Source organism: Mesocricetus auratus, unplaced genomic scaffold, assembly GCF_017639785.1.
Source record: "Mesocricetus auratus isolate SY011 unplaced genomic scaffold, BCM_Maur_2.0 Super-Scaffold_100001, whole genome shotgun sequence".
NCBI lineage: Eukaryota > Metazoa > Chordata > Mammalia > Rodentia > Cricetidae > Mesocricetus > Mesocricetus auratus.
In genome coordinates this window covers 2,787,373-3,075,730 of record NW_024429187.1, presented here as the reverse complement: position 1 = coordinate 3,075,730, position 288,358 = coordinate 2,787,373, and the positions used below count along the sequence as shown (strand labels likewise).

General features: G+C 46.3%; 1 protein-coding gene across 2 annotated transcripts; it reads right to left on the bottom strand.

The window, feature by feature from the left end:
- Nucleotides 1–45,487: 45,487 nt before the first annotated feature.
- Nucleotides 45,488–281,735, bottom strand: Etv6 (ETS variant transcription factor 6). Of its 2 annotated transcripts, none has more exons than XM_040743744.1 (8): nucleotides 281,450–281,735; nucleotides 181,038–181,164; nucleotides 94,047–94,211; nucleotides 83,046–83,180; nucleotides 65,925–66,470; nucleotides 51,670–51,812; nucleotides 50,379–50,479; nucleotides 45,488–46,198 (listed from the first exon to the last, which is right to left on the bottom strand). In XM_040743744.1, exons 1-8 carry the CDS (start codon nucleotides 281,480–281,482, stop codon nucleotides 46,093–46,095), a joined length of 1,356 nt encoding a protein of 451 aa, XP_040599678.1. In that variant the 5' UTR covers nucleotides 281,483–281,735; the 3' UTR covers nucleotides 45,488–46,092. The 2 variants fall into 2 exon arrangements, with proteins under 2 accessions (XP_040599678.1, XP_005072920.1); XM_005072863.4 differs by having other exon boundaries at nucleotides 181,038–181,167; nucleotides 281,450–281,734.
- Nucleotides 281,736–288,358: the final 6,623 nt, after the last annotated feature.

The following is a 288,358-nucleotide window of genomic DNA, read 5'->3' as shown; positions in this document are numbered from 1 at the left end:
AGATGCCTGTGGCTTCTAGGTATTGAACCCAGGTCCTCTGGAGGAGTAGTCAATGCTCTTAACCATCGAGCCACTTCTTCAGCCCCTAGAAAGTGTTTTTTAAAACCCTAGGTGTCCAATACAATATTTAAATTCCCTCTACCTAGTAAATCTTTGTTTTAATTTAGTTCATCAGAAAAACATTCTGTGTCTACTTATGGGCTAAAAGATTTCCCAGTATATCACCATGAGTCCCTGGGAGAATGTTACCACTCAATGAAAGATTAAAATACTAAGTCCAATGGGAGAAGGCATACCAGAAGTCCCTCCCCTGTCAGAAGGGTCTGTATATAAGCGCCAGTGGTCAGGAGTGGGGTGGGTCATCTTGAGTGGAAGAAAGTGCTACTGCTGTACATATTCCAGGAAGACATGGGTCACAGATCTGGAGATGGTAGCTGAGAATTCTGCTTTGGGGATTCTGTTGTCAGAGCAAAACCATGTCCATTGTTTTCTTTTTAAGATTTATTTATTATGTATACAGTGTTCTGCTTGCATGTATGCCTGCAGGTTGTGAGCCACCATGCGGTTGCTGGGAATTGAACTCAGGACCCTTGGAAGAGCAGTCAGTACTCTTAACCTCTGAGCCATCTCTCCAGCCCTCCATATCCGTTATTAAAAGAATGAACAAAACCCACACTCTCCATGCTTGAAGACGACTCAGTGATTTGCATAGAAACTTGTCCGAGTACTAAGGGACAGCCTGGTCCTCCTGTATGCCCACCCAGTTCTTATATACCCACATTATCTTCAATCCCAGTTTCCAGATAAAGAAGTAGGGACACAAGAAAATTCATTAAATGGACTACTATCGAAATGAGGTCAAGAGCAGACCTGGGCTTTGAATGGAGACCATTGGGTCAGAACTGTCATTTTGATGTTCTGCTTGTCCTCTGTGCCTCCCCGCCTCACAATGCCATCTTGGTTCCTTGTTCAAACCTGGAAGGACAGACAGCTGGAAGAGAACTGCCCTGGTGGTGAGGTTAGACCTTATGGCTGCTGCCCCACCACACTAGAAGTTTTGGAGGGCCACTCGCCTTCTTTCCTTTGAGTTTTTTTTTTTTAACTTGATGACTCATTGTTTCCGAGTCTGACATGGAGACTTGTTTTCTGCATGCCCTTAAATCAAACTCAAGGAAATGGTACCACATTGCAGAGCCCCACTCTGTTGCCAGTGGGACTGAGCTGCCAAGCAACAAAGCAGACCAGAATAAATAATCACAAATGTATTCCCAAGCAAGGAAGTTGCTAGAAGGTCTCCCCCATTTTTAATTTCATGGATCCATATGGGGTCATGACCCACAATCTAGGACGCTTTGTGTCTGGACCGTACAGGGAGTTTGCCTTCTACTAGATTGGGAAATGGCTACTTAGGGATGTTCTTCGTGTCTCTCAGCACAAATGTTAGTAGAATCTGACTCAGTATCTTACTGACCACTTACAGCTTCCATGGGGACAGACTGTGTCTGGTGGACACCTACTTTGGAGTTGGAATGGTCACATGATGTGATGTGATGAGTTTAAACCATGACTCACTTCTGGACCCCTTTACTGTGATAATGAGTAAATTTCAGGGTATCCCAAAGAATTTCTGTCCTGGTGTCCCCCATACACCTCACAGAAAACCTAAAGGCAGTAGGCATGGGGTCTGGGTAGGCCATAATATAGAGTCACCATGGCCACGGAGAACTTCATCTTCTCACAGTCCAGGATGGGCGAGGTCAGTGCCAGTTCTTTCCAAGACGTTTCTATTTTATCTCTGAAGATGTCTTCCTCCACATGAGGGTCAAGTGCACACAGGCTTAGTGTTTTCAAGTGTCCCAGGACATTTGCTTGAGTGTCCTGAGGGTCTTATTCTGTTTGCATTTTGTTATCGGACAGAAAAGGCCTAACCAGATGGGAACAGCTCAGAAGCAAGTCTGTCCACATCCCCATCATGACCGTGCCTTGGGGACCTTCTGTGTGTGGAACGTGCAGCGAAATGAGGAACCTTCTCCCTTCACGGAGCTCACACTATGGCTAAGAAGCATATCCCATAAGCAAGCTTGGCAACACTGCGAGCCATGTGCGGAGCCAGGGGCAGCTTCATCAAGCCCTGGAGCAGGCAGGGACCAGACATTTTGAATAGGACAGGAAGTGATAGACATTGCAGGAAATGAGTTCAGAGGAAGGAAAGACATAGTGGCATTGGAGAGCTGTTCCTGCGGAGACTGGGGGTGGTTTCATGTGGCCAGCGTGCAGGTGAATTCATGGGGCGGGGCGGGGCGGGGCAGATACGTGAGACCGGAAGAACACAGCGGAGCAGTCTGTGATTGTTAACTGCCTCAGAGAGGTGGGAAAGGGGACTGCGAGGAGGCCAGAGGCTGACAGAGGCCAGCTGAGGGGGGTTAAATGGGTTAGAAATGTGAACTGAGAAATTCTTGTATAAATTAACAGCAACAATGCCCATGAAGACTTTCTATGTGCTCAGGCATATGCACTTAACATCCGGTACCTATATCTCCCAAAAAGATGGGTGCTCAATACAGCCCTTAACATACAGCACCCAGAATCATCCAAGGAGATGGGTGCATAACTATTTTTACTTTACAAACAGACCTGGACTAATTTGTGTAGATAAAATAAACATAAACGGTTGAAAGTCATACAGTTGGTACCAAGAGAACAAAAGCTCAAAGCCTGGCTGTCTCATACCAGGAAGAAATCAAGACAGGAGCATAAAGCTAGATGGAAGCCAGTGCGCCTGATTGTACAATGACGCGGCACCCATGTTAAACCATGCTCTTTCCAAAGTCATGGAAATGTTCCCTTTGCTGGTAACGTTCATTATTTACCTGTCCCTACAGCCCTTGCTACATTTGCATAGTTCTTGGTGGAGGTCTTTTCATGAGGCAGTTGTATGAAAAGCACAATGCAAAATAAAAATTAGCCTGTGAAATGCACAGACAGGGTAAGCAGCAGCAATTTGCAGTTTCCTCATGCAGTTAAAATATCCCTGGAGCTGAGACTGAGGAAGGATCTTTACAGAAGGTTGTGGAGTGCCCGTTTCCTCAACAGGACACTAGGAATTTTCAAACTCATGCTCGCTCACCGATGCCTTAGCATCTATTGCATACAAAGCCATTGAACAGAACAAAAGAACATTTACAGGGGAATGCCTTATGCCACATGTTTTTATAGAATTAATCATTATTATTACAGTCTACTTTTTTGGTGCATGAATAGGGTGGGGGAGAGAATGCTGTGGTTGGTAAACAGATGGCTGGACATTAAACGTATCCTTGGGGGGTGGGGAGATAGCTCCGTGGATAAAGTGTTTGCCGTGCAAGTGTGAGAATGGACGCTTGGATATTCAGCACCCACATAAGGGCTGGATGGCTGTGATGGTCCACCTGTAATCCCAGCATCCTTAGACGGCAGACAGGACCCTGGAGCATGCTCACTAGCTAGACTAGTCTTATCAATGAGCTCCAGGCACAGCTGAGAGAAAGAATAAGGTGGAGACCGTTTGAAGAAATGTGGGCTTCGGTCTTCCACATGCCCATGCGCACGCGTGTGTGAGCGTGCACGTATGCCCCCCACAAGTGTGTGAACACACATTCCCATATGCATGCATACCACAAATACAGAGAGACACATACAAACTAAGTGTTCTTCTATTCATTATTTTTGCATCACCGCGACCAGACAGATACCCAACAGAAAAGGCTCAGGCTTATTTTGATCCATGGGTTCAAATGGATTTCAGTTCCCTGTGGCAGAGAAAGACCAGTGTGGGGATGATTTCATTTTCACGACAGTGGAAACATGAAGGAAAGCAGCCAACCAGGGAGCAGAGAGAGCCAGACAGGAGCCAGTGGGGCCATAACTTCAAGGGCAGCTCCTAGTGGCTCACACACACTTGACAGGCCCCTCTACCTAAAGGCTCCACAGTCTTCAAAATATCGCCACCAGCAGGGCATCTAGTGTCAAAGCACGGGCCTAAGGGGCCACGTAAGGCCCATCAGAACTCATTCTCTCATGGTGAGGGTTCTGAGAGCCGTGCATCTGCTCCTTCACAGGCTGCGTGTCTCTCCCTAGTGGGGATCTGAACATTCACTCAGGGACCTACACATGCGAAGCACGGCTCTCTCCCCTCAAAGGGAACAGCGTAGTTTATTCTGAGCCACACAGGAGTGGCTGTGGGCCGGGAGCATGGATTCAGGCTGTCCCAAACGGCGTGCTCCAACGTAGAAGCAGTTACACAGACTTCTTCTGGTTACAAAATAAAGCAAGTCAGGGCATTTACCAAAATGCATTGGGTAAGGGATTGCTTGATGAATGAACATAGATTTCAGGTGCCATTTTGGTGCCATTCTTAGCTTTTGGATTGGTGGAAGTTAGAAGTCTATTAAGAATCCAATGTCAACAGTTTTACCTGTTAGTTATAAGGATGTTAGGTCAGACATAGCGTGGAAAAGGGGTGGCTGCTAAGGGGACTAAAGATAGCTCAAGATCATTTGTTTCTGAATCTGCAACATTCTAACCCTCATCTGGCTATCTCCTCTTCCTGAGTGCTAGGATAATAAGTATGTGCCATTACTCCTGGCATAGCAAATGTTTGAAAAGGTTTCATGAGTCTGAAACCATTAGCCTCTGGCTAGTGGTTACCTACTAGAGCAGAGGGAAGTAAATGGGACCAGGGAGCATCCATGCAGCCAAATGCTTTATTATTTTATTTTACCAAAATAAAAGGAAACTACCACCACCACTACCACCAAAACCTACCAAAAACCAATAAGAAAGCACAAAACCAAAAAACTGACTGAATAAAATATTAATGGTTTGACCTATTTGGATGGTGGACATGCAGATTTTCAGATTGCTTATGTTTCTGTATCCGCACTCAAACAGCTGCCATGTAAAACGAGCAAACACAAAAATGCCTGTGGACAAAAACTACCAGAAAGGAACCTTCTGCCACTTGGGAGATTTAATACGAGTTGGGATTTCTCAAGGCCTTCCCTTTGGTTTGTTCGTTTTACAGCGAGCGCCTCTCTTTGAAAATGAAATTCATTGGTTGCAAATACACAGAATAGAAATGGTGTGCTCCCAGCGGCCCCTTTCCACGACAGAGGAGTGAGTGCTCTGGTCCACAGCAGTGGTGGTTAGAGGATGTGAGGCCACTTTGTGACAGGGGCTCCTGCCGGTAGAGCATAGCTGTCGATTGCTTCGAGGGTACTACTGACACATTTGCCCAGGTACTCCCAGTCACGAGCTAAGGCTCAAGGCAAGGCCCAGGTGGACCACGTGACCGCGCCTCCCGAGAACGTGTGGGACTTCCTCTTTTCCTAATGAGAAGCACCGCTGTCCTGATGCTCCCAGCGGCTCTACACGCTGCAGTGATGGACCAGGGAGGCTAGATCAGGGGTACAGGGAACATGGAACGCTGTAGAAAGCTCTCAGAATTTATCAAGGTGGCTTGACGGGGTGTTTGCCTTGCCAGCGTTAAGATCCCAGTTCAAGCTCCAGGACCCGTCCTACCTCCCCCCAGAAATCATGCTTGAAATCCCAGTGTACAGCAGGGAGAGACAGGCTGACATCAGCCAGCCAGCCTAGCCTACTTCATGATCCACACAGTGAGAGCCCCTGACTCAAGGTCACTACAAGATGGATGTTGCTGGAGGAATGGCGCCTGAGGTTGACCTCTGACCTCCTCACATACGGGCATCTACTCACACTCATGCATGCCCCCACAGATAGACATGAAATATTTCTCAGGCATGGGTTCAAATACATCATGTTTTGATGTATCAAGGGAGGACTTTAGACAAGGCAGGGCAGACACAGTGGCTCCTCCTACTTTCAAATCTTCTGAAGGTGAGAACCCAATATGCCTATGTAACGGTCCAATGGAAGGGAGTTCTGGTGAATTTAGTGTTGTGCTAATGTAAGGCAGACTTTATTTTTTTTTCTTCAGAGGCTTCAATGTACTGCCAAGGGTCAGGACCCTCCCCTGTCCTTACAGCCCACACCCTTTCCCACCTCCCAACAGCCACAGTGGGGAGGCTTGACATGAATCTACTGGGGCTGCCCATTGTGACAATACGGTGCCACTGTGCTGACGTAATGGGTTGGCTGCGGATGTTCTTGAGCTCCTGGGAAGGCCACAGTGCCATGAGATGTTACTGGAAGCCTGTCCCCGGACATCTGCAGAAATTACTGCAAGCCTGCCCCCGGACATCTGCAGAAGAGTGCCTGCAGTTCCCTTTAAGCAATGGCAGGTGACCAAGAAGGAGAAAGCAGAAGTCACAGTGAAAACGGTGTCACCCTCCACTTGACCCTTTGCATTCTCCTGTGTCTTTCTACCAAGGATTTACAGCAGGGAAAATGAATCTGACCCATAATTTGTGATTGGCTGCTGAAAGAACTAAGATGGTAGACCAGCCCTTCGTGGCCCGTGTCATCTGCAGCTCAGCAGCTGGCTGCCAGCAGCCAGGCACACAGTCCTGGCCCAGGGCCACAGGGAAGTCAGAGTTCTCATATGGGGATTGCTTAGGATAGAGCCCTTTGGAAGGTCACCAGCCAGATGTCCAGGCACGCTCAGATGGTCACACAGCTGCTGCTTTACCACCCTGTGATAGGGAGCCTGTGACAGAGTGTGGGAGCTCAGAAGTCACGATGCAGCCTTTTGACCCAGGGTGTAGCTCATAGACCAACGGCTCTCAACCTCCCTGGTGCTGTGACCCTTTAATGTAGTTCCTCATGTTGTGGTGATCCCCGACCATAAAATGATTTCCATCGCTCATTTGTAACTGATTTTTTACTGTTAACATCAGAGCCTGCTCTCGGTGCAGCAGGCCCCAACACTGTTATGAATGCAATGTAAATATCCAATACGTGACCCCAGTGGGAGTCGCGGCACACAGGTTGAGAACCAGTGAGGTCGACAGAACCGCAGAGAGGAAGGCAGCTCTCGTGCCCGGATCCAGAGACACTGAATGTTCCAGACTCACCAACGAACGCTTTAGGGAGTTCTTCCTTCGTTTTCTTTAAAAGACTTTTACAACTTTACGTTGTGGGTAAGTTTTGTCTAGATGTATGCATGTGTGCAGTGCCCAAGGTGGCCAGAAGACAGTAGTAGATGCTCTAAAACGGCAGGTCCAGGCAGTTGTGAGCTATCATGTGAATGCTGGGAATTGGAACCAGGTCCTCTGGAAGAGCAGCCCATGCTCACAATCACCGAGCCCTCTCTCCAGTATCTTCCCTTATTTTCTTGACTCTGTCCATTGGAATTACACATGTGGCCAGCACATCTGCTTCTGTCTAGGCCCCAGAAAAGACAACGAGAAGGAGATGGCCTGGGAAAGATGCCTGGCACTCACTTCTGTCTGTGGCTCCCCACCTTAGAAAAAGGATGTATAAGCCAGATGGTGGTATAATCCCAGTACTTGGGAAGCAGAGGCAGGCAGTTCTCTGAGTTTAAGACACATCCCAAAAAAGGTGTGTAATAATCGACCCTTCCTATTAAGGAGAGGTTTGGGGTACTCACATTTAGTACTTTGTGGGCATAAAGGAGAGGCTTGGGGTACTCACATACAGCATTTCATGGGCCTTCACATATTGCCGGCAGTATAAGCCTGAGTTTGATCAGCAGGAATCCACAACAACCAAACAAAATAGAATATTGCCATTATTTCCAAAGCTTTTTTGGGAAATCCCTTAGCTGAGCCTCTCTCCTAAAGGTATTCACATGTTCACATTAACTCCGTTGCGGAAGGGCTGACAAAGAACCCCAGGCTTAGAGACGCTGGAGGTAGATCTAGACTAGGCCCCAGGTTTCAAAGCTCTTCTGTCATTTCCATGCCCATTGCCCTCGAGTTTCTGAATACCCAGCCCTGGTAGGGACTGCTTGAGTGGCAGTTACATGTGTGGCATGTTACATGAAACCATGTGACTTTCTAAAAGGTCTCAAGAATTTATTTAGGTAGAAAATGGGGGTAAATACTCACAGATACAGAAAAGACTAGACGGGGCTGCGATCCAGCTGCTGTGTCCTGCCCTTCTGCCCAGGGGAGCTGGGATCCAACCATCTGAGTGGGTGAGAAAGAGAGCGCGACCCCTTCCCGTCAACCTTTTAGCAGCCATATATGCAGACAAGACCATGACCTAGGGCTTGCTGCCCCAAAGGTCATTGGCTAAACAGACCGAAATCCCATAACACCCCCCTTTTCTAAATAAGCAGGTTCTAATCCTAACATAAAACTATAGACAATAAGAACAACTGTCAAGTATTGTGTAGAAGAAAGAAAAGCTAATAACATAAAATTGAAACTACAACCAACAAGAACAACATCAGGCAAGAAACACATACTAAATGTCCAGGCCATGGGTAATTGGCAAATTACAGAGATTATTCCAATAGCTGTTCTATCCTGGAGAGTCTAAGTCTTGTACCTAATATGCCCTAGCTAAGATATGAGAGGATTGGGTTGTAACACATAAAAGCTTCCAGCTACAGCGGCATGGCCTCGGGCAATGGCGATCACCACTGAGAGCTGGCGGGTAACCTGCAAGACCAACAGCACTGGGTACTTTGCATGGGGTACTCCAGTTACAGTTGCTCCCAAGAGCAGGCCTGCACCCCCCCATCACCTCCGTCTTGCCAAGGCCTTAAACACACCCAACGAATATTCCTGAATTTGTCAGTCTCATTTCTTTAAGTAGACTGTAAAAGATGGGGAGAGCTATGCTCAGCGTTGCTCTGATGGGGAATGTTCTTCTGTATATGTGTTTCTCTTATTGGTTGATGAATAAAACAGTTTGACCAATAGAGGCAGGCAGATAGACAGGACTAGGAGATGAGGAGAATTCTGGGAAAGATAGGCAGAGAGGCTCCACAGACACCATGTAGCTGAGGAAGGAGTAGCAGTAAGATACTTCTCCAGTAAGATAAGATCACATGAAATTACATAGATTAATAGGAATGGGTTAATAATTAAGACAAAGCTAGCCAATAGGAAGCCCTAGACATTGACCAACAGTTTTATAGTTAATATAGCATCTGTGTGCTTATTTTGGGCTGAGGGCAGTAGGCCTGGTGGGAAAGAAGCTCCAGCAACATTGCTCCTGTCAGATGAGCCACAAAGGGGAATATGACTGTGGATGTTTCAATGACTTCATGTAGAGATGAGTACGTTTGACACCTTGTCTCTCTACACAGCTGGCCTTGAGACTTTAGGCTAGTTGCTTCAATAGTTCCACTCTATTAGGACAGAAAACACAGCAGTGTAATGTGGGTTCAAAGATGTCTTGAATGCTCAGCATGGAGTTAACATTTTGTCTCCCTCCATGGGCTCGCATCACTTGGATGGTAGGCTTGCTCATTGGATCTGGCATGGTGCCTGTAATCCCAATACTTGGGCGATGAGGTAGAAGGATCAGAAGTTGAAGGTTGTCTGCACTGCCTTCATTACTCTTCTTTTGCTGTGATAAGATGCCATGACCAAGACAACTTACAAAAGAAAGTGCTTAATTTGGAGGTCCATGACCATAGTGGTGGAGAGCATGGTGTCAGGCAGAGAGTGTGGCAGCAGGTAGGGAGGCATGGCATCAGAGCTGGAGCTGAGAGCTCACTCCTCATCCACAAGTAGGAGGCAGAGAGAGCTACTGGGAATGGAATAGACACTTTGAAATCTCAGAGCCCACCCTGAAATGACATACCTCTTTGAACAAGGCCACACCTCCTAAACCTTCTCAAATTGTTTCACCCCTGGGGACCAAGTAATCAGATGTATGAGCCTATGGGTTCAGGTCAGATGTGTTATAAGAGTCGAAAAGTAAACAATTAAAAAAAGTGGGGTGGACGGCTGGTTTCTTCATAGTAAAAGAGCAAGCTACCCTCCCTGTCACCACAGGCTTATGTCCTCCTCTGTGTGTGTGTGTGTGTGTGTGTGTGTGTGTGTGTGTGTGTGTGTGTGTGTGTTTGCGGGGATGGTGGGGTGGTCAGGATTTTCTTTATAGCTGTCTCTTGGGTATGTCCATGTTCTAGAATAGGGCATTCAAACAGGAGACATCCATAATTGCTTTCTACCATGTGAATGTTTATTGTTGATGTGTGAATCCCAAAGGTGCTAGAATAAATGCCATCTAGTGTATCCTTTCAATTTTCTTTCCTGTTGACAAAGCAGAGAAATATAACTGGTATTTAACAACCTAAGAGATGTTTGTTAACCTTGAACAACAGGTCTAAGCTGAACTGCATAAAATTCTGTTGCTGATTTTATATGACTTGAGCCCAAATCCATACATTTTCCTTTCTATTATTTTTCTGTGCCGTAATTTACTCAAGGGTTTGGGTTAATGTATCTTTCATTCTAATGTCATTGTTATAACTACTTGCCATTGCCCGTGTCCTTAACAGTATCTACTTTAGCCCTCCACGCAACACGGTGAGTAAGTAGCACTGGCTGCATTTACAGGGGCAGCAAAGGGAATCCAAAGAGCTCTTTCCAGGTCACAGTCAGAGAGTAGCAAAGCCATTGGACTAGGCTGTTCCAACTTCCATGTTCAGTACTTTGCCTATTATTTCCCAGCTGTCTTTCTGCCATTGTCATCTATGACATCAGAACATCTTTTTCTTCTCTTTGTCTTGTTTTGAGACAGGATCTCACTGTGTGGCTCTGGCTGGTCTGAAACTAGCTACACAGAGCAGGCTGGCCCCAAACTCTGAGATCTACCTGCCTCTGCCTCTCAGATGTGGAGATTCAAGTTGTGTGATAACATACCCAGCACTTCATGTTTGAGACAGGGTTTCCTGTGTGCCAGGTCAGCCCCAAACTCCATATGCAGTTCCAGGATGACCTTGAACTCCCGATCCTCGTGCCTTCACCTCCCAAATGCCGGGTTTACAGGCATGCCACCACTTTGTCTATGAGGGCAGGCACTCAGCTGGTGGATGTCTCCACCCCCATTCCTTTCTTTTGTTGGGACTCAAACCCTGGACTTCACACAGGCCATGGGAGTGCCGTGTCTGTGGGCTACACTCCAGTGCAGATGTCTACAGAGTTGGGCTTTTACTCACTTGCTTCCTGGCTTTCCTTTCTTGTATAGGCAAGGCTGGTCCAAGCTGATTTACCTTATTTTCTCCCAAAGAAAGAAACGACTCAGGTGTCTGAGTCGATTTTACTTACCGGTTTCCCAGGTTTTGTCCAGACATTTTGACCACAGTAAGTTTTTTTTTTCAGCAACCTGGGCATTCATCAGCACAGCTGCTGTTAGAGAAATGCAGATTGCTACCCCATATTATTTTTATTTATGCTTTCTGCATCTCCTTTTCCTGCCATTCTTAAACAAAAGCTGACACACTCCTTAGATTCCTCTGTGTTTGCTCTGCCCATGTAATCACACAGCCTACAGATTATGTCACATCAAATGGGAGCGCTTTCATATTCTTTGCATGTCTGCCTAATATTCTGTTGTATGTATTCTTAACTCAGACAGACTCCTTAGAATAAGTTTGTGAAGTGTTTCTGGGCTAGAACAAAGAGGTTTGCAGTTGAGAACCCCATACATACATCTTGCTTTGTCATGTAAAAGCATCTGCGTGTATTCTTGTTAGTCAATGCATAAAAGTATGCATGGCTTGATTGGACTCAGGTTCTCCATATGGCTGTACCATTTCATACTCCAATCAGCAAAACAGGTCATTCAGCTATTGGATCTGAAGGGTCATTTATGGCTCCTTCTCAAGCAGGGCCCAAGCTCCTGCTCTATTGTGAGGTCACCCTTTAGTGAGAACCATTCTTTTCAAAGATGACTCCAACAGTGTTGAAGGTAAGGCATCATGACACTGACCCGGATCAGAAATAAGGGTGACAGGGGCTTGATCTTAAGGTGAGAAAGTAGACATCTCCACTTGCTTTGTCACCATTGTTCTAACTGAGGAAGACCAGGGAGGGCAGAAGCAGCTACCACCTTACCATGTGACTTCCTGCCCCTTTGCATCTTTATAGTTCCCCTGGTTACCAAAACTGTGATGCAACCACAGAACTAATAGATTCAGGGATGGAGAGATGGCTTGGGGGTTAAGAGCACTTACAGCTGCAGCAGAGAATTTAAATCCCCAGAAACAGTGCTGGGTGGCTCATCACCACCTATAACATAACCTTCAGCTCCAGGAGGTCTCATGCCCAATTCTTGTTGCTCATATCCCCATCACACACATATAAACATAACAAATAAAATAATTTGATTCAAATGGATGTTACTTGAATCTCACTTGGCAAAGCCCATCAAGGTAGGATTCTGCTTATTATCTGAGAAACACTTGGGGCCATAATTTTTAAACAGTACCATTTCCCCAAAATCAGTATGTGTGTGTGTGTGTGTGTGTGCATGCGTGTGTGTGTGTGTGTGTGTGTGTGCGCGCGCGTGCATATGTGTGTGTGTGTGTGTTCCTGTTCTGTCCTCCCTGCAATACGAGTGCTGAACTGTTGTACCTGCCCATCAGGGAGAGGTGTTAGCAGCCTGCAGTGTAGTTGATGTCGTACCCCACATTAGGAGCCACTGTTGTCATACATCTCTAATCCTCAACCAACTCTGTTGTGCTTACTCCAAAGAACAAGCTGGAAAACTGCCCAGAAAGATGCAGACATATTTGCATATTCCCTTTCAGATGGAATTCACTTATAACAGGTACGGAGCCAGATCCTAGAGACAGTGGTATGGGCTCCTCGTCTTTGTGGCAAAACAGAGACAATGATGAGATCAAGCAGTGTAAACAATGGCCACCCTCATGAAGACGCATGGTTTAGAGAACAAGAGGGACTTAGTTCTGCTGTGTTGGTTGGAGAAGGTGTTCATGAGGAGATGGCTTCTATGCTGAGACCCGTAGTCAAGAAAGAGGCAACCAGATAAAAAGCAGGACAAAGCCTCATCTGGGTTAGCATGGGTGGAGTCTGAAGCAGCAGAGAGCTTATTTTCTATTTTTATTTTGGAACAGGTAAGACAAATAATAATGAAGCTGGAGCTTCAAGAAGAAGGAAGAGAATGGAACAAGCAAGATTTGACCAAGAAGGTGGCACAGGCCAGGGCTGACGGAGGAGCCTGCTGGTTAGTTTTAGCCAAAGCAACACGAACTTATCTGAGCATATCTAGAATGAGGGAACCTCAAATGAGAAAATTCCTTCATCAGATTGGCCTGTGGGCTGCCATTTGATTCATGATGTAGGAGGGCTTGGCTTACTGAGGGCAGTGCTATCCCCTGGGCAGGTGGTCCTGGGTGGTGTAAAAATTCCAGTTGAGCAAAACGTGGGGAGCAGTTCGTTAAGCAGCATCCCTCCATGGAAAGGATGGGTGATCAGTAAATGTGCTAGGCATCTGGGGAGATAGCTCACTTAGTAAGATGCTTGCAGTACAAGCATGAGGATCTGAGTTCAATCCCCAGTACCTACGTAAGAAGTCAAGCATGTGGTGTGTGCTTGAATTCCAGTGCTAGGGAGGCAGAGATAGGGGAATCCATGAGGCTCACTGGACAGCCAGCCTAAAAAATAAAAACTTCTGAAGCTCCAGGTCCTGGTGAGAGAGTCTGTCTCGAAAATTAAAGTGGCCAACTCCTGAGAAATGGCACCCGAGGTTGAAAGATGACTTCCACGTGCATGTGTGCACACACCTGTGAACACTCATGCTTCTCAGTCAACAGATAAATAAACAAGAAATGTGCTAGATGTCAGGTTGATGGGTCTTCATGATAAACTGGACTTGAAGGATGAGAATGAGAGCAGAAGGAGGTAAGTCCACATTTCTCCAGTCTTAATGGATAAGGAGGCAGCAACACTCATGTGCTTGTCTTTCTTTCTTTTTCTTCTTTCTTTCTTTCTTTCTTTCTTTCTTTCTTTCTTTCTTTCTTTCTTTCTTTCCTTCCTTCCTTCCCTCCTTCCTTCCTTCCTTCTTTCTTTCCCTCCCTCCCTTCATCCCTCCTGCCTGCTTTCCTTCCTTCCATTCTTTGTTTCTTTTGTGACATGGTCTCACTTTGTCACTCTAGCTGTCTTGGAATTTGCTATGTAGACCAGGCTGCCCTTGAACTCCTAGAACCAGGCTTCCATCATTGACTGTGAAACAAAAGATCTCTATGAGCCCTCCAGGTCTTCAAGCCCAGATTGGGAGTTCTGAGGCCCCCAGTGCTGTGAACTGAGAAACTAAAGCATTCTTGATGTCTCTAGTATGAGATAGCCATTGTGGGACTATTCTGAGCCTGGGGGCACCCAGACCCAAGGATAGAGTGGCTCTCATGTGTGACTGAGAGCTCTCTCTGTGTGTGTGTGTGTGTGTGTGTGTGTGTGTGAGGTGTGGGGGTGTGTGGGTGTGAGCACTGACTCTATAGTCAGGATGAGGTCTAGTGGCAGGTTTAAGGATGGTGATAACAAGGATGGGTGATTAATAACCATGCCGGAGAACTAGGGAGACTCTCCTTTAGCAAAGTGCTCACTCAGTTCCTACTGCCTACGTAAAAAGTTGAGCATGGTGGTGCGTGCAGCCAGGAAAAGGGAGATGGTGGGCTCGTTTCCTATTTTATTTAATGTATACAGGTTTTTGATGCCCAATTTTCAGTTCTGAATCCTGTCCTCACTCCTGGTTATGCCTGCTTCTCAGATCTGAGGCTACAAGTTCCTATTTCGCTAAAGATGGACTCCCAAATCTCTTGTCTAATTCCAGGAAGGGTTATGGCCTCTTGTAGCTTGAGATGGATGAACAGGAAGAACCAAGAAATCAAGGTGAGAAGCAATGTTCTTAAATTGTGTGTGAAGTGTGCAGTTGGCATTAGGTCAGGCCAGTGAAGTCTTGTTAAAGACCTCAGCCTGAGATCTCCAGCACTGGAGGAACACAGAAACACAGGTCACCCTTCTGTGAGGGAGGAGGTAAGTCCCCTTAGTCCTGAGGAGTTCAAACAGAGATTGAAGGCTGGAAAGAAGAAATTAAAGCAAGAGAGCATCCTGTCTCTGATGTGAGGAAGATGAAAAGGTTACTCCACTTAGGAAAAAAGTAGTAGCTGAGACCCAAGTGTCTATGAATAGAAAGGTGCATCAAGAAAATGTGTTATGGACATAAAATAGGATATTTGACCTTCCAGTGGAAGGGAATCCTAGTACATGGCCTTGAAAAAACATTGCACTGTGAAAGCCCATTCACAGAAGGACAAACGCCAGATGATTCTATTATATGAATAACCTAACCACACCAAGTTTGAGGTCTGAAACTGGAGTCGTGGTATCCATGGGACAGGAGAACCAGGAGGTGGGCTGGTGTTTAATGGTCAGAGTTTTGATTTGAGAAAATGAGGAATGTTCTGGAGATGAATGATGAGAGAAGTTCTACAATAATAGGGATGACTTTGAAGTAGCTAAGTTGGGTGCATCGAAATGGCTGATATGGTGACTTTCACCTTATGTAGGTTTTTACCACAATAGACGGATGGAATTGGGAAGTATCAGGTGTTGCTGACATCAGTGACGTCATAAAACAGTGATACAGAAAAACCAAACCAAAGCCTTTGTCTAGGAAAAGCCAGAAGAACCATGGCATCCTGTGTTTTTCGTCTGGTCCTGCCCTCCCCTAGTCTGCCCAGCTGCTTTTGTGCCATTTTTACCAAGATGAGTGTGGTGTGGGAGAAAGGGGAGGGAGGAAGGATGGGAGTTGAAGGAGCAGGCACTGGGGAGATGGCTTGGTGTGCAAAGTGCCTGCTGTGCGAGCACGAGGACCTACATTTGGATCCCGGCATTTGCATAAAAATTGGGCGCGGTAGTGTGTGTCTGCAACTCCAGAAAGATAGGCAGATCCCAGGGAAGCCATGGCCAGATATTCTCACCAAAGTGGTGTGCTGTATTCAGTGAGAGACCTTGCCTTCAAAAAATAAAGTGCAGAGTAGCAGAGGGAAACAACTATTGCTAATTCCTTGACCTCTACACACACACACACACACAGAGACAGAGAGACAGAGAGACAGAGAGAGGGAGGGAGGGAGGGAGAATTAAAGCTTCTATAAAAGGTGTGGCAGCCAGACATTAGGACAAAGGCAGGGCAGCTGCTGTCTGTCTTGGGCTTGCTTTCAAACAGAAGACAATGATCCAGATGTTGGCCCCAAAGTGATATGCCACCCAGCTGGAAGACATCTAGACGGCAAGCTGATGCAGCATTTCTCTGTGTCTGCAGAATCTGACTCTGGTGGGAATAGCGGTGAATGCATGGGGTGAACCTTCATTTATGCAGGCGTGCAGACTCATCGTGCTTCTTGCATTTGTGTCGTTGCAGAGGGGAGCTCGTGAGAAACACACAGATGTATTTCTAAACTCAAACTGCTGCAAATTTACAAGGATTCATGGGAAACACAGTTTTATTTTACTATGCAGAAGAGAATCCTGAGAGACCCACAGTTTGTCTAAAATACTTCTTGTATCAGGGAGTGCTTGGCTTCTTTTGGTATATTAGGAAATAAAGATAAGTGAAAAGAGGAAGAAAGATTCTACTCCACGGAGTTGACCACTGGCGTTGGAATAGATGTGTAGCTTCTGTTTCCTGCTCTCTGGATCTGGACAGGCTGAGTACCGCTAGAACAGTAGAGCAGAGCGGAAGCAGAGGGTGATTACCGAGGCTACACACAGAAGGCCTCACCTTGTTGGAGCATCGCTTTTGCAGTCCTGAGTCGTCACACAAATGGTCTGACATTCTGAAGCCTCCATGCTCTGAGAAGCCCAAGGTCACTTGAAGGCACACTAAATGCCGGCTGAATCATCACATCTCAGGGGCAGACACTGGCATGAAGAAACCTTTACATTTTCCAGGCTCCAGACAGCTGAGTCACACACTGCCACTCACCTCCTCCCTGCTGGGGCTCCAGACACCAGCATCCAGGAAGAAGACATGACTGTTGCATTCTCTCCAAAACCCTGACCTACAGAACCTACAGAACCTGTGTGCATAAGGAAATGGATACGGCTTTTATGCCACCAAGCTTTGAGCTATTCTCTCTCTCTCTCTCTCTCTCTCTCTCTCTCTCTCTCTCTCTCTCTCTCTCTTCTTCTTCTTCTTCTTCTTCTTCTTCTTCTTCTTCTTCTTCTTCTTCTTCTTCTTCTTCTTCTTCTTCTTCTCCTCCTTCTTCTTCTTCTTCTTCTTCTTCTTCTTCTTCTTCTTCTTCTTCTTCTTCAATAATTTTCAACATTTGGTGTTGTTCAGTTGTTCACCTCTTTCTTCAAATTATCCAAAGTTCATGCCATTCTTTGAAAATTTTTTAAATTAATTAATTTTTTTTACATTCCCAGTTCCCCCTCTCTCCTCTCCTGCTCTCTCCACTTTCTCCCACCTCCCTTCTGCTCCTGAGGGAGGGTAAGGTTTCTATGACTTGTGGTTGATTTTGCTTTCTGAATCTTCAGGCAAGCTTCAATAAATCATATTGAATAATATATCTCTACAGTCTCTGGAGTCTCCAGCCAGACACAGTGGAAGCAGAACATGTAGAAAATGAGGTAACAAGCCATGGACCACGTGGTAGAACTTAGAAAGAAATATGGGTTAATTTGAGTTGTAAGAGCTACTTAATAACAAGCATAAGCTATTGGCCAAGTCTCTGTGTGGTTATTTTGGAGCAGGCTGGTGGAACATAGCTGGCTTATAGTCCTGATGAAAAACTCCACCTACAATCTAAGAAAATGTTTTAAGTTCCAAAAAGATATCTTTAGGTTGGTGGTACAAGTTATGACAGAAAGTGATTTAGGTATAAAATTTTGGACTCACCAAAATAGGATAGATAATAGAGTAATTTCTCTGAATTTGCCAAATACAAATGGACTGTAAATTATGACTGTAATCCTGACTTGATAATTGTTCCCACTGTATATAGTTTTACTGTGTTAGAACTAAAACATCTCCTTTTTATTTAGATAAAAAGGGGGAAATGTTGCAGTATATTTGAGCAAACTGTGTAGAGATATGTCATTCTTTTACCTTGCCTGCCTAGGGCACCTGATTGATTTGATAAAGGGCTGAATGGCCAATAGCTAGGCAGGAGAGGATAAATGGGACTTCTAAGCAGAGATGAGAAATCTGGGAAGAAAAGAGTGGGGTTTAGCTAGCAAGAGATGGAGGAATGAGACATATAGTATGGAGAAGTAATAAGCTGAACACAGATTAACATAATGGGTTATGTTAGATTAATATAAATGAGTTAATTTAAGTTATAAGAGCTAGTGGGACAAGCCTAATCTCAAGGCTAGCTTTTATAATCGACAACAAGTCTCCATGTCAATATTTGGAGGCTGGCAGTCCCAAAACAAAGTCTGACTACAAGAGGTGCTATCCCTGGTTCAGTTGCTCAATAATGTCAGAGCTGATGTCTCTTAATTCAACTCTTTGTCTTTTCCTTCTGATCCTGAGATGATTTCTTGCCTTTCACATACATGGTACCAATGTTTGTATGTGTTCATTTTTTATGGGGAAAAAGTAAGGGGGGAAACCCAGCAGACATTCACTAATGTCTTCTTGATCCCAGCCAAGTTACATAGACAGCCCATCTGCAAAGGAGGCTGCAAAAGTGACCCAGGCAGCCACTATCACCCATGTTTTGGGATTAGGCCTCTTGCTATCTTGAAGAGAATTTCTTTAAACAGAAAGAAGAGCATAATGGGTAACATGGAAGAGGCCAGATTCCACAGTCTGGCAAACCAGAATGGGTTCTTCTTTACAGATTATTAGTTTATTTCTGTGGGTTAAACCTTTCATATTTAAATCTTTGATCAAGTATTTTATTTTAACATTTTTACTGCAATTTATTTATTTTGTGTGTGTGCATGTGAGTATGTGTGTGCATGCGTGCATGTGTGTGTGTATGTGTGTGTGTGCGCGCGTGCGTGCGTGTGCGTGCATGCATACATAGGTCAGAAGATAACAGGAGTCTGCTCTCTCCTTCTACCATGTGAGTCCTGGGATCAAACTAAGGTTTTCAGGCTTGGTTGCGAGTGCTTTTATCCACCACCCTATTTCACTGGTTCTATTTTACTTTACTGTCAGAGTATTGAACCAAAGTTTTCCTGAGGTGGAAATGAAGTTTATCAGCATTTACTAAGCAACCCAGCTTTTTTTCATTGATTTTAAATTTTCCTTTCATCTGGTACAAAAGTCCTACTCAATTTTGAATATATTTCTTGCTTTGTTAGTCTGTCGATACAATTATGAAACAGTAAACTAATTAGCTAATCTCATGAGAATAGACCACTTTCACTAATTTTCCCCCCTCAGAATGCCCGTGTAGCTTAGACTGACTTCAAACCTGTGACCCTTCTTAGCCCACTCTGTCCTGGGAATACAGGAGGACACCCAGCCCAACTTCCTGGCATTTCTTCTATTTTCCCATTCAACCTGAAATTATCCGATTGAATTAAGAAACTTCTTTAGATATTTATGATAATGATAAGCATTCTAGATTGTTTGGGAACTTCATCTAGCGATGCGAAATCTTCCATTCTTGGAGCACGTGCCGTTTTGATCTGTTTAAGATTTATTTTGGGGGAGGGTGTTGTCTGTCCTTCAGCAGTGTTACAGAATTGATGCACATTTTCCTCCTATGTATTTTCTCTTTTGTTACTGTAATATGTGTGGTCTTTCCAGTCACTAGAAAGCCTAAGCTGGTACTGCGTATTTGCAACAGCTTTTTACTTCTGAATGTTCATTTCTTTAAGTTTTATTTTTTAATTATGTGTGTACAAATGTGACTGAGCATGTGTAAGTACAGGTGCCTCCAGAGTGCAGAAGAGGGTATCAGATTACCTAGGACTGGCATGACACAGATGTAAAGATAATTTGATAATGCAAATTAGAACAGAACGTGAGTTAGGTACAAGATTTTGGACTCACCAAGAGAGAATAAATAATGGAATATTTTCTTTGAATTTGTCAAATGCAAATGGATTAGACATTATTGATATGTGACTCGTGTGACACTGAAGCTGCTGTTTTCTGAAATGACCCTGTAGTTTCCCGGAAGCCTGCAGTGCCCACATCTTCCCGGAAGAGAATGCGCCTCTAAAAGCTGTGTTTCCATTCACGTGTTCTTGTCAGCTCCTTCAGGATCCAATTCGTAGATTCTCCTGAAGAATCTCCTTCTGCCTGGGAGTTGGGACGCACAACGAAACACAATGACAAAACCAAACAAAGCCAACCTAACCTCCTGGTTTGGAGTTTACGAAGGAGAAGGTTGTAGATGATGTAAATGGGGAAAGTAGTGTTTTTTTACTTCTGGGAAAGGTTAATGCAGGTGCTGAAGCCCAACATCAGCCAATGGCTATACATCTGCATAGTAAGCATGTGCTGTTGTTACCTTAGTAACAAAGGAGTAAATCTGCATTAACCTGTCCCTGCTCCAGGTTGTGTTCTGGCACTTGGGAGAATGACATATTTTTTCTTTTTGTTTCTTTCTTCCTTCCATTCTTTTTTTTTCTTAATTTTTTAAATGCCAGGTTCTACTTCCTAAAGGGAGCTTACAATGGACTGGAGACAAACTACAGTTAGCAACTGAAAAGTGAGTGAGGGGTTGTGCACACTGACAGAGCCATCAGGAAGGGACCAAGAGGGGCTTAGGATAGGATTACAGTAAAGATCGTCCACCCTCCAAAACAGCACCAGCTCTCCAGGGAGTCTGAAGGACGTTACTGTATGGTCTAATTACTTCTCCCAGCAACTCTGGCTCATCACTGTCAGTCCAGAGGAAACTCTGGGTTGGGGCTGTTAAATGGAGGAGTTGGAACAATGAGAGACCTGTCTGAATATTCCCCAGACACCACATAATGGAAATTCGGGTCTTCTCTGAATTCTCTCTTCAGGTGAGGAAGCATTGGCTAGGATTCCTCTTGCCTTCCCATTTCAATCAGCTTCGATTTCTCCCTTGTGTGAGAGCAAGTGAATCCCAAATTCTTTTATGGCACAATTGACAATGCCTGCTCTGTGGATTCAGCTGTCCCTCCAGTGCCTGTTCCTGGGGAAGGGTGAAAAGTGATAAGTTGGAAACCAGACCCACAGAGCTGGGCTTGGCTGCGAACCAATGACCCCAAAGCAAACAAGCCTTGTCGACTTTCATTACATCAATTCTAGTCCCTGAACTGCGTAATTTTCCCAAGCTACAGTCCTTCCCACGTCCCTAGACACCAACACAAGCTACAGTCCTTCCCAGGTCACTAGATGCTAACACAAGCTACAGTCCTTCCCATGTCACTAGATGCTAACACAAGCTACAGTCATTCCAAAGTCTCTAGATGCGGAGACATATTGAAAAAGTGAACTGCAGGTGACCGTGTTGGGGTTTGAGAATGTGTCAATGATAGAATCACATCTTCGAAGTTGCTGGTAGTGACAACTCTTAGACAGCCTGAACAGCTCCAAAAGTTCCAGTTGCTTCTGCTATGATGATGGCAAAGGGACAGAGGCAAACAGGAAGAGGGAAAGTCCGCAGAAACGGAAGGAGAGCGATGAGCCACAGACACACTTGGTTCCACAGGGTTGTTACTGTTGTTCACCTCAGGACAGTTCCTCACACCCAGAGGAAAGGATTGGAGCACCTGGGGGTGTACAGATCACGTGTCTGAATGCAGAGCTTCTGTGGGTGAGAAATTCAGGGAGTGAAGAGCCTGTCTAACCCTTTTTGAAGGCGGGAGTCATTATGCTGTACTATTAAAAGTAAGTTTCCATTTACTGTAAGGGCTCAGTTGCTGTGTTTATGTCTGTTTCCTGGAGCCTGACCTGTGCTAACCCATGACTTTGACTTGTCTTTGAGAAGACCCTTACCCTCCCTAATCCTCCCTTAATCGCCTTCACTAATCACATGGTGACCATGTGGTATTTTTTTGAGATTTTTTCTGTACTTCTTATTGCCCTACTGTCTCTCTTCTATAAACCTTCTTTGCAACTAGTCATGATTTTACTCCTTAAAAGGGGCCCAAGAAATGGACTTGAGGCTGTACACTTTAACCTAACTCAGGAAGCAATCGTTAGCTAGCAATAAAATCAAGCTTGCTTCAAATTTGGCTCAAATTGTGGTAGTGGTCTTATTTTCACCTAGTGGGATCAATAGGAGAGATACTAAGTCTGTCTCAGGAACCCTTACAGCACAAGCAAGGAAGGAACAGGTCTTAAAATTGAAGAGTGTAGAAGACTCCCTTGGAGACCTCTGCTGCTTGTCAGTTAGATGGTGTGTGAAGGAGAAAAGTATGAAGGACCTGAAGATGTGGGTGGAGAGGGGAGGCTGTAGGACTAGAAGAATCGCTGAAGGATGGGCAACCTGGGGTTATCTTGAGTGGGGGCAAAGTCTGAGTCATCAAAAAAAATCAAAATATGTAAATATTTTTGTAACTCAAGCAGTTACAAAAATGGTAAAGCTTATCAACAAAAAGTTTTCATCAAAAATTTGTTTAAAAGGCAAGTCTATACTCCCAGGAGGATTATGAATTTGAGACCAACCTGGGCTACATAGTGAGACACCTTCTGGAAAAGAGTAAAGGTCATTCATTCAGCATACTATTGAAGGACAAGGACAAAGCTGGACATTTACAGGCTTCAAGCCTTACAATAGGGCTGCAGTAGTTAAGACAATGTAGAATAGGTGAAAAAAATCACTGGAACACAATAGGGAGTCTAGTAAACATCAGTTGATCTTTGGGACAGGAAATAAAATTGAAAGAGGATTATTTCTTTTTTTCCAGCAAATGAGTCTGGGGCAGCTGGACGTTCACATGTAAAAACTAAAGAAATAAACGAAGGGTCTTCACAGGCTTTTCACCACTAACAAAAGTTAACCCAAGACGAATGACAAACATAAATGTAAAATGCAAAACATGCCTATGATGAGAGGAAGTCCAGATGACCCAGGAGTTTAACACCAAAGGCAGAAGTCCTGGAGGAAGGATGGATGACCCAGACTGCATTAAGTTAAATCCTCCCACTCTGAAAGGCATAACCTAGAATGGGAAAACTTGTTTGCAAAGGACATACCAGGCAATGGACTCTTATCCAAGACATACAAAGAACTTATGAAACTCGACAGCAGGGAAACAAAACATGATCATAACATGCAGTGACTTGGACATCTCACCAGAGAGGACAGATCATTAATAGACACAGACAACAATGCTCAATGCCATAAGCTGTCAAGGGAAATGAAAGTTAAAGTGGTGTTAACACCAAATGGAAATGGACAACACCCAAAGCTGGTGAAGATGAGGGCAAGAGGACCGTTCCTTCTTTGCTTGTGAAAATACTAAGCAGCACGGCCATTTTGAAAATGGATTACTGCTTCCACAAACTATCTAAACACACTCTAACCACGTGATCTAGCAGTTATGACTTCTTAGTATTTCACAAAAGAAGGAAATCAGCCACACAAAAGCTTACAGAAGTGCATAAAAGCTTTGTGCTGACTACAGAAACTTAGGGGCAACTAAGATAACCGGCAGTCGAGCGAACTGGGGCATGTCTGGATAGCAATGTGTTATTCTGTCTAAAGAGAAACAAGATGTCAAGCCGTGAAAATGCACAGAAGACACCTCACTAGCTACTGGTAAGTGAACCTCACTGAGAAAAGGCCACACGCTGTGATTCCAGCTCTGACACTCAGGAAAAGGCCAACTGTGGTGACAACAAAAAGACCAGTGGCTGCCAGGACTGGGGAAAGAGGAAGACAAGGAGGAAGAAGGCAAAAGATTTCTGGGACAGTGAAACTCTCCTGTGGGATTCAGTATTGGTGGATATGTGATACTGTGTCATAGCAATAGATGTGAACCTTAGAAGTAGTGTTGTGTTGCAGGTTTACTTTTTGTAGACAACCCATGAGCCGCTGTGGTGAACGGCATTGAGAACAGGGTTATATGTATTAGAGATAACCAGTGTGTGTGTGTGTGTGTGTGTGTGTGTGTGTGTGTGTGTGTGTGTGTGTGTGTGTGTGCGCACACATGTGTATCTAGGACAGAGGTTCTCTGTTGCTCTCCACCTTAGTTTTGAGATAGAGTCTCTCACTGAGCCTAGCACTTGCTATTTCAGCTAGTCTGACTGATTAGTAAGCCCCTGGGATCCACTTATCTCTGCTCCCCCAGCACTGGGATTACAAAGGTATTTCCATGCTGGCTTTTTCATGGGTACTAGGGATCTGAACAGGGTTTTCATCTTCCCAGCTCCATAAATAGGGTATTCACATCCCTCTTCATGGTATTTTGGAGCTCTCCAAGCAACAAAACAGAATGGCATCAAGTCATCCTTGGTCCAGCCTTCTTGGATGTAAGAAAATTAGGTGGGATGGGGAGCAACTGATCAGAACCCAAATAACAACTACCCCTGGAGACAATGTATTTCCCAAAATAAGTACTCATAGAGTCAATCTCTATCAGTAGCAATTTGGTGCTTACTATGGTTGGAAATTTAGTTTCTGCATGCGAGATAATAAAAAAAAGACCTCTGTTAATGCACTTTCAGGGAGTGCCATTCTAGGAAGAAGAGTAGGAAAGGCTCCATTCATTTTCTGTTGCTGTAACAGACTATCCAAGACTGGGTAATTCATAAGGCAAAGAGATTTGTTTGGTTCACGGTTTGGGAAGCTGAAAAATCCAAGACTCGGTGGCTATGCACTCCATACATATCATGGCATGACATGCTGTATCAGAGCAGCAGGGGAGGAGCGCAGGGCAGAGGGCGGCACAGCAGGAAAGGCATGGGGATGGATGGCTTTGATTTGGGATGGCCTGCTTTAGCTAACAAATCAAGACCCACAAGATGTTGGGAGTAAAATCACCATGCACGGGAGAGGGATGACATAGGTTAATTTTATTGGGGAGAAATCACTTACACGAGAAATCGATAACCCAGGGTCAGCGCTCTGAGCATCCAATCTCAGCTGCTCTATGAGATCTGACCAGAACCCCGAGAGAGCGAGCCTGTGCCCTCCTCAGGTCTAAATCCTACATGCCCCATATGCACCTGTGGCCACACCCAAACGGGCGTGGTCAGCACCACAGGTACCTAGTAAGATCTCTCCCTACAACAAGACAGGATGAATTGGCTCATGAGGGCTCTCTGTATCTGTGATCCAAACTTTCTAATACTACCTCATTAAGGAATCAAGTCTCATTATGGTTTTTGGTGTGGGCAAAACATATTCGAACTGTGGCAGAGGCCAGCTGTAGATTACATAGAAGGACTTAATGATATTCACCTAGATAGGCCAGGGAATGACCTTAAAGAGATGTCTCTCAAGAGAAATCTGTTTATATTGGCTCATTCAGTCTAATAAATATTTATTTCGTCATTAAGAGCAAGCCCAAGACTTAATGAGAATCTTTGGCTTTGTTGTATATGAGCTAAAATTTATAAAAGGAAGAGATTATTTATAAGGTAATAAAAAGAGCGACCAGGGGATAGTCCAACTTTACTTCAGAATAAATAGGATCAAGCCCTTGATTGATGCCTCTCAAAGGACATCCAAATCTAGTTGGTTTATGATATGATATATGACTCATTGAGATTTTACAATGAGAGCACAATCTCCTACCCCTGGCCCCGTACTCCTGAAAGATGATTAGTCTTGGAACATAAGCAAAGCTTGCTATCCTATATACAGAAAAAAGGGCCGAGATCTTGGTACCTTCCAGTGTCTTCCTTAATAGACATCTACCATTCCTTGTTTCATCCCAGGAGCTGAAGGAACTGAGAAGCACCACTCATTCGCATACAAGGCTCACAGCCAGGAGATAGCCAGAGTCTTCTCTCCAAGGGAACAATTGTAGGAGTCACTAGGGTGAGATGGTGGGCTGGGGGCATGGAAAGGAGCAGACAGAGTTCCAAAGCAAAATGACCTAATTATAAATTTGCATGTGGCCACTCTCTCCTGAAACTCCAAATTTGAAAACTGCTTTTCCATGGCTGTAACTGCTGTCCATCATAAGCTTGTTTTCACCTCCGTTGGATGCAAACAATGAGGAATTGTTTGCCTGGTACTCAAGGATGCCCTGGGGTATTCCCTGTCTCCCAGAGCCTACATAAATATTCTTATTATTTGCTGTTTTGGAGGGGGTCATTGTATATGTTTAATGAGTGAGATCACTTCCTACTCCCATTTGGAAGTCATCCTCATGTGGTTTTGGCATTGAGGTCATATTAGCCTTGTAAATGTGTTAGAAAAGTTATTTCGTTTTCTACTTTCTGAACAGTTTTATATAAGATTATATTTTATGTTATCTGAAGATTATTACATTCTTGTTTACCTCTCTCTGGGCTCCAGCCGGTTCTGTAGACAGCTCCAAGCTCTTCCTTCGGTGTCCTTGCCCTTAGAGTCCTTGACCTCCCTGATCTTTTATCCTACCCAGTTCTTCTTAGGGACCCTGCTTCTGAAGACTGCTCTAACCATTTTCTGATAGCCAAGATGTCTCTCTCACTTGTGTTCTGTCTTAACATTATAATTCCTATGGTTGGATGTGGCTCTCAAAAGGATAAAGGCTTGGTCCTTAGCCCATGGTGCTGTGGGAAGTGGTAGAACCTTCAAGAGGTGGGATCTAGTTGAGCTCACCTGGTTACTGGGAGTGTGTCTGCAAGAGGTATTGTTGGAGCCCATTGCTCCTATCACATATTCCTGTGTGAAGTACCACCACCATTGGCCCAAAAGCTACAAGCTAGTCAGCCACGGTCTGAAACCTCCCAAACTGTGAACCAAACACCACCCTCTTACCATGTATTATAGGGTATTGAAACCAGTGCCTTGCACATGCTAGGCAAATATCTCAACACTGCTCTGTATCCTCAGACCTTTACCGTGTGTGTGTGTGTGTGTGTGTGTGTGTGAGATAGAGAGAGAGAGAGAGAGAGAGAGAGAGAGAGAGAGAGAGAGAGAGAGAGAGAGAGAGAGAGAGAGAGAGAGAGAGGAGAGTTTTTCTATGTAACACATGATGGCCTCTGAACCTTCTCTCTTTACAAACTGATTATCTTAGGAAATTTTCATAGCAATGAAAAGCTGACTAATGCACTACCAGGCAAGTTCAACATGAGGCAAGGCCCAGGATCTGCATGCAACTAAGAATACCTATGAATATGGTCAATTAAAAAAAATCAGAAACTTACTTAAAACATTGAGATTTTTTTAACTCAATTGAGCCATTCTCAAGGGTAAACTTTGTAGGTGATATTGTCATGTCTCAAAGTCAAAATGTTGGACATGTATAAATGGAGGTTTCTTTGTCTCACCCCATCCCACAGCCATCACTCAGAGGTTTAATATTAATTGCAGAATGTTTGGCCTATAGTTCAGGCTTATTACTAACTAGCTCTGACATTAACTTTTTTTTATAAATTTTATTTAAATTAGAAACAATGGTATTTTATATATCAATCCCAGTTCCCTCTCCCTCTCATCCTCCCATGCCCTCCACTACCCCCCCCACCCCCTATCTACTCCCCAGGGAGGGTGAGGCCTTCCATGAGGGATCATCAAAACCTGTCAAATCATTTAGGACAGGGCCTAGGCCCTCCCCTGTGTATCTAGGCTAAGAGAGTATTCCTCCATGGGAAATGGGCTCCCAAAGTCCATTTGTGCACTAGGGATACATCCTGGTTCCACTGTCAAAGGCCCCATAGACTGCCCAGTCCTCCTAGCTGACACCCACATTCGGGGGGCCTGGTTTGGTCCTATGTTGGTTCCCCAGCTGTCAGACTGGGGTCCATGAATTCCCACTTGCTCAGGTCAGATGTGTTTGTGGGTTTCCTCAGGATGGTCTTGACCCCTTTGCTCATCACTTCTCCCTATCTGAAACTGGATTCCAGGAGTGTGGCTCAGTGCTTTGCTGTGGATCTCTGCTTCTGCTTCCATCAGCTACTGGATGAAGGCTCTAGGATGGCATATAAGGTAGTCATCATTCTCATAATAGGGGAAGGACATTTAAGGTAGCCTCTCCACTATTGCTTAGGTTCCTAGTTGGGGTCATCCTTGTGGATCTCTGTACAATTCCCTAGTGCCAGACTTCTCTTTAAACCTATAGTGACTCTCTCTATTGATGTGTCTCTTTTCTTTCTCTCCTCTATTCCTCTCTCCACTCAATTTTCCTGATCCCTCATGTTCTCCTCCCCCCTCCTCTTCTCCCCTCCTCTTTCTCCTATCTCTCTCTCTCCTCCCACATGCTCCCCATTTGTTCAGGGGCTCTTGTTCCTTTCCACTTCACTGGGAGAGCCTGTATGTCTCTTTTATGGTTCTCTTTGTTTCCTAGCTTTTCTAGAGGTATGGACTATAGGCTGGTAATCCTTTTTTCTATGTCTAATATCCATATATGAGTGAGTATATACCATGTTTGTCTTTCTGTAACTGGGTTACCTCACTTAGGATGGTTTCATCTAGTTCCATCTATTTGCCAGCAAATTTCAAGATTCCATTTTTTCCCACTGAATAGTACTCCATTGTATAAATGCACCACATTTTCTGTATCCATTCGTTGATTGAGGGGCATCTAGGTTGCTTCCAGGTTCTGGCTATTACAAATAATGCTGTTATAAACATAGTTTAACAGATGTCCTTATTGTATGAATGTGCATTCTTTGGTTATATGCCTAAGAGTGGAATTGCTGGATCTTGAGGTAGACTGGTTCCCATTTTCCAGAGAAACCACCATACTGATTTCCAAGGTTTGCACTCCCACCAGCAATGGAGAAACATTACCCTTTCTCCACATCCTTTCCAGCATAAACTATTGTTGGTGTTTTTTATTTCAGCCATTCTGACATGTGTAAGATGATATCTCAGAGTTGCTTTGATTTGCATTTCTCCAATTGCTAAGGATGTTGTAGCTCTTACATTTAAATTAATCCATTTATATTAATCTATGTATTGCCAAGTGGCTGTGGCTTCTACTCGTCTGCTGGCATCTTGTTTCTTGGGCAACTAACTGGCTTGTGTCTCTCTCTAAATTCCACTTTTCTCCTCTCTGTATCTCCATTTGGCTTTCCTGCCTAGCTGTATACTTCCTGGCTATAGGCCAATTCAGCTTTTATTACCAACCAATGAGAGCAATGTATATTCACAGCATACGGAATGGTTATCCCACAGTAGACATGCTTGCATCACTACTTATAACTAGTATAGTGACTTGACATACTTATCAATATGAGGGCAAAGGCTATATTTCCATCACTTACACAATGTTTAGCTCAGTGCTTGGTCCAAATAAAGGACTTAATAAATGTTTGTTAAGCCAATAGTTGGCTATCTTTTAATCATATCAGCTATGCTTGAAGCTAGAGGAGCCACATAACTGGATGCTGTTCCTAGGGTTCCTTCAGTTCAGTTTGAAATGTTCCTTTTATCTTTTGTCACAAGATTGTATCACGTTTACATGTCCTTGAATGAAGTTGTCTTACATTACTTTTAAAATAAGTTGGTAATTTGGGGGCATTGCCTTGCTCCCTCTCTGACTAAGTGCTGCAAACTGACCACAATTTCTAGAGGCTCCCATTTGTTTCTTGTACTAAAACTTTCTTGCTTGAAGTCCATTTTATCTTGTATTGATGTGCCTTAGAACTTTTTGATATTTACATGGAATATTTTTTCATATTTTTAGCCAATCTATGTCTTTATTTCTAAAGTGCGGTTCTTATAGACAACACAGAGTTGGGTCTTGTTTGTTCATTCATTCTGACAGTCTTTACCTTTTATTTGTAATGTTTAGACTTCTTGTATTTAATGTACTTATAGATTGGATTGCATTTAGCTCTACATTTTTATTCCTCTTTTTTATTCTTCTCTCATAAAATACACCCTGACCTCAGCCTCCCCTTCCTCCACTCATTTCAGCCCCCAGAACAGAGGTCTGGGTTACATCCCCCGAGGACTCCTCACTCCTAAACCTATGTGCATGTATAAAGCACCAGAAGTCTGTAGGAAGTCATTTATGAGCTCTCACCTAAGACTTCAGTTTTTTATTCTCTGTCTTATCTTACACTTCAGTGACCACCCAAACCTTCCTCCTCTCATAGACGTCAATCTCTATATGTCTTCAAATATCTGTGGCATGTACTTCATTATAACTCTCTGAAATTAAGCAGTCTTTTTGTTTTGTATATTTCTTCCTGGGACTACATCTTATCCCTTTTCTACTTTCAGCATCCATTTTTCTTACCGCTAATTTGTTTCTTTAAGTGTGATAATTTTTATGCTTGAATCTGTGCTGAGGATGTTTTCTTTTCTCTTCTCCTTCCCCACCCCCTTTGGGTAAGGTCACATGCGGCCTAGGCTGGCCTTGAACTTGATATATACCCGAAGAAGTCCTTGAACTTTTCATTGCCCTCTGCCTCCCCTGCCCACGGCTGGGATTATAGACATAAACCACCAGACTAGTTGGCCTTTCTTCTTTTTGTCCTCTTATTTATAGTGCTGGTGGTGGCTTTGGCTTTGGGGGATTCTTTTTTTTTTTTTTTTTTTTTTTTGGTTTTTACGAGACAGGGTTTCTCTGTATTGTTTTGGAGGCTATCGGTCCAGCCCGGCCTCGAACTCACAGAGATCCGCCTGCCTCTGCCTCCCGAGTGCTGGGATTAAAGGCGTGCGCCACCACCGCCCGGCTTTGGGGGATTCTTAAAAATTATTATTCTTTGCTTCTGATTCCTTGACATTTTCCTGTCTCTCTTAGCAAAGCCAATGAGCAGAAGGTAACTGCAATGCCACTGAATTGTATCTGACTTTGGATTAGTTACTCAAGGCCTGCGAGCTCGAGTTTACATGAAACGATCGAGGAGTCCTTCTGGTCATTCCATTCTGTGTTCTGCAACTATTATAGCTATAGGGGCCTCACATACCTCAGTTATGCCTGCTGCAGCACAGGATGTGCCCTCCCACACATCATCATCCCGTTTGTGATCCTCTGGCCCTTTGGTTTTGGTTGCCCTTGCTTGTTTGCTGTTTCTGCACATCTAAACGTACTCTCATCCCACATCTGGCCATGCCTTCCCTGATCTCCATGCACCCTCACCCACATCTGGACATGCCTTCCCTGATCTCCATGCACCCTCACCCACATCTGGACATGCCTTCTCTGTATCCATGCTCCCTCACCCACATCTGGCCATGCCTTCCCTGATCTCCATGCACCCTCACCCACATCTGGCCATGCCTTCCCTGATCTCCATGCACCCTCACCCACATCTGGACATGCCTTCCCTGATCTCCATGCACTCTCACCCACATCTGACCATGCCTTCCCTGATCTCCATGCACTCTCACCCACATCTGGACATGCCTTCTCTGATCTCCATGCTCTCTCACCCACATCTGGACATGCGTTCTCTGTATCCATGCTCCCTCACCCACATCTGGCCATGCCTTCTCTGATCTTTACATAAATACCTATGTTTTCTACTCTTGATGGTCTGACATCCATCTCAGTTGCTGTCAGAGAAACTGATCCTTCAGAGGCATGTTCCTGTTTGTATGTATGTTGGCGCACACGTGTGTGTACATGTGTGTGTGTGAGTGGAGACCCAAGTTGGACATCAGAAATTTTTCTTAATCACTCTTTATTCTTTGAGGCAGGGTCTCTCAGTCAAGCCAAGAACTGACTGGTACAACTAGTTTCAGTACCAGCTTGCTCTTGAACTTCTGAGACTGGAATTATAGGCAGGCAACCACACTCACCCAGCCTTTGTGTGGATTCTAGGGATCCGAACTGTGGTCCTTGCTAGTGGGCAATTCCTTTAACCACTGAGTCATCTCCCCAGCTCTTGGTTGCATTCTTGGGGGTGAGCAAAGAGAGAAGGTTATGGGAATGGTGGGGGAGGTTTACAAAGTCAATGCAGTGAAGAAGAGCTGTGAGGCCGGCTGGGTTCACCGGATGGACTGCTGTCTTTCCTGTCCTCATCCTATCCCCACCAGACACGCCTCTTTTCTTTGATGTTTATATTCCACAGCATCCTGCACCGTCATGCCTGCCCTTCCCTTTCTAGGAGGCACACTGCACTTTCATCCAGTCTCAGGGTTCTCCCGAGGCTCTCCCTCTATCCAGGCTTGCCCTATGTTCACTGCTGAAGAGCCCCAATCCGAAGAGCTTCACTCTTTCCTAGGTCACCAAGAAACGCCACACCAAAGGCTGTCAGAGGTCTGGAATCTTTTCTTTCCTGAGTATTATGGCAGAACACAAGAGAAGGGAGTTGGGAGATCTTGGTTTCTGAGCTTTGCCGCATTCTGTGTACAACAACACGACAGGGCCATTTACCTTCTTTTGATTTTCACATGTTTTTGTTTTCTTATTCCTAAAATGAGAAAGAACATATTTTCATAGGGTTATTAGGATTTACAAGTACAGGTGAGAAAGCACTCTGTAGGTATTGGATTTTATTTTGAAAACTGGGGATTCACCAATGTGTAGCTTCACCATGTAAGAGGCCAGTGGTCACCAGCTATTGGGATAAAAGTAGAACAGTAACCCTGCTGATGTTGTGTATTTGTTTATTTTTCTTGAGTAGTGGGGGCAGGAAAGACAAGAAGAGAAGCTGGGTAAGATTCAGTCAGTGGAAAAACAGAGTTTTAGATAGACAAACCTCTATCCAGCAACCTGCCCACATCCAGGAGAAATGGCCTACCCAGGTGAGCAATAATGAACCCTATTCATTGCATGACTGCTGTGTGCCAGGTGCTTCATACATAGCGCTTCTCTTTTGCAAAGCAACCTGAACTGTGAGCAGGCCTTGCCCCTCAGAGAGGACCAGCGATTCCACAAAGGTGCATTCCTGGAGGTGGAGGTGCCATCCCCCACCCTCAGCTTTGTCTGCTTCCAGAGCCAGGGTCTTCTCTAGATTATCAGTGTTGAGTCACTTTTCTGTTTCTTTGACGTGAAGCAATTTCAGGAAGGGAGGACTTAGTCTGGCTCAGAGTTCGAGTGTGTGGCCCGTCATGGTGAAGAGGGCCAGCGTCAGCATCCTGACGCAGCTGCTCCCACAGCACCACAGTCAGGAACGAAGAGAGATGAATGGCTGAGCTCAGTTCGCTTTCTCCCTTGTGTGCAGCTGTGGACAGCAGCCCATAGAATAGCACTGTCCAGACGGAGGGTGGGTCTTCCTACTGCAAGTGACCTAAAAGATCTAGAAAATCTCTTATGGGCATCCTCAGAGACTTGTCTCCAAGATTTTACAGATCCTGTCAAGTTGACAGTACAAGATATTACACCATCTCAATCCTGCTTTCTGGAGGAGTCTCACTGATCCATCCCAGGAGCCAGGTGCTACTGGGGACATCAGGATCTCCTTAAGTAAACAAAGAACGGCCATGTTACAAAATAATGTGGGTGGACTGACCTGAGGTTTTTTGAGGTAGGCCTATTCAAGCTGTGCTATGGGCTGAGAAGTCTCCCTAGAACCAAGACATCTGTGGGAAAGGACTTTGGCAAGTCTGAGCCTATCCAAAGGCTGACACCCCAAGTTAAAAAGTGTGACGGGGACTAAAGGAGAAGATGAAACATGACACTGTATAATTATTTTATATTGGTGAAATCCCTGCTAACCTGCTGGCTAAAGCCGCCTTACGTGTCTGAAGGGGGGGAAGACCATAAGCGAGTGTAGAACCAAATGAGGTCTTTTTCATGGCAAACGGTGATTGTCTCTGCCAGGTGGCCCTCCCCAAAAGTTCCTGAAGTAGTCACTTCTGCAGCCAGCCATATGGAGTTTGAGTCTGAACTCTCCCCCTTCATGGGAAAGAAGCTCTGTGACCATTGATGGTAGATTTCTCTTCTGTATAGCTAGGTGCCATGTCAACCCTGCAAACAGAGAGAGAAGTATCTACTTACAAGGGAGATTTACTCAGTTGTTTAAAACTTATTACATCCAAACCCAAATTTTCCGTTTAAATGGAAAATCTTGGGCTGGATAGAAGGCTCAGCGCATAAACTGCTGGCCATACAGATGTGAGGCACCTGTGTTCATATCCCTGGAACCCATGCAAAGCTAGGCATTATCCCATTTCTTCTATGGTGAGATCGGAAGCAGACAAAGAATCTGCAGAAGCCGGTGGCCAGCTAACTTGGAATAGACAGAGACAAACAGAAAAACCCATCTCAAGACAGTGGGGAAGGTGTTGCTTGACTCCTGAGGTTGGACTCTGACCTCAATGCATATGCCATGAACAGCCCTCCCCAATACAAATAAACTTTTAAAAAGAAGACCAAAAGGAATGAAAGAAGAAAAATCTTTGACCAGAAGGTACAGTCATCTCTGAAGTGTCCTGCATTCTCTTAGGTGCCCTTCAGACAGGGAAACAAGTTCAGGCTGCCTGGGAACTGAAGGGGAAGAGCTCCAAACTGAATCGCCCAAAGCAGATTTCAAATTCCTTGGTGGATTTGCATGCAGGACCTGCTTTGACTCCCCAGCCTTGCACTAATGCAAATGAAAGAGCCAGATTTTCACCAGGAGGAAGACACTCTGGGAGAACCCATGACCTTCCAGTCATGGGAGAGCCACCTTCAGGAAGGGTGTCCTGACTTCCCAGGGGGTGTTGAGCTATCACCTACATTATTTTGGACATGGTTCTGACCGTCAGATACATCTCGGGACATTAAAATAGCCATGTAGTTGCCTAGAAACCAAAGGTCCACGACATCTCAGTGATTTTCTTAGTCCTAAATTGATAGCATCAGAACGGCAGAGATTCGGAGCCAGAAGGATAGTGTGGATTATGGAGAGGGGTGAGCGGGCAGCAAAGAGGGAGTGTAACACATTGTCTTCATTGAATCATTTCAAAGTGCCTTGAGGAAGCTGATTCTACATGAAATGCTAGCTCAGTTCTGGGTGATAACTCAGTCAATAAAGTACTTGCCATGTAAGCATGAAGCCCGGAGTTCAAGTCCCAGAACCACATTGAAACCAGCGCTGGGGAAGACAGAGATCCCAGGAACTTACTGGCCAGCCAGCCTACCCTAGTCAGAAAGTCCCAGGAAAGAGAGAGAGAGAGAGAGAGAGAGAGAGAGAGAGAGAGAGAGAGAGAGAGAGAGAGAGAGAGAGAGAGAGAGAGAGAGGAGTGGTATGGTTTTACTGGAACCAGGACAGCTGCTGATCCTCCAGCGGGCAGCCCCTTCCTTAGGCAGCCTTGTCCCAGACTGGAAGGAATACTCCTGTACCTTTTCCCATCAGGAAGGGAAGTCAGGGGGTTCTCACAGCCTGACTTCTGCCTTCCCACGTGACTTAACATCCAGGGCTTTCTAAAATTGCTCTTCTATGCTCAGGGCTCCTTTCAAAAGTAACTCCTATTTCCTGGTCCTAACACACTGGACCCAAATAACATGATTTTGTATATAAGAATAGAGCCAGGGTAACTGTAAAGAAAAAGATAAAACAAAAATCAAAGACCCACAAAGCAATTTTAAATAACTCAAAACCCACACATTCCTACAGCTGTTGAACTGGAATGAAACAATTAAATACTCTCAGTGAACCTGAGTCGAGCCAATATTTTCCTTGGGCCGTGACCATTGCCACAAGCAAACAGCTCTGAGGCTTGAGGAGCTCCTTGGCTCCTTGAAGCTAAGAACATGGTCCCAGGGAGGGATTCCAGTGGGCATGGCTGGCAGGTGTCTGGGCTCAGACAACCTGGAGAGTGAGAGGCTCAAGGTGGCCTGTGCCTCTCACCTCTGACCCGAAGCGGGAGGCAGTTGCCATGCTGACAGGACAAGAAACCACTCACTGGAAACCTGTCTTTGCCGAAGCATCTCAGCCACGGGGTGTGATGTGCCAAGGATTTCTCTGTAATGACTCAACCAGTCACAGCCAGCCTTCTGAGACAGGCACTATCCTTACACACATCTTCAGTTTACATTTGGGGAAACTGAGGTGGGGGAGGTGGGGAGGTCAAATCGACTGCCCAAGGTCATAGAGGACATGTCTGTGTTTGGGTTTATGGTCTATTCATCAAAAGTTTTGTTTATTTTAATTTGCTTTAAGGGGTATGGGTGTGTTGCTTGTGTGTGTGTGTGTGTGTGTGTGTGTGTGTGTGTGTGTGTGTGTGTGTCCTATGTGTGTGATGTACCCTTGGAGGCCAGAAGAGCGAGTTGGATCTCTTGGGACTGGAGTTAGGGATGGTTGTGAGCGGCTGTGTGGGTTCTGGGAATTGAAGCCAGGTTCTTTTGAAAAGCAACCAGTGCTCTTAGCCACACCTCTTACTCTTCTGACCCTAATTTTTATCCTTTGCTGCTCTGAAACTATGTAGCCCGGACTGGCCTCAAGTTCAAGATGAGCCACACATCCTGGGATTATAGATGTGTGCCACTATTCCTGACTCTACCAACTTTAAAACCTCTTGGCTTCCCAAGAGGCTACCTTGCTTATACATTCCCAAAGGAGAGGGAAAAGAAAACACAAATTACAGAACAATGAAAAACGTTTCACCAACATGAAAGAAATAACTTTAAAAGACATTTTGATGCTGGTTTTCATTCCAGCAGGTATGGAATGTATCTCTGCTTTTTCTGGGCGAGTGGCTTACCGCTGACCAGTTCTGCATGGGAAGGTAACTAACTGTCTTTGGAGCTAGTGTTAGACAAAGATGTGAAGGTATATCTGATGAAGGTGATAAGCTGAGTTTGTACATAGAAGCATCCTTTTTATCGGCAGAAAATCGCTTGCTTTCCATTCCAGCTATGTCAGGGTGAATTAAAGAAACCGTGGCCCACAGACACACTAAATCGCCTCCCCTCAACAAGCTGTTCCGGCTGGGCTTTTTCTGCCTCCCACTTATTTCTTGGTCCATTTCCTCGCTGCCTCTCATTTGCTGTGAGAAGTCCTCAAGCCACACACAGCACAGCTGAGAATGTCTTGGCTCATGCCGTGATGTGTCAATGCTGCTGTTTTTGTCTAAGAATGCACAACCCTAACCCTGTAGCCACCATCCTTTGCTGGTGACAGCCACCAGTTCTCATTAGTGCTACTGTCTACACAATTCCCTAGATCGGTGGCTCTTAACCTGTGAGTCATGACCCCACTGGGGGCTGCATATCAGATATTCACATCGCGATTCCTAACAGTAGCAAAATTAGTTAAGGAGTAGCAACGGCATAATTTTATGGTTGAGGGCCACCACAACGTGAGGAACTATATTAAAGGGTCACAGCATTAAGAAGGTTGAGAGCCAGTGGCCGAGAGCCATGTAATGATGACTCGGTCTCCAACAAGGGCTGTGAGCTTCTTGGGATCCTCTTTAGGATGTCGGTAGCTGACAGCATTTTTGAAAGCGTTCATTCACTTGGATGTCCTGAACTGACAGAGATCATAGTCCTAGAGGTGTTTCTGACATGGAGAGGGATTTGTGCTGTGTCACATGCCATCTATCAGCATTTCACTTCACAATTCTGATGTGTTTTCCCCAGGGTTTCCGTCCTATGTCATGCTCTTGAGGGACAATCCATCTACCCCACAGCCAGCATGTGTTGGTTGATCTAAATCGCTTGTCACTTTTAAGAACTTTTTCTTTCTTTCTTTTTGATGTAGTGTTTTATTTATGTCTCGACTGGCCTTAGACTTTTGATCATTCTCTCCCAGCCTCCCAAGTGCTAGGATTATAGGCATGTGCCACTATGCCCAGCTAAAGCACAATACCTCCCACTTTTCTTCTGTGTGTATGTTTGGGGTCTATGTGTGTGTGCTTGTTCAAATGTATGTGTTTAGGTGCAAATGCCTGTGCATGTAGGCCTGAATAGCAGAGGTCTATGATGTGTATCTTTCTCAGTTATTATTTTATTATTTGTGTGTATGTGTGTGATGAATGTGTGTGTGTGTGTGTGTGTGTGTGCGCGTGTGTGAGCACGCATGTGCATGAGTGCAGGCTGGTGCATGATCACACACATATGAATGTGGAGGCCAGAGGTCAACATCAGGTATCTCCATTGCTCTCTACCTTGTTTGTTTGTTTGTTTTTGAGACAGGCTCCCCCAATGAACTCGGAGCTCACCAATTCAGTTAGACTTGCTGGCCAGGGAGCCCGCAGGCTCCACCTCTCTCTTCAGCACTTGGGTTACTAACAGGTACCGCCACACTACAGGGATGCTGGGGATTTGAACTCAGGTCCTCATCCTCATGTCTCAAGCACTCTACTTACTGAGCCAGTTTCCTTGCCCCAAAGCAAGCAATGAATTTTAGCAAATTTGTAGGTTTCTGTAGTCATCCCAAGGATCCGGTTTCAGAGTATTTCAGTGATGCCCCAAACATCCTTCTTATTTCTGCTCAAACGTCACCTCACTCACATCTCCATGTATGGCTATTCTGTGTTCCACTTGTGACCTTACCAACTGATGGACACATGGACTGGTTTGTTGGGGCAAAAAATGAGGGCTCTTTTGCTCCTGTAGAGAGCCATGGATCACATGTCCTCTGATACGGCATCTGGGATGCTTAGACCTAGTCGTCAATGTGATACAGCCTAGACTTGCCTGGTTAGTCTCGTACATTGGGCTGATGTACTTGTTCTCTCTCTGCTCCTGGATGAGATGTGACTAGCTGTCTTGAGTTCCAGGAACCTTGACTTTCTCTCAGTCATGGACTATAACCTTGAATTGTGGTCTACAATAAATCTGCTTTCCCAAAACTTGCTTTTTGTCAGGGTATTTTATTACAGCAATGAAAGTTGAACTAGAACACAGGCTCATGACCAAAGTTCTGGCTAAGTCCTCAGAAGAGTCTTGGAGGGCATTACTTAGGGAGTTTGGAGAGAGAATGGTCCCTTGTTTAGAGAACTCAGGCAGTTTCTTTAGTGGTTTTTAACTACTGGAGATTTTCTCTTCTCTGGTAATGGTGAGGGCCTTCTTATTAAACAAAACCTGTTTGCTTATTATACATATTATATGTAATATATATATGTGTATGTGTGTGTGTATGTGTGTGTGTGTATAGGCAGTGAGTGTAAGTATGCTCAAATGTGAATGGGTGCACATGCATTCATGCACACACACAGGGAGCTAGAGGTTGATATCCAGAGCCTTCCTTGATCATTGTCCACCTCATTCATTAAGGTAAGTTCTCAGTTGAACTCAGAACTTGTTGAGATAGCTAATATAGGTAGTCATCTCGTCCAGGGTTCCTCTATCCTCTACCTTCCAAGTTCAGGAATTACAGGCAGTCTGCCACCTGGCATTTATGTGCGTTCTTGGGATCTGTACTCTGGTGTCTCAGGCTTGCAATGCAAGTGTTGTACTCATTGGGCCATCTCCCCAGACCACTGTACTGATAGTGTGGACACCGACCCAAAGTTGAGAGCTTTGAAGGCCAACATTATAGACAATGTAGATTGAACATCTGTCCATCAATCCTCATGGCTTTCAGAGCATCAAGGATGGCACTGTTAGCTCTGTATCTGCTCAGTGGAGGCCTAGAGACAGGCAGTAGTGCTGGAATTCTCTTCTTCGATGACAGTTGGCATCTGGTTATGAATACCTGGATCCAGGTCCAGTACGTAAATGGCACTGTCCTCCAACATGGCTTTTCTATGACATTCATTCTCAATGCTACCTTTGAGAAGAAGCAAAGTTCTTGTAGGAAGGGATCTTAGGATGAGATGGACTTGTTGAGGCTAGCACTAGGGTCAGTCTTGAGCCTGTGTGGAAATCACTGGGCTCTTGCTACTTAGAGTGGGCTCTGAGGACTAGCAGTATGAACATCATCTAGAGCTTGTCTGAAACACAGTCATGCTGAGGATGGAGGTCAGTGCACAAGGCCTTGGGGTCAGCTTTCAGCATGAAAGCGGGGGACCACAGTAAGTATGCAGATCTGCCCATGGATACTGCTATACTAAAGCATATGTGGTTCCTAAACTGTCATTAAGAAAGCAAAGATCTGGACATGTAACTTCACTACTAGAGTGCATGCCTTGAATGCCTCAAGTCCTGGATTCAATGCCTAGCACTGCATAAACCAACCATAGTGGGCATGACTGTAATCCTAGCACTTGGGTAATAGGAACAGGAAAATCAAATGTTCAAGGTTATCTTCTGTGGTGATATATTGTTTATGATCTAATAAAGCCACTGAAGATCAGAATGCAAAGCCAGCCACACTAGTCAACCATAGAAAGCTGGACAGTGGTGGAACACACCTTTAATCCCAGGACTCATGATATTGTTTATGATCTAATAAAGCCATTGAAGACCAGAAAGCAAAGCAGTCAGCCAGTAGCTCCACCGTTACCTCAGACTGAAGGGAGATCCTGCTTTCATGAATTCTCAGACTGCAATCCTCTGGGTTCCTGTCTCCTCCCACCTTATAGCCTTCTCTTCTGCCCAGCCATATCACTCCTGTCTCCCCCTAGTGCTGAGATTAGAGGTGTGAGCTCTGTTTCATTTTTAGACTGATTCACTCTTGTGTAGCTCACAGTAGCCTTGAACGCACAGAGATCCATCTGCCTTTGTCTCCTGCCTGAGTCCTGGGATTAAAGGTGTATGCCACCACTGCCCATCTTTCTATGGCTAACTAGTGTGGCTGGCTTTGCATTCTGATCTTCAGTGGCTTTATTAGACCATAAATAATATATCACCGCAGTCTTTAGCTACATAGGGAACTGGAGGCCAGCCTGGGCTACATGAGACCATGTCAAAACAAAACAAACAAAATACAAATCTTTTTTTTTTTTGATTCCCCAGGTGACTAAGGAGCACTTTCAGACTGGCATAGCTGTGATCTATTGTAGTCTAATCTTGTGCTCTGAGGAGGCCTCAGCAAATGCCGAGGCACGTGTTCATTCAGGCTCTGCCTAGTAACCCTAGGACAGAGAGCCATGGTCTGTCGTCAGGACAGGTGACTGCACTCCTGTTGTCTTTCTCTTTGGATCAGGGTGGTTGAGCAGGCAAGTGGCCTTAAGTAGACAAACCGCCGTGCAATTTGCCAGGGCAGGTCACCTGTTCAGTTGCCCTTTAGACTGTTCATCTTTGTAACAGGTTGATTGCTTACCAGGTTTGGATGGAGTGTGCCGAAACTTTCTGTGCGATTGCGGGTCTGCCTGGCCTCATTCTGGAGTTCATGTCTGTTTAGACATGTGGCATGACTATCTCTGAATACGCACAGTGCAAGTAAACTGCCATCACTTCTGATGCCGGGGGCTCTTTTGTAGCATGGTGAACAAAGCCATGAGGCGTGCCAAACCTTAGCACACAGCAGCAGCACCTGGAGACCTGGACACATATTTGGAAGCCCCGCTTGCAAAGCTTTTTATTTAGTTTATGGGATTCCCAATTGATGATCTGTATGGCTAGGAAACCCCAGATGACTCAAGTTGAGAATGATCAGGAGTTGTAGTTTCAAAGGCACTGTAGCTCCCGCCCCCCTCAGAAACTGTCTCTTAAACTTTACTTGATCAAGTGTTCTCATGAAGTGGTTTAAAACATCCCGGCCCAGGGACACCCAGGGAGCAACGTGAAGAGAGAAACAATCAAGCATAACTATGAGATCAGTTTAAACTCCTGTGTTGTGTTTCAAACCTACCGTCTGAGCGGCTGCAAAGCAATGCGGTTCACCCCTTCACATGCTCGGAACCTCTCTCTGCCTGTTGTGACGGTGGATAGTAGTGACTATTATGTCCCATCTGCTGTTTGCTCTCTGAGACAAGATCTCATGCAACGTAGGCTGCCTTCACACTTGCTACTAGCGGAGGTTGACATTGAGATCCCCATCCTCCTGCCGCCATCTTCCTTGTGCTCGATTTACAGATGCGCTCCGTCACAGCCTGCTACGTTGAGTTTGAAATCTCAGTTGGTGACCCCAGCAGCATGGCAGAGACATTGGGTGCACAGGCTGTATGGTGATCACCCAGGCTTCTGAAGTCCTGGGCTTGGTCATGGAAGACACCCTCACACTTACGTCTCCACTACCTTACAGGTTCCAACCCAACCAGGGTTACTTAATCCCTGCTGTCACCCGAGTGCTTAGAGACCGGGTACGTCCTTGGCACATCCGACTGGAGTTCCTTTGGGCAGATTTTTCCACCTGCGGCAGCGGCTCAGAGTAGCCATCTGCTGTGACCTTCCTGGGGCCTCTTGTCTAAACCCTGCCTGCCGACTCCTGGGTTATGGCGGCTTTCTGCCAGGAGAAACTGGGACTGCACTTTATTCCATAATTGAGTAGGCAGGATTTACATCATCAGAGTACCTTGCCTGTCTGACTCCATTTCTTATTATTAAAAACAGAGACTTGGAACTTTTTTTTATAAAAAATTTATTGAGATGATGTAATTATAGGCTTTTCTTTAAAAATTATTTGCAACTTCACTGGCCCTGAGAAAAGGCATTTTTTTGTTTTTGTTTTTTTTCTTTTTTGTTACATTCATTTGATTCAGTCCCTTATAAACCCCACACCTCATAAACAAGAGATTAGAAACTAAACAACAACAAAAATTCATTCTAGATTCATCTGGCTTGCAGGTGGGTGCAGTTGCAAAAAGAAATCTTCAGGAGAGTGATCACTTGCGAGGGGGAGGGGCAGGGAGTTTGCAGTTGTTTAGTGTTGATGTGGATGGGGTCAAAAGAGTACTGGGTTAGTTCCCGGTGCCTTGCTGACGGGCAGCGTTCCTGGCTATTCCTGTGTTCCTGCCCCACTGGCCTCCTGCGTCACTCCATTTAGGTTTCTGTTCAGAAGAGGAGCAGGCTGAGCTCCAGCTAGCACCAATTGACTGGGCAGTGAAAGTCACCCTTTGCTTCTCTGGTTTCTTTGCTGGGGATGGATCCAATGGGGGTTTAAACCAGTACACTTTCTAACTGGATTCTAATCAGGCTGGAGCCCGATTCTAATTCTTTCCATGTTACGCGGTCTGCTCCCAGGGTAAGTGACACGACCTCTCAGGTTCCCTTCTGCCAACAACAGTGGATGTGCCAAAATGTGTTTATGGTTGGATCCTGGACAGTGTGAGGAGGCATAGTGGCCATTCAATCCTCTCCTAGCCATCTAGATGTCAGCTGAAGTGACATTCTTATCTGGACAAGGTATTAGTGTGAAAAGATGCTGGATCAGATGGTTTTGAATGCGCTAAGGAAAGGGAAAACTCCATCAGCCTGTAGACTGTTTTGTTCTTTTCTTATGAGGACCCTTCTCAAAAAAGGGGGGGGGGGAGGGTATGGAACATGAGTGACACTGCCTTCTGTTGTCACCAGGTTGCTCTGGCTCAAGAAGATCTGAGAAAAGTTTCTGTCAATATCTCACCAGCTAGCTTTCTTCTGATGGAGACCTGAAGACAGCCTGGCCAAGGACACAGGACAGAGAATTCCAGGACCTAAGCGACAATGCCCACCCGCCACACAGCAATGCTGTCTTGCAAATTCCTTCCCTGGCCAACCCATGAGAGCCACAGAGAAAGGCCACTTGCTCATCTGACACATGAGCTTTGAGTTTGGTTCCATCACCTCTTGAAATGACTGTTGAGCTAGAAGAGCGCGGTGGATGGAAAAAACAAACAAAAACCAAAAAACTCCAAGAGCCCCTGTAGTAGTGTTCTCTCCAAGGCGCGAGTGACTGAATCTGTATCCTGAGAGCACTGCATCCCTGGAGACGACACTGGCCAGACCTCTCTCCAAAAACAAATGAGGGCGTTTGCAGTTAAGAGAACCAAAGTGAAACCATCACTGTGAACATCAGGTGGGGAACCGCCATGGGCATTTCTAATACAAGTGGCTGAAGCTCACTGAGAATACTGGGTGGGGAATACAGATGGCACTGCCATGGGTATTTCTAATGTAGTGGCTGAAGCTGTCATCCCGAGCCTTACATACTCCTCAGGGAACAAAGGAATTTCCTTCCACAGTTCATCTGGAAGATTCTTTGGACGGATAGAAACTGGGTTCTACACATGGGCAAAGTGGCCAGAATGAGGTGTCTTAGTCTCTCATTTCAGTCATACACAGGACCTCCGTCAAAACCAAAACCAAAACCCTCCACCCTTTCTCTCTAGTTCAACCAAGCGACTCATACAACATAAGAATTTGCCTTCATCTCCCCACCTGAGATAGATCCCAGTCATTTTAGAGGTCAAGGAAAAAAAAGTATACCCTGCTTCAAGAGACATAGCATGTGACTCCCATCACCACCAGCGAACACCAAGTCCAAACCACTCACCCAGAAGGTCACTGACCTCTTTGAAGGCAGATGGGGGAGGCACTCGGGAGTCACAGCAAGACTAAAGCAGCCTGATCAGCTCAATTCCAGTGTCTGTGAACTATGGTCCATCCACACATCTGCGAGCTGATGTCTGGTGAGTAAGTAAGGCCCAGAGGGAAAGCCTGTCTACTCCTCGCCTCTATGTGCCCCACATAAGAACGGCTGGAGGACAGCTCTGCTCTGTCCCCTGCGTACTACTTCTGGCTGAGCACACACACACCCAGGAGGGTTGGGAGATGCTCATTTGACGGTGTGGAAGAGACAAAGGAAAGAAAAGAGGTGGTTTATCAGACAGGCCTCATCATCTGGGTTTAGAAACACTATAGTTCAAAGAGTCTCTTTAGATGGCTAAGGGGCGAGGCCAGAAAGCTGGGCGTGATGGTGCACACCTTTAATTCCAGAACTTGGGAGGCAGAGGCAGACAGATCTCAGTTTGAAGCCAGCCTGGTCTACAAAGCAAGTTTCAGGACAGCCAGGGCTACACAGCAGAAACCATGTCTTGAAAAACCAACAAAATGAAACAACAAAACCCAAATCCCCCCCTCTAAAACAGCTGTCTAAAAAAATTTCTGCTATCAAAAAACCTAAGGCTTACCATTACCCTCATCTTGGAAGATACTACGGACTTTATGCCGAGGTGAAAAAAAGCCACAAATATGTCTTCTTGAAATACAGCAATGACAGGAGGAGAAATGCATGAATCTGAGGAATTTCCTGTCTGGGCCGGTTGTGCAAAGACCGGCTGTGGCCCAGTCTGCACTCCAGGGTGCTCCCTTACATGTGCTCTGCGTTCAGTGAGGACCAGAAAGAAAAACAAAAGAAGGCCAGGGCTTGGAGTGGGGGTGTCTGCGACCCCACAAGGACAAGGCATCTCGGGAACGAAACCGAGAGCTTTGCCTTCTCCCCAGCCTTCACAACCCACTCCTCACGGCAGAGCAGCTCTGCCGAGCTCCCGGAGCACTGGGCCCGTGCGAGCTTCTCGTATTTTCCCACTCTGCAGCATTTCCAGGATAATCTCAAGCTGCCAAGGCCTTCCACATCATTTGCCCAGCCTCTGGCCTATCTTATGACTGGACCTCCCACTGATCTTTCTGGAATACAGCAGCATTTATGAGGTGCTTGGCCTCCCTCAGATGGGTGCCCAGGGTGTCTGGCTGTGTGCTGATGGCCGCAGAACAGCTGGGCCAATGTTTACTTTAGGTGCTAGTGAGGCCAGGTCTGCTAGAAGGCATGTGACACCAAACAGCAGGCAGAGAAGACGAAGGGGGGTGGGATGAGTGAGAGAAGGGGCGGGAGGGAGACGGAGAGAACTCTTTCATGTTTTGCAAGTATCTTTTCTTGTTCTTCTCGCCCAAGACCCGACTGCAACAGGACAAACCTGATCCGCGTGGCAGGAAAAAGAGGGGCCTGATCCCTTCTGCAAGTCTCTTTCCTGACCAGCAGAGCTGGCTGTACTTCGGGAGATTTGCAAAAAAATAAAAAATAAAAATAATATATATAATAGATATATTTCCATAGGAAAACAACATGTGATGTCTTCCCCTGTATGAATGATGAATAGTCAAATTGCATGTTCTTAAAAACAAAAAACAAAACAAAACAAAACCCAAAAGAAACAAAACCAGAAACACCATGAGACTAACAACAGGGGCAGGGTGAGGCGTTACAGACAAGAGGTCCAAAGGAGGAGCAAATGTGACGTGTGAGTCTCAGGCTTGTGCCCTCCGCCAGAATTCCAGCCCCGCCATTGCTGGGTGGTTTGTCTAAGGTGCTCTGGTCCCTCTCGGTCTGCGAGAGAAGTGTTCCTGCCATTCCTGGGCCTCTTCCTTCTTGGCCCTCCCCAGCTCGCCTGCCCACCACCCCTCCAGCAGTCCCCGTGGGCGGGTTCCTCTTGGCCAGCCGGTGAGGCTGTGGTGGGTCCCCTTAGCATTCGTCCTCTTGGTACGCTTGCTCATCCAGCTCCTGAGACTCGAGGTGCTCTAGACGGTCTGTCCGGCCGCTCATGATTTCATCTGGGGTTTTCATGAACCTTCGGAGCAGGAAATGAAAGTGTCAGAAGAGTCTATTCCCAAAGATGCCCTCCCTCTCTGCTCCAACCCTCAGAGCAACCCACACAGCAGTGCTACCTCAGCACAGATTAGGGAAAGGTTCCTTTCTTACCCATCTGAAAGGTGACAAAACGACCATGACAAGTTGAGGGGACTGTGAGAAGACAGGTCCTTTTGGTGCTAGGGGTGTGTTATTGCTGGTTTGGTGCCTTACTGCCGGATTGTATAATGGAACCTGGGTCCTGCTCATTGTGTGTTTCTCAGTTTTAAAGATTGTGTGTGTGTGTGTGTGTGTGTGTGTGTGTGTGTGTGTGGCGTATGTACACACGTGTGGATGAACTCCCACTGTGCAGGGGACCAAGAAGACATCAGGTGTGCCACCCTGTCACTTTCTGCCTTAGTCTTATGAGACGAGTTGGGGGTCAGCAAGCCCCGGTGACCCACCTGTCTCTGCTCTCCACAGAGCTGGGGTTACAGGTGTGTGCACAGTCTCATCTGGCTTTGTCTGAGTGCTGGGGATTTGAACTCAGGTGCCCGTGCTTGCACAGCAAGCACTCTTGCCCAGTGGAGCCTTCTCTTCAAGCCCGAGTTAGACTCTTTTACAGAGACTCCTGCATCTACTTCCATCCCAGTCTGAGGGCTCAGGGAATAGTATTCAAAACTTGACTTTAACTCAATGGATGCTATTAGATGTTAACTGGGTGCTTTTTACCAGTGGGTAGCTTAGGGAAGGGGGCTTCTGGAAATTAGAAAAGCAAGAAGAATCCTTTTGTTCCCACCATCTATCTGAACTGTCAGAAACAACTTCCCTTTAGCATGTCCCCTTCCGTTGTAGCTGGGGTGTACAGCAAGCCTCACATTCTTGGTCACTGTGTGGGATAGCACCCGTGTCATGTTCTCAGTATGGTTTGCACGGTGCAGGGAGGAAACTTGGTTGAAAACGTCTTTCTCTGGGGGTGGGGGTGGGGTGGGGGACTCCACGGTGTCTGCTCCGCATCCACGAACTACTTCAAACACGTTTCCCCTCACCATCCCACCAAGTAGAGACGCAGTTTTAGAGCCATCTGCCATCGCCCCTCCCCCACACGTACTTTTCCACTGTTCACTTCCGTTAAATCTCACCATTCCCGCCTGCTAGTCCTGACAGAAACCATGGCTTGCGCCCTCATGCAAACTTTCAACGCTGTTCTGAACTGGAACCTTCTGGATCCCTTACTGGCACAAGTCCACAGTGCAGTCTACCTGGACATCCTGAAGCATGCCCGCCATGGCCCGCTCCCGTGGGTTACACGGGGAGTCATGCACTAATAAGTCATCATTTTGTGCAGCTTGGCTTCCTCTCTAACAGCAGGCTTTCCTTCCCGTGCTCAGAGCCCCTCACTGGCTGTCAGAGGACCTTCTACGTCTACTGACATTGCTTTCTGCCGGAGACCGCTAAGTTCCCCGGGCAGCGCACGTCACAGTGGCTACCGTTTGTCCTCTGCTTTCCTCTTCTCGCTAAAACGTCTCCTTCAACATCTGAAGTTGCTAAAGACCCAGGCCAACTTTACCGCCACACTGAATCTGGCCTTCAGAACTGTCCCTTCCTGCAGGCCACTCTGATATTCCACACCAGGTCAGTCAATAAACATTTGTTGAAACTCCCCCTAATGTATACACAAGGCTAAATAAATCGGGAGGCTCACCTCCTAGGAGTTATGGTTTACTCGTGGTGAGGAAGGCTTCACACATATTATTTATTTTTAATTTTAGGTGCAAATGGTGTTTTGCCTTCATGTGTGTCTGGGTGAGGTTAGCTGATCCCCTAGAACTGGAGTCACAGACAGTTGTGAGCTGCCAGGTGGGTGCTGGGAATTGAACTCAGGTCCTCTGGAAGAACAGCCAGTGATCTTAACCACTGAGCCGTCTCTCTAGCACTCACACATATTATTCTAATATGATATTCACGAATATTAAAAGGGTTTTAAATATTTATTTTTATGTATGTTTATGTCCTGCCTGAGTTTATGTGTGCCATGTGCATGTAGAGCCTGAAGAGGCCAGAAGAGGGCATCAGCTACCCCGGTCCTGGAGTTACAAGTCATTGTGAGCCATTGTGTGGGTGCTGGGAACGGAACCTGGGGCCTTTACAAAAAGCATCGCTCTTAACTGCTGAGCCATCCTTCCAGCCCCATACATTAAAAATGAACATTATGGAGTGCTGGAGGACAAAGGGGACTGAGGAGATGGTGGAAGAGGGTGTCTATGACTGAGCAGCGTCAGAGGGCCCTGTAATGGACAGTCAACTAGAGGCAGCCTTGCAGGCGTGTGTATGTGAAAACTTAAGGGGATGGACACGCCTGGCAGAGGCACTGGAATGCTACTCCCTTCCCATCATATACCTCATGAACATGTTTGTCACAAGCTTCAACCTGAGACAGGCTGGCTGCAAACCCTGGGAACTGCCGCTGCCAGGCTTGGGGCCCTCACCACAGCAGTGGACGGGGCGGTGCTGTAGAGCCAGTAGACAGAACAGCCCAGTGACTGACTTGGCTACAGAAAGAAGCAGGGATGACTCCAGCTCCAAGATTAGTTAAAACAGTGGTGGCTTACTGACGAGAACAGAGCATATTCTGGGTGGGAGTCCTCAGCCGGGATGCCCGCCTTCCAGAAACCATGTCTGGAGCAGTAATATGCTGTCGGTAGACGCATCACACAAGAATCTCTGAGATTCCAGGACAGTATATTCAGAGCTACAGTCAAACAAAGTTGGGCACAGTGGGACCCAGTCATCTAGGATAAAAGAACCGGGAGCTGAAAATGTGGGGTGGAGGATGAAGGAGAGATGTGAACCTAGCTGGAGGCAGGCAGGGAGGGCTCTTCCGTGTTTACTCTCTTCTGCTGGGTTTCTTCAGCAGCCCTTTCCCATTCTTTTGAGGATGAACGCGACTGTTACTGTCCCTACGTCACCTCTCCACCCCAGTGCTAGCATCTGGCTTGCTTGCTCTCCTGCTGAGAGCACTGCTCACGCACAGTGACGTTTTCCTGCCTGTACACGGATGGTTCTAAACCCACATCTCCAGTCCCATCTGCTGCTCTTTTCATCCTATGTGCCCGAACCTGCAACCTGAGGCCCTACTTGGTGATCCTGCTTCCTCCCGCCACATCAGTGACCAATGGTGTCGGGGTCCACCTATGTCATCCTCAGCGGCCCTGTAGACCCTTCCTTCTATTCTGCTTCTGGGAATCACAATTTCCATGGTAACTGAAACAGTTGGAAACCATTAGCTAGGGGGATTCGGAAAAGGGGGAAGACTGCCTACTGCAGTGGATCTCACGCTTCTCTAGCCGGGATGCATTTGTAAGACCCACAATTCTAGGGGCTCTGTTGGTAAAGCACCTGCCGCGCAAGCCTGAGTTCAGTCCCCACCCACACAGAAGGGGACACAGTGGCATATGCTTAGTAATCCCAGCTGCTGGGAGGTGGGGACAGGTAGATCCCAGGAGGTCCTTAGCAAGCCCAAGCAAGTGAAGCCTCATCTCAAAAAGCAAGGTAGATAGGTCATGAGAAATGGCACCAGAAGTTGACCTCTGGCCTCCACATGCATGTGCACACATATGAATACATACATGCAAACAAAATCGTTATGAATGAACGGTCACTCTTCTTGATGAGCTATAATTTGGTATTTCCAATTCTACCACATTGGTTCTCTATTTCATTAAAAAAAAAAGAAGGCTGTTGCTGACCGATTACACCCACACAGTGACTCACTATGGGTTATGACCTGAAGCTTGACAAAGCAGCTTCCAGGTTTGGTGACCTGGAAGTCCCAGTTTAATCCTCCACTTTACAATCAACAACAGTAATTCTGATTGCTCCCTTAACTCCACCAGACTTCAGTGTCTGATAATGCTATTTGGTTACTATGTTATTTTAAAGGTGAGTCAGAATTCACTTAGATCTGGCTTTCATACAGGATAGACTTAAGCAAAAGGAATGATTTTTTTAAACCTTAAATCCTAGCAAACCGACACCCAGTTTCCAATCGACAGTATTTGCAATAATGGCCTTGGGTCTCAGCTATGTATGTCAGAGTTCTTAACCGTCTCCCTCCCCCCTCTTATGTAAAGAAAATCATATCCTCCCAAAAGAAGGAAAGGCAAAAGAGGAAGTGCTACCTGAACAAAAGCCTTTGTCCGGGCTCCTTCCTGATAATGTTTAGTTTGTAGTAGTGGCGCAGCGCTCTGGACATTTTCTCATAGGTCATGTTTGTTCTGTTCTGTTTGTTCAAAAGAGGAAGGGAGAGAGAGAGGGAAAAAAAAGCACAGACACAATGAAATGAACACAGAAAAGGCACCAGGCAGTTACTGAAATAAAGGCTGTCGAGTTGCTCCACGTGGCCTCAGCAGTCTGGAGACTCTCCTACCTTCTGCTGTCCACCCTCACAGCCACTGTGGCCAGAGGCCCCTCCCAAACCGAGCTGCCCTAGTTACGTGCCAACCGACCCAGCACACCTACTGCAACTGCCCTCATTTCCTTCTCCTGAGACGGCTCCTAGGTTCCTCGTCTCGGGTGGGAGACAGGTGGTCCATCCTTCGCGTCCTGAATCACCTACAGTTTCTTTCTTTTTTTTTGTTGCAATGACTTTCTCACACTTGTCTCTTGACTGTCACTGTTGATGGGCAGTGCACAGAAGGTTCCCTCGGCGACTCATGCTCTTAAATGTCTGTTTATGGGTCCTCAACATATTTGTGCATGGCCCTTAGCTGGTCTTTCTCAGCTGGGAAAGGGCTCAGGCTGCCTTCTTAGGAAGCTGGAGGCTCATCTGTGCCACCGCGCTGTTCCCCCACCCCGCCAGCTTGGTCCTAGGTCTCCTTATGTGTCAACTGGCCATGGTTATCTCCTTTTCATATCTGCACATTTAAACGTCTTCCTCACTGTGAAGGGCTATGTTTTGAATTCCACTTCCTCTTCCTACTCTGGAAAACTGTGGGGGCAGACTTTTTGCACCTCTTGCTCGTAAAGGGGGGTGCTTTACAATCAGAACATGTTTTCATGCAGAAATGGACTTTTATGAAAAGGGGAGTTTCCAACTGATGGGGACAGAAGTGACACTTCCCAAAGGTCCCCTGTGAGTCATACAGCTCTCACTGCTTCCCTATTCCCCGGTACCTAAGGACAACAGGGGTGGCAGGCAGGTCCAGGGGAGTGGCTGGGTGCGGGGAGACAATGACACACAGTCTACTGAACTGAGCTCGGCTGAGTTAATGGGCCCTGGACAAGGCAACACATGGAAAAAGGCATTTTTAATCATTTCCTTCCTTCACAACTACATAATTGTTTGTCCAGCGAGGAACACACCAAATAATCACAGGCAGACTTGGGAGGTAGAAAAAACAGCCATCCTCCAACTTGGGGATGAAGACTATTTTGGCACCAGCTTTCCCAACAAACATTTGGCCTTTTTACCTTATGGTTTCCCCACAGGCGAGCCAGTCCGTTGGGATCCACTATCCGGAATATTTTGGATTCCTTGTCTTCCCATCGGATGAAATTTTCGTACCGGCTGTCAGAGAGCAACTGATAGACGTAATCCCAAAGCAGTCTACAGTCTACAGAGGAAAAAGGAGAGTGCTGTTGACAATGATATTTCGAGGCAGTCACAAGATTCAGAAAAAGGGCTTGTAACCACAGCCTGGGCCTGGTTTTGACTGACTGTCTTATTTCCTCATTTCACAGATGAAATGGGTCCAGAGACAGCCTGTGAGCTCCTGTTGACCTCTGACCCAGGGAGGCTCAACGCTGACTGAGGCTACTGCCCCCATATGAGGACCAAGGAGAAGGAAAAGGCTTGTCTACATCATGACAAAGCTTGAAGCCAAACTAGCCCATCTGAAGGATGAGGCACCAGGCTGTACCTGCAGATGAATAAACGGGCTTTGACAGCGGCCTACAAAATGGTTAGAAGGACAAATGGTAAAAGGAGCCTTCAAGTGTGTGCGTCTGCCTGCCTGCCTGCCTGTCTGTGGAGGCCAGAGGACGACAGTGTCTTCCCCAACCACTCTCCATCTTACTATTTTTAAAACGTTTTCTGTTGGAGTGTGTGTGGTGTATGGGCATACGTGTACACGCTAGGAAGCAAGCGGACTCTGGTATCTTCCCTATCGTTATCTACCTTCCTGTCTTGAGCCAGAGCACAACTGAATCTGTAGTTTACCATTTGGGCTAGGATGACTGGCCAGCAAGCTCTTAAGATCTGTCAGCAACCACTGTCCTCCCCAAATTCTGGGGCTACAGCCATGCATGGCTGTGTCTGACTTTTACGTGATGCTAGGGATTCAAACTCAGACATAGCAGACACCCACTGAGTGCTCTCTCAGCCCCTTCATGTCATTCATTCATTCATTCACTTATTCATTTTTGACATAAGGTCTCTCACTGAATAGGAATCTAGACTGGTTGGTCCTCAAGCTCCAGAAATCCTCCTGCCTCTGTCTCCCTAGAGCTGGGTTTACAGAAATGCACTTTCAGATCAGCCTTCTTATGTGAGTCCCGGGGGCCAGTATCAGGTCTCCATGCTTACACGGCAAACACTTTACCGACTGACTCATTTCCTGAGACCAGAAAGAAAAATCTTGAAGTTCTAACGAGAACAGTATGATAAAAAGTTTAAAGATTAGAGTTTAAAGATTACTCTGTAGTTGGCAAGAGATGCTGAATGGCGAGAGAAGACAGGACCTGAAAAGAAAGCAATAAATGAAAAACGATGGGAAATTAAAAACTATGTGGCCTGGAGATGTTGGCTATGGGGACTGTGGCTAGCATCTTAAAAAGAAATACAAGTATTCTCATTAAATCATCATTTGGAGGTCTTTCAAGTTGCTTTATCATAATGGAATCACGGTGGAAAGGAATTTAGTGTAAGAAAATAATTTCTCATGTGCAGAACTGGTACCCGATTATGTGGTCAGGCAGCAAACGTCCATCAGATGATTTAGTGTGACCCTGTACTGTGCTCAGCCCAGGGTTTTGGGTGGGGACCCCTGGCTTTCTGAGTGTATGCTGTAAAGGGTGCCTGGTCTGTTCTCCAGCTCGGCCCAATAGGTTAAGCAGAGGCAGACATGCACCTTCCAGGTACTATTGATGTTGGATTGGCCCCTGGCTAAAAGTAGAAGGTACTTTTTCCAGATGCTTACTGCAAGTTCCAGGGAGTTAACCTGATGGCTATTAACAGAATGCGCATCTTTTTTATTTATGTGTACCTGTATATACTCGTGTGAGTAACTGCACTACATGCACTCAAGATCCCAGAGAGGCCAGGAGAGGGCATTGGATCTCCTAGAATCAGAGTTACAGATGGTTGTGAGATGCCATGTGGGTGCTGGGAACCGAAACTGGGGTCTTTGCAAGAAGAACAAGCTCTCCTCACCCGCTTTCCAACCTCTGTTAGCGCCTTTGGAAAAGACAGCTCTGAGAGATCCCTTCCACAGCTGTCTGTGAGGACACAGCAGGAAGGCACTATCTTCAGAGGGGAAAGCACACTCATCGTAGGCCTCAGATCTGCTGCTGCTCTGTCTGTGAGACATCTCCTCTCTTCGTCCTTTTCCTTACTCCTCTCTGATGCTTCCTGCTTTTGCCTCTGAGTGCTGGCAGGAAAGCAGCAACACATTTGGCTAATTCCTACCGTCTGTAAGTCATCTTGCGGCATTTTGTTTCAGTAGCCCGAACAGACTAAGACAAGAACAGAGCTATGGCTCCTTGTCCAGGTTTGGTGCCACAGATGGCAAATGGCAGGCACGTTTGGGTTTTCTATAGTCTCACGCAACTGGAAAACATCTCCCTGAACCGAGCACTTTCACATAAAATGCCATTCAATGAGGAGAAGCACAGGTGTGCACACAGTCCACTTTCTGCATACCTGAGTGTTAACAATCATGTGTGCCCGCAGGTCAGAAACCTCCTTTGCATTTTCAATTGCTACCCACTATATATTTTAAAACACAGTCTTTCATTGAACCTGAAGCCCCAGTGATCAAGCAGACTGATTGGCCAGTATGTCCCAGAATCCTCCTGCCTTCACTTACCCAGTATAGGAAAACAGGTGTACATTTCCAAGCCCGCATCTACTGTGTTCACGATATTAAGGTTAACAAAAGGTAACCACTGTTCTCTGGACTCCAGGCCTCCCGGCAGAGTCTCAACTTAGAGTGGCTGGCTCTCCTGACCTCCATCTCCATCTGCACAGACACTTCCTAGTGCACCCTGTCTCTTTTATTATCATGGCACATAGCTAGTATCATAAAACTATGCAGCGTTCCCATGGGGGAGGGCCTAGGCCCTGCCCTGATGATATGACAGACTTCGGAATCCCCCATGGAGGACTTCACCCTCCCTGGGGAGTGGAGGGGGGGATGGGGTTGGGGGATGGGGGAGTTGGTGGGGGGGCGAGGGAGGAGGGGAGGGAGCTCGGGGGTGGGATTAACATGTGAAGCAAGCTTGTTTCTAATTTAAAAATAAAACTAAACTATACAGTGTGCCTCGGATTATTTCTTTAGCTAAAGGCTTACCCAGCCCTGGAGTTCATACTAGTCTTTTCAGAGCATCAAACTGGGTTCAGAGCGCGACTGCATGATGTACCCGATAGATGGTAACTGCAGGGCAGGGCTCGCCAGACAACAGGCTTTACTCGTAAGCTTCAAGAGCATTTGTATATTGCAATGTTTCCCCCCCTTTCATAAATTCTAAAGTAACCCCAAACAAGCTTCCAATTGATCACTTTAAGTGACATTTAATCCAGCAAAGCCAACATTAGCTGCGTAATAAAAACGTTGACATTCAAGACACACTGAATTACTCAGCCGCTAACGGAAGCAGCAAGGGGAATTTCACAGCCGAAAGCAGCTGCTTCAAGCTCAGAGTGTAAGTGGCTTTTATAACACTATTGATTTCTGTTTCTTTAAAAGAAATCATGCCTAGATGATAAAAATAACTGTCTGGCCACACGGCCATGTTCTCTTTTATTTACTACTGAAGTATAAGCTGAGTTATTTCTTCTAAATATTTTAAGTAAAAGGCATACCCTCCTGTTCTCCAGAGCTTCTGGATACTATTAACAGACACTACCTGCTATTTTCTAGCTACTCCATGTTTGTATAGATGCACTTTGATCTATGGTAAAAATGCTGCAATACGATAAATAAAATGCACTAAATTCTAAAAACACAAGCCTATCGTTCTAAAGAACTGAGCATGCATGTATGTTATTTTTCAAACACAAGTTATTTAAAGAGCTGGTGGCGAGCGTTAACTGTCAGCTTGACAGACTAAGGAGTCACCTGGAAGAAGGACCTCTGGGCACATGTATGAGGATTGTCTCATTGAGTTCACTGAGATGGGAAGATCTGCCCACTGTGGGCGGCGCTATTCCCTAAGTGGGCTCCTGGACTACATGAGTGGAGAAAGAGAGCCAAGCACCAAAACGCATTCATTCCTTTCTGCTTTCTGATCGCAAATGTGATGCAACCAGGGGCTTCGAGCTCCTGCCGCCTTCACTTCTCACCCTGGGTCAGAATAAACCCTTTCTCTTTTCAAATTGCTTCTGTCAGAGTGCTTCTTCAGAGCAAAGGGGAAAGCAACTAAGACAAGGGTCTTTTTTTCCATATAAGGACATTCGGGTATTTTTAAGAAATGCCCATCAGTTGGGTCATCTCTTCTGTAAGAGGAAGTTTATGGAATGGATTATCTCAGATAAAGCTACTTTCCAACTGCAGGAACAGTTCCCTGTTTCCTGATGGGTGAGGTACCCGGCCATCCGCCTGAGAAGCATTGTACAAATCCCTTCCTGTGGTTAGGGAGAAACGTTTTTTACTCCCACGTCTGTCTCCTACTAGAGACATTGTATAAACTCACAGAACAGAGACTGTAGAAAGACGGGCAATTCACACATAGCTGATATGTCTTCTAAAAAAATAAAGTAAAAAATCACCGTTAGAAGAAACCAATGTTTAAAAATTATGAGTAGGCAGGCCAAATTATAGACAAAGGGAATGTGTAATGATGGAGAATAATTTCATTTACCAGAAAGTTTCTAAGAAAGTCATTTTATGTTGTTTTACTGGCTCAAATGTAATTTTAAGTGACAGTCTGTGAACCCTGTCAGTACCACGGGTTTAAGTATACGTTACCCAGAGTGTCTCTGGTTAAGTTTCAAAAACTGATGATCTCAAAATTGCCAAGTCTATTCAAAGTTCAGCACCAGAGCAGGTACAGTAAGACAGAATAAAAAGCGACAGCCACTGTTCTGAGCTGAGGGGTGAATTTTCCATCCTAGGGGGAGTCTGGCAATGTCTGGACACATTTCCAGCTGTTCCAGCCGGGATGGATGGAGGTGCTTTTGGCTAAGGCTGCACAGGACAAGTCCCCACGGCAAAGCACTCTTCGGCCTAAGCATCAAGAGGATGGGAGTTGGGGTGCTCTGCTTACAGGAACACAGGTTCGGGGCATGAAGGGGACCATCTGCCAAGCAGGCACGCTTCCCTCCTCTGTGATCTGCCAGCGACTGCCCAGTCTACAAGCCCAGCACTGCCAACCGTGTGTCGGTACGCAGACATGTGCTTACGGATGACAATTGCTTGTGTTTTGTTGTGGAGACAGAAGCCGTGAGTGCTCAGTGGCACGCTTGGGGAGGGTGCAGTGGGGACAGACAACGGGAACCACCTTGAGGCTCCCTGGCTTCGTGTGGCTGCAAACAAGCTGGCGCTTCCCACTTGGTCAGTTACGCAGCAGGATGACAGGGACACTGAACTCAAACTCACACCCCAGTGAGACACAGCCTGCAGCAGGAGCCTAGCAGTACCTCATCGCTGCTTTGCTACAGGGGGCTGCAGCCTCTGGATTTATATCCAGGGAGAGCGGGGGGGGGGGCATGGGGTAAAAGGCGCTCAGAGACTTAAATAAATGAAACTTTCCCATCTTCCCAAGTCCCATGCACCACCTGCTGTTGCGAAAGACCACCCCGAACACTCCTTCTCTTTAAACTCTTTGATTTCATACTGAAAACAGAGTGCAGTGCCTTAGCCAGAATGTGAGAAGTCAGAACCACTTAGAAGGCTCCAGATGGAGTGAATGGTCTCTCCCTCCCACCTCCTCTAAAAGGGACACCAGGCCAAATGTAGGGGATGGAGGACACAGACGCAAATCCCGAAGGAAGTTGGGGAGTGAATTTGGATGGGGGGTTGTCACTTTGTCACTTTGTGGGTTAGCATCACTTGGTACCTCGCCACCTGCCAGTGCTGGTGCCAGCACGGCATGGAGCCCTGGGGTGCTCCTCCAATCTCTTTGATCCACGCCGTCGACAGCTCTGCAAGGAGCAGAGAAGGGACGCTGACCTGTGGGCACTAACCCACTTGTGCAATACGCTCCCCTGTTGTTTTCCTAGCAATCAAAACTGCTCAGAAACAGGCAGTGTCCAGGTGCTACAGATAAGGAAGGCGACAAGCCTGGAGCATTCAGCCCTTCTCTGGTACCCAAGAACTGCATTCCATCCTGCTGACCGCAGAGGCCAGGCTTTCAAAAACACAGATCCACCCTGCTCTCCTGGGGACACCCTGGCTCATTAGACTAGGCCCTACCAAGAGAGGGCTCTGGGCTGAGGGCTCCAGAGGCTCTCTCTGAGATGGTGCAGGAAGGGGCTGCTCTTTCAGTGCGTGCAAACCAACCATGGGATCCTTCAGCTGTAGAAACATCCCACAACCCTGTCCTCTGAACTCATACCAGACAGTAAAGCTTAGGAACCATTTGTCCCCTCAGTTTTATGAGTTTTAACTTTTTATTTTTGGTCTTGAAGGCTACTCTCCTGAGGCTCATTTACAAAGGGGGAAAAATCCAAATTCCTCTCATTTGAAGTCCCTCACACTCCAAATTTCTGGGAAGGAAATAGAGAAGGCAAGTGGGAATCTGGAGTAAGGTGTGTCCTCTACTGCCCCAGGGTCTTTGAGACCATGCCTCTCACCACGGTCCCTGAGTTTTCTTTTCTTTCCTCCCCTTTTATTGAAAATAGATTTTTTTTCCTCACGTAAATCCTGATCACACTTTCCCCTCTCTTTTCCTCCTTCCCATCCAGATCCATTCCCTTTCTGTCTCTCTTTAGAAAACAATCCAGCTTCTAAGACACAATAATAAAATAAAATAAGATAAAACAAAAACTAACACATTGGAATTGGATAAAATGATCGAACAAACAAACAAGCAAGCAAGCAAGCAAACAAACAAACGTAAAAGAGACCAAGAGAAAGCACAAAAAAATCAGGGGCCCACTCATTCACATATTCAGGAATCCCATTAAAACAGTAAAGCGGACACCATATGTATCTGCAGAGGACTTGCTGCCGACCCATCCAGGCTGCCTCAGTCTGTGAGTTTATTTGTGTACTATTCTGTTGATTCGGAGGACCTTGCTTTCTTGGGTGTTCTCCATCCCCTCTGCTTCTTCCGCCCTTTCTGACTCCTCTCCCATGGGGTTCCCTGAGCTCTAAGGGGAGGGATTTGATGGAGACAGTCCGTTTAGGGCTGAGCGTTCTAAGATCTTTCACTCTGCATCGTGTCTGGCTGTGGTCTCTTTATTGTTCCCATCTGCTGCAAGAGGAAGCTTCTAAGATGATGACTGAGCAAGGCTCTGATCTATGAGTATAGCAAAATGCCATCAGCAGTCATTTTATTTATTGCTACGCATTTTTTTAAAGACCAGTAGCGTTTGGTTTTATCATAGGTCTGTGGGCTATCTAGTCTCTGACTCTTGGTCCACCCAAGGAGTGTCAGGTATTGGTTTTATATTGTGAGTGGTCCTTCACTCCAATCAGATATTGGTCGGTTACTTACTTCCACAAGTTTTGTATCACCATTGCCTTAGCATATCTTACAGGCAGGACACCACTGTCCTGGTGTGCTTACATTTCTCTTTTGGTAGCCTGGCGAGTACCTTCCTGTACCTAAAGATGCTAGCACATAGGGGTGAGGACTCTGAGACACCTGGCTGACTTCTTCCTACTTGGTGAGTTGTGTTGTCTTCAGCAATGCAGGCTGTGGAGAACATCCCATAATCTTGGCAACAGCCTGGTTTGTTTGGGGATTCCCATGGAACCCCTTTTGCCAAGAACTCATTTAGAGCTAACCCAATCCTGGTACTGGAAGCTTCATCTGGTTACAAAAGATGGCCAATTGGAACTTGGTCTCCCCCAGTATTTGGTAATTTCACTTAGATAGCCTTTATATATGAATATATTTTAGGAAACTTCTACTGATGAGGTTTCCAAAACAGCCCCCAAATGGCCCATAATTTTAAGGGTCTCTCCCGTATCCCTCCTTCTTCCCTCTGGAGGCTGAGTTGAGTTTCTATGAGCAAATATCTCTCCCAGTGAATAAGTCAAATATGAAAGAACGTTCTTTGGGCCTGTGACGAGCACAATAGGAGGCTCATGGCTCCCCATCAGACTCGTCTTGTTTATGTGGAAGATGACTTCTGCAGGGAAGCATCTCTCCAAGCCTCCTAAAGATCTAAGGATCTGAAAGACTGTCATGAAGTCTGTTAGTGGCGAGCAGGGGGTGAGCGGTAGCGGGAGGGAATTCTAAGTCTTAGTGGCTATGGGATTAATGACCCAGCTGACCAGTGGCACCGTGAAGAAGCCCAAGCTTGACGAGATTGGGAGATTGCAGCAAAAGGTGTGAGATGCACACAAGAAAGGAAAGACTCTACCATCGGGGACCAGTGACTTTGACGAAAGCCCCCACTCCTGTGTAGCACATGAGCTAAGGATGAACTAGGATGCTGGATGTGGTGGTTCAAGTCTATAAACTCAGCATGCAGGAGGCTGAGACAGGAACTGAGGACAGCATGGGCCGCCCTATCTCAAACCAACAGTGGATTATAAAACAGAAGTCAAATTACCAATGAATTTGCCCTTGGTAGATATTTATTTAGATTACGGGCAAGGGAGGGACAAAAAGAAATGTGCTTAAGAGAAAATCAAAATGACTTAAAATTTAAAATATCTTAAAAGGATTCATCCGAGCCCAATGAGATGGTGCCCATGAGTAATCCCAGCTCTCAGGAGGTTGAGACAGGAGGTCCAGGAGTTCAAGGCAGCCCTGGGTCTTTCACCTAGAGCAATGTCTCGCACATAGAAAATACAGGACCATTTCTGAATAAGTGAACAAACGTGTGACTCCAAATAGAAATGTGCAAAGAATCTGTTACCGAGCTGTATTTTACTTTATGTGAATGACGCCATTGCAGCTCTCCATTGTTCTCCGAGCACAGCCTGCAATCCCGAGCTTGTCTACTCTCTTACATCATTCATTATTGTTCTTTCCACGTGCCTCTGACATGCCTCTTCACCCGAAGGCAAGACTGTGCTTCCTCAGCCTACATCATGTCTGAGGTTCTCAGCATACCGACTGCTCATGGGAACAGTGATGGGGATCACGGGGCACCCCACTCTCTATGTACAGGTCAACTGGCAAACATTTAAGACTTTGTGGCCACAGGCTCTCGGGAGCAACTCAACTGTATTCATGCTTGGGTTGCGGCTTGAAAGCAGACACAGGCAATCATTTAATAAAAGTGTAGCTGTCCCCAGCAAACTCATTTACAACATCAGGTGGCGGCTGGAGCTGGCCAAGGCTTCCAACCTTATTTGGGCCTCTCTGGGTAGAAGGAACAGTTCTTGAGGTAGGCTGGGGACACAGGCTTGAGGCTGCATTACTGATTTTTACCTGGGGAAGGCACTTCTAGTGAACCCATCTAGTCCTAAGAAGGGACTCCAACCCAGAAAGCATGGTGTGCATCCACAGGGGACATTTTCCAAGGCCTGCAGTGGATCCCTGGAATCATGGTTCTGAGTCAATACACACTCAACATACAGGGTTATCTTTTCCTATATGTGCATGCCTAGGATGGTGTTTGCTTTATAGATTACATATAGGACACCAACAAAGTAATCAATAAACCAAAGATTACAGTTGCAATGACACTTTATAGTGAGTTATTTAAAATAGCTAATTTCCAGAGTTTTCCATGTAATATAACTGAAGCTGCAGCTAATGGTGGGGGCTACTGTACATATTGGGAACTTATCCCCCAGCACCACTCGATGTCAGTTTCATCTGCCTACAATACACTCGATGCTTCTGAAACTCACTGGCGGGAAGCAGACCACAAGCCTTCTTCTGCATGTGGGAAAAAGTTGGAGGAGACTGACAGATTCTTCCTATTAGCCTCCCCAAGCCCTCCCTGAAGACAGGCAGACAGTAGGAAATACAGAAGGAAAGAAACCCAATGTAATATAACCCATGGACTGGTCAATAAAAGCAGGACCCAGGAATCTGTCCTGTGAAATTTTCTACCGTGAATACTCTGACTTCTTAAACTAGCTTTGTACGAACTACATAGGCACGCCACCTCTGAGGTACACTCCCAGCACCCCAACATGTTAAAACTCTTAGTAACAACCTCTCTTGTGATTTTCAAAATAACAATTAAAAACACCTTATATTTAAGTAGATTTAACTTGCATTTAATCCATCAATTTCCTTTTTCAGAAGAGTTTGTGCAAAGGGATTTTTCAATTGTCTCACAGACTTGAGCTCATGACCCACATCTCTACTAGAAATAGGAGAGAACATGGGTCTTTGTATCTAGTATTTGCTCCTGAGTTTTCTCCATCTAGAATGGCCTCCTTTTCTTTACTTGCCATAGTCCAAGCAGTACTTTTATTTTATTATTAAATATTGTATTTTAAGCTGGGTGTTGGTGGCACACGCCTTTAATCCCAGCACTGGGGGGGGGGCAGACGCAGGTGGATCTCTATGAGTTCGAGGCCAATCTAGTCTATAGAACGAGTTCCAGGACAGCCTCCAAAGCTACACAGAGAAACCCTGTCTCAAAAAAAAAAAAGTATTTTGTGACAAGGTCTCAAAACGAGACTGGTCATGAACCCATAGAGGTCCGCCTGCCTCTGCCTCCTGAGTGCTGGGATTAAAGGCATGGCCCCCACCTCCTGCCCCTTGAGCATCCTTTTAAGCTGATCTGAAAGGCAACCTGGACCTTCTGTGGTCCTCAGTAGTTATAAGAACCTGCGAGCCTCATGCTTTAGTTTTATAGTGAATGCGCATGGCTCTTCATGTCAAAGACTGAGTCTTATGCCTCTGGGAACTCACACCTTGCAAGAATGCAGCCCAGAGCCCTCTTAGGTGTCTGAATGCCTACATCCTCCTACACCCAAGCCAATCATATCTGAGCAGTGAGAATCTGGGCTTGTGTTTTGCTCTACATTTGTAAGTAGTGTTTCTGTCTACACCCTCCAGCTAAGTTACTCATCAGTGTGACATTTGGCAGCACTTTCATTTCTTCCTGTGCTGTGCTCAATTAAAGGGCTTCAAGGAACGATGCTTTCTCATCTAAGAGCAGCTTTGCAGACATCTAAAGGCGTCCATGGCTGCTCAGGAGACAGAATCTTACAGTATAAACAGCAGTAACTCACAGAAGTTGACCTTCAATAAACAGAATCACTTTTACTAAGATCTTAGGAGTCCAGAAAGACAGAGGGTTGGGGGATACAGGTAGGGGGATCCTCCAAAGGGGAAAAGTAGTGTGGGGCTGTCAGCAGCCTCTGCGGAGGGCTGGAGAATTAAGACTCACTGTCAGACTGAAGGGACCTCAGTGACCACCCAACCTGACCCCGCACTTCACCCCTGAGAAAAACAGTGCCTGTCAGTTAAAATGGCTCACCCGGAACTTGGGTATGGTAGGCTATGTATGTATTTAGAGACTTTACAACATTTACAAAGATTTTAACGCGAATACGTATTTGTATGGGACTCAGTCATACTGTAGGAAAGACTGCATTGTCTCTGGAAGATCTGGCCCTACTATTATCTTCCAGAACATTCTGTCTTCCTAGATCCAAGAAAAAGCAGAGACCAGCTTGAAGTGTTCTCCACCAAAGCATCTGTGGATACCAAGGTTCATCACTTGACTGAATATTCCACGCGGTTTCCTTTATCTGTATTATAGCAGGTAGCATACGGCTAGTTTCACGCAAGTATACAATGTACTCGCGCGTAGCCCACCATACCTGCTACCTCCCTTTTCTTCCCCCTCCTGCTCATTTCCTTTGTCATCCTACACAGTTTCTTATACTTTCATGCCTGTACCTATATGAGTTTAAGAATATACACGAAGTCGAAGACCCACAGATGAGAGATGAATGTGGTACTCTGTCTTTGTAAGACGTCTAGGTGGCTCTCCAGTTGCGTCTTAACTGATGAGCCTATGCCCATTACACCACTGATGTTTGAGTATATGGTTTTAAAAGCAGTGGTAGAATTCAACGAGACAGATGTGCAACTTTTAAGGGGAAGGCACACTGTGTGTCTAGACAATTCCTTCACCCCCCCTCCCCCTCCTCTCATGTATGCTGTCTTTCTGGACTTATATGCTTATCTTAAGATTCGCAAGAAGTCTGTGGTGAGATGAAAGCAGACATGAAAAACCCTGACATGGCAGCCAGGCCCTCAAGGACAGTACTGCAGGCAACAGCCAAGGGACAGCAAGGCCACCCAACCTCATCTGGCCTTGGGGAAAGCCTTGGTCTCTTTGGAGCTGGCTCTTCTTTGTGGTTTCCTCTGTACAAATGACCCAGGGACATCAAAGGGCTTCAACCTCCAAGGGCTGTCCTGAGAATTCTACACACGCAACAGGGTCTGAGAACACCATGCAGGGGACGAGCCAAGACAGCACGCAGCTAGGTTTCCATCCCTCAGCAGTTCTGCCTCGTCCTTTCCCCCAGCTGTCTGAGAAGATCCATGTTTCCATAGGACTTTTCCTGTGTCTGCTCCCTGACCACCAGCCCTGCAGTGTCTTCATTATTAAAGCCAATCTCATGGATAAGTAGAACAATGATACGAACCCCATGCCTCTAGTCACACAGACAGCCACCAAATACCTCATGGCTAACCTCACTTCACTGCACAACCCACACCTCCCCATCACTAAACCTGCAGGACTGCTTCGAATTTAATCCCAAGCACACGCCAAGTTTCATAGCTTTTGTTTTTTTCTTTTTAAACAAGCAAGTCTAGATAGTTGTCATTTCACTGTGGCTGCTGTGGCTCTGATAATCAAACCTTGGCATTTTATGAATGCCGAACAAGCATTCTGCTACTGAGCTACACTTTCAGTATGCATTTTCTTTTGTTCTGTGTGCGTGTGCGTGTGTGTGCTTGAGCATGTGTGCATTTGTGGACCAAAGAACAACAACCTTGGGTGTCGCTCCTCAGGTGCTGTCTACCTTGTCTTTTGAGAAAGGGTCAGTCTCTCACTGGTCTGGAGCTGGCCAAGTAGAACAGCTTGTTGGCCAGCAAGTCCCAGGAAAATGCATGCCTCTACCCACCTAGCTCTGGGATTGCAAGTGCATACCACACCCCCGGGGACTGCAGCCTACAGAGTGCTCTACTGACTGAGCTATCTCCCCAGCCTCTCCATTTTATTTTCTTAATTCAGCAACTTTGATGTAAATTATTCACAGTGAAAAATCCGAGGCAATAGTGGAGGTATACTTGGGGGCCAGGAAAAAATAATCTAGAAACCAATGATTTAAAAAAACCCAAAGAGACAAAAGTCAAGGCAGAGGTGAAGCAGGCCTTCTGTTGGGAACTGCCACATATGGGTGGGCAGCGGCCACATCGACAAGGAAGTAGCCATTTACTAGGCCTCTGCCCTGACTCCGGGGAAGCATGGCCGCATATTTCCCATTCTCTCCATCTCTTGTGAAGCCCCCTGGCTCCTCCATCCAAATAGAGCTGCTTTGCACCCCTTACCCCCTTTGCCATACACAAGGTCCTCGATGAGCACCTGCATGAATAAGGAGTAAAGCTGGGACCGTTCTGCCCTGTCCCTTGATGGTACCCACGTGTGCTTCTGCCACTAAACTCACAACTCTACAAGGGAGATGATGCCGTGTGTTAAGTCTGTGCTGTATACGATACATCGCAGGTACTCCATGATGTCTCATGAAGGGAGAGACACCCTCTACAAAAAGACCTCACCTTTCCAAACAAGCCTTCTGGAGAACTCCATGCAAACTGTGGATAGGCTAGCAAAACTCTAACTGGTGGATTCTTACCTATCTTCCTCGGTTTCTTACTAGGAGAGCCATTTGTGCCTGCCTACATAACTGAAAGAATCTGGGAATGGGGTTCCTTTGTCTAAATGACTAGCAACATCTGCCTACTAACACCCCAACCAATCTCAATCTCATCTCCTTTCCCAAGGGGAAAGCAGCATTGAGTCACTGTCCTTAGGACAGAATTAGAGGCACCAATCTGAGACAAAGGTTCTTTACACTGTGTCTGGCCATTCATTAGTGCCTGGAAACTTCAGGATGGGGCCATTAGAGCACTCATAAACCTTTGATTTTAAAGGTTTGCACTTGGCTGTGATTCTAAGGTGACTCTCCTTGTGAGCTGGATGGAGGACATTCCTTCCTTACCATTTCTGAGGCTCATTAACTCCTCCCTTCCCAGTGGCTCATTAACCAGGCCATTAGGGACTCTGTCTCAGGCAGGCAGAAGCATCACTGTCCTCCCCAGACCTTGGCTGGCACACCGCACCGGGAGTGGTGTGAGCTGAGCAGCTTCCTCTGGGTGGTGAGAGGGTTGAGCTTACTCACCTGCTATTCTCCCAATGGGCATGGCGTGCTCTTCGGGTGGGGACACGGAGACCATGATGTGGTTCATGTAAGCGAGGTCCTCCCGATGAGACAGGTTGATGGGCTTCCCTTCCCTATGCATTCCATCTTCCGAGAGCCGGGACTGCTTGAAATCCACCGAGTGCCGGGGGTTCAGGATCAAGGGGTGCATAATGGGGCTGGGCATCAGCTGGATCACCCGCGGGCTCTCCTGCCAGGGGCTGGAGGGCTTCGGGTTGGACTCCGAGGCTGGTGGGCAGTGGTTATTCTCCATAGGAGACACTGACAGGGGGTAGGACTCCTGGTGGTTGTTTTCCTGCTGGAGCCTTGGCCCCTGGGCCCTCTCAGCAGGAGAGAGGCGGCGGATCATGTTGTCCAGAGGGGACCGCAGGGGCCGCTGCTCGGGATCAGGAGAAGGCCTGTGGTTTGTGGTGATGGGTGACCTAGGGCGATGTAACAGTTCAATGGTGGGAGGGTTGTGGTGCACACTCTCTGCAGGCGGCCTGGGCGTCCTCTGGACACAGTTATCTGTGGGCAAAAGGAAAGGACAATCACAGATCCCGGTAAACCTGCAGCCCTGCGACCTCACAGTTGTTCTAGAAGGCGCTGTACTGGTGCATGGAGCCCTTCCAGCCCAGATTCCCGCGCCTTTCTTTCCCTTTGCTCAAACAAAACATACTTGAAATCGCTTCCCTACCCCAGACAAGCTAGGAACGCCCATCAACATTCCACCCAATGTGTGTTAGTGCCTGGTAGACACAGGGAACCATTCCTTTCTTAGTCTCACCCTCGCCTGACTCGTCTGTTCAGAGGTGGACGGTTTTTATGGTTCCTTCTCCAGATGCTCTGGTGAGCTTACGTTTTCATTTTCTCCATCTCCAGGGGTGGTTGTTACCACTGATAATAATGACAATTATTGACGACTATTCTAGGTACTGGGTGTTATTATTTAGAACCTGGAAAACTCTTGAGAGGGAGATACTCCTGTTTCACAGATAAGCCACAGGCAGCCTACCTCATGCCATGTGGCCAATGGGCAAAGGGTGAGAATCAGGTTCTAAAATCCGCACCTATTACAGCACCCTGTGTCACACAGACCCCAGGGCCCAAAATCATACAGAAACCTGCTCTCAACAGCGACAACTGCTGTTGATTGTGTGACGGTGCCTGTGTACTGGGGAGAGCTTTCAGAAGCGTGTCCTTGAGTGCACGGATCTTACATGGGTTCAGAGTCAGCAGAGGCAAGCAGGAAGGACAGACGCATAGGCACCCCAACAACACACGCTCTCCACTGACTTTGAATTCACACGCTACCGAGGGCAACACTGGAAGTGTATACAGCTCCAGAACTAAAGTAGTTGTGGGGCTGGGCTGAGGATGGACCCGCTCACAGTTGATCTGGGTTCTCTTAGAAAGCTGGCCAACCCAGAGTTCCATGGGTACAGTCTGCACGCAGGTGCAAAGGACCCCTTTAAAAGACAGACCCGGCCACTTATGCTCCCTTACCTCTCTTTCTTCACTGCCCCTCTCTCTTACCTCCTCCCCTCTCTCCCTCTTTTCGTTTCTCATGCCTGCCTCCCCCCTCTCGCTCTCCTGCCGCCACTGTAATAAACTATAATTAATGTGCTCTCCATGGCTTGTGCTCCATTGTGCTGGTTCCATCTCACGCCTTTGCCTTTCCTTTTTCTAATTTTTAAACTTTTACAAAAGAACAACAAGGTGTCTGCCCATGATAACATATGAACTCCCGTCTATCCTCCTGGGATGCTCTGGCCACGCTGTGTTCCTGGGGCCGTCTCAGTAGAAGAATGAGTACTTTTGCCAATCCCTAGTCTGGTCGCAGACTTACCCATGGTCCTAAGTGTCAAAGCAATGTCAACGATAGCACCTGTGTCTATGTGAAGAGCCTGAAGATCCCGGGAAACCGGCCTCCACTAGGGTCAGCAGTCAGAGAAAGAGGTGGGGCTCCCTTAAGGCTTATACCGAGTTAGCATGAAAATAAAACTCGACTACATCTCCCTAATCACATGAGGCACTGAACAAAAGAGATATTGAATATGCGGGGGGGGGGGGCTGGAGAGATGACTCAGCAGTTAAGAGCACTGGCTGCTCTTCCAGAGGTCCTCAGTTCAATTCCCAGCACCCACATGGTGGCTCACAACCATCTGTAATGAGATCTGGTGCCCTCTTCTGGCCTGCAGGTATACATGCAGAGCACTCATACATAGTATAAATAAATTAAAAAAAAGAAATACTGAATATGGCATACAAGACTTAGAGGAAGGGAAAGTATCTGTATGATCTGATGCCATCAATTAAAAAAAATCCTTACTCATTGGGACATATTTCATAGGATACTTGCTTAATAATCTAAATCACTAACAGAGTACTTACTGATCAACTAGAAAAGGAATCAGAGACAGCTCAGTATTTTGTTGAGCACTGGTATGCAGCCAATATGGTCAGATAGGAAAGGGACAGTAAAGAGTTTAAACCCCGTCGCCATTCATCTGGCAAGAGAAAGAGGAGCCCCAATGGCAATGATAGACTTTACAGATTCTGGATACAATACACTCAAAAAGTAATGATGCTGGCCAGTGACCCCCAAATAGACAAAAACATGAGGGGCTTTATTCTTAAAAGATGGGACCTCCGCAGAGCAAGACATTGTCTATACAGCTTTCCCTCAAGAGTACCCTCCTCGGTGCAGCACAAGGAGTCTCAAGATGAACAGAAAGTCAAATGGCAGAAACTCATGGAAGCCTCATCAAGGGTAGGGTACCAGAGAGCAGAGCTACTAACCCAGCATGCTAATGTTCACTCAAATTCTTGTCTGGCTCCAGAACGATACACACACTGGGGAGAGTCAAAAGCAGTGGTTGTGTAGCTGAATGATATGAGAAGTCCCAGCTCCTGGCCACTGGAGTGGAGAAGCAGGTCAGAATTGGAGTCTCATTAAGTTAAAAGGCTCTGTCAACACCCCGGGCTGTCCATTATCCCAGCATGGCCACATGTTAGTGCAGTAAATCCTGTGTTACAGTGCAAAGGGACCTTGCTGAGGGCCAAAGGCAAAACTGAGACAGATTTTGCCACAATGAAATGTAAATTAGCCTCCACGTACTAGAAAGTGCCTCACTAATAAATTAACTGCCTGCAAGAATAAGAGTCAATACTCTTCAGAGGAATATAACGAAACCCAAAGTCTCTACAATGTGTTATCTGTAAAGTTTAGTATCAACACAGTTTTTCTAGACACAGAAGTTATGGTCTATTATTAAAAAGCCACTAACAGAAACAGATTCTTTGATTCTGATGGGATTAGCTAAAGAGACTTTAAAGGAATTTAAGGCAGCGATAAACATTTCAGGGATATCACAGTCACAATGAGTAAGGGCACACAGGAACTGTCAAAACAGACACTTAGGAAACAAAAATGAAGATTCTAGAGCCAAAAAGTATACTATATGAAATGTAAGAGTAAATTGGACAGACTTAATAGCATACCAGAGATGAGACAAAAGCATTAGAAACTTAATAAAATTAACTAGTAAAATATGCCTAGAGTGTAGAAAGAATGGGTGGGAGGGAAAAGGGAAAATATAATGGCCAAATTTAGGTTACAGAAGCCACAATGTCAACAACAAACTAGAAAATTCCCGAAGCTCAGCAAACTCAAACCTGTTATAGACAATAGAAGTCATATCAGGTACTTGACAGCAACCCCCTGAAAGTCACAAGAAGAGAGACAAATCTTCTGTGCCGGGTGTGGAGGTATATGCCCATAATCTTAGCACTTGGGAGGCTGAGGCAGGAGGACTGGCAGGAGTTTAAGGCCAACTTAAACAGTGAACTTATGGCTGACCTTGTCTCAAAAATCAGTGGTGTGTGGGTATGACTCTTGAAAGCAGTGTGGGGGAGGGAAGAGAAGAGTAAGCGTAAGAGCTCTTCATCTAAACCCCCTGAATCTGAAAACTGCTGAGTGTGTCTACAAAATGTCATCCCCGGGCCCTCCCCCCCCCCGCGGAAAATGCCACATCCTTGAAATTTGTTTCATCAACAAACACCAGAAAAATACTCTGTCAAATTACCTTCAGGCAATATGTGTAGTGTATGTATGAAATACAAATAGATTTCAAGTTTAGTCTTGGTCTTATCGCCAACCTGTTTCACTCTAAGTAAATCACTCCAAAATCCAGAAAAATAAAAAACAACCAAACAAAAAAACAACCCAAATCTAAACTTTGGATCAAAACCTCTTACACAGGACCCTCAGAGGCAGCCAACAGGCATTACGCGGCTGTTCCAGTATGACTACCAGCGTCAAAGAGGGGGCCAGGGAGACCCTCCAAGCACTCGCAATCTTGAGGCCCTTTCTGAGACTTTGCTTCACATTGTATACAACATTTTTCAGCCAGTGGTCACTGAAGGGGCGGGCAGAGGAGCTACTGGGTTAACTGAAGCACCAGACTCTGCTCCCGATTTTATAAGTGGCCTTTATCTTTTTAGGTCCACCCAGAGGTATTTATGGATGACATGATATACTGGGAGGCAAAGACAAGCCCAGTGAGGTATGGCAGGGAACAGCCTGGTGGTGATAATTCTTGACAGTGGTTGTGGGTACATGCTGCTTCCCTTCCTGTCTATTCTCTATAGGGGCCTGATAGTTTCTGTTATAAAAGTGTTGTTCCCCCCTCCCTCCCTCCCTCCCTTCCCCTCCCTCCCTCCCTCCCTCCCTCCCGCTCTCCCTCATTCCTGCTTTCCTTCCTTTGAGACAGGGTTTCTCTAGGTAGTCCTGGCTGTCCTGAAACTCCCTCTGTAGTCCAAGCCGGCCTTGAACTCAGATCCACATGTCTCTGGCTCCCACGTGCTGGAATTAAAGGCGTGTGCCACCATCGCCTGGCTCTTGGTTTTCTTAAGAGATAGGGCCTCACTGTAGCAGTTCAAACTTAAAGCAATCCTCTTGCCTCAGACTTGCAAGTGCTAGGATTATTGGCATGAGCTACTATGTCTGCCTAAAAGTTTCTTTTGGAAGTCCTGACAAATCTCGCCCAGATATTGGTTGGAATGGCGTGTACCATTTGCCTCATTTTACTTCTAGGGTACTGACTCAATGGTGTTATCTTATGTCTAATTAAATCTTAATGTTTGAGATTTAATAATCTTATGACAGAAGTGATCTCTTGCTAACAAGGCAAATATTCTTTTTTATAGCTAATAAAGTCCTAAATTCTGCCATCCATAAAGACAAATTTATTGTGTCTCCTTTGCATTTCTCAGAGTGTGGTTACAGGAAAGCAACTACTTAGGCAGTTTGATTCTGAATTTCAAATATTTTAATATTTTCTAAATCTTTTTTTTTTGCTTAAAAGATGGCTCTCTTTACTTAAGAGATTATTAAGGTTTAATAAGACTCAAGGATCATAGAGACTGCGTACTAGGAAAAAATGTCCATTTCCAGAATCCATTTCCCGCCCTGTAAATTACAAAACAGACACAGGCGTTGGTCAATAATCTGGTTACCTGCAGGCTCCCTTTGATGTCCTGGCTTCAAGGCTGGGGTGTGGGTGTGCAGTTGGGGCAAGCCTTAGGAAGTCAGGGAGGGCTGTGAGAGGAAGCACTTTCATGCCAAGGGGAAAAGGGGAACTGATGTAATGTCCTGGAGAGAGTTCACTCTGTTCCTGCCCAGATCTTCGGCAACAATGAAGGAGGGAGACGGTGCTCCGGATAATTCAACTCAGACTGGATTTGAGGCTCAGGATCCTGGGCAGGAACAAGATGTGGAGGAGCCTCATTTATTTATTTCTCTGCAGACACCGCAGCAAGAGGAAGCCCTTGATGAAGCTGATAACATTAATGGCTGACAAGTGGACCTGAGGGCATTTAATTCCAGGCTCCTCGTGGTCTGGGCACAAGCACCGTCAAGGCTGAGAGGCCTGCAACAAGACCTTCCAAGCTTTGTTTCAGCGTACAAAGCCTGCACCCACGTATGGAGTGGGCTCTGATGTTCCTGCCTGTTGCTCTGTAATTATGAGCTGGCAGCCGAGTGTGGAAACTTAAGAGACCAGAGCCGGCAGGCAGAGGAGCTCCGGACACAGGAAATGTGCAGTTCGGACAGTGGGTGCATGGAATCCCTCAGATGTAGGAGTCTTCTGTCTAAGGCTTTGTTTTTTTTTTTTTTTGGTTTGGCCTTGATGTCTGGGTTTGTGCTTAAGTTGCTCAACTGGAAACGGGGAGACTGTCCATACCACCCTGGTTCTGAAGGTCTTTCTTGATAGGGGAGGGAAGTGCACAGGGAAGAGGGAGGGGAGAGCTACACATATTGGGTCCAGGCACTGAGGCACATGGGGGGGGGGCCCAAAGCCCAGTGCGGAACATTCATTCTGCTAACAGCGTGCTTTGTAAGCCCAGAGCAGTCATGGAGGATCCTTGAACCAAACGAATACAGCAGAGCTTTAGATGAGAATGAGATCTTATTCTCTTGTGTATCTCCTACTAGAAAAGCGCCCCCCCCCCCAGTGTTTGAGACAGGGTCTTTAACTGTCAACTTGATGGGATTTTAATAACCCTGGAAACCCACCTCTGGGTATGTTTAAGGGTGTTCTCAGAAAGGTTTAAGGAAAAGTGAGAAGGCTCTGAATGTGGGTGGCTCTAGCCCAGGGGCTAGGATTATAGACTTAATGAAGCACAAAGAGAGCCGAGCATTGGTGTCTCTCTGCTCCCTGACTGTGGATACAATGTGACTGGCTGCTTCACCCTCCTGCCAATCATGACTGTACCTCCAAACTGTGAGCCAAAACAGACATTCCCTTTAGGCTGTTTTTGTCTGGCATCTTGTCATAGCAATGAGAAAAGTAACTGATACAGAATCTCGTGTAGATCAGGCTGTCCTTGAACTCACTACATAGAAAACGATGACCTTGAATTCCTGATTCTATTGTACTATCATCAACCAAATGCCCCAACTGAGTTACATTATAAACAATGAGCACATCTAAAAAGGTTATGGCAAATATCTTATGTTCATATGCCCCGTGTCAGCATCACATGTCACCCCACGTCATCTCCAGGCTCAGAGAGGTGAGTCAGGGGAATCAACAGTCTCAGGCCACCTGTGTTTCACAGTGTTCCAGAGGGGACCACACCTCAGCAGTGTGGAAAAGATGACCACCAACCGTGAATGATATAAAGAGCTAAACACAAGTTAAAGTCCCTGAGATAGAATTTAAAGTATATTTCACACACAACCTCACAGTCTCTTCTTCCCACTACGGGGTTGTTGAACTCTGCCCTCCCACTCCAAAATTCCTATGTCCTAACTTCCAGGATCTCAGAAGGTGGCCTTATTTGCAAAGAAGATCCTTAAAGACATAATTAGTTAAGAGGAAGCTATTTTATGTCTCAGTGACCTTGACAAAACCCAGAGTCACCTGAGGAAGTTGCAACTGAGGGGTTGCAAAGATTACAGTAGTCATGGGCATGTCTGTGGGGGACTGTCTTGATTGTGACTCGACAGGAGGGCCCAGCCCACTGTGGGCGACAACAGTCCCTGGACAGGTGATTCTGGGCTGTATAAGAAAGCTGGCTAAGTATGAGCCTGGGAATAAGCCTGGGAGACAGCCCACGAGAAACATCCCTCCAGTGTTTCTTCTTCTTTTTGTGAAAGGAAGCATGAGGATGCAGTTAGTAAAGACAATAGGGCAAGGTTAGCTCTAAGTCTTGGCAGCTGCCAGAAGGGTTATGGAGAAGAGAAGGAAATCTGCCTGCAAGGGAGGCCAGCAAGCAGTCACGTGGCAAAAGAAGAGGGGGCTTCAGAAAAAGCGTGAGGACTTTCAGAATGCCAGGGAAAACATGCATGGCTCTTGGTCAGCAACCGAGAAAGGTATCAGGAAAAGTAAAAGAAAAGGTTACACTCTTTGAGTCCCACCTCAGAAAAGTTGGCAAGCCGCATGGCAGAGGCTCCACAGTGCTGTCTGGTGGAAGAGGCTACAAGTGACTGCCCCTTGCTTGAATGCATGCCTGTGCCTATGCCATGCTGTGCCTATGCCATGCTGTGCCTATGCCATGCTGTGCCTATGCCATGCTGTGCCTATGCCATGCTGTGCCTATGCCCATGCAGTGCCTATGGAGCCAGAAGGGGGAATCGGATCCTCTGAACTAGAGTTACAGACAGTTGCTACCTGCCACATGGGCACTGGGAACTGAACCTGGGTCCTCTGGAAGAACAGCAAGTACCCTTCTTCTTCCTCCTGTTGCTTTTGGAGACAGGGTTTCTCTGTGTAACAGCCTTGACTGTTCTGGAACGCACTTTCTAGACCACGCTGGCCTCAAACTCACAGGGGTCCTCCTCCCTCTGCATCCCAAGTGCCAGGATGAAAGGCGTGCGCCACCACGACTGGCTGCAAGTGTTATTCTTAACCCTCCAGTCCTAGTTTTTTTTTTTTTTTTTGGCCGTGATGCCTGTCACAGTAACAAGGGGGAAACTAGAATACTTTACCTATCAATATGACGGGTGCCCTTATAAAAAGGAGATTGTGGGGATGGATATATGCCCGTGGGGATATTGTTGTGAAGAGCAAGGAGGAGCTCCAAGGCAAGCAGCACTATTGGTCAATTGTAGCTACGACTGCGTCTCGAACCATGTCCTTCCTCTTACCCCTCAAGGAAACCAACCCTGACCATGGGCTTCTGGCTTCTGGAACAGGGTTAACTAAAGCGCTATATTTGCAGCTGTCTAGTTTGTGGTGTTTGCTAGGGCAGCCTAGGAAAATGCTATACCTCCCTGTCCTCTATTCCTTTTCCTTCAAGGCTCAATTTCCACTTGGTAGGAGACCATCTACTGACCTTTTAACTGGCATCTCAACTGAATTCGCTTTTAGGGCCTAAGACGTGGGTTGGAATGTATAATTAAATAAACAGTAATTCTAGAATTTTATAAGCATTCGACAAAATAGGCTGAAAGAAACAAACGATTCATTCATCTTCCTTCCTTCAGGCAGGCAGACGCTGTCCACAAGTTGGTTAGCTCCTCCAGCGAATCAGTAGAGAGCATCTACACATCTTCAGACATAGTCGGAGACAGAGCAGAGAGATCTCTCAGTTTCAACACAGCAGCCGAAAGAAGTGATTTAAGAGATTAGGATGTGGGAGTCGGGTGACTTCCGGCTCAGAGGTTCAAAGCACTTGCTACTTTTGCAGAGGACCAGTGTTCAGTTCCCAGCACCCACACCGTGGATCACACCATTTTGTAACTCCAGTTCTGAGGGAATCTCTGCAGGTATTGGGTACATGCATATGCATACATGCAAGCAAACATACGCATGAAATAAAAATAATTCTTCGAATAAACCAAGGGGGCTTGGATGGAGTTTAGTGGGTACAGTGCTTGCCCAACATGCACACAGCCCTGACTTGATCCCCAACATTACATAAGCAGGTATGAAGATGCGCACCTGTATCCAAGGCAACCCTTGGCTACATAAGGAGTCTGAGGGTAGCTTGGGCTACACGGACCCTGTCTTAAGAAATAAAAAGAATCTACAGACAGAATTTGAAATGAGCCAAATAGACCTGAGGGAGTAATGTAACGAGCAGCAAAGTGACCAGGCAAAGGAGCACAAAGACAAAGAAGTGGGGGACAGCCAATGGGTAGCCTCTCAGGAGAAGACGCCCTTTAGAGATGAAATCCACTGACCCCAATTCCTGGTCTCGAAGGGACTGGCTAGCTTTTCTCTAAGTTTCTTGGAGACTCCCTGCTTATCACTGGAGTTACTCACGCATACAGGAATCTCCCGCCCAAGAAACTCTTGGCTGAAGAGTCATCCCAGAGCTAAAAGCAGTCTCCAGACCACAGCAGAGGGAGGATGAAGACTGAGGGCTGGCGAGAGATGCCAAGAGGCCATCTGCACTGCCCAGTGTCTTCCTCTGCTGTGGGTGGACGGAGGTCAGAAAGACCAAGGACACATGGACCCTTGCCCTGCCTGAAACAGGAAGAAAGGGCCTTTGCCTCCATTTACTCTTCTTTCAAGTAGGAACAGGAAGTGGAGAGCTGGATCTGCTCTTGATCCCCTGGGACCTCTCATGACCTGCTGCCAGCTTTTAGAATCACAGCGTGGAGAGCGGTGAGAGGAGACAGACAGAAGACTCCACGAAAGTTCTACATGGGGGTGTGTAGCAAGCCCCTGGTACCAGGAGGCAACACAGTGCTCACTGCCAAACAGACGATGTTCTACAGACATGAAGACTGACACTGTCACCATGGCAACTGTGATGGAGATGGTGCCTAGTTAGTCCAGGGAGGTGTTACAGGGCAGGGGATAGGCTTTTACTGTGCAAGGGATAAGCCACGCACATGGAGTTCCTTCCTAAACACGGTGGCTAAGAAACCTGGAAGTAGGAGTAAAGAAAACAAAAGCCAAAAGGTCCATTTCCACCGATGTGGAGGTGCTCAACCCCATTCAAGTGTGCTCAAACATGGGCCAGGCTGCAGGGCTTATACATATTTTATCACAATTAAGAATCAACAAGAAAAGAGCACGCCTTTAATCCCAACACTTGGGAGGCAGAGGCAGGGAGATCTCTGTGAGTTTGAGGCCAGCTTGGCCTATAAAGCAAGTTGCAGGACAGCCAGGCAGCCAGAGCTGTTACACAAACAAACTCTACTCCCGCTCCCCTCAAAGAATTTACAGGAAAAGGATGATTAAAAACTCAACTAAGCAATGGGAAGATACACCAAATAATGACAGTGAATGACAGGGGCTTTTCCAAGGGCAGTTCTCACTCTAATTGATTTCTCACGCCGTATGAGGCAGGCACTGTATTTTCCTTCTTTGACACATGGAGGAACTGACTTGTACTGAGACGCAGAGCAGGTAAACTGGAGAGATAGAATGTCCTTGAACCGAGGTGGCCTGCCACATGCCCATGATGCTCTCTGGCTCCTTCAAGTGTTACACAGCAACAATATCTCACAAAGATGTCATAGCCTAGCTGGCGGCCTCTTCGACACTTCAATTACCAACATTTCCAGTAAGACTAGAGAATCGGGGTGAGTTCTTTTACAATCAGTAAGAGGTCACGGCCTCGGCAGACAAAAGCTTCCTGTCTGCGGCACCTCTGCAGCCACCGTAAGGAAGGGCTGGCTTTCAAGGGGGCTGCACAGAGGTGCCAGCTTCCACCATCAGTGCCCAGCGTCTGGCTGAGACCCTGCCCATTGCACAGGCTGGGAGGTCTAACCCATGCTGAGAAAACCAACCATCCAGAAGGGTTATTCCATCCAATTCAGACAGAAAAGTTTTCTGTAATCACGAACTAGGGAACTAGGGTTGGGATGTCGCTCAGCCGGTAGAGCACTTGCCAGGTAGGCATGAGGCCCCGGGCTCCATCCTCCAGTACCACATGAGACCTAACACAGATGTGCCCTATCATCCTGACACTGGAGAGGAAGAGGCAGGGAAGCCACAGGTTTAGTGTCATACTACAGAGTGAGTCAGAGGCCAGCCTGGGCTACATAGACCCTGATTCAGAAAAGTAAAGCAGGTCATAAACTAAAAGACTTATTTGGGGGCCTTAGTAATTCTCTTTGACAATTTTTGTTGTTTACATTTTACAGTGCAAGCGATGGGTCACCTGATCCACTGTACCCTGGTCAGGTTCAGAAATTGCCTTACTATCTTAATTTCTATGAAACTGGCTCATTTTTCAACTGTCCCTCCCCCTCCCCCTTTACGGGATGCACCAACACTGAAAACTTACAAAAAACATGAGAAGAACATTCTGGTCCATTGTGAACCTCACCTGGATTGACCTACTACAGTCCTCCGCTCTACCAACTGAGCTATCGAAGGCCCGGCTCTCACCTGGATTTAAATCTTAGCTTTGTGTGGTGGGAGAGATGGCTCAGCAAAGTGAAACACGCTTGCTATGTAAGTGTAAGGACCACAGTTCAGACCTGCAGCACCCACAGGAATGCTGGGTGGGTGTGGCAGCCACCTGTAATCCCAGGCAGAGACAGGGGATCCTTTCTGTGTAGGGGGTACCTGAAGCAAGCTAGTAGAATTGGTGAGCTCTGGGTCCAGTGAGACTCTCTGCCTCATATCAAATGCAGAGTGATTAAAGAAGACAGCACACATCAACTGCTAGCCTACACACACACACACACACACACACACACACACGCACGCACGCACGCACGCACGCACACTTCTGAACATACACATATGCATGTATAAAACACACCACACACATGTACCTTCACAAACATGAGTGTGCATACACACATGCATGGACAACACACACACAAATGCATGCACATAGATCTCCATTTTGCCACTTGGTCTAGGAGACTATTACCTGACTGCCTATAGTCTCTATTTCCTAATCTACTAATTTAGGATAATATCACTTGTTTTTAGGATGGCTGTGAAGATTAGATAATTTGAACATTTGAGTGCTCAGGAGGGCTGACACGCAGCAGGACTCAATAGTAAATGTCGTAAACCTCCTCTGTAATTATCTCACTGAAGCTGTGCATTATCCCAAAGCACTCTTTGGGCACCTGGGTTTGGTGGTGATGGGAGAAGTAACACCCCCCTCAAGAAAGTGAATAGGCAGATGAAACTTCAGTGGGCTAAATCAGAATGCACCCCACCCTTTTGTCCCCTCGAAAAGAGACAACTGTCCTCTAAGTTCTGGGCTGTACCCATGTGCTAGCTGCTAGGGAAAATGAGACAGCGTTCTGACGTGTGGACATTGTCAGCATGACTTGAGCATTCCACACGCGCCTTGTGACAAAAAGCTGCACGAGAGCACCTTCCCTCAACACTTTACTCACGACCACAGAAACGATCAGCAATGTGCGCGCGCGCGTGTGCTTTCGCGTGTGTGTGCGAGAGAGTATGCTCAAACAGCGTGATTAAAAACTTCCTTCACCTCTCACTATCTCAGGAAAGACGGAAACTGAAGAGTTTAAACGATAGGAGGGGGCAGGGAGACGGAAACAGACCATTAGAGAAACACACATCTCCCTTCTCCCTATAGACGGTGTCTGACCAGTCCTCAGGGGTCACTCTCAGTCAGCCCCACTTGGATTTTAGCCCAGACTGGCAGCTTATTTTAAAATGACTTAAAGAGCTCTGAGGGGGCCAGTGTCAACTGCATGTACATGTTGGGGACAGTCTTTCTTTGGAAAGAGTGGCAATCTGTTACTTTCAGCTCCATGGGATGTTAAAAGAGGCTGATTTTGGAAACTACAGTCTTAAAATGAGCGGCCATCACAACTGAATGTAACAAGATAGATTTATTTTATGGTTATTTGCTGGTCCAGACTGTCTGAAGATGCTTTTTGCCTCCTGGTTCTTGCGCAAATGCAAGCATCATCAATTATGTTGTCTGCCTTTTATACAAACGCCTACCCACTATCGATGAGTCATGACAGCCACAGTATAGGAATCTTCTGAAACTGCACTTTTCACAAAAGTGAATGAAGCTATTCTCCACACTGCCACACGTTCTGGACAGGCGATACAACTGAGACCAGCAGGGGTTTCTGTTCCTAGGTAGCACCAAGTGGGATTCTGCCCCGGCTTCCCGTGTTTTAACTGCCTAAGACCCTGAGGAGAAGACGGTGTCTTGTTCATCTCTATGCTGCTTGGCTATGTTAGGATTTGAAAGCCATATGGGACCTTTACAACCACCTAATCTAACTTCCCTTGTCACAACAGGAGAAACGGAGTGTCTGAGAAATGACAAACCTGACCTGTTTGGTTCGGGCAAAACTGGGGATTAGAATAGCCTTGTTTCCTGACTTCCAGATCCTGTTCTTTAAACACACACACACACACACACACACACACACACACACACACACACACACACACACACACACACACACACTCGGAATGGTTCTGGTTTATCCTGATGCCCTGGCTTACCCATTAGTGGAGTGTTGTGTCTTTAACTCAAGTCTTTCAATAATGAGAGATACCGTATAGTCAGCCTAGTAATATTTCATCTTCTTCTTTCATAACTGATAAATAAAGGGAGCGGAAACAGGATTTCAGAAGGTATGTTGTGGAAATTGTTTGCATCTGTGTGGTCACAATCCCGTCCAGGACAGGAGGGGAAGCCTTAAGCCAATCACAGGACTCTCACAGCTGTCCCTGCTTACAGTTGCTAGAATGGAAGGTGAGGATACAATGTAAAGGCCTCACAGGGGACACTTGTGGGGAAGCCACCGATAGACCAAACGAGACACATTTCAGCTTCCATTGTGAAATGACCAGGGTCTGAGGCAGCTAAGCTGGCGGCTGGGGTGAAGTGAGGTCACGGGGGGTGGGGGTGGGGGGTGGACGCAGCCTTGTGCTTATGTCTCTTCGCACACTCTCCCTACCGGGGTGCTTAGCCGCATTGGGGGCTCTGCCTGAGGCAGACACTGTAGCTCTGCCCCTCTTTCGGGCCTGTCATTCACACCCGCACTTGGCATCTCTAACCCAAGATCTGAGCTCTGAAGTGGCCCAAGGCCTGAAACCCCAAAGGTCCACATGCCACACATGCCAAATCCCACACCTGACCTTGGGTGGCGGGTCACATTCACAACATAGGCATGTTGGTCATTTGTAGTAAATTAAAACTTTATAAAAAATCATCTTTAGACCATGTATATAAGGCATACAAAACAAATGAATTTCATGGATAGCATTGAGATATCATACATACATACATATATATGTATATGTAAATATTAAAAAACCCGAAATGCAAACCACTTCTGATCCCAAACATTTTGATAAGGAATAGCCAACCAGCTTTTACCCACAAACACAATGAAGTCAAGACAGCAGCAAGCATGAGTAGTCTTGGGCCAACATAGTTTTGTGTATCCTTAACTGGGTATAAAATTTTGTATGTGTAATTTCATCTTACAGAAATTTTTCTTTTGGGCCAGATCTCCCCATATTTTTAGCAAACTTTTAGCTATAGCCTCTCCTGCCATTAACCGGTCTAGCGCCTTCACAAACAGCAGAGGTTTAATACCTAAGACACTGCATGGTGAACTTGGGGTTTTGTTGTTGTTTTTTGAGAAGGATGGAAGAGGCTGGAGGTGGGGGGGGGCAAGCCACCATTCTGAAGGTATAAAACAGGAGATATTTTTTTCCTGCCACCCCGTGTCTCAAACAGCTCTTTCTGTTAACGCCACCTGGTAGAGATGGTGTCGCCTGCCCTTGCCCTTGGCCTCGGCCTCATTAGCTCTGTTCTCAGTGGCTGAGTTCACCACAGACATCTCAGCACAGGCATGCACAGCTTACTGGGGCACATGATGGGCCAGACCTCAGATTCCTTGGTTTGAGGGTAGCTCTCAGAGTTGGCTACCTTTCTCCAGGAAAGATTATCCCCTGCATAGAAGAAGGAGGAGGAAGATGAGGGGAGAAGAAGGGAGGAGGAGAATAAGACAACAGACAGACAGACAGACAGACAGAGAGAGAGAGAGAGAGAGAGAGAGAGAGAGAGAGAGAGAGAGAGAGAGAGAAACTCATCTACTTCTGAGTCAAATCAGACCAAGTAGGAAGGAACCACATGCCTTCAACCATATTTGGGAAGAAAATGGGGGCAGACATTTCAAAGGAAAAATAAATATTTTTAAATAGAGAAAGAAGGAGGGGGAGCCCATCCCAAACCCCGTGTGTCTGAAGAGCCAGGCTGATAACGCCAGGCCTGCCTTACTGTCAAGCTTCAGTGAGCCCACCTCCTCTTCTTTGGAGTGGCTCTTGGGTATTATGCAAGTCGGAAATGAGAAAGGCCAGAAGAGCAGAGGAACATCAAACCCCAATTGAGGGGAAGGGACAGTTGCTAAATTTAGCCTGGGTCACTGGAGGAGAGAGGAGGATGAGGGTGGGAACAAGCCAGAAACACTGGCATTATTCTCTATCTCATATGCAGGAGAGGACTTGCTGAGAGACAAGTCTCCTGTCCCCCCGTCCCCACCCCCCCAGTCAGGCTTTTTGTACAGTGCTAATTAAGGGAATACCAACCACAAGATTTTAACTGTCTGGCCGCAAAAGAAAAGCAGCCGTCCTGTGTTGGCGAGTGATTCCGTAGTCAACAAAACTTCCCAAGCAACAGGATCTAGAGATTGGCTTTAAAGAAAATACGTGTGGAAAAGACCCATAGGGTGGTGCTCACATATCTGCATGCTGGCTGCCTGCTCCACTGGGGGGGGGGGCTTGATGGCCTTGGAAGTTGTGATTCTGCTCAAATGCTATCACGCCCTGCTGTTCAGTGGCACTGCGCACAAAGTCACATTTTGTAGCCCTGCGCCCAGGACCACACACTCCATGGTCTTGTGCTGTCTGCTGGTGCTATTCTGGCTCCCGTGGGTCCCACAAGGAACAATAACTATGACACGAGTCTTGATACTGTGCTCATTCCAGCAAACAGCAAGATGGAGAAAGCCCCGAGCCAACACCAACTTCCCCCACATTGGTTTTCCTCCTCCTCTGGGCTTTTAGGAACACCTTGCTCAAACATCTTCAACGAATGCCTTGCTGTCACTTCTCTCCACAGCCACAGAATCTCAATTCTCCACTTTGGTTCCGGGCTAACCTCCTTGGATTAGTTCTATATTGGAAAGCGTTCATACTGCTGAAGCAGGGTGATAGATGGCCCGCAAAGCTTTATTTATTTTATTCTACATGGATAATGTAGATTTGAAATTTTTTATGAGAAGGGCTTGCGGATTACGTGATCTTACTGCTCTCTATTCTGAGGCCTTATTCCTACCTAACTGGAATATTCTTGCTTGTTATCGGACTCCTCTAGATTCCTCCCTTTATAAAGGTGAACATGCTTCCTGTACCTGGGCATCATCTCCCATCACGCTACACTCCGGTGTATATTATTGTAATCAGTGTTTACACTTCGGATTGTGAACTTCAGAGAGCTAACGGTATTATGCCCTACTCATCCATGCAACTCCTCCAGTGTATGCACACTGTACACATTCAACCCATGTTTCCTGAATGAAAAATAAACTTACAGCCTATCAGTTAACTAATGGACCCCTAGGCTTGCCTAAACTGTAGGCAAGCAAAGGGAAGCGTCTTCCAGTACCTTCTTCATGGTTCTGATGCAGCAGGACCTCTGGCTTCGTGTGGATAGAGTTCCCAGGGTGGAAGAAAGGCGAGAAGAGAATTCGAGGTTTCCTCTGCTTCAGAATATGCTGAAGGAGTTCATAGAGCACATCACCTGGAGGGAAAAAGGAATAAGAAACAGAGAGATGAGATGCTTTAGTTAACAGCTACAGAAGGAGCTGTGGAGCCGTGACAGCCACAGAGGTAAGGAAAGAACATAGAACAGACTGTTGAGGGATGGGGCACAGCACCTGCCTGGACATGTGAAGGCCACAGTGCTTTTTTAAAAACTATTATTATTAAAAGATTTTGTTTAAGTTTGATATGTATGTGTCTGCACCATGTGCATGTGGGTGCCTGTGGAGCCTGGAAGAGGGTGCTGTAATTGGTGCTGTATGGTACACTTACGGTTTGCTAAGTGGGTAGACGGTGGGGAAAATGTTCTCATAATTAAACTAATAACAATGATAATAATAAAGATGACAAGGGAAAATTTTGAGGTAGTGGATATGGATATTACATTTATTACAGTGGTGAGCTCATGGATATGCAGTCATTTCTAAACTGATAAAATTATGTACTTTATACAGCTCTCGTAGGTTCATCAGATCTCAACGAAGTTGTTTCTAAATGCTAAAAAAAGAGCAGGTCACTATGGTGCACACCTGTGATCCCAGCACTTGGGAGGTAGAAGCAGGAGCAGCAGGAGTTCCAGGCCACCCCGCGGATGGCCTGGGCTACCTGAGTCCCTGTCAACAACAAAACATCAACAAAAAGTAAAGAAGAGTAATGTAGTAAGAAAAGTTTGGGGACTGGAGAGATTGATCAGTGGTTAAGAGCACTTGTTGCTCTTGTAAAGGACCAGGGTTCAGTTCCCAGCACCTTTGTGGTAGTTCACAACTATCTGAACTACAGTTCCAGGGGATCTGACACTCTCTTTTGACCTCTGTGGGCACTAGCCACACATGTAGTGCACATTCACAGCAAGCATGTGTGGGTCAGAAGACAACTTTGTGGAGCTGGTTTTTCCTTCTACGTTAAGTGTGTCCCTGGAATCAAACTCAAGCAAGCTGTCAGGCTTGTGTGACACACACTGCCACCCAATGAGCCATCTTCTTGCCCATTCCTTCTAAACAATATAAATTGTCTACATAAAAACCTCTAAACAACAGATGGGATAACACTATAAATCCTCCAGAGGGGGCTCATGGATTAGTTTGGGAGGAGCAAAGGGTCCACGAAAACCATATTAGGTTTGGAAGCTGTACCCACGCTACTGACGTTTTCAGGCTGCTGAAAACCTGCTGTTTGATGACAGCAGAGGATGATCCCAGAGTCTCAATGTCGTTCTACTTTTGTGAAAATCTCAATGTCTCTCTCTGCTTGCACTTTGGAATTATTTGAAGAAAATGACATCCTTAGTAGCTACATTTTAAATGTGCAAAACTTTTACCTCACAGACTCTTCATAGACATTTTACCTATCAGCTAGATGTCATGGTAGGAGGCTGAGGATGGGAAATTTGAAGCCAGCCTGGGCTACACAGCAACATCCTATTTCATACGACAACAACGAAAACTTCTCCTGGGGGGGAGAATACACCTTTCTAATTCCCTCAGAACCCAGGCTGGGTTTGTAGGTGCTAAAAATACCAAACTTCACTAATGTTGGTCAGAAGTGCCCACTCTCTATAAAGAATTGGAACAGTATGGGGTTGCTCTTTCTTTAAAAATACTTCTAGGTATCACTCCAAGGTCCTGCAAGCTCCATGAAATTATCTCCACACACCAGTGCTCGGAGACAATGAACGGTGGGTGCTGTACACCTGGCATTTGAAAAGTCTACTGAGTAGGTCATCCGCAAGACTCCCCCCAAAAACAAAGCCAACCCCCCCGCAAAACAACAAAAACCTTCATCAACTGGTTCCACCCCTCTCTGGCTTTGATCCAAGTTCACAATGGTGTGTGTGTGTGGGCTTTGGCACTCTGTAAGGATGGGTGATTAATTTTCAAAAACACCACAGGCCTCCCTGTCCTCCCCACACCCTTCTTCATACAGAGATAATGCAGTCAACAATTGTAGCAAACAATGGCCCTTTGTCTCTGATCTTAGCCATTTTTAAAGACACTTTAATTAACAACTTAATTTAACTGAGTATTTTGGGCTGTAGATATTGCTATTTTTTCTTCCAAACTGAGCATGAACCTTGGAAACACTCCAGGAGTGACTTCTCCCGGCAAACCTATCTACCACCGCCCCCTTGGACCAAATCAAGTTCTATAGGTGGCTACCCTTTCCCAAATACCCACCCCCCCACACCCCAAGGACCTTCCGTAGCTAACTGCTATACTCAGTCCATCCCCCGTCTTTGAATTTTGGTTGTTGGTGACACAGCTAACTGCTACCATATACAATTAGGATAAATGAAAATTAAGATGACAGTCTCGAGGGGATTTTCTTAAGATCGGACAGGCAGGCGGACACAGAGGAGCTCTGACCACACTCTTGGAAATGCTGGGGGAAAGCAGAACCTGTACTGGGCACCAGGCTTCAGAACTGGGAAGGGTTTCAGTGCTCCAAACCAGGAGCCATTGCTATGGCTCCAACAAGAAGGGAATGCAGAACCCAAAATATAGTCCTATTTTAACGATTCACATTTTAATCTCATACAAAAATAAGTCCCTAATCAACACTTTTTGCTTTCCGTTCAGTGTAATGTCTTCCTAACCCTTCCTAATTTACATGGCCATACTGGGTTTGAGCTCGTGGATTTGATCAATGTTTTATTTTGGCATTATGCAGAATAGAAAACGCAAACATTAAAGAAATGTGTTCTTGATGATTACTATTAAAAAAAAGTCTGCAATTAGTGTATCCATTTTGGAAGGGGAGGCCAGGAAATATAAATTTAGTGTCTGTGAAGGGTGTTCAGTGCTATTCCCTCAGCGAGGGGCACAGACTGCAGAAGCAGCCAGCCTGGGTAACAGGTCACCTTGAGCAAGTCCCCGGGTGTCTCTGCAAAATGCACACTGTAGCACCTGCTTCTCTTGCCCGTCAAAAAGGTACAATGACAGTAACATACTGAGGCCCTGGAACAGAGCTGCTGTGCCCACACCTCCTCAAGCTGGTGAGGGGCTTAAAACAAGGGCTAGGAGGAGGAAGTCACTCTCTTTCCTGCGTTATTTCCTTAAAACACGTTTATTTATTGCTCTTGTGTGGGTGCATGCCACAGTGCAGGTGTGGAGGTCCAAGGGTAACCTTGTAGAGGAGCTTCTGTCATTCCACCTTCACTTGAGTTCTAGGGATCAAACTCGGGTCACCAGGTTTGCATGCAAATATCCTTACCAGATGAACCATCCTGCTGGTCCCTGGAGTTACATTTCTCTACGGTGGACTGGCTAGCTGATGCCTTGGGATCTGACAGCTACCTCCTTAAACATGACCTTTAGATGCCTCAGACCTGGGTTTCCTCATCTAGACTCCAGTAACCATGTAGGACACTGAGGGTCCCTTGAGGTGACCCACACAAAGAGATGAGCACAGGCTACACAGTAAGTGTTCCTCAGCCCTGGCTACTGCTGGCGCCAGCTACCATTCTGACTGATGTCATCCTAGGGGCCGAGGACAGTCAGGTCTCATGTGGAGAACTGAGGAGGAATGTCGGGGTTCTACATTCCCCTTTGAGACAAGGACAAAGAAGGAGAACCAAGGTCTGTCTCCCCCAGCTCCTCATCCTGCCACACTGGGCTAAACCCAGTGTTGCTGATGTGAGCTCTGCCTTCATGATGATTTAGCTTCTCATCCAACTACTGGTAGGGAAGGCGCTGTGCGGAGTGGCTTTCCCACAGAAGAACGCAGAGGCAGGGTGCATGTCAACTGCTTACCCGATGAGCAGCAAGATGACCATGCAAATGCCTTCCATGGGGACGGTTAATAGTTACGGAAGCCTGAGTCCTACCTCTGTCAGGGAAACTTTATGACCCTTGCGTGTGGGCAGGGCTGGATCAGACGTGGTTCCTCAGCAACCAGAAGCTTTGCTCAGAGAAGTGGCTGGCTCATCGCGCATGCAACACCCAGTAACGCAGTGTACTCTAACAACTTGCGATATTAGGTCCTAAAGATTCTAGAAATGTCTTAGATTGGCTCAGACTTCCGTTCTCTAGGAGTCCCCTCACTCCCCTTTCCCTGCCAAGAAATAGCCTTGGCGGAGTAAGTTCTATGATGGGCAGCCGGCCCTGGCATAAGAAAACCCATTTTTTGATGACTCTGGTTGGTAGAAAGCTCTGTTGGGTTGGAATCTGGTTTTATTGAAATCCCTGTATCTCAGTGTTGGCTTCTAGAGTGCTCAAAGCATGTCTTGCCTACAACTTCCTAAATCAATGAAGATGGCCCCGCAGCCACTGACCTTTGGCTCCCCCAAGACCCACCTGTCCTGTGGATGTATTCCTCAAATCTTTACATGTGCAGATAAACTCACTTTTTCTTTATTATAATAATTATTATTTGCGTGTGTGCATGTGCGTGCATATGTGTGTGCACGTGAATGTGTGTGCGTGTGTGCATGTCTGTTTGCAGAGGCACACAACAAAGCACACGCACGGTGTTCAGAGGACAATTTGTGGGAGTCAGTTCTCTCCTTCCACCATGTGTGTCTAGGATCAAACTCAGATCACCAGACTTGGAGGGAAGCATTTTAACTTGCTGAGCCATCAAGCCAGTGCAGGGCCTCATATTTAAAAGGGAAAACTGGTGACTTTCCCTTCGAGGGTCTGCACACGCTTGGGTACGCTTTGTTTTTGAGAAGCCCACATCATGTCTTACTTCCTTCCAAGCATCTCTTTTAACCCTTGTGAGTAAGGCTGTATCCAAGTGCTTCAGAAAAGCCAAGTTAATATTAACAGATCTCTGGAATGCAGAAGGTATTTGGAGTAAATTGTATATCTGCCTAATGAAAACAAAGATTGAGCAATAGAGCTGTGTGCCTAACTTAGCAAATCTCCATATTCTCAGACAAGAAATAATGGGTCCCAACTAGTGCTGCTACAGTTCGAGGCAATGGACCCAGGCCCCTGGATGCAGAGCCAACAGCTGATTTGTCTGCATATCTGCACACATGGCCCGGGCACACATATGCCCACAGACACAGTGAGACATCCACCCTGCCCACACCTGTAGCACTGACCATGCATGTTTGGGCGTGGTCACAGGTGTGGTCATGACAGGGAGTGAGTTTAGGTCTGGGGTCGGGGCAGGTGGCTCTCTCTTGCATCTTGAGGGTCACAGAGAGTAGCCAGTGCGGGAACCTGTGGCGGCCATCTGCTTCTTATGTAAGTGACTTCTCTCTGAAATAAATTATATTTAGCCTATATTTGAACCTAGTCCCCGTGTATCATTATCCATGCCGCATCTGGGGCCCAATGTGGGACATGAACACATGACCCTGGGATTAAGAATCTCATGCTTTACTGACTGTGCAAGCTGGGTGTGGTCACAGGTGATGGCGGGGTGGACATCTCATTACACACAGAGGCAGGTTTACCGTGGTGTTGGGAACTTCACTTACATCTTCCCTGGAAGGAGAGCTGCATGCATACGTGCACGGCTCAGGCACACACATGGCCAGGCACACATATGCTCACAGAGGTGGGTTTGCCACGGCATTGGGGGTTTCACTTACATCTTCCCTGGGAGGAGTGCTGGAAACTGAAAATATCTGTAACTCTGGCTTTACGTCCTGATACATTATCCTGGGTCACACACACACACACACACACACACACACACACACACACACACACACTGAAACACAAACAGCTTCAATAAGTGTATTTTTGACATGCATTTTGGAAGCCAGGTGACTTATTTTGAAATCTTAAATCCTACGTTTTTCTTCTCTTGGTGGTGTGCACGCGTGCATGCATGCGTGCGTGTGTGTGTGTGTGTGTGTGGGGGGGTGATGGGGTGTGTGCTTCTGACTAGGTAGGTACTTGCATGTGGAAGCCAGAAGGGCCTTAGGTGTCTTCATCTCTGCCTGGCTGTCTTGGACAGGGTGTCTCACTGAACGGTAAATCCACATTCGGACTAGGTCATGTGACCAGTGAGCACATGCCTGCTACTCTGGCAGTGCTGGGGCTTCAGGCACGCAGGACCATGCTCAGATTCTCAGGCTCACACAACCCCACCGAGCTAGCTCTCCAGCTCCAATTATCTTATTGGAATTTCCTTCAAAAGCAGGGACCTCGAATCCTGACCACTGGGAAGACAGAGGATGGCAAATTCAAGATGTACCAGGGGAACTCAGCGTGACCCTGTCAAAGAGGAAGCAAGCCTGCAGGGTCCGAGATGGGTAGAGTGTATGGGAGTAGGATAAAGGTAAATAAGGTTGGGAGCTTAGTATGTGAGGCTCTGGGTTCAATCCCCAGTGGGGGATGGGATGGTTTACATCAAACAGAAGAGAAAGTGAAAAACCCAAGGTGAGTTGCCTCCCAGTCAGTGTTTGAAGATCAAGAACTCTGGGAGGGGTTGGGTGCTGAAAGTTGTTTATTTTACTTTTAGAGAACCGAATCTGGGTTCTAGAGCAAGGCCAATCCAAGTCCGAAGCCTGGTTTCTGTAGTCAGCTGCCTGCACTCAGACCAATCTCTCTCTCTCTGTGATCCTTACTTAGTCTACGCCTTAGTTAAGCCTGCCTTTGCTTTTGTGCAAAATGAGAATAATGCCACAGACCTGGCAAGGCAAAGGCAGCAGACACTGGTCTCACGGAATACATATTTACTGGGAGGCATCTTTTGTGGGTGCGGCTTTTATTAACGGACATGTCGTATTTTCTCAGCTTCAATACTTCTAAACTAAAGCACATACACAAGTTTCATTGTGTTACTGTCGGGAGTGGAAGTTTCTTTTTCCTTCTGTTGTCATAATTCCATACAGAAATTCCTAGTTTATAGTCAGGTCTCTCCAAAATCTTCCCCTCCATGCAGAATCATCTCAAAATCTTTGGGGGTTTCTGTCCATTAGGATATAAGCAGTTTCAAGGTTTCCCCATAACCCTCCTCCCCTCCCCCCTCCCCCCATCCTCTTGTCCTTATCTTCTCTTCCAGTCTGGATCCAGCTTCTTCCTCACCTGTCAGTCAACCATCCCCAGGAGCTGTCAATTCTGTTATCTCAACTTCTTCACCAGTTTCCCCTCCAAGGAAAGTGTCCCATAAACTGCTCTAGCTGAGGTCACCTCCCTGAGGTCAAACCAAAGGGCGGCTGTGGTACTGAGGGAACAGTCCCACCTCAGCAGACATCATTGCCAGGAATCTTAACCTGCCTCCTCCTAGGATGCCTCCTGGTTGCCAAGACTGCTGCCCCAGCTCTCCCCAGCCCTTAATACCGGCCTTCCCAGCGCTCCCCCAGCTCTTTGGCCTCATCTGTCCTAGTCACGATGCCTTCTGACGACCAGACCATGCTTATGTATTCCTAGGAAGTCCCTCTTGAATAATTTACGGGCATCGTGTCCAACACAGAAATCTTTACAAACCAGAAGGGCTTCCCTATTTTAGTAAAGGCTGCTATCTAATCAGGTCAGGAATTTGGGTTTAATCCTTCAATCCCCCCTTTCATCTAACATCGAATCAGCCCTCAAGCTTGGGGACTCTGCCTGCTAACTACTCTTGGGATTGTCCCCTTCTCTGTTGGCCCTGCCTTGGTTCTGATCACCACTGTTGCCTCCAGACTCCAGCCAGACCACCCCCACCTCCACATGGCACGTCTGTTCCTTGCCTGTCCTCTGCTTCAGACCCTGACTAGGATACCCAAGACCCCGGATGGTGTGTGTTGGGGAACAATAAATGGAAAGACGGTTAGCGGTTGAGTTGTGGAGGATCCCGTTATACTGATCATTTCCAAGCTTGCCTAGCTAGTCCCACATTGGGGGTGGCTGGGGTATTTCTAGTTTATGCTGTTATAAATAGACTTGCTAAGGATATTTTCTTTGTCCACTACTGGATGATTTCCTTGGATATTTTTTTAGGAATGGAATTGCCAGTGAAAGGCTATGATTAGCTCTAAAGCTCTCATTATACACTTCTGGCACTCAAAAGGCTGGGTTGGAGGGCCACTGCTTAAATGCCCTCTGCTACCTGAGAGTCTCTCCCGGGGCTCCTGGGCTTCTCCCTTCACTGAGTTAGTGGGTTGACAGTGCAACGTAACACTGTTAAAGTGTGTACTTTTCAGGTGATGATTTGCTGTGCACATACTCTTGACAAGCAGATTACCAGCTCAAGTGACACACTCCCCAGTTTGCAAACAGTTCTCTCTCCTATTTCATTTTGACTCAGAAACTTCAGTTTCCTTCTGACCAATTATAAAGTAGAGAAAATGAATTAAGTAAGAGCATGCCTGGAGTGGTAGGCGTAAATTTTAGGAAATTCTCTGCTGGGTCCCTTTGGCCTGCAGATGGGTTAAGAACAGAGCCTGTAGCTCACCCTCGGAGTTCCATGATGAATCCAGCAGTGGAAACAGCGCGGCCAAATGCCTGGGGGTAGGGAACCCGCAAATGCCCATTATTGTGACGGGACAGTATGAGTTTGGATTTCGGTTGGCTCTGGGTCCTAAGCATTCTATTTAGTCTATTTTGGTAGCTAAACTGAATCACAAACTTTTCATTTACTATGGGGAAAGGCAATTCATTTCAGTTCAGGTATTTCAGTGATCTACCTCATCCAACTGCCCCCCCCTTGTAAAGTGTTCCCCACTTTCCAACATACACACATCTGTGCTGACATCTGTATACACACACATCTGTGCTGACACCTGTACACACACACATCTGTGCTGACACCTGTACACACACACATCTGTGCTGACATCTGTACACACACACACATCTGTGCTGACATCTGTACACACACACATCTGTGCTGACATCTGTAGTACACACACATCTTGCTGACATCTGTACACACACATCTGTGCTGACATCTGTACCATGTGGTGTAAGGTACAATGAAGTCAAAGGATTCCCCTAGCTGAATTCTAAAATAATAAAAAGGAATATCCCTGTTCTCAAAAGCAAGCAAGGGAACTTTAGCTTCATATTTACAACTTAAAGACACTGATCCCGAGAAAAGGGAGGCAGTTTGTAGAAATATGATAATACTACATTAAAGAACAAATCAGAAAACCCATATAAAAAGACAATTACTTTCATCTGAATGCAGAATATAAAGTAAGGCACTCAATAAGCTTGTGAGAAAATGGCAATACCATTAAGTGCACACGCACTTTATTAAAGAAAGCATCAAACAATGCACCGCATACCACCACACACCGGCTGCCCCCACTACCTTCATATGGGCCGGGCAGCCAACAACTTGGAAGACTTTCCTAAGGGCACCTTCCCTAAGCATTTCCCTGGCCCGTGCTAAGCAGGTTTTACTCCTCGTTCAAAGACACAGGAAGGTAAGAAAGAGCCAACCATCTGTGTCTTCAGTGAAGGCCGTGCAGTCGCCCTGTAATTTCTGGCAATTGACCTCTGTGATTTGTGTTCTAGGATCTTCTGGCTGAAATCTAAAACATAGCCATTCAGTCTAGCAAGCCACCTTCTGTTTAGATGGCTGGTCCAAGGAACTGTTAGTTCAACTTTGAAATGGGATTTTTCTAAACTGGCAGAATGTCAGCAGAGTGTTTCTTTCTAAAGATAAGGACACTGGTGGGTTGGAAAGAGAAATTATTTACAAAACCACACTGGCACACCAAAAGATCACCACCCACCACCACCACCCACATACATACACATACACACATACACAATTTTGGAGACAGGGTCTCAAATGTATTTCAGGATGGCCTCCTACTCATGAGCCCCCCTTGCCTAGGCTTCTATGTGCTAGGATTACAGGTCTACACCATGATGCCTGGTTTGTCAATGTATTTATTTTTTAAACCAAATTAAAGGAACCCTGAAAGTGAGTTTCTTTTTATTTTTTTAAACAGGGATAGAGAGCACAATATGAATAACTCGATAGTGACTCGAGTAATTTTGTTCATATAAAATAATAGACACATACATCTATTCTACCTGAATGCTATGTGTGCAATACATAGTGACACTTGTCTGTTCTCCTTTATTAGTTGGATCTTTCTGAGTCTAGTAATCACACACGTCTCTGCATTTTAATCACCCCAGATCCATTTAATGGGGCAACTATTTAACAGCCCAAGGACTAGATAACAGGCTTCGGTCAAGGTATCAGTAATGCTCAAATTCTTTCCTTTCCTACTCGATTGTTGTTATTTTAGATAGGGTCTTTCTATGCAGCCCAGGCTGGCTTTGAATTCATGACCCCCCTGCTTTAACCTCCTGGATGCTGGGGTTACAGGTGTGCAACACCATGCCTAGGTTTCCTGTGTTTTTAACTGAGTGGCTCACAGCACAGGTGCCCTTAGACACCTCTTCTGAAGCCTTTAGAGTCAGAGGCAGGGCAGATAAAAGGGGAGGGATGGAGTTTCTTTTCTCTATTTGATGCAACACTAGACCCCTTAAAGTTCCAGTGTCTGGTCATAGGTGAATCACTTCTAACCTAACAGTCTCTTTGATCTGGAAATCTCCTCTTCCCCACACACCAGCCATTGCCAGCAGACCTTCCTTTCCTTTTTGTCTTCTTTTTTTTTTTTTTTAAAGATTTGTTTATTTATTATACACAGTGTTCTGCCTGCACCTATCCCTGCAGGCCAGAAGAGGGTGCCAGATCTCATAACAGACAGTTGTGAGTCACCATGTGGTTGCTGGGAATTGAACTCAGGACCTCTGGAAGAGCAGCCAATGCTCTTAACCTCTGAGCCATCTCTCCAGCCCCGATCTTCCTTTTCTAAAGCTGTCCTTATGTCTGTTCCCATGAGACTGTCTGTGAAGAGGCCTGCGTCAGGATGAGTGTGGCAAAGCCCATCCACCAGCCATATTTCCATGCTGAGCCTACGCAAGACCTGGACCCTCACCTGAATGAGGAGATCGGTAGCGGAAATCCTCTTTGGTCAGTAGCAGGAGCGCCTTGCCGTTCATCTCGAACGTGTTGCTCTCAATGGGTCTTAAGGAAAATTCGTTCTCTGCCCACTTGAGCCACTGGCCTACGTCATCTCTGCTCCAGTAAATCGGCTGCAAGCCTGTTGGAGAGCAAGAGGCAGAGAGAAAAGAGCTTGTCGGTTACATGGTTGGGACAAAGGGAGAAAGAAAGGTCTTGGAATAACTAACAGAACTGAGACTTTGTCTCAGGAGCCTTCGGGTTGAGTTCCAAGGCCCAAGTTTGTAAGTACTCAAGTGTGGTCCACATTAACTTTTTACTTAGAGACAAAATGAGGGTAACCCCCTTTCCATGGTCTCAGGGATGATAGGTCTTAGAGGCCTGCCTTTGGAACTGCACTAAGGTCAGGTTGGCTCTAACGTGGCCTGGGGGCAGCCTAGGAGAACTGGAATCATGACAAATCTCAATGTGTTTAGCAGGAGACCTTAGACTCAGAGCTAATGTGATTGTAGCCCAGAGTCTTTGAAATGGAAGTGTTCCAGAGCTGGCCTTGACCCCCCAGAGCTGCCAAAGAATGAAGCATCCCCTGAAATCTTTTCCAGGAAGAGTCATTTACTCAGCCTCTGGGAAGTGGCAGGCTAGCCTCTGGCCAATAAAAAAGCCAAAGGAACACAGATGGTCCTCTGCCTTATTATTTGTCTTGCTGACGGACTGCAAGTGGGCTAGATGCCACCAACAATGGTTCAGGTTGCATCTCTGGGAGGCAGAGTCCGTATTTTAATTTCACTTTGCTGCTATGGGGAACTTTGATACATCCTTTAAGTGATTACAACAACAGTTCTCAAAGTGTGAACCCTGGGAACCTGAGGGTTCCCAAGACCCTTGCAAGGTGTGCAGCAAAACCACTCCTCAGAACAATATTAACATCATTTTCTCTTTTTACTCTCATCCTGTCATGAGCACACAGGGAATGCTCTAGGAGCTACATGACCTGTGGCATCATAGCAGGCTGAATAAATACAGAGATGTAAACCCAGGCATCTACTAACCTGGACATTGAAGAGGTCTGTAAAAGCATATAACACTATTGTTGTTTGCACATATCTTTTGAAAATATACTTTAAATATATATTGATATATGCCCAGTTTGTTGATCAGTAAGTTAGTAAATACTTTAAAAAGTAGTTTACAATATGGTAAGTGTTGCTGTAAGTCGTATGAGCAAAAGCACTTGCATGGTGGGGGCGGGGTTTGGGGAGAACACTCTTTGGAACTTGAGTCCTGACAGGTCTTCAGGGCTCCATTCTCCAAAGTCACAGAACCAAGAGTTCAAAGAGAGCTCAGTGGGACCAGAGTTTGTGCAGAGATGTGGTGCATGTCGTATAAACGTGCCCTCCAGCTGAACTGGGCATGGAGAAGTACTGTCTAAACTCTTGGCTGCCCAGGCTGCTGAGAGTCAGAAACAAATGGGTCAGATCCCAGGGAGAACATTCTAAGCTCTGACTGTGATTGCTGGCTCTGCCTTCCAAGAGGAAGATGGTTTTGAAGAATACAAGTCAGTTTAAGTTCCCAGAAGACTCGGGAGTTTACAACCAGCCAATTGGAGGGTAATGCAAGCAAGGCCATGCATGGCTGCCTGGGCTACAGAGTGAGTTCAAGGCCAGCCTGGTAACTCAGTGCGAGCCTGTCTCAAGACCAAAGAGGGCTGGGGTTGTTGTTCAGTGATAGCATGTGTGAGGCCCAGAGCTCATTCTCTGCTACCATAAAAGCAAAACCACCAATCCAACCCAAACTCAAAGAAGGAGAGTGTGCTTTCTCGGCTTTTAATTTTTACAGCCATGTTTTCTCACGTGGATGAAACAAGCTGGTGTTAACATGGGACTGCTTTATGACAGTTAGAAGGGAACAGGACTGTTAAAGGACCCGAGGTTTGGTTTGAGTCTCTCGACTGATCAGAAAGCAAAGCCTATCCAAAATTGTTTATGGGCGTAGAAAGCGTCCACCTCTTCCTAGCAGAGGACAAATCTATCCTATTTGCTCAGCCTTCAACTTTACTTCCCACTGTCAACGGTGCCCACTTGGGACAAGAACAGCACGCCAACTTGTGACTTCAGACGTTACTGGTAAGTGGGAGGGTAACCCCATCAGGGGATGGGTGGAGGTTCCAATCAGGCAGCCACAGGAAAGCACCTTGTGGCTGGAGGGCTTTTTAGGCCACGCAGGGAACCGGTCTGGGGCAGCTTGCTGGGATGTCAAAGTAAATACAGAACCAAAGCCTGCCTAGGAGGGGAAATGAATGCAAAATGCTGACTTTCTACCAGGACAAACTGAAACAGAGAGGTGGGTGAGAAGGGGGCGGGGCCACAAGCAGGAATTTGAGGTTCTTCATATTCTATGGAAGAAAATCCTCATGAGTCATCCTTTCCCTAAATACAAGAAGAGGCACACACTCCCAACAACACTGCTGGGTAAGAATAACAGTTTCTCTTCTCACTTCCCATTAATCTCTCCCACAGCTCAGCCTTGAAGCTACCAAGGCCGCAGTGCTGTGGAAATCCCCTCCCCAGGAGCCCATGAGGAGGCTCTGGGCACATGTACAGCTGGGCAGCGGGTTACAGAGAGCACTTGGCAGCTCAACAGCAGCGACCCTGATGCTGCTAGCAACCTGCTGGAGGACACTCAGGGAATCGATCAGCTTCACTGCACTTCCATTAGCGGAAGGAGATGGTGGACAGCTCACCGAGCCAGAGACAGGCTGGCTGTGCAGCAGCGTTGACAGTCAAGTCCCTCTGCTGTTTCTTTTTTAATTCAATGGTACAAAAAGGCCAGGAGATAGCATGTGCTATGCAATTTTAACAGAGGAAAGAGAACCCACTCCCTTCAAGGGTCCTAAAGCCCGGATACTGAAGAGTCTAATGGAACAGAGGTGGTACCCGGAAGTAACTCTGGTGTGATGGAGACCATTTCATTTACTAAAGTCATTTATGAAGCACATCCATGCACCCAGCACTGCTCAAGCACTTCAGAAATATCAGTCTATTTGTCTGCACACTTGGACAACATTTGCGATGGAGGGGCAAACTAGGAAATAGAGGCCCGATGCATTTAAGACTCATCCCATGCTTGTACAGTTCTAGCAACAAGTGGGGCTGAGATCGGAATCCAGAGTCTGTTTTCTTACCCAGGCATTTTCCATCCACACTCAGAACTAAGATTGGCTTTCAAAAAGACGAGGAAGCCGGCTCCTTCCCACCCAACACTGAGATCCTTGGCCGAGGCAAGTTATCAGCAGATTGAAGATAGGAAAAAAAAAAAAAACCAACAACTCTGCAGATCCCAGGGAGACAGATTTATGGCTAGGAAGAGGAGGGAGGGGCAGGTGGGATGCTACTTTGAATGTGTCTGGGAAGAGTGCTGTTTTCACAGGCTGCTCAGTACTGACACTGGTTCTTGACTTTTTGCCCAATTCTCCACTGTGGGTGGGACCAAGGGTGCCTGGGAAGGGAGGGAGTGTAGGATTTGTTTCACAGTCAGTGCTGGCAATTTGGTTCAACCAGGAAGGGAGAGGGAAAGAGAGAGAGAGAGAGACACGAGAGTCATGTAACTATGACCAGTATTCTTAACACACTAAGTAACTTAAGAGAGTACTTGGTGGGAATTTTGTATGGAGGAACTGAATTTCTGTGAATGAGAAAATTGCTAAGACTCCCATTGCCTTCTTTCCTAATGAGGTCCAGTCAAGTTCATGGGCTTCGCCCTTCAGTGGTACATCTAGACTACTGATTTCTTCAATTCCATATTCAAAGATGGCCACCACATCCATCGGGGCATCCTCAGCTCATGTCCAACTTTCTGAGTTAAACTTAAACTAATAATGGAAAGCTCATCAGGAGTCAGGAGATGGGATTCCATTCCCACACCTGCTGCTAATGATCATGGGATTCTAGGAAGCCCATTTCTTTCTCTGTGGCTCAATGGCATCATCTGTAAAAGCTTAGAGTATGTGATCAACTAATTCCTGCAAGGTTTAATATGGCCAGTGTGTATCTACTGAATTTGAACCTTAAACACGAAACAATTCAGCCAGCCAAGGTGTTTGATTTCCTACAAAACTACATTTGTGATCATGACCTAAAGATGTTATAACTTCTTGAAGGCTCATCTGTGTCATGGAAGGCGGACTAGTGCTTCAGAGTGTGTTGCTGTGTTCCAATTCTTTGCAAAGCTGTCTGCCAGCATGGCAATAATAAACACAACAGCTTGCCCCTTTGAAGTCCACAGGTGCTTCCATGTGTTACCTCCTTTAACTGACAGGAGCCCTGTAATTGGCTGGGTTCTTAGTTCAGTTTAACAGATGCGGAAATGGAAGGCTCAGAGTTGATGGGCATGGTTTGAATATTATTATGCTCAAGTTCCTTTGCTGTGTGTGTGTGTGTGTGTGTGTGTGTGTGTGTGTGTGTGTGTGTGTGTGTGTGTGTGTGTGGTACTTGCAATGGAACCTGGGGCCTCATACATGTTTAGCAATTGCTCTATTGCTGAGCCCCCCTCCAGCTCCCAGCTCAAGGCCTTTCACCATTACAGACTTTGGCAAAGACATCCTTTCATGTCAAACTCTCTGTATTTACAGGAGTTTGAGCAGAAGTGGAGAATGGGAGGGATGAAGATGTCACAGAGATGCTCTGACTCAACCCTGGTCTCCATGACTGATTAGGAAACCAAGGCCTGGAAAAATTAACCATACCATGCCTAGTTAACCCACCCCAGGGATTCACGAGATCTTATCACTTGACTCTATGACAGCATCTTTATGATCCTTGACCCAGCCATGTCCAGTGACTAATTCCTTCCTTGATTGGTCATCTTGCTTTAAAATAAGCAGTTCAGAACTACAGTTTTTAAGAGCCCGCACACTTGTGTTTCCCTAACTCCAGCACAGGAATATGTTTTGGGTCTATCTTTGCCTTGGCATTACAGTTCATTGACAATGAAGTAGACCATTACTGAACTCTTTTGTTTTTTACGAGTCAGGGTTTCTCTGTATTGTTTCGGAGGCTATCGGTCCAGCCCGGCCTCGAACTCACAGAGATCCGCCTGCCTCTGCCTCACGAGTGCTGGGATTAAAGACGTGCGCCATCACCGCCATTACTGAACTCTTAAGTCAAACTAAATCACAATGATGGCCAGGGTTCTTGCCTTAACAGGCACCACCACAGCTGCCCACAGAATTGGAAGAGGTAGTGTTGGGGTTGTTGGCTCCTCAGTCCCGCTATTCATTTCCGCCATGTTAATTTTCAAATAGATTGACAATGACAGCCAACACAATCACTTATTGTGTGTCAGGGGATGCTTTATATATGCCATTCACCTAATTCCCTTAGCCCCATAAGACAACAATTACTGAAGCACAGAGGAGTTCAGTGACTATTTGGATAAAGTCACCGAGCCAGGAAATAGAAGAGTCACCATGAGAACCCAAGTGGTCTGATACAATCAAAGTTCATATTATTACACACCTGCCTCTCTGGTACTTTGACAGAACATGAAGGTAAGTTAACAACTTCTGCGTTTCCTAAGAATCTGTCCTTGTTTTCTATGGTTACATTAATGGTAATATCTTTGGCTGTACATAAATAACTGGTGCTAGGAGCCAACAACCCTAGCACTACTGTAAGAATGCATGTCAATCAACAGTTGATTTAATCATTCTAGCATGCTGCATTCCACCCAGATACACATCTCTTTCTAGTATCATCCATACTACAAATCTTATATGACAGAAGATTTGATAGGCATCTGTCATCCACATGGTCAGTGAAAGAGTTGACCAGGTAAGGCCTGGGATTGAGCATGCCTGCTTTTGAGGGATACCAATCAACTTACTAGATATTAATCCATCTATCTACTACTCATCAATAAGGTAGGATGCTTTCCCAAAGCTCAGAAATACAGCAAGTATATATAACACTTTCAGCAACTTTCTGAGGATGTGGAGGTAGAGAGGGAGCAGTGTTTGGCCCCACAGGGATAACTTTCTCTCTGTGCTCACATACAGGTCTGGAAGTCTATCGTGAATGGTACTCAGGGTCCCATCAGCCTCGCTGTTTTGGTCTGTTTGTACACTTCCCCTCCCTATCTACTCCTCACATCAAGTCAACACAACTAGCACCCCTTCCTCTTCCTCTTCCAAGGGGAACTGGTGGCAAGTCTGGTGTTTCTGAAAAGTTCTCTTGCTTGGCATGACATGGGTCTGCACCACATCAAAGAACTCAGCTTTGCTTTCCCAATGAGTTTACTCATCTGGAGAGTTCTGTCCGGTGGTCATTCTCCTTGATGAATCAGAAGGAGGAGTCAGAAGGTGACTAGTGCCCTTTTCGCTTTGCATGTATTGATGTTACTATAAGCCATAGCAAGCCAATAATAGGATTTTCCTTGAGGCATCCCCAACTTTGCCCATTGTATCTGAAGTTATCTATTTGTAGGTCACCTTGTCTTACTATTTTAGACCTATGATGTCTCTCCTTTATCATTTTTCTTTTCAGTAGCTTGTTTTATTTTATCACACACAGCTTTTTAAAAGATAGAGCTCATTAGACTGATACAAGATTGTGGGATGAGAAGCTGGCACACCATGCTGGCAAATGATTTGGTGATATTTTAAGAGTTTGGTGAATGTCAACTTCTGAGAATCTACCTTAGAGAAATAACTTGGAATGCAGGAAAATCCTTCATGCACAAAGATGTGTGGTTTTTGTTTTAATATCAGGTGTTATTCTTAATAGTGAAAAACAGAATATAAAAAAGAGAGCAGTCACTTACTGACAACATCTATGATAGAGGTGCAATCGATAACAATATTCAGAAAGAATGAATATTCATATTGAAAACCAAGTGTGTATAATCACAGAATCTCAAACAAGGCACAGATGTTTTATAAAACATAAAAATATTAATAGCAATTGTCACTCAGTAGTAGAATTATAGGTGACACTTATTGTCTCTTTTACTTATTTTTATTTCCCAATTTTTTGCATTAAATATGTATCATTTTCTGGGTGTAGGGCACAGTCTTACTAACTTGCCCAGTCTGGCCTTGAACACCAGATCTTCCTGCTTCAGCCTCCAGAGTAGCTGGGATTACAGGCATGCAAATGCACCACCATGCCCACTGGCATCATTACATTTACATAAGAAAACTTCATAAAAGTTGAGATGCTAGTTGAGATGATATAGTCCTGAGATCCCAGTATGTGGGAGGTGGAGACAGAAGAATCAGGAGTTCAAGGCTATCCTGGGCTATATGTGATCCTGTCTCAAAAAAAGAAAAACTGAGCTTGTTAGAGACTATCCCCTATAGAGCCATACCTGAGTTTGGTTGTTTTGTCCCATCTTTTTTTTTTTTTTCCTGTTAATCATGTGCAATTGCTAAGAGAGGATTTCTGTTTTGAGTGTACCCCAACTCTCTTGAGTCGTGTTGTAGCATTTTGGTTCATGTAATCATAGGTAGTTTCCCTCTGAAGTTTAAAAATCTGCTTTCTAATTAAGTCAAGAAAACACCTCTAGTCTTTCTATTTCCCTTCCTTGATTCTATATCAATGTTCCCATCTTTATCAGAAGTCTCCAACACTTCTACTTTGCCAGCCAGTCTCTGTCAGACTTAGGGAAGACCCTCTCCTTGTCTCCTCTACCACTGGACGGGTAAAACTGCCAGTTATTAGGTACATGTGCTAAGAGTAGAATGTGCATGCATGTAACTGGGGGTGACTTTTCAGGGACATGCACATGGCAGTCAGGATACAGAGGTTCACTTTCAGTAAGGCTCTTGGATGCAGCTCAGGATCCTACTGCTAGATGACCTGCCTCTGTGCCTGCAACTGTGTTGTGCAGCAACTTCAGACTCAAACACTCCCTTCAGAAATGAGTGTGGAGGCCCCAGCGCCTCAGGAAGTAAACAACACAGTCTCAGGAAGTTCCTGAAACTAGCAAATGCCACTCCACCTGCTACAGAAGCACTAAATTAGTGGTGAGGAAGGGGGTTTGCTGGGCAGCTGAACTGCCTACAAGTTCCACAGGGAGCTCTAGGGCTGCAGCTTTGGAGAGTTATCAGAGAAACTGGAGTGGTCTCTTCCATGATGTAGCTATTTAGTCACCATTGTTTCAATAAGAAACTTCTTAGTCATTTGTGCTGGTTTAACCGTCAGCTTGACATAATCTAGCATCACCTGCAAAAGAGTCAATGAGGAATGATCTAGATCAGGTTGGCATGTAGGCATGTCTCTAGGGAGCTGTCTTGATTGTTAACAGAGAGAGGAAGGTCCGTGGGCAGCACCATGCCCTAAGTCCAGAGTCTTGAACAGTGTAAGAGAGGAGAAAGCTAGCCAAGAGCAAGCAAGGGTGTGTTGTTTATTTGTTCTTTGACTTTGACTATACAGCTGCAGTGTGGACTGGGTTAGGGTTTATTTGTTCTTTGACTTTGACTATACAGCTGCAGTGTTGAATGGGTTAGGGTTTATTTGTTCTTTGACTTTGACTATACAGCTGCAGTGTTGACTGGGTTAGGGTTTATTTGTTCTTTGACTTTGACTATACAACTGCAGTGTTGACTGGGTTAGGGTTTATTTGTTCTTTGACTTTGACTATACAGCTGCAGTGTTGACTGGGTTAGGGTTTATTTGTTCTTTGACTTTGACTATACAGCTGCAGTGTTGACTGGGTTAGGGTTTATTTGTTCTTTGACTTTGACTATACAGCTGCAGTGTTGACTGGCTTAGGGTTTATTTGTTCTTTGACTTTGACTATACAGCTGCAGTGTTGACTGGCTTAGGGTTTATTTGTTCTTTGACTTTGACTATACAGCTGCAGTGTTGACTGGGTTAGGGTTTATTTGTTCTTTGACTTTGACTATACAGCTGCAGTGTTGACTGGGTTAGGGTTTATTTGTTCTTTGACTTTGACTATACAGCTGCAGTGTTGACTGGGTTAGGGTTTATTTGTTCTTTGACTTTGACTATACAGCTGCAGTGTGGACTGGCTTAGGGTTTATTTGTTCTTTGACTATACAGCTGCAGTGTTGACTGGGTTAGGGTTTATTTGTTCTTTGACTTTGACTATACAGCTGCAGTGTTGACTGGCTTAGGGTTTATTTGTTCTTTGACTATACAGCTGCAGTGTTGACTGGCTTAGGGTTTATTTGTTCTTTGACTTTGACTATACAGCTGCAGTGTGGACTGGCTGCTTGAGTTCTTGCTCTGACTTCTCCAAAATGGTGGACTATCACTTGGATTTGTGAGTCAAATAAACCCTTGCCTCCCCTATGCTGCTTTTGGTCAGGGTATATTATCACTAAAACAGAAATGAAGCTAAGATGTCCATCTACCTGTTACCCCCAAAACTCATTTGTTGAGCAAACGGGACTCTGGTAGAATATTACAGCCAGCATGTGGCTACAGCCAGATGTTTGCATCGTTTCTTCCCAGTTAAAGTCACACAACACACCCTCTTCCTGCCCAGGCACCATCCCTATCGCATACTCCCGCTGTGGTTTGGAGAGTCAGGGTACTTCCAGCTTGTGAGGTTGAGTACATTGCCAAGTGCTACCCTGCTCCCGTCATCTCAGCAAGCAGTCTGTGATGCTACACCGGGCACATCTGTATTTACAGAAGAAACTGAAGCTCAGAGAAGTTAAGGGACTTTCCCAAGATTACAATGAGACTAGAACCAAAAGGACAGGAAGCTATGTCAGGAATGGGTGGATCTTAGAGGAGTTGGGGGAGGAATAGGGGATGGATACAATTAAAATACAATGTATGCATGTGTAACATTCTCTAAAAATTAATAAAATTACATTTAAAAAGAGTCTTTCTACTTTCCAATGCAAATTTAAGTATGACAGGCAATAATCAATGTGTAGGGTGTGCTCCATGCATTTGAGGGTGTGTGCTCCATGCATTTGAGGGGGTTCTGCAGGACCGAGACCACACACCTGTGTGCCTAAGCTTGGCCATGCATCTTTAGGAGATGGAAAGGCGTTTGGGAGCTCACTGGAGCCCAAGAAGCCAGAATGACAGTTCTGTAAGCTGAGATGCCCTGGTAGAGCTCCGAAGTCACTACAGGACCTGAGCAAAAGAGCCTGCGCAGGCTGGAAAAGCAGCTTCCCTGGAGACACCAGGACTATCAGGAACAGGCAAGGGAGGGAAGGATAAGGAGGGCCAGGCAAAGAGGTGTCTGCCTCAGGTGTGAAACATAAAAGGTACTTTTAAAAACTCAGTAATTAAACTAATAGTTTAGTCAATAGATACCAATGGGCTACACATGTGCAATTTAACCAACTGGGGGTCAATTACATCTACAATGTATATAACATAAATAATATGTAAACTACCCCCAAATAACAAACCAAGCCCGTTAATGTGTACTGAACCTTCACATTTTATCCTATCTTTAGTCTCTAAACCATATAGGGTAATGATCTAGGAAATCTAAGAAAACTGTCCACACAGTCCTAGGCTTTGTAAGCAATCTAATGATTTAAAATGTATGTCAGAATGTAGGTTACAGGCAAATAGTATCCTACTACAAAAGGCACTTGAGAGTCTTAGTTGGGTGTCAGCATGGGTCCTAGAAGATTTCACAGGACAACGTGTTTTTAAAAAATGAAAGGAAATGCAAGAAATTCCTGATGAACTAAACACCAATGCTTCAAGTCATTTTCCCAAGAGAGACATGAGGAAGAGGTTCCCTGATAACCTTGGAAAGTCGGAATGGACCTGCACAGTACCACTCAGCTTTGGGGGCAACGATCTCTCCATGAGTTCAGAGACAGCCATCCTCCTTCCTTTGAAAGGCACACACAGGGACATCTGCCTGCCATTTCAACATTTGTGGACCACTGAAACTGATCGTGGGTCACTGGAAAATCCGTTTAGTGCTTCTCAGTATCTTGTATACAAATGAGTCTAACCGCTGACTTGTGATATACTACAACAGCAAATGTGGTTTGAAAGAGAAATACACTATTATCCAAAATTAGGGGGAGGAAAACAATAGAGAATCAGAGAGGGTGCTCATTTCAAAGTAGATATCAGGGCAAGTTAAGGTGGTGAGAGTTACTTGGCAGCAGACCACAGTGGGGGTTAGGGTTGGGTGGCGGGGGAGTGTCCCTTCTCAGGGAATGTTAGACGTCCTTGCTAACACGCTGAAACTTGGTATGAACACTAGAGAAGGTTCATCATCATCTTAGCCTATGAACAGTTGGTGTCATCAGAAACGAAAAGACACTGCAGAGAGAAGAGTTCCGAGACCAAGAGACAAAAAGGAAGTCCAGCTGTAAGACAGAGAGAAAAAGTAAGAAACTTTCGATTGAAGGTCAGTGTTTCTCAAGCCGAAGGAATGAGTGCGTAGGATGGGTGTACGTGCATCAGGCCCTGGCTGGATCTGTGGGATCTACAGCATATGACTGACAAGGGCTGCCTGAACAGAAGAGAAGGAGCGGCTTTCCTTTCCTCTTTGCTCTTTGAAGCCCCACGCAGACCATCTCATCCGGTTGTAGCCAAGGACCTACAGACATTCCTTTACAGAGAAACACGAGTGACCCTCATTCTCCTTCTGGATGGGACAGGAGAGATCCAAGAGACCCCTTGGGTGGGAGAGAGGCTGCCTTTGCGTGGCCTGGCGGCCCCTGTACTTTCCTCCTCGATAGCTCTTTATCCTTTGGAATTCGGAGAAAGCAAGCTTTTTGTCAGGATGGATGGAGACAGTGCCTGCCGTTGTAGAATCCCAGAGGTATGGTGTGGGAGGAACACAAGGGTGTGTGTTTGGAGGGTGAGGGCCAGGAGAAGGAAGCGGTGCTTAACTTTCAACAGGAGCTCCATGGACCTCAGATTGGACCAAGGGGTCAAAGGGACCTAAAACTCTTCAAGGCTTTTCTTGAGTGTTTTTAGAAGAGGAATCCCATTCCCCCTTGTCATGGCTACCTGCCATTCCTCCTCCCTGTCTCCAGTGACAGTGACCCCTAAGTGCTATCAAAGGTTGGCTGCCCTTTGCTGTGGAATTGAGTGTCCTTTGGAAGGCCAGGCAGCCAGTGCTAACTCAGCATCTGAGGGCTGCATGACTGACATCACGAGCAGGATGGAGTAATTTTAACGGCATTGCTGACGCGGATGCCTCATGGGAAAAAAAATCACATTTGGACCAGCAACTTCTATTTAAAGGCAATCGTGTTGCACTTTTCTTGCATGTGCCTATGAGACCAACTTCTCTGTCCCCCAATCCATTCCTTCTTTACGTCACAGGGAAATGGCGTTTGTGGATCTAGGCACAGGAGAGAAAATCTCCTCTCTCCCCAGGTCTGTTCCTCAGAATGAAAGCTGTGGAGGCTGCTGGTGCCCTTGGCTGAGGAGTTTACACATCGGGTAGAGAAAGAACAAAGGCAAGTCCCATTCCCCTGGGGACTCTGTGGCCAGAAGGGAGTCAGGAGGCCCTGCCTTATGCAGAACACCTTTCTCGAGTGGCTCGCTCATCCAATCTGGAATTTTATGTCACTTACAGCTTGTGATAAAGGCAGGTGGAGTCCCATGGAGGAGGAAGCTGATGAAGGTAACAGCAGATGGTACCACAATCCATTCATGTTCAGCTTTGTCAGGCTGTACGGAGAGGCCCAGTGCCAAGGCGGACTCCCTAAAGCCAGGACTTGGGGTACACTCTGAGCAGCTGTGAGACTCCAGGTAGAAAAAGGGAGAGACCTGGATTCACGTTTGCCTATTGTCACATGGAGTCTGTCATTTCTCTCCTGGAGCTCACGAACTCATGACAGGAAAGGATGACCTTGAATATCCGATCTTCCTGCCTCTACCTCCCAAGTGCTGGGATTACAGGCACGAACCGCTATGCCTAGTACAGGTAAGAATATAGTGAGTTCTGGAGAGAGACCCCCGTGTTTTGAGCTTGGAGGTGAGAACCTGTGAAAACCCTCAAGAGAATGAGCAGCATGTCACCAGTGGCTCAACATCCATTCACATTGTGCAAAAGCCCTTGTGGGTGGGCAGAGCCTCTGCTCTCGTCACTGTTATCACTGCTGATCAAAGCACACTGTCTACCCTGACTTCTTAACGAGTATTCCCAACTTATTAGAAAAACACTAGCAACTGCCTCTGGCCAACCTACAAAGCAAAATGCCAATTCCACTTCCATCCTCTGTGACCTACTAGCACAGAGGCTATCAATGGGTGAATGGTCCTCAAAGGTATTCTCACACTGTAACCCCTGGAGACTGCGGGTGTGCCCCTCTATGAGAAGCATCTTTTTGGACATAACTTAAGGATCTTGGAGTGAGGTCACGTGGATCCTGCAGTGGCCGCATCCAGACTTCAGTGTTCTGCAGACCTGGGCTTGCTTTGGGTTTCTTCTAACAGAATCCCAGTACCCACATGGTGAAATCTCCGCCTTTATTCAATATTTTTCTGTTATTGAGCAAAACAAAGAAACAAAACACTTCTGTTTGCATCTTCCGTGACTCTTGAAGATTTTGTCTTTTGCATCCTCTGAGCATTCTCACCAGCGTACTCTCCACTTCTGAAGTGATGTTCCTGTTCTTTGCTGAGTTCTGCTAGCTCATTTCTGAGTTTTCCAACTTCCTACTATCACTATCTCCACTGTGCCCTCATGCTTTACATCACTTTCCTGATGCCTGCACTCACATGGGAGGAGACAGCTGCTTGAGCTGTAGGTGCTGCCTTGGAACGCAGGCACACAGTCCTGGGGAGGGCTATCCTGCTCTTACCCACCCTCCATTACAAAAACTGTGTTTTGGTCTCATTGCTTCCTTACTGCACTCTTTATTTTCTTAAACAAAGTTAATCTTCCTGGGTTTTTAGGAATTAACTTACTTTCTGCTTTATCTAGCTCACTCTTCTATTCAAACTTGGTGGCTAGCATCCTGAAATTGCTTGGTTCTGTTTTCCTTGGGAGTTCTTCTCTAAGCCCCTCCTTTTCTGCCGCTGTAGATGGAGAAGGTGGTAGGGTCAGCCACTGAGTTAGCCGGCAGGAGAGAATCCCACATCTTGCAGAACCCCAGAGGCCACGCACAGCACTGGTGAACTGAGCTATTCTTCCACAGTGAAGACTTCTTGTTTTTATTTTGGGGGAGGTTTCTTATCCCGAGGTTTATCAAAACCCTCGGGGATACCTTGTTTACCTAGATGTAAGCAATGTCCTTGGGTTTTGCCACCAATTGCTGTGTTCTTACAGGAGCTTGAGAGAATTACACTATGTGTCATCTTCCCAGACTGTTCCATATTTCCTACATGAAAGGACAGCACAGCTCTGGAGACTTGCAAGATAAATGCCATGTTTCTGTCACCTCTTGGTAAACCACTGCTAGATTTTTCTTGACAGTAAGTGAAAGGCATGTAATAATAATCTGAGGGGCTTCAGGACACACCTGTGTTGCCCTGAACAAAGGAACCAGCACCCTGAGAAACAGAGGCAGGGGAAACAGGCACTGGGATGGAATGTACACCAAGCAACTGGGCCCTGAGGCTTCCCACTGGAAACCCAGGGTACAGCTCTTCTTCCCACTGGAAACCCAGGGTACAGCTCTTCTTCCCACTGGAAACCCAGGGTACAGCGCTTCTTGCATGACGGAACTAAGGACTGGTTTCAGTGAACGCAAACTCTCCCATCTGAAGGAGTTTCTCCCATCAACGAGGGCCCAGTAGACCCGGTCACCCTCCTTCCATGCCAGCACTGTGATCATTTGAAAAATTTCACAAGAATCTGACTCACTCAGCCCGTGGGCTGGACACCTCAGTAGTCCTAAGTGATGGTGAAGACCTCTGCATGTGTTTCTTCCCCAAGAGCAACAAATCACAGCCTCCGAGATACATGGAGCTCCAGTCACCAGCTATGCACACAAGCCTCAGCATCTCTTTCAGAAGCAGTCCCACAAAACCAGTGAGGTGATTCCAGCAGGGTGTACAAGGGACCTACCGGCTTGCCAGCCCCAACCCTGCTCTCTCGTTCCCAACCCGGCTCTCCCCATTCACCTCTGCTTTCTCATTAGGCTTCTGTCTCTTTGGAAGACGAGACTCATTCTTGACCTGCCAGTCTCATAACTATGGAGTTGTGCCGTACTGATAATTTTTTTTAAATGACTTTATTTTTTTTTTAACGTGGTCCTTGGAAACTTTGCAAGAAACGTATCGATTTGAGATACTCAAGCTGAATTATTGAGCTCTGGCAGAAGGAAATAAATCTTTCCTATTCCCCACGCCTGCTGCCAAGTGTGGCTTCCAGGAAGCGACTCCGTCCTTTCTGGAAATGAAGCAAAAGGCAAACATTCTACCACTCTCCCCTGACCCCACCCCTTCACTTGAATTCACTGACAAAAGCACTTTACAATTCATTGCTCATTTGCCCGAATAGGCATCCGAATTAGTAATGCCCAAATTAGTAAGGCCTGGCTGAGGCAGCTTCCTAAATAATGAGGCCTGATCGGTTTGGCAGACCCAGGGGCCTGTGCAAAGCAAGCTTGCAGCGCGTCATTAGGTTAAACACTCTTCCGGCTTTATAATCAAAATTTCCCCCATAGACCTGGATGTGCAAAGGAGAAAAAAAAAAACACGCTCACTGATGCCAGACATTTTAACCAGACCAGGAGCCAGGGCCGGGCCGGGGAGGAGGGGACCAGCGTTCAGCAGAGGGGACCTGGGCTGTGCTGTTCCCATGCACAGGGCAGGATTAGCACACAGACTCCTGACATCTGCTGTTTCTTTCAGCTCGGCTGAGTGTTCATTCTACCTGGCGAGAGTCCAGGGGAATTCCCATCATCACAAGCCGCTGAACACAGTGTGGGCTAACCGTACAGCACTTGTCCGCCCGCTGCTCCCATCGGCACTCAGGCCGTGCCCCATCCACCCAACGTCTAACACGGCACGGAGCCTTGGGTTGGTGCAGGGGCGCCGAGGGGGACGATGCCCAAACCGTCTGGTTGGGAGACTGTGAGTGTGGAGAGACATTCACAAGTGTGCATGAGAACCAGGCCAGGGTAGACTCAGAAAGGAAGGAGGGGATGACAGCTTGGCAGGCACAGCCAGTTTTGGAAACTGAGCAGTTTGACACAGCTACATCACACGAGGTGATAGGAAGGTTGGGGTGGGAGGCGCCGTCTCCATTCTGATGCTAACGTGCACTGCCCTTGATCTACCTGGGACGACATCTACACGGTACTCACCCTCACCCGAGACATCTACACGGTACTCACCCTCACCCGAGACATCTACACGGTACTCACCCTCACCCAAAGCCGCCGTCTCGGAGAAGGCCAGCATCACGCTGTCAGTGGCCATGGACCCCACACCTCACAGGCGCTCTTTCTACCCCGTCACGCGCCCCTCCAGTCTGTCGGCGAAGGCTGTCGGCCCTGCCTTTCCTCTGCATCCACATCCAACTGTTTCCTTCACCTCTCCTACCTTCACGTCAGCCCCTGCCGGCTCTCTCGTCCTCACAAACTAGTTCCCCAGCTTCCGTCAATGCTCCCCACAGTCCGTTCTCAGCAGACCTCCAGAGATGTGCCTGCATAGGGACTGCTCCTCTATGCCACCCAGAGTTCACGTCAAAGTCCCTAAGATGACTGGGAGCTGGACATGCTCACAACCCACTTCCTCACGCCTTCCCCCCACCCTGCTTCTTCCTGCTCTGGTTACACCAGCACCCACGCACCAGACACAAGACTACCCCAGGGCCTTTGCACTGGCTGCTCCTTCAGCTGGAGACCCAGCCTTCTCTGAGACTGGGAGCCATCTCACTTCCTTCAAGCCCTCCCTGAACTTCCATTCCAAAACAGGCAGTCTCCAGTCTCTGAGTTTTCCTTTTCTGCATCACTTGCCTCACCCACCAATTTCCAACAGCTCTAGGACTTGATGCTCATTTATTTGTTGTGTATATGTGATGTGTTTGTGCGTCCTCCACGAACACTATCGCTCTCCACCTTACAGATAGGCAAGGCCTCTCCTGACCCTGGAGCTCCCTGACTCAGCAAGCCTGACTGGCTGGTGAGCTCTGGGGATCTGCGCTATCTCTGACTACATTCCCCCGCCCACCATGAGTGCTGGGACGTGAACTCAGATCCTCGTGTTCGCACAGTCCGTCTGTAGCAAGTGCTTCTTCACCCGCTTAGCCCTCTCCTGAGCCTTCAGTCGCTGTTGTTTACTTTTCACTAGAATGTAAACAGACTTTGCTTTACTCCTGCTACACCTCCAAAGCCGCCTCAAGCAGTTTCGCCTTTACTATATGAAGTCAACAAGTATTTCTGAACGGATGAGAACCCGTCCTGCACAAAGGAAGCAGTGTAGCACAGTGGTCAGGAGTGAGGCCCCGGGACCAGGGTTAGATCTTGGCACCTCCACTTGCTAGCTAGGCGGCATGACCTTTGGCAAGGTACACGTTCATGTGTACTTCAGTGTCCTCAATCATAAAATCGGGACAATGAGTGACCTTCATCAGGGAGCTGAGAGCACAGAGCGGGATGGGCGAGGAAGAAATCTCCCAGAGCAGAAGAGAACCTGGCAGAGAGTGAGCACTTGAGAAATAACGGTCACAATTAAGCCAGAGCCTTGTCTGCCATACTGAGTTTAGACTTTATCCTCAGGCTACACGGAGTCACTGACGGATGTGAAACGAGGGAGTAACATAATCAGATATTGTTTCAAAGGTCCATTCCAGCTGTGCAGGGGAGAATGAATCACACCAGGGCAAGACAGCCACGAGGAGACCAGCTAAGAGGCTCCTCCGAAAGAGATGACAGGCATTGTTAGCATGAACTAAACCGGAAGGAATGAAGAAGGGTGGCCTCGAGATGTCACAGTGGGAGAACGGCCGAAATGGTCAATGCCACAACCTGGGCTTCTGAATCTACTGGACAGTGGTGCCCTTGCATGCCAGGCCACGGAAGGATGTGGGAAGACGTGTCGCTTTCTGGTGACCATGACATCCAGTAAAGAAGGCAGCTGTATCAGTATACGTACTTGACAAAAAAGACTCGAGTCACAGATCCGTTCACATTTTGTCATCTCCACCATACTGCTCGCTGAGGCCATTATAATAGATTGGGTTTCCCAAAGAAAACATTTAAGGAGTGAACCACTTATAGAAGGTGTGTTCTGGAAGAATGAGATAGCAGAGGACAAGTCAGGGGAGGGCGGAGTTGTGAGCCAAGGCAGAGTAAACTGCATGGAGCAGTCAGATGGGACAGCTAAGACAAGAGAAACTGGGCGTGTATGTCTAGTGGTTAGCACCTGGTGACTGGAGTCGGCAGAGGACATGGTTACAACTGTCTGAGGAGTGAGCAGGAGGTGGAGGAAGCAGGAACACGTGACTGCGTGAGACAGCAAAGGGCACTGCAGAATCCAGACAGATTTCTTTGAAGATGAAAAGAATGAGGCGCGAATGACAGGGCTGACCGCAGAGGAGAATGGGGTGTAGTCAGCAGGGGAAGCTGGCGTGGAGGAGCCAGAGCTCAGGAGAAGGCCCTCTGAGACAGAGGAGGCAGAAGATGGGCTAAGGCTGAGGGGGCAGATGAGGAGAGCTGCTGACCACTGGCAGGCAGCGAGGCTAGCTAGAATGTGTGGAGAGCCTGCTGGGAATGCTGGGCTGGAAAACGCGGCGCCTGCATTCAATAGCTACAGGGAGTGGGGTAAGCTTTGGGAGGGACCCTGAGTCTCGATGAGTACTTCCAGGCCCACTTGAGGGAAGCATCTTCTCAGTTTCTCCCTGTTTGGCAATTCTACTCCTTTGTGGAAGTGACCTTCTAGACTTAACAGATGCCATAACGTAGAAGGTACAAAACTAAAACCATGCCAAATATTCAGAGAGAACACACCGTGTTGTCTTGAGAAGTCTCTAGGAATCAATCCTGTTATTCTTTTAGTTAAAAAAACTTCATGCCCCCTACCTAATGTACACCAAATAAGATCAACCTTTTCATCTTTATTACTTACTGCACTGAGGATTGAACTCATGGCCTTATGCATGCTGGGCAAGAGTTCTACCACTGAGTGAGCCACAACCCTGACCCTGTCTAAAATTTTATTATGAGACAGCTTTAATAAGCTGCCCAGGCTAGCCTAGAACTTGTGTTCCTCTTATATTAGGCTTTCAAGTAGCTAGGATCATGGGCATATGCCACATGTGTGACTACAAGTCATACAACATTCTAACCTCACCCCTCCGGATGCCACTCTAGGCTGTCCCCAGCTTGCTATCATGTGTGACTGGTCCAAGTATTCTCCTCCATGTACCTCTGCTCTCACACACGCTCCACCTGGCTTCTCGGACATCTCTGCCTGCTGAAGCACATCCCTTCAGTGTGGTGTGTGGGTGTGCGTGAATGTGTCAGCATGCATGCACTGGCCTGTGTGAGTGTGTGCAGAGGCCACGGGCTCTGGGGTTACAGTCACATGGCACGTCTAGTCTTTTTATGTGCTCCCGGGGATCTGAACTCAGGTCCTCGTGCTTGTCCATCCAGCACTCTTCACAAAGAGCCACCTCCCCAGCCCTCCCCTCTCTCTTCAAAGGCCTATAACTGAAGTCACTTTTAAGATGTCTTAGTGTCTTTCTTCCCATCTTGTTTCCAGAGCACTTGGCAGGCACGAGTAACTTCTAGAACAATGTGTTGAAGCTGTCAGCGTGTGCGCTACTGATTTGTCCGACTAGGCAACAAGCTTCAAATATAAGACTGTTCAAGCCCTTGCCCTGGTTGGATTTTTGCCAACTTGACACAGAGTCATCTGGGAAGAGGAACCACAGTTGAGAACACCTACATCAGACTGCCTGTCGGCCAATCTGTAGGTCATTTTCTTGATGGGAGAGAATGCAGCCTATTACTGGGCAGGGGGGTCCTGGGAGGTATAAGAAAGTAGATTGAGCAAATCAGTAAGCTGTGTTCCACCACGGTCTACTGTGTTCCACCACGGCCTACTGTGTTCCACCACGGCCTACTGTGTTCCACCACGGCCTACTGTGTTCCACCACGGCCTACTGTGTTCCACCACGGCCTACTGTGTTCCACCACGGCCTACTGTGTTCCACCACGGTCTACTGTGTTCCACCACGGTCTCTGCTTCAGTTCCTGCCTCAAGCTCCTGCCTCAGCGTCCCCCTGATGACGGACTGTAACCTATAAGCCAAATAAACCCTTTCCTCCTCAAGTTGCTTTGGCTCATAGCGTTTTATCACAGCAAGAGAAACCTAAATAAGACCAAGGAATAGATCTTAGCAATAGCCTGGGGACTTGAAATTGACATACAGAGTAGTTAGGGCTAGAGGAGCCACCAAAAAGTGTCAGGAAACTTCTCAAGTAACCAGGTATGGTGCCAACAAGCTTGTGGTCGCAGCTCCCTGGGAGACTGAGGCAGGAGGATTACACTTGCAGGAGTCAGTTCTCGACTTCTGCCATGTAAGCCCCAGGGACAGACTCAGGCCATCAGGCTGGGGGCAAGGGCCTTCACCTGCTGAGTGGTCTAGTCAGCCCAGTTTGAATACTAAAACTTGATGGGGCACGTCCTTCTGTGTGCTGCGAATGTAAGTTTCTCTTATTGGCTGATGAATAAAGCTGTTTCGGCGAATGGACAGGCTGGATGTAGTCAGGCAGAAAATTCAAACAGGGACAGACAAAGGTAGTAGGCGGGGTCAAGGAGACGCCATGTAGCTGCCGAGAAAGCAAGAGTCCTGGGCATCACTGGTAAGCCAAGACCACATGGAGATACACAGATGAAAAGAAATGGCTAATAATTAAGAGAGAGCTAGCCAGTAAGAAGCCTGATCCATTGGCCAAACAGTTTATAATTAATATAAGCCCATGTGTGTTTATTTGGGACTGAACGGCTGTGAGACTGGGCGGGACAGAAACTTCTGTATACAAAAACTGCCATGCGTTTTTCTAGAAATCTGTCTTACTAGACATCAGATTATCAGAATCAATTAGTTTACAGAGTTGTCACACACAAGTCCCTATACATGCCAGACCCTTCTCCTGGATGTCCTTCTTAGACATCGAGCACAAGAATGGCTGGCAGTACTTGGTGTAGACAGCGTTCACCACCTGGTCACACTTGGCATCACATTAGCCAGGAGAGGAAGTGGAATGGACATGACTGCTCATATTTCCTGCTGAGCAGTATGAAGGGAAGGAGCTAAGCGGTGTCCTGCAAAGTCACCTAACTAGTAAGAAGTTGGGCCAGCTCTTAGTTCAGAGCTCAGCAAATATACGAGACTCCCAAGCCAGAGGTGACACCATGGGTCTGTGTCTTCAAGAAGATGTTCCAGAGACAATTGTCCTATTTACAACTAGACACGGGGAAGCAGTCACCTAAAAAGGCAGGCCGCTCTTATCGGGAAACGTTGGACACAAAAGTAGAAGCCTTGTATCAAATGAGATGAGGAACATGACGGGCCTTTGAAATCATTATGAAACACCAGCAAGTGATAGGCAGATATCCTGCTTTGTGGCATGGCTTGACGTCTCCAGCCAGCTGTGTAAACGGATGAACCAGGAGAGGCAGGCACACCCATTTCTGTTGCTCCAGGTCTCTGTTTCCTTCTCCTGTAGGCTCCTGTTGGCTTAAGCTCTTGGTTTCCTGAGCCCACCATGCAGAAACCATTCCAGCTCTGCACAACTGAGCCATGGCTACCCTGGATGGCTTGATGCAAAACACGGGTGGCACGGGAGAGGTATGCTCAGGTTACATCATTCCCCTTTGGTAGGTTTTTGTGTCAACCCTTAGGCAATTATAGAAGGGAAGGGAGAGGGGGAAGGGAAGAGAGAGACCACAGGGAAGGCACAATAATCCAAGCCACTCGTGACAAAGGTTCCAAATCACAGCAGACCCTGAGTGACAGGGACTAAGCTCTGAAAGGGTAAGGGCAGCGAGTGTGTGCCGTCATCTGTCTCCCACTTTGGTAAATAGGTTTTCCACACTAAATGTCTGCAAACACTTTAGAGAGATGACTCGGTGGCTAAGACACCTGCTGCCTTTGCAGAAGACTCAGGTTCAGTTCCCATCATCCACACTGGGCAGCTCACAACCACTTTTAACTCCAGACCCAGGATCTGACCAGTCCCCCCTCTGGCCTCTGTGAGTACCTGCAATGCACGTGGTGCACACACACACACTCAGTATACACTCACACACTCAGTACACATATACATGCACTCAGTACACACACTCACACTTAGTACACATACTCAGTACATACTCACACACTCAGCACACACATACATACACTCAGTACACACACATACACACTCACTCAGTACACACACTCACACTTAGTACACACTCAGTACATACTCTCACACTCAGTACACATACATACACTCAGTACACACACATACACACTCACTCAGTATACACACTCACACTTAGTACACATACTCAGTACATACTCACACTCAGCACACACATACATACACTCAGTACACACACATTCAGTACACACACATTCACTCAGTACACATATACACACTCACTCAGTACACACACTCACACACACTTAGTACACACTCAGTACACACTCACACACTCAGCACACACACATACACTCAGTACACACACATACATACATTCAGTACACACACACACTTAAAATAAAATCTAAAATTCAAAGTGAATTGTAAATTGATTCATTTCAAATCTGAGATCAAATCATTTGTAATTTAGATCCTACTATTGAAAAGGTGTACTTTTTTAACATAAGAGTTCAGTCACGTGGCCAAGCAAGAATGGAAAGATTTTGAATCGGTATAGCCACAGAAAATAATGGCAGGCACACACTTGGACTCTTCTAAAGAGGACTTGAATATAATAAGACTCTTAACATGAAAAACTCAACTGAATACACGTTCAATCTTCCTTTGATTCCTGAGTGGGCAATTCAGGGTCTTAAGGAACTTTGGGGTCACCATTATACACATCAGCTGTCATTGTACTGGTAAAATATATAATGTGCCCGTTAATAGTAGCTTTACAACTCACAGAAAATCAGATAATAGTGGTTTTACTGTAAGTGGGATCATGACGGTTAAAAGAATCAATGCATTTTCCAAAAGAGCCTAAATCATTTCTGGGAAATAATTCATGCTCTGTGAGAACTGGGTAAAATTTGCAGGGAAGTTCTTGGTAGTCCTTGGAAGGAAGGTGCTACATAATAATTGCAAGCTGTTCTTCAAGATCAAGTTTGCATTTTCTATGTGTATTTCTTTGTATTATTGTTGTTAATTCTGTGCTCAAGGCCCCGCCCACTAACCATCCAGGCTCTCCTTAAAAGGAGTGAAAAGGTTTTCCCAGCTAGTCCCAAGCTGGGAACAGGGACAAGCTTATCACAGCAAGTCTGCTCAAGGTTAAGTTCAGGAACGTCGTTTGCAACAACTTCAGCTGGATTTCGGGTTCTTGGATCTGAGGGAGGATGGGTTGAAAGAATGATCCAGCAGGCAATGAAGTGGGCAGGGGCAGACATCACACAGCATGGGAGAGCCACCGAGGATGGGAATTTCTACACAGCTTCATTAGAACATGAAACCTATTCCGTTGCCGATGAGTCCACTGTGAGCCGAAAAGAAGCTAGTTCACTTCCTTGGCGTCTGGGGTCCTATAACTCTGAGTCATGGCCACATTAACTGGCTCCTGAAAATGCAGGAGCTCAGCAGCAAGGCCAAGCCCTGATTCAGAGTGTCTGGAACTGCCGGGCAGGGAAGGAGGCTTGCCAGCTCAGTGCAGGGGGACCTGGATGTGCTTAAAGCTGCTACTTTCTCTGTGGAATCCAGTTCTCCCCAATGGGAAGGATGGAAAATTCCCATTTCCTCGTTCCCTCCTCTAACAATGCAGCGCACTGTCCTTCGAGGGCAGGTTCCCATGGCTGTTGGCTCTGCTCTCATGGACAGGCCTAAACAAGGAGACACTCAGCAAATCAGAGGCCATCCTGGTAAACTGAGGTTCAGACACCAGGACCTCACTAACAGGGCTCCCTTCCTTGGTCTGAGGCCTCACAGCTGGTTTCCCGGGACCTGCTGGGGATGGGGGTGGCTCTGAGACTCCAGTGGCAGGAAGTCACTATGTTAGAGGATTAAGATCAGACAGGTCTCTGTGAAGCTTTAGGGTACATTTCAGTCCCCCTCTGTGGTGGTGAAGCAGATTCCAAACTGCATCCAAACACAATACAGCCCCCAGCAAAGAAGAAATGAAACCCTCTGAGTCTTCAGGCCTTTGCTGCACCCTTCCCGCTGGTTTTGAGCTTACAGAAGCCTTTTGTTCCAGTCCTAGGAATGTGTACTTGGTAGAGAAAGTGTGGTTTTGTGGTAGCTGGGAAAGAACACAAAAGGAGGGGAGAAGAGACCCACTTTCTAAAGCCACCACTCCATTCTGCGTGTTTCCCCAACGCGAGAGCGAGACAGAGAGAGAGAGAGAGAGAGAGAGAGAGACAGAGAGAGAGAGACAGACAGACAGAGACAGAGACAGAGACTCACACACACGAGGCAGAAACCACCAATGAGGCACTGAGTGGAGAAGGGGGTAAAATGGCTTTGCCAAGTTGGCTCATGTGACTTATTTGGGGAGAAACCTAAGAATTTTCCTTTATCATCCCCTAAGTGGACCTGTGCTTATCCCGGCTCGGGGTGATATCTCAGAGCCAGGATAATTTGAGGGCTCGGAGGTGAGAAAGGACATCACCTGCTTTCAGGTGATCATGTGAGCATCGTGCAAGCCTCCGAGTATGGGTACAGCAGCCTGTTTTCTCTAGACAGCAGCGGGGAAAGTATCCATAACAATGAGGTGGGGGGGGGGACGCTAAAATATCTGAACAAGTGGGTCTTTAAAAACGAGTATCTTATTGCATGTATCTAGTTTGTGATGTTACATAAATTTTATGTAAGGAGAAAGCCAAACTCAAGATGAGTTAGCATTAGAAGATTTTTCTTGCTCCACATGGGTGACTGCGGAAAATGGTCCTTTCAGGCAGGGTCAGCCTCATGCAAAATTCTGAAGGAGCTTTGCATCGCGGCTTTCCAGCTCTCTGCCTTTCCTCAAGGACAGCGCAGGTGTCCTAGAATGAGAGGTGCGGGTCAGGCAGCTCTGGTCTAAATTCCAGCCCTGTCATGTGGTAACTGTCGCTTTCCCTCCCTCCCCTGTGATGTGGGCAGGTCACTTTTTGGTCTCTTGTCTTCATTTCCTCAGATGTAAAAACACCTGAACTCACAGGGTTGTGGTGAAAAAAAAAAATCAGACTACACTGTATGTGCCGCTCCCTGGCACGCAGAAATGCCTCTTTTCCTTTTCCCACCCACTGGTCCTTTCCCTCCCCAGAGCTCAAGGAGTTCTCTTGGTCTCTACAGCCCCATCTCTTCTCTCTACCAGGGTCCATTAAAATGAACTTCCAGGAATGGATCTAAAAATGATGAATGCTCTAATGCAATGACTACCAATAGCTTGCTTAATAAGCCATGCTCTGTGTGTGTGTGTGTGTGTGTGTGTAAGAGAGAGAGAGAGAGAGACAGAGAGAGAGAGAGAGACAGAGAGAGAGAGAGAGAGAGAGAGAGAGAGAGAGAGAGAGAGAGAGAGAGAGAGAGAGAGAGAGAGAGAGAGAGAGATGCGTGTGAGCACATGATGTGTACCAATGCCAGGAGGCCAACCTTGGGTACTGTTCCTCAGGTCCCGTCTACTGTGTTTTTGAGACAGTATCTTCTCACTGGCTTGAGTTCAGAGTAGGCTAGGCTGGCTGGGCAGTGAACCCAGGGATCCACTGTCTGCCCTCCCAGTGCTGAGAAGTGTGCACTAACCAGTCCAGTGTTTTTTGGTTGTTATTTTATATTTGGGGTCTGGTGACAGAACTCAGGTCCTTGGGCTTACAAGGCAAGAACTTTACTGAGTGAGTCATCTCCCCAGCCCCCACCACTTCAAAAAAAAAAAAACAACTCATGTTCAATAACCAACTTCTGGTAGCAGTGCAGGCACCAAAGGAAGGACTGGGGAATATTCTGAAGGCAGCAGGTTTTCTATGGAAACTCTGAAGCCAGACAGATAAGCAAATTGCTTGGACAGTAAGGTCATCATAGACTGTTCAAATGGCCCGGCTTCTTGGGGTTATCACTGGCCGAGGCTAAAGGGCCTTTCTTTTACCCATTGACTGCCAACCTTTCTATGTATGTAAACAGAGTATTTCTTGTTTTTCAGCTGGATCCTAAATACCCCTGGTGACACGGACATAATGAGAGCACAAGGGAGGTGAGGTTGAATGTAGTCAGAAACAATTTCCAGGAAACAATCAGAGTCGTAAAAAGCCACAGAGGAAGAGACCCAGGAAGATGAAGTTTGCTATGCCTCTGCTCTGGAAGTGACTAATCACCTTATCTAAGAGTTGATGTTTAGAATAGCAAAGGCTGCCTGGGGGAGGGCTCAGTGTCCCCGGCAGTGTCCTGCAGAGGTAGGACATCCATCAGCCACGCCCCAATCGCATGCTAGCACCACACAAGGTCAGTAGCCTGGATGACCTGCAGTGTCCATTCAAACCACACATTCTACTATAAGCAGCAGCAAAGAAGAAAATGTAACGTCAAATCTTCTGGTAGTCTATCATCATCATCATCATCATCATCATCATTATTTTGGTTTTGTTGAGACAGGGTTTCTCTGTGTAACAGCCATGGCTGTCCTGGAATTTGCTCTGTAAACCAGGCTAGGCTCAAACTTATTACACAGTAGAGAGTGGCTTTGAACTCCTGATCCTCCCTTCTCTAGTCTTTAATATCTGGAGGATATGGTGTGCCACCATACCTAACATTCTTTCTCCCTGTTGACATTTAGGGAGCAGGTGTCTCGACACATTGATGCTTTTTGGAGCTGCGGAACCACTGATGCCCACCAATACTCACACACACACCCTCCATACCTAAGACGCCCCTGCGTCTATCCGGGTCCTCAGAAGTGCATCAAAATGACTGCCCTTATTCTTCTGGAGGTGTGGTTCGTGAGTTGGCCCAACAATCTGAGTTCAGTCCCTAGAACCCATGGTAGAGGGTCAGGGACTCCTCCTAAAAGCTGTTCTCTGACTTGGCACACATGCCCAAATTCACATGTGCATGCACACAAATAAATAAAATGAACAAACAAACAACACCACGAAGATGTGATTTTCTTCCTGGGTCCCTATGAACATAAACCCTAAAAGCTGCTGTGTCAATTTCAGACTCCGTTGGTGCTCTACGTAGTAGAGTCCAGAAGGAATTATAAAAGCAGAGCTGGTGCTGACTGCTGTACCCAGGACCATCTTGCCAGAGCTTTAACTGTTCTGTTCCATCATCAGTTTCAAGCAAGAGCGGAGACTAGAACGTTTAGGTTGCCAGGGGAGACGGGGAGGGTCTGCAGACACAAGGCACAGCGGAATGGACACCTGCAGGTATCGATCCTGCCCAGCACACGGGGTGGGGGGTAAGAAGGACCTGAACTAAGGCACAGAACCATGTGTGTACCTAAGGCTTCACAGTCTTATTAATAAAAATGAAAATGACCCTGGAAGAAGACATTTACAGCTGAAGGTGATTACAGCATCTTAGGCTGAACAGCATCCATGCATCGGGCGGGGATGAGACATCACACTGGATTATCCCCCGGCATTCTGTCTTCATCACCCCATGTCCGCAGCTCAGGTGCAACACCGAAGCTGGATGGACTCTCATCTCCCGCCCCCGCACATCCTCCTCAGCCTCTTCCCCAGTCACTTGTGTCTTTCTCCCTTTCCTGTACATTTACCTCCAAGCACGGGTGAACTCCTACCTGCCCGGGCCTCCCCTGGAGGACTCTCCGCTAGTCTCCATTCTCCATCTCTTCCTTTCTTTTTGCTTTGGTCTGACTGCCTGCTTCCATCCTTCTTGCTGCAGCCCTACTTTGTTTTCTATCGTATTTGGCCAGGATTTCTTTCTTCTTATTGTACGGGGGGGGGGCACACAGGCAATAGACGGGGCAAGCTAGTGTTGGCTAAAATTTGGGGGGTGGTGGTAAGAAACGCACATTAAGAACTGGAGTGGTTCATCTGGCAACCGGAGTTTCTATGGACCAGTCTCACTCAGCTCCTCTACACCCAGCTCAGATTTTGGAATGAAGTGTGTGCTACCCATGTTACCAAACATTTGAGAACAATTACTTTTATTGCACCCTCAATCTGTTGAAAACTCCAGGAATGCCTTGCAGGCATTCATATTCAAGGGAACTTGGTGTTGTTTCAATGATGCCACAATTGACTTGTAGGTGGGTGTGTTGCTGACATTGATTGGGGAAAGGGACTATAGAGTATGAATGAAAGAAATACACTCTCCTACTGCTTTAAAGAAGGTGCCAAATAAGACATAATATATATACATATATATATATATAAAATAACTGGCTTCTCAGGTTCAGGAATTAACTCCTGTTTTTCAAAACTTCTTGGGGCAAGAGAAACAGGATTTGATACCTGCTTCTATACGTCGTGTGTGTGTGTGTGTGTGTGTGTGTGTGTGTGTCAGGGTGTCATGAATCCTAGGCTGGGCTCAAACTTTGCGTTGTAGCTGAGGATGCCTACTAACTCCTAATTCTCCGGCTTCAACTTCCTCGGTGTTGGGATTGCAGACCACCATACCCAGTTTTGCTGCTAAGAGCGCAGTCCAGGACCACCTGCACACTAGGTAAGTCAGCGCTCTGTCAGCTAAGTCACAATCCCAGCCAAGCCCATGCTAAGTTTCTCCCAGAAAGGCAACAATGAACTTCACTCCAACCAGACACCCATTGCTCTAGTGACAGGTAGCGTTAGACAGGTGCATGTTTCAATGAGGTTGTTAATTTACACAGACCCATTTTGAAGCTTCCTGGCTTTAAATGCCGTCTGTTGCTAGCTACCAGTGCTATTTGGTTAGTTTTTACATATTATTTTATTATGACTGCCCCTTTCCGTTTCCCCCTCCATCTTTTGAATGGGTCAGAAATAAAAATAAAAAGCTTTCAGTTTTGAGTTTTCAGGGCATGGTTGTCAGCCTGGTTGTCTTGAGACCACCTGCTCACTGCCTAATGGGCCCTGACATGAACGTTCCCTGCCCAGAGCCTCTGCTTCCCACCTGGGAGCTAGACCAGGGAACTATTCAAGGAAGCTACTATATCTCAGTCTGAGTTTCCAGGCACGTGGCCCAGCTCCTTCTACTACCACAACACACATCTGTGTACCGATGATGATTAAAATACATTATTAAAATCCACTACCTCTCTAGGGTGTTTATTCTCTTTGAAATTCTTGAAGATGAAAATTCAGCAGATGAAGACCTGAAGACCCGGGTTTAACCCTTAAGACCCATGTGGTGGAAGGAAGGAAGCTCCCTCAGGTTGGTCTCTGACCTCCATATGCAAGCTATGATTTGTGTGTGTGGTGTGTGTGTGTGTGTGTGTGTGTGTGTGTGAGCGCACGCACAATTAAAAAAAATTAGGCAGATGCCAGTTTCTACAAACTACTACCACAAGCTTCTACAGAGCTGTAAAAAAAATACAATTACCTTGGAAGACCTCAGTATTGCATGAGCCGCTCTCCTTTCCATGGGCAACTTCACAGCCTGAACATACTTGGCAACTGGAAACTTGGGAGACTCTGGACATGTCTTTACCTTGACAACCTACAGTGGATTCTAGAAGCCCTAGAAATCCTCCCCAGTGACCATTTTGCTTGATTAACGGCGTGTTGGGGGCGGGGTGGGCATCAGCGGACCTGTGAAGCCCTTGCTTTCCTCTAGCAAATGTGCAGCATGCCTGGAGTGGTGAAGCTGACTTCCAAGTTCACGGGGCTTTGTAAGGCTGAGTCCAGGGCTTCCTGCAATGCTGGGCTAGCCCGCCACTAACAGTAGGAGAGTTCCATGAAGACAGGAACCACCTCTTTAATAACTCATTGTCGTCTTTGTGCTTAGCACATTCTTAGATGTCTGCATAAGTTACTGCACATTACCCATGTGTTTAACACATTCTTAAAACTTATTTTAGATTTACTCTAGGTGTATGAGTGTTCTGTTTGCATGTTATGTATGTATGTGACCATGTGCATGCCTGGTGCTGGTAGAGGTCAGAGAGAGTGTCGGATCCCCTAGGGCTGGGGTAACACGGCTGAGAGTCCCCATGTGTATGTGGGAACTTAACCTGGGTCCTGTGCAAGAACAAGGGCTCTTACCAGCTGAGCTGCCCACCCCTAGAAACCCTCTTTCCCATCCCCTTCCTCTGTGTTTCACTGTTGCTGAAGGAGCCCATGAAGAATAAACACCTGCCCTGAGACATGTTCTTGCTCTGTAGCCCTGGCCGGCTTGGACTAGCTATGCAAACCAGTCTGGCCCAAATTTGAGGCAACTCCTGCCTCTGCTTCTTGAGTGGGAAATTATTTTTTAACACGAGAACTTACAGAGATGTATACGAACTTATATTGCTAGACACAAAATTGTGCAGAAGCTCCCCATGGTCCTTGTTTCCTCTGTAACTAGTTGATGACTTCCCACTCAATCATCCTTGCTTAGACTAGATACAGTTAGAGCCTTGTCACACACTTGTCCTTCATGCTCTCTCCTTTTCCACCTTAGCATAGGTGGGGACAATTGAAACTCCCCCATTACTCGTTTCAGGCTCCAGAACAATGTCTCCTGGTTCTCTCTCTCTCTCTCTCTCTCTCTCTCTCTCTCTCTCTCTCTCTCTCTCTCTCTCTCTCTCTCACTTACTTGGTTGAAAAGACTACCCGTCACCTGACACACTGATTACACGGTTCCTCTCCTGAGGGGCTACAGATACTTGCCATCATCTGAGTAGATTGAAATCCACAAATGAATATTCCAGGGGTAAGTGGACAAAACATGCATGAGATCTATCTAATGCTCAGAACCACGAAGTAGAAATCATGGTCCTGATCCATACAGCGCAGGAGTTCCTGAGATGTGGGGCGATGCAGATAACTCAGCTGTGGCTGCCTGCTGCTCATGGTAAAGGCTCAAATACTTAACGTGGCCAGCTCCTTCCACCTCTGTATCATTGCCACTTGTATGCCATACTGTGACACTCTGGGTTTTCCACAGCAAACTCAGGGAATGCCGGCCAGCCTGGTCTTTTTGTTACTAAAGAACAAATCCAGCCTCAGCATCTCTAGAATGCCCCTCTCCCTTCCACACATGCATACCCAGGTCTCCTTCAAGACGTAATCCTATGTGCCCTTTAGCTGATTTGCCAGTAAGTTTGCTTATTTAGCAGGGTCTAAAGAGTAACCCAGGCCGTCCTCAAACTAGCTAACAGAGCATGGCTTTTAATTTCTGATCTTTCTCCATCTACCTCCTGATTTCTAGAATTGCAAGCATGTTCTATCAGACCTGGTTTATACAGTGCTTGGGATAAAGAAATGACACACAGGGCGTCTAGGCAAGCACTCTGACCCGGGTGTCACTGAACTTTTAAGCCTCCTCTTAAATATATGCCATAGAAGAAGCCAGAGGTTACCACTTCATGCTTCCAAAGCCCTGAGTACTGACCAGTGAGCACTTGGCACCATGGCTAATACAGAAAATGGCACATATCTGTGTCTCTTCCTGTTCTTGTCCAAGGTCCCCCTAAACCAAAGGAGAAGAATAATCACTGCACAAACTCACAAGAACCAGAGTGGGAGAGCCAGCCAGGGCAGTGCGCAGATGCACACAAGGTTTTGGAGACTAGGAAGGAGACAGCCAAGTGGTGTCTGACCTAACAGTGGGAAGCCGGTGCTTATCTGCAGACACCATGAATCATGCTGGATTTCTGGACATAAACTGGGGGGAAATACCCCTAGGAATAGGAAGGAAACGGGGGAGGCCGTTCACAAAAGAATCTGAGACATGCCTGTGTCCCACCTTCAGTCCAGCGATGGGGTCTCTTACACACGACTGGACACTGGCTTGCTGGAATCAGGCTTGTTCAGAAAGAATGAGGTTTAGAGAGAACCCAGGCAAGGAACTCTGGGATGTGGGGAATTCACATTGAGATCTATAGGATAAAAGATGGCAGCTGCTTCCAAGCAGAGGGATAACTCAAGAAAGAAAAAAAAAAAAGACTGATACACCCACATGCCCAAGATATGATCCGATCCCGTTGGGCTAGACTTAACCCTTCCTGTACTGACCCTATCTCTATACACAGAACTATCATTCCAAACAGATGCCCAAGGGTCACTGTAAAGTTTAATAAAATGCTCTATCAGGTATGAAAAGGCAGTGCAGGATGGAAGAGATGAACTAAGGAAGGTGGTATTTTTGGAAAGAGCTACTAGGGGAAACCCCAAGGTGACACTTAAGCAAAGACTAGGTTCAGGAGAAGGATTGTGGCACAGGCTTCTTTGGCAGAGTAACTTTATAGACGGACGCGCAAGTGCGAAGGTACTGTGGTAGGGACACATCTGGATTGTTCCAAGCACAGCAACCAGCATGTCCCAAGCAGTATGGCTGAAAGGGTAGGAGCAGAACTAACTGTGACTGAGAATGGGGACAGAGGGTTATAGAAATTACAGGCCCAGATGTTATTGGTTTTATGGTTTGCACTGAGAGGTCAGAATGGAAGCCAGGTGCACGTTTGGGAATAGGAAAATAATATAACCTGATTTACATTTTTACAGTAGATGTTTCTAGTTGGGCAGGGAATATGCTAGTGTTCATCCCAACAGCCACGTGTAAGCTGAGCAGGTATGATGGCCACCTGTAATTCCAGCACTTGGAAGGTAGAGACAGGGGATCTCTGGGCAAGTTGTCAGGTAAAACTGGTGAGTCCCGGACTCAATAAGAGGCCCTGTTTCTATAAATACAGTGAGCAGCAACTGAGGAAGACATTCAGCATTGACTTTGGGCCACTACATGCACATACATGTGCCAATACGCATGTGAGCACGCATATATGTGTATGTATACCATGCATATATACAATAGCGAAAATAGATCTAGACATGAGTTTAACGAGTCCAAATGCCTGGCCCTTCTACTATACTAAGTAGACTTTAAAAATAATCATAACACATAGCAGGGCCCTGAAGCACTTTAAAACAACTTGACAAGAACTATGAGACAATGGTGGTGGTGATGACGACAGCATGTTGGCTTGGTCTACAAACGCTATGGCATCACTGTAGTTTCTTTTAGAGCAAGACTGCATTGGAAATGGCTATTATTCTTAAGTACATGAGTGGTGTCTTTATAAGGACAGTCTCCTGTATTTACAACATATTCCTGTTAATAACTTTTATAATGTAAAATCAGATCTAAAAGCAAAAGTAATTACACTACAAATCATTTAAACAGGCCCTCTAGTCTTCTTCTAAGTGCCCCAAATTAAATCACTGTTTGCACATCCTACATGAAGCTTAATACAAGTCCTTTTTAAAAATAGAGGCTATTCTGCAGTCTTCGTATGCATGTTCATCGTCAGTAGCTTGCCATTTTGAGGACCAACACTCAGTTCATGAGGACAGCTTATCTTATAAATAAGATGGAGAACAATAGTCTTTTTAAAAACATGTTCTAGATAGAACTAATGTCCAATAACCAGCTCTTCTTCTTCTTTTTTTTAACTATTAGGACTCATTCATTCAGCAAACACAGTAGCAAGACTATGCCAAAACATAAACTATCGTGGATGCAAACAAAGATGAATAAAAGTCTTTGTCTGTGAGAAGTCTAACAGGTTGACTCCTTATCAGCCAACTGAGTGCTTCCTGGTTCACTGTAATTTCTTACATGCCTCCTTAGTCTGCAGTGTGGCTCAACATGCAACCCCACAACCCCCGCCCAATGCACGTTTAGTCCACTGATTTATCTGAGGCCAAAATCTTCCTTTCCCAAACCAGGGAAGAAACTATAATCATGGTAGAAGTTTGGATAGATGTGGCTGGTAGAAATTTTCGTTAAATCTAAGTGCATTTTAGAAAGGAAGTCTATGTTAACCCCTGAACCAGGAAGAAAAAAAAATACCTCTTATGCACTTGTAGAAAAATAGGCTTAGGGCAAATTAAGTAATAAAATACACCATTCATGAAGCTGTCTATATGGCATCAGACCGAGGACAAGGGGTCAATTACTTTTCTTATACAAGAACACCAGGGCAAGTAGTAACAGAATTACAGGTCACAATGGAGAAGTCAGGCAATTCTGACTAGATGACAGGAACTGTTAAAGGTGACTACAGAGTTCCCCAAACTGGAAATATCCAGAGCTGAGAATAACCCTATGGGATAATTTAGGGATAATTATCTTTGCCCAAGGGCTTGTGGACAACAGAGTAACCCACCACATGTTCAGGCTAAGTCACAGGATCGTAGAGCCTATTGTGCTAGGCTGCCACACAGAAGGAGCCTCAGACGATTCACACACTGTTGTTACGTGAGCCACACTCTACACATTGTCAACTGTATCTGCAAATGATGAGGATAAATTAAAATTCCCTATACATCAGTGATAGCTGAAAACACACAGGACTCACAGATGTGTGACACTGAAGGGTAACAGGAAGGTTGGGAGATGACACTGGAAGGCTCAGACCCTCTCACACAGTATGTTCCTGCAGATACTCAAGAGTGCACTGAACCATGAGGATCAATCCACTAAAGGAACTTGCTGGCTGCGAGTGGAACTTTTAGCTTCCAGAAAAATACTACCCAGGGAGACTCCAGTCTGTAAGTTGCCCTTTTCCTGCTCCCCCATGCTGTGAGGAAAGACAGGAACCATGCCACCTCTCAGCAGCTGCGGCTGTGGGCTTTAAGCAGTTCCCCTTATCAGGCCTGGGCAGTAACCTACTCAACAGGAAGTTTCCCCAGAGTTTCCACCACAGGAAATTTCCTGGGAGGAAGTCCATGACACAGAGCACACCAGCCCACACAGACACTTGTGAGCTGGCCGAAGCTGAGCGGGCAGAGGAGGCGGGTGTGAACAGGAGAAGGCGCCGAGGTTTTGAGGGCTGGACAGCATAGGGGGAAATGGAGGGGAACAATGAGGTCTTTTGCTTCCATTGGCCTTGGATTCGTCAGAAAGTTGCTTATTCGCTGGCACATGGCAGCTTTCATCTCTAGGCCAGCAGCTTCTCCCCAGGCCAGGCTGACTGTGGAGAGGAGAGGCCTAACTGGAGCAGGCTCTGTTGTTACCTCAGCCTTCACCTTTTGGCTTGTTTCCTCTTCCATACATTTTAAGACTAAGTGAGATAGGTCACCACACTACGTTAGTACTGGTAAACATTATGGTGCCCCACAATATAAGCTCCTACTGACTAAATCATTTCCACCAAAGCAAATGATAGTGCATTATCTCCACAGTGGTCAGGCATGCGCCAAGGGAGAATCGTTCCATGTCTAAGTATCTAAAGAAAAAGCTACACCGAACAATACTCAACTGAACGCTGACCCACTAGGAAGTTAAGGAGTTGGAGGGTTTTGGTTACTTGAAGATTAAATTTTTAAAGCTCTGGACCAGGTGTGCACCTATGGTCCCCACAATCAAGAGTCTTAGGCAGAACTAGCTACTAACCCTAGGTGTTTCAGGCAAGCCTGAGCAACACAGAGAGACCTTGTTTCAAACAAGATCAAAAGCCCAGAAACAAGAATTCACTTTTCCAACTGAAGGAAACATTTTTAAAATGTAAGAAACAAGCCTAAATTCCTGTAAGTTATAGCTGGAGAGTTGCCTCCTGAACTAAATAGACAGATTTTTGTTTTTGTTTTTGTTTTTAATTTAAAATTTGCTTTTTCTACTAAAGGCCAAGGTCAGGGTTAAAGACATATGGTCAGATCTGAGGTCCAGTGTGCTCCTTTGCGGTCAGTTAAGTTATGTTTCTCTGTGTGCATAGGTGACATTCTGATGCCGGCAGCCTCCTCAGGACAACATGAAGCAAAATTTCACAGAGCGGTAGAAAGGACAGTCACTGCGTGCTTCATCTGCATTTCTGCTTTTATGTTTCAAAATTACGGCACAATTACAACACTGGGGGGTAGGCTGAACTGAGAAGCGACTCGGAAACTATCAGCTATCAAGGATAGTTGTTCTTTACAAAGGTTTTCCTGTGAATATTTTGATTCCTTCTCCCCAATTTTGGGTTTGCTTTCATTGTGACAAAGTCTCCTGTAGCTCAGGCTGGTCTCAAGTCCATGCATAGCTGGGACTGGCTTTAGATGCTTGATCCTCCTGCCTCCACATCCTAAGTGTTAGGGTTACAGGCACAGATCATCGCGTCTGGGATCAGACCCTGGCTTGTGACAGCATGATAGACAAGGGTGGAGAACTTTACGCTAAGTGAAATAAGCCAGGCTTGGAGAGACACACACTACGTGATCTCATGCGCACGAGGAATCTAAAATCAAGACACTCACAGAAGCAGAGTAGAGCTGTGAGGTGGGAGAGGGGGGAGCTGGGGAGAGACTGGTAGAAGGTTTTAAAATTCTGCCCAGACCTGCAATCTCAGGACTCAGAGACTGAGAGGTAAGATGATGAGTCCTAGGCTAGCCTGGGCTACACAGCAAGAACCTATTAGAAAGAGATATAGAGAGGGGTGGGGTGGAAGAGCGGGGTGTGGGGTGACAGCAGCAAGAAGGCTGGTAGTAAATCTCTGCACCGACACGATGACTATAGTTAATAATAATGTACTGTATATGCAGACTCCTTGGGATTTTAAATGTCCTCACCACACACAAATAGGAATTATTGGACAGTAACTTTTCCAGCCATTCCACAGGACACACACACAAGGTATAAATATCAACAAATTTTTTTATTTGTCCATCAAAGAAAATTAAAGTTTAAAATAAAAAATTGAAACCCATTTCCAATAGAACTCTGGGGTTCACACTAGGGGCCAATGCCACTGCTTTTTTGTTTACAGAAGAGTCACAAAAACAGGTTCAAGCGAACTGTGGCAAAGGCACACCTGCATTCAAGTGTCTTTGGCAGAGAAGAAGTGAACCGGAAAACGAGGAAAAGTCAATTTCTGAAGAAAATGGGAGTCATGAGAGGGAAACTCAAAAATGCAGTCATGCAATATGTCACCCAGCTGACAGGGAAGAGCTCATACACACATTTTCACTAATTACAAAGAACAGACGGCCTCGTCATTGTGAGTAGCATATGCATAGCAATATCACCAGGTTCCTTAAGTTCCATGTTAAAGGCATCCCTGGAATCTCCCTCCTAAAATCAGTGGAACTGAAGTTCACAGACATTTATTAATCATACAGCACAAGGCAAGAAGGCCCTTTCTTAAGATTTCCCTCCCTCGGATGTTAAAAACGCAGAGATGACTGTGATGCATGTACATGTATGTAACTCATTCAAGCTCCGTGGGGAGCCACAGGTGTGAACATGGGACGTGTATCCTAGCAGAGAAAGATGGGGATGGGATGGGAGAGGGATGATGCCAGGGGCTCAGGACAGATGCTCAGGCTACCCAGACATGGAGCAGAACAGGCTTTAGGTTATTTTCAGTCCTAACACAGCCAGCCCTCCTCCTAATGCCAGAAATCCCGAGGTTCAGAAAGGTAGAAATAGAACCTGCCACCAAGTGGAGGCGTGGACTCTGACACTCCTCAGACATGGACTCCACAAAAACAGGGTGACAAGGTGTAAAACAAGGGCATTTGAGTAAAGAGTAGATGTACCCAGCTCAGAGATCCAGAGAGAAGGAAGGCATGTGTCACTGGTCAGAAATCTACTGGTGAACAGCACTGAGGAGCAAGAATGCTCTACTGGTTTTGACTGAGCTTTAGTTTTCCTTTATACGTCTTCAACACTTCCTTAAGGCTGTCAGAGTCAAATGAGGGTATGCCAGGCAGCTGAAGCAGTGTGTTCCTCTTCCACACCTCCTTTGGGATAGGAAGGAGAAAAAACACCATGAACTCAAGCCCTGATATCAGCCACTAGCAGTCCATAGATAAATAGAGGTTCCAAGTCAGTAGGGTTCAAGAGCATAAGGCCTCTTCCAGGAGGCTCACCCAGGTGTAGGGAACAGGAGGGCAAACATGGCTAACACAACCTGAGAGTTGCTTTCCACAACCCTGAGACAGGATCTGGAATGCTGTGAAAGATGGGGGAGGGAGGGCGCACAACGGAGACAGTGATCTGCCACACATGAACCAGTTGGGTTTTCTGTGAGCCCACATCAGCCCCTTCTCTCCTCGGGCTACGTGGAATAAATGTCTGTGGGTAGCTGTCTCCTCTTCTTCCTCTCCCTTCCCCCTTCGCCTTTAGTTAATTGCAGCTGTGGTCAAGGGCGGGCAGCCAAAAGTCCCATAATGCACTCCTCCACAGGAAGTTCCCAAGATCTCTTCCTGAACAGGAAATTTCCTGTGGTCCAACAGACATTCCTCTCAGCGTTTATCACTCTCTTGCATTTGTTTTGGCAGATACCGAGTCTTGGGTAAGAACAACAAGAAACGGTTAGAGGGAAAACTACCTCGGGGGGGAGTTGCAGTTATTGTCAGGGGAAGAAACTGTGACAAAATTAACTCCTATCTCAAAGGAAAATAAATACTAGCAAAATGGACTCAAGCAATCCAACAAGTATAAGAACATAAATACCACAGCACAGCAATGCCAACATTTGAATTTTATTTGTGATACAGAACAAAGGCATGCAAGCTATTATTTTTTTAAGAGGTTCACTTCAAAGCATTTAGGGATACTTGCATAAATGGTGGATCTTATAAATATGGCTTGAAGTGATTAAGATTTTATTTTTTTTCCTGCAATTCCTTTACATATGATGCAGGATTTAACTTGTCTTTGGAGTTAGCATTTCCATCTCCACCTTTGGGCACCATCATGCCCTTTCCTGAAGAGGCAAGAGCTGCCCTCAGGGCTCAGTTTGCATCCCAGGAGCTTCTCTTAAACTAGAGTTACAGTGGGTGGTACTGAGAAGATGACCCAAGTCCTGGGCCTTCTCCCCATCACTTCCCCTCTGCTCCTCAGGCCACTCCTCTGCTCCTGTTTCCAGCCCTTGCCGTTTAGAAACCTCCCATGGCTCCTCTCTGAGTTCAGTGTAACACAGAATTCTTTTATCTCAGCAACTCACTCTTCAGACTTGAAGTTTTACTTTCCTCAACTCCAGCTGGGGTTCCAAACAAATCGTGCATGTTCTCTTCTCTTTGCTGTCCTAAGATCTGCCTGTATTTCCATTTTCCTTAGTGAGCCTCTCCTTCTTAAAAACTTCCTCCCTTTCCAATTCAATTGCTTCTCTCCTAGGGGCCACAGATATAAAAATCACACCCAAGTTCTTTATATTCTAGTTTAAGGGTTACTGGTTTGTCTTTCCCAGGGGAGGGCAAGTCCCTTGAGGGCAAGAACTACTTTTTTTTTTTGGTCTTTGCAATCCCAGTACAAAGAACTGTGCATGCCAAGTAATAGCTAATGGGTAAGTAATGCCTGGAAAGATAATCTCAAAATTTTGTTCATGTATGGTAATAAAATACAAGGAATTTTTCTTTTCTTTCTACCATCAACTTCACAAACAGATCACATAAAATGAGCTCTTATCCCAAGCATTTGTGTAATCTAGTAATAGCCTGTAAGACCCTCAGACACTAAAACTCCTTCAACTTACAGCCAGATGTGAGCTATAGCTGTGGTGAGATGCTTAGTTGTCTTCCCGTGTGGCCCCATACCCTTTCCAACTGGGATTTCTCCTTTTATCTATTCAGTTTATGAAAATGAAGGGAAGTCTGCAGACACCAAAGCTGTCAGCGCACAGCCGTGGTATATCCCTGACGGTTGTGTGTGAGTACTGATGTCGGCAGAGAATGATCTGGAAGAGTGAGTGCTCCACTTAAGACGAGAGTCGTCTTCAGTGTCCCTCTACATGGTGTTGGGGTGTGTGGCTGTGTGTTTCCACTGTTTGATTTATATACCTTACTTGGTTGGGAATCAGAGGTTTGGGCTCAAGTCCTCAACCAGCCACTTCCTACACTGATGACACTGGATCTCAGTGTCACATCTCAACCTCACTTCCGGCAGACTGTTTCCCCACCTGTACACCGTGGGCAGCATTGCCCAGCTAGGAGCTGCTGTGAGGGCTGGGCGAGAAGATAAAGAAAGAACTTAGCCCTGAGGTATGAACTCACACATAGCAGGTGAACGTGGACTTTAGCTGAGGAGCAGAAGGGAAACCACACTTCTCCCCTTTTCTTTATGGTGTGTGTCATTACAAGTAGCGGCCTGCCTTCTGGCCTCGCTCACAATGCACCCTCCTACGTCCTCTACAGGTGGCCGAACTGGAGGCCAGGGGGCTGCCTGTCATTTCTGTAAAAGCGTTCTTTCATTCCGAAGAACAATCTAAAACACGTGGCATCTTTAGATGCCAGGGTGACCCGAGCGTCCTCAGGTGAGGAAATGAACATGCTGTGGCCACACAGATCAAACGCACAGCGTGATTTTGCCCTTTCTCTCAACCTTACTCATGCCCAACCTCGCACTGTTTTACATTTACATTCTCCACTGTTTGTGGAGTGGGTGCTAATCCCACTATGCATTACCTTTGTAGACTATGGAAGTTTCTGTTTGTTTTCTAGAATATGGGTGGGTCAGGTCTGTGCTGTCCATGGCTGGAGATGATTTGGTGTATGTTATGAAATCGTTGTTCAGAATGCCAGAGCCCCTAATTGTGGCTCAAGATGCTTACATAACTCTTTGGTCCCAATTTCCTTGCAAAGTGCCCCTTCAACCATACTTCATCGCCAAGGCCAGGACAGCTCGCGCTCTTCTGCTAACTGGGCCTCAGTTTCACACATGGGGACCGGGGACAAGATGTTTCACACTGCTGAGGCAGTCCCAACACCAGGGCACAGACAGAACCAAGCCCCTGAACTACGAAACCTTCCCTCATGAATACAGGCTTAAATGGAATATTTTCAACGTTTTCTGAACTGAATAACTGATCTTTCTTTCCTTCTTTTAACAAATATGCTCAGAGGCTCAGTTTGAAGGGGAAAAAAAGCTTAGAAAAAAATTTAAAAATACATAGACATAGCTCAGTTCTACTGAAACCATTAAACACATGCCCAGCACCAAGCACACAGGGTCAGCTCAGACGGCTGCAGGACACCGCCCCTACACAGTGAATGATGTGGACAATGTAGTATTCACACCATGTGCTAACGGAATGCCATGGGCACTAAGGGAACGCTGCTGTGGTCAGTTCAATGGTCACAAAGGACATTAAGTTGTATAAAATGATTTACTGAAGTTTTGTGGGTAGGCACACAATGAAAGTCCACGGTTTTCTTCTTCAAGCGTTTGCCACCAAACAGGAAAGGGAAAGCAAATAAATATAACACTAAATGACTCGGCTGTCCGCGTGGAAAGACAACGAGACACTGTTTGTTTCTGGGAACCACCAAGGAAAATGATGACTTTCTTCGGCCAAAACCTAGACTTGGAACAGTATCGATGCCCACAAACATTAAGACACCTGGTCTTGTGTCGCCATGTCTGTAAGTCAACCTGAAGAAATGAAAACATTCCAGCCCAATGAAGCCTACAGGTATGAGGAGAGGTGCCTCAAGCGCTGCTGACCTCCCCATGCCAGGCTATCTCTCTCTCGCTCCGTTCTGCAGCGAGCATCAAGAGCTATTTTTAAACCCCAGGCTCTAGACAGCTGAGTCAAATCAGAATAAGATATCTGAATGCAGAGGTAGTGCAGAGGCGCCAATGCCCGGACAGAGCTCACGCTGGAGGGCCCGTCTGTGCCCAAGCGACTGGGTTGAGAGCACGCTCTTGAGATCCCAGAATGGCCAAAATAGCCCAGGTCTAAGGGTCAGGCAGGGGTCAGCTATATAGGAAGCATCTTCCCTGTCTTTGAGCTTAACCAGCATCCAGTGCCAAGGGCTATTTCTAGCATGTTCTGAGAGCTACTTCCATCCTCACACCCACACTAAGGCCCAGGATGGAGGGAGAAGCAGAGCGAGAGGAGGCTGATGGATTCACTGGGCTTTACTGCTCGCTCCCTGACTTCCGTGGGTTCCCAGCGAGCTTCTAAGAAAGCAGGATTCAGCCGGCGTCAGTGCTGTGGCTATATTTATACCCACGCAGCTGCCCAGTTGCTGAGCGGTTCACATTTACAAACAGCGGGAGAACAAGGCGCTTTCCAGAGAGGCCGCTTTCTCATGGCATTTATTTTAGATTTCTCTGGGATGATCTCAGCATCCCCGTCTTTTTGAAGACGGGGAAAGAGAGGAAAGGGGGAGGCAAATAGACAGAGTAGGTGGACGCAGTTTCCCACTGCCCATGCAGGACTGCTATTTTCTCCCGTGCCACCCTTCCTGCCTGGCTTTATCTGTGGCCGGGCCTGGGGCACAGACACAGCACAGACACAGCACAGAGCTGCACAAGGGGAGAGACTCGGTCCCCATCCCTCGTCCTGCTTCACAGGCTCTCAGTGAAAACAAAGGAAAAGCAGGATAACTGTGCCTCCTCCACAAACCCCAATCTCACAACACTCCATGATTCCAAATGTCTCCAAAGCTACAACTCTCTGACAGCCCTCCCCTGTGGTAGTTCATCTCCCCTGTCGACCAGGCATCATTTAAAATCACCTAGGAGGCACACCTCTGAGTGTCTTGTGAAGATGCTTCCAGAACAACAGAAGACCAACCCTCAAGGTAGGCAGCACCACATCACGTTATAAATAACAAGTTCTTAGACTTAAGTAGCAGTTTCTCCCAGTCTGTTCTCCATCTCTCCGTCTGTCCTTCCCTGCTTCTTTTCTCCTTTTGGACCGTCTGGCCACAAATCTCAGGATGGCCTTAAACCTGCCCCGTGAACCAGCAAGGGGACCTCAAACTCAAGGTCCTATTTCATCCGCTCAAGTGCTGGGGTAACAGGTGTGTGCCACCATCCCTGACACACGCATGAGAATTTGCTCCTGTTTTTTGGGGAAAGGGTTCTGGGTAGCTCTGGGTGCCCGCCTGCTCCCTACGTAACCAAAGTTGGCCATCAATTTCCTGATCCTTCCCAAGTGTGGGGATTCCCGTGTGTACCATCACACAAGCTGGAATCCTTAAAACGAAGCTTCCACAGGAATTTGGTAATTCTGTAACTTGCATCTGCCATCCTTCTCCTCAGCCCCAGTCATGATTTGTATCAAAGTACTTCACCAACACTGTCTTAAGCAAAAGCTGCTATTAATCAGGAAATAAATAGCCACTGAGAGCCTTCTAAGTCACTTACACACAAATAAAACTTACTGCTCCACCGCCCCCTTCCCTCAGCTCAGCAAATCAGGTTGGTTTCACAGCAGATAGATGGAAATGAGCTCCATTAGCAGATGAGCCCTGACTCAGAAACAAGGACTGGCTAAAGAGTCATTCATCATCGAGGGGGGGAGGGAAGGGGGGCATCCCACGAAGTCCTAGTAACAGCTTAGCTGACCCCGGCCAACACTCGACTGCCTGTGTGTGGGAGAGCAGGAGTGCACACCCACAGGGGCCTCCTCCACAGTCTCTCCACGCTTCTTATTAAACAGAGGGGAAGACACCCGAAAGAAAGGACACAGCATGCTGCCAACTGCTCTGCGGGGGCCAGCAGGGCCTGGGTGTCCAGTCCAGGTTTTACACCGTGTGTGTGTGTGTGTGTGTGTGTGTGTGGACAGACAGACAGACAGACAGACAGACATAAAGTTCATGCTTTATTTACTGGCTGTGCACTGATACTCTGCTGCTAGGCTCGGTTCTCGGGGCTGGCTCCTTTGCTTAGCGAATGATGTCACGTTCCCACGCAAATTTCAGCACCTGTTAAATCCTATCAGCGAGGCTCCATTCCAGTGGTTGCCCACATGCCTTGCTTACTTGTTTCCTAAAACACAAAGCTCTGCTTTGCCTTGATATTAGAACTAAACTCAAGAGAGTGATTAAGTAAGGCTGACACGGGATACAGGAGGTTTTGTAAAGATCACCAGGTGGGTTTGTCATGTCCTAAGTGGGCGTGGTGACACACTTCTATAATCACAGTACTTGGGAGGTAGTGGCTGGGGGTGGGAAGTGTCAGGAGTTCAAGGTCATCCTCAACTTCATAAGAGAGTGTGTCAGGCTAAGATCTTACCTTAAGGCATTAGAAACATCATAAACAAGACCTAGCATACAATAGCAGCTGTAATACTGAGTACCATGTGCCAGTCACAGCTCTGAGAGCTTTACATATACTAACTACTTAATAACTCACATAAGAGTGCTTCATCCAAGTACAGGAATTCAGTGCAAAAGTGGATACCTAGCTAGATTTAATTATGATTTTCCCATTGATTTCTTTTAAACGAGGATGCCAAACAAGTAACAAGGGCCCGCCTCTTAAGCCACACCTTACATGAATTCTCTGTAACAAGTGGCAGGAGTTACAGGCATACAAGGATAGCCATCACTCATGATAGTCATCAATGGTAACAGTAATTTATGGAGGGAGAGTCCCCACCTGAGGAGTTCTAGCTTGATATACATAACAACACATGTCTTTCTGGACAATCTCCCTGTGGCAGAATTCATCAAAGGACTATGTTAATTCAGCTCTGTTCTTTTCCCGAAGCTGCTGTGAGGTAACAGACACCCACAAGGACAGCACAAGAGATAATAACCAGGCTGGCGGGGAAGAAAAACAAAGCAGAAACGTGGAAGAAAGTTAATGGCGATCTCCTCAACAGACACCAGAAAGTGGAGTGCCAATCCCTCAGTAATGAGCCATGAGCTAACTGCAGGGTCACATGGCAAGGTCTTGGAAGGGTTAGGATCAGGTGGCACCAGGCACAACAGGAGTCCCTGTCCCTTTCCTATCTCGGCAGGTTGAAGGGCATGTTCTGGTTCTAGCACAAGCAGATGGAGCTAATAACAGAATGACTGGGTGGGATTAACCGGAAGTTTACACACAGGGGACCAAAAGAACACACACATGCATGATGACCTTCCATCTCTGTTCTCTCACTAGGCTCCCAGGAAGTTGACAGACTTACATAACCACCTCTGGGGACTCACCATAATCAAGCCAAAAGATCTGCTGATATTTACCTAATGGTGTCCCAATAATACATGTATGTGGGTCACCTTTTCCTGGGGAAGCCCAAAGATGATGCAGGTCTTCCAATTAGTGCCTTAGGCTCTGTTTACTTGAAATGGGGACAGAGGAGCACAGATGACCAGGTATTTAAGTAAAAAGAGCAGAGAGTAAAACAAAAACCAAAACAGAGGTGTGTCAGAAACCTCAGCACTTGGGAAGCTGAGGAAGGAGAAACCAAGTTCAAGGTGAGCCTGGGTTAAAATATAAAATATCAACAAGAAGAGAAGGGTTTATGTGGGGAGAGGGATAGGAAGGTAGGAGAGGGTGGAGTAGGGGCTAACTAACACTAAGGATATTTGAAAATACCAAATAGGAATTTGTTGTTTTACACTATTCATATATAAGAGTTTAATTGCTGTCATCCTGCATGGGGGACAATGCTCTTCCTAGATGCCACGGGCCCAGTGCCAGCTCCCCACAAACTGTTTGTCAGGGGTATTCTAGAGAGTCTCCAAACAATACAGTTTTATTTGTATGTAAGTTGGTACTAAGCAGGAAGGTTCCTGCTGGCTAGCTTTCCTATTACTAGAAGGTGCTATGAACCCTGTGGGCATGATAGACCTATGGGTGCAATGATGTCAACAAATGTTAGAGTAAACAATAATTTCTGATTGGTTTGATGGATGTGGGAGGAGTAGGGAGTAAATATAAGCGAGATATATTATATGTAATTTTCAAAGAATTATTAACAATGTCACATTAAAAATATCAACAATCTGGGCAGTGGTCGTGCACACTTTTGATCCCAACACTCAGGAGGCAGAGGCAGGTAGATCTCTGAGTTGGAGGTCAGCCTGATTACAGAGTTAATCCCAGGAGGGCCTGGGTTACACAAAGAAAAACAACATAAAATCGGCAAAGGCTGGGGAGGAGGCTCAGCTGCAAAGTGCTTGCTACACTAACATAGGGGCCAGAGCTTAGATTCCCAGCACCCACACGAAGAGTGCCTATCAACCCAGCACTCTGGGGCAGAGGCAGGCTGAGCGGGTAGTCGTTTGGTCAACTTGACCTGAACTGGGAAGAAAGACCCTCAATAGAGAAAATGCCTCTACTAGGTTGGCCTGTAGACAAGTCTGTGGGACATTTTCTTGATTAAGGATTTATGGGGAGGGCACAGTCTGCTGTGGGCAGCGCCACTTTGGGCAGGTGGTCCTGGGTTATACGATTAAGCAAACGTAGGGAGCCATGGGAAGCAACCCTGTAAGCTGCACTCCTCTCGGTCTCTGCTTCGATTCCTGCCTCGAGGTTCCTGCCTCGAGCTCCTGAATGGACGTCTCTTGAGATGGCCTATGATGTGGAACTGTTGGCCAAGTAAGCCCGTTCCTCCCCAAGTTGCTTTTAGTCAGTGTTTTAGCACAACAAAAACCAAATTATAACACAGGGGGTTCTGGCATGAGCTGGCTAGTTAGACAAGGTGAGCCTGTCGGCTCTGGGCTCCATGAGAGACCTTGCCTCACTCAGTATGTAAAAGTGGAGAGCAAGGAGGATACCGGTGTCCATCTCTGCCTGCCACTCACATGCACACACACACAGGCACCTGTCATGCATATGTGCCCACAAACGTGTGATCATTATGCATGTGAGTGTGCATACACACGAACATGAAAATAGAAAAAAATAAATAAATCGACGACAAAGTCAAACAAAATCCCCCCAAAACAAAACTCAGTTGAAGTGTTAGAAGGAAAGGTGTGGGAAGTCTCCCCAAAAAGAACTGAAAAAAAAACCCAACACAGGTTAAAAAATAAACAGCAAGATAAGAAAATGACAGCACCAACCAACTTTCTAACAACGAAAAATGACAGCACCAACCAACCTTCTAACAACGACCGTTTCTGGAGGGAAAACAAAAAAGCCAAAACCAAACCAAGCCGTGCCACATCCATGCAATGGCAATGTCCCAGAATGGAAGGAAACGGATCTGCAAGTTCAAGGGGCATTCCAGATTGAGGCACAACACTCTGACAATACAGAACCTGGGGGCTGCTGTTCAGAGAGGACAAAACCAAGAAATGAACTCACACCAAGACTCAAGGCTATCAATGTTGTGGTCACACAATGGAGCCATGCCTTCAAGGTCTGTGGGAAACCAGGTCTGTTGTAAACCCTGAGTTAAATTACCAACCAGGCATGGGGAGACTGTAAAGGGATTTTTCAGACACACAAGATCTCAAAAAACACAGCGCTCTCCTCTTCCCACCTCTTGGGAAGCTATCAGCAGTTCTCTCCACTAATTCAAGAGGATAAACTAGGAAGGAGGAAAGGGAGCCAGAGAGAAAGGGGTCCAAATGCAAGGGACAGGCAGAGTGCTGGAGGGCCCAAGGGGGCAGCTGGTACCCGGGTGTCACCAGCAGGTGGGCAGTTCCAGAAGATCTGGCTTCAGGGTTGGTAACACTGACTCAAGGAGAGGCATGTTTGGTCTCCTGAGGGCAATGCGTACACACGGTACACAGACATACACGCAGGCAAAACTCCTACACACGAACCAAAAGTGAAGAAATCTGAAGAATCAGTGACAAGACTGGAAAGCACCTCTAGCTGAGAAGAGACCAAAAGGAAGCCAGAGGGACTGCGACATTGAGGGACCATTCTTGACTGCATTCACAGTAATAATCCTCACAAAACCCACAGAAAGTGTCACTGGAGAGATGATGGCGCATGGGAGGAGGGACCGTGAAACAACAGGACACATGATGTACATTTCCATCCCTTCACTTAGGCGGCCCCGCAAGGGTACCCTCACAGCACTAGGCTTCCAAGATCACCTTTCCTGGGTGATTTGTCTTCCTTAAAGGCAGGGCTGCTAAGTTTTGGTTACACACTGTGGAGGCAAAACCAAGGTCCCCGTTAGTGAACAAAATATTATGATTACTGTCCACACTCAGGTCTTATGAGGTCAAGATCTTTTTAAACAATCCATTTTAGAAATCTTTAGTGTAGACTTAGCACAGCCCCAAGTCCTCAGCACCCTGGAAATGATGACAAATGACCCGGGTGAGGACGCACTGGTAATTTACTTCCAGCCAGCCTTAATCTCTTGAGTGTTTGTTGAAGAGAGGGGCTTGTGTATAAAGCAGGCATGGAAATGTTTTCTTATTGTGCTTTTCTCCAGCAATTAAGGCTCCACCTCCAGAACAAGAAGGTGAAAGAAATCCATTCAAGAGTCCAAATGGGAGAACTCACCAGGGCCTCTTCTTTTCACTTCATTATATTTCTGATTGGCTCAGGGAAAAAAATTCCCCTGATGCTGAGAACTGAATTTGTCCTCTGCACACTGAACATGCCCTCTACCACCGAGCTACACGCTCAGCCACGATACAGGTTAAAGTTGACAGTGCACTGATCAAACTGGAACATAAGCTCTGGTTGTCTCCTTTGCACCAAAGCAATTGTTTCAAGTCAAGTAAAGCGAGTCAAGAAAATGAGCAGAGAACCTCTTCTGGATCACTGTGTGGTTCTGAGCAAGTCAACCCAACTCTCGGACCTCACCTTGTTCTTCTGGACAAGGAGGAGGGAGTCCCAGCTTCCGTAACACCTAGAAACCCTAGCTTACGGCATGCATTTGTTGCTGTTACTGTGATTTTGATGTGGGAAGGCACGCACCACAGCACACATGTGAAACTCTGAAGACAACCCTGGGGAGTCAGATGACTTCCATTTTTACTTGGATCCTGGAAACCAAACTCAGGCCTTCCAGGCTTGTGTAGAACTCTCTTTAACCTACTGAGCCGCCTTGAAAACCTATAATTTTCTGAAGGTGTATTTTTATTTTTTATGCATGTGTGCATGTTTGGGGGTATGTGTGCATGTGAGTATGTGTGCCCTTGGAGGCCAGAAGAGGGCATGATGTCCTGGACCTGGAGTTACATGCAGTTGTGAGCAGCCTAGTATGGGACTCAAATTTGGATCCTCTGTAGCAATAGTTCATGTCCTGATCCACAGTGCCATCTCTCCAGTCCCCAGAAATCTTCCTTTAGGTCAGAGCTTCCAATAGAAAAAGAATGTGATCCATATAAAGTGATTGTAAGTAATTTTATCTCCAGAATAAAAAAAAAGTGGAGATAAACAAAAGTTGATAGTACTTTTAGTAAAAACATTTTGCTTAGCCCTATGTATTGAAATTCATATCATTTAAACATAAAATCAATATGAAGTTGTTAACGATTTTTTTAAATTTAATTTTAGTTTTCTCAAGACAGGGTCTCACCATGTTGCCATGGCTGTCCTTGAACCCACTCTGTAGACCAGGCTGTCCTTGAACTTGAACCCACTATATACACCAGGCTTGCCTTGAACTCGCAGAGATCCGCCTGTCTCTGCCTCCCAAGTGCTAGAATTAAAGGCACGGATCACGACAAGCAGTTGATATATTTCAATGTCAAGGTTTTGGGGACTTGTGGATAATTTTTGTTTTGTTTTGTTTTTTGGAGACAGGGTTTCTCTGTGTTGTTTTGGAGGCTGGGATTAAGGGCGCGCGCCACCAACGCCCGTCGACCTGTGGATAATTTATCCTCACAGCAGAGCTCAATGAAGATTGCTAGCCCAACGTTAAATGCTGTCATCAGTGGCCCCGTAATGGAGAACACAGCGTCACTTGTGTCTCTGAAAGACAATGCTCATTCTACGGCAGCAACTAGCAGCTGTTTTATTCTCATATCTGTCACTCCAGGCACAAGCAGAGAAGCTTCATGCTTCATCAGCGGGCTTAACCTTACAACACTGTCCTGAAGTCCAGACTTACCTTGGGACATCTGCAGTAGACAGTGGGCTTCTGGCTCCACCTTCCTCCCTACTCCAGTCCCGTAACACTTTATGGCTTCACTCAGCTGCATCATTTGACCACGGTACTGTGTGACGCCTGGCATTAGTGCCAGTCAAGGCAGGTACACGCCACAGAAGGAGATGCTCTGAATGGGGTCATCCGTACAGGGGGAGTTCTAGAAGGGTTGGCATCTATTCGCTTCAACACGAGCCAGTCTCCTCTGAGATCATCCTTCTCCCCAAAGGTTTGCTGAGAGAAGCTGCAGCAGGCCTGGACACAGGTATTCCAGAAGAGTCTCGAGCAACCATAGGCCCAGGTAAGGAAGTTCTGAATCTATATTATAGAAGATTCTTGAGCAATCACAGACCCAGGGCTCGCCACTTCCTCTTCAGGAGTGAAGCCACTGTCCTAACTCTGGATGCACACACACATTTAAGATCACCACCAAGACAGGTGTGGGGGCACACATCTGGAATTCCAGCCCTAGGGAGGTTGAGGTAGGAAGGTAGCTACAAGTTCAAAGCCTGACTGATCTGCACAGTGAGTACAAAGGTCTGTCAGGGCTATACAACCAGACTATCTCAAAAGAATAAAATAACAACAAAAACCCAAACAAAACATCAAACCCCTCTACACAAGCACGGAGGTGGGGGGTGTCTGTAAAAGGTATTCTATTGGCATTCTTAAACATAGAAGGGAATGGCTGGAGACACCACCCCAGTGGTGAGCGCTTGGCCAGTATGTGTGAGCCTTGAGTTCAATTCACAGTTCCTATTAAGAAAAAGAATCTTTATCCCAATAAGGCTACATCTGTAAAGATCCTGGCTTTTATTTTAGAATCATGGCAACAATCTGTGCTACTTTTCAACTATTTCATTAGCAGAAGTTCTGATAAACATGGTAATTTATAAGTATTTAATTAGGCAAAAGTGGAAAAACAAATTAAGTTCTATTTAATTAATATAGATTTTGCAGTAAGGAAAATACTGCAAAATATGGGATCTGGGCATGGAAACTTTAATAAAAACAGGGGCTTGGTATAAAATAGACCAGAAATGACAGCCTCATATTATCTTCCCTAAGGAAGCCACACTTGGTGCTGACCAAAGCAAACCAGAAACCCAGCCTGTCCTCACATCTCTAGAATAGCTTCCCTGTTGTGTCTCTGTTCTACTTTGCTTTTTGTTGCTAGGGTAAAACACTGACAAAAACCAGCTTAGGGGAGGAAAGGGCTTATCTGACTTACATTTCAGGTCTCAGTCATTCACTGAGGGAGGTCAGGGCAGGCACTAAGGCAGGAACTCGGAGCAGAAACCAAGAGGAACACTGCTAGTTGGCTGGCTCCATGGTTCACTTAGCCTCTCTACCCAGGTAGCTTCCTTTTTGTACAGACCAGAACCACTTGCCCAGGGAATGGTTCTGCCCACAGTGGGCTGGGCGCTCCTATAACAGCCAACAATGAAGACAGTTCCTCATAGTCATGCCCCCAGACCAAATAGAGGAAATAATTAATTGCACCTTTTCAAGGGATTCCAGGCTGCTTCAAGGTGACAGTTATTGCTAACTAGGACAGCCTCCAATTCTCCCTTGCAGGCTCTGTGGTCACCTTTTGTAGCCAATGGCTCTAATTATGCAACGGTGCCTACTAAAGCAAGTGCCAAACTTAGATGCCAGGCACAGAAGGCATGCTATTGGCAGCCTCATTCATCTCGCTCTCAAGTTCTCAGAAAACTCCAACGTCCAGAGTTACTCAAGAGTTTAAGCTGGAGGACTGTGAAGAGTGAGCGACCCGACTAAAAAAAGAAACAGAGCCTAATGCAAACTGAATGCAAGGCCGCTCCACACGCCGCGAGCCAAGAAAGAGGCTCAGTGGCTCAGTGACACACTTCTACTCTGCACAGAATATACGTGAAGCTTGACGTATCAAGCCTTTCCAAGAAGGGACATATGGCGAAGAAGAAAAAAAAAAACATTAGTCCTGTCACGACTGTTACTCATGACAATGCTGGTAAAACTGGAGACAGATGAACTTCACTCCATAATCGATTAGGCAAATACTTAGTAAGCAACTCCTTGGGGGCAGGGGCATTCTTGTAGCCCCAGAGGTATGGGTGGTTAATAAATAAGCAAATAAATGAGTCGGTAAAATAACAACTGTGCCACGCGGTGAGTACATGTGACAGTGGGTGTTACAGTTTGAATATGCAATGTCCATTAATCACCTTGCAGCCGTGTATTTGAACACTTGATTTGCCGTTGGTGATGCTGCTCTGGGAGGCTATGGGTCTTTAGGAGGTGGGCTTGACTGGCAGAAACAGGATGCTGACCTAGGATGGTTACATCTTCTAGTTCCAGCACACGTCTCTGGCCCCATGTGAACAGTGGCCTGCCACAAGCTCGGCAGCTCCCGTTAGCAGGCTTTCCTCACCACGATGAACAGAGACTCGCTGAAACCGTGAGCCAAAAGAAACCCTTTCTTCCTTAAGCTGCTTGTGTCAGACATCCGTATGGGGGAAAACATTGTGGAAGGGGTCCTGGCAGCGATAGGGTGGGCACTAAAGGCCTCACATTTGTGCACATTCCTTAAGTGAAGAGAAAGTGGGCCAGGGGGGTGCTGGAAACAAGCATCCCATATATACAGAGAACTGCAAAGGCCAGGGGGCAGGTACGGCAGGTAAGGGACTGCTCAGTCCAATATCGCCATCACGTTTTAAGGGACTTACTGTTTGACCGGCTCCCCCAAATTCTTTATGCTTTGACTCCCCCTCCCCCTCTCTCTCTCTCTCTCTCTCTCTCCCTCCCTCCCTCCCTCACTCCCTCCCTCCCTACCCTTTACAGGAATTTTCTCCAACCACAATCAAATCCCATCAGCCCTCTGCTTAAAATCCTCATTGAAAAAGTTAAACAGCCTTTACAAAGGCGTATGCAACTCCTACCTCCCTCGCCTTTCAGACTCAACACTCCCCATCAGTTGCTTGAGACACACTCGCTTCCTATCTGGCCCTTTTAACCAGGCAACCACGTTCTGGCTTTGAGGATTTAATTGTTCCCCCGGCCTGCAGTTCCTTAACTCAGCCAGCCTCAGTAACCTCCAGTCTCCTTTGTACAGTCTGTCTGTATGGAGTATGACCTCCTGGTGTGAGCAGCACACAGAGATGAACACACTCCCAGTGAGTGCCACACATACCAAGCAGTGTTCCTGTGATACCCAGCACTCTCGCATTGCCGCTACGTTCTCTGTCTTGGGCTTGGGAACAGCTGGAGTAGGGGTAGGGTGGGATGAAGGCTATAAAGTGGGAATTCAAAATTATTAAGTCTACCTCATATGAGCAGAATCTCACGTGTGTACACACTATCTGTCTAATTATACGCTTGCAAGTGTCCATCCTGCTATGGAAAATGAAAAATCATTCCATTCTGGCGTTACTTCTCTTGTTTTCCCCACTTCTGTAAGGAACCCATTTCTCGCAAATCACCCCTTACTCTTCCTTCAGTTCTCTGATCTTACTGGAAATTCTGCACTGGCAGTTCTTAAACAAACAAACAAACAAACTCTTCCTCCATGCATGGTTGACCTCCGGCTCCTAGCTTATAGTCTGCCCACCAGAGAACCTCCACAATCACTGTCTTCCATGTGTCAGCCCACAGCAATCATTCCTGCTACAGAAATTGTCCACTGTGGGCTGGGGACATAGTCAAAAAGTAGACTGCTTTTCTAGCATGCATGAAGCCCTGAGTTCAATCCCCAACACCACTTAGCCCAGGCCCGGTGATAAATACCAACATTTAGGCGGTGGAGGAAGGAGGGACAGAAAATCACGATTATCCTCAATTTTATCAGGGCCAGCCTGGTCTATATGACATTTTAGGGTAAGGGATAGAGGGAAGTGGGGACAAACCAAGAGAAATCATCACCTGGGTTACTTGTGACTTCCTTACTCATGAAAACTAAAGATAGTCTAGGCACTTGTCTCGCTGCTGGGCTGGACAGGATGGTTCACTGTGTCTTTAAGTTGTTCTTCCTTGGTCTTTTGGAGGATGCTCCTGTATGTTCTTTACAGACCGCCCCTTCTCATCCTCACTCCACAGGGAGATGTCTTTCCTGCTCGACATTCTGCACTTCCTCATCTGAGCGCTGGTTAAGAGTTTAGTGTTTAGTTTACTTTCGAGTTTGGGTGTGAAGAACCCACATGTCAAAGATTTCAATCTGTCCATTGAAAGGTGCTTGGATGAGGGTGGTGACTTCATCGATGGGCTATGAGGAGGTGGGACTTGGCTAGATCCATCTTCGAAGGGCACACCTTGCTCTGCCCCTTCTCGTCTCTCTTTCTATGTTCTCACGAGATGAACAACTCTGCTCCGCCCACAAGCTCCCTGTCATGATGCTCATCTCCTTATGCCCAAAGCAGTAGGACCAAGAACACCGGATTGCAGTTTTTCTGCTTTAAATCATTCCTCACAAGAATCTGTCAAAGTGACAGTCTCACACACCCACCAACCTCCCTTGAACTGTTCCGCTTCTTTTGTCCAGTAGGGACGGTCTTACTTGGCAACTGTATTCTCTCTTTCAGCTTAATTACTGAAGAAAGTTTTTTTTTGTTTTGTTTTTCTTTTTTGTTTTAACTCAGTGTACTGTGTTGTCACTATTGAAAGACTTCTATATGCACTTTTCATCGCCACTTAAATCTCTCCTATGGTACCTTGTAACTTTCCTGAGGAGACTTATACTCCTTAGTGTGGAATGCCCTAGGCCCTTCAAAATCTAGCTACTACAGTATTTCCACACCTGACAGATGAGTAGTTATTATTCTACACGTGTGTATCTCTTATCTTTTTCTTACACATGTGACAACCTTATTACATCAATACACTTGAGTTTATCTTATTTAAACACACATATACCAACATATTCTTTGGATACTGTGTGTGTATGTTATTTCTTGAGAATTTGTAAACACCTAAAGGATGGAGATGCAGCCCTCAAGCATACATCAATCTCTAGCAAGAAGAGTGGCAAAGAAGGAGGGGTGGGGAGAGGAGGAGGCAGGGAAGGAGAAGAGGGAGAAAGAATATGGCACGGATAGGAGGAGAGAGGGGATAGGTAGAGAGAACCAAGAAATGCTATCCCATAAGCCATAAGAGTGGTGGCACACACCAGGAATCCCAGAGTTTAGGTGAAATCAGGAGACTCAGGGATTCAAGGTCATCCTTGGCTACATGGTGGGTTTACGGCTAGCCTGTACTACGTGAGACCCTGTCTCAAAAAGAAAAGCTGTCTGACTCTGAACCTGTTACCTTGCCACCTATGTAATAGACTGGTCCTCAAGTCCCTGTCTTTCTATGGCACCACATAGAATCCATTTTAAAATGAGAAACAAATATAAAAACCCTTTATCACAAGTGGGAGGAAAACACAAATCTATACACACACTGCCTGTCGTGAGCAAATGAATAAGGCATACCCTACACAGTAGACAGCAGACATGTTCCAGCTGAATGGTCAGGCTGAAAACTCTTCCTAGACAAAATGATGGGGTTTTTATTTCTCTCTCTCTCTCTCTCTCTCTCTCTCTCTCTCTCTCTCTCTCTCTCTCTCTCTCTCTCTCTCTCTCTCTCCCTCCTTCCCTCCCTCCCTCTCTGTCTCTGTCTCTCTCTGTCTCTGTCTCTGTCTCTCTCTCTCTCACTGGAAGTAGACAGGCTGATTAACCATCTGCTTACACTGACCCAAGAACAACTCTTGTGTAAGACTAACCAGAAGGTTTCAGGTTCACTGCGAACAGATTGGCGAAGCAAAAGAGAGCACTTGGTGCAGATTTTGAGAACAGCCAAGCAGTGCATCTAGATTTCAGCAAATAATTTGACAGTTCGTCTTGACAGTTTCTTATAGGTTAAACTGAAATGCAGAACCGCTGTTCAACGGTGAAAATGTGTCATTTACAGCATACACTGCATGTGAGATCTATACGGTATAAAACCCCAAAACACCCATCGTGAAGGCCAGTCTACGCCCACCTGGAAGGCAGTTTCTACTGGTATGCCTCCAGGCTCCTACATGGATCCTGCTTACTCTTTTTCCTCCCACGAAATTAACACAGAGGTACAAAGGGAGTGTCCATCCAATCTGAATCATAAGAAGGAAGAAGGAAGGGCTTTTAAAGGTAGCAGGCACACCTGTAGACCTGTTGACATGGCAAGTTCTGGGTAGTGTGGTGAGACCTGCCTCCAGACAAAACCACAAGGTGAAATGGAAGCCTTAAGGTCAACTCAATAGATTGAATGTTAACATGATGGAGGCTGGGAACGGTGATCAAAGACTGGGGAGAAAGAATGATGATTTTTTTTTTGGCTGTAGCCCAAGCAAAAATGATTAGGAGTATATGCAGATACTGAAATCTAAAGTGTTAACATAAACTTATGCTCCATTAATAAAATGATTGCCTATATTCTATATCTGTATATTCAATAAATACATCTGTTAGAAGAAAAACTACCAAGACAGGTTACACAGCAGAACTGATACCCACATCTCTGTCTGATTCCAAGGTCCCATCTGCCTCTAGAATATATGTAGAAAAACCATGTCCTGCTGGGCGGTGGTGGTGTACATCTTTAATTTCATCACTCGAGAGGCAGAGACAGGAAGGTCTCTGTGAGTTCAAGGCCAGCCTGATCTACAGAGCAAGTTCCAGGACAGGCTCCAAATCTACACAGAGAAACCCTGTCTCAAATCTGCCCCCATCCCCCCAAAAAGGAAAACCATGTCCTATTTGGTTCCATGTGGTAAAATGGAACCAAAGGGACAAAGAGATGCCAAGCTTGAGCTTCAGGTGTGTGTGCGGGGGGTGGGGGGGGGGTGGGGGGGTGGGGGGGGGCGGCGCGTGCTCATGCTCTAACACACACACATACAGTCTCTGTAATAAATATATTTTAAAAGCAGTGCATCTGTTAAACTAGGAGATAACAATTAAATGTCCACTAATGAATCTTGTAATAAATTACAATTTATAAACTGATTCATTAACTCAAAATGTCTGCCAGGATGAGAGAAAATGAATTATTTCTAATTAACCCACTTCTTTTGCCTTTGTTGGAGTTAGGGAATCAAATCTGTACCCCTGAACATGCTAGGCAAGCACTGTTCCAACTCCTAGCTACAGTCCCAGCCTACCACCCCGCCCCCATCTCTCTCTCTCTCTCTCTCTCTCTCTCTCTCTCTCTCTCTCTCTCTCTCTCTCTCTCTCTCTCTCTCTCTGTCTCTCTCCCCCGCCCACCGCTCCCATCCATAAAATCAGGGAAGGCCAAAGGCAGAGCACTAGCAATATTGTAGACAGGAAAAAAACACATACTATGGGCAAAGCCTTTATAAAAATCATGTTATTTATTTGATATTGCATAGAACCTACATACTGTATGCACTCATTGAGTTATATGGCACACCAGGAGAGTGAGGTGATAATTGGTCATGTCTCAGTGATTCTCTTCACACCTTTCACCTCTGTGAAAAACAACTCTCACAATGCCCTGAATCACCACAGTGGGAGCAGTCCACACCAATCAGATTTTGAATGAAAACAGTGACTGCCCAGAAAAGCCAAGAAATGAATGTTCTAGAAGTCTACGTTGGCAGGCTGCCCTCCTAAGTTGGCCAGGGTGCCCTCCTAAGTACCAAAGGTTACATCATTCGTCATTATTCAACAACTTAGGGGAATTTTTCTACATGATGCTATGTTTTCCTTCTGGTAGAAAAAAAAAAAGAAAAGAAGCAGGCAGCCAACTGCTTACATCACTTGAACTATGTCATTTCCATCCTGGAAATGCTTTTGTCCTCCTTTGCCAGGTAGAAAAGTTAAGTGGCCTTCATATGGGAGCTATTTTTAGCATGTGACTTCTTTTTTAAGCAATCCAGTCAACGATCACCCGCTCCAGCATTCAGCTGCAGTCACACATCACACAGGAGAAGTCAAAAGAATGTCAACTTTTTAGGACGGGGAACTCGGCAAGTTCAGCACTTAGTGTTCTCGGGGAGCACAACCTTGGGCCCAGTGTTCGGTCAAATGCATTTGCTACAGGGATTCACGAAGAACCATCATCAAAAGCACGAGCTGTAAAACAGCCATCACTTCTAAACAACGAGAGCTTCATGTTAAAGAAGTCCTATTCAGGAAGGCACACAGAAGGATCTACTGAGATACCCCTGCATTTACACAAGAAGGAAGTGGCACGCAATGGTCATACTTGGTGGAAGCCCGCTGTATGGAAGGGCAGAGCACAGTATTTAAATGAAGCTCTGAAGGAGCCAGGGGTTGGATGTAGGAAGGACAAGAGCCATTTTCTCATCTTGCAATGTAAGTCTGGTTGGCTGTTTGAGAGATAAAAAAAAAACAACCAGCTTGAGTCTGATGGTGTTAAGCTACAATCAGGGAAGAGATGAGGGAGGGCTGGCTGGCTGAAGAGTCTGTTGTATGAGAGAGTGATGTTTGAAACTAAAACATTTTATACTGGAATCACTCACATAGTGGGCTTTACTATTAAAGAAAAAATGTGGGTTTTTTTTAATAATATGCAATACACCAGCTATGCACAACTAGCTCAGTTCAGTGTTCGAAATAAAAGTGACTTTGGTGGTTTTGTTTTGTTTTGAGATAAGATCTCTCATATAGTTCAGACCGTCCTCAAACTCACTATGTAGCTACAGATTAGCTTAGTCTTGATCCTCTTGCTTCTATCTTCCAAGTACTGGATCACACAGCTAGCCAAAGTGAACTGCTGTGTGTGAAAATGAGTCCTCTGGCCCAATAGAAGAGTCATTTATCTTCACCAGGCATTAAGTCAAATAACCATAGGCAGACCCTAGATAATCAGGCCCAAGGAAAAGGTAACAGGATATAAATATAGGTTTTTTTTTAACCCAATGTTTGAGTCAGATTCCAGGTCAGTTACACACACATGCATGGGGCACCTAGTGTCATGCTGGGTCCCAGGAAACCTCAGATGGTTAAGATATGCCCTGTCTTCTGGAAACCCATGCTGGGACTAACTGGAACTCAGTTTCTGAGGAAAACACCACTTCCGAGGAAGCTTTTGGCAGTGACCCAAAGCAGATAAGGCTATAGGTGCGCACGGGGAAGAGCCTGGTCTGGTAGTGTGGTGCGCACCAGACTTCCCAGAGTGAAATCCCCTCTAACTGGCAACTGCCGCGTATCTAATGCCAAGTTGCACAACTCATAACCAGTCACCCATGTAACCTTGTACCAGTGGCAGAAGACAGGTCTCTCTCAGTCAAGGCTCCAAAGCACGAGGCAGCAGAGACAGCTCAGCACTTAAATGTGAACATTGCTCTTCCAGAGGGCCCAAGTTAATTCCTAGCAACCATACTAGGAGGCTCACAAACACCTTTAACCCCAGCTCCAGGGGATCCAATCCCTTTGGTTTCTGCGTACACAGGCACATGTACATGAGTGTGCGCACACACACATACACGTACACACACGTAGACACATGCACACAGAAAAGAATATGCACACATTACACCCAAGTGGCATATACACATACATATGCACATGATGAAAAATAAATCTAAATCTTAGGGGAAAAGACTCTGAAGAACAGCATTTTCTTTGTTGTTTTAAATTTCTGTTGTTTTTAAAACAGGGTCTCAAGTATCTCAGGCTGGTTGACCTTACTATGCAGCCAAGGATCCTCGTGCCTCAGGATTTCTGTCAGCATGCCTGATTTACGCATTTCTGGAATCGAACCTTTCGTCCACCTGTAACCAGCTCAGCACCATGCTGGTGGGCAGAGCCTGGGTTGCACTTGGGGTGGGGCAGTGGTGAGCATCCTGGCCCAGGCCAGCCCAGCCCACGCAGCTTAATGGTGGAGGTGGATGGAGACACGAAGAGATGCTAAGGGCAGGGGATGCTCACTGAGGACGAGTCCTCCTTGATGTACGGCGGCAATCAGTGCTCTAAGCTGAGGCCTGTGGGATGGGGTGGGATTCGTCTCTCATGATCTTGTTTGCGGAGGGGTGGGGGGGCGTTGCAACCCTGGGGAGGAAGAGGAAGGATGCAACTTGTGACTGGTTCAAGAAATGCATGGGGCTCCTGAGGTGAGGGCTCAAAACAAGGCTGTGGACAGAGGACAGAGAGAGTAGGACTTCTCAGAACAGGGCACGTATTCCAAGCACCGAGAGGCAGTAAGGGTGAAAAGGGAGTCATGGAAATCTCAGTTTCAGATTTACATTCTGACGAACTCAATCAAAGTCCACTCGTGCACGTGGAACAGATCACTCCTCAGGCACCTGTGCACAGAAACAGTCCCCGACACTACAGAAAACCATACAGCCAGAGAAAACAGCCCTATCTAGTCCTCTGCTCTTCCTTCATTCATCTTTATGGAGTTTGTATTTACGTATAGTGTGGGGGGGGTGAGATGGCTCAGTGGTTAAAGGTGCTTGGAACCAATCTGGACAGCCTGAGTCTGAGTCCTAGAACCCATTCCTGTAAAGTTATCCTTTGACTATCACATCACGGCAAGCATATAAACTGGCATACGTACATTCTCATGCAAACACGTAAGTACATGCCCTACAATAAATGTTTAGAAAAGTTATAGTAAAAAAGGAAAGAATTGCCAGGTGGTGGTGGTGGTGGTGGTGGTGGTGGTGGTGGTGGTGGTACACACCTTTAATTCCAGTACTTAGGAGGCAGAGGCAGGTAGAGTTCCAGGCCAGCCTGGTCTATAGAGTAAGTTCCAGAATGACAAGGGCTACATAGAGAAACCCTGTCCTCAAAATCCCCCCAAAAGGGGGGGATCATTTTGAGGTGACATTTGTAGTCTATGCATTCAATGATATTAGACAAGCATTTAAAAAAGCATGATTTTACTAGCACTTAGCTTAGCTAGTCCTGGGTTATAGGCCTCTGCTCTGGGTCACCCGTGCATGCAGGTCTGTCAGTACCTCAAGCTGCTTCCTAGTGGCAAACTATTGGAGAGTGACTGAGCCAATGGGTAAATGGTCGTTACTCACACTGCCATTATGTTTGTGTTGAGTTAGATCGTTGTTTTGTGTTTAGACAGAGCAGCCAAGGCTGGCCTCAAACTTACTACACAGCTGGGTGGCCTGAACTTCTTTGCAATTCTCCTGCACATAGCTCTACGGTGCTGAGATGACAGGCATGGGACACTGCAACTGACCCCTGGGGCAGCAGAGATTGCACCCGGGGCTTTGTGAGCCACTCGGCACGACGCTATCCATCAACTGACTTCCATTCCCTAGCCCATCAGTGGATTAAATCATCAACTGACTTCCATTCCCTAGCCCATCAGTGGATTAAATCATCAACTGACTTCCATTCCCTAGCCCATCAGTGGATTAAATTATTAAGTTCAGTCAGTGCTGCCGTTTTCATGTCCATTGCAGGAACTTCTGGAAGTCTGAAGCAGCCAGTCCATGCCAAGCATAAATACAAATGCCTATTTCCCTATAGCTCCACATCTCATTGTAACCAACGTTAAAAGAACAAGCAACAAACAAACAAACAAACAAAAAATCCCAAACTCTCTGCCAGTTCAGGATATTTTTATTCTAAAAGTCTGCTTTTTCCATGTCTAGTGTTCTTTATTCTTTGGCAAGTTGTTTAGTTTAAATAAGGCTCAATCTACAGTGAAATCTGGAACTCATATTGGATGTTTCTGCTGCTATGATGCTAGTGATGACTGTGTTCTGGCATGCTCACGGTCCCTCCACTGGGGACTCGTTTTAACGTACAAAATCAATTCCCATCACTTCGTAACCTCCATGTCTGAAGTTCCTCTGTCCTTTGACCGTGAACCCTCAGGTGAGCTATGAAAACGTCATCGACTGTGACATAGTCTGCAAACTCAGCACTGTTAATAACCAGCTCTTTCAACAGCTGCAAGCATGGTTAGCTCTCGGACTCTGATGCTGCAGCAGACACGGCAGAAAGGAGACTAAGCAGGACCCCCAATCAGTCTTTAGAAATGTTAGTCCAAGACAGATAATACTAGCCTGGACAGACCTGAAGGACTGCATAAAACAAATCAGGTCGGCACAATGAAGCAATCAATAAAGTGCTGACGTGCACGCGTCCATAAGGGCAGAGCTTGCTGCTCCACCGACTGCTCAGGAACTACGGCCTGGATGTTTGCGTCGGTGCAGTTTATCTGGTTCCCCTGGTTCTTCAGCAGTTCACGTAACAGGGTGATAAGCCATAAATGTAGACCCAGGAAAAGCCATACAGCTAGGGCAGTGAAAGCATCTATGCATCTGGCGGGGTGCACGGACTCTCCCCTAAATTGAAAACCATGAATTAACACAGAAAAGTGTTTGTTCTTACTCTTCATGGAATCAAGTGTGCAGCAGCTACCTGCCAAATGAGGTATTCAATGAATACTGCTGAAGATTCAATAAAAAGTGTACGTAAAGGCTTTTTTTGTGAATGGGAAAGTCAGCTGTGCCTGCATCTGTTTCAGAGATTAACCCCAGCACTCAGCAAGGCACCTACCCGCACTGTGAGTTTGACAGCATCTGCTAGGGATGGTCAAGATTTCTTCTACAATTAACTTTCCAGTCTTACAACCTGTGGGAAGGCGGTTGCATCCTGGTACCTCCTGGCTTCTCACGTCAGATCTGCTGTCACCATCCAGGTCCCTTGCTCAGGCCACACTCTTAAGAACATCCCTCTAGATTCCAACTCTTTTTAAAAGTAATTTTTACTATTTTTAATTCCGTGTATGTGTGGAAGGGTATCACACAAGTGCAGGCATCCATGGAGGCCGAAGGTTTTGGATCTTCCAGAGTTACAAGTACAGATAGCTGTGAGCCACTTGACTTGGGTGCTGGGAACCAACTTCATCCCTCTGCGACAGCAGTGTGCATGCACTCTTAACTGCTGAGTCACCTCTCCACGTCTCACATCCCAACTCTTTCTCTTTTCCTAATCACCACAGGCTCAAATCATAGCTGTAACTACAGAAAACTGTACAAATTGCTCTCTCAAACAAGGTTTCCTCTGGGGCCAGAATTCATCTGAGGCAGGGAATTACACAGGGATGACATCTAGCTATGTCCAAATCTGAGCTATTCGGAGGAAGGGAGGTCTCAATCTATCTTCTTGGATCCCTGGGCCTGTGTTTGCAAAGCTGAGGATTCCTGGGGGCTGTCTAAAGTAACACCACCCTCATTCTGATACTGTTAACAAGTTACTACTTGTTAATTTTCCCCAGGTTCTTCAAGGGTTAGAGTTACAGTCAACAGGCATCCCTCATGCCAAAGTTGGAGTGACTGCTCAATTCACTATGGCATTTCAAATCAGCTTTAGTCCTTGGTTTCTACAAGACTGGTGGCTATAGAGTTTTGTGTCCATTAAAATCCGAGGACACTCAAGTCCCCTGTATCAAATGGCACAGTAATTGCACAGGCCCTACACACACTTTCCTGAATCCTTTAAATCATGTCTGCATTACTCACAATACAATATAAATGACATGTTAACAGTGGTTGGACTGTATTTCTTAGGGAATGATGACAAGAAACATCTGTACATGTTCACAACAGATGAAACTTCTTTCTAAACATTTCAATCTGTAGTTGGTTAAGCCCATGGGTGTGGATAGAATTCGTGAGTCTAAAGGGCCCTCCGGGCCATTAAGATGGTTCCCTGGGTAAAGGCAGTTGCTGCCAAGCCTGAGGACGTAAGTTCCATCCCCAGGATCCCCTATGGTGGAAGGAAAGATTAATTCCCATGGGCTGTCCTTGGGCATTTGGATGTGCCACACATACAAATACATTAGTGCAAATAAATAAATAAAGTGCCCCCTGTATTTTTCCAGATTAATTATGCTTGAAAAGATAGCTCACTGAATGAGGTCTACTAGTACTACATTTCAGACATTTTGTGAGCTTCCCAGGCTTTGGTAGGCTTAATAGACAACTAAGTACCACTCATTCACATTTATTTCTCTTTTAGGGACAAAAGGGTAGGGTAAGCACCACAAAGCTTACATCAGATAAGATGCATGCCAACCATCAGATTCCCGTGGGAAGCAGGACGAGCAAGCAGAAGAAAACAGTCTATAGTTTCTTTCTCCCATGCAGGCCCTGATGTTGTGAATTCTATCTGTGGAAGCCCTCACGAGTGGTTAGAAAGCAGGGTCCTATGTGGTCCCTCAGGACACTGGGTCATTTTCCAGTCAAAATGAAATCCAGGCAATTGGCTGAGTGATGAAGACAACTCTACCCTGGACCTCAAACTGTCTACCACTCCCTAGGCTTCCCCTCTTTCTTTCATTAAAAGCAAATAGCAGCTAGCCAAACAGACACTTCTCTCCCTCCCCACCCCCTTCTAAGATCTGTCAACTTCTTCCACCGGCCTGGTGGTTAGGTTCTGATCCTAAAAGTTTTTCCCCACAGCAGTCAACTGGCTTCCGGGTAGTTTTTAGTATGAGAGTGACAGTTGGTGCCTGTCGTCAGCATATCACCTCCTTGTATGTGACAGTACCCAGAGGGGGATGGAGGGCAATCACTGGTCCAGGGAATGAAGGGGATGAGGGGCAGACAGCCTTCCAGGGGATGAAGGATGATATCTGTTTAGAGATGCAAGACAGAGGGCCATCCAAGAGCAGGCAGCTGAGCACCTGCCACCTTCCGAAGCCAGCACTATGCTCCCCACTGCCGCCTTTGTTCCTGAGACCCCTATTTGTTTCTGAAAAGCCTCCCACCCAGGGCCTAAGACAGAGCTTCACACCCCAGCTTAGCTGGACTAAACAAAGGACAGGTTCCGCAGGCCATGAACCACCAAAATGATCTTTTCATTACATACAGAATGAACACCTTAAAACTAGCTTGTGGCAATAAAAGAATGCATATTTACATCTGAACTGGGCAATGCTGACATTCTGGGACTAGAAATGTTTAGTAGGGAAATGGCCCTAGAAATCTCTCTCTTCATTTTGGTCATTTAGAATTCATCTCAAGAACTTCCCATTTTCAACTCAAGTCTCAAACAGTTGAGATTTGGAAACAGTTAACTACAAAAGTGGTGGGAGAATGGTGAAGAAGGGAGAGAGAGTGTGCGTATTTAGATTTTGTTGCATTAAGAATTCTTTTATGCCAACAAACTAAACTTCAAGTTATGACAAAGAAAATAATGAATATGGTCACACTTTTTCATGTTTAAATCCTGAATGTGGATCATTCAGAGACAATTCTTGGAGTCAGAATGATTTTTAAAACAAAATATTTAGACTTCTGGTTGTTAAAGATAGACCTGAGAGTTACACAAGAAATTTAAATGGAGAACTGCCTTTCTTAGCTGTCCCTGTAACTATGCAACATGGTAGTTAAAGGCTAGATGGCTGGAAGGAGTTATGGTTTGTTGTAGATGATCTAAGCCCAGCTACCTTTTACAGGAAATAAACAATTAGTTACTTTCCCTGAGTCCCTATGGTTTTAACTCCGACACCCCTAGAATTAAATGTCTTAGTGAAGAAATTATCATTATAAAAAACAAAAACAAAGGAAATAATCCCCTTGCATGAGCACAACAGAAACTATCGCCCCAAACAGTCATGGCTCAGGCCTGACCACCAAAGTGTCTTTATCATTCTGACACCTTTGGTTGTTGATTCATAAGATTCCCTAGGGAAGGGGTTCTTTAAATTACCAAATTACATAATTGTTCTTCCCAAATGTTCTTTTGTGGTTTAAGATAAACTAGTATTTGGCGATTCTTCCTGCAAATGAATTACCTTTTGTAACCAAGGCTCCAGGAACATTAACTCCTCAGTTGGTTTTCCAACCTCCATGTTTGGGTTGGGCCCAAACAGAGGCAGGGCCCAATTTTTATTTTTTGGTTGCCACACACACAGACTCCTCGTCATCACCACCACCACCATCATCATCATCATCATCATCATCATCCCTCTTTGATAGTAGAGGCATTCTCTATTGTGTCAGTTGCCTTTTTACTACCAACGTACCACACCAAAGGCTTTCAACATAATTGATCAATTAACTACTGAAGGCATTTTTAGAATCTGAAAAACAAGAACCTGTTAGGTAGTTTCTTCCCATCAGTGTCAGAGCTTCCTGACTCCCAGTTGCCTTCTCATTCTACGGCCAAGCTGTTTAGACCTTGCATGCGGCGAGCTAAGATCCAAGAGGATACCACCTGCTCACTGAAGACCTTTGGTTTACTTAGAGGGGCAAAGCGGTTAAACTGGACATGTGGTGGTTGTATGGAATAACACTTCATGGCTAGGATTCTACAAAGCAGGGGAGTGCCTGCTGGCCTCTCTTGATTGCTTTGAGAATCCCACTTCTCATGGGAAACTGAAGCTCTGGGCATAAAGCTGTCACAGGAGCCATGTTGACCTGTTACCATGGAGATCACTCTGGTAACATACAAACCTTCCACTAGTCCAGACACAAGAGCCTCATTTGGACTCCCAGAAGGATTTCTCTGGCCCTACTCTCACCAGTTTAAAGTTCATTCCTGCTGGGATTTTGCTTCAAAATGTTTGGAGTTTGGCTTCTAAACATCATTAAAAACCGAGTACTGAGAGATGTAGAGGGAGATGCTCAAAGGTGTCTCCAGACTGTAAAGCAATGAAGTCCACCAATGACCATCATTCCCTAGGTACTGGACAAGGAGCCAAAAGTCAAACTTGGAGGGGGATGCCATGGTAGTATGGCTTCCTACTTACTGATCATCTGCAGTGTGGTGATTGGGCAGCATGAAGTCTACGACTGTTAGCTGTGAAATGCTAAACCATTACTTACGTTCATCTCTACCAAGTCCCTACATTTTCAGAAACTGGAATTCCTATATGTGGCAAGGCTGCCTAGTCGGCCCGTAAAGGAAGGCACAGAAAAAGGTGTTCATGCTGGCCATGACTAAAGCTTGTCAGGACCACCCTGGGTCTCAGGCAAGCTCCCCACGACGGTGTAACACAGTCCTTACTTATCCTTGATTTGTGAAGCTGAATGGGTGTCCTTTCGTGAAATAGAGGCCAGAGGAGCACAGGTTTTGAGGCCAGTGTGGGCTAGATGGAGAATTCAGGGTCAGGATAGGCAAGACAGGTAAGACTCTATCTCAAAACAAAGAAATCAAGAGCATCAAATGAGGCTATATTTTACACCGGACCTTGATGCCTTGTTGGAAGATCTATGTTGATTTCCCTTAAGCCTTGAGGTTGTGTAAAGCAGAGAGGAGAAGAGAGGGGGTTATTGTCTGGAAGACATCTGTCTGTCACTGGGTTGGTGGTAACTAGAAAGGACCCTCTTGTTGGGCATTCTGGGAAGGCTGGAGCTGGCTGGGTCACTTTTCGAATGCCTAGGCTTCAGGATAGGCCTGCACCACACAGAGCCCTAATAGTCTCTGACTTCCATTATGAAAGATAGGTACAGACAACTCTAGCATCCAGGATTTAAGGTGAACAAAAGCAGAGAAACTTCCTATGTTGAGCTCCCAACAGGAAACTCAGGCCACTTTCTGCATCTGGGCCACCTGGGGTCAGAAAGATGCAAAGGAACTGTCAGACACAAGGGAAGGCAAGGTAGACTCCAGTTTCCACGGCTTGGTAGTCTACCTGGGGACCACTAGGTCCAGGTGAGAGGTGGCTTGCTCACAGTTGACTGCTCAACAGCACCTGTGTTTGAAGAGCAGGGACTATCAAACATAATCCAGACTCAATGACTGGCAATTTCCCTCCTCCCTTCCTCTTCCCATTCTTCTCTATCAAAAGGAAAGGTTACTGAATTCCACTCACCTGCCCGTCAGTCACCTTGTTCCCTTTGGCAACTCTTCTGAGATTCCTGGTACCACAATCCTCCTAACATCACCTTCCCTGCCTCTGAGCACCAGCTAAGTATTCATGCAATCCAATAACTGGGGATCCAGGAAAGCACTCCCCATTTCTCCATATTTCACAAGGCTCTGCTACCTCCCTTCTCACCCCCAAACAAAATAAACAATCAATCTCTCTTAACCCCCCCACTTCCTCACCAAGAGAGCAAAGCAGCATATTAGCATGTAGATTGGGTTATAGAATTTCAATGGCATCACCCCCACCTCATTCTTAAGACCAAATGGGGAATATACAGTAATGAGGGAGAGGAATTTTTTATAAGACCCTATTGGCTGCTAAAAGACCTATAAGACAGTAAAGTGAGAAATTAAATTTCCTAGTAGGAGAACTGGCAGCGTTTCTCCCCATCATATGAACTCTCAATGATACCTACATAGTATCTCACTACACAGGCCAAACACTAACACTGGCGTGAATCTTTAATAGTTAGATGCCACTGAAATTATGTTTTTCCCCTCAGATTTTCTCCTGGATGTTACCCGTATAAGTGACTTAGAAAGAGAAACTGTTCTTCATTGAAAAATAGTTTAGGAAATATCTGTCTCCCAAGGGAGAATTGGCAATGAGAACAAAGAAGAAAAATTAATTCAGAGGGTGTAAGTGGCAAGTTATAAAATATTAGAAAGATACTAACACAGACAAAATGCTTATTTACACAGAGAACAGAATGAAATCAAACACAGGATGGAGAACAAATGCCCAGAGCCAGGGGTGGTAGCTCCTAGGAAGCTGAGGCAGGAGAATCGCTGTTGGGTTTGAGGTCTGTATACACAATGAGGCTTTGTTTCAAAAACAAAGTGATAGCATTAAAGTATTGCTATTTACTAAATAAGTCTGACGTTTCATGGGAAAATAAAACACACATTTTCTGTAATTGTCACTGCCCTGTACACAGGAGGTCCTCAGCACACATCATGGCCATTTTGGCTTTCTTAGAGTCCCTCTAGTCTCAGCATTCATGGAGCATGGTGTGGTTCAACAATTAGAGCAACTACTCACATGAGATGCCCTCAAGTCTCGGGAGAGGACAGCCACTTTCAGTTTCTGCCTGTACCATCATCAGTTTCTGGCTCCACGTGGGGCCAGAGTTCCAAGCACCATGTATCACCCTAAGCTCACTATTAAAGACTTGTGTGTGCGTGTGCACTGGAGCCCATGAGCTCAAGTGGAGACCAAAGGTCAACCTCGAGTATCGTTCCACAGGAGCTATCCACCCTGTCTTTTCACATGTAGCAATCACGGGCCTGGGGTTTGCTGGTTACGTGAGGGTGAGTGGTCACTGAGCCCCAGGAACCTGCCGGTCTCTATCTCCCAGCACTGGGATCACAGGCAGGCACCACCAGCCCTGGCTTTTTCAGGGGTGAGCTTCAGACAAATATCAAGTCCTGATGCTTGTGTGGCAAGCACACGATTGACTCAAGTAACTTACCATGTCTGTGAACTGACGACCGCATCACCTACCCATCAGGCTTGTTGAGAGTAAAATGGAGGTAACGCATGACAACTCTAGTTAACACACAATGTCCCCTGTAAATCTCACCTTTATAGACAAAATCAGACTCTTGGCATCTCGATTTCCTTAGATTACAAATGAGTGCTTACAAGGTCTTGAGGCAGTATTAGTTAACATTCCTCCCCCAAACAGAACACGAGAGGCAGGGTGGTATAGCAGCCCTAGCGTTATGCAACATAAACCCAAACGGGGCGACCATCAGTACTGGATCCCACCTTTCAAACTCCTTTAAACAAAGATATCCATGAAGGGCAGGTTCAAATGAACCATTTAGAAATGTCCCCGTGTCCTCTGAGAAAAACCAGGGCCCCAAGGTAAGTCCTCTTGAGGAAACTACTAAGTTCCACCGTGGTCCCCATCATTTCCATGTCAACGCCACCAGAAACGCCCAGTGACAAATCACTACAGCTGATATGGGAAGCACACTATTTTTCCTGCTTACCTCACACATTCTAGCAAAATCTGTCTCGCTTTTTGAGGCAAGTTCCCATCTGAGAAGCTATTGTTATACAGGGCACATGCCTTCCTGACTCCTCAGAATAGAAATTATAAACAACTGCAAAAGGCAGGGCCTGTGGCTAGAGGTGGCTGGTGGTTAAGAGCCCTGACTGATCTTACAGAGGATCTGAGTTTAGCACCCACATCAGACAGCTCACACCCATATTAGGGAAGTTGCCTTTAACTCTAGCTCTAGGAAGACTGGACATGTTATTCAGCCTCTGCTGAGCAACACACACACACACACACACACACACACACACACACACACACACACACACACATCTTTGTTTAAAAAAAAAAGCAGGACCCTTCAGAATTGATTATACTGTGTGAGAGTTACAAACTGATGGCTTAAGCTCAGAGTCTGATTTTTCCTGGTATTGTAGATGAGCAACTGAGGCTCACACGGATAAATAAAACTGGGTGACAGCCAAGACTGGATTTCAGCCTTCTGTCCCCAAGTCCTATGTTCTTCATGCTATACCGGTAACACAGCCATCCGAAATGTCTAACTTGGTTATTTTTCTCCACCAGGCCCAACTGGGATGTATAGAAAGAAAATCTCTAACAGATATTTTCCAAGTTGACCTGCATGTATAATTCTATTATTTCAGTCTAATATTGTGTCTCAACCCCAAAAGATCTCACTGGTGGATTAATGAAAAACTGTGAAGGAGTTAGAGACATTTACAAAGTATGTATGAAATCACAGCCTGATTTTTATATAACAATGAAAAAAAATGTACTGCTGTGCCCACTGTAGGGACAAGTGTCTCGGTTACACTGATGGTTGAATATTGCTATAACTGACAATTTAGTATTGATTTCCAAAGCCTGTACCTATTTGATCCTACTGACCCAAGTCTAATTAATAATGGCTCTTCTTACACACTGCCCAAATGATGCTGTCATTATTTTTTTCTCCTAATTTGTTGTATTAGGAGGAGGAGAGAAAAAGAAGAAGGAAAGAAGGGAGGGAGGCAGGGAGGGAGGGAGGGAGGGAGGGAGGCAGGGAGGGAGGGAGGGAGGGAGGGAGGCAGGGAGGGAGGGAGGGAGGGAGGGAGGGAGGGAGGAAGGAAGGAAGGAAGGAAGGAAGGAAGGAAGGAAGGAAGGAAGGAAGGAAGGAAGGGAAAGAGAGAGAATAAACATAGAACGCTGGGTGCATCTTAGTGGAAGAGTGCTTGCTCAGGATTCACAATCCTCAACCCCATCCCTAACAAAAGAAGAGGGGAGAAGAAACTTTGTTCATAACACACCTTATGGTATAGCAGAGCACAACTACCACCCTAGCACTCAGGAGGCTGCGACAGGAGGATTACATCAAATAAAAGGCCTGGTCTAGATCCATGCCAGGAATATACAGCCAGACCCTGTCTCAAAAACATAAACAACTGCAACAAAGGGTATCTTCATCTCAGTGCACAAAACAAAAACAAAACCCCACTACCGTGGCTGACTGAACTGCAGAAAATGACACGCTCAGCACAAGACCATCATCTGCCCAGTGCAGAGATAGCTCTACTTTCCCGAACAAAGCCTTCTTCAGACAGCTCTGAGATAAGAATAGCAGTTCCATGGACTGCCTACAAGATTTTAAGGGCCAGCCAGAGGAAATGGCTGAAGCCATCTTCAATTGTTGCTCTAAGTCAAAAGAAGGATAGAGGCCATTTCAAAGTCTGGGCAGCTTAGGGCTGCACCATAACCCACAAGGAGGCTCCAAGCCCTGCAAGGATGGGTGAAGTCGTAAGGAAAGGTGACAGGAGGCAGGGAGGATACCCTGGGCCTTGCTGAGGCTGCTCCAAGCCTGTTAAAGAGAGGGATGGCGGTAGCTCGTGGGGGGGGGGGTGGTGGAAGGAAGGGAACATGCGGGAGGCTGTGAAGGAAGGTGTGGGGGGACAGATATAACACAGCATATAGAAACCTGTCAGGATGGATTTATTTTTGTTCTGTGAGGGAGTATAATAGGGCTTTGCCTGCACTCTCAATGGCTGTTTTGAAGTGAACCCGGCTGGTATGTCTTTAATTTGTCATTTCATTATGAAACTGTTTCCCTTCCAAGAAGCCTTCAAGTCAGGAAGCTCTGTCTGCCCACACAGGAAATTCCTTTGCTTCAACTTCCCCAAAAAGGAAATTTCCCTCAGAAGTGAGCCCAGCATATGCCTTTGAACAGGGCTGTTTCAAGAAACTTTGGCAGCCGAGTCCCAAAAACACCCCTGGCTTTCTGCTGCTGCCGGGACCCAGGGATAAACAGTTGATCCCTGGGCCAGTGGGTGGGGACCCCACCAAAGCTCCCATTCTCTGGCACCCTTGTCCTCTATCCTGCCTATGAGACATGAGGAATCCCTGGGAGAGACTGCATGCAGTACCTATTGTCCATGTCCATATAGATGACAGACCACACACACACACACACACACACACACGCACGCACGCACGCACGCACGCACGCGCGCACACTCTCACTCACTCACTGGTGAATCCCAAGGTAGTAACTATGGCTCACACATAAGACTTTAGATTTCTGCCAGAAACAGAACAGTAGTTCAAATGATTAGGGCATACAAAAACAAAATGGCAAGTGACAGACCCTCAACCATGTCTATTACCCAAGAACCCTCTACTCTGGGTGACGGGATTTTCCACACAACTCTTCCCAACGAGGAGTCTAAGTGAAGCATGGGGGGGGGGGGGGAGGTATTTCTAACCACGGCCCTATAAGAATTAATCTCCCAGACATCTTGAGAATAGCTAAGTGGTGAGAATCCAGAGCAGCTGTGCTACAGTGAATTTTATGAAGCTTCTGAACAGAGAAGCTGCCAAACTTGCATTTAAGTTTTTAATTTTCCATTTCAAATCACTTTATTTAAAAAAAAAAATCTGTGCAAAGGACTGATCTATCTAAAGCAAGAAAGGCAGAGACGGCATCGAACCTCAAACCGTGTATGAGGCAGTGGCCTGAGAGGCGCAGACAATGAGGAGTTAAGGCAGCCCCGGATTTTCACCCTGCAATTAGAGGGTACTAGAACAGCAGCATACTCGGGGCTGATCTTATTACACTATTTATGTGCCAGGACTCTGAAGGGATATTATCTACCAGGAAACAGAACAGTATTTAAGAGATGGATGAGAACCATAAAGCTCGCTAAAAATTTCAATATATGAAGCTTGAGGTTTAGGGTTGTGGTAGATGTTTGCTGTGGGGTGGTTTTTAAATGTTTACTTTGGTGAGTTATCCTATTTTTCTAAAATTTATGAAGTCTTAACCACAGTTGTGTCTCAGAGGGGACTGTGACATGGTTTTTCATTCCTTTCATCCAGAGAACAGGGCTTTGGTTTACAATGGGAAGAAAGATATAAAGAGTCTGAGGGGCCCACTGGACTGCCAGTGGCTTTGGCCGAGTTCCTTAACCTCCTTTAACTGGACTTTTCATCAGTAAAGTGAAGATAATGGAGATCAGTTCACAGGGCTGTCTAGGACGTGGTGACGTAATCCACGTTCGAAGTGTCTACAGTGAGTGCCCAGTAAGTAGCTGTTACTCCATGTGCAGTGCTATAGCGGATTGTTCCCCCAAATTCCACATCCTGAATCCTCGTCACATGCGTCAATTACCCTGGAGGGGTCAAGATCTTCCTGACCCCTTCACTGAAATTTGAGATCACATGTCCCTTACACACTTGTGAGAATTTATACCGGCAAACTCACTCACTACCTCTGTCGAAGAACTGCAAGGGGCCTGAATCCCCAAGAGGATGCGCCTTTGGGACACTCAGCTTGTCTGGCTAAGATCAACCGTGGCAGCATCTGCAGGTAACACCCACGCACTGTCAGCAGCAGGCTACTCTCCTCAGCCTCAGGGCTTCGGGTTAATCAATCAAGGGACCTGGATTTTCTCTCTCTTCATGTGTCTGTCTCCTCCATGGGGGGTGGGGGGAAGCAGCCTGAGCAAAATCACAGAGGTTATTTCCAACCTGATCACCTCCCTCGGCTTCCATGTTAGCTATGGATGCCTCTGATGCAAGAGAACTGAGAGATTTAATAAACTGATTTTCACAAAGCCAGGACTTCAGTTACTAACCATGTCCATCCAAGGCAGTACCTACATTCCTGTTTACTTTCAAAAGTGGGGCTAGGGGCCAGAAGGGTTGCTCAGCAGTTAGAGCACTGACTGCTCTTACAGTCGCCCTCCACCCCCCAAGTGCCAGTTTAATTTGTAGCATCCACATGGTGGCTCACGACTATTCCAAGGCACGTATGTGATGCACACATACACACACATGCAAACAAAATACCGACGCGCATAAAATAAATAAAATAAATCTTTAAAAAATGTTTTAAGGGAGCTAGGTGGAAACATGCCTGGCCCAAAAGGAATGTCTTTGAAACGCAGGCACTGGGGTAGTTCATCATGACCAGACATTTACACCCAAGGCACTCTAAACCATTCCAACGGAGTAACCACATTCCCTGCTTTGGCAGAACACTGGCCCTGTTCACAGATAACTACAAGCCCTCTGTCCTTGGTGCAGCGTCAGGCACTTGTGAATCTGAATATGCCTTCAGCAAACAAAGACGCTAACAAGCAGATAGTGACACAGCTGTAGGTACAATGTCAGTGCCACAATCCTACACTGTACCCTTCATGTTCCTTCCTGAGAACACGCGGGTGGCAGAAACCATCGCGTGAGTTTTGTGAAGTACACACCTGGAGTAGTAACTGACATGATCCCAAAGACACGGACGTATTCACGTGTGTGTAGTGTGTGTGCGCGCACACAAGCACACATGTGCGTGCAAGTTTATCTGAAGCAAAAGTTTTCTCTGCCTAAGTGGCAAAAGGAAATCATTTTTAATAAGGTTCAAAAACTCAGTTGATAAACAACACATCTGTTTCATTTTTGCTGGTCTCAAGATCCAGTCAGCACAGGAGCAGAGCCTTCCAGTAGCTTGACAGTCTGATCCCTCTGTCTACCTCCTGAGTGCTGGGAGGAGGGCTATGCATTACCATGCCTGTTCATCCAGTGCTGGGGGTTGAACTCAGGACTTCATGCACACTAACAAGCACTTTACCAAGTGAGCTACATCCCCAGCTCCCAAAACCAGTTTGAAAAGAATAAGCGCACAGTCTTAATTGAGGGAAAACATCTCAGGGGATTTCTACTTCTGTGATCTTAACAATTCCTTTAAATGAAACTCCAGATACTTGGGTGAATGAATATTTATACCACAACCAAGGTTTAAGGTCAGTGAGAGGCTCACACTGAATGCTTAGGAGTCACAAATGGGACTGACAACTAGGCCTCACGGCCAAATTGCATGAAGAGCAAACGGAATTCTATGTGGGATCTCAGCATTTTCAACCAAGCGGAAAAAGAATAGGCAGTGTTTTCTCCCCACTCTGAACACAGCTAGTAAGAAAATGCCCCCAAAGCCAGATGAATCCCCCAACCCTCCAGAGAAACAGATATGTAAATTCACCATGTCCCTTTGGAAATAAGAGTCACTGGGAGTGGGGACAGAGGTTTCTTGTTTTGTTTTTGAGACAGAGTTTTTCTGTGTATCTGTGTCCTAGAACTCGCTCTGTAGGCCAGGCTGGCCAGAGAGATCCACCTGCCTCTGCCTTCAGAGTGCTGGGATGAAAGGTGTGCGCCACCAGGCTCAGCTGGGGACAGAGATTTTATCTCAAGCAGGTCAGCACCAAGTCCTGCACTCATCTGTGTTTTCCTTCCCAGAGTCTGTGATGTTGGTAACTCTAGCTACGAAGGAAGAGAGAACAACATAAACCCTCTAGCAGTTCTGTTCACAAGCCACTGTGCTCCGAGCAATCCTTTTCTTCCTAATTGTATATCCCCTTTGGACAGCCCGTGGCAACTCATGGATGATTCAAGGAGCTGGTTCGGATCCTGTTTAGAAACAGTTTCTTGGGTGTGAGTTTTCATGTCCAGGGGATGGTCTGAGTGTCGAAGATTCTCTGCTCCTGAGGCAGATGGAAATGTACTTTAAAGCTCGCATCAAAGCCTTCACTTTAGAAGCTGAAAGCCTTCAACCCTTTGCCAGCTCGGCCTTTTTTTCACCATAATTAATTAATGGGGGATTAATTGTGCATGTGCTATGAGGCTGGCTGAAGGAGCATCACTTGGGCTCTCTGTGCTGGCCACTTGCTCTGAAAAGCCCAAACCCTAGTGGACAGCATCCAGAGGGAAGAAGATGCAGACTACAACAAAAATGGACATGCGCTGAGTCATGCGGGGATTCCCACAAATCACACGGTCGGGATCAAGCGGTTACCAGAAGCTACACCTGTGTGTAATGCACTGGGCAAAGGGCCAGCTCAAAGGCAATTCTCAGGTCAAAGGGGGGATGAGAGAACAGAGGAGCAGGCCTGAGACCAGGCTGCATCATCCTGGGACCAGCATAAGGGAAGCATAGCAGAGGATCCCTGCAAGGCACTGCAGTGGGTACCAGTTTCCACCCCATAAAACACGGCCTTGCCTCAATCACAGGCGTCCCAGAGAAACACCTAGCAGAGGCAGACTCTGGATCTCCAGATTGCAGGAGGGGCATCCTCACACAGCAGTCACAGCACAGAGGACAATCTCCCGCATTACCCAAATACTACCATCTGCCCCGAAGTGGAGGCTGACACTGGAAATCAAATGAATGACAACTCATGGCGGCTGAGAAGCTCCATGCTTCTCTGGAGTCAGAATAATGGAAGATGTGTGAGTCGGGAAGAGACCCAGCAACCACGGGCTCAGCCTTCCCATGTTACAGATAAACTGGCTCCCAGGAGAAGGCACACACAGCCAGATGAGGCCAGAAGCCCAGAGAACTGACGGGGTGGACAGCAGCCCTAGGAGTTATCGTATGACGTCCTGGTACAAACGCCACATGGAGAAAGTGAGGCACCAGCACATCAGGCAATGTTCTGAAGTACGTCAGCTGAACTATGAGAAAGTTTGGTGTTGTCGCTTGTAAATTCGATGTTACAATCGGCATTCACCGCATCACCTCTACAGGGGTGGAGTGAAGCCCAGCGCTTTCGTTTTTAAACTCCGTACAATGGGAACCTCTGTTGGCTTCATTAAAATTTTGTTTCTAACTTTCTAAAATTTATACTTGAAAAAAAAAGTATGACAGATAACAGTATACCCACAGGATTGGATCTGCAAATTTATCATCTTCTAAGCTCAAAAGATTATTTGGTTTGTGTTTCTGATTTTATCCCCCTGGGTTTTGTTGTCAGTTATTTATACCAATTTTGCTTGATTTTTTTTCTTTGAAAAAGAGAAACAAGTGGCTTTGATTTTGTTTTTCTCTCCTTCTAATCAACAGCTAGAATGAAATAATCAATTAGTTCCTAACACATCTGAGATGGGGTATGATGAAGTGAAGGAAGCCAGGCTTTGGGACAAGATGTGGAGTCAGGTCATCAGTCCTCTATCTTCTCTGTGTCCTGGGGGACACAAAGTGCCACATCCGAGCTTCAAACGAGTTTGTGATTATTCGGACTAACTTAGAGGTCGCTGGCACTACAAAGTGCTCTCTGCGTGGTAATGGCTGTCAGTCCTCACTGCACACGGCACTGCCACGCTGCCTCTGAACTACTGTTAGGAACTTAAATACAGGTGACCTTGGAAGGGCTCCTGGCATGAAGCACTGCTTCTATATGCTGGCATTTGGGTCACCATGACAAAACAACAATGAAACAAACAAACAACAACAAAAAATTGTGATGGAACTTAAGATCTAGGCATGATGGCTTTTGCCTGTAATCCTATTACTTGGTGGGTAGAGGGAGGAAGATCCTAAGTTCAAAGTCATGCTGGGCTACATGAGTTCAAGGTCAGCCTGGGCTACAGGAGACTGTTCCAAAGAACAAAGTATTGATTAATACCCTTCAATACTTGCTCCACAAGCATTTTAAAAAACAAAGCTAAGCGACTGTTTAATTTCCCCTTATAGAGCTTCACCCTCCTCAGCAAACGATATTAGTTAGTATTCCAACTTCAAAGGCTGAGAATTAGCTTCCGGTAAAGGCCAAGAATTCCCAGCATGCATTTTCCTTCCAGGGATCCATCCTCTCTGCATCCCCCTCGCATCCATAGCTCTTTATCGTCAGTATACCCATGATCAGCATCATCAGTCTGTAGGTCTGTTACCGGAATCAGGGTCTGTTTAAATCCCCAGTCTTGCTCCCCCTTGCTTCAGACGAGACAGGTCAAAGAACTCGCAAAACAGTCTAGTATACTAGGCACAAGCAACTGAGATCCCAAGTTCACAGCAGTGATGGCAGTAACACCTGGAGGTTTCAGCCAAGATTTACTTCTGGAAGGACTCAGCTGTCCCTGTCATTCCTGCCAGAAAGCTCAAGAGCGAGCTACAGAAGAGTTGCACTTCAAGCACAGAGCAAAACAGGAGCAGATGTACACTACTGGAGAGTGGGGGTTGTCTTGTCATTTGTGTGAGGTCAGGTCATTCATGTTTTCTGAGAATGAAGAGGAAGCAGAGAGGCTAGGAAGGAGAGCACGGGGCAAGCTGACATCACGTAGGGTCATTATCACACCTGCCAGGAGCAAGGATGGACACGTATGTGAGCCTGCCTACAGTTACATGGCTAGGACTCTTCAGTCTGCAGGACCTTAGCCTGTCAAGAGAAGGCCACAGAATTTCTCAGGATTAGAAAAACCCAAAGGGAGATGACAGAGAGGGACAAAGTGGAAATGAGGTCATTTTCTGTTGACTAAGTCTCTTCGTCAAACTGACATTCAGTGTCTCTTATATCTTTCAGTGGTTCTGTCTGTCATAAGCCTTCTATGTGGAGTCCAGAATAAACCAGCTTCTCTGGGTTCACATATTATGACGGTTAATTATGACTATTGACTGTATTAAATGTTTAGAGGAGGAAGGTGTGATGAGGTCATCCTGGTAGGAGTTGGGGGCAGGCATTAGGGATGTATTTGATCAAAACACGTCATATGGAATTCTCAAGGAATAAATTAAAATATAGTTGAAAATAGAAAAAAATTCTTAGGGGACTCATGAGGCACACCTCTGAGTGTGTCTGGGGGCCATTTCTAGAGACGATTGCATCATTATGGCTCTGATCTAATGGGTGGATGAATCCCTTGACAGAGTCTTAATATGATGGCATTATTGGAAGATGGGGAGAAGCGGAAGGAAAGAAGCAGGTTACTGGGGACAATTCCTTGGGACTGCATCTTGCCATGGCCTCTCCTGTGCACCTTCTTCCCTTGATTATGAGGAAATCCCTCCTTCCCAGGCTCTCACTGCTATAATGCTCACTTCATAATGGGCCCAGAGACCATGGACTGGATGCTCTGAAACTGTGAACCAAAACACGTACTTCCTCCCTTAAACTGTTCACATCAAGCAGTTGGTGACAGCAGCACAGAAGCCTGAGAAATATGCATATTTAATCCCAAGCACCAGGCAGGCACAACTGTCAGTCCAGCTCAGCAAACCCATGAGCCCTTGATACACAAGAGATGGCTCTGCTTCCCCTCTGGACCCCACCCCCAAGAGTCGGAGCAGCTCTGTCAAGGCTCATGCTGGAGGAACCGCCTTAAATGCACACAGGACCCAGTGCATGAAATGTGAAGTGACAGAAACGGTCAATAAGCCTCTGGTTATATGTTTAAAAAGAGAGGGAGAGAGAGGCATCTATAAATAGCTGCAATTATTGAAGTTACTTCCTTATCAGGAAGCATGGAGCTAGGAATCAACGTCTGCCTGCATCGGAAATTCTTTCAGACAGCACACCCAAAAAGGAAATTTCCCTTCCAAAGCATCCTGGCTGTTCTGCTGTGGACTGTTTTATTTATTTATTTAGTTTTGTCTTCGAGTTATCTGAGGCAGCTAGCCTGGACCTTTTTATTGTCCGTGTGCTGCGAGGAAAATTCAGAGTGTTTAGGCATCTGGATACAAAACATGAAGGTGCCAAAGGAAGGTCTAAGGAGAAATAAAGATAAAATAAAAATGTCAGCAGTTTGACCAACTTTGCCAGAAGTCAGATTGCTTTAAGATACTGGCTGGGAACTGGCTCTTCCCCATGCCCTTGTCTCAACTCTGGTTGATGTCACCACATGTCACAGCAGCTGTAAGGAGAGGTCACCTCTGGAACACTGATGATGGCCAAGGACCTAGCCATACCTGACAGATCTAAGATGACGAGAGGGGAAGGACAGTAAAAGACACTACATAGTTGCAGGCGGAGGGACCTTGTCAATCACGGGGCTGCTTCCATTGTGAGTCAGGAACACCCCCCAGGGCTACCTCAGCAAGCTCTGGGTCCTTCCTCGGCAAGCTCCGGGTCCTTCCTCTGATGAGGTCAACAACTAGCACCATGTGTGCTTCCCACAGACTTTAAGAGTGGGGAGGCTGCCTGTTAACCTGCAGAGACCACAGCAGACCGCTCTCTGAGTTACGTCCTCTCCCCGTTATTAGACATTATGCCAGTGCTACCCTTAGAAGCTCTGTCATTTACAAGAACTTCTCATCAGCACACATTATTAGAAAGTTAGTCTTGGAGAAGCTGAATTCTCTATTTGGAAGACACTGTCCTAAGGCTGAAGTGCATTCAGTCTAGCTATTACACTAATCCAAAAAACATGATTTTTTTTTTCTTCCCAAACTGGAAACTCTAAGAAGCAGTGGTGGTCCCAGCCGTCAGGTCACCCTGGTAAAACGCTGTTCAGTATGAGTCACTGGTTGTGTCCCACTCTTAAGAGCTGGTCCTCTAAGGTCTTTACAGCCAACCCTGCCATTTGCTTGCGGAGATAAACTGAATTTCAACCTGATATCACAAGAAAATAAAACAAAAAGGACAGTGCAACAGTTGGACAACCAGAAAGAGTCCTTATAATGGGCTCTAATGCTGCTTGCCATGTCTCCCTCATCCTTCTGAAAGGGAGATGCTAGCCTGATGGAGGCTCAGCACCTAGCAATGGCCACATGGCATCTTTACAGCCACGCCTCCCAATGGACCCTCCGTCCACCATTGTCCATCCACATTCATTAGCAGATTGGTTAATCTTCCAGTCTGTGAGACACAGTCCATACACTTCCTCCTAAGAAGGTTAAAAGGTAGCGTGTGAAACAGAAGTCATGCTAGACCCTTCCTATCTTGTGTGAACCTGGACAAGTCCATTGACCTGAGGCCGGATCAAGAACACCTGCTTACTGTCATATGATTAAGTAATATGTACGGAAGCATCTTGTTATTTCACAACAAGATAAATTATTAACTATGGTTATTTTTAGCTCTCATGGCTGCCTCTGCTTTTGAGAACAAGTATTACTTCAAAGTGTACAGAATTGTGGTTTCAGCCAATTAGAACAGAGGCCCCACCTCCTTCCCCGTGTGTGGGTTCTGATGGAGTTTGCTTGCCCTGTAACTATCTCTGGGATTCTGCTGCAGATGTAAAGCAGCAGAGTATGTGAGCATCGAGGCTCCCACAGGAAGGCATACAATTAAATTATTAAACACGCACGACGAGCAGGAGTAGTAATGTAAGAATTCTGAAAGATTCACAAGAAAAGGAAGGAGAGCCAGGGGACTATTTCTGGTGTCCAGACTCTAGAAAAAACTCAGAGAAGTTATTATGGCTATTTATTAACCCGCCACATCGTAAACCAAAGCCCTATTAAATATGATGAATGAGTCCTGGGTCCCCATGTTTTAATATCAACTCATAGGGACTGAGCAACGCCAAAGAGACAGAGTGAGATGCAAAGTCTTCAGGCAAATGGCGTTAATGTCAGCCTATGATTGAATGTCACTGAATCAACCAAACATGAGACGATCGTGTTTAACACAGATTTAAAAGAAGTTACTTAACTTTTACTCCTGCTCTATACGTCTGAACCACATTCATCTTGCTATGTACAGTCCTGCCGGGGCTTTAGTGTTTGAGGCCCAGCACTTAAAGGGCTCCTAAGTCACACTGTAACTCTGTTAAGTTTGGGTCTTTGGATCTCTAAAGAGTCATGCACTAAAGACTTGGACACCAGCCTATAGCAGTATTGGAATATAGTGGGACCCTTAGAAGGTGGGGCTTAGCAGAAAGAAGCTAAATGACTGGAGGTGTCCTTGAAGAGGCTATGGGAACACGAATCCTTCCCTTGCCATCTCCCTGTCTCTATCTTTGCTTCCTGAAAGCTATTGCCCTTGCTATGGGCCCAGAACAAAGGAGCCAGTGGCCACAGATTACAGACTGCAAGAAGCCTGAACCAAAAGCACACTTGCAATCTTTTAGGCCTATTTGCTCAGACATCTGGTCAATGGGATGCAAACCCTGCAGAGCAGCCTCCCTGGAAGCACAGTGGTAGCTAGCACCTTGCTGTGCCTCACTTCCTAATCAGTTGACAAAAGGTGGCTTTCCAGCAGACTGATTAAATCCCTCCTTCTCAGGGCAAGCCCTGCCCACCCCCCATGAGGACAGGGAAATTCCTTCCCTTTCCAGACAAAGATGAGGACTAACAGTGAACCCTATCCAGCAACCTTTGGGGACCTTCATGGGTCCACACATCTAGGAAGGACGATGTTTAATACAAAGAAGGTATCTTTTGATTTTCATGGCCTGCTATGACTATACTTCAGCCCTTCCACTCTCAGGGTTATAAACAATTCAGCATGCTTTATGGAAGAAGGAAGAGGAGGAGGAGGACAAGGAGGACGAGGACGAGGAGGACGAGGATGGTGTCCTGTTTTTCTATCCTCTCTGAAAACATTATCTGTCCTCCAATGAACAGGAAGGCAGTAGCAGGACCACTAAGCAGCATTATCTGAGCATCTGCAGGTCTGGGCACTGAGGACCAAGGCGACAGGGACTCTTCACCAAGGTCCCTATGGGCCCACATGTCCCTTCAGCACTCCTGACCATCACTTAACACTTAACTTCGCTTTTATAGCATCTGCAAACACAGGGCGGGGCCTCCCTTGTTACCTCTCAGTAATCTGCTAATTTGCCAGGTTGGTTTGTGTTTGTGAACACAGTGGTTGAGACTCTATGAGAATCCCAGCTATTAGATTCCTGCCTTCCCCCCATTTTCCAAACCTTATTTTCATTTAAGAACGAGAGAAGAAAAGATGGTTAAGAGTGAGGTTTAGCTGGAGATCAAGATAAATGGCAAGAAGAAGCTACTGGGAGCGATACTAGCCTGCTACTTCTTTTAAAACAGCTTCTGAGAATGTTCCCAACCTCACAATACCATAAATGTCCTGATGCTGCTTGGCTCTTAGATTCTTCCCCGTACTTTCCATGCACATTCTACTGGGAATTGTCTGGAATCCCAGATTAAAACAGCAGTAACCTAATTCCCTTGCTATTTTTTTTAAGGTTTAGAAACCCAGCTGGGCTATATCTTCAAGCATATGGCCCAACTTCACAGAGTCAGTGACCACTGAGTTCCTCAAATATAGTAAGGAGCAGGCAGTCCTGGACTAGAAGAGGGAGGAGGGAAGCTGGTTGGCTCGCCTGGAAAGCCCCGGCAGGCAGCAAGAGCCTGGGAACCTCTACTTCTAGAGGATTCATTCCAGATGTTGAAACCAACCATGTCACAACAGAGCTTCTAGAGACTACCAAGGAGAGCTATCACTTAAGCTGGACTGCCACAAACCACTGCCCTGACATGAATCCATAATTTAGCGATTATCCCCAAGGCTAGCAGTAATAGACTACAACTCCACAGTGGGCAATTGTCTTGTGAGTATCTATCAATCCATCCATCCATCCATCCATCCATCCATCCATCCATCCATCCATCCATCCATCCACCTACCTGTCTGTTTTTCCATCCATTCATCTGCCCACCCACCTACCCACCCATCTATGTATTCATCCACCTATCTATTCAAGAGTTCTTCATCTATCTTACCCATCCACCCACCCACCCACCTGTCCATTTGTCTATCCATCCATCCATCCATCCACCCACCCGTCTGTCCCCGTTCATCCATTCACGAATCCATTCATCCATTCGAGTTCTTCATCTACCTTATCCACCCATCCACCCATCCATCCATCCATCCATCCACCTACCTGTCTGTTTTTCCATCCATTCATCCGCCCATCCACCTACCCACCCATCTATGTATTCATCCACCTATCTATTCAAGAGTTCTTCATCTATCTTATCCATCCACCCACCCACCCACCCACCTGTCCATTTGTCTATCCATCCATCCATCCATCCATCCACCCACCCGCCCACCCATCTGTCCATTTGTCTATCCATCCATCCATCCACCCACCCACCCGTCTGTCCCCGTTCATCCATTCACGAATCCATTCATCCATTCGAATTCTTCATCTACCTTATCCATCCATCCATCCATCCATCCATCCATCCATCCATCCATCCATCCATCCAGGGGTGACACATGAGTTCTTTAGCAACAGAACAATAGTTCAGAGAATGGGTTCCAGTCACTAACACGTTTTAGGACCAAATCAGTGCAAATGGCCTAGCAGCAGCCCTAAACTCATTTGTCCATACAAAATAAGTGGATTTAAACACACAGCTGCACAGTGGCATACATAGTAAGAAACTAAGCTGTAGGATTAGACAAGACTGAATTTGAATCTTGACCCTGCCATCTTACTAGTTCTGTGACCAACCCTGAAAAACTACTTAAATTCTTGAAGCCGTGGGCAAGGGTTAAAGCTCTGTGGTAGAGGGTTTGCCTAACATGTGCTCCTGGCTTTGATCCCTAGCAGTGCTAAAAATAAAAATCTGTAAGCCTTTACACGTAATGTGGAGATAGCCTTTATGTATGCTTTGGAAAGAGAAAAATCTATCTTTACAGATATTAAAGTGAGACTAAAATGAAATAATAGTATATATTAAAGACCTTAGTTCCACAATAATTACAAGGCATTGTTAATTTTGTTTGTTTTGAGACAGGATCTCTCTATGAGCTCTGTCTGTCCAAGAACTCAATTTGTAGATTAGGCTGGCCTTGAAGTAACAGAGTCTGGCCTTCTTCTGTCTCTCAATGTTGGGATTAAAGGTCTGTGCCACCATGAGCAGCTATTATGATAGTGTGCTGCACTTGAAGATATGCTGGGAAGCAGAGAGAGGTGGCTCAGTGAGGAAGCTGCCTCCTCAAGGAGAGACTGTGTCGCTAAGGAAAGAGAGTTCCAGGTACGGATGATGATGGTGGAGATGAGACTTGCCATCTTTAAAGTAAGAAGGGCTGTTAAGCATCCTCTTTTCCAAACGCAAACATGAAGGGAAGGAAGACTAAAATAAATGACACACAGCTCACAGCTAAATGGCAAAACGAGCTCAGGATGAAGATCCAATTGCCAGTTCAGTCTGCACGCTAGCTTGCGAGGTTGGTTGTTTTTCTATGACAATTTCTACAACAAAAGAGCTCATGTATGTCAAAGGTGCCCTGAGACTTAGCAGAAGCTAGGGTCCCTTGAGAAGTGTTACAAAATATAGGAGCAAAAATAGTCTGAAAAAAAATCCACCCTCTCTGGGATAATTAAAAATTTTAAGCTCTGTAGAAGCAGGGAATTCTACTTTCTGCATCTCAGTACCTGGTGTACCTAGGGCAGTGCCTGGCAGTACACAGACAAAATAAGACCGATTTGGTAGAGGTGTTCTGTCTGCATGGCACGGGTATGTCCCACGCAAGGCGAGCACTCCTGAAGTAAATCTGAAGTAAGTACATTGGTCACAGGGTAATGTCTGCAGGCAAATTTGCTGTTTCTTTTCCATCTCTGGTGCTGCAACAGGTTCCAGTTCCTAAGGATGACCCTGCCTGCAGCTCTGCAGACACACCCTCTGCTTAAGATAAGAAGCAGAGACCTCTGGACCACAGGAGACAACGCTTTCTAAACACTGGCCGAAGAAGGAAGGATTCCAGTGCCCCAAATGAATCCCAGAGTCATCCTTACTATGAGCAGAAGGGAGGACGCAGCAGGACTGGCCGAGGTCCACCCCTGACACAAATCATGCATCCCCTGCTCCCTGCTGTTCCCTACTCTCTCTCAACAAGTCATCTTATGAGGAGGGACAGGTAAAGCAGCACAACCTGGGGACCACCATCATGCCAAGGAACAAGGAGTACCACCATTTGTCATTTGAGTCACTGGGAATCATTTGGAAAGGCCTAACGCGACCCCAGTGCCCTTTAGAACCTGGACATGTGCCCTTGAGACAACGCTCAAGCCAGGGGAACTGGCATTTTCGTGCACACAAGTGTTGGGGGTGGTAATAAGGTGATTCATTTTCTCTGGATGCTCCAGTCACATTTATCCCCTGGTCTGGGTACCAACAGACAAAGAGGAGCAGACAAAAAGGACACAGCAGGGGCCGATGCTTTGGAGACTAAGGTTGGTCACATAGGCATGCGGGTCTCAAGGCTCTGCCAAGATGCAGCTGAAGACTCAGATGGAAGAAAAAACGGGAATGACCTGGGGGACAAGGGTGAAGCCAAGAAAAGGGAGAGAGAGAGGGAGAGGAGTAGAGGAGTGAAGACAAAGGAAAGACGTGACGACACGTGAAAAATGAAGGAAAGAAACGGAGTCGGTATATGGAGAAAGGGAGGGGGAGAGGGACCTTAGAGAAGGGGAGGCCATGGCTTAGAAACAGAGCATGCGCGCTCGGGGGTGGGGGGTGACCGAGGGAAGGGGGTGGTGTTGCAAGTAAAGCAAAGGCATTTTTTTTGCCTAAACCCAAGTTCACATCTCCTCGGAACCAGTGGTGGAAGGAGAGAGCCAACTCCCCAGAGATGCCCTCCACATATGTACCTTGGCACCCCCCCCACACACACACAGATAACTTTAGAAAGCAGTGCGTCTGAATCCACCCCTGGGTAAAAGAAAATATGAAGGTGGAGTAAGTATGGACTTAAGAGTTTAAAAACTTTGAGTAAAAAACAAAACAAAACTCATTTGGCCTCCTAGATCACATTAACTCTGTCATGTGTTAGGTATTTCTGGCTTTTTGTCCCCTGTCATGTCCTTATCAGATACGAATGAAAATATTGAGAAATAAGGGACAAGAATGTCAAACTTCTCAAAGCCATTATGAGGAGAAGGTCAAAGACTCCAAGGATGGCTAGCGACGTCCCTTGGACACCATCTCAGACCAGAGCTTCTCCTTGGGATCCACCCGGAGGGGCATCCTGTCAGTTCCCCCAGCTTCCCAGCGGGCAAACACTCACGCAGGTGCGCTGGTAGGTGAATCGAGTCTTCCTCCATCCTGAGCGCGCCAGGCACTGGGACATGAAGCGGAGTCGAGGAACCGTAGCTCGCCACTGGACTCTCCGGAGGTGTGTATGAAATTCGTTCCTGCTGTTAGGAAAAGGGGAGGGAGAAAAGAAAATGAAATGTTGCAATGGAGGTGTGAGACTCTCAGCGAAAGGCGGGAGGGGCATGTGGGACATGGGCCTGCCCAGAGGTGTCCAATCTTTGGATGCCACAGCATGGCCCTGTCATCCACAACTGTGTTGAGCCACACATATGGTACCCTGAGATACGCTGGCATCATCGGATCACACATGCCTTCTGTTTTGATTTAAAAAGAAAACAAGCAAACAAAAATCACAGGGTTTTGGACTCAGGTCAACAGGTGTCTACCCCAGTGGTTTGTTCCCAGAATAAGGACGGGCAAAGTGAGCAAGTAACAAACAGGAGGCCTACGAGAAGTTGTCCAAAGGAACTCCACAACACTGTTTTTTCAAGTCACATACTGAATGTCACCAATGCATTCAAATCATGTTTCCTCTTCTCTGGCAACGTCCCCAGCTTCTAATCAGAGTATGATTCGAAACTCAAATCCAGCAAGAATGAGCTATACCAGTAAGTGGGAAAGTGATGATTTCCAAGTCCAAAGACTGAGGTGCACATTTTTCCCTTCTTTTCTTTGAAATGCTTTCCTATAGCCCAGGCTAGCCTCCAACTCACTATGTATGTAGCCCAGGCTGGCCTCCAACTCGTCTCATACTTCCCCTTCAACCTTCTGAGTGCTGAGATTACACACACCTGTGACCATGCCTGCTTATTCAGTGCTAGGGACAGGACTGACAGCTTCGTGTGTGCTCAGGAAGCACGTCCCCGGCTGAGCTACAGCCACAGATGATTTAATTAATTGTTCTATCACTATCTCACTATACCAAAACCACAACCCCAAACAGCCAACGTTTAAAAGTCTTTCCTTCCATGTCTGCATGAACAAAGTATCTCCTTGCTTCTCCTTCCTCCCCATCACAAGCAATTATTTCCTTTTTCTTTGAAGTATTCCAGGGTTCTTTTAAAAACTATTTGGCAGAGGCAGGCAGATCTCTGTGAGTTCCAGGCCTACAGAGCGAGTTCCAGGACAACCTCCAAAGCAATACAGAGAAACCCTGCCTCGGAAAACAAACAAACAAAAACTATTTGACAATAACTAAAGATACTCATCAACTGACAAGGAGATGAGTGGAGGGCTACAACAGAACCCCCATTCAGTTTCACACAATCAGTATTTGCTAGATCAGCTGACGCCAACCGAGCGCTCGGAGAAGGATTGCTGCAACAGGAACTGCTGTGTTCAGCAATAGCAGAGGACAGTTTGCAGCTCCACCCCACATACCAACCCCAGCCTGAGTTGCAGTCAGGTAAATCTAACTTCCAGTGGTGCCTGTGGATTAGCTGGACAAACAAAAGTAAGAAAAACGAGGCCCAAAAATAAGCCGGGGGGGGAGCTCAGTAAGTTGACACTATGAAAGTGAAGTTCAGGAGCAAAAGAAAATTCTAGATCAAGGTGAGGCAAGGAGGGCTTGGCCAGGTGTGCACACTTGGGATCCCAGTACTTGAAAGGTAAGTACAAGAAGTTCAGAAGGGCCAGCTTGGGCTATGTAAGACTATGAGTGGGATGGATGGATGGAAGGAAGGAAGGAAGGAAGGAAGGAAGGAAGGAAGGAAGGAAGGAAGGAAGGAAGGAAGGAAGGAAGGAAAGACAGGTCTGTCTTTAATATGCATACTTCATCCAACAGGCAAGGGGGAAGGAAGAGGAAGGTCAGGAGCCCCCTTAGTCCTGTAACCAAAGTTAAGCTTCTCTTCTGCTCCAAGTCTGGAAAGTTTGGTGGCTGGGGTGGTAAATTTCACTTTTAAATAAAAATATACAGATTGTAGTTTCCAGATGGGATCACCATACCTTCCCTAAGGCATCTACTAGCAGCAAGGAGTCATCTAGAAGATCTGTTTAAACACCCATCATATAACAATCCTCGTTAGTTCTCAATCGGAGGCAGCCCCATATACCTAGACTAAGTTTCTGCATCAACCAAGATGTCTCGAGATGCAAAACATCCGCCTTCCCTTTTTAAAAAATAAAACAAAAACAAAAACCCTAAACACTGACTACTTCCAGCAATTCTAGCACACAGATAAGTCACTTGTTTGGGGGTTGCATGTCTGCTTTGGGACCATGTGGGGTAAGAGAGGCAATGTATAATTGTGTGTATGTGAAGCGCATCTTAAATCTGGAGACAGTTCCCCCATCCCAGGTGCAAATAAGTTTGTTTGTTTTTTCTTTTCTTTTTAAGAAGGCTTTGGAACCTATCCTGGAACTCACTCTGTAGAACTGGCTGTCCTCGAACTCACAGAGATCCTCCTGCCTCTGCCTCCCGAGTGCTGGGATTAAAGGCATGCGCCACCAACGCCCAGTCACAAATAAGCTTTAATTTGAACATTTCAAGCACACTATTATGACATCCAATAAATACTCTACACTCTTCAAACAAACCCCCACATCTAGATATCAACAATTAACTTCATTGCCAGAAATAGCTTTGTTTTGTTCTATTTTTTACATAGGTGAAACTATTGATAGAGAAGCCTGGCAGTCAGGGGGTCTTCAAATGGAATGGCACAAGGGCGAGGAAAAAAAAGAGCAGCTGCTTCATGATATACTGACTTCTGTCTCAAAGCAAAGACTCACAAGAATCGTATGCTTGTCTGTAAGAAAGGACGGCACTTCATTCCAGTCTCCTGCCTCAGAACTTTCTACTTTGCATTGCGGGAGATTTACAGCCAGCCCAGCAACCAGGGTCTGGCGGGGTGTCACCTTCACAGTGCATATATTCCCGACTGCTACTTTATCATTGTGCTGTGCTTTTGGTGCACTGTGGAACCTGACCGGGAAGCTGTAAACTGAGGTCAGCAAGCCCTTTGTGAAAGGTTCAGTGAAGACACCCATCCACAACAGAGGACCACAAGGGGAAAACGCCCGATGTTCTCAGGCCTCGAGCAGCCTGTGGGCAGCAATGGTTAACTACAGGACCCCTGAATTTAACTGTCATCGGAGACCCCAGGAGACTGTAAACCTGATATGTGGGTGCTTTTCTGCGAAGAACAGAACAAAAAGCTGGGAAACCCACACTGAAGACTTAATGTACTTGGTCTAACTTCTAGGCTGACTTACACTCCCTGGTTTTTTACTTTCCCTACAGTCACACACTTAGTATCTATACTGGTTCATCAGTAGCTACCGGCTACCAGAAAAACTAGACACGGCTACCTCAGTTAGTGACAGCTGGACACAGGGGCTCAAAGGTGACTAACATCCAACACTCTAAGTCAAGTGGCTCCTTTATTCTCACCGCCGCTACTCCTCTCATTTGACTACCAGAAGAAATAGTACCTGTTGGCTTATTCACCTCTAAAGGAAATTGTCAGCCAGATGAAAACCAAAGGCACTTTATTTTAATACTGGGAACACTAAGCATTTTTCCCAAGAGGATTATAAACATGGCTCTAATTAAATTAAATTGTATAGAAGGAATACTAATGCATTCAGGTATTGGAGAGCCACAAATGGAAATCAGTGCTGTGGTTAAACATGCTATGATGCCGGTGCATGTCTGCTTAGATCCGGGGGATGGGAGGGATGCTCTCAAATTTGCAAAAACAATCTACCACACCAAGTTGGTGGACAAAAGGGAAGTGCTATAACTTCTGATGTCAACCGTAATAATATCCATGAGGGGTGAAGAAGGTACAAAAGAACTTCATTAAGGCAAAGGAGAGCGGAAATGGTTGAAGGCCAGGGCCGAAAAGGAAATTTTACTAACCATTATAGAAATCTTTTTTAAAATGTATGCTCCTGTAAGAACAACTTATTGAATTTGAAATGATTTACATTTCCCTTTAATGCTGTCTGAAGCATGAATGTCTAAAGAAGAGGACTAAATTTATTCTACTTATTTTCAACCCGTGAACTTGAAACTTCCATGTAAAAGAGGCTCACTCATCCCGTACAGGGAAACGACATTGATGTCCACTCCCTCGCCCTCAGGCCACGTATTCTAGAAGGGTCAAAAGCATGCAATTTTTACTACCATGAGCATCTCCCCCTTCTGAATGACTCGATATCGAGCTTCTATAAATGATGGGGACCCCTCTGTCCCAGTCACATATTTGCTCTTACCCCACTGTCTGAAAAGGCTGATTAGTTGGGTTAATCGACTATCTTCTAGAATATAGACAAAGTTGCTGGGCAGTGGTGGTGCACGCCTTTAATCCCAGCACTTGGGAGGCAGAGGCAAGTGGATCTCTGTTAGTTTGAGGCCAGCCTGGTCTACAAGAGCTAGTTCTAGGACAGCCTCCAAAGGCACAGAGAAACCCTGTCTTGAAAAAAAGAAAGGAAGGAAGGAAGGAAGGAAGGAAGGAAGGAAGGAAGGAAGGAAGGAAGGAAGGAAGACAAGAAAGATAGACAAAGCATTTTGTGAATCAAGGAGAACAGAAATAAAGTCGGTGTTCTTGTGCAAAGATGGGTAAGGTTTCAAAAACCTTAGATGCCCTTGATTGAGGAATTCTTTCTAGAGATTGCTTCAACAACATTGCAAATGCCAAGATTATATCTCCAGTTCAGTCTCTGAAGCCTGAGGAGTGTCATGGGACTGAACGGTGACTGTTTCCTGGAGTTATGGTAAGAATTCCACCACAGGCGCCTCTCATTTGATGCATGTTGCTGTCCCAACACAACAACAAACACTGCAACCCAGATAAGATGTATAAACAGCAGAGAGATCAGACAGCCAGGTCTCTAAAAGTGAGGGGGAAAGCTAATGCTTGTCCTGTAACCAACATCAACACACTGCTCAGAAGAAATCCCTCCTCTGACAAGCTATGTTCTCTGATTACTACACAAACAGGAATACTTGATGTGATGGTTAATGGCATCTCAAACGCCAACTCGATGAGGTCTAGAGTCAACTGGGAGATGGGCCTGCAGGCATGCCTGTGATAGGATAGCTGGAGTGGGAAGACCAGCCTAACTGTGGCTGGCACCATCCCCTGGGTTGTGGTCCTGGACTACACAGGGGAGAGTAGGCTAAGCACAGGGACACTCTCTTTCTGTTCTGTGGGTGCAATGGGACCGCCTCTCTCAACCACCTGCTGTCGTGAGCTCCCTGTCATGATGGACTATCAGGGGAACTGTGAACCAAAATAACCCTTGGCTAAGTTTATTTTTGTCAGGATAGTTTATCAAAGCCTCAGGACAAGTAAAGCATACAATTACTTAAATATATCCTGGCTGCAAAATGATTCAAGGTTGGTGGTGTTAAACACACTTTTTATACGCATGCTTTTACTAACAAGCCAATATCTACAAGCCAATACATTTTTTTAAAAGAAACAGATGAATAAAAATCTACCTGCACCATTTTCTAAGTCTTTGGCATTCCAGGTGCAAATAAAAACCTAAACTAACATACTCCTAAACATCTATTTGTTCACTTATTTAAAAAAAAAGTAAGTGCATTATTTTGCCCAACTCAATATTCAGTGTGACAGACTTGATGAAATATGTACATACAGCCATGGATATTGTTTTTGGACTATCCCTAAAGGGAAAGTATGCACCCCAGGGTCTGGGCTGAGGGAAGACCACCACAGGTATCCACACACGAACAGTAAAGTAGAAAAGCATATGCAGGGTGAAATTATGGTGATCTCTCCTCCTCCTGGGAAGGCTTCAGGAGACTTCTAAAACCAAAAGTTCAAGTGCTTCTTGGTATCCAGGCCTTCCCAAGAAAAACATCCATCTGGACAGTCATTTGATACCCAAATGGTGTCTTGCTTTTAAAACTCAATTGCAGGATACATATCAGTATCTCGGGGAAGACAAATAGGAGTTCCCTGTGGAAAGTAACATGGGTGGGAACCACATTCCTGGTCTCTGAAGCTTCCTCCCCATGTTACCCTGATGGCCCAGACTGCCCTAGGAAGAGGGTGCGCCGGACAACCACTCACTCAGCTGGCGGGGCTCTTCACAGCCTAGGCTCTGCCGATCAAAAGGAGTGCTGTTTTCTCTGGAAGTCTATGAAGATGGACAAAACAGGCAGTTCCTTGCCCCCACCACCCGTTTCGTCCTAAAATCAGAAGACAATGCACCCCATCTGTCAAACGGATAGAGCTAAGACATATCGCCTTCAACCTTCCCTTTACCCACACATACCCATCTTTGCACAGTGGGTATAAAGGACAGGGGAAAGAGAATTAGTAATAAGCCTGTGACCAAGCCTTGACCTCAGCACCACTAAGACGCCTCCCCCCTAACATTAAGAAGCATTTCAGTGCTCACTGAGTCTAGGCCTGTAGGCGTCATTATAAATTAAACAACTCTTAAGTCCTTGAGTTTCTAGAATTTAAATTCTATGATGGGGCTAGGAGTGTAGCTCAGTAGGAGTTTACCCAACATACACAAGGTCCTGGTTTGAAACCCCAGCATTGCAATCAACAACAACAAAAAGAAAGGAAGGAAGGAAGGAAGGAAGGAAGGAAGGAAGGAAGGAAGGAAGGAAGGAAGGAAGGAAGGAAGGAAATCAATGCCATGTCAATCTAACCATAAAAACATATGAACACTTATATACATACACCTCAGAATACAAATAAAGTTGGAAAAACCAGAAACCATTAAGGGAAGCAGTGTGCTTCTTGGGGGGTTGTTTCATTTCAACCCCACAAGGAGGCTGCCAGGGAGGCATCCTTATCTTCAATCCACAATAGGGATCCTGATCTGACCCATTCAGTCACCAACATGAGAGATGGCAGATCTGGGAATGTGTGTGCAAGCTGGTCTAACCCCACTGCACTGACCTGCCCCTAACACAGAGGAAAAACCAGAAACTGCATTTCAGTACCACCGGCCAATGAATAATGGCGTTGCTGCCTATGAGGAACCCTGAGCGGTAAGTTATAGCTGTATGAGATGTATAGCTCCTAGCTTCGCACCTGTCCTCAGTCTTCAGGGTATACCAATGGCTGATCCGACAGAACTGTGGGAGCCTGGGTACCCACTTTCCTAAGCCTGCAGTGTATCTTAGGAGCAGGCTAGGAAAGAGCCAATATAATGTCTGTGAAGTTTGTCCCCGCATGGCCTCTGCACAGGAGCCGCCATTAGAATTCATACAGGGGTGTGTGTTCACTTAGAGACAATCAGGAGGACCAGCGAAGTATCTACAGACTGCTTGTGTGTTTAATTGCTTTACATTGTATAGAAATCTCATCTTGTCTACTGCCAGGCAAAAATATCTTACTCTTTATCTCCAATGTTTTATTTAACCAGAAACCATTTCTCTTACTCAACCCCTTCCAATTCTTCAAGAAGAGCTCTAAATACACAGATGGGACTTTTTTAAAGTGGGGAGGAAAGGACCCTGTCAGCACCCACTTGATACAACAGGAAAATCTTATGCTGTAAGGAAGTGTCGCAGTGGACATTGTCCAGGAAAGGCTCCTTCAAGGGCCTGGGGATGGACAGTCCTAAATGAGGAAGATAAGGGCACCAAGCACACATGGTGATCAGTGGCCTTCCGACGCTTACATCTTACGGGATCCTCAAGGACATCTTTCAGTATGAGAGGAGTGAGTACCGGAAGGACCGGAATTCTGTGTGGCAGTCAGCACCCAACACGCACAAGGACCTGAGACAGAGCTGTATGAAGAGGGAAGAGGAAAGGCCTGTCTTGCTCTCAGTTTTAGAGGTCCCAGCCCATGATCAACAGGCGCTGTGGCTCTGGGAGCACGTGCTGGCAGGAGGCTTTACATTACTTAACTCAAGACAGAACAGACAGAGAGAAAAAGCCTATCCCACTGTCCCTTCCAGGGGCACGTCCCCAATGGCCTGAAGATCTCTCACTGACCTCCTCTCCTCTCCTCTCCCCTCCCCTCCCCTCCTCTCCTCCCTTCCCCTCCCCTCCGTCCCCCTCCCCTGCCCTCTCCTCTTCTCCCCTCCCCCTCCCCTCTCCTCTTCTCCCCTCTCCTCTTCTCCTCTCCCCTCCCCTCTTCTCCCCTCCCCTCCCCTCTTCTCCCCTCCCCTCCCCTCTTCTCCCCTCCCCTGCCCTCCACTCTCCTCCCCTCCCCTCCACTCTCCTCCCCTCCCCTCTCCTCTTCTCCCCTCCCCTCCCCTCCCCCTCCCCTCCCCCTCCCCTCTTCTCCCCTCCCCCTCCCCTCTTCTTCCCTCCCCTCTCCTCCCTTCCCCCTCCGTCCCTCTTTGAAAACAAAAAAGATTTACTAGTTTTTAATTTTTGCAGAGGCTAGCAGAGGACATCAGATCCCACAGAACTGGAGTTAGAGATGGTTGCGAGCCACCAATGCGTGCGCTGAGAATGGAACCCAGGTCCTCTAGAAGAACACAGAGGCATCTGTCCAGTCCCTAAGTCCCATCACCTAGAAGGGTATTTTACCTCCCAGTAGGGCCACTCTGGGGCCAAGCCTCTGAAGGATGCTTACTCAGACTGAAAGAACAGCATCTGTACACTGAGGAGGCTGAGCCCCCGACACAGACCCGAGGACTAGGGGAAGGGACCTGCAGGCAGCTGCAGCATCCTTGCGTGTGGGATTGCTTCCTCTAATGCTGACTGAGGCCGAGACTGGGAGGTTTTCTAAAGGAGGCTTCTGCATGCACTGGGGGCTCACACAAATGCTTTATAATTCCAAGATGCTGCTTTGGCACAAGCTGAGACTCTGGCAAGTCAAAGCTGTTGACAATAGTTAGTGTAGGTAAAAGCAGCCCCAAATACAGCCTCAATAACCTCAATTACAGCCACTTGTCTACAGACCCTATGGTTGTACTGGATACAAAGTTTAAAAGCAGGAGCTTCTCCAACTAGAGTGCCAAAGTTTAAAAACAAAAAACCCAAAAAAACAAACTCAAATACATTTCTTTATTGTTCCAATTTTTACATGTTTTAATTAAGATACTTTCCACTCCTGAGATGCCATGAATTTTTTTTTTTACTTTTCTGAATTTCTTAGATACTTCTGCCATGAACAGTAAACATCTACTAAAGCTGGGATTCCTTTTAACTCGAGGTTGTGGTTTCTAGGGAGGACGATGGAGTCGGCCCAGCTCTTTGGATGCACGGATGGTTAGCTCACTTGGCTGGGCCCCAGCATCACGCACATACAAGCAAGGTTACAGGCTTCAGACCTGGCCAGGAAAATTCAATTCATACCATTCCCAGCCCTAGACTGCATCCTAGCCCTGGCTATGATGCCACAATTGCTTGAAGCTGAGAACAGATGAGTTTGGCAGTTCATACCACGGCTCCTGGAAATGCCATAAAAGTGTGTGTGCTCTCAGAGTGTGCCGGCAGCATGGTTCGCCGTAGGAAAGGTGAGTATTTTTACTTATACAAAATCATTGAGTGCTACCTCTGGGAAAAATTAAGGTTTGATGTTGGAGTTACTCAGAGATGGCCCTGAGCTTTGGATTCACAGTTTGAAAGAGGGTCACTAAATCCTTTCTTCCCAGGAATTTCCAGATGCAGAACGAACAGGTACTGCAGTTAGTAGTCGCCTGTACCCTGGGCACAACACGGTGGCCAAGTTCAGTGACCGTGTTAGCTGCTTTCTCCCCCATTAATGCTATTCCGTTTAATGGTTTGGCTATTACAATTAGCCAATCTGCGCAGTCCCTGCCTGGGGCTAACAAGTAATGAACTGAGAGAGTTGCTATTTACTTGTATCGGGGGCGCCATTAGAGAGGCTTCTCAATTTCGTCCCACAAATGAGAAAAGACCTTCCAGGCATGTGCTGCGGCTACACGACAGCCCGTGAATCACTCACTGTGTCCCCGGTGTGGGAGCTATCCTGGGATTCGTGGCATTGAAACCCTGGGCTGAGGTGAAGTTCAAGGTCAGACTCTGGCAGACTACTTGGGCACCAGCGCAGGAACTCTGAATCCCACTACCTGCTTTGTGTGGCTTCCTAAACTCCCTCCTCCCCCTCCTCCTCCTCCTCCTCCCCCTCCTCCTCCTGTAGCTTTCTTCTCTGTGACACAATACCACGTACAGCCCCGCTCTCCTCTCTGTAAGGGAAGCTATATCCTGGAAGTCAAGCTCACAATGCCAGCAAGACTGGGGAAGGGGAGGGTGGGCAGCAGCTTAGACCTCTTCTAAAACCCAAAAGGACTTTCAATCCTGTGACGTCTCTTTGTAACACACCCAGAGCTTAAGTGGGCCACTCATGGCCAGTAAGAAACTTCAGGTTTTCAAAATCAGACAGCAGAGCGAGGGCAAGTTTACGTTCTAACTCCAAGTAAGTGACAGCCTATATTTTGTACAGCTGTGCTGCTGGCCCAGACTAGGCAGACCCAGGAAAGCCAGGTTCTTAACTAATCCCCTAGCCCCAGCAGGCCACAGGTACTATGAAGGTCAAAATGAAGATTTTTTTTTCTTATTTCGGACCTATCAGGTGACCCCTCAGTGTTCTTGAGATGCCAGGCTAAGAGTATCCAGCCTCTACAGCTACATCATGCTACTGAATAAAATGACAAGAGCCTTATAAAGTATTTCAGGGCTTTGTGAATCAAAGGATCTCGGCACATACAAGGTCTAGTTATGACAAGCAACGGAAAGTCCCCCTTACTGCAGATTTTAAAAATTAAACCCATCCTTGTGTTGAAATGGGAAATTACTGGTATTTGTCTTGAAGGCACCAACTGAGGAGGCAAAAATCCTGTGACACCCAGCTACCACAAGGATCTGATACCCACCCCCAAGGTAACATAAACTACCTTACAACAAATCGTGAGTATGGCATGCTTGTGTTTCTACTTTCAGAAAAAAAAAACTCCATCTGTATGTCAGAAACAAAATCTGCAGAATTTTCCAACTCTTAGACACAAAGATTCGCAACTAGCAGAGGCAGCCAGCTCCTTCTTCATCGTGGTCATGGTTTGTAGTGGCATCTTGTTCCGCCAGTGGACTTGGGGTGATGTCCACACACCTGAAGTCACACCCTAGGATTCGCCACCACCCCAAGGCCACTATCAGGACAAGATACCACTACAATGGGTTAGAGAGATCTGGTAGTTTGGGGTTTTGGTGACTTATTATTGAAACAAGTCTTGCTGATAAGCGATTATTACTATACAGATGACACTGGTATTAATATCATTCTGAACAATCAGCACTTGAAATGAGAAGGAAATATAAAAGCACACGTGTGATGATAACACCAATTAGCAGAACATTAATCAGCTAAAAATAATAAGGAAACTCAACTACTACACTCTTATAGCTTGTTAAAGACCAATTAACCATCCATTTTACATAAGGTTATTACTCAATGGTATATGAAAAATAAGCTTAGATTCACATGTACCTTAGGGATTCACGATTCGTTAACAATTTAGGAAACACACATTTTCCATCAGGTATTCTCAATCTTGGCTACATATCAGAATTACTCAGAGGAACTTAAATAAAATAAGCCCCTGCATCCAAGCAAATCAGAGTCTGTGGAGATATGAGCCAGATATTAATATTAATCCTCCCAGATTCTACTGTGTGCAGTCAAGACTGAGAGTTGCCGTCGGAAATCAAGACAGAAAAAGTAAAATTAATGAAGACATACGGCGAACGATTTTGTTTCACAACAGACTTTAGAAGCCTTATTAATCTGTGTGCCAAATATCCTCTCCTGGGTAAAATGATCACTGTCTTGTCTTTCACCATCAAAGAGGTGACTAGTGTAGCACATAATGGGACATAATGCCTCATCTACACATGGCAACTGCTCCACATAGGGTCCTCACTGTCCCTGGTCATAGGGTCCTCACTGTCCCTGGTTTCCCCAGTGGCCACCCAAGGAACCTGTCCAGCCTCAGTTTCTAAAGTTTGGTACAGAGCCTCGTCTCCACCCTTGTGTATGCGGCAGGAGCATGGCAAGGTTAACAGACAAGCAGGGGACATGGAGTTCAGTCCCTCTCTGGTCTCTCCTCCCCTCCTTCTCTTCCACCCACTCAAGCCTCAGACCCTTCTCCTGGAAGCAGTTCTCACCCTGTGGGTCGAGAGCCCTCTTTGGGGGAATCACCTAAGACCACTGGAAAACAGATACATTACGATTCTTAACAGTAGCAAAATTACAGTTATAAAGTAGCAGCAAATGAGGAGCTGTGTTAAATATGGTTGGGGGTCACCACAACATGAGGAACTGTATTATAGGGTCACAACTTTAGTAAGGTTGAGAACCACTGTGCCAATGAATGGACATGTAGCTTAAGAGTCTAGAAAGCCACTGTTTAGTCTTCAGAGGGAATGGTCCCCAAGATGGCCATCAATCAGGACTTAGACAGTTGTGCCTATGTGCTTGCTGTGTGACTGTTTCCTTTGATTCAAACGTGGCCCCCTCTAGGGAGGAAGGAGGCTCTTGTGACTTACAGGACACCAGCAGCTCCTGAAACTTACCAAGATGCACAAGCCCCCTCTCGAAAGTTAAATCATCATTAGCAATTGCTGGGAGGGAGGAGATGTGGGCTACAGCTGACTGACCACAGTTATAGAGAGCTCCTGAAAAGCTGTTTTTGTGAGTTGCCACCCACGTTGGGGTGGTTTTTCACTGATATAGCTACCTACACTTTAGTCACCCCCATTCCTATAAGTCACCTGTCACTCATCTGTAACATCAGTAGACTCACACTTCGGCCAAGCTAGACTTTGGAAGAAAAATGTCCTAAGTCTGTTATTGGCACTATCTAGGGTGACCACTGGATACATTTCTTACCAAAGTAACCATGCAACTGGTGATTAGGTCCATATTTTTGCATACTGAACCATAAGCAGATGATAATGAATCTGAGGAGACACCCTTGTGTTTTCAAGATTTATGTTTGGTTTTTTGTTGTTTGGTTGGTTTTTTGTTTTTCCTTTTCGGTGTGTGTGAATCTGTCTTTGTCTATGTTGGGTATATACATGAGTGGTGCCGGTGTTGTCAGAGGAGGACACTGGAAACCCTGGAGTCTGAATTACAGGTGCCTTGGAAAAGTCTGATGTGGGTACCGGGGGCTGAGGTGAGAGCTTCTGGAAGACCAATGTGCTTTTAAGCACCGAAGCATCGTCTCCAGCTCCAGAGCTGTCTTTAATAAACCCTTAGATCCTGGGGACAGCTGATCCACAGAGCTCTTAACCAGCCTGTGCAAAGCCGTGGGTCTGATCCACAGCACAAGACAAAACCTTTAAACTACTAACTAGGACCCTTGAACCTGCTAGGGTTCATCACCAAGCTAGAACCCCTTCCATCACACGTCATCATGTCTTCCGAGCACCTCAGGCGTCAGGTCACCAAAACCAGCACTGAGCCAAACTGACACAGGTCCAACCTGATGTGAACTATCAATCAAAAGCCCCCTTGGGTGGCCCACACAACTGTTCTGGATAAAGCTAACATTCCTTACATCCGGAGTACACCTTCCTACAACCATGTTTAAGCTCTTGGTAAATAACAGTAGTCCTAAAGAGCAAGAGTGGTTTACTCAAGAATTTCAGACTTATTTGCTTATTGTTAAAGTGAAAACTCTATCAAGGAAAAGGCCATTGAGCACTTACGTTCTTCCTGGAAGTTAAATTTTTCAGTAACACCTAAGAATCCTGGTATTCCAAGCATTTTCTCTCTTTGTTTCAAGCAACATGCTGTTCTAAACCTGAAAGGACTGTGGCAGGACCTAGCTCAAACATCTGCATTTCACCTGGTGTTGCAGTTCGGGAAAGTAAATTGAAATTCTTTCTGAAGTTTTCAGAAGTCAACCTGCAAACCAACCGGGCTACAGAGCACTAGTCCAGCTTTACTGCCATTCCCAACTGTGGGCTCCAGTTATTGCCAACCACATTAGAGGGAGATCTGGAACATTCAACAAAAAGCATTGCAGGGGATCTTAAAGTTGCTTGGAGCCGGTGGTTGAAACGGGACCCGTAAAAGGGCTCATACTTCCTTCTAAGCAACGGAATTCCACCCCCACCGCCCCCATGGCAAGATTATATTCTTTCTAGCATCAAGCCAAATCCACGCCGACAGTCACCAAGGTTCTGCTGGGAGAAATGCCGAACAAACTCAGAGGACAGAGCGCTGATGCGGCTGCTTCTTTGTTCTGGGAGAATCAGTGGCTTGTGAGTGGGTAAAAACGTACTTGAAAACCATTGTGCTTACTTACACACAAGCAAAGCTAGCTCCTCAATTAACTTGCTGTTACTAAAACCTCTTTTCCAACCCTCAGTCGCCACAAACCCATCCACATAAAAGGGTATATTAACAGAGCGGGGAAACGAGCTCCTGGCATTTGAAGTCTAATAAACTTCCCTAGAAAGTTTTACTGCTCTTTGACAGACCCCACATGGGACTGACTCCCCTAGCGCTGTCCAAGACACACGGTACGTCCATCACTGGTGTAATCTAAGATTTGCTGGTTGCTACAGGAAGAAAAATAGGCAAACAGAATTGGTTTAGATTTTATATATAATACATATGAGTATATATAATATATTATGTATATATTATAATAAATATACAACAGTTCAATGCAGCCAAAAGATTCTTTCAACATATAATACATAATACCTTCTTTAAAATACTGAGTCTTAAGCCAGGCGTTGGTGGTGCACGCCTTTAATCCCAGCACTCGGGAGGTAGAGGCAGGCGGATCTCTGTGAGTTCGAGGCCAGGCTTGACCGACAGCCTCCAAAACAGAGAAACCCTGTCTCGTAAAACCAAAAACAAAAAACAAAAACAAAAACAAAAAAAAAAAAACTGAGTCTTTGAAATCTGGTCTCTAGCTTCCAACAGTGTACATCACCAACGAGACACTAAATTTTCATGGGAAAGTTTTTAATCTGTATTTAAATATCATAAAATTTACAGTTGTAGAACCAGGGGTGGTGGCATATGCCTTTAATCCCAGCACTTAAGAAGCAAATGCAGGAGGACTGTTGAGAGTTCAAGGTCTGCCTGTGCCATATAGTTTCAGGTCAGTCTGAACTACAGAGAAAGAGCTTGTCTCCAAAATCAAAATAGAGTTTCCAGATGGGAAGTGTTTATATATCCAAGTAGTTTCAGCGACCTGAGTCGAGTGTTTTTAAACTGCATTTATTTAAGATGAAACAGACTCAGTTTCACAACTGTGTGACCCAGCTCCAGTACCATACTGTACGCTGAGGACTCTATATTCAGGGACAGTGCCCTGCCAGTGAGCGGTACATGGGGGACCTAGCTGCAGTGTTGTGCCCGTTCTTTCAGAAACATTAGGCACTGCACATGAACCATACACCTCCTCCTCCTTTCTCCAAAGCTCTAAACCGGAAGCTGTTCAGAGGATGATGGGAACGCTTCCGCCCTCCGTACTCAGAGACCAGGAGTCCCTCCTTCCCCCAACCCACCTCTAAGCTACTAAGGCAGCCTCCCTGGGAGCCCAGGCCCAGTGCTGTCTGCCTTGCAAAGCTTAAACTTTCCTCCCCAACACAAATTACCCCTGCGACCTGCACTCCGTCTCATGTGGACCATTCTTAAACTTGCCTACAGTATTCCTATTATATCCCCAGAAACACCAGAGCCTAGCAGCGCTCAGGGCACCCTGCCCAATACTGTTTGTGTTCTGCTATCTAAAATTTGGGCCATAAAGCAGGTTTAAACTTTTCTGCGTGATAACCTTCATGGCTCTGCGGAAAGGTGTGGGTCTAATTAGGAGAAAAGAGAATTAAAATGTAAGTTCCATGCGGTGTTAAGACACATGACTCTAACTTCCCTAGGAGCATGCTGGAGTCTGACAGACCATCTTCCCTGCCTGGAGATCCATCTGAGGACCCCTTCTTCTTAAAGGGAAAATGACTAAAAATCCTGGATGAGCCACCCCCTCAACTGTTTGCTAAAATTAACCTTACGGCTTAAATAAGGTTTTTTTAGGCTTTTGTATTTACCTATAGTGTGTAAGTATGGAGGCTCAGAGGAAAACCTTAGGGAGTCGTTTCTCTCCTTCTACAGTATGGCTCCCAAGGGCTGAACTCAGGTCCTCAGGCGTACCCAAGGGCCGATCATTGCACCAAACCTTAAAACTTTAGTGTGCCTTCCAGTTTCTCTCCCCGCCCCTCCCCCAGACTGGGTCTTACTATGTAGCCCAGGCTAGCCTCGATTTCACGTTCTTCCGGCCTCGGCTTCCCAGGAGCTGAGATTACAGGAGCACAGCACCACGCCCAGTGTGCACCTGACTTTGCCAATCCTAGCCTCCGTCTCTGCTTCCCTTTCCCTACTGGCAACGCTAAAAACAACGAAAGTATAACCTGAACAAACACACTCCTTATTTCCTCCACGTTGATTCTTCCTGATGAAACTACAGGAGTTTCTTGGCTCACTGGAGACTCAAGTAACTGTGCTGACGGAAGATGGGTTTTTGAGTTAAAACAGTGAAAATGTCGACGTCAGCCATGACCTGCTATTCTTATGCAATTGCAATGGTTTCCATTCCTTTCAGACTTGAGTTCAAAGACAAAAAAAAAAAAAAAAAAAAAAAGCTGCTCCTCTTGTCCCTCTTTTGACAAATGCTTAAGAAAAATTAACATGCTGTCTCTGCAAGGATTCAGGCATTATGCTGGCCTGCTCCTGTCACCTGGCAGAATGCACTCAGGCAGTACCCTAGTCAGGCCAGGGTTCCATGACTACTAGACTGCACGCAGGTGTAAAGGACCCCTTTAAAAGACAGACCCCTGCCCACTTACGCTCTCTTTCTGATCTCCTCTCTTTCTGGCTTCTATCTTTTCATTTTTTTCTTTCCTGCTGTTCCCCTGGGGCAGACGGGACTTTTCCTGTCTCCCTCTTCTCTTGTGTCCTTTCTCTGTCTCTTTACCTCTTTTCTCCACCCCCCACCACCACTTCCCTTTCTAATAAAACTTCTCACTTAAGCTCGGTCTGCCTGGTGTGTTTGTCCCCCCCCCCCCTCGGTCAATCCGCGCAAAGGTCCCCTTAAGCCTTTATCATGACAGTCTCACTGTTTTACATTTTACATCCATTAGATAGCAAGACGGAGACCGGGTACTGCTCTTCTCTCTTCAGACTGAGGGGACAAAAATCAATCAACCAAATTTCAGAGACTGGTCTTGAGTGGCCCATCTAGATGACAGGCAGATGCTGAGACTGAATATCCCTGGGTATGACCCTGAGTGTTCTATGACCTAAACAAAAATCCCACTGACTTGAGCCACTATTAATAAACACTTTTGAGTTCAATAAGGGTGTTTAGAAACTTCTTCTAGCTGACTGGAGTTTTAACCCTATGGACACCAGGCTTTACTCAGGAAGGTCTCTCTCCATGTCTGACTCAGCCCAAGTGTCCCCATCTTCAGTTCCTATCTCCAGAGTGCCCAGGACCCAACTTCCCATCCCATGCTCGCCAGGCCTCAGGTAGACTCTGCCCTTGAGTCTGGACCTACGTCTTATTCCAATAACTCCTTGGTTATGGGTCGCTGGTTTGCTGGAGTTTGGAATTTGATTTTCCTGGGCCCGAATCTACAGCTGTGGGCCAACCTTACCTCTCTCTAGCTGCCACTTAGAACCCCAGACCACAAAGGTGGCCCAGGCTCTCCCACCCATCCGGGGGAGGGGGGTCATCAAGACATGAAAACTCCACACGAGCAGGGACCTTGCCTATTCTGTTCACCACCAACCTCCTTACATCTAGGACCAGGGCTCATTATTTATGAAATGCCAGTCAAAATGTTCCTCCAAGCTAATGTAAGCTCAGGTTTTGTCCTATTTCCACCTAGGGCCACTAGTAACTTATTAATAAAATTTCAATTGTCAACCTTAAAATCTTGCTACAGACTATGCCTAGTGCCGTTTACTCTTTTTCTCCTCTCCAGGAGTTGCGGTCTCTGTCCTACAACCAGATTCTTCAGTTATGAAGGCCCATTGGAGCCCATTTCAAGTTCCTGGAACATCTTACCACCCAAGCACATCTGCTTGTTCTCAGGTAGACATGTTTAGAAGACCTCCGCTACTACTCCCCTGCCTCACCACAACTTCTTTGAAACTTTGAAAAACACCTATGCATGTCAATGGAGTTGTGAGCCTCAGAAAAGACAGCTACGTAACACGCACACTAGCATATCATCTTGGAAGAGCCAGAGGGCCAGAAGGACCAGAGCAAAACAGTGTCTTCTCGACAAGATGTGATAGTGGCACTCACAGCGGGTGTGGTCGCCTGCACAGACCTGCACAACATCAATCCAGTCATACTGTAGCATGGAAGAGAGAGGGGTTTCTGAGGCCCCACCCCTAACTGAGGACAGCTATGGACAACTGATGATTTCTGGAGAAAGAGGGAAAGTCAGTTTTTTGGGGGAAAGGGTTGTTTTTTAAACAGATGTGACCTCTGTTAGGTTGCTGTGCTCCAGGAGTGTACGCTGAGGGACCAAAGTGGTTGGTGGCATATCTGGGAGGATACGAGAGTGGGTATGATAAAATACACAAGTGAAATTCACAAAGAATAAAGCTATTTTTAAGTTTATAGATGCACGTTTGTGCACACATGCATGTATTTGTTTGTACATATGTGACTGCACGAAGAAACAAAGACCAGAAGCTGACACTGGGGACCCTCCTCAATTGTTCGCTTTTTTTGGAGGGGGCACCAATGTGTGGCTACACTAGCTAGCTAGCAAGTTCCAGGGTTCTCCTTCCTCCACCTCCCCAGCACTGGGCTTATGGGTACTGCTCAAAGTCTGGTCTTCACACTGGCCTCTGGGATCAGATTCAGACCCTCACACTTGCACAGCAAGCATTCTTCCAACTGAGTATCTCCCAGTACCCCAGCACTTATGAATAATGGTTTACTGCCATATTTCCGCCTGACCTGAAATAGTACCAAGTCTGGCTGGTCAGATTGGACATTAGACAATAGCGGGCATTTCTAGCGTTTAAAATCATACCTCAAGGATCAAAATTGATCGTGATTCTACTTTCTGGGTCATCTTCCTCTACCAGATCAGCTAACAATGTGGAGGCACTGAGCATGCCTATATTGACTACAGTTTCCAAGCACAGTGCCTGATGGGCTGCAGATAATTCATAATTATTGGGCCAATGAGTGAGAAAATTAATGGAAGACCCTGATAAATGATGTTTCTTTGATTCAGTGACTATGCACCTGGCCCAAGTATGTACTGAGACTATGAAACTGGACAAGAAGACAATTCTCAGTCTTGTTTAAGGATATAGAAAAGAATTCTTTAAAGTAAAGAATAAAGAAACTATTATCAACAATCAACTTTTAGGTGACAAGTACAAATATTTCATTTAAACTTCCCAGCTATCGGTTAAGTATGGTTGGTGGAGGGTCAAAGGAGTTTGGTTTTTGGAGACACGATTTCATGTAGTCCAGGCTGGCCTCTAACTTGCTAAGAAGCCAAAGCTGGTCTTTAACTCCTTATTCTCCTGTCTCCACCTCCCAGGTTTCAGGCATGTGCCACTATACTCTGCTAAGTGTGATATTTTCATTACCACTTTAGAGACTTACAACTCAGCAATGCTACATAGTTTGTATGCTGATAACATACAACAAAGCCAGCCTTGGAACCTAGAGAATAGCAACAGTAAAGTCTGGGGCCTTTGGTTGCACCAGGCAATAGCTGTAGAGCAATTAGATGATGAGATGACTGCTTACGGTGACACCTTTTGAAACTCTGAAGGAGATAATCTGGCCTCATCTCACACTACTCACAAAGTCACTGTAGGTGACTGATCTTATTCCCAACAACACCAAGAAAGTTCTCCCAATACCAACTCCCAGAGCCCTAGTTCCTGGGGACCTCAGGAAGCAAAAGATGTGAGGATGGTGGGGAGACTGGACTAACGCAGAGACTGCTGCTGGATGCTGGTGGCCTGCAGACACCCATGAAGGCTACAAGGTCAAGCAGTAAATAGCCCTGGTACACACAAGCGTGGAAGAAAGGAGAAGGCTTGGATGCAGAAGCTGGTGCCATTGACCAGCGCCACCTTGCTACTTTGGGGACGGGCGTCAGAAGTTAACAAGACATTTTGCTCATTAATTCTTTTTTTTTTTCATTAATTCTTACACAGAAGAAGAATGGCACCTTTCAAGTCTTATTTCAGTACCTTGGAAACACCTAGGCATTATAATAAAGTCTTACCCTGGAGCTTACTGTAGGATTCTGACATGGGCACTTCTAAGATGTCTCCGTGGCTCAAGATTCTGCATAATTGCGTGTGTGTGTGTGTGTGTGTGTGTGTGTGTGTGTGTGTGTGTGTGTGTGTGTGTGTGTGGACACGTGATTATGAGGACCAATGCTCACATAAGACTATCATCTGTTGCAGAGCTTAAGTCACTTTTAAGCTCTCAGAAAAAAACATCATTTCTAAGTATTGGTCGGGGGGGAAGAGGGAGTTAAAAAAAAATGGCAGTCAAAAGATCCAACTCCTATAGAGACACAGCAACAAGGAAAGCAGCTGCTGCCGGGCCTGAGTGCCCCGGTGTGATGAGCCAGCCATCTACCTGAATTGGGTCGATACTCAGAAGGGACAATTCCAGGTAATTTCTGAAACACCATTACCCATGTTCTGCACAAATGGAAAACATGCATTTGCCTCGTTTGATTAACATGTTAGTGGCTACAGACAAAACATCAGGTGGTCTGCAAGACAGGGGGTTTCCTGATATCTGATACAACCATCAGTATAGCAGCCATCTGTCAGGGCCAGTTTCGCCTGCATAGATTAACTATGCAGTTGATAAAGATCATATCAATTCTTCAGTGTCAGGAAGCATGGAGTGAGTGTGAGTGGTGTGTGTGTGTGTGTTAGGGAAAGGGCCTGTGCTATATCAATAATATACATAATTTCATTGCCTACACTGAGGTTGATGGATCTATGGTAAAGAAATCTACTTCCCGGTTGATTCCATAATCCCCTAACATGGCTTAGCAGATGTCGGGAGGGAAACCTGGTGTAATTCTCCAGGAGCACCCCACCTACCCAGCTGTGCTCCCTTCTATCCCCAGCCTACACCTTTTCCTGCAACCTGTGAAGGTGAAGAGGATAAAGAACAGAAACAAGAGGACACACTGAAGAGCAGGTTAGGAGGGAATGGAGAGGTTAAGTGCCGAGCGCACCTTCCACAGGCATTTAAGACACCCACCCTATCTGTTTTACAAAGGGAGAAGTGAGTCATGATGAGACTAGAGAACTTGTCCTCCTAGATGAAGCACTGGCTGCTCTTCCAGAGGACCCAGCTTCAATTCCCAGCACCCACAAGGCAGTGTACAACAATCTATAACACTAATCCAAGGCATCTAACGCCTCCACAGGCACCAGGCACACAGATGTTACAAAAGACAATACATGCAGACAAAATATCCATACACATAAATTTCTGTAAAAACTTTTTAAAGAGCTTGCCTTCCAATGTTGTACAAGTAATGCTAGGATTTGAAGCAAAGTAGGCCAGATTCCAAAGCTGTGGTCCTTTTACATTTCTCCTCAAACAAAGAAGGCTATTCGGCCAAGTAAAACTGGTCCCAGTGACTTGATGAAGATGGAAGAAAATGTATTAAGAAAGTCCTGGTGATTAACGTGGTTACAGAACTGAAACTGGGTAGTTCAGACACAAGAGAGTATATTCTGACACCTAAGGTCACATTAAACCAAGTGGCAGGTAATCGAAACAGCACAATTCATGCCAGCCTAGGTCTGTCTAAGTAGAACAGCAAGAAGGGGCGCCTGTCCAGCAGAGGCAGGCCAAAACACCATGGAGGCCTCATGACTGACAAAGGCTAACAACATATGATGGCGGGAAAAGCTGGGGCAGAGAAGAAAGACTGCACGTGCCCTAAGTATGCTGAAAAGGTTTGTACTTGAAGAAAACTGCCTCCCCTCCAGGCAGAGCTTACTGAAGGAAGGAGTCCATATCATTCCCTCTACCCTTCTTCCTCTCCTCCCCGTCACTGTCTTCTCCTTTTCTCTCTCTTCCTTTCCTTTCCTTCCGTTTTCTGAAATGAGGTCATACAATGTAGCTCAGACTCATGACCCTCCCACCTCAGTCTCCCGGATGCTGGGTGTACACTGCTTTGCCCGGCACCCATTTTCCTCTGACCTCCCTGCTTTCTACTTCCTGCTTCTTTCCCCATGGGGAGTTTGGACAGGAAGAGGGCTTAGAAATCAGGACCAGCATCCTTGTTCTCAGATTTTAAAAAAGGAAAAAAAAAAAAACAGAGCAACAGAAGAATCTCGAAAAGTACTTCTTCTTTCGGGTCCCAGGTAGTTATCAGTTCTTCTTTTCAGTATTTACCATGCACTGCACTAAGAGAGAAACAGCAGGCAAGCACAAAACCAGAAATTCTGCTATGCAATGCCCCACTTATCTCAAATTCCCCTCGTCCCAGGACTATGTGCTTTGGGTCTCCTACAAAGAGGAATTAAAGGTAGACACTGTTATCTAGGTCAACTGTAAGCAGCCAGGTTTAAGGTGGAACGGGTTTACTTTATGAAGAGCCACCTGATTCGAAAAAGGTGACCAAGCATCTTGGTGTGCCTGGGACTAGGAGAATTCCTAGGATGTGGGGTGTGGGTGCTAAAACCATGAAAATCTCAGAGCATGAAAGACAAGTCGGTTACCTTTACTGCTTTCAGTGGGGCCATGCTCTCCACCGAGCTAAAGGTCCCAGATATATTTTCAGCTGGAAATTTCAGCTTGTGACACCAGTTAAGTGGTAGTTAACATTTTCAGATTACAGGCAAAATAAAGATTGATAACTATAAAGCATCTTAGAGCCTTGGGGAGGAAGGTGTTCTCAAAAAAGGAAGTGTTGAGTCCATAAACAAAACAGTATGAGAAGGCAGTGGGACTTTCAAGTGTGACTAAAGCTTCCTGTTCCATCCCATGCTTTCCTGAAATTTGCTTTTCCTTATAGGCCAGGCAAGGGGAGGGGAGTGGGTTTTTTTTCCTCTTAAGAATAACAGTGAAAAACCTAAAATTCCCGAAGACTAATAGCTTGATACACTCTTGCTTTCATGTAGAATGGCATGGAGAAGCGGGCAATACACGGTTTTGACCGCAAGCACCTCATTCCTGTTCCCTCTCCCTCTCCCTGACAGGCTCTCATACAGCCCAGATGGCCTGGAAGTTGGTATGTAGCAGAGGGTGACCTTGAACGTCCGATCCTACTGTGTGCACATCCAGAGTACCGGGATTCCAGGCACTGGTCACCACATCTGGTTTTATGCAGGGCTGAGGCTTTGCACACGCTAGTCGAGCACTCCTCCAATGCAACTATATTCCTAGTTCTGCTTTTAGTTCTTTTCTCTGTTAAATGCTATTTAAGGTATTGCTAAATTAAATATGAATATAGTTTTATTTTAGATGTCATTGCTTCCTAAAAGGATCAAAACCTGCCTCTTTGGATTTATTCATGATTTTTTTTATTGTGATGTGGGAATACCCCTACAGAAAACCCCATACTTCAAGTCACTTCTCACCAGCAGCACTTCCCTTTTACAAACAGCAGTACTGCAAAGGGCGGTGTCTCCATTATCCCCTTTAGAGGGTCCCTAAGACAGTAGGAGCCAGATCTGAAAGGGGACGGAAGGGACATGAAGCTAAGAAGGACCTCCACCCACTCACAGGACAGAGAAATGCTGTCTTGTATACACTTTTGGGAAACACACTGTCCCTCCTTCAGTATGCTATGAGGTATATAATTAGAGCACTGCAAAGGAATTTTCTGAGGGAAGAGCAAATGGGAGCCCACTGAGGTGCCACCAGACCACGGTAAAGCTTTCTCTCTTCACACTTCTATTGTTGGGTGTCCATGGCTGTATCCTTCAAAGCAAAAGGGGAAAACCGAAAACCACCCACAATGGCATTGAAGGGTTGCCAACACCATTGTCTGCACCTGCAGAACAATGTCTAAAGAATCCAGATGAGAAGGTCATAGGTTAGCAGAGCAGAGATAACTGTCAGATGTCCAGACAACGGGCCCACCTCATCAGAGTCTAGTCCCTGAGCTACTGAACTTGGCTCTCCCCTGGACTGTGACCAATCGAGCTCTCCCCAAGGGCCTCAGCGACTTGCACCTTTGTGCACACAATTGGCTCCTTTGAACCTGGCAATGCCAGACCAGGGCCTTACTGGCCTTCCTCTGTTTAGACAGGACTTACCAGACAGGTTATACTGCTTTCTGCCACACTGCTTTGCAGATATCTCTAAAATACCAAGGTAAAAGGGAACAAGAAATGGAATGGGATTTCTCACCACCACCTGCAAAGGCCTAAAAAGGTCTACACAGGCCACAGGCTTGGTTGAAGGTCCACAAGGGAAGAAATGCCAAAAAGTAGGGTCAAAATCAAACAGCCCCTTTTCTGGAGGGAGTAAAATACACCTCTTGAAGCAGGTAGCAAGTTCAGTAATAATTTTTGCTTGCTCATGAAAAACTCCCCAATAGCACAAAGATGGTCATGGATTCCCAAGAAAGTCAGTGTCAACCCATACACTTGCAGCACAACATGAGGAAGAGGCCATTCTGGTCATTCCTTCATTAAGGAGTGACAGGTGTGATGGCACACCTTTTTAATCCCAGGACTCAGGAGGCAGAGGCAAGGGGATCACTGTGAGCTCAAAGCCAGCCTGGATTCCATAGTGAGTTCCAGGATATCCAGGGTTATGTGGAATGACCCTGTCTCAACAACAACAACAAAAATAATGAATGAAACAGTAAATCAAGAACCGAGGTACAGTGTTTTTCAAAGGTCAATGTGGTTCCTGGGATGGGGTGGGGGTTGCTGGGAAGATAGTAAACCACTTGGCACACAAGATTGAAGACCTGATTTCAATCCTTTGAATCCACACTCAAACAAAACAAAACATAACCGGAGCATGGTGGCATGCTCTTGGAATAAGGCAGAGACAAGCAATCCTAGAGGCTCCCTGGCCAGACAGTCTACCTTAGCTGGGACAGTTCCAGGCAAATCAGAGCCCTTGTCTTAAAATCAATCAAACAAACAAACAAACAGAGAAAACTCCCAAGGACAAAACCCGAAGTTGTCCTCTGATCACATGTATGTGCATGCTCCAACACACAGACACAACTCATACACACAGACTCACACACACACAGACTCACACACACACACACAGACTCACACACACACACACACACAGACTCACACACACACACACAGACTCACACACACACACACACACAGACTCACACAAACACACACATGCACACAAACTCACACACACACACATAGACCACAGATAACATACACACAGTCTCCCCCCTCCCTCACACACACACACACACACACACAAAGGCAGTATCTAGCCAAGGTCAAGACTGTACTGACCCAAGAGTTCAAAGGCTACTGTCATCCCCATATATGGCTTCCAAGTTAGAAAGAGAATCCCCAGCTGCCAGCATTATCACACATCAAAAGAGACAAGGGTCCTGGTCATTTCTGCCACATTTTCTTTCTCACTAATAGTAAAGTCAGTGACCTAGGGATCAACCTTTTTGGGTACTAGTATAGCCCATTTATCTACCAGGCACAAACATACACCTGGTACCACATGGCACCCCAGCTTCTACCCAAGACAGCTGCCCAGCAGCTCCAGGGACCTCTGGAGAGTGTCCTCAGGGAAAGGTGCAAAGCCTCAAAACAAGTCTTTGATCTCAGGGCTCCCACCCGCACGAGCACACTCAGGAGTGTGAGGAGATAAAACCCTGAAAACATGGACAAAGTTCATTTGACAGCTGCCCATTCCAGGCTGTGAACCGGCGCACCTGGCCGTTTGGCCATTCCTTCCTTCGGCAAATTTTACCTGCCTGAGCAGGAAGCAGTAACAAGGAGAACAAAAGCCTACCATGGTGCTTGCACAGAGCCCAAGTGAGCAATGGTGACTTAAACTGTTCAGTCAATGCAGGGTGTCACAAACAACAGAGAATGCAAGTCCAAGTATTTTAAAAGCTATAGAGCCCAGCATGTAATATTACGTGACATTTTGCTATTAAATAACACCGAACCTGGAATATCGAGGCCAGGTGGAACAGCTTAACAGGTGATCTCGTGCTTGCTGCATGTCAAGAACATGAGGTTGGATCTACAACAACCACACAGGAAGCGGGGTGCAACAGTGTGTGTCTGAAATCCCAGCACCAGGGAGGTAGAGACGGCTCATTCATCCCTGAAGCTCACTGGCCGGCCAGTCTAGCCAACCGAGCTCCAGGTACCAGGCAAAGAGACCCTGTTCTAGAACTTAAGGTATAGAGCAACTGATGAAGACACCAGACATTAACTTCTGACTTCTAAACATATGCACGAACATATTCACAAACACCACATGCCCACATACATTCAACACACACCTAACCAAACAAACAACTAAATTATCAGTAAACACTGCTGATTATGGAATCACTATGTGGTCATATGGAGAAATCAAGGATAAGTTACTAACATACAAAAAAAGTGATCCAAACATTCAATAAACAATAAACGAAAGCAGTTTCCCTTAATGGAAGTGTATAAGGTCCATGAATCTAAATGTGAAGGAGAGTCTCCAAGGAAGCTTCAAGGTGAGGCCTGCCTCTTTCAAACATTTTTGTCATTTAAGATGCCCTATGGATGCTATTGAAGCAAGTTATCCATTCTCTTGATCATTTGTTGATCACATTTCAAGTCCACAAGCACTTCTTGAGAACACACTATGTATTAAATGTAAGAGGTAGAATGGATATGTGTCTGAACACAAAGTAGATTTAAAAAAAAAAAACAGTGTTTCATCCCCTGAGGCCATAGGAAGGAGTCAGCTGGGAAGGTAAGAGCCCACAGCAGAGCACAAGCACTCCTATAGGACAAAGAGGAGTCACAAATGAGCTTGGAAAGACACTGCCTTTGAGAGAGATTTTTACATGCACTTAACTCCATTGCAAAAGCAGGTGAAGGAGAAATGCCTTCTATTACAAAACAGGTCAAAACTTAACAAAGCAAGTGTCACTCCAAAAAAAACTCAGGATTGCCAAGTATTGGTTCCTGGCATCTCATTTCAATCATGCACAATTCTAAACAAAACGTATTACGATTTGAACTTGGAATTCTAACTGACTGATCCATTCACACATACACGGCAGTCCTTAACACTAGGTTAGACGTTAGGGTGGGGGCCCTTTCCGGCAGGGAATGGCTCCTTCAGGGAAAGATGTGCCAGAGACTCCCAGGGACTGTGACTGAGGGAAGGGCAGCAGCAGGTGACAAAGCAGTTAACTGGACAAGAAACGTAGTGCTGTTTGGGATGTAGCATGTTCCCTGGAGGTCCAAACGCTAGAGGCTTGTCCTCCAGCGTACTGAAGCTGAGGAAGTAGTCTTCACTAGGCCAGGCTTGTGGAAGGCAGTCAGGTCCTGGTGGCTCTACCGTCCTGACTGGATCAGTGCTATTACACCTGAGGAAGCTAATAGAAAGTGAGGCCACTCCAAACCTAGGTTCCTTCTGCATGTAGCCCTTTGCACTTCTCTGCCATATGGAAAGGCAGCTGTCAGTGGAGGACAACAGGTGCTCACTCACCAGGTGGTCTGGACTTGCCAGATGCCCGAATGGTGACCAGATGAAACCTCTTTTCTTTATAAAATGCTCACCCTTAGGAATTCTGTTATAACACAAAAGGGTTTAACAAACAAGTTTGTGTAACTCCAATGAGAAGTTTGAGAACACCAAGGCTGGAGAAGATATATGTGTATGAATATGGATACTGGAGAAACCTCTACTAAATCCCCTGACAAGATACATTAAGGAAATTTGATACTAATACAAGTCAAGAAGTTTTGGAGGCTGGGCTGGAGAGATGGCTCAGAGGTTAAGAGGACTGACTACTCTTCCAAGGGTCCTGAGTTCAATTCCCAGCAACCACATGTTGACTCATCTGTAATGAGATCTGGTGTCCTCTTCTGATATGCAGGCAGAACACTATATACATAATAAATAAATAAATCTTAAAAATGTATAAAACTCCCTTTAAAAAAAAAGAAGTTTTGGAGGCTGGTGAGTTGACTCAGTGAATAAAGCTGCTGTCATGCAAGTCTGATGACCTGATCCCCAGAACCCAAATAAAGGGGAGAACCAACTCCACAGAGTTGTCCCCTGACCTCCACATACAAACCATGGCACAAGTGCACCAAAGCATCACACACACACACACACACACACACACACACACACACACACACAGTGTGGAAGCTTCCAAGAGTCTTGCGTACACACATACCCACTAGAGACACCTGAAGACAGTTCCTACATTAACACTTGTGCATGCTTCTGTTTTATTTTTCTACCCCACCACCAACTCAACCCTCTACCAATGCACACAAAAGTAGTAAAGACGCCCTGATACCTACTAGCTCATAGTAGATCGCCAATCAATGTTTACTTCATGCTCACAGGACAAGCAAAGAGAAACCAAAAGGAAACAGGCCCTTGAAACCCCACATGGTTTAGATTCAAGCCTGGATATAAACTCCCCTAGGGCAGATGGGCACAGCCCCATGCTACATGACTATCTCCAAATACTAAAGATTCATAGCCATGCCCCACAACTTCCTTCCAAACCCTCTGCACACACTCATTGCTAACTCGGCCAAGAAGGCTCCATGCAGAACTATCAACCCTTGCTGTAAGCCTTAGGCATCTTCACTGTGAAAGGCGGCCCCTATCAAGACCCATCAGGGAAAACCTGAGCTTCAGGAGAAACTGGAGGCTTGAGTAACTGAAGTACCTACAGTGTAGCTAGGCAATGTGGCAACCAACTTCCCTGTATGGAGAGCTAGCACATAGCATTCCTCACACGGAGAGCTAGGATGGAAACCTTTGCCTAGCCTACTAGGTCAGAGGACCCAGAGGCTCTTCTCTTCCCAGAGAAATTCTCAGGAATATGAGCTCATCCTCCCAAGGCGCATGCTCTTCCTAGACATTCTCAAGGACTCTGGGCCTTGTTCCAAGGAATACCACTTGTTTCAAAGATGCTTAAGAGACAGGCATAGTGGCATAGCCCAGCACCTGAGAGGTAGAGGCAGGAGGATCAGGAGTTTAGGTTCATCCTCAGCTACACAAAGTGGTCCAGGCAGCAGCCAATGAATAAAATTAAAAATCGTGTATGGTTGGCATTGCTGCCTTATCCTAGTGTGCATGACTCTGCTGCTGGAGAAGGAAAGAAAAGAACTGAACTTACAAAAGTGACAGCTAAGTAAGGGAGGTGGGACACAGGACTACAAGGGACCCTGATGGATAAATCCAACTTGACTTGTAGGGATGCTGATACGCAAAAATATCTGGGAATTCTAATAATGTGCTTAGTACCCACCCTTGGCTAAGAGACACAAATAGGCAGACTGACCTCGGAGAGCTTATAATGTACAATGGTCACAGTTTGGGACAACAAATGCATGTATCACTTTTTAAATGCAGGCTTTTATTCATTGCATTATGGTACAGTTTCCCAGGAGCACGGAAGAATGGGAGGTAAGTAGGGCCAGAAAAAGAAAGAGGAAGGAGGAGGGCAGGGAGACAGGATGGCGAGGGCCTAGTCTTTGGCAGGTGTTAAGTGCTCCAGGACTATTAACAGGGAGCCTGTGCCATTGAAAAGCTGGCACAAGGCAGCATCTGAAGGACAACCCGAGACAGATGAGGAAGGCGGTGTGAACTGCAAACTACCCCCACCGCACGACCATCGAATAACACGCAAGCCTGCTTTCTGGGTTCTTCTTGTCACCTCTGTCATACCCACAATCCTAAATGAAGTCTCTGGAACTTGAGGACTTCTCAGAGTCCCGCCCCGCAGCTACAGACTCAAAGTGCAAGGCAAGGGCTCAACAAACATTTGTAAAAAGCCACTGGCTGCCTCTGATGGACATGAGAGTGTGGCTCCCACAGTATTAATTACATGTAGTGACTACATGTAGTATCACATATTGTATTACACCATATAGTGGCTATGTTAGGCAGAGTATAAAATGCTGCTCCTCCACAGGAATGGGCCTTGCCTAGCAATGGGCAAAGGTCAGAACACAAGAACCATCCACTTTCCTTCCTTTAGGGAGTGGCTAAGGATTAGGTCCTGGAAGAGAAGGTCTTGATTCTTGCTGTTTGCAGAGAACACAGCTGAGTTTTTATACTGCACTACAGACAGGCTGGTTCTGGCTAATCCTAGAATGGATTAACTCCTTCAGAACACTCGAACATCAGTGGGTAGACGCAGTGGGCTCTATTGTTCTAAAATGTCCAACTACTGATTAGAAAATGAAACCTAATAGGGAGAGCATTGCTTCTAACATGTTAACTGAGCCTCTGACAGTGCCCGGAGGGCGAACGTGCCTGTTCGTTCACTACAGAGAATTCAATTATCCACACATGCATGACAGGGCCTCCCCCTTCTCTTCTTCCGGGTGCTTGGCGAAGGCTACAGTGCTGTTTACTAGCACCTTTCCTAAGGACAAGCAGAATGGAAGGCTAGGAAACCAACCTGTCGATTTCTTTCCTTGTTAGCAGTTCTGACAAACACGCGGCTGGACAAGAAGCATCACTGGGCTGAAATAAAAGACTAGGAAGAAATGTGGGCTTCAATTTCCCATGCCGTCCCCGTCTAATGACAAGACTAGGCTAAGCCTGCCTTGCCCTGTCTTTGAGCAAACGGAAGAAGAATGCTCCAACTCTAGAATTTCCTGGTGTAACTCACAGTAGCTTTTTCCCTCAGTCTCAGCCCTCACAAGCGTCAATGCCAAAGGCAATTCTGATCACCTACGAAACGGCGCAGGGGAGCGATCCCATCTGAACACACCAGTCCACATTTCTCTACCTCAAAGCAATGACTACATCTTCACTCTCACAATAGGAAGACAGCTGCCATTCCTTATGATAGGTGCCAGCTGTATGCTGGGGTGCCAGGCCCTCGGAAGTGTATCTTCTAAACAATTTGTGCAAGGCAAAAAAATTTTTTTGGTCTTGGTTTTACACAGGGAAACTGAGACTTAGAGAATTTTAAGTCCCGGGTTTTCTTAGATGCCAAAGGTAGGATCTGAACACAGAACTCCCCTTCCACACTCAGTCTCACAGACAACATTCTTACCTCCACCCGGAACTGTTTCTAACACTGCGCCCAAGGCTGATTTTAGAGATCACTGTGCCCACGGGCTCTTTGGGACTTTTAAGGCTGTGCCTGAACCTGCTAATAATATCTTCAGGTATCAACTCTTCCCCTTCAGTAATCACTAATACAAATAACCGCCAGTTTTTGCCTCTCTGCCAAATCTGTACACATGGACAGTGTCCCATTTATGCTTCTGACTAGGGATTAGCAGACCGGCATTTCCTGCATGATGGAAGCCTAGACCCTAGCGTTGAGAAACGCCCCCACTTCCCCGATGGCTTAAGGCCAACAAATGTACAGTGTTCATGTGCCAGGCGCCCATGACCTTCCTGCTTCAGAGGGAAGTAGCCAATAGCCCAGCATGAGAAGAAGGGAGAAAACCAGAGATGGAACCTTCTACACCCTCTTCCTTTCCCTGGTGCTTCTCCTGGACCCTGCCTCAGCCCACCCCCTCAATCCATTTACAGCCTGGCCTTACCCTTCTCTCCCAGTCTAGATACTCCCCGAAACACTACCGTGGCACCCCCAAAAGTCATGTGTGTGCTTGCCACTGTAAGGCTCTCTCACTGGTGTCCACAGATGCACTTTATTTAGAGCCTTGTCAAGCTGCAAGCCAACTCGCTTCACTGCTGTTGGTTTGTGAGGAAAAAAACAAATCACTGTGCCTTGGGCTCCATGCTAGAAAATACTGAAGGAATTCGTACTGATTTGAGGCAAGGATGTTTCTTCGTATCTCTCCACACCACAGCACTGCTTGTCTCTACTACATTCTGAAGCTATGAGACCACTATCTTGCACAGGTCTAGAGTTCACCACTGTGTCTAATACGCACCTCATTGCTCAAAGGCTGTACGTCAGAGGAAAGGGCATCATCCTGTACAGGAAGGCTTCATGGCACTAGACACCTGCAGACTCCAGTAACAGCCCTGAGGATAACACCAACCTCTTCCACTTACTTTGTCAACTTGATTGGTCTAATCCGGTCTGCCCCTGGTTGCCTGCCAGGGGAATCATGATGGGTCTTCACAGACTTCCCCAAACAGTAAACACCAACATTCCACACAGCCTGTATGTATAGCCTCAGAACCCCTGGTAATTCCTCGTGGAATGCCTGAATCACAGGTCAGAGGTGTGGTTCAGAGGTCCTCACAATGACTGGGGCTGAGAGTCCTATCAGGTATGCAGCCAGCCAGTCACATTGAAACATCTAGCAAGTTTGAGAAGCTGTGCCCGAAGGAGCAGGGTGTGGTCAAGCCTGCTGCAAAACTGTGAGTCCTGAGGTGAGCAAGCTGGTTGGCATGGGATGGGGGATGCCACTTGGGTGCCTGGAATGTGGCAGCCCTGTCAGGATTGATGGAGAAGCAGAATGGTCACTCAGGGGCACAGAACAGTACATACCCTGAGGTACCACTTCTCAAAAGCTCCCTGAATCTTTCTAAGATCCTTTAATTACGGGCTTTGTTCAATTTCCTATTCCCCCTGCCTCTGAAGTATGGCTTCCCCCCTTCACAGGGCGTGTCTGTAGGGTGGCATTCTGTTTGCTTGCTCGGTTCAGCTTGAGCTAAAGAGCTGTAAGAACTCTACTTCCAGGGCGTTTCCTAGGGGCCCAAGTGTTTAAGTCTACTGGCCGTAGCCCCCAAGGAGCTCGGGGTCTGTTACAATCTTTCAGGGTGTTAGCACCAGAAGCTAGGACTATCTGGGGCCACCCACAGTCTAGAATGTGGACACAAACTCCTAGAATAGCCTCTAAGAAGCAATCTAAGGAAAGCTTTCCAAGTACGTGTCAAAAGAAGTCAGTAAACAAAGAGGTGCTTTATTTTTTATGATTAGCTTTGCTTTGTGAGCACGTGTGTGTGTGTGTGTGTGTGTGTGTGTGTGTGTGTGTGTGTGTACTTGTACATGTACACAGGCATGCCCACCCATATATGTACAACTAAAGACTCGAGGTTGAAATTGGGTATCTTTCTTGGTCAATTTTGACCTTATTTTTTGAGACAGGGTCCCCCACTTAAACTGGGACTCACTGCACTAGCTGGCCAGCGAGCCCCCAGATTTTCCTGTCTCTATTTCCAGTTCCAGGACTACACGAGTGTACTACCACTCCCCCCTCTTCATGTGAGCTGCACCAATGCAAACTCAGATCCCCAAGCTTACACAGCAAGGAGTTTACCACAGTGTTTCTTTGTGTGCGTCCATAATAGCTCTATCAGCACCTGTAGGCACGCGGGATCAAAGCTTCTATAAATGTCCTCAGACACGACAGCTAGAAATGGATGAATGTTCCTTATTCGGCAGACAGACAGACAGACAGACAGACAGACAGACAGACACACACACACACACACACACACACACACACACACGCTACTAGTACATACTGCACTATACTGGGGCAGAGCAGCTATCAAAAAAGCAATGATCTATGTATTTAGTAGACATAAATATTGCACAGTGCCCTGCTTCCTGCTTGTTACTTCAGACTATCTTAATCCCTGGTCACGGCCTCTCCTCCAGAACCCTGAAATCAGCAGGAAGCAGATATGTTTTATGGGCTATGTGTCACTCAGTGCCGCCTGCGCATCCTACCCGGTGATGAAATAAGGGGAGCTGAAGCAATCGCCATCAGAGCTGAAGATACGACTGGCTTGGCTGCTGTCTGGCCGCTCTTGGGAAAGCAGAGTCGGTTGCTTGGTTCTTGGTAAAAGGAAGAAAATGTAGCCTGGCAGACTCCCGTCGCACAAGAGCCATCCTAGCTTGTGATGAACTGAAAGGGTATCCACAGGCAGAATAAAGGCTTCTCTGAACTCAGGGGATGCATCTGTGTCCACAGATGGCCCCAAGCCCCCTCAGTCTGTCTTTTGAAACACGTGCTCAAATGAGAGTTGCACCTTCCCAAACTGGCCCTGGCCTGGACCCTTGCAATCTAAATCACCTAGTTACTTTAAGACACGAGGCATCTCTGCCTGCTCAGAAGACTGGAATACGTAGCTGGGCAGTTTATGAACTGGGCATAACTGCTTTAAGGCCACAAAGATGTTCATGGTACCGGGTGAATGGAAAATAGCACTGAATCACACAGATCCGTGACATGACAAGCACAGCCATGCATCAGCTCCAATGACTACTTCACCCGTAGTACAAGAGAAAAACTAGAGTGTCAGAGCTGGGGGAAGTGATCTCCTGTAGGGGCGTGTCTATCACAGACCGAGCAATGGGGATGGCTCGGGTACCCAGGGACTGCTCTGAACAGCATCCCCCAGCATCCTGAGTATTCCCAGAACCAGGGAGGAACCAGTTCCATGCTGCCCATGTACACCAATTTCCTAAAATAAGCCACAGATGAATACAAGCACCCCTGCAGAGGTGTAAGTGGCACAAAGGACCTGACCTGGGTGTCATGGGATTTGGAAGGAGAGAACCAACTCAACAACATTGACCCTCTTCCCTCCACATATGTGCCATGGCCTGTATGTGTTTGCATAAACACATACATACAAAAATGCATAAATGTAATAATACGCAAACATTCTAATAATGTACCTGTATATCCTATGTCAATCATGCATATTAAAATTTTTAATAAAAAAATTTGTGCCGGGTGTTGGTGGCGCACGCCTTTAATCACAGCACTCGGGAGGCAGAGGCAGGTGGATCTCTGTGAGTTCGAGGCCAGCCTGGTCTACAAAGTGAGTTCCAGAACGGCCTCCAAAAAGCTACAGAGAAACCCTGTCTCGAAAAAACAAAAAAAAAAATTTGTAAAAAGGAAATTCTCCAATTTGGCTTAGTTTCCTTACAGACCATCTCAAAATGTAGGTATTTTTAAAGAACCTAATGTCTTTACTTTCAAATATCAATATCACATTGTGAAATTGCGATCAAAGCTATCGAAAGAAATCAGCTGTCAGAAACCTTCAACTGCTGGTCACAAAACCCAGCTTCATCCCAAAATAAGAAAAGCCATGCTGGCCTTCTTAGGATGAGTCACTTTCAGCAGTGAGAGTGAGGACAGCATCAAAGAGGTAGAGCAGACACGAAGAGCACAGCTGAGGCAGGACAGGGCTGGGTTCCAAGCCCAGGAAGACCACTTGGCAGTTCTGTGACTTTGGGTAAGTTATCTGATCTCCTGAGTTTAGGTTTTCTCATCTTTAAAAATAAACTCACTTCATCTCCTACTTCTCAGGACTGTGATGAGGCCCACAGGGGACACTGTGTCCATAAACCTCATGACAGCAAACAGCAGTTCCCCCTCTTATTTCCAGTGTGCCTCTTCTCAATTTTAGTTACCTGTGGGCAAGCGCTGACCAAAAATGTCACACGGAAAAATCCTACAACTAAACAACAACTCGTAAGTTGTAAATAACTTTCACTATGAAGTCACTATGATTATTTTACTATTCATCATCCTCTTGCTGTGTCTCATTTACAAATTGAAATATATACACAGGTATGTTGATAGGAAAAGAGAGTCATTTTCATTCCTGTGAACTACAGATGGCAGAGCTGAAAGGGCTTCTATAATATTATATGACCGTGGTATCAGAGTAATCTTTGTGTAAGTACACTTCATGATGTTCACATAACAACCAAACTGTGTAAAGTCCCTTTCTCAGAACATAAACTCTGTTGCCAAGCGCGCGTCTGATACAACTGGGGGCTACAGGCACCCACTGGGGGACTTGGAACACAGTGCCCAGGGCAAGGGTGAACACTTTATACCAGTAATTGCTCCATTCATGGTGATCATCTTGTATCTTAGACTTCTCTTCATCCTGTAAGAGTCAAAACAATCCCACTCTGGACTCAAAGTTCTAAGAAAACGAGAAGGTCAGCTGTGTGCTCACCAGACAGCCAAGGAAAGATAAACGACCTACAATCCCATAATACTGTCATTTGCAGTCTATATGCTTATAAAATCATTTGAAAGAATTTTATGTCACTCCAAGAATTCCTACTGACATTGCACAAGATGATAGCCTCCTCACCTATCTGGGATGTTCTACTTAACCATCTTCAAACTGGGTCAGTCATGTGGGTCTAGTCTCTCGTCAACAACACTCTCCATAAGCTACAGTCAACTTCTTTATACATGGAACTGCCCTTCAATATGTTCACTACCTTCTAACTAACAGTCCTCATGACAGTCAAATTCACAGGCATGTCTTACTGCCCTATGTTCCAGCCTCTCACGTGTTCCCTTCCCTCTCCACCAACAGGTCTACTCTGGTCCCTCTCTTGTCAATCACTTATTCTTGACCTCATGTGGCAATCTAACCACACATCTACAATGCGTTACAGCACTGTCTTTTTGTTCCCTGCAGATTATAATAACTTACCTCCATGGCTGCCTCTACAGCTGGGTCATGAGGTGCATCCTCCCCACCTTTAGTCCCCAGCCTCTTGTCTCTTGGGCCTGAGTTAAACCACACATGCAGTAGGCCATCCAGAAAGTCTTACTGGATTATTTACTTAATTGGTTAATTGGTTTCAGCAGGCCTCTAATCAAATATATGCTTGGAGAGAAGAAGCAGGACCCGGTCATTAGGCAATTCATTATCACAATATCTTTGATTAGTCAGCTGTCACTCTGGAGAGTCCAGCAGGCTGAAGGTAAGCTGAAGGGATGCCCAGGACTGGTGGGCGCTAACCAGAGCCAAGAACAGGAAAGCAACCCCTGTGCCCCCGTGCCTGGGGACATGGTTCGTTCTCATGTCTGCCCCTCTCTCCCTTACCACATACTTGCTCTCATCATCAAGTTTTATTCATTCACTCACTTGCTCAACAAATGTGGTGTGTTAGGTGCTTTTCTGACTCAAAATACAGCAGCAAGCCAAGTGAAGTCCTTGACTTACATTCTAGCACAGGGCAACTCAGCTTCTGTCTAATGAATCACCCAGGCATTTTGCCCAAAGCAGAAGTAGCCTTGGTAGGTCAGGGGAGGGGCTGAGAAACTGCCTTTCTAATCCACTCCCCAAGGATGCGATGCTGAGAACATGCCACACCGCATTCTCTTCACCACCAGGAAGTTCTAGACAAGAGCACTGCCTCAGAATGTTGGCTGCACATGGGATCATCTAGAGTTTTAGAAAATACCAATGCCTGGATCTCTTCCCCCAGAGTCTCTAGTTTAATTTCTACAGTGTTGTGTGGTATCAAGACTTAAGAGTGTTCCAGGTCATTCCAATCTAAGGTTGACAACCACTGTCCTACTGGGAGAGCAGACAGAAAAATAAAGAATATTCCATATAGTAGGACCTCAGAAGAGACACAAGGTAAGGGAAGCACAGGAAAGAGCCAGAGTGTGTAAGACTGTAGGAGGTTGAAGGATGCCCTCCTGAGGGGCTACCATTTGAACTGATGGCTGAAATGATGTTCAAGAAGAAAGCAGGTAGTTATTTTAGCTCTGTGAACTACACTATGCAGAGGCCTGAGGCCAGAGTGTGCAGGGCATGAAACAGTAAAAGGGACTAATATGCAGGCACAACTAGATGTCCATGGAAACAGAGGCTTACAACTGTGTAGAAATAAGTTAGGCAGTCTCAAAGGAAAATCTAGGTATACAAAATCTGAAGAACACTGGAGAGCCAGAGGCAGGAAGATCACAAGTTCCAGGCCTGGGCTACCAATGGGGTTCCTGTCTCAAATAATGAAAACATATTAAACATCAAGCCTGAAAGAGTTTAACACAATGACTTAAATCTTTTTTTTTTAAATCCTAACATGGGTAATTACCAAGCACAGAATCAAATCGAGTATGTACATATGTTAGGTCACCATGCCACTTCAGAGGTGACTGACCAGAGCCCAGGAGGACAGGACCATTTCCTAGGATCATACATTTACATGCTGTCCAATAAGACTGACTTCCAGATTTGCTACTTTACATATACATACACACATACATACATATATACATACATATCCACGCATGAGCGTATTCTACCTTATACTCCACACATGCCACCACACCTGCAGAGAGCAGGTGTTTGAGACAGGAGGGAATGGGTGGGGAGGGATGGGGCAGAAAAGCTAGAGAAAAGGTAGACATGCTGGAGGTTGCTGGTGGGTTCCTGATGCCCATATAAGCCAAGAGACAATGGGGCAATGTCAATACCATGTCAACCCTGCTAGGCCAAAATAATTTATAGTTGACCAAACACCAGCCAGAGGCTTTTATAAAGGTATTTTTGTGGGTGCAATGACCAACAAAATGAGCAGATCAACAGCTTTGTTTTTGTGTTTCTAGGAACTAAACCCAGATACTCTATAACTTAGCTATACAACTCCAACCCTATCTGGCAACATTACTCTCTATAAGATGGGTGAGCTGAACCCAGTCAGTGGACAGTCTTGAGAAATGAAGACTTGAGGTCTCCTGAGGGGCAGGGAGTCCAGCCTTCCAGCTGCCTTTGGACTTGAAGATACAGCAATAACGTCTCCCTTACCCCCCAGTTGTCTAATGCCAGTATGGTATGAGACAATCCTTCAAGAATCAGCCTCTGTGTCGGTCTACTTCCCCCTCCGTGTACAGGTACATGTACACACACACGCGCACATGCACACACTCACCTGTCAATCCACTGACACCAATTCCAACGTAAGTCCCCTGTTGGTTCTGCTTCTCTGGAGTAACTGGACTAATCCGAGGCACAACAAAGAACACCACAGAATCTACAAACTGGTGATAAATCTCTGAGAGGATTGCCAAGGCCGTGTCTGTAGGAAGGGATGACCCGAGACCACCTCCAACTAACTACTGGAGCTGATAATGCAGCCAAAGTGTCTGACCAGATTAAAATGCTAAATTCTGAGCCCAAATGGAATGTTTCTGACTGAGGGTATATTCCTGAAAACAGAATAGCTGGATGCAATAAGGCCGGGGCACAGCAAGAAACGTTCTTCACTTTCTCTGGGTACCAGGTCTCAAACCTCCACCGCAGGGCTAAACAAAATCCTGTTTTATGAGGCTTCGTTGTTGGGCTAGAAAATAACAGTAGGAAATTAACAGTCACAGATGTCAGGCTACAAAACATGGGGGGATACTGGCGATGGCTGGAGCCCTGACAAATAAGCAGTGAGTGGGGGAGGGGAAAGAGAGATGCAAGCCCACCCGCAGAGGCTGTGGGGAACAGTTGGGCAACACTATTCACCCAAACGTGTTGATCCAGATGCAAGGAAATGGCACAGCACCAGGACTTCTAAGGAGTAATCCTCCATACATTATTCATGTTTAAGTCACAGGACCCAGGGACATTGGTCCTGGCTGACAAACATCTAAAACTGCTTTAAAGAGGAATGTTCACAAGTCGAAGGAGCAGTGTGCATCAGTCATGGAAAATGAGGGAACCCAAACATGATTGCCTTAAAAACAAGGAGCTGGGGGTTAGAGGCACAGACAGCATTTATGTGAGGGTGCAGGATGAAGGAACTGGTGTGTGAAGCAGAGTAACTTCCCCTCTACAAATAGGATGGAGGAAACAGGTCTCATGGGCAGAGATGCACCTAAAACTCTGCATGACTGTCCCTCCATTCTAAAAGAAGCTCATTCCTACAATAAAATCTCAGATGAGACTGCAACCTGCAGAGTGGTTCTGGGAATGAGATACGTGGTACTAATCTATTTCTACCCAGACAGAGAATGAGTCAAATGAATTCACGTAAGAAGCAAGAATAAACATTGGCCCAAATCTATGTTGAAAAATCTAGAGAAATATCGCTGGGAAAGAAAAGAGACAAAGGAGCTGAAACCTAAAACCAGGCTTGGTTTTCTGGGGACACCCAAGTCACCCAGAGGCTAAGCAAAGACCCTTCATGCTACTTGCCCAGACTATCAATTAGTAGTGACTACACTGAAGACTGTCACACATACTTAACATTTACTGTGGTCCTGGTAGAACAGGATATGCTACATATTTACCACCCTCTCAACTCACTGATCCTTGTAAGAATCAAGAGTAGGGGGTAGTTTCCTTGATGTGACCTAAGGGGAAGCTGGTGACCATATCCCCAGCCTGTAGAACCTCGACTTGTGGCTCAGGAACTGTGTGTGCCAATCGGAAAGCATCTTTCATATAACTTAAGACTTTCTAAGAAGAGTAATAACGACCACCAACAGCCTCCATTAGCCTGGGTCCTCTAAAATTGCCCTCAGAGCACAGGCCCCAAGGCAACTGGCATATTTTATGGCAGCCAAAGTCATGCAGAAAAATGGTACAGCAATTAAGAGCACATATTGCTGTTGCAGAGGACCTGAGTTGGGTTCCCAGTGCCCATATAACTAACTGCCTATAATTCCAGCTCCTTGGGATCTCATGCCTTCCTCTGGCCTCCACAGGCACCCGTGTTCATGTGCACAGATACACAAACACATAATTAAAATTATTCAATAATAAACAGTAACAGCATTAGCTGATATCTGGAACCTTTTCCAGTTTGTAACAGGCTTTTACAGCCTCAGGAGCAGGGACTATGAGTTCAAACATGTTTCTATAACTCTCTTGCCTTCTGTTTACTACAAAGTGGGACTAATGATGTGGCAACCACCTGTGGCAGTTTGTGACACTAACATGAAATGAACAGGTATAGCACTTGGACCAATATCTGTCACATGTTGACACATAATAAATACAGCTTGTCGACTGCGTCAACCCTATGGAACAGGGAAGCTCAATGTCTTCCTTAGTGACAAGCAAAACCAGGGCTTTACACAGAAGGTGTGGGATATCAAAGATAAGAGCAGGCGTGTATGCTGGGAGGGGATGGATAAATGTGTGTTGGGGTTGGAGAGGCATCTGAGCAGACAAAAAGACTCATGGAGGTTTCAGGAAGAGAACAGTAAGGAAACACACATACCCAGAAAGAGAATTTCTGTTATAACTGGAATTCGAAATCTCTTTTCTATAGTCTGGGTTAGAATTATCCTTATACCTTTGTGGTAGCCAATCAACACACTACAGGCCTCCCACCATAAGAGCAAACCAAGTATGTGACATGGCCTCCCCTATGCAGCATGTAGAGGAGGGGCATGCTGTGACAAGGTTCCTCGGAGAATCATACCCAAGGGAGGAAGGGGAGGAGAAGAATGAGGAAGAGGAGTACGGGAAAGGGGATGGGGAGACCATAAGGAAGTGGTTCGTGTGCCTGTGTGAGCATGGAAGCCCAAAATCTGCCGTGAGGGCTAGCAGGCTGGAGACCCAGGCAAGAGCCAATATTGCAGTTCAAGTCTCAAAGCCATCAGGTGACAGAATTCCCTCGTGTTGAGCTCAGGGTTTTCTTTTGTTCATGCCTTCTTCAACTGATGGACAAAGCCTGCCCACGCCATAATCCAAAGGACTCATGCAAAAATACCTTCAGAGAAACACTCACAGTAATGTGTCATCAGCCAGCCTGCACCACAGCCCAGCCAAGCAGACAGAAATCAGCCATCACATATGCTGGGATGTCTCACCTCCTGAGATCTTACACCACAGAAAACTGTGAAATCTTCAGTAACGATGTGGAGTCTCCTCGCAACTTTTTAAAAAGAAGAAAAGCCAGGCTAGGGAGGTAGGTCGGTTGGCAAACTGCCTCACAAGCATAAGAAAACAGTTTGATCCCCCAAACCAGCATTAAAATGCCAGGTATGGTGGCCCAGTTTTAATCCCAGCGCTAGGGGGGCAGAGACAAAGATCAATGCACAACCAGGCTAGCCGGGCAGTGAGCTCCAGACCAATGAGAAATCCTATCTCAGAAACACAAAAGAATGAATGAATGAACAAATAAACGGAGGGGAGTAAGGTTACACATGACACATGAGACTGGCCCGACTCCATGCATGCACGTGCACATGACTCACACACACACACACACACACACACACACACACGCACACGCACGCACGCACACACGCACGCACACGCACACACGCACGCACACACACACACGCACACACGCACGCACACACACACGCACGCATAGGAGAGCAGGGAAAGGAGAAAATCTGTAAGATGAAGACAATGAATATCTATGACTATCTGGGGTGGACAGGCAGGAGTAAGATGCAGGAACTAGAAACCACTGTTAAGTCCGTACTCATTCATTTCCTCTCCTGCTTTGTAATTCACACACATTTTCCTTTGCAGATGTCCATCGCTACACATAAAACAGAGTAAAAAGAAAGCAAGCTTGCAGGCCACCTGAGGAGCCTACCAAGGCCAAGGCAGCCCAGCCTCTGTGACCACTCCTGAAGAGAAATCTTCGATCATACTGTCCACTCTATTATGGGGTAGCAATGCCAGATGACTTTCTGTGGGCTTGGGCCCAGTCTTCTCAAATGGACATCAAGTCTCATGTCCTGTTCTAGCTCCTCACACATGTCTTTATTCTCTCGGTGTATGGCTAAAAGCATAAGTAACTTAACAAACGCTCATTGATGGCTAGAAAACAAGGTGGGTGTGGGCACAGATAACAAAAATAAACCAGTGGAAAAGCTCAAGTGGTACTGGATCCCAGCCTTGTGAAAGACACAAACAGCTCTAAAATTTGACTCACAGGATCAGAAGCCAGAGAGGATAACAAGTAATTTGAAAAAAAAATGTCTAGAATAAGCAACACCCATCTCCTTCAGTGATGTACTACAAAGGACCCTGTGTTAGCACAGTGAGTCTTAGACAAGGGGACACACACACACACCAGAGGAAAGCCTGAGCCATCTCTGACATGCAGACTGCACATTGCCAGTAGCAATCATCTCCCAGGGATGGGGTGCCATGACCCCACTCTCCTTATGAAAAGTTATAGCACCAGGACTCTTCCAGCTATGACCTCAAGACAGTTTCTGATCACTGAGTGAGCCTCTCACCCGGTCTGGTCAAGAGCCTGAAACAGAACAGGAGTCCCCTAAGAGCATAGTGTGAGGCAGGGCTGCCTCTCCATCTTCACATCCCGAGTCCAAGCTCGTGCCAGTTCCCTTCGTTAGGGTTCCCTGGTCCTGAGCCTAAGCTGTTTGCACCTGTCCTCACTTTGACTCATCCCGATGCTGGTGAAGAGCATCCAAGCTGTTAACAAGGCCGGTGTGGGGAGGGAAAGAGTGTTGCTTCGGACATCTGCTCACAGCTGACATAAGAACAGAATGCCAGTGGGAACAATTTCTTCACTCAGTGAACTCAGGCTGAGAAAATCGTGATACAACTGACCAAGGAGAGAAGAGCGCACAGGAGGTGAGTGGCTCAGGAACAGCTTTGCGAGCGGTCATGTAGGAGAAAGGGCAGAAGCTAACACCTGGGAGTGGAGGTTGGGGGATCAGAGTCTGCAGCAGGCACAGCAGCACATCCCTTTAGTTCCAGCACTCGGGGGCAGAGGCAGACAGTCTCTGCGATGCGAGTTCAAGGCTAGCCTCATCTACATAGTGAGTTCAAGACCAGCCATAGTGAGACCTTGTCTCAAAAACAAACAACAATATATAATAATATATGCCAAAATGAAACCCATAAAAACACATCTAGGGAATGAAAAGATTCGGGGCTGGCAAGTAGATAAAAGCAGTCAGCATAAAAATCTGAGGACCTATCCTCTGACCTTGACGTACACAATGTGACATCCATGCGTTAATAGCTAGGTCCCAGTCCAAATAGGTCAATAATGGCCTTGTGAGGGGCAGTGTCAAGTCACTGGCAGAAGACTAGGCCTAGGTGTCCTCACTCCACGGCCCATGAGCTTTCTGCCATGATGCTCTCTGGGATACATCACCTGGACACTTGGCACATATGTAACTTGGAGCCTCAGGAAACAACGAAACCAGAAGTTATAGACTTACATGAAGGAGAGGGGAGTGGTCACTGAGGAGAGAAATTCTTCCCCTGTACTACATGAAGAAAACTCACTGGAGACCAAGGCACACTGACAGCATCTACTTCTACTGACCTACCATGAGAGCCTGCCGCACTGGTTCCCATGGCTCCAAAACTCCTCAGTATGGGGGAATTTCTGTGAAAAACGATCCCTCATGAGGACGGAATTCTCAGTATCAGCCTGGTGTTCATAGCTAGAGACAAGCAGGAACATGAGATAGCCTCATGTACATGAGATAGCCTCATGTAAACGAAGGAAACTCTGGCTGAGGTAGAGAAATTCCACAGTTCAGAAAGCCCTGATTTCACGGGCCACACTCCTATGCTGAGCTAGGGAGCTCACAGAAAGAGCAGGGCAGCCTACCACACGAGCCCTGCTAACAGGAAATGGATCCACGCCTCATACTGCTCTCTGTCCCTCCTTCCTATATATTGGTACTGGAGATCTGAACACAGGCTTCCCACATTCAATGCAGACACTCTACCACTAAATCGCATATCCAGCCTTCTTTTTTCAATCTTTAACTTTGAGACAAGGTCTCACTGAATTGTCCAGGCGGGTCTTTAACTAGCTCTAGACCAGAAAGTTACAATCCTCCTGCATCCTGTGTAGCTAAAACTACAGACCTGCAGAAGCCGGACTCGCTCATTTCTTTCCTTCCTTCTTGCCCTCCCTCTCCCTTTCCTCCGTTTTAGTTTTAGCACTAAGGACTGAATCAGCACTTGACGCGCTAGGCAAGTACCACTGACCGATACTCCCAACCCCTCTCCCCTTTCATTTTTACTTTTTATTTTGAGACAGTGTATTTCTAATTTGCGGAGACTGGGCACAAACCTGCTATTCCTCACACTTAAATCTCCCTGGATTCAGCACCCTGGGTTGCTGAAATTACAGTGGAGTCCCACCAGGCCTGCCCCCCCCATACTAGGGATGGAAGCTGGGGCCTCAGATGCTAAGCAACCACTCTACCATTTAGTTAATAGCCAGTCCCTTAGACTCTGAGAGACAGGGTCTCACGGAGTTGCCCAGGCTGACCTCAATGTGTGGTCCTCTGCTCTCGGCTTCCTGAGTAACTTGGATTACGGGAACGCCTACCACATCTGGCTCACACTTTATTACGTTTATGGCTGCCCGTCTGAGAAGCAAGGAATAGGGATCCTTTCTCTCAGCATATCGTTTTCCTCTCTAGCCTCATTTCCACCGCTGTTCTTCAAGAATGTGAACTCCCGAGCACTTCTGTTTTCTTTCTTCCCAGTTCCCTGAGGTTAGATTGTTGATGTCTACACAAGCCGGTGATTAGCATTCTGACTTCAATCCCTTCTTCAGAGTCGGCCAAAGAAGTCCATGAAGTTGGCCACAAGCGCTGCCTGGGAACAATAGGCCCTTTCTACCAGATACAGGTTTGTCTTCCTTTTCAAACTCACAGGAGTTGGTGCTCTGGCACAGGGGCCACTGAGGGTACAGACTCTGCATTGTGAAGCAGAGGGCTCCCCAAACAGGAAAAACCAACCCGCAGGTCACATGGCCCACAAAGTCAAGATTTTTACCCCCAATTCCATTTATGGAATGGGAAAGGTAAAATCTGATGCCCAAACAGCACAAACAGAGGCAGCCATGAAAGCTATTGCCCTAGAAACAGCAGGCGTCGGCCTGGAAGGACAATGTGGCACCCACACAGGGACTCTGCTGTCCAACCCACCCAGTGCCTTGGGAAACCTGCAGCATTCAGGCCTTGGAAGTCTTCCTCACTTATCTGCCATGTTCACAAAGAAGAGCAAGCTGAGCCCACCGCTTCTCCAGCACCTCGCACGAGGTCACTAGAAAATTCCAGTGCTGGGGCCTAACTGCACTTGCTGCTTAAGCATGAGGACCACAGTTCAAATCCACAGCACCCACTAAAATAGCAAGGTGCTGTCACATGCACGCTGGTAACCCCAGTGCTATGAGGAGCAGAGACAGGAGCAGCACTGGGGCTTGCTGGCTGTCAGTCTAGCTCCCAGTTCAAGTTCTGTGAGTCCCTGTCTCAGAGAGAGTAAGAGTAAGAGAGCGGGATACCTCTTCTGGCCTCCTATCCACAGATGCCATGAGCCCATACATACATACATACATACATACCTACATACATACATACCTACATACATGCATGCATACATACATACACACACACACACACACTCACTCACTCATGTACACACACCACCACATCATACACACACAAAGGGGAGGGGAAGGGAGGGGAGGGGAAGAGTGAGGAGGGAGCCTGCCCAATCCCATCTAGATGAGGCCTAGGTGACCTGGGAGGTCACAAGGCCTGCCCATCACAACAACTCTGAGCACATCAAGTCTCTATTTTACTAAGAGGCAATAATGAGCCAGGAAAGCTAAAGTTCACTCTACCAGGCTCACTACTTTTTGGAATTTTGTTCATCACAGCCCTGTGACGGATAGCCTTGCAATGAGGTGCAGCTGGACTCCCTAGAGAAGGGACATGGCATCTCATTCATCCTGCCCTTCGCCAGCTGGGCAACTTAACCTGCCTGTGGGTATTAGTCAGCCTCATGCATCCAAGGACAGTCGGAACGGCACCCTGTTTTTCTCACACTGTTATCATCGGCAAGGAATGAGATAACCACAGCAAACAGTTCAATGTTTTTAAAGCTGCTTTCTAAATGAAAGGCTCTGTTATTTTCATTACTTAGTGGAAGCTGAACCTGGGGACATCAAGAGCCGGGACACGGGGCTGATTGGTGCACACTAGCAGAGGGACACTGGCTTCCTAAGCAGCTCTTGGCGGGGAACCTTTCAGGGGACTTGTGAAGCACTTAAACCCAAGGTCCTCTGAATTCAGAAATGATGGAAGCAGAGATGGTGGGCTCCAAAGACAGACTCTGGCTGCTACATTCAACAGTCTCCTGAATAAGCCTGTAGGTTCAAGGCCCTGCTTCTATGTGTTTGAGCTTCCACAGACATCGATGGCACTTAAAACCCTGGCGAATACACTTATCCCCAGCCTGGTGCCCTTGGTGACGGGGAGGGCACAGAGGTGAAGCAACTCGGCTGGCTGCCTTGATTGTCTCTAATCTTCCAGTGAAATACTCTTCCCATTGTGAGGACACCTGTGGTTCCAGACAGCCACGTCCCTGCAGAGTAGAGTGCCTTTCACGATTTTGGACGGGAACATCCTTTGGGTTTGACGAGGAAGGTTGTTGGAGGGAGTGATATTGCTCTCCTGTCCTTTTCTATGTTATCTTTTACTTTTGTTAACATGTTAGGATTCTGAGTTGGGTTTCATAAACTCAGGTAATCTGTGTCCTTTAATCAAAGATAGCAGGTCTAACCAGTCTAGGTCAAGGTATGTTTTTAGCTACTCAGGCTGAGAAGAAAAGCACAGGCTATTGGCTGCAAAATTGTTCCATTATCCCAATGCTGATAATCTAATCTAATGCTGCTCCAAAGCATCTGAAGGCTGGGGCAGCCAGGGAATAGAAGGAGTCAGATATTACACACACACACACACACACACACACACACACACACACACACACACACACACACACACAGCAGTAGAGTCTGGATTGATAAAACTGGGATACCCTGAGTTTTGGGCTGCTTTTGGCCTTCCAAACAAACTTCATTCAATGAAAGGCCCTCAAGAGTCACTTCCCAGAGTCACTATATTGGTACAGGAAGCCCTCCTTTTCTCCTGATTTCATATGACCATCCCTTCTTCCTTCTACTTCCCATTTCCTCCCTCCCTCCCTCCGTCCCTCAAGGCTGCCATCCCCTCTGAAGATCAGCCATGGGATCTTGGTGGTCCTCTTAGCACCTGTCAGTCACTCATCCAGTGACTTCTTGAGACCCTACCATGCTCACTCAGTGTGTGATAGAAGGAAGAAACCCAGCAAAGACCTTAAAAAGCCCAGTTTTCACAATGCTTGTCTCACAAGGGTGACACAGACAAAACAATGACTGCAAGACAAAATACACGCACACGGTAATAACGCCTATACAGAAACAAAGAGGAGCTGGCTTTGGGGAGCCCATTCCCTGCGGTGGGATGGATGCCTTGCTCAGTCGTGATGCAGGGGGGAGGAGCTTGGTCCTGCCTCAACTTGATATGCCAGCTTTTGTTGACTCCCCATAGGAGGCCTTACCCTTTCTGAGAAGTGGATGGGGGTCTGGGTAGAAAGGAGGTGTGGGAAGGGAACAGGAGAGGAGGAGGGAGGGGAAGCTGAGGTTGGGATGTAAAATAAATTTAAAAAGAAAAAAAATGAAGAGGACTCTAAGATACAAGCTTCAGAGAGAAACGCTTTGCCATGGCTGGATAGTGCCTGCTTGCTAGCCTGCCCTCCCTGTCTCCCTCGTCTCTCCCACTACGTTTACAAACAAACATTTGTTTACGTTGACAACTACACACTTAAAGTAGTCACCTACCCCTCCTAAAATCTACCTCAAATCTTAAATTGAAATAACCGTGCAACCGATCAGTTGGTGCCAAGACACATCCAGGAAACTGTCCCCCATCATCTCAACCTGAGAATTCCATCTGCCGGTGCACACTAGTGGACACTAAGGATTGTCCTAAAGATGTGCCACAGTCAGCCATGTACTTCCTTTCACTGGGTGCTCCTGGGAAATAAAACCTGAGCAACCAACCAGATGAAAACCTAACCCTAACATGAACCACCCAGGGTCAGGTGGCGCTTCATACTCTCGGGACTATTCTCATTCTGCTCACCCATATGTATTTATGATTGGTTTTCTATCAATAATTATAAAGACAGCCCATTTACACTTTGAGTACATTTATTCGTGTGGGAGGGCACACATGCCACGGTGCACACGTGGGAAGTTGGGGGACGACTTGTGGGAGTCAACTCTTGTCTTCGACCTTGAGAGTGTCAGGATTTGAACTCATGCTGTCAGGCTTGGTGGCAAGCACCTGAGCCATGTTGCTGGCCCTACTCGGGCCATAATCTCCAAATTTCTCTTTGAAACCTGTGTTCAAATGTTGAATTATTTTTATCTCTTGCTCTTCTAGGCGTATCCATCTTTGAACGTAGTGACTCAGGCAAGATCACTGTGAGGAGGAACTGACTAACTCGAGGGTTAGCAGGAAGATGATTTTCCCCGAAACGTTTTTATTATGTTGTGTCCATCTCAACACTTCCTCACTCAACCCCTAGGCAGGTGATGACTCCTTCAAGATCCGTGCCCAGTAGTATTTTCCCTTTCTGTATGTGCAGGCTCTTCCTCGAGTATTACCTTTTTAAAGACGCTGAATCTGTTTTGTTCTTAAGTTCCAAGGTTACCTGGCATTTAACAAATGAGACTATATGCTGCACTGCGCAATTGCTACAACAGCGTGTGGGTCCTGCTTAGCTTAGTATCAAAGCACTTTTTGAAGAGCCAAGTGAATTCTTTCCAGATCATTAGCTAGGTCCTTGGAGCTGTATGTGACTCTTCTGACGCTAACTCAGCTCGAAAGACTGGGTGGGGGTGTTGTTTCTTTGGTTTTTTTTTTTCCTGTCGCTTTGGTTTTGCTTTTTGAGACTGCTTCCCTCACATAGGCCAGGCTGGGTCAGAACTCACTAAATAGCTAAAGCTGACTTTGCATTCCCAACCATCCTGCTTCTACTCTGAGTGCCAAGATTACAGGTGTGTGTCTTGCCCTACTTTGAATTCGGAAGTTTCCATACTTGAATGAAAGTTTGGGGTTCTGTAGCCGTCAGGAGATCAACAAGGCTAGAGGTAGGGAGCAGTTCCCACACAGCAGGGCTGACTTATTCTAATTATATTCTGCTATTCTATATCACACACACCTTAATAGTTGTCCCTTTCTAACTGTAGAAACCAAATCACTCAGTTCACATAGGCTTATTACAAACTATCCTTGGGTATAAACCTGAAGATAAGAACCTTCCCAGCTTGTCTTTTAGAAGTTAATTATCTCTTATCAGTTGGAGTATAATACAGAAAGATCAGAACTCTACTTGGAGATGAAAACTATAAGAATTTCAGCACATAAAATGGCAGCCACATCATGAGGAAAATCTTGTCAGTGACCTCCTTGGTTCAGGCCCTTAGCATCTCTTGCCTAAAAGGAGTATGCAATACAACAACTCCTTTCTTTCCTTTTAACCTTGCACATGGCTGAGGCTCGTTTCCTCCTATTCCGATCCATCCACATCCCAGAGGTCCAACTGCATCCAATGCAGCTACACAGAGCCTCCAAGTAGCCTACCCCATGCCCTCAAGTCCTCATCATGGAATCCAAGCACCTGAAGCCTCCCCCTATTCCCCATCTCTGCTTTCTGCTCACACAGCAGAGCTCCCTGCAGCTCTTCCAACCAACCATGTGTTTTCAGTTGTCTGAGCTCAGGCCATTCCTGGAATGCCATTCCCATCTTTCTCCACCTTGAACACCTCCTCCCCTTTCAGGCTCATTTGAAACGTGACCTCTTCTCTGAATCTTCCTAGAAATCCCCATGAGCCTCAGGAGACCATGCAGACCCAATTCCAGCCCTCCTCCAGCACAGACCTCCTGGTACTACGATTAGCAGAGTTCACGGTCATCGCTTCCACAAGACAAGTGTGCTCCTTGGCCATACACGGGGCCCCTGGTACACAGCAGACACTGGCTTGTTGTGCTATCAATGCCTCAGTTTCTCTACTTGTCCACACACACACCCGCACCCCAAGAAGACAATTCAGGAAAACAGGTCATGCCTTAAGAAGAGGCATTCAAGGAAAAGATCACAAGCAGATCTAAAGGAAAAGACTCACTCTGGACGCACAGACTAAAAACATCTGAATCGTAGAAGACAATGGCAGGGGCTGCAAACTTGCTGCTCTTCCAGAGGACCCAGGTTCATTTTCCAGTACCCACATGGCAGCCCACAACTGTCTATGATTACAGTTCCAGGGAACCCAATGCCGTCTTCCAGCTCTGCAGGCACCAGGCACTTTTTAAGACAATGACTGACTTAAAGAAGAATGGATTTCCAGCATATGATACAACATGAAGAAACCTTTGAACATTACACTAATTGGAAAAAAAAACCCAGTCATGAAAAGGGCAAATGCTTTTGGGTTTCACTGAAGTGAAATCTGGAACAGTCATGACTCACAAAGACAGAAAGCAGGTACACGGAGCTGGAGAAGAAAAGGAGTGTGGAGAAGACACGTCCTGGAGACAGATGGTGACAATGGTTGTCAACAGTGTGACTATACCCAATGCCACTGAGTTATACATTCAAAACTAGTTAAAATGGCCAATTTTACATCGTGTGCATTTCACCACAATTAATGGAACAGGAAAAAATACACAATGGGTGGCAGCCAAAAACAAATGACAAAAGTGGGAAGAGAGGAGCTACAAAAGATAATAATACAACAGATTTCAGTTTGTTCACCAAATACTGGAGTATGGGAATGAGGAAGCCTTAAAATAGAAGTTGTGGAACTAAACTAGAAATTCCATCGTCCACAGAGGGAAACGAGTATGAGAAATACATTTAAACACTTTCATTCAAGTCAACTAGCACTGGGTGTATAGGAACCAGACCCCATGCTGGGCACAGAAAGGTCACCAAAACTGATTTAAAACAAATCATGTTGACGGTCTGACATGGATTGAGGCTCATAAGAAGAAACAGAGGTGTAGAATTGGCGGAAGGTAGCATGGAGTTCCAGACGAAAAGTAGCATGAGTTCTGAGACGATGAGTTTGTGATTGTTAAATGGACAAAGTCAAACACTGTGCTGTCTGTACGTCTGAGTCCTCACTAGCAAATGAAGAGGGCACACTTCCCATGCCCAGAGGTCCTTCAGCTGGGGAACCCTGTCCCACTCCATTTTATGACAAAGGGGCTATCCTCGGCTCGGCACTCCTGACATTAGCCTGGAGATGACCGGAAAGGGCTTCTTCTATACTCAGGACACACACACTACACGTGTCCTACCTTCTACACAAGAAAGAGTTGAACAATCAACAAATCTCATCTGCCTTTATTTGTCCTCTGTACTCCAGATTTTAAAGCATCCTGCAGCACAGCTCTCTGGGTTTCTGAAATTATGGAAGAAACACATATACACAAAAACTGGGGCACTTTTTACCCTAAAACGTACATTTCTCATGTTCAGATCTTATATATCTCTCAAGATCCACAAACAGATGGTTTTCCAGGTTAAGAGAATTAAGTAAACAAAACTTCTGCCTTTCCCATATTATTCATGTTTTACGAAATAAGAAGGCGGTTATTTCTTAATTGCAAGGAATGAATATTTTAAATGAGACCAAAATTGTGGTCTATTAACTGTGGGGAACTCACATGGAGATGCTGCAAACGACAGGGAGGACCTTCTGCTTCGTCGTTTTTGAGACGGGCTCTTGCTTTGTAGGCCTGGCTGGCTGGGCACTTGCTATATAGTCCAGACTGGTCTTGAACTCACAGCATCCCCCGTCTCAGCCTCCTAAGTGTTAGCATTGCAACCATACTTATTACACCCAGCTCCTTCTGACTTTGTTTTGTTTTTTCAGGTTGTTCTAGATGTCATCAGACACTATCCCTTATTTTACTAATGTACTTTTAAAGGGGCAGCCTGTTAGAATTAGCCAATTGTGATGCGGCAGCAGCTTGGGTATTTGAGAAAAGGAAGAAACAATGCGGAAGCTGGGTGGCAACGCATCATAATGGAAAAGCCCTCAAACGGCTCTATCTGCTTAGCAATCATACCTAATTCGAGGGCTGTGCAGAGAACAAACAGTAAATACGGACCGCCTTGTGTTGGAAATCTTTAGAAAATGTTTTTGCTGTCAATCAGCTTCTTTTTGTATGTGTGTGGTTGTTCTGCTCTCTGGGACAGCCTTGCTCTATATAACTTAGGCTGGCCTCAAAAAACAACCCTGCCTTTGCCTTCTGGATGCTGAGGATACAGATGTCAACTCATATCCCTCTTCTGATACTGGATACTTTGCAACATCAGATATTTCACTTAGCAGTTTGGAATCTTGGTCTCTCTAATGGATAATGGTGGGAAATTGAGGTCATGTCTATAAGGAAGTCTGAGCTATACGAAGATACAACCCTCTTAGTACTTTAGAAGGAACCAGCTCTATACCGTAGGGTGCTTATGTTGGAAGGTCCATATGGATGAGAAACTGGAAGTAATTTCCAGTTAACAGCTAAAGGGAAAATGAAACCCAGTGCCAGGGAGACCCTCAGTCAAGAAAGCACTTGTTGTAGAGCATGAAAACCTGACTGTGGTCCCCAGGACAAATATGAAAAGGTAGGCATGCTATTGAGCATTGCTGGGAAGGAAGAGACAAGAAGACACCTGGGCTCACTGGCCAGCAACAAAGCCTGTCTGGTGAGCTCCCGGTCAGCAGGGGCCCCATCTCAAAAAACAAGAAGGATAGCTCCTGAGGAAGGAAAAGTGAGGATGCCCTCTGACTTCCATGAGCCCCTACACACACAGAGAGAGAGAGAAAAGAGAGAGAGAGAGAGAGAGAGAGAGAGAGAGAGAGAGAGAGAGAGAGAGAGAGAGAGAGAGAGAGAGAGAGAGAGAGAGAGAGAGAGAGAAATGAAATCTTCAGTCCTAAAACCACAAGACACTAAATTCCTCCAATGAAATCGAGTTCTTTGCCAGTCAAGCCTCAGATGAGACCACAGCCCCAGCTGACACATTAACAGCTTTGTGAAATTCTACAAAGATGGCCCAAGCAAGCTATATACCCAGTCTCCTTGGTCACAGGAACCAAAATAAAAATGCATCTGTTTATATATTTTTTTAAATTTAAATTAGAAACAAGGTTGCTTCACATGTCAATTCCAGGTCCCTCTCCCTTTCCCTCCCCTCCTCCTGTGCCCTCCCACCAAAAAAATGCATCGTTTTGACCAATTTCTGGTAACTTGTTATGCCACAATAGGAAACTGGCACAGATGTTCAGAATTCAGACAGATACAGCACACATGAAACATACAGACTTCTATGACTTACTATGGTTCTCACAGATTTAGCCTCACAAGATCAGTGCGCCAGGAAAGGGAAGTATGGACAGGTATTCATGAGTCGACAGTAAAGATACTCTCCTCACTAATGGGATATTGAAATAATCACAGTGTTCTGTATGTCACCAAACAAACAATAGCCAGATATTTTGGGTTTTGTTTTGCTTTTAGTTTATTTTCAAATTAGGTAAGTTGGTCTTTCTGAGTGCCAAATCAGGCAAAAGACTTGGTCAAGGTCCAAATTCTCTTGCCAAATGCATTACCTTTCAGGTATGACAGGAACTCACCTGGGCCATAGTTAGGGAAGGGTTCACAAATCTGATGCCTTGCTTGGCTAACCGATGTACATTGAATACATGCATGCAAATCAGGAGACTGGAACACCTTCATTTAACACGTGGACTCTGGGGCTGGTGGGACAGGCTGTGGTACAAACCTGTAACCCCAGCACTGAGGGTTGGAGCCCAAAAGATTCCCAGGGCTTGCTGGCCAGTCACTCTAGCCAAAAAATAAGGTGTAACATAATACAGGAAGACTCACAAAGTTGACCTCTCACCTCCATGTGAGCATGTACACTTGGCACATGCGCGCACACACACACGGGGAGGGGGGGGATTCTGAGTTCATTTTCTACTGAGTGTCTTATTTTCCAGCTTCTACCACAGAAAGATCCAATAGGCCATTTAGTCATTTGCACAAAGCTCACCCGTGCCCCCAGTAATGTCTTCCCAGGTACCCACGCGTCTCCACAGAAACCATTACCCTGAGATTCTTAAACAGTCAGGGGTCTTCTAAACATTTTCCAGCAAGCCTGGACAGTTAAAGAATAATGCAGCTCTGGTCCTATCCTCTCATGTTACCAGAGAAACTAAGAGGCCCAGGGAAGTCAAACAACGGGCTCAAGTCTGCAGTGGAGCCCCCTGAGCCTCTCAGCAGTTTCCTGACAATAAGCGTGTGTCTCCCTTGCCCATCTCCTCCACCTTGTCTTGCACGGTCAGCAGATGCCGCAGCCATCACCAAGGGTGCTCAGCCAGGGAAGCATCTCTGAGAGGGGGCAGCGATGACTGGAAGTGTTCTCAAGTAGTTCCTGTGTGCCTCGTTACGGGAACGACATTCACAACCCTAACAAGTCTCTGTCACTGTAGTCATTGCCTAAGAAATTTCAGCAGAATCACGGCAATAAAGATGAAGCATTGGCCTCACTGCCTCAGCCAGGAGCCCAATATTACTCCACTGCACACTCACGATGAGGCCCGGGGTGGAAAGACAGCAGGAAAACCTGTCCACTTAAACATGTCAAATATTTGCAACAGTGGGGCCTGCAATTCCTCTATTAACTCACGTCAATCCACCTAGCACACACTGGATATTAATCATGTGCCAGCCACATCACTAACAGAAGTGAACAGATGATGTAAGCAACAGTTACTGTTCCCAGGTTTACCATCTAGTAAGGGGGCCAAACACTTAATAATTACAAGGATTGGGGATCTTCTGAGCATCTACTATGTGCTGGGCTGATCATAAGACCAAGTGACAGATGAAGTCTTTATCAGGCAGCACTATGTTTATTCACAAGAGAGTCAAAGCACAGAAAGTTCTGTGTCTTCAGCTTTCTATACTAATAGGAGACCAGCATTAAGAAAAGTCCAAAAAGAAAAGAAAAAGGAACCTAAATCAGTGTCAGGGTGACAAAGGGTGCCAAGTGATATACAGCAAAAGCCAAACCAAAACAAAAACCCCCTTTGCACCTCTGAGTCACTCATCACTGGGAATTTCCCCATGCTGTGGTCTGCCATTTCTCAACCTCAACTTGGTGCATGCAATCTCAGAACTTTGGAGATGGGATGGAGGCAGGAGGATCACACGTTCAAGGTTGGCTTCAGTTACATCGTATATCTTTGGCAAACCTGGGCTGTGTGAGAGTCTATCTCAAAACAAAGGAAACTAATGTCTTTCTGTCTTGTTCATCTGTCCTGTGTTAGTCTTAACTTGCATGGCCCTAGTTGGGAAACCTGAGATGGTGAGCAGTGAAAAACAATTTCGTTTTTTCTATTATGTCACATATCACTTTTGTGCCCCGGGGCCTTCAGGGTCACCATCCCTGAAGTGAAGGAGTTAGACGTTGGGCTACAATGACATCAAAGGTCTTTCTAATTCTATGTCCCAAGAGTTGATGACTAGCAAGCAGAAAGATGGCATGGGCAAGATGGAAAGAGGCAACTAAAGACATTAGGTGCTGATGAACGTGAGCCTCTAAAGCTCTCTGAAGACATTAGGTGCTGATGAACGTGAGCCTCTAAAGCTCTCTGAAGCCATGGTAGGGTGTTGGGGCACACGCGGAACAGCTAGGAACATCCCCACCCCCAGCAATTGTTCAAGACGTCCCTGAGTCTCCAGCACTGGAGGAAGACAAAGAGAAACCATGAGAACTTAAACACACTCTACCTGACAGCCAAATGATGTCCTGAAGGTAACAGCCCCAGCTGCCTTAGGATCCGATTCGATGTGTCACAGGATCCATCAGATGTGACAAAATTAAGTTAGAGCACCCACTCTAACTAAACCACGCTGTCTCCAGCTTGTGTTAACCCCACCCCACTGCCTACCACAAGTTGGGTAAGTCTGTATCACACTTAGTTCAACTGGAGCAGGAAAGATCCAGGAACATTAGGTAGAACCCAGGCCAACCCCGGTGCCTGCAGGAGGGACCCACGGGGATGAAGAAGCCCAGCTTCACCAACGCTGCAGTCTCTGCTGCTGCTGCTCCACAGCTTGTCTATCCTCCTGCACACTGGCTGCAGTCTCGCCCACACCTTCACCCCCACCCCCGCCTTCTTATTTGACCCTAAAAATGCTCAATTATGTTATATAGAGACACCCCCAGTTCAATTCTTTTAAAATCTGCTCAAATCCAATTGGCTTTCTTAGCATTTTTTTTTGCATGTGTAAATTGGGACCGGATTTGATAACACCATCAAAAAGATGGCCAGCACCATCTTAAGTCTGGCATACACAAACATGCCAGAAAATTAAATGCTTCCCGCATTTAATGCTTTAGTATCTTTTCACAGATTTGAATAAAACTCATGACACAGAAGTTACAGAGGTGACACACACCAAGGGATACACACATGTCACTACTATGCGACCAGCTCCAACCCCCCCCTTTTTAAATCACACATCAGTTTAAGAAAAGCAAAGCAGAGTGACAGATAACCTGACGCATAACGAGTGCAGAGTGCAACTGTCTCCCAACTCCTTAAACGCGGGGCAAACAGCATTTCCACAGTGAGGGAAGAGAACATCACGCTCAATGCACCAGCAGGAGCGTGTCTTAGAGAGGGAGTCGGGACAAACACACGCGCATGCGGAGAAGTGATCACCGCTATACACACACAGAAGCAGAGAGAAGAGCGCAACCAACGGAGGCGACAGCCACGTGGACAAAGAGGTTTATCGAAGGGAGTTCTACGGAGACAGAGTCCCGTAAAGTTGTGTTCTAAAAGCGAGGGGCAGCCATGGCAGGCGGAGGTGTCCCCTCCACCTGTGCGTGTCATCTTCCCACTTCACCCCTAAACAATCAGCAGAACAATCCGTGGGAGAGACAGAAGGCAGTCCGGTGGCTTTCAGGTGTCTGTCGTCTCTTTGAGTGGCACATCTCAGTGGGTGAACGTCCCATTAAAAAAGAAAATCTGGAGCCGGGTGTTGGTGGTGCATGCCTTTAATCCCAGCACTCGGGAGGCAGAGGCAGGCGGATCTCTGTGAGTTCGAGGCTGGGCTGGACCGATAGCCTCCAAAACAATACAGAGAAACCCTGTCTCGAAAAACCAAAAAAAAAAAAAAAAAAAAAAAAGAAAAAAATGAAAAAAAAAAAGAAAATCTGGGTCCCAAATTCAAATAACTCCATAAAAAGTGACCATGGAATGTTCACTATGCATTACATCTCACATAACCTTCCGAATAACCCAAGGTGAAAGCTAGGTATTGTCACTGTCAGTGACCCACCTTAAAACGAGGAGACTGTATGAGCTAACACAAGGCAGAGGAAGGGGTTCAAACTCCAGGGCTATGAGACTTTAGAGCCATGTGTTCTTAACCTTAGTCTATGAATGTACAAGAATTCAAAGAGACCGGGCATCTAATGAGACAGATCTAAAATAAAGATCTCCAGAAAGCCCATCCGAAATAAAACACAGTTTGTGCCACGGCATAACACAATGCATTTCTCTACAATTATCCATTTCGATAAGCATTTCCTTCCATACAGCTCCATCGTATCTTCCCCAGCATGCACTCTCACACTGCAGAAGCCATATACGCTCTCTAGTTAGAGGGAGAATTGGCCACCGAGGACTGGCTGTTTTCTCTACAAAGAGAGACTCCTGCTGTCCATCGGGCCTCTCTAGTCCTCTTCCCCGAAATCATCGCTCCCTCAGCTAGCCATAGAGCATATGAGAACAGATGGTCAGGGATGCATGTGGGGGAGGCAGCCATCCCCCAGCCCCACAAGGGTTTTCGTCACTAGAAAGCAAATAGATAGAAGCAGCTGGGACAGAGAGAATGAAGAAAGGGTGTTGGGTCTAAAAGACTCCAAAGTGGGCAGCGGAACCTCCCCGGCGCGTACCGTTGCTACCCAGCCTCGGAGTCATTTCAGTCTAGTCTCCGAGGAGAAAAACACTCCTCCATGAACACCAAGTATTTCTGAATCCTGCAGTGTCCAAACAGACAGGCTGATAAGGAACAGAAGTCACTGGTATCTTTCCCCTGCTCTAGCAATGCAGCAGACCTGCCTGCCCTTGCAGTGGGGATGACACGGAGGGGAAGGGTGTGAGGGTGGCCCTGAGTGGCATAAACCTAAAGTTATGAAACAGACATTGTCAAGGGATAAAATGACTTTGGTGTATCTATAGATCCCCAAACCAGAGGGATGCATACCCAAGCATGCCATTTGAACCATATTAGCTACATCCACTGAAGTGTGTGTGCCATGTCCTACTCAAAGCTTGCCATAACCTACGTGGGCCACGTTCCTCTGCCTCTTACAGCCCTAAATGACCCATTCACCTGCCTCCTTTGTCTGTCTGTGAGCTCACGCCCTCCAAATACCAGATCTCATTCTAAAACCCTACTGTGTCCCCAGTAAGCCTTCCCTCACAACGACCGAAGTAGTAGAGCACACACCATGACATATTCTCCATTTGAACATCCCCTCTTCTGACCCGATCAAAGGGGTGTTTGCTGGAAGGAGTTCAGAAGTTACGCACATACACTGTTCTTCCAGAGGACGAGTAAGGTTCCCCGTAACCGGGCCAGGTGGCTCCTAACCACCTGTAACTTCAGTTCTAAGGCACCCAATACCCTCTTCTGGAATCTGTAAACACCTGTACTCCCATGTGCACATGACTCGCACAGAGACATACATGTATGCATAATGTAAAATAAAATAAATCTTTTTAAAGAAAGGAGTGCTTGCTTGTTTGAGTCTGGGTCTCAAGCAGTCCAGGCCGGTTTTGAATTCCTGATCTCCCTAACTTGGCCAGCCAAGTTCTGGGATCACAAACGTGTAGTATCATGCACAGCTTAGCTCATACAGGGCAGGAATCCAGGCTTCTTAAGACAGTGTCTGCCTACTTCATCGATACTACACAGAATAATGCAAAGAACTGACCTATTTCACAGGAAGAACAAAAAGGACCCATCATACAAGGAACATAGTTTTAGGTTCAAGGACTTTAGCATCAGGAGATGTCAACAGGCATTGACAGCTCTGAAATTATGTTTAAAATAAGCATCTGCTGTATACCCAATTGTTTTCTGAGAAGAGGTCTGGGAATTTGAGAGGAGAAACAGGACTGCACAAGACAGTGTCTCGTCTACAGAGTTCATATGCTGTCTCTTTCTTGCAGAGGACCCCAAGCTCAGGATGGCACCAAACATACCTTAGTTACCTCAGCATCACAGGGCACTCAGGGCCCATCCTTAATCTCATCCCTGAATATACCTCCCAAATGGCATCATAAACCTGGCCTGTGACACTGCAGATCCGAGGCCCCTGGTGAGAACATCACTGTGTACTCGTGTCTGTACGGCAATCAATCGGCTCTACCTTCCCTGGGAGGTACACTAAGCAGTGAGGCTTACACAGTAGACCCTGGAGAAAAGGCATGAGCAGATGTCAGAGGAAAAACAAAGGAAATGAAGGGAGACATCCCAATTGTCCCAGGGGAAGACAAATTATATGGAGAGAACACACCATGTGGTCAGAGCAAGAGAAAGATGGTGCTATAAGGATCCAGTGCCTTCCAAAGGCACGGCTGACGCTCCTCAAAACACCCCGTCAAAGCGAGCCCCTTCCATGAATGACACTTAATTTTCCTCTTTAGAAAAAGGTGAAACGTTAAAACCAGAAAAGCAAACTGTAGCCTCGCCTGTAATTTTGCTTGTTAGCATAATAGTTAACATTTCTGTTAGAATGGCAACTAATAATCATGTTTTGTCCCAGGTGAGACCCAAGATAAGCCAGTCACTGTTTAAAATAAAATAAGCCCAGATATAATAGTGCATACCTGTAATCCTATCATTCTAGAAGAGGCCAGAAGACAGAGTTGCAAGCCAGGCTGGCCTACTTAGTGAGTCTTTATGTCAAGAAACTATTGGTTCGTTATTATAATCAAAATTTTAAAGTAGTAAATGGAACCAGCAAGATGGTAAAAGCATTTTGCCAGGCAAACCTGAAGACATGAACTGGGTCCACCTAAGGCAAGCAGGCATGGGGCAGTGCTCACCTGAAATCCCAACACTGCGACACCAACATTGCAACATCAACACTGTGAGACAGACAGGACAAGCCGCTACCAGCTCTCATCCAACTCTCCTGGGGCATGCGGCGAGGCGGAAATAAGAGAGACCCTGCCACAAAGGCAACGAGGAAGAACACAACTCATGACAGCCGTCCTCTGATGTGCACACAAGCACACACACACACACACACACACACACACACACACGCAGTGGTCACATAATAAGTCTAATAATTCTTAAAGCAATAAAAGCCATGTGGTGTCCTTAACTACTCAAAGCATGCCTCAGGAGGAGCCTGCATCCGAGTACTGCCCACCTCAGCCCGCGTCTCCATTTCCGAGCAGCCCTCTCCTTGTCCGATTCTGGCTTCTAAAGAGATTCTCCTCACAACATAAGGTTTTCAGAGAAGTGGGGCACACTCCTTGCTTGCCTCAAGGACACAAAGGCTCCCCTCGACTTGAACACTTGAAATGTTGTCACAATCCCAGTAACTCCGGTATTGTCCCTGCCTGGCTGAGTCCAGGGCCTGCTTCCTAGTAAATTATCTTGATGAGATCTTGCCAAAACATTTCTTCATCACATATTTTCTTTGTCTAAAAAGAGAAATAGATGTAGCAACTAACCTTTGTTTCTTGTCTTTCTCATACCTTCAGGAGACCTGTGTCACTACTGAGTGACTACTCTGAGGCATGATTGCAAACACATTGATTTGGGATGTTTACTGAAATTGTCAATTAGTCACTATAAAGGAGAAAATGGTGACTACATACCTAACTTCCCTCTAAACACAGTCACTAGCTGATAAAGGTTCTTCTAATTAGCCCCTGGGGACTAAACAAGGACCTGCTGGGACAACTGAGGCCACCACTATCCTAGAAGGGTCTCCACAACTCACCATCCTTCTGGATTCCTAAGGTTGCCATGAAATGTGATTTTTTTTTAAATCAAATCTAGAGATCCCTGAAAGGGACGGTTTGCGGTTTTACCTTGTGCTGTTTCATGGCAACTTCTGCGACAGGACCTTGGGCTCCTGAGGGTTATCAGGAAGCCCCAATTACCAGAGGGACATGGAACCCCTACTTCTTTGGTCACTGAGAACTAGGGGCTACTAATTCTTACAGGGCCAAGGGAGAAAGAGCTAACATAAAGCCAAAGGGACAGCAAACAGTACAGACTGAGCAAAAATGACTAGAAAGCCTAACCTCTAACCCTAGTGGCTGCTACAAAGCACATGGTGACATCTGTCCCCTCGGGGTAATCATGATTAGTTTCTTTCCAAGTTCACCCACTGGTTCTCCAAGTACTTCCTGGACCAAGTCCAAGTGCCTTCTGCCACATTGGGGCCTCTAAATGAACCCCTGAAACCTTTCCTCTGATGTCTCTCTAGACATAACAGTTTCTTCAGGGTGTGGTTGCTCTCTCTGGGTAAAGCTCCCCGTTGGTCAAGGCTTAGTAGGCTTCTTTGGTAAGACCACAGCTCTGGAGTCAGGCTCCCAGAACCCGCAGAGGCTCCAGCAACCCCTCGGTGTGTTCATTAGCCTTGTTTGGCTTCAGAGATGTAAAATAGGAGTCCTGAAAATGTCTAATTGGCATGGCTGACACGTTAACATGCAAACCGAGTGAACAGGTACAGAATGTGTGATCTCTACTTGGCATGTGGCAAACTCTTAGTAATTACAGCCGCTGTTGCTACAACTGCTATCCTAACTTGTGATGAACCCTCTGTATCTTTTAAAAGTCTTTCAGTTTTCCATGCGAACCCCCATACTGCTCTGTACTGTTGTTACCTTACACACAGTGTCTTAACTCAACCAGGTTGCAAGTTCCTTAAAGGGGAAGGCTACCGCTGACCTGCTTTCCTTTGTCTGTATTATTTCATAGTGTCGAAATGCAGAAACACACATGCTCACTCTAGCATAGCAATAGGAACCATGCTCTCTCCATTGTCCCAAAATGTTTGGCTCATATTTGCTTAACTTAATGATTTCTCCTACTTAAAAATCTTAGAGCCTGGAGGTTTAATCCCAATACTTGGGAGACAGAGGCAGGCAGATCTCTGTGAGCTCCAGGGCAGCCAGAGCTGTTAAACAAAGAAATCCTGCCTCAAAAAAACAAACAAAAATATTAGATAAACCGAACTGATTACCCAGAGATGTGTGTGCCTATTTTCTTTTTATTTTTTAAGTCACGTGGGGTCTTCTGGCACACATCTGCAACCCTAGCATTTGAGAACCTACCAAAAAAGCAGAAGGTTCAAGGCCAACCTGGGGTACACAGTGAGTTCTAGACTAATCTTGGCTTCAGAACTAGACCATGTTTCAGTAAGTCATTGACAAGTAAATTTAAATTTTAAGAAATATGGGTGCCCAGATGGCTCATCCGGTAAAAAGCATCCGCTGCCACACCTGATAGACTGAGTTCCATCCCCTGGACTCCCATGCTGGAAGAACTGACAAGCTGTTCTCTGACCTCTCTATACACATGTCCCCTCACCCCCACCCCCAGCCCTCCACGCAATAAATAAATGCAATTTTTCTTCCCCAGGAGTACCAGAGGTACTGAGAATCAGTAGACTAAGTTGTTGATAAGCAATCTGTGGATCCCACACAGCCTCTTGATAAGTCAAGGTATGAAAATGGTCTCTGAAAGTCACAGAGGTCCCTCCGTGACACAATGGTGAATTCCTGGCAGGCAGAGAGAGGTAGGTCTACCCTGCAAGCTTAGGCCATAGAGGAACTGAGACGACAAAGACAAAGTGAATCTTCTGTAAGCTTCCGCCCCACCTGCCGGGAAGAAAACCCCAACGCATCGGGCAAATAAACACAAGAACACTGAAGCTGCCAGGCCACGAAGACAAACGAAAGAATCATCATCGCACAAACCCGGAGTCATAACAGAGAACAGACACAAGGGAATTATACTCGGGGTGAAATTCAGCTACAAATACTAAATCTGAAGACTTTCTTGTCAACTGAAAACTACGACAATCAACAAAAGATTTCACTATGGGCTCCATGAAAACTCTGCACATGTTTAGTCTGACTGTGGCTGGCTGTGTTTGGAGAAGGGCTGCGAAGGCTCCACGGATGTGTAAGAACTCTTTCTTTCTCTAGCATTCTTCTTCCAGGGGCTGGGAAGACAAAGGCTGGGATCACCAAATTTCGTTCAAGTATATGAAAATAATACCGCAATTCATCTTTGCTACAGAAAGAATTAAGACAAGAATCTACTGCAACTTGCTACTGCACTGAAATTAGACTTGATAAGAAGCAACTCTCCTGTGGACCCTTCCTTTCCTTCATACGTGTATGAAAATGCCCGGTTGGGTTTTAGACATTCGCTTCCTACTTCCTGGTTCTCACCCAGAGAAGAAGTATCAAAAGTCATGAGAAAGGGGGAAAATGTCACTTTTACCCAGAAAGAATCAGGAAGTGCCCCAAATCCCAAGAAGGAAGCTGCCCTGAGAAACTAGGCTTTCTTCTCACAGGCAGATAAGGGTTATGCCCTAAGGGGTTGCTATCTTACAAAGGGCCTCTTAGATTTTCAGTTTCATTTATTATTACTATTCTGAAATGTCCAAGAGGGCAGTTGAGTAGAACTGAATTCGCACAAGGATCACGATGCTGTGGGGGCCGCTCTCTACAATGACAGGGAGAAACGTTTGCTGGCACAAATGACAGTCCAAACTCTGTACCGGCAAGCTGCCACCTCCTCAGCTGGCCTCGGCTCTCATGTCACCTCCTGGAAACCTCTTAGACGACGCTACGAGAAGAGCAGCATCCGCATGATTCAGGGTCACACTTATATGGCCCAGTGTGTTTCTCTTGAGAGCCCTGATCACTAGTAAATTGTTTTAATTTCACTTGTCTTTATGTGTGAGCTGAAACTTACAGACTATATTTTACTGGCTGAATCCTCTGTGCTGTCTACATACTACCTTTGAACTCCAGGTAGTAATTAGATAATATGAAGAAATTACGGTTCGCTTTGTTAAGTGTAATAATGGCATTTTGTTTGTTTATGAATGATGTTAAAGACATATTTAAGTGTTTATAGGTGAAATTACAAGGGGTTTATATAGTACCATAAAATAACAGGTTTGTGGAAGGATGCAAAGTGGAGAAGGACTTCGGCAAAGATTGGTCATGCATTGGTAACTGCCAAGGCTGAGTGATGAGTGTACAAAATGTCCCACTATTTTTACTGCTTTTCAATTTATGTGGAAAGTGGTAAAATCAAAGTATTTGTCTCAAGATGGAAAACTTCATACGCAAAATATCCGAGGGACAGAAAAGGATGTCTTAAAATTAACTAAAACTAGATGCTCGGGACGGCAAAATGGCTCCGTGGCAAAGGCACCTGCCGTACAATCCTGACTACCTGCATATAATCCACGGTACCCACACAAGAAAGCTGGAGGTAGAAGCTCGTGTGTGGGGTCTTGGTCCTCGATTTCCTACTGTGGGAGAGGAGACAGAGGTAGAGGCAGCAGGAAGCTCCTGTGTGCGGCAGAGGAGCAGACACCGTAAGAGACCCTGCCTCAAAAACAACTATAACGGAACACATGCACACACAGGAGGGGATGGGGAGGGATGGAGGAGAGGGGGAGTAAGATTACTAATATAATCGTTTTTAATGGGGAAGCAGAGAATTTTGTCCATGAAATTTGTTCTCTCACCTCCAAAAACAAACCACAGCACACAAGGGTCAAAATTCGGTAACTCATTCATCCTTTCCCTCCCTCCCTCCCCCTCATACAAAACACACGCATACCTTTTCTTAAGAAATAATAAATAGCCGGGCGTTGGTGGCGCACGCCTTTAATCCCAGCACTCGGGAGGCAGAGGCAGGTGGATCTCTGTGAGTTCGAGGCCGGGCTGGACGGATAGCCTCCGAAACAATACCTGGGTTTTGTTTCGAGAAACCCTGTCTCGTAAAAACCAAAAGAAAAAAGAAATAATAAATGAAACTAGATGCTCATCTGACCTACCAAATAACAACAGGTCAGAAACCACCAGAGATGAGATTCCATGGGTTGTCAGAACTAATCTGTCTGCTGCTAAGAAAAAGATCCATGTTGTCACCTGTAGTTACTTTCTACTTGTTGAGAACTCCAGGTACGTGTGTTTACACTGATGCTGTATACACAAGGTCATTTTGCATTAACAGAAGCATAGGAAAAATTAATTTGTCATGTCATTCCTAAACCTCCCTTCATACCGATACCCATAAACTGCTATGACTCAGCTGGCAATGTCTGTGACAGATGTCTGAGTCTTCCTCTACCCATGTGGCAATGCTCATCCATTGAATTAATTATCAATTCACTTCATAAGAGCTGGTTTCGAGCAAGAAAGTTTGAGGGTGCTGTGAAGTTACGGTATGAGACAGACTCTTAGAAGAGGAAGGGTAACATAAGAGAACAAATAACAACTCGTTAGGGAATTTTTCTTGGGGCAATCTGTTTCAGAGTTTACTGTTTCGGAGTTTATAGTCTAGTGACATTTCTAGGAAAACAAACTCTAAATTCAGGCCCGCAGTCTGTTCTAAGTTTCCTGAGATACAAGAGGGAAAGAAAGTAAGAGTAACATCTTTTAAAAAGTCCTGAGATAGGCCTGTTCTTTTCCTCTTTCCAGCCTAGGCCCATGAATTAATGAGAAAGTCATGCAATCTAGTGGGACAGACATCATAGCCTATAACTAGTCACAGTTGGGGTGGGGGGGCACAAAAAAAGACTGGGTAAATTTACTAACTAAAAAGAAGTTTACACTTTTTAATCTGAGTTGAGTTATACTTTAAAAGAAAACAATTAGCCGATACAATGGACATATAAACAAAAAAAAATATGCAGCAAAGGGTTGTTCACTGTTCTGTGACCTAAGGGCCTTAGCCTGTGGGTAAAAATGAGCAAAATGTCAGGAACTTCATTCCTACCTCCTGATTTCCTGTAGAGTCCCACAGAGGCCATGGGACTCTGTGATACTCAACAACAACAAAAACAAAAACAAGAACACCAGAAGAAAACAGCATGACATTTTAGAAAATATAAATAGCTAACTTTAACTCTGTCGATGTTTGCTGAAAAGCCACAGAAGACAAATCTTACATATAAGTGAGAAAAAAGAAAGTAAGAAAGTAGGACCATGTATATCACTCAATATGAAGTTAAACAAAAATTACCCTAAAAAGCAAATATACCTAATGGGCTAGGGAGTGTTCTAGCTACCATGGAAGCCCGAAAGTGACAAATAACCACATTCAACCCCTACCCACATGTAGGGATGCCAGCTATATCTTTTATTTTTGTTTTGTTTGTTTTTTTGAGACAAGGTTTCTCTGTGTAGCCATGGCTGCCCAGGAACTCGCTCTGTAGAACAAGCTGGCCTGGAACTCACAGAGATCCTCCTCCCTCTGCCTCCCGAATGCTAGGATTGAAGGTGTGCACCACCACCACCCAGCTACCAGCTATATCTTTAATAGAAAAGGATTCTTTATCATAGGGTGCAGGAAATTATCTGTCCTGCTAGGCTCTCTGTGTCAACACCACCAGGAAACACCGAACAGACTTCAGTGCTTTTAAAGCATCCTGATTTCCCATATATCTACCTCAAGATCCAAAAGTAGCTGTCGCTTGTTTTGTGTTTCTGAAATGCTGGCAATGGAACCCAGAGCCTCAAGAACGTTTGCTAGTGAGTGTTCTACTGCTCAACTGTATTCCCGGCCCGCAAAGACGTTAAAGAACAGCAAGTAAGGAGTGAAAGCAACACTGATTACTGGCGGGACAAAGAATGGAACCTTTAAAGAAACCTTAGGTCTAGGACCTTCGGGGAAATGAGTGCCCTCTCTGTGGCCGTTTCTGTCCACGAGTAACAACTGTCTACTATAGATGTGAGCGTAGAGGTGATCAACGTACAGGAGAAGCAGACCATCAGTGCCATTGGGGAAACGCTCTAATTAGGTTCTAAGCATCTCTGCTAGGGTAAGTATCTTTGCTGCAGGAAGGTGAGACAGGGACCAGTTATCATTCTAACCAGCGCTTTGCTGTGGGCTCTTCCTCTTACGCAAGTCCTCCATGGAGGGAGTCCTCCATCACTGGCTGCTGGAAAACCAACCCAGAGTACTCCCTGCCCTGACTGAACATGCAATATGGAACTTACGGGGATGAAGTCAGAGGCTGCACCAAGGGAAGGAAAGGTTCTTAGCCAAAACTCAAGGAAACAGAAATCCTCTACTACCAGAAGCTTACAGAAAGGGGTTGATGGGGGAAACAAAACACTGGCAGGTGTGGTGGTCCATGACTATAATCCCAGAATTTGGAATTCACAGGCAGATGAACACCTATGAAAGGGAGGCCAGTGAGCTACTGAACTCACATGCACCTGCTATGGTACACACACAAATACACACGTGACTAAAGAAAAAGTAGGGAAATGGATTGAAAATGTAGCTTAATTCATAGAGTACTTGCCTAGAATGCACACAGCCCTGGGCTTGGGTCATAGGACTACATAAACTGGGCATGGAAATGAACACCCCTAACTCTAGCACTCAGGCAGTGGGGGCAAAGGAATCCGAAGTTTAAAATCATCCTCAGCTACTCAGTGAGTTCAAGGCCAGCCTGAGCTACATGAGACCCTGTCTCAAAATGAAGCAAAAACAAAAAATCCAGTAACAGTAAATAGTATGGAAGCTGATTTTGGATTTATTATCGCTAAGTCTGAATTAAGTGTGTTGATTGCCTCTTAAAACGTAAGTCCTTTATTTCTATAACAACTATAGTAGTGCAGGATATTTTGACTCATTAGTGAGATGACCTGAATGTTCCTTGGAAGAAGGGTATGAAAGATTTAAACTTCACCCACATCCTTTCAGAGGTCAAAATGCCCTTCCGGCTAGCTAGGCTCATCTCTCAACTTTACAAGGAAACTAGAAGACACTGGGAAATGACCTAGGGCACAGCTAGCCTATATTCCCAGCCATGCTAGCAGCACTGCACGCCAAAGAAATGCAAAGATATTTGTGTGCTCAGACGGACCACAATGATGGAGGCCAGCAGGAGTGCCATCACTGGAGCCCAGAAATAGAAAGCCTTACTTTGCTTTCTGTTGCTGTGATAAAACTCTGACCAACCAGAGGAGCAAAGAGTTTCTTGGCTTACAGCTTACAGTCAAGTCACTTGAGTCCATCCTTCAGTGAAATCAACACAGGAACTCGAAGCAGAACTTGACTCAAGTGGGCAAGAGCCTGAAGGCAGAAGCTAAGACAGAGGCTAGAGAAAAGCACTGCTTACTGGCTTTTTCTGTATATCCCAGGGCCACGTGCCTAGGAAGGGTACCATTCACAGTGAGTGGGCGGGGCTCCTCCACATCTATCATCCATCAAGAAAATGCTCAACAGGCTGGCCTACAGGCCAATCAGACGGAGACATTTTCTCAGTTAAGGTTCTCTCTTTTCAAATGGCAGTAATGTGTCAAGTTGACGAAAAAAATAAAAAATAAAAAATAAACACACATACAAAAACACCCAATACAACAACAACCGTCAAGTCTGGGCGTAAGACCTGTCTGCTGCTCTTGCTCTGATATGTGGCCTGTGAAAGGCACAAAGTACCAGACGTCACGAACTCTCTAAATGTGCCATATCCCTATGGGAAGAGAAAAGAGAGTGACAAGAATAAATACAGTCAGGTCCCTTAGTGGCCCCATTTTAAAAGCACTTATTTATAGACGGGAGAAGCATCAAGGTCGTTTGACATGCTATATGTGAACTTGGTAGCACATCTGGGTAGCAAGTCTCCTAGTGCGGGGATCAAGGTAGGAAAAGATAACCATGGGACGAAGAAAGCAAGCTTTGCCTAAGAAATCATGTTCCTACTCATTCATTCTTTCACTCGTTCATAAAGTACAAAGAACGTACCCTAACAAGAACAACACGGCTGCGCAGAGAGCTGCATCTTTACCCACAACTGTCCGCCTTACTTTTATTTCAACAAAGACTTAAGCTGATCTTTAAGCCAGACTCTTCCTAAAAGACCCTTTCCTTCCTACACATTCAAAGTGTGCTGAAGATCTTACATATTTCCACTCAGATGACAGTAATAGCTGTGATGGCTAATTTTGCATATACTTTTGTCTCGATCATGAGGCTCCTATTATTTTAGAATATATTTCTGAGGTTGTTTCCAGGTAATCTTAGCATCTGAAGCTGTGGACTCAGGAGGGAGGCCCTTCCTAGTGATGGGCATCACCCAGTCCCTTGAGGCTTGGAAAACATGAAGCAGAAAAAGGAAGAATTCAGCAGTTCTCGCCTTTTCTATCCTGCTCACCAGTTTGAGCTGGGATACCTCATCTCATCTGCTACGGCCTCCAGGAACCCTAGTAACCAGGGTTTCAGACCATGACAGAATTATACCCCTGGCTTTCCTGGGCTCCTGCCTATAGACAGCGGATCACAGAACACACCCCCTGCTCTCATCCTCCATAGTCATGTGAGCCAATGCACCATAATTAATTAACTAATACATTCACAAAATCTACTGGATCTCTTCCTCTGGAGAACTCCAAAACAATAATGGGTATCATTCTTTTTACATTAACAAGAAGATATTGTCAAAACAGTAAAAGTAATCCCAAGATAATGAGAAACAACTCTCTTTGCAAAGGGACAGAGAACCAAGAGGAAGGATGTACCACCATATGAACTGCAGAAACAGGCGTTAAACAACTACCATGAGTTTTGGTCACTAATAAAACCATGTCCTGACTGTACCGAACTCCAGATTAAACACATGTGCATCTTCCCTGCCCTCAACAGATCTTGTTACCTGAGGCAGCTAATCAGAAACCATGACCAAAAGTCATCACACTGACATTGCCAGGATCTCCTTTGACCTCAAGGACATCAAAACACCCAACCTTTTATATTTGTTTTTCTGAGAGTCCTTGAAATAACGGTGTTACAGGTATAGTACTTGACCATCCTAAGTCCTTGTTGGTTAACTGAACAGCAAGTATACACTGTGCACACTTGCACGGGTAAACGAGGTCTGCAGAAAGGAGGGAAACACCACAGCAGAAACCACAGGAGGGGGCGCCTACCTCACCAGAAGAGGTCAGGTAGTGCTGAAGCAACTACCTTGAAGTATACATAGGTGTCTGAATTTGACAGCCTAGCCTCACTGGTGCTACCATCCTCATTTTGCAGTTAAGAAACAGGAAGTTCTATTCTAAGAAAGGGGAAGTCTCATGAAATTAAATGATATCTATGAGAGCAAATGGCACTAGCTTGACCATGTTACACAGCCATCCCTTAAATCAGAGGCCCCATGACTTCCCCTTGTGAGATGGCTAATCCTGACCATGCTCAAAAAGACCTAGGAGACATCTAAATACACCGCCAGGTGCATCTGTGTACGCTCTAAGGAGGATCAACTTGAAGAGAAAACCCATCCTGGACACAGGCAGCAACATCCCATAGGCCCCGATGGAATGAAAGAGAGACAAAATAGAAGTAGCTAGCCCAGCATTCATTCATATTCTCTCTCTCTCTCTCTCTCTCTGTCTCTGTCTCTGTCTCTCTCTCTCTCTCTCTCTCTCTCTCTCTCTCTCTCTCTCTCTCTCTCTCTCTCTCTCTTGACTACAGCAGTCCATGCTGCTCTGCCCCATCACACAATTTCTACCATGATGACAAACACCTCTGAAACCCGGAGCCCAAGCAAGTTTCTTCCTGGAGTTGTTTATGTCAAGTATTTTGTCACAGCGACAAGAAGCTCACTAACACACGCTGGTAATTTCAATACCTAGCTTATCACAGGGATTCCTTGAGTGTTTGTCCAATCAATCTGCGTCACTAGGCTGTTTTACACAGCTCATGTTCTTTTAGCTACATTCCCGTCCACAAAACAAGATTCAGAGTAACAGCCATCTATCTGCTTAAGAAACAGGTCTGGTCTCTGTGTAGGGCTGTCATCACAGGCCAAAGGCAGTATGGATGTACAAATGCCCATATGCACATTTGTATTTATGAACGCATACAAGATGTGAGTGTTCCGCCACTCAGAAACAGGAAGTAACTGGGAGTTTTAGGTCTGGTTCTATTCAGGTTTATAATTATAGGCAGAGAGAGAGGGATTGTGGAGGAGGGAGGACAAATGGGGAGGGGAGAGAAGAGAGAACAGGTTCAGCCGGGAGCCAGACCCATCTATCTTCCTCTCCCTTTTCAGAGGCAGCAGCCAGAATTGATCTGTGATCTGTTTCCACCTTACAAAACCGAAGCTGAGAGTCGCAGTAGGCGTGTAGTGGGGAACAAATGATAAGAAGGACCCTCCCTTAGCTGATCTGCTCAGGACTCAACAAGCAGAAACTCAGTTTAGGGACCACCCCACCCCCTCTCGGTGCAACTCAAGACCCTGAACTCACAACCGAAAATATCAAGCTACACATTGTTCTCTCTGCAGAAGCGATCTTGGAGCAGCGCCACTGCTGCTGGCCTTGCTGCAGACAGGCTCTACCCTCACAAACAGCTGGGCTTCTGGGTTGGTAAAGGGGCCTGAGACGGCACCAGCCTCAGAGACACACATAGCTGTAATTTTTTTTAACCATATCTTCTTTTATTTTATTTGGGAGTGGCGTGCATGTATGCACTGTGTGCACGTACATACGTGTACATACATGCACACATACGAGTGGGGCTATGTGTCACTGCATACATCTGGAGAACACAGGACGACATGTGGAGTCGGCTCTTTCCTTCCTCCTTTACGTGGGTCCTGGGGATTGAACTCAGGTCACGAAGCTTACACAGCAAGCACCTTTACCTGATTAGCCATCACACTAACCCCATAATTTGTTTTAGACACACCTCTTCTTTCAACACGGTATTTTATGGGACATCCGTTTTATGTCCAATTTTGTGGTTATCAGTCCCAAAGCAGAAAGCATGGGCTACACGAAGGTACGAACAAGAGAATGTGCTAGAAGTTTCGAACTGGGTGTTATGGCCAGCATGGGGATGCAGTGAGCATGGTCATCATTCCGTGCTAAGGAAGCTAAGTCACAGAGGTGGTGAGTTCAAGTCTAGCCTGGACTATAGAGGGAGACCCTGCCCACAAACCCAGCTTCTCCAACTGCTCAAATAAGAGGATTTCAAATTCAAGACAGGCTTGGGCTACAGCATGAGTCTGAAACCAGACTAGGCAACACAGCAAGATAATGTCTCAAAATACAGTGACAGGGGACAGCGGGAGAGGATGAGGCCTGCCCGGTGGTAGAGTGCTTACTCGGCACGTGCAAAGCCCTAGGTTCGATTCTCAGTACCATAAAAAGGTACCGAGGGCAAGTACAGTACCTCTCACACGGGAATCTAGAGCAGACCCTCGGGAGGTAAGACCTAGAGACGGACCGTCATTTGAGAGAAGAAAGGACAGAAGCGCTTCCCAGAGTGGGACACAGGCACATCCAGGAGAAGATAGTCTTCTTGGAATGCTACGGAGTTGGCATGGGCAACAGCAGTCCCAGACATGAGAAGCAGGGCCAGAGAGGTCAGTAAAAATGTGTGGGGCTGAGCAGCCTTGCGGGGAGTTTTAACCTGAGTGCCCAAAGGGATGAGCACAGTCAGCAAGCAGTCTGGGACGCAGCGATGCCTCGGGTTAGGGAGGAGCCTCACTGCTTTGAGACGAGCCTGAGAGGCAGACATAGGCCCGCATGCCACCCCATTACCTTACGTGACAGCTCACTATCCAAGGACTGAAGGCTTCCACCTCCAGAGGCTTCACCAGGCTGAGACCATTCCAGCCTACCAAGGAGAGTGACATGAACAGCAGGTACGGGCTGCTGAGGACACACGAGGCAAGGAATGGGACGGACCCTACAACTTGCCTTCGGGGGAGTGTGCTTCTCTGCAATGTCCGTTTAATTATTTCTAGGTGCCTATAGCTCCTCTGTGGCTCCTCTGTGGGGGGAAAGAACGCCCAAGCCTTTCTTTAAACGAACACTTGCTTTCGCTGTATACTATATACACACTGCGTAGTGGCTAACTAGAGAGATACATCATGAAGTTTACCAGGACTGGCATGTGTGGACAGCCTACATTCAGTGACACACAGCTCTTCATATGTGTATTACCACGGCTAAAGGACTGTCAGAGTCCCCCTTACTTTCTGGGCAATTCTGAGATCAGTGTATAAACACTTGGGAGACGCGTATGCTCAAGGGCCATAAGAATATCTTCTAAAGAAAAAGCTCCTGGGGCTGCCAGAAACGGTCCCACAGGTCATGGGACCGTCAGCTTCGTAAGCAAGAGGACCTGAGTTCAGATCCCCTGTATCAAAAGAAAGGCTGGGCATGGCAGTGACCACCTGTAAGCCAGTGCTGGGAAGGGGCACCAGGCAGATCTCAGAGACTCACTGGCCAGACAGTCTAGCTCCAGTTCAGCGAGACACGTTCTTTAAGAACAAGCAGAGTGAAAGAGAAAGAGCCTCTGGTCCCCACATGTGCACACAATGAGTGGTCCTCACACACACACACACACACACACACACACACACACACACACACACACACCTATAAGCCACACAAGCAGTCTCCCCTCCCCCTTATTGTTCATGTGATAATAAACTTTCACAGGTTGAAGAACAAGGCCCAGTTTCTGCTGCATATACAATTACTTACAAATACGTACACACAAAAGGCTTAGCTGGACCCAAGAGCTGATGGAGGACCTGCAGAGCCTATTCAAACCACAACACATTAACTATCTCCAATAAATGGTGGCTGGGGGCTATAACCATCACCAGGTGATTGACAAGTCCCGCCTTCCCTTAGGGAAGCAAGGATTTGGCTGGTTTGAGAAACAGCCACTTCTACTCTTTCAGGTCCACCCCATCCTCGCAACATGCTTCCCCTGAAAAGAAGCGCAGAAACAGCTGTTTCTCAAACGCAAGACTGCACAACTGGGTCACGATGGGAAAACACCAAAAACAAACCTACAAAATCCCCTAGGCTCTGACCACGCTGCACAGCTAGGAAGGGTCATGACTAGGCTAAGCAGAGCAGGGTTCTTTTTGCTAGCCCCACAGCAGGAGGCACATAATGTTCTCATTGGATGGTAGATCCTTGAGGGAAGGTACTTCGGTATCACTTCTAGAATTCACCACCTTGGAGGCAGGGCACCCCTTGACGAAAACTGTGTATAAAAGAAGTACGGCTGCATTTTAACTTTAAAAGACGGAACTTCCCCTCCTGGGTCACGGGCTGGCCATCTGCTCCCCGGCTCAGGATCCCTGCTTTCCCTCTCGCTCTGTACATTCACCCGAACATCCCCCCCGCAGCTCATATCACCGTGGCCCACAGCCTGTGGGATTCACAAGCGAGGACTTCTCAAAAACCCAGGCAGAACAGGAAGGAAGCAAGCGATCTGGCCACGCGCACAGGCTGCTCTTTATTGTTAGCTGAGTTCCGTGCATTGTGTTTGCTGGGGTGGTCTGCCTGTCCCCGAGGTACAGGCTGACCGATGTGTCAAGTGTGCCTTGCTGTGTGTTCCTTAGAGAAAGGCAGTGCACTAGAGGGAATAGCCGCACTAGACCCGCACTAGCAGAATACACCTGCTTGGAGCAAACTCCGCGACCCACCTGAGTCCCCATCAGTGTTAGTCTGTATCTTACACTCCATTAAGAACATTGTCTCCAAGCTGGGACTGAAGTAAAGAAAACTCTACTCTAACATGAGTCACTGGCATCGTCAGCCAAGATCAAACGCAGGCCCACTGGCTCCCCGCTCCCCAAGAAAATGTAAATAAGATGTACCAATGAGACAAGCCCCCTTACATAAACAACAACAACAAACAAACAAAAAAAACTAGTGTTTATTAACGTACAACTATACCATTTGGAAGGATGGGCTTCTAAAGAAATGCATCCACCCAGCCAGTGGTCTCTTTAATCACTACTCCAAGGATACTTCGCATATGAACTCTGACTTTCTCAAGTGCAAGGTGTAGGTCTGATTCTCTTGCCTTTTTTTTTTCTTTTCATATAAAACCTCTCTCTTCCATAGTCTCCCTCTGTTTTCGTTTCATTCTTGTTGCTGTGACAAAACGCCCTGTCACAAAGCAACTTAGGAGAGAAGGGGTTTATTTTAGCTCACAAGTCCAAGATGCTGGGAAGTCATGGCAACAGGAGCTTTGGGATCCTGGGTACAACACAGGCACAGCCGAGAACGAGCTCGGCAGACGTTCCTTCTGAGCAGGCTTTCTCTCTGCCCTTATACAGTCCTGGGCCTCAAACCCAGGAATGGCGTGGCCCATTTTATGGGTGGCTCTTCCAACAGCAATGAAAACGATCAAGACAGGGACATTCTCAACCTGATCTAGGTAATCCCTCACTGAAAGTCTCCTTCCAGGCGACACCGGGTTGCATCCAGCTGACAATTAGAACCCCCACCCAGCCACTGGAGGTGCAGTTTGTTTTCCCTGAAGTTACTGCCTTTTGAAACCCGAACCTTTCTTCTGTCCAGCCTGTAGACAGTTCTGCCCTGTACCTGCCCACTCACTGCAGGCTTCTCACTTTCTTTCTCATGGACATCCCCAGACTGTTTCCCAGCCGAAAAAACTCATCTCACATCCTGCCACCAAATCCCCTCCTCCTCCACCACGCCCACCCGCTCTGTGAGCTGCCCCTTCCACAGTCTGGATGACACCCTCGTTCACACACCCTCAGAATACCACAGTTTGGCACCGCCGGGCCACAGATGGCCTGCTGTAGCAACGGCGACGAAAGCCCCCCTGAACTGCTCTCCCTTTTCCTTCTGTCAGTGAGCGCTCAAGTTCAAGGTTAAGAAGGCGCGACAGATTTTCCCGAGTCTAGAAGGTCATTCAGTGACAAGGCTGAGGGCAGTCACTGTGGCTCCTGGTGGTATTCAATGCAGGGTTTCCCACATGGCAACAGCGCTGGAGTTCTCCAGTGTAGTATTTACGCCTTCCTTTTCTCCACCTGAGGACACTGCGCTGCAAATCAGAAGTGGCATACCGTAGTGTGGTTCTTTTCTGAAGACTTGGTACCTGGACAACAGCAAGCATTTCATTCCAGTGACCCCATTATTAACGGGGGGGGCAGTGAGATTTCAATAAGGTATGTCTGCTACAGAGTCCGTAGTTTATGGGATCTACTGCTAATCATCTCCTAAACTCTCTTTAGCTCTGCATTTTGGTGAACAGCACTGCATATTATACACAGGCTTTGTTTCACCCCATTAACAGAGGACAATTGTATTAGCCATACGACTCTTGAGTTCCCATGCTACTTAACTGCTACGCCATTGTGCTAACGAAGTTGGAAAGGGGTTGGCAAGAGTGTACATCACCTTCATGTACAGATATTTGTAGTTTTATTTTTCCTCCTGCCAGCTTGCCTCTCTGTTTCAATTGCTTGCCATCTGCCTTTGAACAATCTAAGTGCGAGCAGATAGATTTTATTTGGAGGATGAAATGGTTTGGGCTCATCCTAGAAAAGCATTTTCATATACTAGCGTTCGGGGTATTTTCTGCTTAATAGGACCGACGAGATGATTCGGTTTGGTTGGAACCTGGTTTCTTCCCATAGTCAGGATACACTGCTAAAAAGCCTCATGATCGGGTTTATCAATGGGAAGAACAGAACAGTCATAAGGTCAGAACTTATCTGTTACCCCAAATGAGCCTTGAGGAGCCCACACAGTGCAGGTGACTAGGCAGAGAGGCGTGAATGTGGCATAAACACTATATTTTCTACTTTACCGTCTTTTAAGTTTAAGACTGGAACGTTTAGTATGGGACTTACTGACTTGTGGCTTCCTTTACATGACCAATAAACACTAGTTGAAAGGCAGATATATTCATTAAGGTCACCAAGCAGAGTCATAGATTTACAGACCTACAATCCCCATACCTGGGAAGCTGAAGCAAAAATGTTTGAAGCCAGCCTGGGTGACAAAGTTAAATCCTGCCTCAAAAATAAATAAGTAAAAATAAAGGGGAACAAGGAGGAGGAGGAAAGGTGACTTGTTTGAATTGATCTGTAATTCCAAAACCATAACTATAACTAAAGACTACTGAATCACAAATCAATGAACCAGTCACATCAGAAAATGTGGGTTCCAGTTCTGACAGACTAACTGTGCCATGGAACCCTGCACACATCAATTAACTGAGCTATTTGGGCATTGGTTTGAAATTCCTCAAAACTCAGCTGCAAACGCCTAAATCCTGTTACTCTAGTAATTACTTCACAGTCAGAACTGATTAGACAGATGTGCACCATCCTTCAGCACTGGGGCAGGAAAACCAAAGCACTCTACAGCAAACCCTAGGACTGATCAGAGGTGAAGCAAATGGGCTGCCACCCTGGTCCCCTATAAAAACTCCTATGCAATGCCCCTCAGAAAGTTAAACTGGAACCCCAATTTCTTTGGAAACAGAGTTTCACTATGCCTGGTTGCTCTGGAACTACCTGAGTAGGTTTTGTAGTAATACCTTGTTTGTACAAATAAAGGGTATTGGGTGGAACCTGCACTAGCTAACAGGCAGACAGGAAGTGAGATAGCTGGGTGGAGACAGGAAGTGAGATGACTGGGCAGAGAAAGGATTATAGGCGGGAGGAAACAGGAACTCACCCTCTTTTGAGCTGGGAAGTTGGTGAGGTAAGGTGTGGATGTGGCTTGCTTCTTCATCTCTCCAATATTTTAGCTTTTACCCCACTATCTGACTACAGGTTTTTATTATTAAGACCAGTTAGACTTTGAGCTACAAGATTCAGCTTCTAGCCTGCAAACACCTGCCTGCTCCTACCTTCTGAGTGATGGAATTATAGACATACATTCTGGGGCCTGACTTGGAATCCCAGGTTCCTACCCCAACAAGTCAAACAGCTCTGGACTCCCAAGTCTAGGCTGGTGAGTCCTCCCTGCTCCAGAGTTACAGCAGAGGCTAGCTAAAAGTGCTCTCCTCAATCAGCAGCTCTCCTCTCCCCACCCTCCTTATAATAACTAAGGAAGGAGGCATCCCTCTCCTGTGAAAGGGAAAGCTCCAATGCAACTGTCATTCTGGTTAGTTCCATTACTTCTCAGGAGCAAGACAGATAAGAAAAACAACAAAAATCTCTCTATTCCTGCCCATCCAATTATTTATTTAAAGAAATACGTAAGGCTGGGCTTGGTGGCACACACCTTTAAGCCCAGCACTCAGGAGGCAGAGACAGAAGGCTCTCTGTGAGTTCCAGGCCAGCCTGATCTAAATCTTGAGTTCCAGGACAGCCAAGACTACATAGAGATACCCTGAATCCAAAGTTAGGTAGATAGAGTAAGCAAATAAATACATAAAAACAACTATTCACAGTTTTAATAAGACAGTAGTAATTCTTTACTATAAATAAGTAGACTCCAGAAAGGAAATGTTTTAAAATCCTACAGGGCAAATTTCCAAGTGTAAAGCTTACAGAATTGCCACCTGCTGTGCAGGATAATTCACCTACTCATTCTAGTGTCTGTCAAAGACGATTTCTGATTCACCAGAGAGAACTAGTATGTATCTATCCTGGTCTTAAAGCGGATCCTAAAAACCATCTCTAACTCTTCTCCCCTGGTCTGTTTCCATTCCTGAAATGGCGGAACGCTGTAGTATGAGAGGACCCAAGTAACTTTACCCCATCTCCTTCCATCTACTCGGACAGCAGAGCATACTGCAACCCTTACAAGAGTAAGGAAGGGTCAAAGAACATGCTACCTCAGGAAGAGTGTGACAAGGGAAGCCAATTTCCAGAAATGCAGTTTTACGACTTAAATCCAGCCAGCACACATTTGTTATGAGATGAGAAAAGTACAGTTCCTGTTAGACTAAACCACACAATAAAGTAATGCAAACATTACATTGCTAAGAGTCGGTGGTGTAGGTCAGTGGTTACCACGTGTGTACTATGTTCAAGGCTCTAAATTTGATCCCAAGCCTTGGAGGTGAAACAATCACACATACCAAGTCCCAGAGCAGCCAGGGACACACGGTGACGCCATGTCTTGAAACAAAAACAAAACAACATCTGCATACCTAGAAATGATTATGTCTGAAAATTACAATTAGATCCTACAGCTATTATTTGGAAGACAGGCACAGTAGTTAACCTGGTTTTCTCACTCAAACCAAGTAAGAGTCACATGACAAAATCAGCTGCAAAGAAAAAAGAAACTAGTAAACTGTCACTCAAAAGAAAAACAAACACATGAACTTTTCTCAATTATGATAATTTTGGAGTTATTATAGTGTTTAAAGTTGCCCCTAAGACCTACACTCTATTTCTGAAAGGCGTGCTTGATACGCAATGCTCCCAGTGAGGTCCACCTATCAAAGTCCGGCAATCAAAGATCATCTCTAAGGAACAGGAGAATAAGAGGGAGGTCATCAGGAAAGAAAACAATAAATCATGCAATGAACACAGAAGGAGGGGTGAAGTCATTTGGGAAAGGAGTATAGCTGTGTCAGAACCTTCTAAATGCAGATGTTAAGAAGACAATTAATGAATGGCTGCTGTGACCCAAGGCCCCAGGGTGCTACAGACACCCGTAGTGGAAAAACCCACCTTGCCACCTTCTGCCTTAAAGATTTACTGCCAGACGCCTTGTGACGGAGGTTGGTGGTGTCTATTTGGGGAATATGGATGAGTGCATGGGCAATGAAAGAGAAACAAAATTGCTTTGTACTAACAAAGAAAAGAAAGGCTCTAGCAGGCGCAGAGCTTGAGAGGTGGCTCAGGAGAGGTGAAGGGAGGCGGGAGCAGGAAGAGAACAGGGAGAGTTGGGGAAGTGGACGGTAAAAGCTAAGGGAGCTAATAATAGAGACAGAAGGAAGTGCTGCACCGCAGGAGATAGACGCAAAGGAAGGCCCTGGCGGCCTGGGAATCACTGGTAATTATCCCACCACACAAGAGGCTCCTTAGCCAGGGCCCTCACACAAAACAGAAAAAGGCCCTCCCCTCTCCCTCAGCTCCTTTCAGACCAGACTCTCCTGCCACTAATAAAGACAAATCTGAGGCTGGCAACTGCAGGCCCAAAGGTGAGATGATCGCTCGGTATCTACAAACCACATACTGACGTTCTAGACATGCTTGAGTATCTACAAACCATATACTGACGTTCTAGACATGCTTGAGTATCTACAAACCATATACTGACGTTCTAGACATGCTTGAGTATCTACAAACCATATACTGATGTTCTAGGCATGCTTGAGTATCTATAAACCATATACTGACGTTCTAGACATGCTTGAGTATCTATAAACCATATACTGATGTTCTAGACATGCTTGAGTATCTACAAACCATAAACTGACGTTCTAGACATGCTTGAGTTTGATGTGGGTTAGGAACTAATACAGGGTCAGGCAGGGCAGGCAAGTGTGGAAACATCTTAAAAGACAGACAGAGAGAGAGAGAGAGAGAGAGAGAGAGAGAGAGAGAGAGAGAGAGAGAGAGAGAGAGAGAGAGAGTGTGTGTGTGTGTGTGTGTGTGTGTGTGTGTGTGTGTGTGTGTTTCTACGGTAGCACACTGATTGGCTGGGCTATTATGCAATGATACCATGGGGGTGGGATTACTTCCTGATCTCAGATTCTGCCCCGGAGCATGAGGCTTAAGTGTCCTGCAACTTGCTGCAAACAAAAGACAAACGCACTAACTACCTTCTCCAGACCAACGGGAGAGCATGAGAGGAGGGACTCCATGAAGACCCTGGGCGCAGGTGTCATCTTCTGAAGGAAGGAAGGAGAAAGAAGAAAAGGCAACTAAGAAGCCCTCCGCACATCATAAATACAGATTTAACTTTTGCTGCATTAGGAAACAGAGGGTGCTCCTCCCATAGTGGCACAGGACACTTGATAATCTATTCATATTCAATGGATAATTACAAACAGGGTCCAGCCAAGCCAAAGAAAGGGATCCTACCAAAGACATGTCACCTTCAGAATCTAAATATACATACATACATACATACATACATACATACATATCATAGCTCTCTATATATTACGTATATATGAAAACAGAAGAAGGGCTACTGGGATGGAAGGTGACCAGAGCCAGCAAGAGAGAAAAGTGCAAAGTTATATATGAATGATTATCACAATAAAACTTATTAACTAAAACAAAGTGGGATCCGAACTTTCCTCTTTGGCATATGAATTTTAAAGCAACTTCTAATTGAATCAGAACCAATTCCTCTTACTCATAGAGGTTAAAATGTTTGTTGACAGAACTAAGAAGGCAAATTGTCACAGAACTAAGTAGGAAGAGGTCTCAAGATGAGATTGTGACATCCTTACCCATGAGAACAAATGCCGGGTTCCATGTACTCCGCCCTGAGGTGCGTGCGCGCGCACGCACGCACGCACGCACACACACACACACACCTGACCACTGTGTCTAGTAGGTGTAGAAGCAGAGAGAGAGAACATTGGCAGCAAAGGTGCTGAGCTAGGCTTTGGGTGATATTTGTGCCAGGAAACAACAGCACTATGCTGTCTAAGGATGAGGGGTACAAGGACAGTGTCCCATGCCCTCGGTAGCCACACTGGCCGCTTTTTAAGTATGTACTTTCACGCTCACACACAGACTCAGAATTTCCATCTCTCAAAGTAGCCAAACTCGGCCCTAACTGGGTACATGACCCTCATGTGAATCCATGTGAGAGAGACGCGGGAACCCAGACTCGCAGAGCAGACTGGAAGGCGAAGAAAGCGGCGTGGGGAGCCAGGCACCTGCAGCCAAGGTGAGGTCAAGGGCAGCGGGGCCAGCAGGCAGCTGCAGCGTGAGTCTGGGAGAGAAGCCCCTGGCATGTGATCAGGAAAACTTGGCACACTCTGAGGCGGGAATTATACAAGGATCTGTGCTTGGGGTCTGGTTGGGTTCAGGAAGTTGGAACTTCTCCCACAGCTTAACGGTCTGTTTCCCAGCTATCAGTCGATCAATGGCAACAAGAAACAAGAAAAGATGAGTCTTTCTGGGCTTGTGGGGAAAGTACAGGAGTCTCTTGGATCTGCCTCCACCCGGGCAGCTTCACTTGTATGAAATCCTACTAGGCAGACCAAGAGCACCGAGACAGTGGACAATGTGCAAATACTGTATAGGGCTGCCCTTCGCAGGCAGAAATGGTGAGGCTGCCTGCCACGCCAAAGATAAGACAAAGACATTTTCCCAGAGCTGTGGTGCCTGAGTCATTCTCACTGGGTTGTCCCTGAGGCAGTGCTATGATAGTAAAAGAGCACCGAGAACCCTCTCCCCTCCCCTAACCCTCCCCTCCTCTGCCCTCCCCTCCTCTCCCCTCCCCTCCTCTCCTCTCCCCTCCCCTCTTCTCCTCTCCTCACCTCACTGATGTCAGCACTGAAGGAAACACAGGCTCTAAAGAAAGCTGAGAAGAGCCAACCCAGGGGACAGGGACAGCGCCAAACCTCTATTTCCAAAGGCAATCACACACATCACAGAAGGTTCCAAAAGCTGAGTGGCTCCCAGGTTATCGCTGGTGACTAGCTAGTGGGGGAAGAAGCTGGGGGGGACAGGTGGCAGGCTCACCTGAGCAGGCCTCTCAGCCAGCTATAGCCAGACTGCGGAGGCCTATGAAAAGTGGCCATTAGCTCTGGGTCCCCAGGCCCGGTCAGTCCACCTATGCCACACCAGAGGATATCAGTGCACCCACCACTTGTCTGAAGTACTGGGGTTACTCCCAGCCCAGGCAGCCTCAGGGCTCTTGAGCTTATCCTCAGGCTACGTTCCTCTCCAAAAGGCGGGGCTCCAAGAGAGAACGTATGAGTGGACACGTGATTGTTGTATATCCTAGGGCTGGGTGTGTGTTATGCTTGCACTATGATCTTCCATAGGGCTTCAAGACAGAAGAGTCCGTATTGTTTCCTTCCTCTAGCCTCAAGGAGAACTTCCTCGGGATTTCAGGAGTACAAGGACTTAATGCTTCACATCACAAAAGCCTTAGCATTCACATAAGAGAAGCTAAACAAATAACAGGTGATTTTAAAAATCAAATTCAACAACAGAAAAAAACCAAAAACAAACAAACAAACAAAAAAACGGGCGGTGGTGTGGTGGCACACGCCTTTAATCCCAGCACTCGGGAGGCAGAGAGAGTCAGATCTCTGAGTTCGAGGCCAGCCTGGTCTACAAGAGGTAGTTCCAGGACAGTCTCCAAAGCCACAGAGAAACCCTGTCTCAAAAACAAAAAAAAAGGCGAGCTCTTAGTTGACAGCGTGCTTGCCTAGCATGCACAAAGCCCTGGATTTAACCCCCAGACTGTACAAACTGGGTGAGGAGGCACACACCTATAATCCCAGAACTTGGCATGTGGAAATAAGAGCACCATTAAGTTCAAGGTCATCTTCACTATATGGTTAATTTGAGGCCAGTCTAGGCTACATGAGACCCTATCTGTCAAAGAAAATTTCTGACTCAATAGACCTTACCCTGCCTCTCTTCTGGACATTATACTGGAAACTGAAAATGTAAAAACGAGTCCATTAGAGTCATGCCCTGTATGGGCTTTCAGACCAGCAAGAATAAGTATCTTGCTATAACGGGATCATTGCCAATCACGAAGGCAAGTTCAATGAGTTGTGGGACCGCCGTGCCTGGCAACCACAGAGAAGGCTTTAGAAAATAGGCTTTGAATAACAAGAAGGCTGTCAGGGAGAAAGACGATCAGGGGAAGATTCCAGACATGAAAGCTCAGCATATGGTCTGGGACAAGAGCATGACTGCCTGAGTAGGCTGTGTGGTTGAAAGGGCAGGTTGAAGAGGAGACTGGACAGTAAACTATCAAGAGCCTTGTATGACACCACAATGAGTTGCAAAGAGTCAGCCCAGAGCCAGGAATGGTGACATCCACCTGTGATCCCAGTACTCAGGAGGTGGTTGCAGAAAAGTGGGGAGTTTGGGGCCAACTTCGGCTATATTGTGAGTTTAAGAGGCTAAAGGGGGGCTACAAGACCCTCTTTTAAAAAAAATTACTCCAGGCTAGACTGAAAGGAGCCTGAGCTGGATACTTTCATGTCAACTTGACACAAGCAAATGTCATCTGAGAGAAGGGAACTTCAATTAAGAAAATGCCTCCATAGGCTGGACTGTAGGCAAACCTGTAAGACATTTTCTTAATTAGTGACTCGTGGGAAAGGCCAGCCCATTATGGGTGATGCCATCCCTGGGCTGATGGCCCTGAGTTCTATGAAAGCGCAGACGGTGCAAGCCAGTAAAGCAGCACCCTTCAGAGCCTCACAGCATCAGCCCCTGCCTCCAGGTTCCTGCCCTGTCTGAGTTCCTGTCCTGACTTCCTTCCGTGATGAACAGAGACGGGGAATGTAAGGCAAATAAACCCTCTCCTCCCCAAGTTTACTTATCATGGAGTTTCATCACAACAACAGGGACCCTAACTATGTCAGGGCCTAAGAGTGGGAACAGGAGGTAAGAGATCGAGGACCAGGACCAGAAAGAAGGAAGCCAGCACCAGCAGAGTAGAAGAGACTGACAGATCTGAGACACACCACACAGAACCAGATTGCCTTGCAGACCGGAAAACACAGCACATCAGTCCTCCTGCAGCTTCGGATCCAGAAACCTTACAGAGCAACAGTTCAGTGAGACATGGTGGTGGAAACCTATAATCTCAACACACAGAAGCCTAAAGCAGAAGGATTCTCAGTCTGAGGTCAGCCTGCGACTACATGCATAGCAAGTTCAAGGCCAGCTTGCACTAATAGAGACCCTGTCTCAGAACAACAAAGACAGCAACAGTGGACAAGCCTATACCATTCATCCTTCCGTGGCTTGACACTGGCCTCTGAGGAACAGTGGAGACGTAGCCGGGTAGGACCGCCCATTTACTATCCTTCTCCCTTGTGACTCATATTCCAATTTTTCTCAGCCATCTCTCTATGACATGACTGGCTAGCAGATTCTTACAACAGAAACCTTTCCCAAGAAAAGCTGCCATGTCCTCTGGCATTCATGCTGTTCCCCAGCACCTCCTGGCAGGGGCTGGCTTATGTGGGAGAGAAAAATAAATAAATAAAAACAGTAATAATAAGGCACTGCCAGGGTAGCAAGCTGACCCAGTCGGAGGATTAGAGGAGACACCTGTCCCCTAACACAGCAGCTGTTATCATCGTACCAGAAGCATCCCAGTAACAAGAAAGAAGCCTCTTCCACCCCCCACCCAACGGCAGCAAGCACCTGTACAAAGCCACTCTCCATCACATCACCTGAATGTGAGGAGAGGCTCAGGAAGACCACACGCGTAATGGGAACCCTGCCTCACTACACTTGGGAATTCAAATGCTTGTCTGCTGCTGTTCTGTGGCACGAATCTTTAATGCACTTATTACATGCGAAGGTGTTGTAAAACACACCATAGCTTTCTGAAGTTGAGTTGATTCATTGCCTGTAGCTGATCAAACACCTGTTCGTTTGGTCGAGCTTCTTAAAAGGCAAGACAGGATTTAAACACTGTCCAGTTTGGGATGCAAATAGTAACAGAGGAGCAAATATTTTAAAATTATCTCCTCAGGCTGTTCACCAGTAAACACACACACACACACACACACACACACACACAGACACACATGCACACAATCTATCAACATACAAACACCACAAGCAAACTATTTCATAGCTGCAATATGTACACATTACCTTTTCAGACTAGACCAGGGAGATGCTCTTAGAGACAGCTTGCTAACAGCCCCTCAGCTTGCTGTTTAACAATCCGTTTATAGCCCATCACAAAGCCAACCCTCCAAGGAGATATATTTTACATCCATACGTAAGGTTTCCTTGCTACAACAAGGCTGGATTTTGTGCAATCTTTTCCTCTCTGCTAAAAAGCAGACTACACTATAATTCCTATAACTTACGATCCTATGAACAGTCAATACATGTGCACATATGCAAACCGAATCACAAGAATAGACTCCTGTAGGGAGGGGAAGCAAAATGATGCCCAAGAAACCACAAGCCACACATTGCATATAGTCCTGATTAAAGCTAAAAGCAGCCCATAAAGGCACTGGGTCAGCCTCCCACCCCTCTGCCTGGAGCATGCTAATTCCAACCTCCTAGGTTGGTCCTTCGGCTTGAGTTTTCCTGGTATCACCTGGCAACCTTTCCCTGACCTGAAGAATAGGCTTTATAGTTGTGTGAGAATGGAGAAGCCTTCCAGGGCACTTTATGAGATTATCAGTGCTTACATGGTGGCAGACAAGGAGTGAGTCTGAAATTGTGCATTTCTCCCAATTGTGCGTTTGTCCCCTAGGACCGGCTAAGAGACGCACCGTCACTCAAGTGGTAAAGCAGAGGCACATGAAATGTCAGGCATGGTCAACAGTCCAAGACTCGGCCAGGAAGACTCTTCACCAGCATCCAATGGACAGTCAGAACTTCCCCACCATCTTGTTAACCCTTGACATCCCCAAAAGATTAAAGGGTGTCTCCTAGTTTGCTCCCTCCTGGTGTGATAAAAACTGACCAAAACTAACTGGGAAGGGGAGGCGGGGGTTGGGCTGTTTCTGCTTACAGGTTACAGTCCATCATGAAGGGAAGTAGGGGCAGGAGCTCAAAACAGGAGCCTCGAGGCAGCAACCGAAGCAGAAGCCACTGAGGAGCACAGCCTACTGTCTTACTCCCCAGGGCTGGTTCAGCTTGCTTTCTAATACACGCTAGGGCCACCTGCCCAGGGGTGATGCCACCCAAAGTGGGGGCCCTCCGTCACAATCATTAATCAAGAAAAGGCCCTATGGACATGCCCCAAGGCCAGTCTCTGAGCGGTTAGTCTTCAATCAAGGTTCCGTCTTCCAAAACAACTCTAGGTTGTGTCAAGTTGAGAAGCAAGCAGGGATGAGGGAAAACCAACTACTATGGAATACTAAGAATCACAGACATCCATTTGGGGCAAGAGCTAGGGAATGAATTCTTTCTGGCAATCTGGCAATCCGTGTGTGTGTGTGTGTGTGTGTGTGTGTGTGTGCGCGCGCGCCAAGATGAGATTTGCCCAAATGGGGTGAAGCAGCTAACCCTAAAATACACCTAGGAAACAGGCTGGTGCACTCGATACCAAGCCTGACAACCTGAATTCAATCCCTAGGATCCACATGTCGGAAGGAGAGAACCAACTCCTGAAAGTTGTCCTCCGACGTCTACGTGTACGCCATGGCGTGTGTACACACACACAAGAAATTAAAACATACTTTTAAATATTTTTAAAAGAAATAGGCTATGTATGTATGAACTCAGATTCACCTATAACCTAGATCGACACCGATAAGAGGCAAGAAGACTGTTCTCATCCACCCTCACCTCCTCCATGGTAGGCCTTCTAAGACCACAGCTGAAATGAAAACAGAGGCCATCTTTCCCTTAAACCAGACTGCTTAGCACGTTGGCTAACCACCAAGCGCACGCAGGCATTCCCCTCAGAGAAACCCTGCCTGACCATTCTACCAAATTTCTCAAGCCAGGCGAGTTCTCAGAAGAGTTGGCGAATGTTTGCAGGGACTCGCTCCACTGGCCTCACCTGTCCGGAGCCTCTGTAGAAACAAGGCCTTGAGTGTCAGCCTCTTCACCCTGCCTCCTTGTATTTGTTAGGAGTTTTTCTCCCCTTCTCAGGCCTTGTCTCATGTATCTCCCCCACAGAACAAACTTGCTACTATTGATGCTAGTGGGTCTCTGGTGAGTATGTATCTGAGGGTCTCACTACAGAGTCCTGTTGGCCTCGGATTCATTATGTATGTCTTTTCCCTTTTTTTATTTTTTTATTTTTTGGGTTTTTTTCACAGAGTTTCCCTGTATTGTTTTGGAAGCTCTCCTGGAACTCACTCTTGTAGACCTGGCTGGCCTCAAACTCACAGAGATCCTCCTGCTTCTGCCTCCCGAGTGCTGGGATTAAAGGTGTGTGCCACCAATGCCCGGCCAGATTCATTATGTAGACACTGGCTTTGACTCACTGTAAAGGCGTGCGCCACCCTCTGTGCGCGCCACCATGCCCTCTGTGCTCTTTTCCTAAGGGTAGGTCGCCGTGATAATTAATCCTCACCATCAACTTGACTGGATTTAGAATCAACTGGGAGACACACCTCTGGGGGGTGTACTTACATGAGGGGATGTTCAGGGAGGTTTGAGTGAAGCAGGAACCCTGGATGTGGGTCTCAGACTGAACACAGAGGAGGAAGCTGATCCCCGGCGTTCATCTCTCTGCTTCCTGACTGCTAAGACAATGACATCAGCTGCCCAGCATTCCTGCCGTAATGGGCTCAGCCCTCTGTGTGAGCCAGAGTAAAGCCTCCCTTCCTTACTTTGTTTCTTGTCAGGCATTTGTCGCAGCACTAACCCAGTAGCTTAGGAAAGTGCACTTAGCAGGAAAGGTTGAGGGTGCCTGTGCGCGCTGCGCTATTACATTAGCATGTACCCTGCTGGAGATGCCCTGCTAACTAACACCGCTGCCCATCTCCCTGCCAGGCTGGGTGAAAGAATGGTGAAGATTAGAAGCCACTGGCCTCCCCACGCCCACCAAGACTCCTGCTGCAGCCCATGGTGTCCCAGAGCCGTCTGACCTGCAGTCAACTTCTGCCTGCAGACAGGTGCACTCTCACCTCCTAAGTCACAGCCCTGCCCAAGCAGAGCACCAGGGACTCAAGAAAGCAGAAAGTGAAGTTCAGAAAGGAAGCCCCATTCTTGGAGGCAATGTGACCACTCTCAGCCATTCCCATCTGCTTCCGCCTGACGAGGCCAAGGCTGAGAGCCAGGATGGCACACAGGCAAATAGGGCTCACCACTCTCGGCATTCAAGGTGGACCCAGCCGAATCGGGTCATTCCGGTCTTAAAAGCTGGAAAGAAAGGGAGACCTATCCAAACCGGGGAATTTACCCAAGTCACTCAGATTTTAAACCCCAAATCGTGGGGTCTAATTATATAGACACTAGCCTCAAACTCAGAGATCACCTGTCTCTGCTTCCTAAATCCTGGGATTAAAAGCATGCTCCAGCCAGGTGGTGGTGGCACCCTCCTTTAATCCCAGCACTAGGGAGGCAGAAGCAGGCAGATCTCTGTGAGTTCAAGGCCAGCCTGGCCTACAGAGCAAAGTTCCAGGACAGCCAAGAACAGCTAAGGCTACACGGAGAAGCCATGTCTCGAAAGGAAGGAAGGAAGGAAGGAAGGAAGGAAGGAAGGAAGGAAGGAAGGAAGAAAAGAAAAGACAAGCACACACTCCACCATAAATTCTTTGCTGAATGGAGCCAAGAGACAGAGCAAAAGGTGTCATGTGACCCCTGACCTGATGTTCCCACATCACTGGCCATTACATCAATGGGCAAATAGGACCCATTAAGTCAGGAGAGCCTCAGGTCTCAAAAGCTTGTCCAATCAAACAATTCAATAATTTCTGAATCTCCCAGACTCCATCAAAAGGAGTCCATTCCTTCCAATTTTCCTTGTTTTGAAAACCAGCCAGAACAGCCCCAGGGCAGGAACAGATGAGGAGGCCCAAAGAAAACTCACTCTGTCCCTTTGGGTGGCCAGTCTGTGGTCAAAAAAAAAAAAAAATCAAGGCACGAGAACAAACAGCCATACCCCACAGTGAGACAGCACATATACTCCAGTTTCTGATTTGATGGCTTGGGGAAGACAGCAGATACAATACATAGTATGTGTAGAAATGTCTCTTTCCCTAGTCTGAGTTCCTCAACACAGTCCAGGAAACAGCTTACCAAACCCCAGCCTCCCCTTTATGAAGCTCCCATCCGTTTCATCTTGTCCCGCCCTTTGGAGAACCTTCCATGTATTAACCATTAGCCTCAAGGCAATGGTAAGGGGGGAGATGTCTTTTCCTTGTATTGATTTGTTTATTTACTTATTTTGGGTGCTAGGACTCAAGCCCAGGGCCACCGCCGCCAACACACACACACACACACACACACACACACACACACACACACACACACACATATGCAGTGAGGAGGGCGGTCCTGAACCCTCCTCTTCACCCTCGGTGACCACACCTAGACTTACACTTTCACAATGAAACAGAAGGGCCGTTTTCTTTGGTTTGGTTTTTGACTGGTGTTTTTTATTTTGTTTTTTTGGGGTTTTTTTTTGTTTTTTGTTTTGTTTGTTTGGTTGTTTTCTTTTGGTTTGACTTGGCTTTTTAATTACACTGATTTTTTTTGTCTACAACTCATCTCTTCCAGGAATTACCCAAGAGTCAGCTTCCTCACACACAGGAGACATGTGTGAAGCCAGGATCACTGACCTAGCTACACAGATAGTTCTTATGAGTGATAACTGTGCCCACCATCCTTCACTGCCCACCTCAGATGGTACAGGGCAGCTGCCAGGAAAAATCACCAACTTCTTCTAGTAGCTTCTGGGAGGACCAGAGAGACAGCTTCCCGCCAACCTTCTTTCCCCAACAGTCTGATCGTGCACTCACTGTTTCACAGGGTGGGAAGCAGATTCCCCCAAAACAGCATTGTCATCAGCGGGATAGCCATTGGTAAGGTGTCTGTCAGGCCTGTAATTAAAGCCTCATCCATGTTCCTGTACGTAAACCTAGTGAAACTCACTAAGTTATTTAAAAAAGGAAAAAAAAAAGATAATGAAAGCAAAAAGGAGACTAGTTGCTAGTTGAGAAGGGACAGAGGATTTGGAGAAGTAGACAGGGACAGAGAAGGTAGGGAGAGGTGAGTATGTCCAAAATACATTAACTACATGTATGAAGATGTCATGATGAAACCCATTATGTACAATTAATGTGTACTAACAAAAAGAAACAAACAATATATAATCTACACGATCTGTTTCTAAGATCAATTTTGCCTGGGTAGAGCTTGCACAAGTCCACCACCAGGAAAACAAAAAGGGAACAAGTCATTTTCCAGTCTATACTTCATCTTTCCATGCAACACACATATGACAAGGAATATTCAGGATGGCATTTATTTTAAATGCACAGCCTAAAGAGTAAGCGCTATTGAAAAGCGGCACCTCACCCCCTTAATATCTACAAAAAGCCTAAAAATTCCCTCATGGCCCAAGGTAATAACTTGGACTTTTTCAAACTCCACTGTATAACTAAGCTTCTACTGAGGGTCATAAGTTCCCAATTCATGAAGCTGGGACCTCACCACCCCACAGCACAGACTGTGTGCTCTGAACAGAAGCCCACCAAGGAGTTGACGTCTTCCGAGTCTTGCCCCCATCGAAAGTAACGAGCAACTGTATGAACAAGTGGATCCACGGACCGGTTCCTACAGGTAAGTGCTGCACAAGACTTCAGAGGGGTTTTCCGGGTTTCTTTTTCCCCCCTGTTTTCTTTCATTTCTGCAAACTTATTCCAAACTGCACCAGCTATTTCCCTCAAAATTCTGCTGTAAGATACAAAAGGCATTTGGTATTGTCATGTAATTGCAGTTGGCTCATCTCTTCTGTTGCCAAGAGAGAGAGAGAGAGGAGGGAGGAGAGAGAGAGAGAGAGAGAGAGAGAGAGAGAGAGAGAGAGAGAGAGAGAGAGAGAGAGAGAGAGAGAGAGAGAGAGAGAGAGAGAGAGAGAGAGAGAGAGAGAGAGAGAGAGAGAGAGAGAGAGAGCGCTTTTCTGAGCAATGACTGAGTGACCCTGGTCCAGTGAGAAACTCAGTGGGTTTGTGACAAAAGCACTGTGCTGGGAGTCAGCCAACCCGGGTGGCCTGGACCTTAGGCTGGGCGGCACCGCCAATCTCAGTGCCCTGACCATCTCTGGCACTAGCTGTCACAATGGTGGTACAATGGTGGAACACATCAAAGGGAAGCTCCCTTTTCTTAACAGCATAAGGAACTGCACCCAGTAACTTACACTGGCCTGCAGCTGTAAGAGTCAGACAGGCAGTCCTATCTCTCCGTGGGTAAGTTAATAAGTTCATGATTAAGTAACTCGAACAAGTTCGGGTCAAGACCAGGTTTCACAGGTCTGTGGGCTGCAGCGTCTGTACTCCTCCTCAGAGGCACTCAGCAGTCAACAGAGCCTTCTTTCCAACAACTGGCAATGCCCTTCTGGGACGACAACGCGTCACAGGGACAGAACTCAAAACTAAAGCTAAAGTCGGAGGCAAAGGGGAGGATTCGGTGACATCTCCCCGCACACGTTTGCTGACAGAGCTGACACCAGCCCAGCAGGGCAACGTCTCCTTTTTGGGTCATTCAGGAAATGAGGTCGTTTCCCTATGTCTGACTCCCACATACAAAGAGAAAATCCCCCGACAGAGTTCATAAATCCTCAGGAGCCTGTTCCTTCACAGCTCCCTTTGGGAGTAGTCTCATAAATCATCCAGATACAGGAAGCTTGGCCTTTTAAAAATCAACATGATTTTTATGCCAACCTTTCCCTCGGATATCTTTCCAAAATATATTTCATCCTCTCTTCACTTCTTAAATTGAGTGACTTAACTTGGAAGCCAAAACCCATACTATCACCTGCCACCCTGTGGTGCCACCGAGGGGTGGGGATGGAGGTTAGCTCTATGCATGACATAACAGGAGCACATTGCTGTTAGAATCCTTGTTTGATTTTCACGGCTTCTACTCCACCAAGGAGTTGAAGGGACAAAGACCTGGGGCAGGATACATGATTCTGATTGTGGCTTGCCTACAATCCACAGTGGGATTTGGGGCAAGCTATGAGACTCAGTTTCCTTACCTGCCTAGTGACAAATCTGGGTCATGCTCCATAGTGTCCTTGTAACACCTGCACCGTGTCACCTCATACTGTCTCTGCACCCTTCCCTGATACTCCTGCAAGGCTCTTGAGTTCTGCCAAGCTTCAGTTGGTGGACCTATCAACTGAAGCTGTTGGATATAAAAATCTGAATACAGAAACAGCTCTAAAGTAGAGATCTTGCTTAGCATAGATGAGAGCTTACATTCAATCCCCAATGCCAGGTTGGGGGTGAAGAGGGTTATCTTAAAAACAAAACAAAACAAAAGAACAAAAAAAAAAAAACACAGACATTTTTATGAAGTCGGATGGTCAAATGTCTCTCATCATTCAAGTAAATTAAAAAGAACAAGGCCAGGAGGGGTGGACTCAGAAAAGAGAAAAGAAGAAAAACATATTCCTTGGGTAATCATGGAACATCATGGAATATCTGCAAAGATTTCAAATGGGTTTGGGAAATCACAAAGTTTTTAATGATTTACACAAGGGATACTTTATGGGGGGTTGGGGGAAGACATTCAAGGATTGGGTAGAAAGCTTAGCAACAATTTCTACATGGGAAAGGGTGGAGTGATGCCAGTAAAGAGGTCATCTGGCCCCGAGACTGGACAGGCTGAGGGCACAACCTCAGACATCCACCACTCAGTGAAGAAACTATTAGGCAGTGGGGGGAACGAGAATGCAGAAGGTTTCTGAGTGAAAAGCATGGGGGCAAAAATTGGAGTCACAGAAGATAACAACACATCACTCGAGAGCTGCAGAAGCAGTATTTAAAAAAAAACACAAATGGATCATCTGGACATTCATCCAGAGGTCACTGGCTAGGAGTGGCCATCTGGCTAGCCCTAATGGGTAATAAGGAACAACCCACATTAGGACCTCTGCTGGCTCCACCCCTGCCTCTCACTCACCTTAGTGGTGGCTCCACCCCTGCCTCTCACCTGAGCTATGGTTAGGACCCATCATCTCCATCACTCTGGGTTTCCCAATTTGCTTCCTGAAGATGGATAAAGTCACTGGGAACCACAGGCCAGTGATTAATGTCTCAGCCTTGTACTGCCACTAGGCATACAAGCCCGAGAGATCTGAGGCAGACCAGCACTTAACCTCTCTGGCTTCGGCTTCCATGTTTGCAAAATGGGGAGGGAAACTGCCTCCAGGAGAGACTGCGAAGGGAGAATGAGATCATTAAGCTTAACACGCCGGGACAGCAGACATTAGTATGCAACCAGTGTTGGTGGTGATGGTCAAGGAGGAGGCCTCAAGGCAAACGAGAGGAGGAAGAAGGAGCCGGAGAAATCCCTAGGGAGAGGTGAAGCTGAGCTGGAGAGACGACCACTAAGATAGCAACAAAGTAGCACTTCTGATCACAGAACTTATAAAGTTCCCGAAACACAAGGTTCTGCCGTTCCCATAAGCGTGGCACAGGACTCCGCGCAGTTAGCTCAGTCAACATGGGGGCGTCCATACTTAACACAGCAAGGCCTTCTTCCTTAAGCCAGAAGGGTTACAAATCCCTGGGACCAGACCTGGCTGCGCTGTATATTTACTTCACTGTCAAAGATGAAAGGGTTAGCCAGAGAATTAACAGGGCAAATGATAGATTTGTGGTAATATTTCAACACCAAAGGACCAGTTTCAAGCACATGGTTGGTACTCATTCCTACGCAATGGACGGTATGGACCACAAGCCACGGCTGCCTATTCATGGGGGCTCATTCCGAGATGTCCCAGTAAAGGCTATTTTATTAGTCTGGTTCCTGTATGTACAGAAAAATCAATAAAATGTGTTTGCTTTTTAATAGGCTGTAATTCTAAGGTCTCCCTAATTTAGTCTAGCCTTTCTCTCCCCAAATACTAGGTTTGGCAACAGTCTTGAAGCCGGGCTCCTGTTGGCGTGGGAACACTGAAGAAAAGTCACACTCTATTCAATAAATACACAGATATTGCTTCCTCGAGTCTACTGGAACAATGCAGCAAAGACAGACTCTGCCTGAGACCAAGGCATGACACAGTTTTCCTAAAGTGGTATTCACAGAGAAAAGCATGTCCTGCCTTATGCCTCACGCTCTAAGGGGGCTTCCTGCGATACACAGACTCCCAGAGGCCAACCTTTAAAAACCAGTCATAAAATGAAATGGCTTTACAAGAAACTCCCAGGTACCCCCCTGCCCCTGCCCGGTGAGTTTTGAGACCCCGATCTTAGTTCTGTGTCCCCTGCTCACGGCTGAGATCATTTCTCCTGCTTTACCTACCCTTCCCATGGAAACCTCGTCTCGGCTGCCAGGTCTGTTTTTTAAACAGTGCTTACTACAGATAGGGGAAGGTATAAACAGGCCTAGCTGACTCTGGGTGAAGAAGCCTGGGGCTCACCCATGACTTTATCAGGAGCTGCTATGAGGCAGGGAGCACTGCCCTCAGCCAACAGTGGAACTCCAAGGCTCTCACACACCATCCATCGGAACACGCATCTCTGCAAACTGTGGCGCCAACCCAAATCCAGCAGGCCTTTCTTCCCCCATCCCTAACCCTCCTACCACTTCCTCTTCTCACACCTGACTGGACCCTTGCAGCCCAGCGTCCCCACACACATCATCTTCCATGGCACATAGCTCCGTGCCCTCAGACCAGCTGGCTTGTGATTAAAATGGACCACACTAGGAAGTGCCAGAGTGCAGAGCCTATTGTATCAGGTTTCCTTGGCCTTTTATAGACACGCCATGAACCTTGAGAATGTGAGGTGGTGGCCTGAGACCCTGCGGGACTGTGTTCTAATGGGGTTCAGTCATCCATGGGCTAAAGCAACCACTTGGCTCTCAGGACCCAACTCTGAAAACAGAAGTGTGTGGCCGGGGTCTGGCTAAGATCTCCGGACTCTGACTTAACTCTCAATGTCTGAACACTCCCCGAAGATACTGCCGGAGGAACAGGGGGCCCAGGAAGCTTGCCCATCCACCTTTGTAAGGATCCTCAAGACTTCTGTTCTCTTCCTTGCTTTTTAATTTTAATTTTTTGTTTTTTTTTTTAAGACAGGGTCTCACCGGACGGTGGTGGCGCACGCCTTTAATCCCAGCACTCGGGAGGCAGAGGCAGGCGGATCTCTGTGAGTTCGAGGCTGGGCTGGACCGACAGCCTCGAAAACAATACAGAGAAACCCTGTCTCGTAAAAACCAAAAAAAAAAAAAAAAAAAAGACAGGGTCTCATGTAGTCCAGGCTGGGCTCTAACTTACTGTGTAGCCAAGGATGACCTTGAACTCCTCATCCTCCTTCCAGTCTCTCAAGTTAAGTGATTACAGGGGTGAACTACACTTTCACCTCAATTCTTTTTTTTTCCTTTTTTTTTTTTTTGCTTAGACACCAAAGAGGTTTCGAGATTATCCAAATAATCAAACATTATTAGTATATCGAAATCCCTTTTTTTTTCTTTTTTGGAGAGTCACCAGGCAGAGCCCTGGCCCTTGGGTAACATTGTTATAGGAGGCAATGCACAGACAGCAGGGAGAGGCACTGACCTCCTCCATACCTCACTTGGAGTCAGCAAACAAGACAGAAATGATTCTGCACCAGCTGCCAGGTGAGAAACTATGGCACCACGGTTACCTGTGCTGTCCTAAAGGAGCATGAGACATCTAGACAGGCTCCCCCAAAACACTGACTTTAATGAGAATTCCATTCTAGAGAACAGGAAAAGAGGGCCAGGGCGTTATGCCACCAGATTTTGGTGTCCGGGATCACCTCGGCCAATGTAAGTTCTATGCCAAGCCTTGCAAAAGGCCTGTGTGCCCTGGGACACAACCACTTTCTGCCGTAACTTGGCTGAATTTAAAACTGAACAGGTCACTTGAAGGTGAAGGTATAAGGCTAAAAAGCCAACCTGTTTTCCTTTGTCCTGGGACTAAGGAACTTCCGGGGGAAGGGGGTTACTTCTTAGAGAGATGATGAGCCAACCCCAACCGCTTGGAGCGGGAAAGACACAAAGCTCACAGAGGGTCTGTTATGGAGGACCCACAGGGCTTGGTGTGACTCTGGATGATCTCAGGCCTGGCGGGGGGGAAGAAGCTTTTCTTCCACTGTAAAAACACGTCTGACTTGAACTCCTGAAGGTGAAGCAAAGTCGTGCCTGAGTGCAAAGACACACGGGCCTCCTCAGCTCTCTGACTGCCACTCAAGGGATCCTTACATAGGTGTCACTGACGGACCAACTCAGAAACTTTCACCTTGCAAACTCCGCCCTGATCTGACTCTGGTCTTCCCCAGCAGAACACACCAGGGCTCAAAAGTCAACAAAGTACTTCCCCCCTGTGGCTGCCTCTGGCCAGGCTCCTGCGGCCTCCACCACACCAGCTGCTGAGGAATTTACTACCCGCTGACCAGCTGTTTGCACCGCAGGAGAGCAGATAGGGAAGGTTTCGGGAGAGGAGTGAGAGAAGTCTCCCCACTCGAGGCGGCCTCAGCGCCTTTAGTCCCAGCTCACCCTTCAAAGAAGCACATGCACGCTCCACTCCAAGGAAAAGTTTCTTTTTTACCGGGCTTGAGGGATGCCCTAGAAGCAAGCAATGTGCTTGGCACTTGCTTGTAAACATTTTTTTTTCCACGCCATCACTGTACCACATCCCAAGGACTAATTGGAGCAGACAATCACTGGAGCACATTCAGATGAACTAATCCTGGTCCTTGAACTCCATGGTTTACGATGGAACATGATAAACTCAGGCAACTCCATGGAGAGACAGCCTTCAAACACACACCCCTAAAACCACCCACAGCTCCACCGATAACAACCCAAAACAAAAATGCCACTTGCATAGGTGATGAAGAATAATAAATACATTTAAATGACACATTACACACTGACAAAATAAAATGAAAGAGGCACCCAAAGAGATGTGGAGGGCTGGGTTTTACACCACACGAGCAGAGTTCAACTGTCCTGTATATATCCTGTATGGGTTCCATCCACAGGACCTAAGTTTAAAAAATGGAAAATAAACAAGACAATAAGGGGGGAAAAACCCGAACACAAATCGAATCCATCCTCTCTATCACATTGGAGAACCTGCCCACATGCGTTAGCTCTTCCTTTCTATTGGGGCGCCAAGAAACAAACCCTTCAACAGAGGCAACAGTGCTTCCATCAGAACGGCAGGAATGCAGTCCCTTTAGAGGTGGCACCAGAAGTCACAGGACACACCGGACTGTGTTGTTGTCAATCTAAGGTCACTGTGCAGCAGTTGGTCCAGGCTTTTCTGTTGTCAGGGTTATTACTGCCATTGAGCCAAATACAATTTACTGATCTAATGCCCTATTATTTAGTTACCTCTGTTTTTGTTGTGAAGTGTGAAATAAATCTGATTATATACGGCAAGATTTCCCTGAATTTGCCAAGGAATCCAATTTATATTGCAAAAGAAGCTGGTTCTGAAGTACCACCGCATCCTGAACTCTTTAGTGATGCAGGGCTCCAAAGCCTACCCCAGATATGCACCAACACAAAAGTTCCTCTGGGCTCTTCTGTGAGGCAGAAACAAAGCCGCCTAAGCACCTTTTGAGTCCCTATGGGCCTCACTTCAAACTCAGGACCATCGTTCCCGGTAAGAAACACTAAGGCCTGCCTCTACTTATGAAAGCCTAGTAAGCCAGTGTGACAAAAATCCCGCTCCCTCTCACAGATCCTAGATGAAACAGGAGAGATTTCCCTAACTCCCCCAAAGAAAACAGGGTTACATGTCCATTGTTTCTATGGCATCCATCCAAGGGGCACACACTAAATGGGCCACGCCAGAAGCGAACTTCAGAACCTCAGCCTTGCACAGGGAACAGAGAGCTTGGAGGAACCTTGAAATAAAGTACCCCCAAAAAAAAGCACCATGGGAAAAATAACTGGGGGAGACAGACAAATCATCCTGCCTCCCAATGGTGGCAAACTTCACAACAACTTTTTAAAAGCAACAAACTACAGCATCACAGCCTATATAGACAGACCGTATACATTCATGTACACACACAAGACTCCCTGGAAGGCAAGGGGTGTTTACAAATATTCCTCCAGAACTTAGAACAGGCCAGGGAAGCCGGAGACTGCAGCTTTTTTTTTTCAACACCTTCTCTGCACTGTCAGGGGAGGTCATTTTGCCCGGTCACTTCTTTGCATCACAGGAGTTTTCTACTTTCAGACTGCTCAACTTTCATATGCGCTAGTGTAAAATAACTATTCAGCAACTTCATTCACCTTGGTTTAATTTTTTTTTCATTATGCAATGCCCAGGAAAAGCTGACACCAAGACTGTCTTAGGGCTTGCAATCACAATCGGGGGGGGGGGATTAAAAAGCTTGTGTGATAGAACCCAGAGTCCTGAAAGAAAGAAAAGACCATCCTGGTGGGGCCCCTAGAACTTTTTCCCTAGGGAGACCACCCCTCGGGAACAAAAGTTACAGTTCAGTCACATGTTGGGCGTAGGAATAAGGAGAAGGGGTTTTCTTTTTCCTTTCTTATTTTTAAACGCACTAATTACGGAGGTGTTCTACAGATCTGAAGACAAACCGGGTTCCTCCTACCAACTGAGACCGGTATTACATTGTCAAAAAGAAAGGGTTTGGGGGGCCCAGGAGCCCAGACGGGGCTCGGCGGGAGAGGGGTGTAGCAAGGTTATGCTAAAGGGTACAGCCGCTGCCACGAGCTGCATCTCTTTCCCTCGCGCCCCAAATAATTCCCCGCAAGCCCAGCAACTGCACCAGCAGCCCCGGGGCGAGGGGGTTCCGATCGCCCAAGGGGAAGGGAGGAGAACCGAATCGTTACCTTAATGCTACACTGAGCAGGAGTCTCAGACATGTCTCACAGCGAGAGGGATCAGGAAGTTCTCAGTTTTTTTTCCACTTTCCTTTCCTCTCCCCAACCCAGAAACGCTCGGCGGGGCAGCGGGACGCGGTCATTTAAGAAGTTTCTTGCAGCATCGCCGGCGGCGGCCGCCCGGGGGCTGGGGAGGGGGGGTCTTCGGAGCGCACGGATCGGGCGCGCGGCGCGGGGGCGTGGGAGCCGGCGAGCACGGCGTGGGGTGTGCGGGTCGCGGCGCGGCGACCCGGGCGCAGCCGGCCGGCCTCGCGTGTCTCCTCCCACCCGCGGCCGGCGCGCCCGCCCCCGCCCTCCCCGAGGCGCTCGCTCGCTCCCTCCCTCCCTCTCTCTCTCGAATGTTTTCCTTCCTGGAAGAGAGAAACTGAAAGGCAGAACTGAGAAAGCTCTCTGCTCATTGATCTTGAGAGTTTCAGGGCAGAAACTGACGTGAATTCCCAGCACCGGGCTCTGCCTCTTAAAGGAGCCACCAGGAAATAAAAGCTCTGGTTACCGCCGGCCGCGGGGAAATCAAAAGGCGTGCGGGGGAGGGGAGGGGCGCGGGGTGCCCACGGGGCCGCCCCGAGGAGGACGCCTTTGGGGAACCTGGCAGCGTGGCCCCAGGACTCTCAAGCCTTGTTCATCCCGCGCCTGCCACCCCTGCCTTGCACCTCCGGGGCACCTGGGCCACACACAGTGGGGGCTTTTCTGCGCGCTCCCCGGGGCGCTGATGCAGCCCGGGGACCGCGGTCTAGGAAGGGGCTTTCCGGGAAGGACGCGGCGCCGCAGGAGGAAGCGAGACAATGGCCTTTGTTCTGCGCGGCGACCGCGGCCGCTTTAAGAGAATCCACCAGGAAATGGGAGCTCGGGTTACAGGCTGCGCACGGGGAAGTGCGGGGCGCGACGCCGGAGACAAAGCCGCGCGGCCGCGCTCGGGCCCGGGGACGCGGCGGGCGGGGGCTCCCCGCGACGGGGGGCGCCCCTCGGCCTGACCTCCCGCCTTCCCCGATTCGAATTCCCCCGGCCATTTAAAGCCACAGCGGCCGCTACCAACCGACGTAGGTGACTGGACTACAAAGTTGACAGGGCGCGTTCCTGCAGATCTTAGCCCTCCCCTGGGCCGCTGCTCGAGCTCGGTCATTGGCGGAGGGGATGGCCCGGGGTCCTGCAGAGGAGGGGCCGCCAGATTCCTAGGGGCTGAGGCGCTAGTCTTGAGCACCAGCGTTCTGATCGCTCTGCTTTTTTATTGCTATTTATAATCTCTTAAAATGCCCACTGCAGAAGATGGTGTCTAAATTCTAATCCCGCCAGCACATGCAGGATATAATGTGTGGACATATGATGTAGGACTAAATGCGCTACCATTTTGTCTGTTGACGGTAAAATAAACATAAAAACGTGTGTGTCGAAGCGCATTATAATTCGTGTTCCCTGCTGAGGACCACTCTGATTTTCCAGACCCTCCCCTCTGTTTCCACTGGTTTCTTAGCGGGAGAGGGGGAGGGGGCAGGGTTGTTTTGAAGCAAGGTCTCCCATTGTAGCCCTGACTGGCCTGGAACTCACTGAGGCTGACCTGGAACTAGTAAACTATTCTGCCTCTGATGTTTTGTTTTGTTTTTCTTGCACACTTTTCAGCATCATAAAATGTCCACAGACTTTCACAAACAATACTTCCGTTCATGCATTCATCAGAACACTCTGAACGACAGTATTAAAGGGGCTGGGGTAGGAAGGCACCTCCTTGCTGATACAATGGGAACTTTTTTTTTCTTTGAACCTCCAGGCACCACAACCAGTTTTGTCATTGAGTAAGAGAACTCCAGCTCCCAACACATCTGCATTCACCCATTCTTATCCCTCACAAATACCTACCTTTACTCCTGTGTTTTTGTAGCTTTTTGTTGTTGATGTTCCGGTTTTTTGTTTGTTTGTTTGTTTGCTTGTTTGTTTGTCGAGACAATGTCTCTCTGTGTAGCTTTGGAGCCTGTCCCGGAACTCTGGAACTCAACCGAGATCTGCCTGTCTCTGTGTCCAGTCCCTAGTGTTGGGACTAAAGGCGTGCTCCACCACTGCCCGATTTTTGTTGTTGGTGGTGGTGGTTTTATATTAGGATTTTTGCTGAGTTTCTTTTGTAGGTTTGTTTGTTTTGAGACGGGGTCTTGCGCTATTGATCAGACTGGCCTTGGAATCAGATCCATCTACCTCCTGAGTACTGGGATTAAAGGCGTGCACCACCCCACCCAGACAGTTTTTAAATTTTCCTAAGCCTGTAGTCCAGGTTGGCCTCGATTCAAAGCCGAGAATTATCCCTAACTTTTGATTCTGCCTCCACCTTCCAAGTGCTGGAAAGACAAGCCTGGGTCACTGTGCATGACTCACCCTTATTCTTTGGGGGGGGGGGTGCTTAAACATCCTTTTATTTGTTGGTTTGTTTATAGTCCTGTAGGCTGAACCCCCGTCTCAGGCACTCTAAGTTAGGGCTTTACCTCTGACCTCCCCAGCTAAACAGTTGTTTTTCCTTTGCTTCTCCTAACTGATGTTTGGAGACCCTGGATTGGAGGGGTTTTTGCTGAGTTAAGTCCTGTGCCCCTACATCACTCATCTATCAATAGGATCTCTGATGACTTCTCCGTTTCCAAGAGATGGGAAGAGGTAGCACCTAATTAATAAGATTTTCATAAATATAAAAGGATATGCCCAGTAGTCTTTCCTTATCCATGGAGGATGTATACCAAGAGGCCCAAGTGTATACTTAAAGCCAGGCATATATGTTGTAGGGAAAAGGGGCCAGCCAAAGAAACACATCCTGAGCAGAGCCAAGGAAACACACTTTGGCCCTGCAACCAGAACCAAAGAAATGCACCCTGACCCTGAAACCAGTGCCAAAAGAACACACTTTGTCCCTGGAATCAGAGTCATCGAAAGAAATGCACCCTGGCCCTAAAATTGGAGCCAAAAGGCTAAAAAGGACCAGAGAAAGAAACACACTTTGGCTCTGAAACCAGAGCCAAATCTGACCCTAATCCTGTGCAGAAAACTGGCCAAAACTAACCAAGCCAATCTGAGCTCAGCACTAAAATCTGACCAATCGCCACCCTGGAAGCCCTATATAAACCCTGTGTCTGTTCAGCTTATGTCTGTTCGAACTACCCGGATGTTTCTGCCACTCTGGCAAAGGGCAGCCACTCTCCTGGACTCTTCCCTTCCAATAAACCCCTTCAATGAGCTTTAGGTGAAGATCATCTTTTGCAACGGAGCAGAGGCGACCCTGGGCAGAGCAGAGCAGAACAGAGCCAGCAGGGCTGTAACACTTGCCCAGGAAACCTTCCCTTGGCAGAGCAGAGTTGTTACACTCAGCTCCTTGCTCTCTGCTCTCTGCTCCAGGAGCAGAGCTGAACTGTAGCTACTTTGCCTGAGAAACCTCCTGCCGAGCAAAACTGCTACACTAGGCCAACATCCCCAGCTGGAAGACCCTGAGCCAGTACACTGTGGCAGCCTTTCTCTGAGGCAAGGCTGTAAGCAGCTAAGCTTATTGCAACCTGTGGTGGTCCTTGGCTCCCGAGCTCCAGGATACCTTTCCACCTGAGCTGTGTAACACTCAGTATTCTGTGACTCCCAAGTGCCAGAATACCTGACCCACTCCTGTTCCATCCTGATCCGCCCAAAACGCTTACATTTGGTGCCGAAATCCGACCAAAATGCTTACATATATTGTAGGGAAAAGGGCCAGCCAAAGAAACACACCTTGAGCAGAGCCAAAGAAACATACTTTGGCCCTGGAAACAGAACCAAAGAAATAAATGTACCCTGACCCTGAAACCAGTGCCAAAGAAACACACTTTGTCCCTGGAATCACAGCCAGTGAAAGAAATACATCCTGGCCCTAAAACTAGAGCCATAAGGCTAAAAAGGACCAGAGTAAGAAACACACTTTGACCCTGAAATCAGAGTCAAATAAGACCCTAACCCTGTGCAGAAAACTAACCAATCCCTGAGCAGGAGATCTAGGCATCTTAAACTAAGGGATTGAAATCTGACCAATCCCCACCCTGGAAAACTCCGCCCCCCCCCTAAGAATCCCTATAGAAACCCCTGTGTCTGTTCATCTTGTGGCTGTTCAGGCTGCCTGTCCTCTGCCACCCTGGTAGAGGGCAGCCACTCTCCCGGATTCTTCCCTCCCTTCGTTTAGGTTCCAGCATCAAACTCCTGTCTCCAGATGTTCGTGGCGTGTGCCTTTATCTGCTGAGCCATCTCACCAGCCCTCAACTTACATCTGCAACTATCACCGTCTGTCTTCAAAGAAAGTAACTGTGGCCTAGTATAGTGGTGCCAGCCTTTAATCCAGTGTGTCTCAACATGAGGCTCGGGACCCCTCTGGGGTCAAATGACCATTTCACGGGGGTCACATATCAGACATCTTACACATCAGATATTTACATTAGGATTCATCATAGTAACAAAGCTACAGTTACTAAGTGGCAATGAAAATAATTTTATGGTTGGGGGTCATCACAGCATTAATTAGGGAGGTTGAGAACCACTGCTTTAATCAGAGCACTTGGGAAACAGAGGAAGGCCAATCTCTGTGAGTTCAATGGCAGCCTGACAGTCTCAAAACACACACACACACACACACACACACAAAATAGCAAACAAAAATAATGTTACTCTGTTAATAATATAACATATAATAAATTAATAATTGCATAATTCTACCTATTGCTCTCCTATCTTCTGTGATACTCTGGTTTTATGTTTTTGCTTCTCTTGTTATAAAATGTACTGTAGATTGTACTGTTTTGATATATGGAAATGTATAACTATTGTGTATGGTGACTGTGAAAATGTCTCTTTAATTTGTGTAGATATTTCTCTTTTCTCCTTTTTCGTTATTATTTCCCGAAAATCTGGCTTTCCACCTAACATGACTTCTCTCTGGCCTCATTTCTTTCAGTGTCCGTTGGTGATGAACTCTATCAGCTTTGGTCTATCTGAGGGTATATTTACTTTCTAGCCATTTATGAAGGATAATTTCACTGTATATAAACATAAAATTGGTTGATTGTTTTCCCTTTTGGCAATTTTGTTTTACAGTTTTTTAAATCTTTTCTTTTTCGTGTGCGTGGGTGCTTGGCTTGAGTGTATGTTTGTGCACCGGGTACATGCGGTGCCTATCAAGGCTAGAAGGGGGCATTGGAGGCCCTGGCTCTGGAGTTACAGACCCTTGTGAGCCACAATGTGGGTCCTGGGAATTGAACCCACATCTTCTGGAAAGGCAATCGGTGCTCGTAACTGCTGAATGAGTTCTCCAGGCACCCCCCTCTTGGCAATTTAAACATGCTGTTTTTCTCCTGCCTCCATTTTTTTCCCCCTAAGCAACTGTATTTCAGTGTTTCTCCTCTTTCCTCACTACCCCAGGCTCGACTACACTGACCCTTCCTTGAGTCCTGACCCAGCTTCTTTTTTTCCTCATGTCCCATGTGTCCTCCCTCATTCTTCCAACCACCTATTGTTCAACCCTCTCTTGGTCTCCTTTCTGGATTTTTTTTTAGGCTTTATCCGTATTTACATCAATTTATATACTTTACGGGCTAGGATCTACATATAAGAATGTACAGTTTTTATCTCTCTGGGTTTGGGTCACCTTGTTTTAATATCGTGCTTTCCACTTCTATCAGTTACCTGGAATTTTATTATTTCATTTTTCTATCTTTCTTTTTTTTAGATAAATTCCACTGTATAGGGGCTGAAAAGATGACTTGAAGGTTAGGAGTACTCACCACCATCAAAAGGGACTCAGGTTCAATTGCCAGCACACACACAGCAAGCTCATAACTCTCTGTAACTCCAGTTACAAGGGATTCAACACTGTCCTCTGTCATCCACAGGCATTACACATGTGTGCGATGCTCTTACAGACATGCAGGCGAAAACCTCACCCACATAAAGATACATCTAAAAAAATCGCATTCCATATATGTACCACATGTTCATTGTACACTCATCTTTGATGAACATCCAAATTGGTTCCATTTCCTGGCTCTAATGAGCATAGCAGAAATAAACATTATTTTGGTAAAAAATTAACTTAATAGTTTCTATCTGGCACAGTGTGTGGTGTGTGTTTTCCTGTGGCTGCTCTGAAGGTCTCTTTAAATTTGGCTCAGAATTCTGGCTATGACATAGTTGTCTTTGCAGTGCTCTGTTGATACTGGGTGCAGCTCTTGGAACTGTGAGCTGATAATTTACTATTCATTTCAGAAAATTCTCATTTGTTATCTCTTTGAATACTTTACCTGTCTGTTTTCTCTGTCCTCTGCTCTTAATACTTTGATGATAGAAATATTGGATTATATGAAATTACTTCACAAATCTCAAATACTCTGTTTTGTTTTATCTTTTTCCTTCTTCTATTTCAGTTTGTTTTTCTGTTTATCTATTTTTAAGTTTTTCCCAGTTATATATATATATGCATATATATGTATTTCTATTTGTTTTCTTTAAATACTCCCCATGATTTTTCTCAAATTGCCCATCTCATTTGTACATGACTTCCATCTCTTTATGTCCTTTAGGTTTGTTATTTATTTTACGTATATGGGTGTTTCACCTGCATGTATGTCTGTGTCCCACATGCTTGCCTGGTGCCCTGCAGAGGCCTGAAAAGGGCAGATCCCCTGGGACAGTAGTTAGGGATGAAGCACATGTATGTACTGGGAATTGAACCTGGATCCTCTGGAAGAGCATCCTTTGCTCCTGGCCACTGAACCATCTCTCCAGCCCCTCCTTTTGCATTTTTGCCATAGAAAATTATAAGACTTAGACTAACTCTTCGCTTACTTCAACAGATGATTTACTTTCTTGACCTCTGAGTCCCAT

Excerpts from the sequence above, each read along its gene's own strand:
- Etv6 (XM_005072863.4), bottom strand. The coding sequence starts at position 281,482 with ATGTCTGAGACTCCTGCTCAGTGTAGCATTAAG. Across the intron at positions 94,212-181,037 it reads TCACCTACCAGCGCACCTGC|GCTTGCAGCCGATTTACTGG; the intron begins GTGAGTGTTTGC and ends GCTCTCCAACAG. Across the intron at positions 66,471-83,045 it reads GCATCAGAACCATGAAGAAG|ATAACTGTGTCCAGAGGACG; the intron begins GTACTGGAAGAC and ends TTTTGCCCACAG.